Source organism: Ambystoma mexicanum, chromosome 13 (assembly GCF_040938575.1).
Source record: "Ambystoma mexicanum isolate Mex_15411 chromosome 13, UKY_AmexF1_1, whole genome shotgun sequence".
In the NCBI taxonomy this organism is placed as follows: domain Eukaryota; kingdom Metazoa; phylum Chordata; class Amphibia; order Caudata; family Ambystomatidae; genus Ambystoma; species Ambystoma mexicanum.
This window is the reverse complement of record NC_090938.1, coordinates 70197551-70485728: the sequence shown is the minus strand read 5'-3', so window position 1 is coordinate 70485728 and position 288178 is coordinate 70197551. Positions and strand designations below refer to the sequence as shown.

The window sequence follows — 288178 nt, the reverse complement described above, 5'->3', positions numbered from 1 at the left end:
ACGCGCAGAAAAACATCTGTGCACAGTCGCGCACAGTGTTGTTCTCGGCACGTGGGCTTTGCGGGATCTCTGCACAATATTCCATAATTCAGGCCCCTGGTCTGCATGTTCTGCCGCGTGTTTACGCCCTGTCATATTCTCCAGAAAGGTCTCTTGATCAAGCATATGAAAAGATATTCGGAGTGTGGAAAAAACTGCGAGGTCTCAGGCTCCCTTTGTGCACAGTATTGATATACAGCACGAGCTGCACAATAAGTGATCTTATTACCGGTTGTTTTGCCAGCCAGAATACAATTACTTGCCTTTGTGTCCGACTTGCGAGACAGAGAGCCCTTTGCCTAATTTCCTTTCAGAATATGCGTGCTCATTGTCGATGTAGTAGGGGACAAATAAACAGCATTAATAATCACATTACTCAATATTTCCATTTACTAAGAAGGAGCAAACAAATGGCTCTTTGGTGCCTTAATGAGGCAAATCTACGGCGCTGCTCTGTATTTGTTCAGAACAAATGACAATGGGGGTCATTCCGAGGTTGGAGGTAAGGGATTACCGGCGCCTGTAAGGGCACCGATGGCGGTAATCCCTTACCTCCGTATTCCGAGTTCCCTTTGCGCGTCCCTCTTTACCTCCTGCTTTTAGCAGGAGTAAATTACGGGACCCGCAAAGTGACCTTGGAGTAAATTACGGCACCGTAGTTTACGGTGCCGTAATTACCTCCTTCACCATTCCCATTGAGCCCTATGGGGGCAGAAATGGGGATGGGGAAGGGCTATGGTGAATGGGGAATTACTGGTCCATCCAACCTTGGAATGGACCGGTAATTACTCCATTCACCATGCCGGTATTCCATGGAGTAAATAGCTCCATGGTTGCCAACCATGGAGCTATTTACTCCATGGTGTAGTCCTAACTCGGAATGAGGGCCAATAGGTTTGGCGTCTTTGAATGGCAGGCGCATTAGCCCACAGTGCTTTTTAGCTCAGTGCGCCTGTTTTGTTTGGTCCTCGCTGCAATGACATACATGCCGTTTACCGGCACACTGCTTAAGTGACAATACACAGAGTGGCCATTTTTTAAAGGCAGGCTGTAATCCTCTCCTTTGTGGTAAGAATTACAGCGCTCCCCATAAAACCGCGAGCCAGCGGAAATGCTGTCCAACGCCCCTAAAGGGAACGCGCCTTGAAATGGCTTGAGATTTCATTTAACTCGAGAGAAAGGTGCGTGCAGGCGCAATCCCCTTGAACACCTGCTCCCAGAGAGAGGTAGTGATTTACTCTCCCTTCCCAGATCCAGCAAAACACTCTGATTTCTTTAGAAGTGAGGCAGTCCTCCGAATTTCTTACTAGGACGAGTTCCTCGACCTGTCCATATATCATTTAACAGGCTCCACAAGAAGTGCTGGCAGCCAAATATGTATGTATGGGGGTTCACCTTTTGCAAATTTCAAGCCACACATAGAAGAGAAGGCCCTTTAAACACCCTTTCTTTCTGCATGTTTAAAGTCCAATATGCTGAGAACGCACGGATAGGCCCTGCCTACTGACAGCAGAGATGAGACCTTGGCAATCGTGAGTATACAGTGGGCCAGTGAGAGGCAAAGGGACAAATGCAAACTTACATGTTGTGACCTACAATATGTTCTTTAGAGATCCGAGTTCTAACCCCTGCTTGACCAAACTGTGTGACCCTGGGCAAAAGACAAACTCCTTGTACTTCCGTTCCTGCATCTAACGGCACATTGATCATAGATAATAACCCTAAGCATACCAGCCCATGATGCCTCCCTGGGTGGTCATTAACTGCCAGCCGCTAGTGTTATTTGTGCATGGATGACCCTGAACTAGACAAGTACCTTTAAGATTATCCTAAACAGCCAACCCTTCTTTCCAAGATCAACCGCTCTTCAAAAGTTCATATAAATCCAGTAATGGCCTCCCAAGAAAGACCAAAGGCAACTCAGCAGGAGGCTTATTTCCCCATTAGAAGGAAACGTGCCTAGAAAACTCAGGGAGAAATGACATATGACACACAGAGTCTCTAGGTGTTTGGTTATGTGCCCACCCATTGTCTGCCCATGGCCATGCTAATCCCTACGGCCATTCCCACCAATTCCTGCCTCTGCCCGGTCTAAACTCCTCCTATGGTGACTCTTTGAGCTCGTTACCATCGGGCTTTGTATTCAAGGCGCCTGCCAGAATGTATTCAAAGCAGTCTTCTGAGGGTTAATGACTTAACTGAAGTTGCAAACCTGCTACTGGTGTAATAAAAATGTCTTACCAGGTCTGCCTTCAGCCACGCGATTTATAAGCACTATGCGTGTCTTTCACTGAAGTCCTGTTAAAAACAAGCATTGGCAAAGGCACTGAAGTCCCAAAAGCCCAAACTGTTGGCATTCCCAATGCTTCTTTTTTTTATCAGTGTAGTCCATACCAGCATAACACTGAAAGGGAATACTAGAAAGGGGTGTTGCCTGTCAGTTCCAGACATGTACACCTGTGCAACAAAAGTTAAAGAAACCGTAACACACCTTGTCCTGCTATGACCAGAGTTGAAACGTGGAACAGTGAAGCCCAAGACCCTGATGAGGGGCAACCAAATCAAGAATGCAGAAACATTGTGGTCCTAGCTCTTTTATGATGCATAACAGCAATAATGGTACTCTTCTTGAGTGAGGTTTGGTCTAAAAGCAGCATCTCACTCGATGGAGGGGGGGGGTAATTCCAGAGTTGGCTAACAATTACCCCCCGCCCCCCCAAAAAAAAAGACATACCTCACTGATGCAGTCTCCAACTCAGCACATCACCAGGGTAGTTCCAATGCATTGAACTGGTCTTGGTCCTTGGTCTTGCTAATTAGTTGTGTCCTCACTCAGGAGAAGCGATGCGTCCAGCTTTATATCACCCAATAGCTCAGTGGCAACGCTCTCGTCTTGGAAACAAGACAATGCAAATCAACACATGTTCAAATCCCAGGTCCGTGCTCAGAAAACTCTTTGGTATTAAGTGCGTTATAAGAAACGAATATAATAACTATGTGTAATGGGCCTTTTCTGAGTTTATAATCTGTGTTTTTTGATGATGATGATGTAGAATATGTACAGGAAACCCCATGGGCGGGAATGTTGCAAAGAAACGTAAAGACCTTTGAAGACTGTCTCTTTCTTTTGGACATCCTTATCGTCAATCTATTCTCAGGAATTTTGTATAGCGCTAGTGCTTACCTCAGCGTGCCTTCAATTTTCGTTTTTTATCAGAGATGCAGCTCAGAAAATCAATCCTGAATTGCCGCACCTGGAGGACTCGTCGACCCTATCGACGGATCTGAAAACGATCAATAGCGACCTCCTCTTAGTGGGGACCGAGTACCTCAATCGAAAGATGCAGTTCCAGAGCGCGAGCAGCGACGGCCCTTCAGGTACAACCCCCCATTTCTCCCCGTCCTTCGTTCTCCATGAGTTCCACCTTGTATCAACTGGTTAGGAGATCTGAAGAGCTGCTCCATTTTGATTAAGAATGAGTGTGTTGCCACCCACCCATTTGCACACGCAAAACGTTGCAGGAGCACTTTGGAGTTACTCTTGCAAGCAAATTGCATTGCTTGCTGGTTTGCAAAGAATCTGCTGTGCGACAGGTGCAATTAGTGTATACCACAATTTGGAATTCATTAACGGTCCGATTCATGGAATGTTTGCACGGTTCCAAGTGACTTTGCACTGCTGAAAAGTGACTTTGCACTGCCGACACAAGCCCTGGTTCATGGAACTGTGCAAAGTCGGTACCAAGTCATTCCAAAATGACTTTGCATTGCAAAAATACACCTTGCACGCTTGCATGAATCAGGGTTTGTGTCGGCAGTGCAAAGTCACTTTGAACCGTGCAAACAATTGCATGAATCGGGCCCTAAGAATCCAGGAGAGTGGTAAGAAATGAGTGGTAAAGGGGCTGTAATTTTGCTGTCACGACTTTACTGTCACACTACTGCATCACATCCTACGAGTTTTGGTGGTAAAATGGATGATTTATCTCTGCCAAAAAGTTGGAGCTAAACCATCCACTGCAGTGCCAAAAACCGGCAGCTCTACAGAGCAGAAATACCGCTCATGGTAAACGCGTCAAAAAGCCTTACTGACTCAAAAAGGTGGAACACACTTACTTTGCAAAGCCATGACTCACAGGGCGAGGTAAGAGTACATGATTTTGGTGATAAATCAGTAGATTTACTGCCAAACTCATAAAGTCCATCCACAGAAGCATTCGAATGTCCCCCCAGGCACAGAACACCTGGAAGGGAACTTCCACATGGGATCGTGCAAAGCGAATAGCGAAAAATATACAATTGTTTTGCAGAAAGTGATCTCAGACTGTCATGGAAACCTCCTATAGGCCGGGCTCTGAAAGAGGCAATTCATAACTATCAAGTCCTTTTCTCCTCAGAGTGCATTTCAGCATGCTCCATGATGCGCCATAATGCACCATGATGCGCCATGATGCGCCATAATGCATCATGATGCTCCATGATGCGCCATGATGCTCCATGATGCTTCATGATGCGCCATGATGCTCCATGACACCCCACGACGCTCCATGATGCACCATGATGCTCTATGATGCACCATGATTCGCCATGATGCGCCATGATGCTCCATGATGCGCCATGACGTGCCATGATGCTCCATGATGCTCCATGATGCTCCATAATGAACCATGATGCTCCATGATGCTTCATGATGCTCCATGATGCTGCATGATGCTCAATGACAGTCCATGACGCGCCATGATTCTCCATGAAGCGCCATGCTGCTCCATGACGCTCCATGATTCGCCATGATGCGCCATGATGCGCCATGATGCGCCATGACGCGCCATGATGCTCCCTGATGCTCCATGACTCTCCAGGATGTTCCATGATTTGCCATGATGCTCCATGATGCGCCATGTTGCTCCATGATGCTCCATGATGCGCCATGATGCGTCTTGATGCTCCATGATGCGCCATGATGCTCCATGATGCGCCATGATGCTCCATGATGCTCCATGATGCTCCATAATGAACCATGATGCTCCATGATGCTTCATGATGCTCCATGATGCTTCATGATGCTCCATGATGCTTCATGATGCTCCATGACAGTCCATGACGTGCCATGATTCTCCATGATGCGCCATGTTGCTCCATGATGCTCCATGATGCGCCATGATGCGTCTTGATGCTCCATGATGCGCCATGATGCGGCATGATGCTCCATGATGCTCCATGATGCTCCATAATGAACCATGATGCTCCATGGTGCTTCATGATGCTCCATGATGCTGCATGATGCTCCATGACAGTCCATGACGCGCCATGATTCTCCATGAAGCGCCATGCTGCTCCATGACGCTCCATGATGCACCATGATGCACCATGATGCATCATTATGCACCATGATGCACCATGATGCACCATGATGCATCATTATGCACCATGATGCGCCATGATGCACCGTGATTCTCTGTGATGCACCATGATTCACCATGATACACCATGATGCGCCACGATGCACCATGATGCGCCATGATGCAATATCATGGCCGATCATGCTCCATTATTGTTTGCTTTGAATGCCCATTGACACCCCCTCTGGCTGCATCCATTTTGCAACAGAGAAAAATAGCACAATGCTCCTTTCTGTGTCCTTGTGATAAACTGATATCTTTTTGCTACTCTGCCTTCAAGTCATCTCTTTCAATTCTCTTCACACTCAATGATTGTTGAACACAGTGAGATGCACCAGTTCGGTCATGCCATATGCCTTTCCTTTCCACCCAATAGGAGACTGTAAAATGATCACCACCGCATACCGAACCTCAACGGATGCCGTGAACCGTGTGTCCGAGACCTCCAGGATGATCGCTAAGTCTCAGGAGAGCCGTGGCAGCATTGAGAAGCTAGAGAGCGAGGTCAAAGGGGACCGCTCCAGGCTAAAGGCACTGCAGGAGGAGATGTCCTTCCCAGACCTGACCCCGACCATCAACCGGGTAAGGCCGTTGCAACCTCACACCAATGGTCTTCCTGGGGGAGCCAAGAGATATTGACCAAGAGGTTTGCTTGACGTAGCTATGTTTTCCTCAGCGTTCTAAATGCTGTCCATGTATATGCCCGCGCGGATGAGATCTCGAGCAACTCCTTTGCCTCCAAATTCTCAATACCAACATCGTTTCCACTGTCTTGGTCTATAGCTTAACTTATTTAATCATACACCCGCCAAACTCTTTGGAATTTGTGAAAAATGTGTAATAAACAATGTCATCGGATGATTCTTTTTTAGTGGATGGTAGTCATAATTTCCCCCAAATAATGAGTAAGCTCAAACCAACCTTGGGGGATTTCCTCCGAGAACATTTTAAGCATAATGAGGTTTATATGATGCATTTTAAATAACATTTTTGTCACCAAATAGGGTGCAAAATCCACGCTATGCAAAGCTGGTTCTGCAGGGTAATGACAACAACTAAATCTAGTATATGCTAGATCACAACAGCACCTGCCTGTGCCCACAACAATACCAGCATTGACACTGCGAAAATACGCTTCTAGCCCACACTATAAGCCAGCACCACCACTATAAAACACATGTACATGATGCTTTCTGTGCCTATGATATATATCAGCATTGCCACCTTTTTACTTTGCCTATCCCTACAAGATATGCCATCTCTGCCACTGTAAAACACACTTTTGTCATTACTATCCCTACAGCATATGTCAGCACTGCCACTGTAAAACACACCTTTGTCATTACTATCCCTACAACATATGTCAGCACTGCCACTGTAAAACACACCTTTGTCATTACTATCCCTACAACATATGTCAGCACTGCCACTGTAAAATACACTTTCATGGTGTTCAGCCCCAATGTATGCCAGAATTACTACTGTCAAAACATTAATGATGGCATGCCAACAATACATACCAGCCCGGGCACATGTATTGCTGAATAGATTATTATTCTCTGTGTTAAACCGTGCTTTGGGCTCTATTCCAAATGCAAAAGTGCAAACTGATTTCACAGATGACCGTAGAGTTTTGTCCACAGCAACACTGAGTTTATAATTGGGCAAGGATGGGTGATAATGCATTTTTCCACCTGAATCTAAAGAATCCATGATCATTATGTCAGCCTCAGAATTATACATGTGAAAGACCAGACTAAGAATTACCCATGCACCTTAGTAGACACATGTCTCAGAAATGATTAGTAATCGTGGCCAGCTGCCCCCTAAAAAGATTTCTTTTTTATCTATTAAATAATATTGCTCCCGTAAAATAAATATAATTAACATTTTCCAAAGATCAAATATTAAATGAATAATCAATGGTGCTCTGCTCTTTATCATGACTCAAAGCCAAGGTAAATCCCCCATCTAGAATTTTCATATTTTGAGTTTAATTTCTTCCTTTCAGAAAGATCTGCTGGTGACAGAGCAACTTTTTCTGAAATATTGGTGTTTGCCGGTTGGTCGTCAGTGAGCCTGGCCCTCATCCTTGTAGGCGGATAAATCCCTCCCCACTTTTCCATACTGAGGTTTAGCCCCGCCCACTCCCATCTATTTGTTTTTGGCCCCTCCCCTCTGTCCCTTGCACCGATAATGCAGCAGCACATTAAATAGAATCAAGGTGGATAGCAGTCATTGCAAAGCTTCAATGAATCACTGACTACCTGAGAATAATTCCTAGTAATACAAATAATAATATATTGTATGCAGTGGTTCAAGGTGTATTCAGCTGCCTCTAAGCACTGTACAAATAGATGTTATTTTGTATCACATTTCATATTACTCTGTTTATTACCCTGAGGAAGATTAAGGGATGAATTGTCTTTGCCTGGATTTGCACTTGTCAATGCAGGATGCACACCGAGGCAAGTGATTATCCTGCTGAGCTATCTAGTTGTCTAAGCCCTTTCTTTACATGAAACAGCCATTCTATAAATCCATCAGCGAGGAAAGCACTTAACCTTTTGGCCTCGTGATTCAAGCATATGGAAGTAGCCTGTCTGTTTCCATTTCCTTCCCACTCTCCCCCTCCCTTCCTTATCTATGCCTTAGCTCTTGTTAATGTCGCCAGGCCTAGTATGATAGTTGCTTGTTTTGTACCCTCCCTCCCTTTCTGCACCCCTCTCCCTCACCTTTTGTTTTTCTCCCGCTTTACTAGAAATGTCGTCAGGCCTAGTACGGTAGTCGCCTGTCTGTTTCCATTTCCCTCCCACTCTACCCCTCGCTTCCTTATCTATGCCTTAGCTCTTGTTAATGTCGTCAGGCCTAGTATGATAGTTGCTTGTTTTGTTCCCTCCCTCCCTTTCTGCACCCCTCTCCCTCACCTTTTGTTTTTCTCTGGCTTTACTAGAAATGTCGTCAGGCCTAGTACGGTAGTCGCCTGTCTGTTTCCATTTCCCTCCCACTCTCCCCCTCGCTTCCTTATCTATGTCTTAGCTCTTGCACTATCTGAAATGTCCTCAGGACGAGTACGTTAGTTAATTTCACATCCTTACTGTTCATGGCCTGTAAGAATGTCATTGTATTTTCCCTTGTTCCCTCCCTTGCTTTGAAGCGCTTTGTAGTTGCTATATAAATAAACTATCATATCATATCATATATCATACCATATATCATATCATATGCTGACTAGCCTATTCTGTATGAGATCATGTGTGTTAGGGGTCTCTGACCTTTGGCTCTGCAGATATTTTAGACTACAGCTTCCATAAGTCCTGGCCAGCTTAGTCAAGGATGAGGGATCATGGGAGTCATAGTCCAAAGCATCTGGCGAGGTGCAGATTGTAGGACCTCTCGTAGGTTGTATATGGTTTGCATTGAATCTGTCTTTCACTTTCGAAGAGCTGCTCTTATTTTTTCACTTTGACCTCGCTAGGTCTGCGGTGGAGCACGTGCCACGCCCTGCACGCCGGAAGAGTGTGGAGGGAGTGTGTGCCCGCTGGACAGTGCTGCTGGGTGTGCACCAGGCTCCGACTGCAGGGGGGTGATTCCACTGTCGAGAAGCGCAGTCACAGTGGGCAAGAAAACAGCCGGGGAGCTCCAGGCCCTCAACGCCCAGCTTCAGAAAACTACAGAAATGGTATGTGTGCAGACAGCGATTATTTCAACTATTTTAGGGACGAGATGAAGTTGCATAGAGAACTGGATGAGTATTCTTGCAATCAGCTGGAAGTACTGGCTGGAGGGCACTGTGAGAGATGGGGAGACAGGGGGATTCCTTGAGGGGTCCAGGTGACACAGGCAGAGGAGGCTGTCAGGATAGAACATGGAATCTTTGCCTGAGGGGGCATACACAATTTGCAAGGTGGCACTGAGGTGCTGGATTGCCATCTGTTCTTGTGAGTTTGAAATAAACTATTATAGAAGGGTGAGATGAGGGCATTATTGTGCTACCATCCTTTAGAGTGGGAAAGGAAGTATCATGCACAGATTGAATGCCCTTAAATGGATTCCTAGAAAAGAAGGAAAGTGCCAGTGGCAGAAGCAGAATTGTCAAGAACTCTCTTTCTGTGTGTGTGTGTGTGTGTGTGTGTGTATTACAGCAACATAGGCTGTAAACTTTGCATCATATGCCAATTTGGTGTCTACTCTGGGAACTCTTTCTCTCACTCTTTGACTGCTCTCTCTCCCTCGCCCTCTGTTGACGAGTGCCATCTTTGCCATTGGTCTAGGACCATGTTGGGGCTGGTGCGGATGCCCGTGCAGTGGTGCTGGCGAGGGTGTGCATGTACTCTGCCTCCCTGGCAGGCATCCCTGCATTGTGTTTCTTCTGCTGTGAACCGGTGCCTTGATTTGATTCAGTAGTTCGTTTGACATTGGTAGGGTGCTCATTAGTTGATGGCATCTTAAAAAAAGCACAGTGGGTCTTTGAGCTATGGAAATACAAACAAATAGGAAAAAGACTATTGAAAGGATGGCGAAAGTGGATAACTTTATGTTGGAAACCTAAGAAAATCAATTTTAATAATTTTACGGAGGGTTCCGCCGCTAATCCAGATTGCAATCAGCATGAACACCTTTTTTAATGGCATGATTTCAGCTCATTTGCATACCCAAAATGCATTTCTCAGTGGCTCGGAACAGGCGGTGAGCTTCTAGAAATGGCTAGGGTGTGGCTCGGAGGCATGCGTGGTTTGTTAACTGAAACGCCAAGTCTACTCTCGTATTTTTGGTTTAAACGTTTTTCCATGTATTTTTCTAAACCCACCAGAACATTGATGGTGTTTAGTTTGAATGTACAATAAATAGTTGACAGCAATTTATTGTAGATTGCTTCTCTCAGACCTGTACATCTAGGCACTGTCAGGCAAGCAAATGTATCATTTTTTTTAAGCACAATTCTAACCAGCTTTGGTGTTGGAAATACTCAATCTTTTTGAGGTACCAGAACATGCTATGGGAGGGGCTACAGGAGCCCCTGTAGGAGGGAACACAAACTGTTGTTTTTAGATTGAAACAATATTAAGATGATAATCTAAAACTATCAGAAATCTGAAAGTGCCTGGAAAAAGGAGTGAGAGTGAGTTTGTCTATCCAAAGTTATCCCCTTTCATCTTAGCCTCGGCAAGCAATGCTGGCTATTCCCCATTGTACTTAAACCTTTCAGGAAGAGAGCGACATACACTGGGTTTTGTGGACTCCAATTATTATGATGGAAAATAATTGCATCTGAAACTATTGTTAATTTGCAAGGATACTAAATATGTATGCACCGTTTTGTTTAAATTGAATTAATTACTATTGGCAGATCCGATCAGCGGAGCAGTCTGCGAACCAGATTCAGAACAGCGCGCAGCAGCTGACGGAGCGCGCCACTGGCGCCCGGACTCAGATGGAAGGAGACATGAGACGCACACGTCAGTTCATACAGCAAGTGCGCGACTTTCTCACAGGTATGGCAGATGGCTGCTTTGGGTAGCGCCGCAGGGAATTATTTCTGGAAGATCCAAAGCGCTTCTTCCACCCCGTATGATAGCATTACTTCTCGCTGGTCACTCCACACAACACTAGTTCTGATCCCCTCACTCTAGAGCCTTGTGTGCTGACCCAAACCACCCCAGTTACCTCTGTTACACTGGCACCCTAGATGCCAGCCCCTGGGTGCCTACCTATGCTTCCCAACTATGTTTGCACCTCATAAATTCCATGCATAGTCTCAAATACGGATCCTATGCAATGCTCATTGTTCAGAATCATATTGGACCCATCAGACAATTTTCCAGGGGAACTTTAAAACTGAGCAGCTTTAATGTGTTACTTTTATCCTTCATAACTGGCAAGAGTTCCCAGTTTCATCCATTGAAAGTAATAAAACAATCGACATTGATGAATTTAACAATTTCAAAAGATATGGGGATTGCTTGAGCTTCACTTTCTCAATTTTTCTGATAAAGTGAATTGAATTTTCATGTACAGATTCTTCATGGAGTTCATTGCAATTTCTCAATTCCTTATTTCACTTGTTTAACTCAATAATCAGTAAAGAGTATCCAGTCGGGCAGGGCAGTCTTTAACTTTTCAATAGTAACAACCCGAAATCAGACAATATGGCTGCTCATTTGACCCCGCCCCCAATTTCATCACATAGGTATTAATATTGATATTTTTTTTCTATTGCACTAGTACACAAGTGTTTCAGAGCGCGACAAGGCAAGGGAGGGGAACAGGGGAGAACAAAACAACAATCTTACTAGGCCCAGTGACATTGAGAGCGCGCAAGTGCATGGGAGAGGGGGAGGGGAAAAGTGCATGGCAGGGGGGAGAAGTGGAAAGTGCAGAGCAAAGGAGAAACAGATAAATAATAATAAATAAACAAATAAATAAATAATAAAAACAACAAACAGCCAGCAAGTGGCAAGTGCTGGGTTTAAGGCAGCAGACTGGGTAGGTCTGATAAGTGCAGGAAGAAAAAGGGGGTGGCTGTATTAGTATATATACAAACCCCCGTGAGGCAGTGCGGGAGGGTGGCAGCGTGAGCAGGTACCTTGGCCCGGAGGACAAAGGGTGGCCAGGTGCACGGTGCCAAGAGAGAACAGACCAGCAGGGGAGAGGGGGAGCGAAGGCAGAAGCAAAGAGGAAGGTCTTGAGGTGCTTCCGGTTCCCGAACCCGCAGGGATGTTGGTTGGGGGGGAGGCTAGGTATGATTTTAAAATCTGTTTCATTCATATCCATGAACTTTTGATCTGCCTATATGTTAGGTAACATGTTTTGCTTTCCTTCCTGTAAGGGGTCCTTTGATATATGTACCCTAGGCTCAAAACTTGCATCTTCAAGAGTACCCCCTTACCGTGCCTACATGGGTGTATTTCACTGTGGTGCATATGGCCTCCTTAAGGACCTGTTCCCTTTTCCGGATATCCGATCCTCCTGCTGTGATGTCACAGCAGGGGATTATGGAATTCATTATCTACTGCGATGACATAATGCATGGGAAGACAGTATTTACTCAACCTGCACCTGGTTTCCTTAGACCTGCAGGGGGTGGTGGCCCGACACCAGGCACGCTTCTCCTTCACGGGGGTCTCTCTTCACAACGCATTGCAGTGCTGGCACACGGTCACAGTGCAGGGCAAGTAAAAGGGGTGTGGGTGGGGGGTGCATGCACAGCATCGAATTATAGGGGGTTAGCTTTGAACTCTGGAGTATATTGTAATGTACTTGTCATTTAAATAGCGCCTTTTACCATTATAATAGTCTTAATGCGCTGGTAGTGGGAACGCCCTTGGTGGAGCGAAGTCCAGAGTGTTGGGACCATGAAGTAGGATTAGAATTTGTGCGTGAATTTCACCATGTTACGGCTTGGCTGGGCTAGCCAGGCTACGGTAGAAAGCAAGTCACGACGTCAGGCATGTGGATGGGTGCTGAGAAGGTGTCAGGAGAGGGCTTGAGTGATAGAGACTCGCAATGTGTTCAGCATGCCCGAATTTGTCATAGGTTTTTGCTGCATTCGGATGTCAGAGGTGTTGAGGCATAGCCTGGTGTAAGTAGGCGTTTGGAGTGTTCCATGTGAATTTAGTCACCAATCGAGCTTTGCTCTTGCCGTCATTCAGATGTCACTCGGAACCTCTGGGTGGCATATATCCACGTAGTTGTAAAGACCCATTGATAATTCTATATTGTAGACATGCGGGAAAAAACATCATAAATCGACAGCTAAGGTTCCCTTTAGTCAAACAGCTGCAGGGAGGACAACAACAAATGAGATCAGAAATAGTAAAACCTGTTACACACGCTGCTTAAAAATGCCACATCTGGGCTAGCTAGCGCTATCTAAAATGAGATGAAAATAGTAAGACCTGTTACGCACGCTCCTTAAACATGTCACACCTGGCTAGCTAGCGGTATCTAAAATGAGATGAGAAATAGTAAGACCTGTTATGCACGCTAGTTAATCATGCCACCCCTGGCTAGCTAGCGTTATCGTTATCTAAAATGAGATGAGAATAAGTAAGACATGTTACGCACACTGCTTAAGCATGCCACACCTGGCTAGCTAGCGTTATCTAAAATGAGATGAAAAATAGTAAGTCCTGTTCCGCACGCTGCAGAAACATGCCACACCTGGCTAGCTAGCTCTTTCTAAAATGAGATAAGAAATAGTAAGACCTGTTTAAACATGCCATACCTGGCTAGCTAGCGCTTTCTAAAATGAGATGAGAAATAGTAAGAACTGTTCCGCATGCTGCTTAAACATGCCACACCTGGCTAGCTAGCGCTATCTAAAATGAGATGAGAAATAGTAATACCTTTTACGCACGCTGCTTAAACACGCCACACCCGACTAGCTAGCGCTATCTAATATGAGATGAGAAATACTAAGACCTGGTATGCACGCTGCTTGAACATGCCACAACCTGGCTAGCTAGCGCTATCTAAAATGAGATGAGATATAGTAGGACGTGTTATGTATGCTGCTTAAACATTCCACACCTGACTAGCTAGCGCTATATAAAATGAGATGAGAAATAGTAAGACCTGTTATGCATGCTGGTTAATCATGCCACCCTTGGCTAGCTAGCATTATCTAAAATGAGATGAGAATAAGTAAGACCTGCTACACATGCTGCTTAAATATGCCACACCTGGCTAGCTAGCGCTATCTAAAATGAGATGAAAAATAGTAAGTCCTGTTCTGCACGCTGCTTAAACATGCCACACCTGGCTAGCTAGCGCTATCTAAAATGAGATAAGAAATAGTAAGACCTGTTCCACACGCTGCTTAAACATGCTACACCTGGCTAGCTAGCACTATCTAAAATGAGATGAGAAATAGTAAGAACTGTTCCGCACGCTGCTTAAACATGCCACACCTGGCTAGCTAGCGCTATCTAAAATGAGATGAGAAATAGTAATACCTTTTACGCACGCTGCTTAAAAATGCCACATCTGGGCTAGCTAGCGCTATCTAAAATGAGATGAGAAATAGTAAGACCTGTTACGCACGCTGCTTAAACATGCCACACCTGGCTAGCTAGAGCTATATAAAATTAGATGAGAAATAGTAAGACCTGTTATGCACGCTGCTTAAACATGGCACACCTGGCTAGCTAGCGCTATCTAAAATGAGATGAGAAATAGTAAGAACTGTTCCGCACGCTGCTTAAACATGCCACACCTGGCTAGCTAGCGCTATCTAAAATGAGATGAGAAATAGTAATACCTTTTACGCACGCTACTTAAACATGCCACACCTGACTAGCTAGCGCTATCTAATATGAGATGAGAAATTCTAAGACCTGGTATGCACGCTGCTTAAACATGCCACAACCTGTCTAGCTAGCGCTATCTAAAATGAGATGAGATATAGTAAGACCTGTTATGTACACTGCTTAAACATGCCACAACCTGGCTAGCTAGCACTATTAAAAATGAGATGAGAAATAGTAAGACCTGTTCCGCACGCTGCTTAAACATGCCACAACTGGCTAGCCAGCGCTATCTAAAATGAGATGAGAAATAGAAAGCCCTGTTATGCACGCTGCTTAAAAATGCCACATCTGGGCTAGCTAGCGCTATCTAAAATGAGATGAGAAATAGTAAGACCTGTTCTGCACGCTGCTTAAACATGCCACAACTGGCTAGCCAGCGTTATCTAAAATGAGATGAGAAATAGTAAGACCTGTTATGCACGCTGCTTAAAAATGCCACATCTGGGCTAGCTAGCGCTATCTAAAATGAGATGAGAAATAGTAAGACCTGTTACGCATGCTGCTTAAACATGCCACCCCTGGCTAGCTAGCGCTATCTAAAATGAGATAAGAAATAGTAAATCCTGTTCCGCACGCTGCTTAAACATGCCACACCTGGCTAGCTAGCGCTATCTAAAATGAGATGAGAAATAGTAAGACCTGTTCTGCACGCTGCCTAAACATGCCGCACCTGGCTAGCTAGCGCTATCTAAAATGAGATGAGAAATAGTAAGACCTGTTCCGCACGCTGCTTAAACATGCCACACCTGGCTAGCTAGAGCTATCTAAAATGAGATGAGAAATAGTAAGACCTTTTACGCACGCTGCTTAAACATGCCACACCTGGCTAGCTAGCGCTATCTAAAATGAGATGAGAAATAGTAAGACCTGTTCTGCACGCTGCTTAAACATGCCACACCTGGCTAGCTAGCGCTATCTAAAATTAGATGAGAAATAGTAAGACCTGTTACGCACACTGCTTAAACATGCCATGCCACATCTGGCTAGCTAGAGCTATCTAAAGCTATTATTTTTTTCACCGTCAAGACTGGAAGTCAGTAGATCATGAGCTTCACTCTCTGGGATCCCTTTTTTAAAAGTTGAATAAGTTAACGGAAACAGCACATTTCTATAAAGGAGAAAATTAAATCGGTGCCTAGTACTTCTAAGGGGCATCTCAGTGTTCTATACTATGGCCCAAAAATAAAAAAGGAAAAATCTGTTTTGACCTATAGTATATGCAAACATATGTAAAGTAATTTCCCCCAAACATTAGGTCAGTCTAGAAGGTGTTTTAAGTCTTTCAGTGAGTTAATGTTCCGGTAATAAAAAGGAGACTTTGTTACATGACCGGAAGTCCGGGAAGGAAACTCGTCACATAACAGGAAGTGATTAGACGTGGTACTCACTTTTGTACTTTTGTCTCTGCTACCTAATCATGGTGCACACGGTGCAGTGTTTACAATGCGTCCCCGTGTCTGTGCGGAACCAGCACGTCATCCATATCATGCTGATAGAAAAGATGTTTTATTTTTTTATTAATTGTTATGTCCGATTATTCTTTATCATTTACGTTGGCTACCTTTTTGCCCTGGATCGCTGTCTTTTTTTTTTAATGAAGTTTTTTCTTTTTGCTAGTTCATCTCTACTGCTGCGTTTACATTTTAATTTTTACTACTCTGTTCTGGACAGCAGTAATAACACGATGTGGCCCACTTTTGGGGAGTCACCTAACGCTAGCCAACTGTTGTCGTGGCGATGTGAAATTTGGACATCTCTCTTCAGGTTAACGAGTTGACAGCATCCTCTTGCAGCAGACAAGCTCTGATCTGCTCACGCCTGTCTGCATTTTCCATACATAGGTAATTAGGTCCTTGAAGAGGCGCGCGCCGACCTCGCTGCATCAGCAAAGTCCTGCGCTTGCGTCGCGCGTCAGCGGCCGGCGGCACGTGTCTTGTCCGGAGCAGACGGCTAATCAGGCGCAAGATGCTGACAGAGTAATCCACCCCTGCTGACTTCTCCAAAGTCAAGCAGTAATAGCAGGTTTGGATCGGAAAGGATTACACTGCCCGCGTCTCGCGGACACCTGGAGGTTGCGGGTCCTGTCCAGGATCGTACTGGCTTATAGGGCAATAGGCCCATCGCGAATCAAAAACCCAAAATGCTTGTGTGGGCCAATTTTTTGGGTGAAAGTGGAGCACTTTTTTGGCCAATGTGGGCCAGTTGGATGACTTATTTCACTATGCGTTTAATAGTTTTGACCAGTGTTTCTGAATAAATATTCTTTAAAATATACAGTTTGCATCACATTTGATCAAAAACCTCCCCCTTGGGTGCTATTCAAACAGCATCAAACAGTGCCTTAAGTTGCACTACAAATCGAGCCGGGGCTCACCGAGGGGCCTTTTGTAGAGATCAACACCCTCTCCCGCTGGGGGAGAGGGTGGTAATCTGCATTTATTTGAATGGCTTGCCTGGCGGGACAGTGCCTCGCCTATTCAGCCTTAATGGTGGAGCTGCCCCTCGCCAGCTGGGGAGGGGCAGCTCCACCATTAAGGCTGAAAGGGTGAGGCTGCTGGAAGCAGAGGCCTTTTTCCTAAAGACTGAAACACCCGCGAATCTGCGGGAGCTTCAGTATTTAGAAAGCAAGGAAGGCCTCACGTTTTCTCCTTAATGGTTGTGCTGGCCCACGTGCATCACTTGATTAAAGGGATGCCTTGCAGGTGCGGTGCCACCATTATGGCTGAAGGCATTTTTTTCTGAAGCCTGAAGCTATTGCACACGAGCGAGAGCTTCAGGCTGTAGAAAAAAATGCCTTTTCGTGAGTGGCCGGGGCTGCCAGGGGAAATTAGTGCGTCCCGGCAGGGCCCTGCCTCAAAACGAAATTTTGGAGCCTGCCGGGGCCCAGCCCCGGCAGGCCCCGGACCACTTAAAGCCCTGGCATCAAAAAAGGAATGAATTCCCATTTGCAACTGTGCGACCATTTTTTTGTTGGTGCCCGAGACAATGTTATGCCCCTCTCCGGACCTGGTCCTGTCCCGCAGCAATGGATGTCTTTGCCATATCTGTGGGCTCTTGAGTCATGGTTAGTCGGAATGCTCTTCAGGCTGGTAGGGACTTGAATGTTCAATTGAGGAATGACGCTCTTTGATGGGGGTTCCCAAACACTTCTAAAGGCTCGTCTCTGGCCCGAAGTATACCAGGAGGTCAGGGTGATGTATGAAAGTGTCATATGAAGACATGGGAAGAGATGACAAGTACAAGACACGGAAACCTGGAAAATAGGACTTTGCAACCAAAGCTACTGTCCTTGGTCCATATCTAAAGACTTCACACATTTTCCAATAGGATATCTATATACTTCAGGGAAAGTTGGATTGTAAAGAAAAGTCCTACTAATGTCTATCAGTTCTCCGCAACTCATATTCCCCACCACAAAATTAGCTTTTCTTTTTGGCTGTGCAGCTCAGTGTGCTAATAGATCAGTAGCCCCCAGGATGAGTGATTATCACCTGGGACAATGTTCCTTCCCCACTCTATGGTCCTCAGTTTAGCCTCGTAACTAATTTGTGGGTGGGCGATTATCCTGTGATAATGAAGGCTCCCTCTACCTTTCAGGCTTAGTTACAGCTCGCTGTCTTCTCATTAGACAATCGAAAAGTGTAGAATCCAGGACCTGGCCACCTCATTCCGTCCCTCTCTTTCGTTCTTCTCACTGTTTGCAGCTCTCTAGCCTATCGGCAGTCTTGTAATGAAGGCCCTAACCACCTGTAGAAGACTGCATTCCAAGCTTCCACGCACTGGGCACTGGGCACTGGGCAAGGAGGCGTGGACAAGCTCTGGCGCAGGAAGCCCTGGGTGAGGCTCCCTTTCACCCCCTTGTTCACAAGTTCTAACACCAAAGCCTTTTGCATAAGGCTTTTGTGTGCTTCATGACCTTTGCTCTCGTAAGAGGCCCTCGCTTTTAGCTCTGGGCCACTAACTTCGACAGTGGTCACCTACCACACAATAGAACTCTCTCCTGCGGGCTGTGATGCTTAGTTACTAAAGAGTACACCCAACTATCATGTTGCCACATTGCAGCAAACAATACTTGATTGGTTCAGACCCTACTCACCCATCACTCTCCTCAGTAGGGTTGTGTGGCCCTCATACTCGTGTAACAGGATCAACACTAGTGGAATAATTGCTGCGTGAATGAGGCACGCGATGCTATTAATGAATTATCTAGTGCCATGTGCAGCCAGAGGCTGCTTCCACGGGCACCAATCTACTCCAATAATGAAGCAAACCAGGGCTGCTCCAGATAATGGCAATTAATTCAATTAGGGACCTCACTTTCCACCAGTTAGTCTATGTTGTGCTTGTTAGCATCACGTAGTCTTCTGCAGGGCATTGACAAATAATGAACGAATGTTTGAGAAATTAGCAGGTAATGAGTACTGTGCACGAGCCATGCGATGTGTAGGGCCATGTGTTTGTGGTCCCAAAATAAGCCCTTTTAATTTTGGCAGCAAGAAGACCCTGGAAGAAAGCTGAACGATTGGGTAAAGGCAACTGCCCCCTTTTGAGTGCCAGGCTGGGGTGGTGGGCAGTGCAACATTCTACAATGACTTTCAGGCTTTGAAGCAGGCCATTCTCAAATCCCCCTCGTTGGCCAGACTTGTTTGTGATACCTTGTGATGCTTAGAAGTCGTTTTATGGCTAGGTAGCGCTATAAAAAAACAATGAAGAAATTAATAAAACAATCAATCAACAAATCCACAAATTGGTTAAAACATTCATGTGTTTCTATCACTTTCCGGAGTGGAAACACTGGGCCCGGCTGGTCCTCTCCTGCCCCCTCACTATTCACTGCTCCTCTTCTTCTAGGAGTAAGGTGAGTGAGCCCATTTCAAGCAGTAAAGTAACCGGCTACAACGTGTAGTTCCTGCCCACCTCAGGATGTCCGGTGGGTGGGATAATCTCCAAAACATTATAAAATGATAACCGGGACCCCAGTCACTAAACTTTGATTGTAACTAGGTAGAAGATATAGACTGCAGTGTTTGGGATCACTGGTTCTAATCCCGACTTCCAAACTTGCGCAAGTTAGGTGATCCTGGGAGAAATCCCTTGACCATGCCCTATTCTAATTGCTACAAAATGTGTTAATGATAAGAACCAAAAAAGGTCAGGTTTGCATCTCTACTTTGATGGGTATCAGGTAATAAGGTCCCCATACATAATGTCCCCATACATAATGTCCCCATACATAATATCCCCATACATAATGTCCCCATGCATAATGTCCCCATACATAATGTCCCCATACATAATGTGCCCATTCATAATGTCCCCTATACATAATGTCCCCCATACATAATGTCCCCATGCATAATGTGCCCATACATAATGTCCCCCATACATAATGTCCCCATACATAATGTGCCCATACATAATGTCCCCATACATAATGTCCCCCATACATAATGTCCCCATGCATAATGTCCCCATGCATAATGTCCCCCATACATAATGCCCCCATACATAATGTCCCCATGCATAATGTCCCCATACATAATGCCCCCATACATAATGTCCCCATACATAATGTCCCCAGACATAATGTGCCCATACATAATGTCCCCCATACATAATGCCCCCATACATAATGCCCCCATGCATAATGCCCCCATACATAATGTCCCCATACATAATGTCCCCATGCATAATGCCCCCATACATAATGTCCCCATACATAATGTCCCCATACATAATGCCCCCATACATAATGTCCCCATACATAATGCCCCCATGCATAATGTCCCCATACATAATGTCCCCATACATAATGTCGCCAGGAAAAGACATTATGTATGGGGACAGGTTGCAGGGATGTCCCCTGCTCCCATTGTAAAAAAAAAAAAATGTGTGGTTTGCGGGGGTGGCCCCACATGTTCAATGTAATAATGTTTCCGCAAAAAACTGTGCCTTTTTTGTCAGGAGACATTTTTGCAGGGACATCATTACGTGGAACCCTTTCATGCCAGTAGATGGCAACCTGGAAACCAGGGCAAGAAAGCTTAACAGGCATTAGTGTGGGTAAAGGTGGCGCTCTACTCCCTGCAGGTCGTAGGCTGCTCAACCCACTATATAATTGTAAATGTTTAGATATTCTGGAAGGCAGTGGAGGGGTCATCTTCTCTGCTGCCTGGCATGTGTTGAGGCACTGATGACAAAAGTCACTTTCAGTCTTTGCACCACTTTTTTGTTTAATTAGCCTGAACCAGCACTCACCCAAACGTTTCCACATTGGTATGTCTTCCACGGCTCGCCTCAGGGATTAAGAAAGGGGTTATAATATGATATGATATGATAAATCATTGATAATGCACCTGTGCACAAGTGTTTCTAGGCAAGACAAGGAATGGGAAGACAAAGGGGACAAAACAAATGATCTTACTAGGCCTTGTGTCATTCAGATCGTGCAAGGGGAAGGGAGGGGAAAAGTGCCAGGGGGAGGGAAGTGGAGAGTGCAATAAGCAAGCTCAAGTACGTGCCACCGGGGTGGCCAGCTCTGATTAAGTGCAAGGAGTTAGAGAGCTGTAGGGATGCAGATGCAGAGAGAGAGAGAGAAAGAGAGAGAGAGAGAGAGAGAGAGAAAGCAGAAGCTAAAAGGAAGGTCTTGTGTTGTTTCCAAACCTTTCTCAAGTTTGAGAGAGGCAGGGAGGCTGTTCCAGAGAGAGTAACCAGCTGATGAGAGAGACATACCCCCCATACTCTGCCTGGAGAAGCGTCTGATCCTCAGAGAGTTAGAGGTGGATGAGCGGCGGAGTCGAGAAGGAAAGCACCTGGGAAGAGAGAGTTGAATTAAATGTGGTTGCCAGCCCACAAAGCTTGGAGTACAATGCAACGAGTCTTGACCTTGATCCTTGCTGCCACCGGGAGCCAGTGGAGAGATTTCAGGAGAGATACACTCCCTGGGCTTACGGCCAAGGACAAGTCTTGCAATCCTGTTCTGGATTAGTTGCAGAGGCCGAAGAGTGGAGGCAGGAAGATTTAGAAATAGGTTGTTGCAGAAGTCCAGTCTAGAGAGAACCAGGGCTCCAGAGACAGTGAGCTTCTGGGAGAAAGTGAGAAAAGGATTTGAGGGAAGAAGGAGAGGGTGGAGTCGAAGATGACACCAAGGTTTTTTGATTCGAAGGAAGACACAGGTAGAGGGCCCAAGGAGGGTGGCCAGAGAGAAAGAGGGAAAGCAGGAGCAGGGTCCCAATGAGAAGGATCTCAGTCTTACTGGCATTAAGGCAGAGATCATTGGAGGCACACCATTACTGAATCGCGGATAGACAGTCAGGAGTGAGTGAGGGAGAAGAGGAGGCTGAGGGGACACTGAAGGAGAGCGTCATCCGCATAACACTGAGCGTTAGGAGAGAATGTAGAGATGAGGTGGGCCTGCGGTGCCAAGTAATGGTTGAAGAGCCAGGGTGAATGGTTAGAGCTCTGGGGAGCACCACATGAGGAGGGAGAGGTGCTGGAGACAAAGGACCCCAGTGGACCCGGGAGGTTGATGGGAGAGGAAAGAGGCCAACCAGGCTAGGGCCTGATACGTGATGCCCAGGTTCTCACAGAGATGATTGATCAGGATGGCGTGCCTGACTGGTTGAAAGCATTGGAAAGGTCAAGGAGGATGAGGACAGAAGGAAGGCTAGAGTCGAGATTAGGGAGCAGGTCTTCACGGGTGTTCAGGAGAGAGTTTCTGTGCTTCTGGCTGCTCTAAAGCCAATTCTGTTGTTTTGCTCATCTTCTTGAGAAACTTACCAGACCATTATTTTGAACCCACACGTATATTTCCATCTTGAACCATAAAATAGCCATATATGCACCATTTTAATACTGTGGGTTTCTGCCAATAATACAGAGGAAATGTGCTTGAAGAATGTTGTTATCAGTGAGCCCCCAACATGTGTTCTCCCTAAAGCCGCCCCCTCTTGTCTTGCGGATCATAATTTTTAATAAAAAGCAATAGGCCGTCTAACGTCTTCGGCGTTTGAGTGCTAGTAACTTTGTTGTAGCTATTGCCCTGCCTCAACCACGAATGGTGGGTGATGGAGGAGAGAATGGCCATGATAGCACCCCCTCTCGTATGGACATGAGGCCAGGAGGCAACATTTGGAAGGAATTTTTTTTTAAAACAATCTGCAACCTGCTGTTCTCCAGATGTTTTGGACTACAATTCCCATGATTCCTCACCATTGAGTATGCTGGCTATGGCTGATGGGTGTTGTACCTCTGTAAACCTAGAGAGACAATAGTAGCCCGATATTTCAGTGGGTTAAGCCTAAGGAGTCCAGATTTCTCAGTGGGCGAAGGCCTTAAACACTGAGATCTGTGTAACCCTCAGGTCACAGGTTCCAAAACGCGGCAAGGCCAACTCAGTCGTTTTTCCTTCTGAGATTAGTAAATGCTTAGACATTTTTTTGGCTAATCATGATTGTCCATAAAACGGTACTATATAAAGTGATTTGACAAAGGCACTCTATAAATAACAGATTAATTATATAGACCACTGGTCTCAGGGAATGAGCTGCAGACAGCTGTAGCTCACGGGCGAGAGGGTGTGGCATGTGTTGAGTGCTGGTGTAGACTTAAGAAGAGCGTCAGAGAGGGGGGGTGGAACAGTCAGTAGTTCAATCCCAGAGGAGGCATCAGAGTAAAGAAAGAGCTGTCGAGGGTGGGGGCACTAATAGAAAATAACTGCCTGGCGGTCCTCCCATGCACTCAGCAGCCATTCCACTCTGGGGGTGTAAGTGCCATGAAAGGAATCAAACTGAGCAGCACTCATTGCCTGTGTCATTTAATCCCTCATCTTTATTTATACGTTATGAGCCTAGCTCACTATCATCCGCAACCAAGCGCTTGGCAGCCACACTAAGATGTAAGGTAGAACAGAATGCTTCCAGAATAAAGGCACGTATGTCCACACTGTCAGGCCAGTAAGAGCAACACAGAACCGCCACACACCTGAGGAACATTATATGTGCCATCCTAATTATCAGGGCAGGTTAGGAGAGGGGTCCTCTCCATAGTGTGGCGTCATTTCTCATTGGAACCCCCCTCCCCCCCGGACTATCAGATGCGCTTCTGCTGGCGGAGGAGCACTGCAGAAGACTTCCACTCCCCTCCCTGCGCAGGTGAGAGTGATAGCTAATTAAAGCTATCGAGGCAGCTCGGGTGGTTTTTATATGTGATGTAAATTGAGTGCTGTTTAATTGATTACTACTAACAGCTCTTATTAATCACTTAGAGGTGGGGGGCGCACAGCATGTAGCACTGAACAGGGAACAGGGATACGGTTCTAACCCAGGAGGAGTACCTTGTCACCCCGCCGAGCAGGATCCATGTGAACGCAGGCCTAGCTTGGCGAGTGCGGGGCGCAGGCTGGTAGCCGGTAAGGACTCGGTGGCACGGCCAGGCAGTGCATGCACAGGCTCCGACGCCCGTGCAGCACACACCTGCCCCGAGGGATGCGATGGAGGCCCACTGCACGAGCCTGCATTGCCTAGAGGACCCCAGGCTCCAGAGAATCCCCCCCCCCCCCCCGCAGTCACTGAAGCTCGAGTCGAGTGTGAAACGTGGGAAGGGGGTCTCATGTCATCTGTTCTCATGCCTGGTCATACCCTGCAGCATGGTGCCCCACTAATGATGCAGGAGTGCCCAGGAATCTTCATGCGGCTCCTCCACTCAATGATGTGGGGGGCGGGGGAAGGGGTATTTTGCGTGCCACAAAAATTCAGGACGTTTGGATTTCACTCGGTTGCCATTATGGGCTCTTTCTCGAGGGTCCCTGGCAGGACACCCATGTGTGAGCGCGCGCCCCTCTATATAGCCCTAGCAGGTTTCATCACAGCGTGGTTCCTCTAAGTGTGCCCATTTGCCTGTTTACCTGGGCACACCCCTGCCTGTACACATAGACCTGTCCTCTCTCTGTTTATTATTATTTGAATTATTATTGATATATATGTTTATATTGCAAACGTTGTTCCTAGAGCGAAACATTGTAAAAGTAAAAGTTGGCAATCATTTTCACAGTAGAGTATAGGGATGAAGTGTTTTCTCTCTCCCCCTCCTCCCCGTGCTTTCTCTCTTTCTCCCCCTCCCCCAAACTCTCCTTCCTATCTATCTAGTTTCTCTATGTTCTATACATCCATAATGTTCTTATCTATCGTTTCATATTAAAAATCTAACTCTGTGTATACCCATACACACTCTTTCCTTCCCCTCCCCCTCTCATTCTCTCTTCCTTTCTCTGTCTCTCTCTGTCTCCCTCTTATCTCCTTTTCTCTTGCTCTCTCTCCATCTCTCTCTCCTCGCTCTCTGCCTCCTTATACCCTTCTCTTATGCTCTCTCCCTTTCACTCTCTACCACCTTTTCTCTTCCTTCCTCCCCCTCGCTCTCCGTCTCTCTCTTGCTCGCTTTCCCCTCTCTCCTTCTCCTTATCTTCTTTTCTCTTGATTTCTCTCTCCCCTCTCTCCTTTGCACTCTTCATCTTTCTCCATTTCTCTCTCTCGCCTTCAATGTCTCTGTCTCTCTCTCTCTCTCTCCCACCTTCTCTCTTGCTTACTCTCTCTTTCTCTCTCATCTCTCTCCTTCGCTCTCTGCCTCCTTCTCCTCTCTTCCTTTATCGCTCCTTCGCTCTTTCCCACCTTCTCTCTCCCTCTCTCTCTCCTCTGTATCGCCTCTCTTGACTCCTCTCTCTTACAATCACTATCTCTACCGCCTTCTCTCCTCTCCTGCTTTCTCTCTCTCTCTCCCGCTCAATGTCTCTGCCTCTTCTCTCTTTACCTTTTCCTTGCTCTCTCTCTCTCGCTCTCTCTCTCTCTCTTGTTCTCTCCCACCTTCTCTCTTGCTCCTTCCCTCGCCCTCTTTCCCTCTTTACCTCTTTCTCTCTCTCTCTCTCTTTCACCCTCTCTCTCTCGCTCTCCATCTATCTCTCTCTCTCTCTTTCTCACTCTCTCTCTCTCCATCTCTCCCTCTCTCTCTCTCTCCCCCTCTCTCACAAGCCTCCTCTATGTTCTCCCTTCTTTCCCATCTGCCTCTGTCCACATCTTTGCTCTTCTCTCTTTCTCTTGCTGTTTCTTTGCTGCTGCTCTTCTGGCATGTTGCTCCCTTTCTTGGTAATGTCTGTCCATTCATCAGGTTGTTCATAGTCATTCCAGGACCTAACACCTCCCCCCCATCCTCTGGATTAGGTACTGCAATACACCCCCATGTCTCCCCAAATGAACAGGTGATCACGAGTGATGCGAGGCCATTTCTGTTGCTGTATTAACCAAGGTCTTGCCTCTTTCCACGCAGACCCCAGCACTGACCCCGCGACCATCCAGCATGTCAGTGAATATGTACTCTCGCTGCAGCTACCAACTGACTCCTCCGCCATCTTGCGTAAGATTAAGGAGATCCGGGATATCGCGGGCAAGCTGCCCAATGTCAACGCGGTGCTGGCGCAAACCAACCTGGACATTGAGAAAGCCAAGGAACTTCAAAGGGAAGCAGAGATGGCCAGGTACAGCAGGCAGATATTTTCGTAGGAGAACACATAGAATAAAACAAGCATTGGCAATGCCCACAGTTTTGGTAAAGGCACTTGCCAGGTACAGCTGTAGTGGTATTGATTGACCATTGTTGGTAGCAGGTGCAAAATGGTGCGAGTACGTGGGAATCTATTGGCAGTGCCTGGCAAATGCCTAATACGTATGTTCTTAAGGATCTTTAATAGAAAAGTTAAAGCAATGGTTAAATATGGTTCTACATTATGGGCCAATAATACCGTCTCTACATCACAAGCTCAAGAACTATGTCCTTTATGCATTTATTAGGCATATCACAAACAGCCCCCACCTTTTCGGGTCACACTGCATTAGGCCCACCGTGGCTGGAAGGACCTGGCTTTAGAACCGGCTCTGCTATGGTTAAGAATATGGTTGAACACAAGACCAAGCCTAACACATGAGATCATTGACCATATTATGGTTAGACCAGGACATACATCAATTCCTTGCCTGAAGTTTGTGAAACAGTCACTTCAGTTGATCAAGGAAGTTAGATATGTTTCAGGCAGTTCAATAAATGATACAATGGGTATGTCAAAAATAATTTGATTAGTCATTTTATGATGGTTTGAGAGAGCAGTACATTAATGAAACCTAGTTAATGCATGGCATTGATCTTTGTAAATAACACATTTTTAAAGAATATTTACGATGGAGTAACTTAAAATCTAAACATGTATTCATCACTAAAGCAAGATTTAACATGTTACCTTTAAGAGCTAATGAAGTAACATGGCCTACACAGAAATCTGAATCAAATTGTCAATTATGCAATAGCTCTTTTAGGGGTGCACTTAATTTTCAGTTATTTGTCCTGTTTATGTCTATATTAGGAAGAAAAGTTTTCTAGCTGTATTAAGGAGATTAGGATTTACTCAATGTCATCCTGCAATGCATTTTTTAGCTCTTGGATACTATGCACTGGGTTCATTGGGGGCTTTTATGCTATTTGCGCTTAGAATTGCAGTACATAATTATTTTATTGTCAAACGTATAATGTCTTGCTTTGCATGTACTTATTGAGGAGTATGAGTTGCCATTACTTTTTTCCATATAGTGTAGTTAGGATGTTTTAATACCATTTTCTTCTTATTAGCCCAATATCATAATTGTGGAGGCATCCTATTGTTTACTGTCTGTAGAACATTTAAAAGGCATTGTGTTTTTTTTTTAGTTTAAACAGTTTTAGGGAATATTCTTCCAAAATAAACTTATGATGATGCTAAAAAGGCACGACTATGATTACACGCCAATAGTAGAAATCTTGGTGTTGACTTCCTTAAAATAATTGAATTCATGGCAGATCTGAATTTTCATCCGACTGCTATTGGGTTTCCAAATAAAGTAGAATCTTCGATATCTAATACCCTCTGGACATCAGTGGTACCAGATGGCAAAATATGAAGAATAACCGTATTTATGTGTTCTGTTTTCCACAGAGACAGGAAACAGAGCTAAAGGCCTAGATGGCACAGAGTTCTGGTTCTCTGCTCCATTAACAGGCACTCCACCACTTGGAATCTCTTATCCAGGCTTTTAAACTACGAAATCCACCTTTTCATCATCCCGACGGCTATTATTAGTGATGTGGAAAAGTGCTGGATAATAGAGTGTTCTTTGGTGAATAACAAATCTTTCACTGCAAAAGACCTGTTTTGCCGCAACTGGATTCACCTCTGAGTTTTAGGGACGAGATAAAATAATGTTGTTTTCATAATCAAGTTATAAAACAGGAAATGAGGGATATAACCTTGGGAGAGTCAGGAGGTTGGTACATTCTTCCTCCTTACTGTGTGATATTTAAATATTTTGCACTATATAACAATTCTATACAAGTAACATTATTTTGTCTGTCTCATATATATATACGATAACTTCCTGGAAGGGGTGCATTATGTGATGGATATGTAATCATTCAAATATTCTTTTATTAATTACAGCCATTAAAATGGCTCTTTCTGTTAAAATACCAGCACACTCATCAAAGTTCTAATATAAAAAGATCTGCCAGTGTTTTTGCAATCTGGGACTTTTGTGACGGATATTCTGACCGTTCCACTGGACAGAATAAGAACATTCTTTAGAAATGAGAATTAAGCAGAGTGTGTGATGCTGCGTGGGCTGCACCCACTACATAGCTGGCATTTATGGTGCAAATGTGGAACTCTTACTGCAATATGAGCAACAGCCAAGAACCGGTCAACGTTCCCTTGCAGTCTCATTCTTCTTTACTGACAATGCGCTCCATTATCCTTATGTTGCAGGATATTTCTCACCTTCAGAGGCCTGCTTCTGAGTGGGTCTTTTGGAATTTTTTTTTGTCAATCTGACCCCTAAACTTTGCAAGTCTGCCAAAATCCACAAACTTGCTTTCAGAGGAAAAGGCGTAATATTGCATATAGACCGTTTCAACCATGTTCACTCAGTTGCCAAACCACCTAGGTGCTGTCCTCCGTAGTGCTATACGGATGGCAATTAATTTCTTCTGCTCACCACATAATAATGTTGTTCATCGCCTATTCCTATAAACACTCAATACCAAGTCTTGATAGGATTAATGAACAATCAGTTCTTAATCACTGCTATTCTGATCAATATTGGACAGATTTAGGGTTAACAGTGACTTGTTACTCACGTTTACGACAGTAAATATACCCAAATCCTAAATTTGGGGATATGTCCAGCTTGACAGGTTGACAAAAACAGGCACAACCACCAACCTTACCCACTACCAAGCATCCACCCTGACAGACATGAATACATGAACCATGGTGAAACCCAAAACAACACAATCATGTAACCATACTATCCAACTTCTACCTCACGCTCACAAGACAACCATCATCCAACCAACCCCACTTTATAAGCTAACCCACCAGTCAAATGAGATTAGCTTGCACCGCTTCCAGACAGGATTGTGAATATTAGCCAGTGGCACATTTAGATATATTTGTATTACCTTGCGTCATCTCTAGACAAGACTGTGAATATTAGCCAATGCCACACTTAGAAATAATTCTGAATATTAGCTTACGTCACATCTATATAGGGCTACAAATATTAAGCAGTGCAACATTTATATATAATAGTCAATATTAGCTTGCGTCACACCCAGATTGGATTGTGAATACTAACCAGTGCCGCATTTAGATAGAAATGTGGAGATATTCACGTGCCACATCTAGACAGAATGTGGAATTTAGCACATACCACACCTACATGGCGAGGCCACTAACCATCGCACTAACAATCTTACCCTTCTGCATACACCTCTCATACTCTAACCAAACACAACCACACTCCTTAAGGTACAGCAAACCACACAAACTTCACGACACCGCAACAGCTAAACAAATCACACATACCTCCGCACAACAGAACACGACGGCTACCAACCGAAAAGCACACCTAAGCTCAGCGAACGGTACTAACCGAATTGAAGCAGCCAACAGCACATCACTGCTCTCTTGCACTTTTCCACACTCGGTCCCACTAACTCACCCCACGCCCTCTCCTTTTCAGAGCCGCCAGAGTGCCTGGGGACCACTCCTGTGGTTTTAGTGCACAGTACAAATATCCTTTAACATTAACATTAACATTATCCTATGATTATCCTAAGCCTGCTTCCTGTCTACATCCCACTAAAATGTCCACTCCATTTCAGAGTCTGATGATGTTAAGTTACATTTCTTGATTGAGATGGCAGTGTTTGCCCATAACAGACGATAGTAGTTGACATTTTCATATCTGCCAACAGCTTTCCACAAGTATCTTGTGCTTTGGCCTTGATTATTATTTTGTTAAACTTCTTGTTTTTTTTGTTGCTCAGGAACAAAGCAAATGCTGTGGAGGGCAACATAGAAGGGGTGATTGCGAATATAAACCAGGGAAGATTGGCCCTGCAGGACGCGGAAGACACAATCGCCGGGGCAGAGTTTCAGCTGCTGGTGGCAAAGGATCGCATTGCAGAGGTGAGAAATTCTATAGAGTGACACAAGACAAACACAGTGCGAATAGCCTTGAGCTCAGAGTTTACTATTCTCCAGTTGTTATGACACCACTGCATAACTCTTTGCAGGTAGGGATTTGATGCTTCTATGTTGACATCCTGACTGTTTGCGGCCGCTCCTAAAAAAGGCTATCTTTTCTTACCACCTCTGAGCGACATTAAACAGGTGGGATTTTGCACACATCAGGAGGGGGTTGGCCCTCCGGAATCCTCCATGCCAAGTGCCCACATCCTGCTGCCTCGCCTCCTCAGCCCCCACCCCACTCCACCGGAACACTCCATATTACGCACATCCTCCTCATCCCCTCCCAGTCTCCACCTTTCCTGATGCTTTCCCCACACAATAATCCACTTTCCAGCTTCCTGGACTCCCATTGCCTGGGCCCACTCCACACTCTGGGGTATACCAGTCCTCGTTCCATTGCAGGCTTCTATGGGTGCGTTTCCTGGGTGGTCTGTTTTCATGGTGATCCTGGAAAGGTGGTCCCAAGACCAGCAATTTGTTTGAATCGTAGGTTATGATCTGAATGGCCAGATAAGCAGTCAATCCCCATCTATTCAGATATTGCCCAGTTTTGCAGCATATTTAATATTTTCAAATTCAAAAATAATATTTTTAATGTCTATAATGGATGCCATGTCTTTGTCACGTGCATGTGCTTGCTTAACCCTCTGAGGTTTCAATCTAGAGGTCTGCCTTCCAGATACTTAAATATGCCAAGCAATCCAAAAAGCAAATTACATCACAGTCCATTGGGGGTACATTAAAGTGTCAGTGGGCCTCATTACAAGTTTGCCGGGCCTGTAACTACGGTACCGGTAAGCCCACCGCTACCGTAGTTACCGGACCGGCAAACTACGAGTTCTGTTCGCGGGTGCCTTTTCGCCCGCCAGGTCTGACCCGGCGGGCGTACTGGCACCCGAGAGCAGAGCATGTCGGACGCACCGGCACCATTCACAAATGGTGCCTATGCATCCGACCTCCCCATTTCCATCGAGCCCTATGGGAATCAAATGGGAGTTGGGAGTAATGCATTCCAGCGCCTGGCAATGGGGAAATAAATGGTCCGCCAGGGTCGTAATAGCACTGTAATCTCCCATTGCCAGGTGCCAGAAAAATGTGCACGTTTGGCGGCAGCATGCCGGTTTTACCGGCAAGGCTACCGCCAAACTTGTAATGAAGCACAGTGTCTTTAGTATATACCTAGGTGAAGATGGAAAAAAGGTATCTGCAAGTCCATGGCTCATTATCAAAATCCACTCCTTGTTTTCTGTTTACCCACACAAAAGACATTTGAATGCAGAGTGTGTCAACATGAATCACATTCAGTCATCATCCTGAAAACATGGTGTGGTTGGGGCTCTCTCTGCCCTAATTTGGAGACTTGTGCCATATAATCCCTTTTGCATCATGAACAGGAGGGAGTCTTTGCACGTGTAGGTGAAACTGAGGTCACCTCTTGGACTTCTTTTTTGAAGGCTCTCCACACTAGAAGAGAGGACCCACCTTTCCATCCAGGAACAAGCTACTCAGCAGCGCGCCTTACTCCCACTTGCTTCTTAAATGATGACCGCTCCTTGTTTTTGCTCAGATCCAACTTGTGCTGACTCCATCTGAGAAGGCTTTGGTTGACTTGACTGGACGCCTGCGGGGCTTCAATGACCAGGTCAGCCGCCTGCGCCAGGAGTCCTCACAGAACCAACAGGCAGCGCGCCAGGCCCAGGAGGCCGCTGCAGGAGCTAGCGGACACGCAGGAAAAGCTCAGCAGGTAATGGGGCGGAGCAGTTTCTATTATTATTTTAAGTTTCATGCACTTCATTCTATGTGTCTGCATGTGCACACTTTGCTAATGTCTTCCTGGTGCTGAGGGACTGCCCTGGTTCAAATGAGTACAAAGTGCTCCAGTTACATGTGCGTGTTCTGCGTAGTGCTCCATTACATGTGCGCGTTCTGCGTAGTCGGTGGCAGTTTCTTACTATGAGCATGAATTTGAAAGCTCCTGGCACTCCTGGCATCCATCAATTACTCTCTCAATGTAAGCACTATGGGAGGGGACACCCTTTGGGAATCCCATTTTAAATTATGGGTCCATGGGTTCTCTGCTGCTTAGTCGGGTGGCATGCCCCAAGAGGTATGACACTTGGTTCACAACAGGGACATATAGGGCCTTCTTTAGGGATTCTCCTTTTAGATATGATATGATATGATATGACATTTATAACGCGCCTGTAGACAAGTGTTTCTAGGCGCGACAAGACAAGGAGGGGAAACAAAAGGAGGACAAAAACAACGATCTTACTAGGCCTTGTGACATTCCGATCGCTCAAGTGCGGTAAAGAGGGAGGAGAGAAGTGCCAGGAGGGTTGATGAATATTACCTGTCGCTGTCTCTGAAGTTTGTTTTAATGTAGCATCCTTTGTTCAGGAATGGGGAAGGTAGAACACTACATGCAATAAAGGACTACATCTTATGGAATGGTGCACATTTTATCGGATACAGTGTATCGTCAACACAGAAGGCAGTATTTGACCTGCACATACACTCATTTGTACCGTAAGGGCACAACGCTTAATACATTGACTGATCCTGTCCAATTTACTCTGTTTAGAGCCCTTTATAAATGAGGTCATTCACAGTCCTACAGAAAGTTTACTCTGTGTTCACCCTTGGGAAATATTGCTAAAGTCAGGTAGTGATTGTCCAATGGGACGAACACCTAGTCGCAGGGTGAAGTCCAAGCCCAGACAACGCCTGCTGGTCTATAGTCGCTCTGGATGGGGTTTCCCTGCAGCTGATTTTGATATTGTATTCACGCTCCTGTCCCTGGTTGTAGGGAAGAACAAGATGCTTTATTAGCACCCAGGGTGGCGGGGGAGCGATTGCTGGCTGAATCCCATGATCCAAGCCCGAATTGCAAGTGGCCGGACGGCTGATTCCCTCGCACCAGCATTTTTCCCCCACCCTCCCTTCTCCTTCTCCTTAATTTCCCAGTCCTTTCCACCCCCTCCACCGTTGGTGCTCCATCTTCATTCTGGCCACCATGGAAATTGAAGAGCGGCTCCACGTCTTCCAGCTCTGGCGGCCATCTTGAAACAGTCTTTTAAATGGATGGGATGGCGCGAGGCGTCCCGTTCATTCATCCAAATAACATAGCTATCAGCACCCTGGGGTACCTGATTGGAAACCCAGGTTCCTAACAGCAATAATCACCCATTCCATGCACTGGAGCGGTGGTAATGGCACTGGGGACCCTCGTTAAAGGCCAACGCTATGCTTGGGCATTTAACCCGGGCCCTGGTCATTACCATACATTGAAGCCTGTGGAATGGGTGATTATTGCTAAAATGAACTGGGATAGGAGAACACCAAAGATGTCTTTGTTATTTGGGCATGACAACATTTGAGTACAGCTTAGATACTGTTGGTGCACCTCCTTGAAAACTGTGTATGCTTTTACGGTTTATAACCATGCCAAAGTCATGTCATTAGCACACTATTTGCAGTAAGGTTGCAGAGTTGGCACCTGAAGGAATGGAGGAAACAATTGATGGTGCCACCAACATAAACAAGGGACCAAATGAATGCTAAGAACAGAAGCTATTTCACTGTGGGACATATTTCCAATATAAGACTGGACAGCATTGTCACCATTCCGACCCATTCAGAAATCAGATTTTGTCTGTTTGCATTTACTGTAACGTTCAGAGTGCCCAATATTACCCCTGTAGTTCTGTCTTCTGCCACAACTATCACAGTGCACCTGGTTACCTTTCCTTTCCAATTCCAGTGGCCAGGAGAAAGCATATTGATCCAAAGCAGCCATCTTGACAGTTCATGTCTTTATTGTTGTGCAATACCTTTTTGGGATCAGTGTCGGAAGTAGCCAGGATTAGAGCACAGAGAACCAACGGGCGACTGAGCCCTGCACCCACATCTATTTTTACTTCAGATTGTATGAATGTATCCTTGTTTAATAATGGGCATCTTATACAATTCACTTTTCCTCAAATGCCTGGTTACTCTTGCGCCAACTCTGCAACCTTCGGCTTGCCAGATGTGTTAAACTACGAATAGGACGCCTCATCATGACTATGCTCTATAGGGATGATGGGAGTAGTGCCAATGGTTATGATTTATTCAAAACCTTCCAGTCTTCAACTTTTGGTTTTGCTTTGGAAGTAGTAGTCCAAAACCTGTCCATAGTTCTGATTGGAGAGCCAAAGGTTGCAGACTCCTGCTCTAACTACTTTAAGTTAAAAGCAATATTTTAATTTTCTTCAAACTCTGGTGGTCTAATCACATTCCCACATTCAATTTAGCAATCTTGGTTTTGCAGGTGCTGTCTGGGACTCTGTTAACATTGTCTTTGTGTTTGTGTTTCCAGGGCTTTGAGCTGGTGAAGCAGAAGTACGCCCTGCTGAAGAGCAGGGTGGGTCAGTCCTCGGATCTGGGGGCTCTCGGCGCTAGCATCAAGAGCCTGCAGACGGAAGCAGATAGCCTTTTCCAAGAATCCATGAGCATGATGTCTAGAATGGAAGGTAGGGAGACTGGACTGCCTGTTGCTGTAGAATGTACTCCCATCCCCGTTGGATCTGCGACCTGCGGGATCTCAAATTTAGAACTACAACTCCCATAATCCCTCACCATTGACTATGCTGGTTAAGGCAGGTGGGAGTGTTAGTCCAAAACATCTGGAGAGCCAGGTTTCCAAACACTTGGGTTAGAACCACTTGACAAGTCTTAGTAGGGCATGAAGACATAACTGCAACACCAAGCCAAACAATTACACTAATTAATTAATCTTTTATAACACGCTTCAAACCGGGCACCAGTCTCCAAGCACAGGACCGAGATTCGTACTTACGTTGCTGTGCGTTGTCATGATTCCAAGACAAACGTGTTGCCCCAGAGTGAACCTTCCGGCCCAATAGTCAAATAGTCCTCCCTTTGACTCATGTTGGCCTGTTCTGTCTTTCTTCTGTCTTAACCTCATTTACGCTTTGCACGAAGCCAGCTGGATCTATTTGTATATCATTCTGGCTGCTTGCGATCAATGCCCTGCAGCCTTATAAATGGTTTTACGTCTGGTGACATTCAACAAGTATCCATAGATTCCATCGCGAGGATGCCGGCACGGAGGTCGGCAATGAGGGACTGCTGTGAACCCTCATTTCTGGCCCAAGATCCTTGTGCAGGGGCTTTGGAGTGGTGATGGAATGCTGCACAGCTGCTGCACACAGTTTGCACATCGGCAAGAAGAAAGTGGCTAGACTCCCGCGTCTTATACACGCGGGGATTCGGATAGTAAAGTCCACATTGGGGTAGGGGCTGGCGCGTTGTGATGTTTTCAGTCTATTGTTCATAAAGTGCAAAATCGTGCACGCACTGGAGCAAACTTTATCAAATATGATGCCAGAAGTCCTTGCCTCACTCCATGCATTGCATGCGCTGTACTGCTCTGTGCATGGAGAGGGCAGAGCAGTACAGCGCATGCAATGCATGGAATGAGGCAAGGACTTCTGCCATCATATTTGATAAAGTTTGCTCCGGTGCGTGCACGATTTTGCACTGTGTGAACAATAGAGCACAACGTCCCCCTCTATAACGATGCATTGAAAGAATGCATGTTTTTTGCACTAGAACAATGTTTGCCTAGTGCTAATACCATGTAAAATTGCACTTGCACAAACATTCTGTAATATGGCCACTGCTGTATCATCCTGTGTCTGCATATTTCATGTGAATTATGCAACATGTACAATACCCACACACGGTATGATGTTGTTACATGGCCAGGATTTTTTTCGCAGTTTTTTGCCGAAAATTTTTGGCTGAAAAAACTCATCCGTAAATATTGAAGGGGATATAAGCGGTAAGAGGGGTGAGGAATAGGGACAAGATTATACGGAAGGGGGTATGGGGGAACCCCTCTCCAATAAAACAAAAATCCCATCAATTGTTTAGCCATAAATATTCTGGGAAAAACTCAGCAAAAAAAACCTGGTGATCTAAGAACATAAAACCCCCACGTACAGTAAACCTCATCAAACAGAAGGGCGCAGCAAGAGATGTGGTGCACTATTTATACAGGTCCCTGAACATCTCATCACTTGTGCCCCAACACGTTTTGAGAGTCCGGCCCGGAATGTTTGGAATGCAGTCAATATCAGTAGTTAGTGACTGCATTCCCAGACTTTTGATTGGCTGAGAAGAGGTCAATGGAGACCACCATGTGCTAATTAAAAATGAAACATGAGCAAGCAGCGATTGGTTCTCTAAAATGAGTCATTTTCCTTCATAAACTAATGTGGTTTTAATTATATGCTTATATTCCATAACATTCATGTATTACCACTTTTCATCCCTTTTTCTAGAAATCGAGTTGGAGCTGCAGGAAGGAAGCAAATCGCTGCTCGCCAAGTCGGGCCGCCTGGCCGGCCTGGAGAAGCGGGTCACCAGCATCCGGGACTACATCAGCCAGCGGGTGTCCTTCTACGCGACCTGCGTGTAAAGGGACCGGCCGGCGCCCCTTCTCGCCACCGGGCCCAGCACCGTTTGCCTTCCATTAGAGGCTATTTTCCTGCTTCGCTCCACGGCTGAGCGCGTGTTTGCCTTGTTCGCATGCCTCTCACACACTTGTCATGTCAGATGCCATTACCATGGAAAGCTAAGGCTGTGCCAAGGGACGAAGGCACCAAGAAGAGGGGGCTGAGTGTGCGGCCAGGGACAACAAAACAATGGGGACAGAAGCAAAGAGAGCGACCAGGGGCTGCAGAAAGAGGAGGTGTCAGGATGGTGGAATACACGGGGAGGAAAGAGGAAGCAAGGCCAGGTCTCCCTGGAACGTTATCCCTGCACAGTTTCACCCGGAACCTGATATCACAAAGACCTGGGATGCTCACATATGTTGCCCCGACAACAGACTTACACGTGGCCAATCACAGATCAAGTGCCCTTGTCCCCTATCACCTTGTGCCATCTCAATGCAACCTCAGCGCCTTGAAGGCGAAAAACTCCTTGTAAAAGCGCTATACAGACCGAAAAGAAAACATGAATAATAAAAAACAGCACACAGAAGCATTTTCCTTGGCAAAAATCTGACTTGAGAGGATGGAAGAAGCGGAGAAGATAGGAGGAGATTGCTACTTTTGTTAATGATTATAATAATAATATAATATGTATCTATTGTAGGGGTTTCGGCCACACGCTTGCGCTTTGTAGCTGCTGTGAAGAGCAGACGCTTTCATGGTATTTGCCATTTGCTCTCACGTTGCCAACATCCGATGGTTTGGCGGCCAAGTAGACCAGGCTCGGAATTGAATGTTGTCCTCGCTGGTTGAACAAAGGTTTCAAGAGAAGGTGGTTAACCCGTTGAGTTACCCAACAAGGTCAATATTGTTGCCAGTGCCATCGTGGACAGAGAATCACAACTCCCCTTACATAAAATAGAGGCGGGTCGTCCACTTCCGAAAGAGGCTGAAGGCACACTGCCTGGGCACTGTCATCATTAGCACGGTCCCTGGGGGTACTTGGCTTTCAACACTATTAAATAAACCTTTTATGTGTGCCAGAGTTCGGCAGGTATCTTAAGCATTCACTGCCCTTAGGATGCCAAGTGCACCGTCCACATATTCCCACAGGAAATCATTGAAGTCCGTGCAGTGAAAGGGTTAATTGGAATAGGGTCAGCTGAGTAATTCTTGACAGATGGTCACTTTCTCAATCACTTACTATGAAACCCACTGATTCATTGCCTCACTTAATCACAGATAGACATCCCCATACTCAGTCGCCAACCATTTACACTCACCAAATTCACACACTCACACACTAAATACACACATCCACAGACCATATTCACTCACTCAAACTGAGAGATTTCGCCCTAAGCAAAACACTAGCAAATATAAAGGATTGGCAATGCCAACAATTTGGGCTTTTGTGTCGTCACGGAAAAGGCATTGGCCAGGCACAGCCGTAGTGCTATTAACTGGTTATTGATGGTAGTAGCTGCATTAATGGGCACACAATAGCAGTGACTGGCAAATGCCTAATACTTGTATACCACCCCAAACTGTTGGCTGTCCCAATGCTTGTTTTTAACAGGACTTCAGTGAAGAAAACACATAGTGCTTATAAATCGAGTGGCTAAAGGCAGACCTGGTTAAGACATTTTTATTGCACCGGTAGCATGTGCACAGCCAGGGGTGGACTGGGAACTAAAAGACGCCCTGGAAATAATTTACAAAGAGTGAGGTCCCATATTACATATTTCTAGCAGGCCAAACCCTTTTCCTATGAGAAAATGTGGAAATAAAATAGGTTACCGCAAATAAGAGGCCCTGTGTACAGAAGCCTACTGAGAAATATCGCAAGTTCCCTATAGACCAGTCCACCCCTGTATACAGCTCCAATTAAGTCAACTCCCAGAAAAATGCTTTGAAAAAAACACTGGCAGGCCCTTTGAGCACACCGTTTGATGGTAAGGCTTGAGTAAAGAGAGCTTGAAGAGTTCCCATGAGGAGGTGTTTTGTGTAGGGAAGCACAGACTGCACATGGCCATAGGGATTAGCACTGCCACGGGTGGGTAAATAGTCAAACAGCACCTGCAACCCGTTGTGCCCCTCCTCATAGGCCTTTTCTCCTTTGCTGTCTCTAATGCAATCGCTTTGGCTTATAGGTGGCGCACTAATAGCCGAAACTAAAAAAGTGACAGCTCAAATAGCCAGCAGAGAGAGCGCTGAAACACTAGTATTAGGTAAGAGCAGAAGTGAATTGACATGTTCCTGAATCAGGCATTTTTGTTCCCAGCAACAAGGAAAGTGCAGACATTTCATTAGATAATGAGAGACCTGATGCACAAGAAACCCCTCTGCAAGAAGCACGTCTTTGCAAAAGCAGCACGTGCCAGTAAGCTCCCCAAGAAGAGAGTGCTTTATTAAAGAGGGGAAGTGCCTTTTATGTTTCTGTTGGCACTCCAGCAACATGCTATTTTATATGTTTTGCATTGTCGACTAGTTTAACTTAAATGTATATTTTTTTATTGCTAAAACATGTAAAATGTCAACTGGCAGAATAAAGACCACAATGAATGAGTTTGTACTCACTCGACAGATTATGTTTGAATAGTCTGGTAGACTCTTATCATTGGCAACATGGGTTATGCATGTATGTATGCTTGCATGAATGTAAGAAGGATTCTCACAGTGGAAACATAGCTGGCTAGCATCAGAGCGCTGTACTGTACAAATGGGGGGTGGGGGCGGGGGGAGGATGGGGCACTGGGTGTCAGAAGAGCAGAACATCGAAAAAGGGGGTCCATTAAAAAAAAAATCATTCAAATTCTTGTTATATTTCTGGATTAATGGCAATGTCATTCTTTAATCGCACACAGCTGCACATGCCCCTAAAGACACATACGCACACTCTCCCACACACACACACACACACATACACATGCATACATGCATGCAGATACACACAGATGCACACAAGCACACAAGTATGCAGACAAACACATAAAGACACATGCACACACATCTTAATAGTGATATAATGTGGCATTTATAACACGCCTGTACACAAGTTTTTCTAGGCGTGACAAGACAAGGAGGGAGACAAGGGTGAATAAAATAACGATCTTACTAAGACTTGTGTCATTCAGATCGTGAAAGTGAGGGGATGACGGAAGGGGAGAAGTGCCAGGGGGAGGGGAATAGGGGAAGTGCGGTTAACTCACAAGTGCAGCAAGTGGGTGGCTCATACGTGCACAGAGAAGGGACTGTAGGGTTGCAGATACAGACCACAAGAGCTGGGGGATCCAGGAGTGAGTGTGAGGCCAACTGGACATGCAGGAGCCTGGGCCCGAGTTCAGAGGGTGACCAGGTGACAAGTGCGCAGAGCAGTCAGGCGCATCAGCAGGGGAGAGGAAGAGAGAAAGGGGAAGCGAAAAGGAAGGTCTTTTGCTTCCGGAACCGGAGGTGGTTCTTCTCAAGTTGGAGAGAGGCAGGGAGGCTGTTCCAGAAGGAGGCCCCAGCCGAGGAGACAGATCTGTCCCCAACTCTCTGCTTGGAGAGGCGTCTGACCCTCAGAGAGTTGGAGGTGGAGGAGTGGAGAGCTCGAGGATGAAGATGTTTTGGAAGAGAACATTGGAGGTAGAGCAGTCCCAGGCCCCAGAAAGCCTTGTGGATGATGCAGAGGGTCTTGAAGTTGATCCTTGCAGCTACGGGGAGCCAGTGAAGAGATTTCAGAGCTGGAGAGATACGAATCCTGGACTTGATGCCAAGGACCAGTCCTTGTTCTGGATAAGTTGTAATGGTCGAAGAATAGAGGCAGGCAGATTTAGAAAGAGGCTGTTGCAATAGTCCAGCCTAGAGAGGACCAGAGTTAGACAGTGTGCTTCTGGGGGACAGTGAGAAAAGGTAGAATACCTCTGAGAAAGTGCAACTGATAGTTTGACTTCTTAGAGATGTCTTAGAGATGTCAGAGATGTGAAGAGAGAAGGAGAGGTTGATGTCAAAGAGAACACTAAGGTTCTTAGCCTCACAGGAAGAATCAAGAAGAGGGCCCAGAGTGGGCGGCCAGAGCGAGATAGAGAGAGAGAGAGGAAAGGAGGGAGCAGGTGTCTTACTGGCGTTAAGTCAGAGATCATTGGTGGCACACCATTCCAGAATTGTGGCCATACAATTTGGTATGAGAAAAGAAGCAGAGGTGGCAGAGGGGAGCCTGAAAGAGAGCTGAGTGCCATCTGCATAACATTGAAAATTGGAGCAGAAAGTAGCAATGCAGTGGGCAAGAGGAGCCAGGTAGTGGTTGAAGAGCCAGGTAGAGAGATTAGACCCCTGGGGAACACCACAAGTAGAGAGAGAGATAGAAGAGAGGAATGACACCGGTTCGACCTGAGTGGGTCAGTCGGTGAGAAAAGAGGTCAACCAGGCAAGGGTCTGATCAGTAATACCAAGGTTGTCCTGGAGACGATTGAGCAGGATATCATGGTTGACCATGTCAAAAGCAGAGGATAGATCAAGGAGAATGAGGACAGAAGGGAGATTAGAGTTAAGATTGGAGAGCAAGTCATCACAGGTGTTCAGGAGAACAGTTTGCAGTGCTTCTGGCAGCTCTGAAGCCAGACTGGTCGCAACCAACTGATTCAGTATGTAGATTAAGCTGGGAGATGGCCATCCTGTCCAAGAGTTTGCCCAGGAAAGGAGTGATGGAGGTAAGCTGATAGTTAGCCGGAGAGGAAGGATCGGCGGAGGCCTTCTTTAGAAGGGGTGGACAAGAGAGTGCTTAAGGGGAGGGGAAAGTTCAAGTGACAAAGGAGTGATTACAGAAATCGGCCCACATGTGGTGCAATGCTCCTGCACATGGGTGCATGCGTGGCGTTTTCTAGGGAAGCAATTTTATTTCATGGGCTGGGAAAGCCAAACCATTTTCAGGAATTAAAGTAAGATCTCAGCCTTAATAACACCTATCTTATTTTCCAGGGTGCATTTCATTGGCACTTGGTATCTTTGCACAATAGTGAGGTACCATTTAAAATGTAGTGCACAAACTGAGCTATCAATTTCAATGGCATTCTCCATTTCAATTTCATTAATACACTTTTAAATGAATGTGCATCAAACCTGTACATTAGATGTATCAAGTCTCAGGAGGATAGCTCGGCGGCAATGTGCTCGCCTTGGAAGCAAGATGACACGGCGCAACACAGGTTCGATTCCTATCATATCAACGTATGTATTAGATGGTGAGATGTGAACTCAATAATTGATCCTGCTTTTAGAAAAAATGGAGATCAAGTGAAAATGTGCACACGTAGGCAGCCCTTTTTTAGTTCACAAATTGAAAAGGGGTGACTGGGCCCGCAGTTCTCGGGTTAATTTTTGTTTTAAGTCAAGCTGTAAGTCTCCTACCACTATCACTTAAACCTTACACTTTATTTTTTATAAAGTTTAATTTGCAAATAAACGTTCTTTTTCATATAATATTGTGGCACCCTTATAGTGTATTTATACACAAGCCAAAGAATGTGTGTGCAATGGAGATAGAGAACGCCACCCACAGCAAAGAGCTTTTCTGGTTTAACATCATCACAGGTCAGTCTGAAGCGCTGTTCTGGTGGATGTCAGCATAGCTCCTCTTACAGCTGATCATGTACCTTACAGCACCTGGAACACTTTAGTGTGCACCTTGAGGCTCTAGGAAAGGCCCCCTCACTCAGCTCATGACCCCCAGACCCCACTTTCCCCTCAATGTGCAGGAGTGGATTGCTTGTCCACTCCTGATGCCGCACTCAAGAGCGGGAGGGAGAGAACGAGAGAGGATGAAAGAAAATTAATGGGGCGCACACCTAGCTGCGAGGAGCAATGGAGCTCTTTACAGAGGTATACAACAGTACAGGTGCATAACAGAGCGCTTTTCTGAGGTAACAACAGAACAGATATATAGCGGGGTGGGGATACAGAGCGGCACAGAGGAGGGGTACAGCTGTACTGGGTGGCGGGAGGAAAAGAATGGGTAGAGTCTAGCGGGTCAGGAGACGCGAGGGGCGAGGTAATGGCCTAGATGTGCACGTGGAGAGATTCCTTCAAGAACGTGAAGGCGAGTCTGATGCTGACGGGGAGGAGTTTCCATGGTCTTAGGGCGTGTGCAGAGAAAGCTTGTTTTCTGGTCCTTTCCTTTATGTAGTGGCAGATTTCAAGTCTGCACGTGTCCTGGCTTCAGTTGGTGCACTGTCCGCCGGAGATGTTGAGTTTCACTGCACGCTAGTTTGGTGACTTGAGGGCGACTGCCTTATAGATGATGCAGCTTGATATTGCAGTGGGAGCCAGTGTAGGTTGATGAGGGCCAGGGTGATGTGCCTGTATCTGTGTAGACCCTTGGTGAGGTCTGCAGCCAAATGTAGGACACTCTCAGGGACACATGGGAGGACGATGTGAGGCCTTTGAGGAGTGCTTTGCCCCCATTCAGGTGGGATAGGACCAGTGCTTGAACGGTGGATCTAAAGCTGTCTGGAGGGAGGAAGGGCTTGATTTTTTCACAGGAGGAAGAGCTGATACCAAGCTGTCTCAGATTTCTTAGCTATGTTTGTCTTAAAGAAGAGGTGAAGGAGAGGTCCTCGCTCACGGAAAAAAGAGCGGGAGTTTAAGTGCAGCAAAATGGCTAACATGCACTGACGCAGGCCACACTCACAGAGAGAGAGAGTGAGAGAGAAAGAGAAAGAGAGAGCTAGAGAGCGAGAGAGAGAGAGAGAGAGAGAGATAGAGGGAGAGGGAGAGATAGAGAGAGAGAGAGAGAGAGAGAGAACAAATTCCAAAATAGAGTGCAGTCCAGAGTATATGGAGCCCCTGCCAGACTCCATAGCAGGAGCACCCTACGCCTCACACAAATTCAGGAGCACAGCAACAGCAAATATGCTGCCAACCTCAGCAGGCATCATAGCTTCCTCAAGATCGCCTCACATTCTCAGAGCACAGTGGGAGAATCCACTCCTCAATGGACACCACAAGGAAGCCTCACGCAGTGCTGCTCTGTTAGTATGGAACATCAGCGTGCCGCACTCACACAGACCCTAAATGATCAAGACCTGCTGCTCACATGACGCGTGCACTGAGGAGCAAGTGGAAGGGTGAATTCCCATGGAAGATAGGAAAAGGGAAAGCACAGCCCACGTAAACACCCAGCGTCATTACGCACAACTAACAGCACATGCTCGCACTGAACACAAAGTGAGTAATGAAAGGAGATTAAAAACATTTGCTCGATCACAGTATGTTTTTCTGGTGCAGCGAGTATACTTGTAATTAATTATTAAGAGTCTAACGAAATTTGAGATTCACTAAAAATATTAACTATTTTCTAATTATATCATTTAGGTTACATACGTCCTTTCAACCATCATAATCAACTTTGTATTGCTGATCAGTAGAACTCACAGAAACATTTTGTAGAAAATCTCTAACATTTCCTAATATCATTCTGACACTGCTTTAGTTCAAATTACAAATTAACCCATTGTTTCTAAACATTATTTAACCTAATTCTTTTAAACTTTATCAACTTTAATATTGGCTTTCACCTGTGCAATCAATTATTGTTTCTCTGAATTTGTTATTATAACATGTTCTTATGTCCTCTATCACCTAGACCACATTTTGTCACAAATCCTGTTATAGTTCTATCCAGACGCCTTCCTGAAGTAAAAATAATATTAACATAAATCAACATAGAAATCTTTTCATATGTGTTCTTATTTTTAAAAAGGAGTTTTTTAAATCAAGATAGATATATACATTTTTTCTCCCTCATGCATACACTCATATCATATGATGGTTCTCAATTAGAAAATTTGTCTATTAGGGTAAAATACATAAATGAAGTACATGCTTTTGGAGTTACAAAGGTCATCTTTATTTAACAGTGCATTAATTCTTACAAACTCTGATGAGAAGGTACAGGCTTCTGCATTATGTTTCCTGCAGTTACGGTGCCACAGCACAGAGCAGACTTTACCAAAATGCGTATAATCAATAAAGCCACATAGAATGTCAACCAAGGTTGAAAAAGGACTCAATAAAATGACTGAAAAAAAGCAAAGTGTAGAAGACAAAGTAGCCAAAATTGAGAAAACACGTGATGTATGGAAAAGATTTTGAAAGTCTGCCTCTTTGGACTTGCTTTTGGGCACTGAGACAAGTGCCCAACCAAAATAAAATAATTTTGCTAGGATGCCAATATTTCAGATTCCATCAGGAGTAAACCTACAGCGGTGCAGTAGGCTTCGTAAAGTACACAGTACCCTGGCAACATATGGCATCACTGTATAGTTTCTGTTTAAGTAACAGTCTCATAAAATCACCAGAATTTGGAATTTACGTTCAGTTTTGAATGAGACTAAACACAACACATTGTGTCCAATGGATGCAGATTTACATTTTTTTTGACAGAGGCAGTATAAAATCTGATCATATTGGTTGCATTGTGAAAGTTTAACAAAGCCCTTTTATTAACTATACTCTTAAGTATCAACATTTCAAATGCATTATTTCTGTGTTTACCTTCCCAATCCTATTTGCTACTATATGCTTAAACACCCGGCATGGATTTCCACAATAACTCCATCTTTTAAAACATACTTTCTGTCAATCATAGGGTTTTTAGGATACACTCATGTGTGATTTGCTCCTCCACTTTTTAAACCCTGTAACAGAATTCTGCTATTCTTTTACCTTTTGGAATGTGGAAAAAATGCTGCCGTTTTTCAGTTTTACATAATTTGGAGATTCTTTGGTGAATGTAAAATAAACTAACAGCTTATAATTGTTAGAAATAGTATCCTTTTTACTATTGTTTCTATTATTTATATTATTATATTATTTTAATTAACCTTATTATATCACATTTGTTAAAATGATAAATTCATTCTTATTAGATATATATATATATATAATATATATATTCCAATTGAACATCAGTGGAAGGTGACGTGCTGTAATATAAAAGATCAATACCACAGATGGAAATTATAATGTGTTACTTGTAATACCACTTACTTCCTCTACTCCTTGTAGAAAGAAGTTGGTCATGAGCAAAACAGTGTTACTACCAGTAGCTTCTTTGTGAACCAGCCTGCTTATCTTTTTGAAGTTTTAATTCCCCTTGTAAATTTCAAGCAAATAGTTTTTGGCACTTGGTTCTGGACAGCATTATCAATTGCCAGTTGTACAGTTCTGTTTTTTTGGGCAAGTGAAGTCCAGTTTAGATTTCAAAATGACCACAACAGGTATGCACAAAATATCCATTGGATTCCAAGAGATGAAATGTTTCTGACTGATTCTCATTGTTGGTTTTGTGAAGGAGATTCTAGTTTTCGTGGATTCCTTGAGACCCACCCTTCCTTTGGGGTGGTGTTCATGAAGCTCACTTTTAAATTCTTATTAAAGATTGAAATTAATGAATATAATAGTAGAATGGTAAATGGTAGTTATTGTCATTTGCAAATGAAACTCACCATCTGTGTTTGGTGTGCAAAATCTTCAATTTTCCTAAATGATCATTATGTTGTTTTGAGAAAAATAGGATAGAGAAAGGTCATTTTGTGATGACATTTTCCTATGTTCTTAGACTACATTTAGACCTAAAGCGCCAGTATAGCAACATGCAACCATCATATTATTGAATTCTTGATTCCAGCCAAAACTACTCAGTCAGTATTTTTACCAACATCGTCAATTTATAACAGCAAAGTGGATGCACCATAGGTGGAATTAAATATAACATAACAATACATATTTAAAATGTTATAACATAACAATACATGTTTTAAATTTTATAATTTAACAGCATTGAAAAATAATAGCAGAAAATGTTTCAAACTTGTTTCAGAGATCACCACACATCTGGTAGGCCAGCAATTCCAAAGAAATATCTACAAGTATGTTCAAATGCATATCACCTCAGGATTCCCTTTCTTTCAGGCTGCAATACATGGGTGATATCAGTCTATAAAAGATTCCAAAGTGTAGCAAACATCACTAAGTTATTTTTTCCCAAGAAGCAGAATTTAAGAAATTCTGTTTTCCACTCTCCCTTTCGTAATACCTTCTTAAAATACAATGATGGAGATTGAAAGTTCATTTAAAGCAAAAGATGTTACAATTTGTGCTATAAGAAGAAAAACAGAGATAAATCAATGTCACATCAGCATGAGTTGCATTCTTTTTGACCTACCCAAGTGAGTGTTGATCCTTAGCATTCCGTAAGAAAATGATCACAAATGCATATCTCATAATTATCAATGCAATACAGCTTAGTGCCTTATGGCTTAGACTGAAAAAAAGGACTGTCTGGACATGTAAATATGTACACACAGTTAGACCACATTCCACATACTGAATTTATTTTGCAAAATGTTTTTTTTTTTACAAAAAAACATTTGAAATCCTTTCCGTAGAGCCCTCCATACAATGTTCTCATCCAGCCATTCTGACCTCCACATGGAACAGCTGTCCGTAGCTTAAATGTTCACCACCTGCCCAAAACAACAGCTGTTTTCCCAGAAAACACCCAGTTTTCAATGGGGCGGGCAGATCCAAAGGAAAAATGAAGACACATCCTCACATTTATTTCTCCCCATTCAAGCACTGTTGACGCCTGTCTTCAAAGTGCGGAAAAGTGGACCAAGTCCAGCCCTTCTGTAAAAAGAAAATAATAAAACAAATGTCAAATTGGGCGTGTTAGACAAGAAGCAGATTCTCTGTTAGAGGAGCCCTAGTCTGCACTTAGCTAGAGGCACACATATTTAATGAGTGTTTTCATGCCTTCTCCACAGAGCAAAATGTGAGAGATTATAAATCACATGTTGAAATTCAGATTTTTATCATTACGGAGCGTTACAAAAGCATAATTTGTACATTTTTTGGGTTAGTTATATTTGTATAATTTAATTGGCATACGTGCTTACACTGGATCTGGGGCAGTTCTGTCCACGCCTTTTGTTCCACCTGACTTTGAAGGGTTAACTATTTCATTTTAGTGGTTTTGTAGCCATTAACACTACTGCTATAAAGGTGATTGGTGCTTGCATTGCACGAGTGGTGGCTCCGGTGATCTGTGCACCACATGGGGTTTCTTCAGCTACCCCCCACTATATATTTCATGATGCATATTTTCAGTAAGCTCCTAACATACGATATTATACTTGAGGGTTACACACCGTATACACCATTATTCATTCTATTTCTTTTGTTTTATCATATTGTTTCCTTATCCCTGCAACTGTCTTCGCTTCCCTTGTCCACTCTCCAACCCGGGTACATGGTATGCTAATATATATATATATATCTTTTTCAATATATATTGTTTGTTGCTTCATTGTGTCCAAACAACACCTCATATGTTGTGGTTTTCTGTTTATTATGTGAAACAATTATTTTTCATATGCAATATGTATGACTTTTAATACTGTTTGTTGTATTATTTTGGATCCATATCTTGATTTGCCGATAATTTTGGATGTCTTTGACCATATTCAATTCTGTTTTGTTACGTGAGAATTTGCTTTTGGTTTTGTGTATACAAAAATTATCCAGCCTTGAGGATGACCTGTGTGTCGAAAAACGTGTCGGCTGTTCCTGTCTCAATTAAAGCATCAGCAATTTTATCACTGTGCCTTACTGTTATGGTGTAAAGCGCATTACCACCTCACCCTTCACTTTATCCGTTTTCAGTACCAGCCAGGGTTTACTGGCTGGCGCAGGTGGTTTTGCTGCTTGCACTACAATTTGCATTACGATACCCTAGCACAATCAGTGACCACTAGCGCACAGACCTTTGGTTGCGAACCCACAGTCCTGTCTTACTAGTTACATTTGTACTATTGTTATGTTATCCCACAACCCACTGGCTTCGAGCAACCAATTAGCAGCTGGCAATAAATATATTCCTGATATGAACTCATTCTATAAAACAAGCATCCAACACATTAACTCATCAAAGAGCTTTATCAGGACATTTAGAACAGTGCTTGTGTGGGTGAATGCAACATCTAGTTGTTATATGCTGTAATTTGCCTTTAAAAGGCTTCACAGCAACATATTAAATGTAGGTCTAGGCCTCAGCTTCCACCATGTGGTATCATTTGCACATCATGAAATATGTTGCAGTGATCTGAGGGAACTGACATGTCTAAGCATTGTGAGGTGGAATAAGCCTGGCATTTACGTGACTCGCCACCGGGAGATGGGGAAATTCAGACATCAATATGATTGATATTTAGGAGATGGGAAACACCAGGAATCAACATGTTTGATCATTGAGATATTGGAAAAGTTGAGAATCATTATGACTCTTAATTGGGAATTGGGATAAGACGGGAATTGCCATGACAAATCCTTGGCAGATAAAAAAAGTGTGGAATTTACATGACAAGTGGGATACAGGAAAAGCCGGGAATCAGCATGTTTGATCATTGAGATATTGGAAAAGCCTGAAATCAACAAGACTCACCATTGGGGTATGGGAAAAGCCGGGAATTGAAAAGGCCAATCAATCATTGGTAGATGGAAGAAGCCAGGAATTTAAATGAGCGCTCATTGGGATATAGCAAGACCCGGGAATCGATATGACTGATCATTGGGAAATGGGGAAATAAAGGAATTGACTTGACTAAAGATTGTGTGATGGAAAAAGCTTGGTATTTATCGGAGTGGTCATTGGGACGTGGGAAAAGCCGGGAATTTAAATAATTGCACATTGGGAGATGAAAAAAGCTGGGCATTAACATATCTGATTATTAAGGTATTGCAAAAGCATGACATTGACGCATCATCGAGAAATGGAAAAATTCAGGAATTGACATGATTAAATATTGGGAGATGGAAAAAGCCAGGAATTCACTTAAGTGGTCATTGGGATGTGGGACAAATCAGGGCATTTACATAATAGAAATGTCAATAATAAAGTTTGCACACTAAAAATAACTTCCACGTAACATTTCTCAAGCAATAACGTTTCTGACGGGTCTGAAAAGTGCTTCCCTATTATTACTTTGACATAGCAAAAGATATCTTCCTTTCCATCACTTTAGAATTTACAAAGGTAAACATTGTAAACTATTTTTAGATACTTACATTAAAAGAAACAGTGAACCAAGCCACCATTCTCTTGATCACATTATGGAACACACCCCAGTTTGCCCACTGCCACACTGTGTGAAGTTATTGTTTTTTACAGGTGCTGTGACAGCTGTTATGAAAGGCCTGGGGACAAAAATAGTAAAATCATTAACATGTGTTCCTCGAAAGGCATTATATAAAGCATGCCATATTATTATTTATGTAACTACAAGACAAAAATATTAGAAAAGTTATTTCAAGTTAACTGTTTCTGTGGCAGACGGCATTATTTAAACACAATGGGCCTCATTTTGATTGCGGTGGAAGGAAAATTCTGCCAGTTTTCTGTTGTAGGAAAGAACCCTATCTAAGGTTTGCATTTCACTGGCTTTGTGTCCGTTTTCCTCATCAGAAAGAACCCTATCTAAGGTTTGCATTTCACTGGCTTTGTGTCCGTTTTCCTCATCAGAAAGAACCCTATCTAAGGTTTGCATTTCACTGGCTTTGTGTCCGTTTTCCTCATCAGAAAGAACCCTATCTAAGGTTTGCATTAAACTGGCTGTACAACGGTTTTAAACCGGCGTCAAGAACCATACCTAAAGTTTGCATTACACTGGCTTCACACCGGTTTTCTGCCGTCGAGAAGAACTCTATGTAAAGTTTGCATTACACTGGCTTAACACCGGTTTTCCGCCGTCGAGAAGAACTCTATGTAAAGTTTGCATTACACTGGCTTTACACCAGTTTTCCGCCGGCGTAAAGAACCCTATCTAAGGTTTGCATTACGCTTTCTTTACACCGGTTTTCTGCCATCGGAAAGAACCCTATATAAAGTTTGCATTACACTGGCTTTACACAGGTTTTCCACCGTTGGAAAGAACCCTTCTAAGGTTTGCACAATACTGGCTTTACACTGGTTTTCCGCCGGTGGAAAGAACCCTATCTAAAGTTTGAATACCACTGGCTTTACACCGGTTATCCGCCGTTCAGAAGAACCCTATCTAAAGTTTGCATTACAATGGCTTTACACTGGTTTTGCACAGCAGAAGGAACCCTTCTAAGGTTTGCATTATATCAGCTTTACATCAGTGTTTGGCCGTAGCAAAGAACCCTATCTAAAGTTTGCATTATACTGGCTTTACACCGGTTTTCCGCTGTCGAGAAGAACCCTATCTAAAGTTTGCATTACACTGGCTTTACACCTGTTTTCTGCCATCAGAAAGAACCCTATCTAAGGTTTGAATTACAGTGGCTTTACACCAGTTTTCCACCGTCGAGAAGACCCCTATCTTAAGTTTGCATTACACTGGTTTTTGCACAGGTTTTCCAACGTGGGCTAGAACCCTATCTAAAGTTTGCATTACAATGACTTTACACCGGTTTTCCACCGTCGAGAAGACCACTATCTAAAGTTTGCATTACAGTGGCTTTACACCAGTTTTCCACCGTCGAGAAGACCCCTATCTAAAGTTTGCATTACACTCGTTTTGCACAGGTTTTCCAAAGTGGGATAGAACCCTATCTAAGGTTTGCATTACACTAGCTTTACCCCAGATTTCCCCCCGGCGGAAAGCTGGCTGAAAATTCGCCAGTACCATAAGCACATACGGCGGTTCCTTTATCCATTGTTACAACAAATAACAGCAATCATCAAACAATCGTGAACAACTCATGGGATCTCTTGTGATCTATCTGTGGCTGTCAATAAGAAAAATGAGCGCTTACTGTTTCTTGTTGACCTTCTTCAGGAGCCCAGAGTCGGAACAGGACGTGTGCTTCCCTCGCTCACTTGTCCCGCATGGGGAGCTGCAGTTACAAGAGCCCTCCTGCGCTGTCCCCTGATTGCGTGGAGAGTTGGTACTGTCCATCTTCTGTGCCTCTTTGTGGGAAGCATCTACAGCCTTCTCCTGTGGCCTGCTGGTGCCAGGGCTCAGGGATTCTTGGTTGCAGTTGTTTTTAGAAGAGTTCTTGAGAGCAGGGCTTTTGTCCGCAGGGTTCTTTTGTGTGGGTGATTTCTGCGACAGAGTTTTTAGGGCACAGCCATTCTGGGCAAGGCTGGTTTGGCACGTGTCAGTGTTGAGTAGACTCACTTGAGCAGGGCCAGCTGGACCTGGTTTGCATTCATGAGTGCCCTTGAGGGCCGAGTCATTAGTCGTGGTCTTCTTTTGGGCCGGGCAGGTTTGTGCAATGCTCGTTGGCATGGGGCTTCTTTGTTCAGGATGATTTGGGTCGAGTGAGCCCTTTTGGGCAGAACCTGTTGGAGAAAGACTTTTGGGAGCAAGACTGGTTTGGGAATCACTCTTTCTGACAGGACTGACTTGTGATGAGCTCTTTTGGCTGGCAGTAGTTTGAGCAACAGTCTTGCTTTCTGGTGGAGCCATTGGACCTTCCCCTCCTTGCTTTGAGCTCTTTTGGGTTGTGCCTTTGACGCTATTGCCTGGTTGGGCGGGACCATTTTGAGCGACGTTGATTGGTAGAAGATCCTCCTGTGCCCTTTGGGTTTGAGCTGGATGTTTTTGTATAGTGCACGTTTCCATCACAATCTTTTGGAGCACTGCATGCGCGGGCAACCCATTGGGTGTTGATGGGCTCAGCCTGTCCTGCTCCTCCCCGGCTTTCTCTTCGGTGATCGTAACCGGCGTATTGGGCCTTGTCGCTTCGGACACTTTTATGGCCGGGAAGCCGTTCTTGGCCTCGGAAAGAGCCAGCATGTTGTTCTGGGTGCTGTTCATGTGGAGCTTTTTCATGTGGTAGACCACCGCTGCGGCATTGAAAGCTTGCTGTGGAAGGAGCACATCGCTGCTGTTAACCCCTGCATATTATCTGATTATCCTCTAACCAAATATCACCTTTTCTGTATATAGCCATTTATGCCGAATTATTTCTCAGTCCAGAAATGTGAAAATAGCCCTTTTGCAGTGAATATACGATGGCATGTGATTTTTATTGGTTGGGTCTGAATCAGTAATACAGGGCCCGAATCATAGAACGTTTAGTGCAGTTCAAAGTGACTTTGAACTGCAATAGTACACTTTGCACTGGTGCAAAGAGACTTCGCACTGCAAAAATAGACTTTGCACTGCCCACAAACACCCTAATTCACAGAGCGGTGCAAAGTGTATTTTTGCAGTGCAAAGTGTATTTTTGCATTGCAAAGTGACCTTGCACCAGTTCAAGGTCTATTTTTGCAGTGCAAAGTGACTTTGCACCAGTACAAAGTGTATTTTTGCAGTGCAAAGTCACTTTGCACCACACTAAAAGTTCCATGAATCAGGCCCAAGGTGTTACTGTTTCACCTGCGTTCTGTCCTTCACTTTCATTATATGGTCCAGCTCTTTTCACTTGTGACCTTGTGTCCACTTTTTCCTTCCATCCATACCTCATTCCTCACAACGTTCCTTTCATCCACCCCTTATTTGTCCCTTACTCCCTTCATTCCTCCTACCTTTACTTAAATCCACACATCCTCCCTTCATTCCCCTACTCATTTTAATGCCTTCCTTCGCCCCTCCCCCCCTTGGTATGGTGAAGGGTGTATGGGCAATTGGGCATCAGCTTGATGGTGGCGCTATCACACTGAAGGGATTTTGATCAGCCAGGTGGCCCTGCATGGCCCGCGACAGCAATCATGCATGCTTAAAGTGCAGGGTAGTGTGGCACTGCCAGCCCACTGGGAGCGGGGTGAGGCGTGCAAAGGATGCTTCTTTTATGTATGAGATGCTGGCCCATTCCCACAGACGTGCAGGCACCAGGTCAGCTTCCATGTTGACTATCATTGGGGACATGGTCCGGTTAAGTGTACGCCCTAAATCAGGTGGCAGATGAGTGCGTATGGAGCCCGCCTTCTCCTGTGTATGTTATAAATTGGATCTTTGGTCTTTTGTGGCCACTTCACATTCTCATTTAATAACACACAGGGCCCAATTCACCGAAGTGTTTTATAATGGCAAAACCCCATTGGAAAAAGCTCTGTGAATAAGGGCCTGAGTTTAAGGCACACATGTCTGCGGCAGCTCTGGCCAGATATTGAAACCAGTTAGCACATACCCTCCATTTGGTCCGTGCAAAGTTTTTCTTAATTTGTACACTGACGGATCGGTAGATGTCCCGGTGGAGGGCGGTGTTTCCAGCAATCCTATAGTGGGGAGAAAGGGAACACAAACCCATTAACCTTACTCTCGGGGTGGCGAGCTGGTCATGCTACGAGTGGCAAAACATGAAACAAACAGCAAAAACTGAGCACTATGGATTAAAAAATATACTTGTTGCAACATTATAGATTTGCACCTAATCAAACAAAAATTATTTTAACTTTATATACTTCTGCCACATAGCATTTTATAATATCACACAACTCTAATTTATTTTTGATGTTTGAAAAAAGGTAAAGCTGTTCATACAAAATACATTAAGATACCTTATTTTTCCAAAGGTGCTACTGCGGTCACACTACTGCAAGCATTTTGCAGTAGTATCAAAATGTGGGTGTTTTTCACGGTTAATCTTTACCTCCAAAGTATTCAATGTGTTTAAACTAAACACAACAACCGTTAACCCACACATCTATTCACTGCCATTTTGTTTACTGTGGAAACCACCTGATGAAGATCAGGAGGAGTCGAAACACTTGTCGAGCCTGTGTTAGAGAGAAAAATCATGAGTGCAAATCAGTTGTTTTGGTGTTGCAGCTACCATTGTTGGGCTTTGTAATGGCAATTCTACATTCTATTTAAATTTGCGGGGAATATAGTTGTTTTAGCATTTGATGGTAAATAAAAGATGCGAAATAACAGACGCAGGAACTCAAATGTCATTGAATGCCAATGTGCGCCTCCTCTTGCCTGTGCTCCCTAAACTCTAAAACCTACCTACCTGGACTCTACCTCTGTGTGAGCTTCAGGGAGTATAGCAGACATTTATATATTTATTTATTGTGCATTTGTTAGGTGCTTACACAAGAACATTGCGTTTCTAAGCGCCCACAGAGCAACAAGGAGGGAACATGGAATAGAAAACAATGAATACACTGGAAGATAAAGACAAAGCTACTGGACCTCGTGAGCATTCAGAGGGTGCAAGTGCAGAGAGGGGAAGAGGGAGATGGGGGGGACGAGTGCCTGTGCTCGTGAGGGAGCAGCAAGTGTAGGTAACCAGAGTAGGAAGTGCTGGGGAACTTTCATCTGCAAAAAGTGCAGACCAACAGTGGCAAGGCCAGTAAGTGCCAAGGCATGTGCTGTGTGTATTGAGGATCTTTTCATTCAAACCAAATTTTATTTGAAATTGTGTACGTCCATAGTATGCCATTTGTATTGTTCCCCTGCAACGTAGGGGCTTCGCCCCAAGATTACTGGGCATCGCCGGCTCATGGGGATCATGCATTCATTATACTCTGGCACCAACAGGTGTGCCAAGAGAAGGTGACAGGAGTAGAGCCCTCTACCCAGAGACGTTGCTGGGGGTGGGGGGCGATGCTGGGGAGGATATACCCCCGGGTCTTTTGCTTGTTGACCCAGATAGAAGCTCAGGGGCTACATCCAAAAGGCTAGCTAGCCCCCAGGCCCGACAGTCCCGACATTAGCCTAGCCCCAGATCTTTTCCAGACCTAGCAACACCCCTGCCTCTACCCACACACAGCCATGAGCTAAGGCGAGCGGTGGGGTTCAGTGCCAGATATCACTCAGTTCCAGTGACTAAACCAAAAATAATGATCTCAGCCTGGGCATCTGTTTCCAACTCATCCTGCAAACTGGAGCTATTCATAGCTGACTTACCGAGATGGAGCCAGCCAGGAGGACGCCTCCAGGAAGTGGAGCATTTCTAAATGTTTTCTAGAGTAACTGTATCATTCTTCTTGGTTTATTTGTAATGAAGTATGAACAGAAAGACGAAGGACTGTCTTATCCACACTGGGAGTGGAACTTAAAAACGTGGCCATGTGGCCGTCCCTTTGGTTGGTTCAGGGAACAAAGGATTTTGGTTACCTCATAAATTGAGCGGTAAATCGAAAACATTCTGTTTTCCCAGTCTGCCTACTTATGAGCTGGTAACCGATTAGGAAGAAAGCTTTAGAGTTCCTGCACAGAGGTTTGTCCTTCCAGAAAAATGGCAGGATTCATTCTGTCGATACTACCACTCGCGGTAATTCCTCCAATCCCTAATGAACTTCTGAACAGGTACTCACTTAAACTAGTAATGTGAGAGATTTACCACAGAGCAGTAACAGCTAATCCACGGCCAGTGCTCATCTTCTCATCCTTTCAAAGAAGATAGGCAAAGACCAATAATCAGGCTCACCTGGGTCCTAGGAGGTGGACATGCAGCCAATCATCAGCACTTCATAGCAAGATGAAAAGAGGGCCAATAAGGAGACACTCTTCTTTGAAAAGCAAATACAATAAGGTACAGTAATCACTGTCTCATCCACCAATTTCAGGACTGACTGATTGTCGTCCCTCCTTCTTATGGTGGAATATTGAATGCAAATGATAGCTTTCCTGCATTCTGGACAAGGTCAAATTGGGGCAAATCTCAGTTTTGAGTTTTCAGCTTTCAGAGAGAGAAAAAGAATTGAGGCGAAATTGAGGACAACCTGACCAGCGTGCCCATAGTGTAGGAAAAAACCAAGGACACTGATCTTATTTTAATTTTAAAACAATTATAATGCGCTCATGACAGAAGACTTAACCGTATAGCTGCGCAGCTGGTGATAAAAGTCACCAAGGCCGTGTATACAAGAAAAACAATTTTCGTAACCAGAGTAACCCTCATAACCAGCCCATTGCCCCTTTACTTAAACAGAACGTCTTGAGTGCTCCATGAAACTGGTGAAGCATCTCAAGGACCCTAATATCGCTGGGGATACTGTTCCACAACTTTGGACCAAAAGCTGCAAATCTTCTGTCTCCCCTTGACACACACGGTTCTATTTCATTTCATTGCCAGACATTTTATGACTGGTATTTTTATTAATAGATTTTACCGAAATAAGTCATCAACATTTTTATTTTATTATTGGGGGGGTTCCCCTCCAAGCCCCTCACCCCAAAAACATATTTTTACACTATTCCTGACACCCCCAACCTCCGCCAGGCATCATTTGGCCCTAATAAAGGTTTCCTCATAATTTCCAATTTTGATGAAGATCTGGGTGTCATCGGCATAAGAGTGATAATTCACCACGTGACACCTCAAGGTCTCCATCAAAGGTTGTTAATGCAAATTAAAAAGTAAAGGTGACAATGAAGACCCCTGCAGTACTCCACATCCCATCATAGTGGGATCTGAGATGTATCGTAAAGGTGATAATGAAGACCCCTGCAGTACTCCACATCCCATCATAGTGGGATCTGAGATGTATCGTAAAGGTGATAATGAAGACCCCTGCAGTACTCCACATCCCATCATAGTGGGATCTGAGATGTATCGTAAAGGTGATAATGAAGACCCCTGCAGTACTCCACATCCCATCATAGTGGGATCTGAGATGTATCGTAAAGGTGATAATGAAGACCCCTGCAGTACTCCACATCCCATCATAGTGGGATCTGAGATGTATCTGCCCAGTTTGACCTGCTGTTGTCTGTCATCCATGAGTGATCCAAACCACGTGATAACATGCTCAGAAACCTTACCTACCACTTTAAGCCGGTCAAGCAGAATGTGGTGGTTGACTGTGTCAAAGGTCGCAGACAGGTCCAGCATCAATAACAGTGATATATCTCCCCGATCCGTGACTCCAAAATGGTCCTACTGAAGAGCCAACAGGGCCGTCTCCATTCCAAACTTGGGTCGAAAACCCAATTGAAAGGGGTCCAGCAGTGACTCCTTTTCCACAAAGTCCTACAACTGGCAGGTTAACACCTTCTGCAGAATTTTCTCAGGCTACAGAATCCCTGCAATCTCCCGGTAATCCTGGCGAATGACGGGATCCGGGTTCCTTTTTTTAGCAGTGGTGTCAAAACAGTATTTCTTAACATCTGGGGCATTGTGCCCTGATTCAAGGATGAATTAATAAAATCAGTCAGAAATGGTGTAATCTCCTGAGCCATGTGCTTTGCTGCATAGGCAGGCCTGGGGAGTAAGGCGTTGTTAGTAGGTTTCAGAGCTTGGATTAGAGATTGCACATAGTCCTCAGATACCAGATGAAAATCAAAGAGGATGGTCAGGCCCGCCGTCCTGGCCTGTGCTGGTCCCAATAGGGACAAAAGTCCCGATGGATTCAGTACCACAGTCTTAGCTTGAGCCGCAATTGATCTGAAAGAATTTACTAAAAATATTGGCCTGTAATGGTTAAATGATGGTGATCTTGCAACTAGGTGGACAAAACGTATACACGATAGCAAACAGTTCTCTTGACTGATTACTTGCGACCACTATTTCCTTATGTAGGGAGACCCACTTAGCCTTAACAATGGCTTGTTTATAACTGCTGAAGGCCATACTTGCCCTGCAGGCCTCTTCTGGGGTTTTGCCCTCCCTCCATTTCTGACCAGTTGAGCTAACCAGTTTACGTAGAGGTACCAGATTTTGAGTGAACCAAGGTTTTGAAATCCTCTTCTTCTTGGCTCTCAGAGGTGCAATATTAGAGTATAATGCATCCATGATCCTTGCCCCTGCGATGAGGAATTCCTTGTTCAATAGTGAGGTATCAGTAGAGGCCAACACTTCCTTCACTTCAACTGAAATATTGCCCAAATCTTTATATTTGCAGTCTAGTGGGAAGTATCTGCCTTTACTGTCTGTTTTACTCCTCGTTGGGGGATTCAGGATGAGAAATTGTGCGAAGTGTTCGGACCAATAAATCGCTAAAATCTGCATCAGAGATATACGATTGACCTTTACTAACAGCACATTGAGCCAATAACCTTTTACGTGTGATACTGAGGTGCCTAGTGGGCGCAACCCATGATTTTCTAAAAACTTCCCAGACATTTTTTGAGTCTGGCTTTGTGGGGTCATCTAACCACTTGTGGGGTCATCTAACCAGATATTCCAGGCACCTACAAGTAATCTCTCTCTACATTTACTCCATGTAATAGTTAAACACACTACCCTAATCCACCTAAAAGGAGAAAATGATTTGATAACAGGAAGATACTCTGCCTGCAAAATGGGAAGCTGTTCTTACTAGGCTGCAGTGGCCTCCCTAAGGAATATTTCCCATAGTGCATTTGGCTTTTTTCCTAACGGTACTGTGTGGGTGGCGTCAGAGGTTTCCTGTTAAGAAAAAAAAAGTTATTGCCCCTTTGCTTACTTATGAGCCTATGACATAGGCAACAGCATGGAAGGATGCCCTTTGATCCCACCCCCCGCCTCTCTCTCTCTCTCTCTCTCTCTCGCTCTTCTCTCTGTCTGTCTGTCTCTCTCTCTCTCTCTGTCCCTACTCTCTCTCTTTCTGTTCTCTCTCTGTCTCTATCTTGCTCTCTCTTTCTCTACCTTCCTCTCTGTCCTTTTCACTCACTTACTTCCTGCTCTCTCCCCATAGTCTGCTTTCTTTCTGTTTCTCTCTGTCTGCTTTCTCCCTCTCTCCCATTCTCACTCTCTCCTTCTTGCTCTCTTTCTGTCTCTCTTTCTCTCCCTCTCCCTCTCCCTCTCTCTCTCTCTCTCTCTCATTCTGTCTCTGTCTCTCTTCTCTCTTTTTCTGTGTCCCTCTCTCCTATCTCTCTCTCTCTCTCTCTCTCTCTTTCTCTCTATCTTTCTTTCTCTCTCTGTCTCTCTCGCTTGCTCTCCTCCTCTCCTCCTCGCTCTCTTTCTCCCCATCTTCCTCTCTCCCTAGTTCTGTAACCTGCGGGTTACATACATCTTGCAACTGGTGCTCAACCCATGAGCGAACCTATACTCCTCGACATTCTATATTATCACCCAGTTGATTTATATGAGGTACCCTGAAATTGAGATGACCACAGACTACAATACTTCATCTAGTTTCCCAAATTCTCTGCCTGCTACACAATCCACACTGCTTAGTCTCTTTCTTTCCACTTACATAATGAATACAGAAAGTGACCTAGATGCTTACACAAAGTAGTGATCAATAGTTTCATCCAATCTGTACATCTACAGATATTTTGCAGTACCAAACTTTGCTTTATGATTATAATTGATTGCATTATATATTACCACCTGCAGGAAACAGCTGACCAAACTGTTTTCAGAGCCTTTTTATCATATGTCTTTGTTTTCCATTCACACAGCTAACCTTTTACGTTTTACAGACACTCAGCTATGGCTCGCAAAGTCGTTTTGCCCACTCACATAGTCAAGTAAATTCTATGAAGGGCGAGTAGCATTTGCAAGAGATGTTTGAAACTTTTATGTAACATTTACTTTGTTTGCAGTAAATGTCAAACAAAAGTTTCATTGTTCATGGCCGGCCTTTGGGTGGCAGCAGTGTGCCAATCAAAGCAGGTTTGTTGTGACATGCACCATTGTACACAAATCACATTTTAAATGTGTAGTCCTCTCTTGCTATGGGTCGAGTGCATTTCTCTTAGGTTGAATAGGGAAACAAAGCTGCCGGTCTAGCTGAATTTTAAAGAATTTGCAAGGCCTTGACTCCTCTAACTAATGTCTTATTTCAGCGGTACGCAAAACTGCTGTATTGTTGCTCATTTCATGTCTTGGGTACAAATAACTCCTGGTGACATTAACAATATTAGTACAAAATTGCTATTCAAGTGTGCCTGCTTGCTAATCAAAAGAATGTGAATTAGCAAACTCTGCTAATCAATTTTTGAAAACTAATGCATGCCTTGTGATCTGTTGCTTTCCAGCTAGTTTGGCGCTATACCTCTGATACATACATATCTTACTGGAGTTATTGACCGTCTCCAAGTAGTCCAATAATCCTTCCTTATAGCTCATACCGCCACAACACATCTGCGGTGAGAGTGCAACACCTGAGGGCCTATGTTGCTTGTTATGGTTTATTAATATGAGCAACCTGATTGGCTTTGGATTGGGAATTCAAGGTGGGCGCAGTAGAAAATATGTCCAATATGACAAAGTTAAACCGCAGAGAAGAACATGTATTAAAATACAAATATACAAGATCCCTTCTCCATTGAAGAGCGCAGCACATCATAGTGCCAGCCCCAGTGATATATCTGCCCCTGGCGGACAGAATGCCTCATCACTGTAAGATAGCTCAGTGCGTTTGTGTGCCTGCTGTGGGGATCTGAAGAGCGCAGCATGTCATAGTGTCAGCCCCAGTGATATACCTGCCCCCTGGCGGACAGAATGTCTCACCCCTGTAAGATAGCTCAGTGCATTTGTGTGCCTACTGTGCAGATCAGAAGAGCGCAACACCTCATAGTAACAGCCCCAGTGATATACCTGCTACCTGGTGGACAGAATGTCTCATCCCTGTAAGATAGCTCAGTGCGTTTGTGTGCCTGCTGTGGGGATCTGAAGAGCGCAGCACGTCATAGTGTCAGCCCCAGTGATATACCTGACCCCTGGCGGACAGAATGTCTCATTCGTGTAAGATAGCTCAGTGCATTCGTGTGCCTGCTCTGGGGATCTGAAGAGCGCAGCACGTCATAGTGTCAGCGCAAGTGATATACCTGCCCCTGGTGGACAGGATGTCTCATCCCTGTAAGATAGCACAGTGCGATCGTGTCCCTGCTGTGGGGATCTGAAGAGCGCAGCTCATCATATTGCGAGCCCCAGTGATATACCTGCCCCCTGGCGGACAGAATGTCTCATCCCTGTAAGATAGCTCAGTGCGTTCGTGTACCTGCTGTGGGGATCTGAAGAGCTCAGCACGTTAAAGTGGCAGCCCAGTGATATACCTGCCCCTGGCGGACAAAATGTCTCATCCCTGTAAGATAGCTCAGTGTGTTCGTGTGCCTGCTGTGGGAATCTGAAGAGTGCAGTGCCAGCCACAGTGATATACCTGCCCCTGGCAGACAGAATGTCTCATCCCTGTAAAATAGCTCAGTGCTTTCGTGTGCCTCCTGCAGGGATCTTTTTCATGCATCCAGCAATTGAACGCAGTCCTGGTGTGGCAGCAGCATGTGGTGGACCTTTCCCAAGGTCGGACTTAGGGGCTCGGCAAAAGCCTTGCTCAAGGTTGCCTTGGTTGCTGGAGTTAAAGCCCCTTGCCTTTTTTGAATAAGCTCAAACAGTTTTTGCAATTTAAGTTATGGAACTTTTCTTCAAGAAAAATATACAATCATTCAAAATAATAGAATTAGGGGAGTGACTTGCGAATCCTGAGACCCAATCAGGATTTAGGCCTGGCTGGGCAACGTTCGCCGTATGGCCACGCATTTCCACTCACCATGTTCCTCACACCCTCCCTCGGCTCACCTATTACCTTAATGTCAGCTCCACCCTACTAACCCTGGCCCTGGCTTCCCCAAGTTAAAGTCTCCTTTCCAGGACCCGCCGCTTCACCCCACGCACTGGGGCTACCCTCAACATATATGAAGGACAATGTCTTCAGGGCTGCTAAGAACCTGTTGCCTAGCGGCCATCTTGAAGTGGACTTGAGCTGCTTTTAGCCTCATTTGGAGGGATATTGGTGGACAGCCTATGGCACACGGCCATTCGCTCTGACGCATGCAGCAAGTGTCCGAGCACATACCTGTCCCCATTACATGTAGAAACCTGCAATGTGGCAAGAAAAGAACGTCTCTATCACATGTAAATATCCATGTATTCATCTGCACGATAGCTCTTCCTCAGCGAGGTACGTTTTTGCAATTGTTTTCATGATTTCCCAGAATGTTTAAAATATTTTTCCGCGGCAGACCCACAACCCGCTGACTTAACTACCTTCTAATTAGAAAAATAGAGCCGATAAAGCCTTTCTCGTGAAGATCGGGACCCATAAAATTCATCATCAGAGACTGTGCAAACAACAGCGCGGCCATTTTGTGTGCCGCATGAGAATGAGACTCCAATCTGCGGTTGGGCATTTGAGTATTTGCCTTTAAGGAAGCGTGACTTTGCGTCACTTTATTGTCACAAATGTTGGCCCTGCTCATTAGGAAACTTATTTCGAAAAAACACATCGGGATGGTATAAATAAACAAGCAGTGGCGCATTACCACAATTGCCTGCGTGCAATTTCCTCCCATGGCGCGCAAGTCTTCGGATGCGTGTAGAGAGCCGCAGAAAAACTGTTAAGCAACAACATTTCTGGCGTAAGTGTACGCTTTGTCCCAAAAGCAAGAAGCCTGTGACAGGAAAATTGTCGCACTGTTCTAGCGAGATAATTTATTTTGCTTGTGCTTTGTAGATGTTAGCGCTCCTTGAATTCTCTTGGTAAGTCTAAACGCTGTCTAATTTAGGATACCATCGTTTTCTACTGCAACGTTTTTATCCAGTTATCTTATGTCGCATTTTGTTTCCCTCCTTCAATTTTATATTTCTGAGTTTTACAGAAGTAGTGCTTAATTTTCTAAAGTGCACTGTGCCGGGATAACGACCTCGCTGGGGGTTTATTCCCCAGAGGGCATAATGCACACAGGGCACTGGCTCTTTTTTGTACTTTTATGCAAAAAGATCTCCTTTCTTCTAATGTACATAATTTCACAGATGTAGTGGAAAAAAGTGTGACACCTGGCAGTCACATGGGAACGCATTATTCGGCCTCTCTGTTCCTGTGAAAATTCTTACCTTCTGCAATCAAAAATTCAAAAAAGTCTGCTTTTGGAAAGAAAAAAAAGAGGTTTCAATTGGAATCCCATTGTTTCCTGCCAGCCTGAAAGTCTCATGCTGGCTTTAAACCTGACTCATTTAGTGAGCGGATTGCAAAAGCTGGTAGAACAGGTAAATTCGTTCAGCCCCACAAATCCGTTTGTCAAATCTTCGAAGATCCTGTGGATTAGAAAAAAACTTGTGGTATAACTAAACCAATTTTACTGCAATTATTTCCTACTTGTGGGACTTAGAAAATGGCCTCCAATTACTTGCTTCTTTAAATTGCGGTGAAGAGTTCAATGTGGCAGTCTTCAGAGGGGGGATCAAACAAACTCTCATGATCACAATACCATCTCCTCGCCCAATCACCCTTTAAAAGCTGCCTTATTCTCAGGATGTGATATTTTATCTGGGAACTCTTACGAACAATTCTATTCTTGCAATTCCTTCATTGGCTTCGACGTTTAACCGATGGTCTATCGTTAACGCAAAGAGAAATTATAGGGTTAATTGAACTATTTTCAAAGAGTTACAGTCGGTGTTAATAGTCGATGGTGCCGGTGTTGGAGTGAGGGAGGTATTGAACCAGTGGTGTTTAGAGTGTTGACATGAAGATTATCTGTTATAAATAAGATATTGGCGTGATACATAATCAGAGATATTGAAGACAGAATCTACAATGGATGTTGTCAATGAGGAAAGGAGCTGATGGTTAACTCCAGTGCTCCTTAGGATAGGAATTAGAGGAGGTGTTATGCATAGATAGGAGTGTTGGGATATAACCCACTTGTTATTTAGGGGAAAGTTTACAGGTTTTGCTCAAAATGAACAGAAGAAGTGTGGTTTGCAAAGAGAGTCACAGATTAGGCTATGAAAGGGAGGAACACCACTGATATTTGACCGGAGAGTCTACAGTCAAACATGTATTACTTTCTGGCATTTAAATAAGTTCTACCATATTTCTTTATCACCGTGGAGTATCGAGCAGTACCCATTGAAATGAACACATGATCTCGTAGTAGTGCACATAAGAAATGATGTGCAGGGAATGTAAAGCAGAAGGTGAAAGAAATACTGTACGTATTAGATTGAAAAGAGAACAAGTTTATACAAAGAAAACATTGGTCTTATAATACGATTGGGGCAAATGGAACTTACATATGGATCTAACAGGACTTCTCACAGGTTGCATTCAGGGACATGTATTGTGAGCAAGGGACACAATAGGCCATTATTTATAAACAGCTGTTTTTCTCAACCTGAGTTGGTTAAGAAAAAAGAAAAAAAACGAAATGTTTATAAAAATACAAAAAAATTATAAAAATAAACAGTCAGCATTGCACATGTGTTCCATTTCTTGATCGGTCAACACAGGATCATCTAGAATTGGGCCAATCCTCCCGAGCTGTTCTAATAGCCAGGCGCCTGCTGTCGCTAGCCCAGCAGTTGACTTGGAAAAGCCTATGTAAGAACTGTGGCTTACAGATATTGGTTCCAATCTGCAAAGCAGCATCCGATCTTGTCTCACCGACATTTGATATTATAATGTTCTACAAATGACCCAAAGACAATGAATAGCTTGCTACTACAGTCTCTACACTTCCATTAAAAAACGAAACAGATCCAGCTCGCTACTAGGGCCTGATTCATGGAATGTTTTCCTATTGGATTGCGCCATTATAAAACACTTCCATGAATCTTAGGGCCTCATTACACGGTAGGCGGTAAGGGTTTACCGGTACCGGTATTTTACCGGTACCGGTAAATCCTTACCGCCTTACTACGAGGTCCCTTTGCGGGTTGGGGAATTTAACGCCTGCTTTTTGCAAAGGGACCAGTGGAGCTAATTACGGTACCGCAATTTGCGGTACCGTACTTAGCGCCTTCCCCATTCCCATAGAGCCCTATGGGGCGGTAATTCCCCTTTCCACCAAGGCGGTGCCGGTATTTTACCGGCATGAACCATGGCGCTAATAGCGCCATGGTTCACTGCCTTCCGTGTAATGAGGCCCTTAGTCTTTTCATTTACTAAAGAGACAAGTAATTTATTTCAAGACTGCTCTATCATTTATATTGCTTAGAAATCACGTGGCTGAAGGTATGTTTAGACAAAACGTTTGTATTACAGCAGAAGCTGTTTGATAACTTCAATTACCGCAACCTCTTTGAGACAGATGTTTTTGTTCCGGCAAAAACACTGTTTTAAATCACTCAATGTCACAGGCATTTATATAAGCGGCAGCTGGGTAGCTGCGATTAACCCCTTATCTATGTTTTTATGGGCAGGGGTGACTGTTTTGAATGATCAAACAGCGACAAGGACATACATCTCATAAATAAATTGGTGATGGCTCATCAGCCGGGCAAATGTAGAATAAAATGCCAAGCCAAGATCTATTTGCTCTGCCAGCATGTGTTTCTCATGTGTACTGGACCATGCTAACCCCCTCTACCTCGGAGTCCACGCGTACCAACTGACTAAACTACAAAGAGCACTAAACGCTGCAGCCAAACTGCTACTAGCACTTGGCCCAAGAGATCCCATCTCCCCAGCTCTCAAAACTCTGCACTGGCTTCCGGTTGCCCAAAGGGTGACCTTCAAAACCTTATGCATCTCTCACCGAGCAATGCATAAAACCGGACCTCAATATCTTCAAGACAAACTAAAACCCTACCATCCTCCACGCACTCTGAGATCAAGCTCAGCCGGCCTCCTAGTCATACCAAAAACCAACTCAGTCAGGTTAGGTGGATCATCATTCTCAGCCTTGGCCCCCACTCTGTGCAACACACTTCAACCCCACATCCGACTCACCAAAGACCTCGTGGGGGTCATTCCGAGGTTGGAGGTAAGGAATTACCGGCACCGGTAAGGGTGCCGATGCCGGTAATCCCTTACCTCCGTATTCCGAGGTCCCTTTGCGGGTCCTTCCTTACCTCCTGCTTTTAGCAGGAGTAAAGTACGGGCCCGCAAAGGTACTTCGGAGGTAATAACCTCCTTCCCCATTCCCATTGAGCCCTATGGGGAAAAAATGGGAATGGGGAAGGGCAAAAGGTGAATGGGGAATTACCGGTCCCTCCAACCCTGGAATGGACCGGTAATTACTCCATTCACCATGCCGGATTTGGGACGGTTTCGGAGGCAACCATTGAGCTAATTACTCCATGGTTAGCTCCAAACCCGGAATGAGGCCCCATGTCTTTCCGCAAATTACTGAAAACATGGCTCTTCCCCTAAAATCGACTCTTAACTCAAACTGGATAACAGCAATCAATGACCTTAGCCCAAAGCTGCATTATCATAAATAACAATCCAACACCACGATCCAAGCGAGAAATCGGAAATTTATAACCGCCAATGTAAATTAAAACGGATAAACTGAATAGAACGAGTGAAGTGGTTGAAATTAGTAAAGTGGATGAAAGGAATAAACTGGATGAAAGCAGTGAAGTGGATGAAATTAAGGAAATGGATGAAATCAATGAAATGGAAGAGAGGAATAAAGTGGACGAGAGGATAGAAAGGATGAGTGCAAGATACAGATGGTGTGCATGGAATAGATAGAGTGAATGGAACGGATAGATGGCATGGAATGACAGAGTGCATGGAATGAACAGAATGAATGGAATAGATGAATCAAGTGCATGACATGGATGGAGTGCGTGGGACGGATGGAGTGCGTGGGACTGATGGAGTGCATGGAACTGATTGAATAGATGGAGTGCATAGATCTGAGGGAGTACATGCGACAGATGGAATACTTGGAACAGTTATTGGGCATAGAATGGACACTGTACAAGAATGGTTGGAGTGCATGGAACGGTTGGAGTGCATGGAACGGTTGGAGTGCATGGAATGCATGGATCATGAAGGCGCTCGATCTCAAGCACCTACTGAAAACCACCATATCACATCACCACGCTTACTCTCTTCTATACGCCAGCACTCAACTAGAACACAGCGATACTATGACACATTTGGTATAGCTGTTCTCATACCAACACCTGCCACATACTCCCCATCATCCTAACTAAACACAGTTGGCTGCACACCGCCAGCCTAGGCGTTTTCCTTAGGCTTATCGTAGCCAGAATCAGTCTGGTATCACCCCGCCAGAACAAACACATACTCCTGATCTGGCAACCACCACACCTACCACTAAGAAGCAGCTATCATACCAGTGTCACAACTGCTGCACACATGTCCGGTGCACACACGCACCTTATTACTCTCCCTCTCTCTACTGACTTGAACTACGGTTCCCGAGGGCGTTGAACCTACCAGCGCCTTGAGATCATACCAATGGTACATCAGGTGCTATATAAATGCAAAGTAACATAACAAAACATACCATAACGTGTGCCCTTGCAGGTTGCTCTGTGAGGTTATCAAGCCCAACCATTCAAAGGAGCAATGCAAAAACAGCAAAGCACCCTATGAAATGTGACAACGCGTTGTGAGTAGTGTTATCAATGGGGCAGCATTGTTCTCTTTGCATCAGGTTCAAAAGCAACTTCGTTTCGTTTATTTATTTATTTATTCTGTGATTTAGTTAGAAAAAACTTTAAACACATGCAAACACAGTCAATAATACTGGATAAAACACATCTAACACAAATTATGTTCATGCAATAATAACTTCATTCAGTTCCTGTGTTTGCCCCCACATCACCCGGGTTCAAGCTCTATGCCACTTACCAAGGATGCTTGAGTGCCTTTTCACAGGTAAACCTCTTCTTTGGGTCTTTTGACAGGAGATTACTGATGAAGTCCTTTGCTGTGAATATAAAGGAATAGTGATATATGAAATGAATTGGTCCTTAAAAAAACATGCACTGTTAAGACCCTTTTACTTAATTGTTTTATGCTCCGGCCACGTGTAAGAACTTTCAGAAAATGAAATTTTACAGATTACAAAGCAATCACATAACAGACTCATTTTCCAAGGGTTGAAATCCTAGGAAGATGAAATGTATTTTGTGTGAACACATATCTTAGAACGGAATAATCTGTTAGAGCAGTGGGGGTATACAGATGCTTGCGTAATAAACCCTCACCATGCTTGCCACCCGCCAGTGTCTGCCTCCTCTGCCCAGGAGCCTGAAAGTATGTGTTTGTGTAGGGTCCGTGCCTATTCCACACCTGACCAGTCCTGCCAATCAATGTCATTTGGGTTGGTGGGCTTTAGGGGTAGGAGGAAACGTGTCCCACCACCAAAGGTGTGGGTTTCAACCCAGAGCATTAGATGTTGTTTTTCGGATTACACTGCTAATCGGTAAAGCTTTGCTCACAATGATCCCTACAGAGCAATGAATTCATGGGACTTTTAGCGTGGTGCAAAGTGACTTTGCACACGTGTAAAGTGACTTTGCAGTGTCAAGAAACACCCTGATTCACAGTGGTGCAAAGTGTAATTTTGCAGGACAAAGTGACTTTGACTTTGCACTGGTGCAAAGTGACTTTGCAGTGTCAACAAACACCCTGATTCACAGTGGTGCAAAGTGTATTTTTGCAGGGCAAAGTGACTTTGACTTTGCACTGGTGAAAAGTGACTTTGCAGTGCCAACAAACACCCTTATTCGCAGTGCTGCAAAGTGTATTTTTGCAGTGCAAAGTGACTTTGCACCAGTGCAAAGTCACTTTACAGTGCGCTAAAAGTTCCATGAATCGGGCGCCAATTGTCTGCAAGCTTGGACTGTCCAGATGTTTTGGAGGCTAGTCAATGGTGAGGCATAATGGAAGTCGTAGTCCAAAACATCTGAGCAGCCGTAGATTTCAGAACACTTTTAGAGACTAATCAACAGAAATGTTTTATGTATTGTGCAAAGAAAATCAATAACCCTCATTAACACAAGCACCCATCATGCGCTCATGCATAACACAAGCATAAACGCATACATACGCATAATTGAATAACAAATAAATTAACATACAAAAGCACACATTTAATTAACATACACACTGCAAGCACTATCTGTCGCATTCACACGAGCACCCATCATGCACTCACTAATAACACAAGTACACACGCATCCATACATATTTAAATAAATAAATGAAAATACAAACACACACATTCAGACAACATACACACTGCAAGCACTTTCTGTCTCATTCACACGGGCACGCATCATGCACTCACTCATAACACAAGCATACACGCGTCCATGAACATATTTAAATAATAAATAAATGAACATACAAATAAACATTTACACAACATGCACACAGCAATCACGCTCTCATTCACACCAGCATCCATCTTCATACACTTGTTGACCTAACAACTAAGCGTGCACACATCTATAAGCATAAATTAAAATTTAAAAAAAACATGAACATAAACAAACGTACCTTCTGCGGCAGGCCTTTCCTCTCCAATGCTCAGGCCCCTGCTAGCATGAACAGGAATCAGGAAGCTTCCTGGTTCTTGCACATACGTGTAGGGGCCTGAGCGTGTGTGATGAGACGCCCCACTCCAGCCTGCTCTGTCTGTGTGTGTGAGTAGGAGGCATAGGAGTGCCCCTTTACAAATACAGACATTCAGTTCCCCAGCTACCATTTCCAAGGAGCCATGCGAGGCCGGGGAAGCAAAACACCCACAGCTTTGCATGGCTCATTGAGCTTGCACGGCTAGGGAACTCAACTGTCAAAGGAAAACACTGTTTCCCCTTGATAGTTAAGAGGGCTCCCTCAGTTGAAAAAAACTGTTGAGTGAGTGCTCGTATTTCACTGGGATGGCTCCTCCATATTGGGTGAGAGGGGGCCAAGATCCAGTGGGTGGACGCCCCCTGGCCCATTGTGGACGAGCCCCTGACGACGCATCTGGTAGCTTCATCCGTGAAGCACCACCAATAAAGCATTTTTTAGGATTACAGCCCACTGCCACAAAATGCTACTTTAATGAAAGCCTGATTTTATTGTTTCCTATAATTTCATATATGTTTCACATTGAGCACCTTGAAGCCACCACTAACAACCATATTCTTTACATTACTGATACTGTGAAAATGAAAGAGTTAAGGCCAGGTGGGGCAGGTCCAGGAGATATGAGATCAGGCTCCCGGCATCGTATAGTAAATTCCTTATTGTGAAGAACAATAGCTGTGGAAGAGATGATGGCACTATTAATAATTAGGCTTTTATATAGCGCTACGAACCCTCAGGTATCTGAGCGCTGCTTATTATTACCCACGGTGTGTGGTGCTCATTTATCGACCTCGGAAGGATGAAAGGCTGAGTTTGGCCCTGCCGGGATTCGAACCTGCGTTAACAGGCTCTGCACGGGTGTCAAAGCGAGCGCTCTACTCGCAGTGCCACTTGACCGGCTTAGGAGGAGGCATACGTCTATGTTACATATATTTCACTGGTCTGTGTATCCCAGCAGCAAAGCAGTGATCTAGCTACTAGCCATTGGATCAATAAAAAAAATCAAATGTCTACTCCTTCATCTATTTTTAACATTTTTTTTCGAATTTCCCCGTCTCGCATATTGTGATCATTTACCTTGAGTTGAAATGACCCAAAACCAACACATGTAATTAACTGTATGTACATACCCACATATCGCACATCGATATTGTTCTTTCTCTCTCTTTCTTTCTCTTTCTCTCTCGCTCTCGCTCTCTCTCTCTTTCTCTCTCTCTCTCTCTCTCTCTCTCTCTCTTTCTCTCGCAGACACTCTTTACTCTCTCCTTCCGTTTGCTCCCTCTCTTTCTCTTGTTCTCTCTCTTACTTTATCTTTCTTTCTCTTGCCCTCTCTCTCTCTCTCCCTCATCCTCTCTCTCTCACACACACTCTCTTTCTTCTCTCCTTCCTCTTATTCCCTCTCTCTTTCTTTCTTTCGTTTTCTATGTCTCGCTCTCTCTCTGCCTCTCTCTCTCTCCCATTCTCACTCGCACTCTCTTACTCTCGCTCTCTGCCCCTCTATCTCCCCATCCCTCACTCTCACACTCTCTCTCTCTCTCTCTCTCTCCCTCTCTCTTTCTCTCTCTCTCGCTTTCTGCCTCTCCCTCCCCTCTGTTCCCCTCTCTCTCCACCTCTCTCTCTGTCACTCAGACACTATCACTCCCCAAGGAAGTGAAAGGAAGGGCAGACCCGAACACGGGATCAGAGAAGGACGCAGCAGTCATCAGGGCCGGCAATCTTACCAGATGTGAGAACTCTCCACCGAGAAACCAGAGAACACAGACCTTATGAATACGGAACTCCTTATACATCAGTGGATCACCTTGAATTAAGAACCACTGAAGTTTTCACACTTGAAAAGAAAAGGAACTAATGGAAACAACCAAATATATATGTCTACCAAACTACGTATTTTTCATGTGTGTCACCAAATTCGAAATGTATGCATAGAAATTTCAAGTATAAACACAGGATTGACACACAGCATAAAGTAATGGATGTGCCCTGGGAAAGCCCAAGTAAGGGCGAAACAGCAGCACGTGCAGAGAAATGTTGGCACAAGTGTTATTTGTATATAAAACCAAGGATTTTCACACCAATCACCAAAAATTCACAACTTATGTCACAAATAATTACACAAAGTGAATTAACTTATGTAATAGTGATACCTGTGGGGAAAAAAAATCAAATAAGCACAAAGTGAATTAATTTGTGTGGAATACGTGAATGAAAAATATATGAAATAAAGTGTGCAACCTATGTTTAGACACTAATAAATGTGTACCTCACTATTAATTGCATTAATTTGAAAACTGTGGGGACGCTGCAAACCTAAAGCGCAAAGGATCAATAGAAAAAAACTCCCACTCTCACTCGCTCGCCATGCCTCCACTTATCATGTTCTCTGCTCACATGTAAGGGTATTACTTCCTCTCCAGCTTCTGATAAACTCGCTGCCTCTGGTTCACCTGAATCCACTGGGCCAATCAGATTTATTTATTTATTTACTTCTTTCCATTTGTATAGCACCCAGACCCGGGGATATCAAGGCGCTTATACAGGACTAGTGAGAGCTGACAGTCAAAGATAGTAGATAACAATTAATACATACATATCGTAGGTGTAATAGTATAGTCCACAAAGTGCGAGAGCATGCACCGGGCAACATACACAGGGGTGCATCTACATTACACACTCTGGTGAAGTCCCGCCTCATGGTGCGGGGCTGTGGATGCTACTGTGAGCACACATTCTGGCAAAGCCTCACTTCATGGTACCGGGGGCTACTACAGTATGCAGGCAAGCTTGGGTGCCATGTCAGAGAGACCAAATCAAGTCATTGCAGGTATGTTACAGGTGTAGCATTAGACTAGGAGGCAAAGGTGAGGCATGGTACAGCCATTACAAACATAGCAATAGGCTGAGAGACAAAGTCAAGCTATGGCAGGCATGTTACTGGTGTAGCATTAGACTAGGAGGCAAAGGTGAGGCATGGTACAGCCATTACAAACATAGCAATAGGCTGAGAGACAAAGTCAAGTCATTGCAGGTATGTTACAGGTGTAGCATTAGACTGAGAGACAAAGTAGGTAAGTTTCCAGCATTTTATCCCTTTAGCCCTAGGCTAGAAAGTTAAGATCAGGCGTGAGATGTCATAGGAGATGGGTTGTGCATGAGGCACATTGCTGCCATGAAATATATATGCAGTAGGGAGCTGAAGGGTCAAAATAGGAAGCTTGGAAGATTCTAGCATGTTGCATGATGTTAGGCTGCTCCAAGGTGGGTGAAAGCACGAGGTGGGGCGCTGCAGGACACAAGAAGTGAGTCTGCTGGTGAGTTAAAAGGTAATGTGCTAAGACGATCAGGCCAGGGAGTGCTCACCCACTCAACAGAGCATGCCGGAGAGGACTCATCAGCAGGCATAAGCTTTAAAGCAATCCGGGGTTATCGCTACATCCCTACCACACAGTAAACTCGTCCAAAATGTCAGAACAGGGTCAAGGGGCACTGGTCACGTCATCATGGGACCCGTTGGCAGCTAATCTCTTTCAATGATTATTGAAAAGCAGTGGGCACCCGTAACTGGCATCTGACCTATTAATAACCTTGGTTTATCCTGGAGACTTGGTGAGCTTTTCCTCTAGCTTAGAACCTCATGGTCACGTAGCCTGGCCGCCATCTTGACTTCCAGCAGTGCAATTAGCAAGTGCATTACCCATACATGGCTTCTCACCCAGTAATAACCTTGATTTATGCGGGAGACTTGGTGAGCTTTTCCTCTGGCTTTGAACCTCATGGTCACAGAGCCTGGGCGCCATCTTGACTTCCAGCCGTTCAATTAGCGAGTGCATTACCCGTATGTGGCTTCTCACCCAGTAATAACCTTGGTTTATCCAGGAGACTTGGTGAGCTTTTCTTCTGGCTTTGGACCTCATGGTCACGTAGTCTGGCCACCATCTTGACTTCCAGCAGTGCAATTAGCAAGTGCATTACTCGTTCATGGCTTCTCACCCAGTAATAACCTTGATTTATCCGGGAGACTTGGTGAGCTTTTCTTCTGGCTTTGAACCTCATGGTCGCGTAGCCTGGCAGCCATCTTGACGTCCAGCAGTGCAATTAGCGAGTGCATTACCCGTACGTGGCTTCTCACCCAGTAATAACCTTGGTTTATCCGGGAGACTTGGTGAGCTTTTCTTCTGGCTTTGAACATCATGATCACGAAGCCTGGCCACCATCTTGACTACCAGCAGTGCAATTAGCGAATGCATTACCCATACATGGCTTCTCACCCAGTAATAACCTTGATTTATCCGGGAGACTTGGTGAGCTTTTCTTCTGGCTTTGAACCTCATGGTCACAGAGCCTGGTGGCCATCTTGACTTCCAGCAGTGCAATTAGCGAGTGCATTACCCGTACGTGGCTTCTCACCCAGTAATAACCTTGTTTTATCTGGGAGTCTTGGTGAGCTTTTCCTCTGGTTTAGAACCTCATGGTCACGTAGCCTGGCCGCCATCTTGACTTCCAGCAGTGCAATTAGCGAGTGCATTACCCGAACGTGGCTTCTCACCCACTAATAACCTTGGTTTATCCAGAAAACTTGGTGAGCTTTTCCTCTGGCTTAGAACCTCATGGTCACGTAGCCTGGCCGCCATCTTGACTTCCAGCAGTGCAATTAGCGAGTGCATTACCCGTACGTGGCTTCTCACCCACTAATAACCTTGGTTTATCCAGAAAACTTGGTGAGCTTTTCCTCTGGCTTAGAACCTCATGGTCACGTAGCCTGGCCGCCATCTTGACTTCCAGCAGTGCAATTAGCGAGGACATTGGGCACCCATTGATTTGTAGTGAGTCGAGAGCATAGCGGAGAAAGCAGACTTGGCCACGCTCCACCTTCCTAATTAGCGCAGAGCTGTCGCTAACAATGACAACTCATCGTCAGCCACGCGCGCACTCTGGCATTTACGGGAATGCTAATATTTAAGCACCCATTGCAATGTCGTTTGCTGAAATGCTCAGCCGCTTCTTTTAATTGCAATTTTAGGATAGCGTTCATTGCAAGTCTGTGTGTGTGTGTCAGGGGCACGGTACTGCATGTGTTCTAGAAGAGGGCCGTAACACTGTTCGTGTCATTAACAAGCAACAGAGGCCCTTTTGACAAATTATTCAGTGATCTTTTTATTGTGAAAGAGTTACGACCACCAGAGTTCTCAATTGGCCCCATGCCAGGAGAGTAACCAAAACGTGGGTCTGGCTTTTCATCTAACACCATGATGAGGGCTATAACAGGTAACCTGTCGTAACACAGGTCCCAGAATGCAAAGTGATGTTGGCTAAGCAGTTAAGACAAGGTAAAGCTGTTTCTGAAGGCAAGGGCTTCTTGCACAACTATGAACTCTTTTTTATTGTGTCAGCAACAACAACTCACAACATTACAGTGCTTCAGTGAATAAGTCCCTCTTTTTCCCTTTCTCCTTCATTCATTAAACCTCATGTAAATCATACACGTTAATCGTCTCCAGTTACACTGCCTATGCGTCTCTACATGTCCCTATATTGTTTCTCGATCCTCCCTTACCACCCCTCGCCTGCAACACAATGAACTGCAAATACCCCCAGTAGCATTACTCATAGGTCCTCACAACCCTCCTCCTCCGGCATCAGCCAGAGTCTCTTGGGCCGGACAAATCAAATATTGCTTGTACGGACCCCAAATGTCTTTAGGTCTAACACATGGGAGCACCATTCGGTTATTCTCCATTTCCATCTCATTACCGTGAAGAATATCCTCCCTTTGGTGTTTTATTGTAGGGTCCTTGGAGCGACGTCACGTCATTGCTACCCTTGTTTGGCTAGCAGTAACATGAGACCATCCAGTTTCATCACTCGGCCGGCAATCTCCCGAGTGTTACCTAGTAGGATCACCAACGGATCAGAGTCCAACCTCTCCCCTAGTACATCCCTCAGCACTTTGAACCCTTCTTCCACCACCAATAGCTGCCCCTCCCGACATTCAATCCAAAACCTGAAGTACACAAATAAATCTAAGGGTGTAACAATCCCTCTACCTCTCAGCCAGTCCACTGTTAGGAACTGTCCATCTGGGAAGAGATCCCAGAAACAGGAGATACCAAGACGCTTCATACATCGGATAGACCCCAGCTCGCTGGTAAGTGGTAAACCTGGTATATGTATGATTGGGAGTCGCAGAACCGAGCCCACGACCTGCTGGTCAAGTCCACCATGTTCCCAACTCTAGTCAAACTAGCTGGCGTCGTCAATATCACTGCCCACAACATGAAGGGGGCTGCAAGGGCTGGGCCAACCTCTTCGTGCCTCCTGTCCACTCATCCCCAAACCAGTACAGTAGGGATTCTGCCTGTGCTGCTTCGTAGTACATGGCTAAGCTGGTAACGCTAGACTCCCCTGCTCCAACCTCACCATCAATTTCCACCATGAAATTCACGCTTGCTTTCCCGCCTAATTAAATGGAGTCACCACCGATTGCACCTCCCCAAAATACAACCTAGGCAACACATAAAGAAATCGAAGCAGTAGAACCATTATGACCAGTAATATCCTACTGCTAACTATGAGAGATCAACGGAGTAGTTTACCGAAGCCTGGCCCCAACTCCTATTTCAGCCTTCTAGACAATACAAGACAAAAAAGGAACCAGCGTCTTTCTCTTATTTGAACTCTGTCTTCCCTCCCACTCCTCGGCCCATGGACCAAATAGGGACCGAGTCAAAGGTTTGTGAAAAAAGTATATCAAAGTACAATATTATTCAAAACGAAAGACACAATGAACATATCATCATAAATAAAAGCAACATCATAAAAAGTGTAAAACCTAGTGCACTTCTTCTAAAACATCCAATACAAAACAACATTACATGTTCCAAATCAGTTTTAAATAAATTAATAAAAAACTGATGAAAAAACCAACAACCTGCCAGTGATATCCTCCCATGGAGATTAAGAGGCAACCCCATGCATCTATCCATCACACCTCTCGCGTGTTCCAAAACCATGGCATAGTTGCTCTGGTACAACACCTCTGGGGACCGCGCTATGTCTACACTCAAATACAGAGTACTCACCACGTGCCAATGGAACGCAAAGCCATTGTTAAACTGGCCAGCTTTATCAGTAAGTGGGAACAGTACCAACGTGCTAACATTAATTCTCCAACCTGAGAAGTCTCCAAATTGCAGCACTTCTTCCATGATCGGGCTCAGATTAACCCGTGGGTTGCTGACATAGATCACCATATCATCTGCATACAGGGAGACCACCACCCTGTGGGCATAAACCTGTATCCCCCTATGCACATGTTCATCTCGGAGTAGCTCAGCCAATGGCTCACTCGCCAAAGCAAATAGCAGAGGTGAAGAGAACACGTCTGCCTTGTACCCCTGTTCATGGGGATAACAGATGCTAGTTGGCTATTTACCCGAATACGTGCAGTAGGCCGGGTATACAGTAATGAGACCATGGATACAAACTGTTCCCCCATCCCCATTCTACGTACCACTGTGAAAAGAAAAGGCCATTCCACTGAGTTGAATGCCTTTTCGGCAGCCAGTAGCACTGCCACAGCTTCATCCTCTTCTCATACCACAGACAATAAACCAAACATCCTCCGCAAGCCATAGGAGGTTGATCAACCCAGGATAAACCCTGACTGATCAGCCTGTACAAATTTATGCATCAAGGGTGCTAATCTTGTCACCAGCAACTTAGCCAAGATTGTATTATCTAGATTGATAAGCATAATCAAACGGAAAGAAGAACACACATCTACCTCCTTCCCAGGTTTCAGCAATATAGTGATCACCACCTCTCTCATTGTTTCTCTCAACTCACCATCTCAGAGAGCTTGCTGGTACACCCCCACCAGATGCAGAGACAGCTTTGAAGCAAAGTTTTTATAAAACTCGGCCATGAGGCCACCTGGACCGGGGGCCTTCCCAAATGAGAGTGCGTTGCTGGCCTATACAACTTCCTTTTTGGTTATAGAGCGACTCAACCACTCCCTCTACCCATCTGCATACCAGTATAGCTCCACCCGATCAAGAAAGCGTCCTATCTCTGGCTGTGTGACCTGCATTTGTGAGGAACAACCATGTGTAAAATGCACAACATTCCCGTGCTATATCATCATTTGCATACTTCTACTCCCCTCCCCATGCTTTTTAACTGCTAGAATCTGCGCTCTTGATGCATCCACTTTAGCTGCTCTTGCAAGTAATCTACCAGGGCGCGGGCCCTCGCCATAGCACCTGACCGCCAGCCCTCTTGATAAAAATGTTACTTCTCTCTGCTATTTCCTGGAATTTGTCTTCCTCTTCCCGGATTTCCCTCTGCACACCCGGAATCATCAAAACCCTAGCTTCGGCCTATAATTGCTGAATGTGCACCTCACTTACCACCAGTTCCTCTCATATCTGCTACAACATCCCAGACTCTCCAGAGATACATTCCCCTCGCATCACACATTTAAAGGCTTCCCACAACACAGAGTTAGATGCAACCGGGCCCACATTTTCCTCAAACAACGTGTCAAAACCTCAGTAGGTGCAGCTCAACGTGCCTCGTCAGTCAAACTGCAATAAACAGGAGTGACAGGGGATACCAGGCATATCTCTGTTCTATGGCCTGGCCTGGATAGATCTCTTTCAACATCAAAGATCATAGAACTAGTGTTTCTGTGTGGAGAGCTTTAAAATGATGCACACATCTATACAATCATTATCTAGTCACTAGACAACATGGAAAACAATGTGTCCATATGCAACCAGTCAGTGAGATGAAAGCATTCAATTCAAATCACAGGACACTCTGAAGAAATTAAACAATTTTATTCACATATAGAAAAAACATCATAAAATGATCTGATTATTCTAAAAATCATCAAATATGCCAATATACCAATATCAGTATACTTATAAACCAATTTTGAAAAGTCAATGGCCCTCATTACAACCCCGGCGCTAAACCATGGCGCTATTAGCACCATGGTTGGTGCCGATGTTGTAACGAGTCCGCCATGGTGGAATGGGGAAATACCGCCCCATTCCAAGGTTGGCGGGGCGGTAATTCCCCATGCCGCCATGGCCCTTACCCATTCCCATTTTTGCCCCATAGGGCTCAATGGGACTGGGGAAGGCGCTAATTATGGCACCGTAAATTACGGTGCCGTAATTAGCTCCAAGGTCCCTTTGCGGGTTGGTTTTTTAACGCCTGCTAAAAGCAGGCATTAAAGTGCAACCCGCAAAGGGACCACGTAATCAGGCGTTAAGGGTTTAACGGCGCCGACACCTTTTACGGCGCCGTTAACCCCTTAACGCCTGGGTTGTAATGAGGCCCAATGACTTAACTGATATGACATTCTCACATTGTCCCACACCAAACCATACATCAGACATACCTCATTCATACTCAATCAAACAACCTGAAATTACTCATTATTTCATTCAATTATCACATCTAAATCACAAATATAAAATGACATACTGAAATACAATCTTTGTTCATTACAAATAAGAACCACAAGATCTTCACAAATGAGCAACCATGCGTTATGCAATCTAATTAAAAAAAAGTGCTCAATACAGTGATTACCAGTGCTGCCTATGGCAGCATCAAATTCCCCAACCCAACATGTTTCTTTCTATACTAAGATTACTCAGCAGAAATTCTTCAGGGGCGAGTAGGTCCAAGTATTCAAGGGAATAAGAGTGGGAGTGTAGACATGTAAACAACATCCAAGGCTTGCACGTAAGTCAAAACACAGAAACACAATCAATTGGGCTCAATGCACAAATCAACCAATTGATCAATGCTACCCCCGCACCATTAATAAGCTGAGTGCATCAGTCAAACTGCGATCCTTAAACCACCAGGTCGGCCTGCCTCCCCTCTTTCATCGTACAGAAACCCACACAACCGTCTCTTTTAGTTTACAGATTCCCCTGGAATAGGAGGAGTAAGAAGAAAAGTATCTGTGGCATCCCCACCCATGCCCAAATAGTCTTTCCTCAAGGGGAGATAAATGTGTCTCCTGAAGAACGCTATATCTACCTGATGACGCTTCATGTACAGTAACACCTTACGAGACTTGGATGGGCAATTTAACCCCTGGATGTTCCACGTCATACATCGAAGCACTTTAGCCATAGTTATATGGAGCAACCACAGTCCTTAACAACCCTATCACTTTGCATCCACCCCTCCTGTGTAGCCTCCTTCCATAGAAGAGGGAGTCCCAATTCTGAGCGAGGGTGACTCCCCGAACGACTGTCGCCCCCGAAACCCAACCCATACTCCAACACCCCCCACCGTCGATCCCAACCTGCCACTAACTCCCACCCGCAAACCCTGCTTGTCATTAGCTTCCACAAAAGGGCTACATCTGTGCCCAGCCACTTCAGCACTCCCACTACAGCATTGCTACCCTTCTGGCATCACCAACATAGACATCACCATAAACAGCATCAGCTATGGACCCAATAACATACTCCACAGGGATTCACTCCCTCGATTGTCATTCTCCATGCATCTCGGAGCCCTGTGTAAGGACTCCAAAAAAGTATTTTGCTTCATACAGGTTTTGAAAAAAACAGCACTCTCCCCTCATGTTCCACCTGGAGCTAATCCGGAAAGAGCATTGCATATTTCATGCCCCTTTCCCGAAGCCTCTTCGTCACATCAATGAAGGGAAAGCCAGCGTGCCCGTATTTCCACCAAGCATGTTCGTCTTTTCGCCTGCACTTTATCCGAAAAGTCCATAAAATCAGTATGATAGTATCCCCCTTAGTATAACAACAAACATTTCTCTCTGGCTGTTTGCAAGGCTAATTCTCTGTCATGATAGTTCATCATGCGGACGAGGATTGGTCTCGGTGGGGCCCCAGGGACTGGTTTACGTCCACTGGGTATCCTATGCACCCTTTCCACTATAAAGACCGCTGAGAAGTCCACGCCCCCAAACGCCTTCTGCAGAACGGATTAAACCAGGGGTTCCATGACTCGTTGATCCACCATCTCAGGAACTCCAACTATTCTCAGGTTATTTCACACGGATCGTGACTTCATCTCCTCCTGCTTATCTGCTAGCTCTTTAAGCACCTTCCTGATTGGTTCGAGCTCTCGTGTCGCCACTGAGAATTCATCTTCGCAGTGGAGACCCGCACTCTAACCTGATCCAATCTCGCACTGTGCTTATCCAAACGCACCTGCATGTGGTCCACTTTACACGTAAGAGTGTCCAGCTTCCTCTCTAATGATTATATACAGCCTGTGATTGGCTTGACATAGCTTTGATATCATTAAGCGCCCCACTAGAGTCTGAAGAGGAAGCCTGAGGGGTCCTTTAGGGAGAGTCCTCCTTCACTTTGTTGCCCTTCACTTGTGCGGCGGTGTCAAAGTGTAACTTGGACTGCTGCTTCCCTGCTTAGTGAGATTTAGACATTTCTGCACACTCCTAAGCTCGAAGGAAGTGCCTCCCTTCTTGAGAGCTGCCGCCTTAACGTCACCTAAGTAGGACCTGCAGTGTCCTTGGTTTTCTTTCTGTCCTTATGCACCTGCTGAATGCACACTGCCTGGGATCCGATGTGCCTCCCTGCAAACTATCATGCACACTCCAGGTATAAGGCCTCAAAACAACAGTTGTTGCCCTTCCTTTCACTGATGGGGAAAAGCATAGCTCCACCCCGGAGCCTTTAACTACTGCCACTCCTCTACTCAGCTCGTCAGCGCCCCCACTCTCGAGAAGCGAAAGGAAAGCCAGCGTGCCCGTATTTCCACCAAGCAGTTCAACCCAATGGCACTTTCTCATGTAGCACCAGCTATCCATGCTACATCAAGGTACACCCTCTTCCCATGGTGGTCCACCAGTCGCAGAGCAGGTGGATTGTGGCACCCAGTTTGGCCCCCTGCAGCAGTCCGCACCCTCAGGGAGAAATGGCAGGCCTCTCCAATCTGCCCTCATCAGCACTCTCAGAAACAGGCCATTCTCAGCTCCAATCGGGCCTCTGCATGCCTCAATTACAGGAACCCGCAGAATGGCACTCTCCCACACTCATCTCTGCCCTTGTAACATATCCTCACTTCCACTATCCGGGGATCAGACTACCATTGCACTGCCATACCACTGTAGGGTGTTCCAACCAGAGCAATGTGTGCTCTGGTGCAATTTGAGCATGGATCACCGAATATATGGCAGATTTGCCAAGTTCGACCTTTCCACTGCCCTACCATTGGGCCGACCTACGCCAGGCTCTCTTCCTCGTCCTCTGCACAACAAAACGGACACTTTGTTGTCAAAATCCAAGTGGCTTTCGGCTGCGCCATTAAGTCTGCCATTCCTGTTACCAGCGACCTCCTTTATCCCCCATAAGAGCACAACAGCGCATTCCTGTGCAGGCACCTGACCCCATCCTTCCTCCAGCCACCGGTCCTGTCGCATCCGCACAGCAGTGTCCCCGTGTGTCAGATATGCACTGCAGTTGTGGTCAACAGGGCTGCTCCTTCGCGGTCTCTCCTGCTCTTGGCTCACCGCACATCATCCCGATCCCAGCTGATAAATACCACGGCAGCTGCCCACCCTCAATGTGCCGCAGAGCAGCAGCCGCCCGAGTACTCTCGCGGCATGGCCCTCGCCGAATCTCCGGCTGTCTGCGCACACTTTACAGCGCGGCCTCCACAAGTTGGACTCGCTCTGTTTCTTTGCTGCTCCCTCCTTCAAAATCACTTGCTAAGGCTCCAAGATTTCAGCAGAATACACCCTGAGGGTTGCCCCAGCTGATGCTTTCACCAAAACCACAATATCTGGTCAAAAGGTATCAGGATTTCATCCGGATCTACTCGGGTGCCTGGGAGCTCACAGGCTTGCCGCCATCTTGGCGGGGCTCACCAGCACCCCTCCAACTTTGAACCAAGTTCTGATTTTTATAGGAGAGTCAGTCATTGATGACCATAGTCACAGTACACATATAAACTTCCTCTACAAGCAAAAAAGTTCACAGCTTGTATTCTGTGACTGCCACAGCTACGTGTAAAGTTTCAACCCCCTGAAATTGCTGCCTGTGGTCTCTTTCTGTGATCATATTGATGCTGTAGGTAAAATAGACAGTCTTCTTACAACTCACAGGCCCCATTAATGAATATTTTACAAGCAGTAGCTCCTCTAAAGTACTCCTGTGTTATGACTGGACTTGAGTATGTTGACTGGACCCGAGTGTATGTTGAGCTTGATTGATGTCAGTGGCTGAGTGATGTCATGTGTGGAATGTTGGATGTGTGGCATGTTGTCCGGTGTGAGTTTTCCACCTTAGGCAGTTGGAAACCATGTAGCCTGGGTGGTGGGAGCCAGTTGGCTTCCTCCCTGCTCCTGACTTGTCCTGTCAATTTGTGCTCCTATTGCATGTAACTAAATAGAGTATCAAGTAGGGCCTTACCTCAAATGCCTGAAGAACTTCCTATCATAACATCCTGGAGTGAGACTATTCAATATCAAACACGTAGCTCTAAATTTACTCCTAGAGCAAGAAGGTTAGGTCAGCTGTAGGTCCAGGTAGTCCCTGGTAACTCCTTTGTGAATCGGCCCCTATGTTTTTGTTTTCCACAAGCATAATCCCATAAAATGTAGTGTCAATGAATTGCCACAAAGACCAATAGGCCTGTCATTACTCTCCAACTGGTGCTGCCACAATGCTGTCTGTCTACTGACTGAAAACGTTCTTCACACAGGGCTACACTGATGATCATTGGGAGGCGGCCACTTGGCATGGATTGCTGCAAACTCTGGTTCTGGGCAGTGATAGAAGTGTACCAAAAAAGTAGTGGAACTGAGACTCCAGCAAGGGGCAGAGTAGGAAGGAAGATAGCAATGTGCAACACATGTTTCAAGGGTTGCAGTCATGCTGGTTGTCAGCCAATTGAGTTTAAATGGATTTTAGTTTAGCTGTAACTGATATCCAGTGGTAAAATGGAGAAGTGTGCTTTGACTTCACAAAGAACAATTCCCGAAATGGTAAAAATGGTTGCAAAAAGTAGTGGAGCATTGAACAGTACAAAATAAACACCGTCCCAGACCATTCCCGCTCACTTCGACCACTGGTTCTGGGGCACAGCCTACTTCCATTGCCCAGACATGGAACACATGCCCTCTGTACCCAGGCATGGCCTGAGGATGTCTGCTGCTACATACCCTTATGCCTGCTGTACCCAGGCATGGCCTGAGGATATCTGCTACTGCATACCCTCATGCCTGCTGTCCCCAGCCATGGCTCGAGGATGTCTGCTGCTGCATACCCTCATGCCCGCTGTCCCCAGCCATGGCCCGAGGATGTCTGCTGCTGCATACCCTCATGCCCGGTGTCCGGAGCCATGGCCCGAGGATGTCTGCTGCTGCATACCCTCATGGTCTCTGTCCCCAGGCATGGCCCGAGGATGTCTGCTGCTGCATACCCTCATGGCCTCTGTCCCCAGCCATGGCCCGAGGATGTCTGCTGCTGCATACCCTCATGCCTGCTGTCCCCAGCCATGGCTCGAGGATGTCTGCTGCTGGATACCCTCATGCCCGCTGTCCCCAGCCATGGCCCGAGGATGTCTGCTGCTGCATACCCTCATGCCCGCTGTCCCCAGCCATGGCCCGAGGATGTCTGCTGCTGCATACCCTCATGCCCTCTGTCCCCAGGCATGGGCCGAGGATGTCTGCTGCTGCATACCCTCATGGCCTCTGTCCACAGGCATGGCCCGAGGATATCTGCTGCTGCATACCCTCATGCCCTCTTTACCCAGGCATGGCCTGAGGATATCTGCTACTGCATACCCTCATGCCCGCTGTCCCCAGCCATGGCCCGAGGATGTCTGCTGCTGCATACCCTCATGCCCTCTGTCCCCAGACATGGCCTGAGGATGTCTGCTGCTGTATACCCTCATGGCCTCTGTCCCCAGGAATGGCCAGAGGATATCTGCTGCTGCATACCCTCATGCCCTCTGTCCCCAGCCATGACCTGAGGATATCTGCTACTGCATACCCTCATGCCCGCTGTCTCCAGCCATGGCCAGAGGATGTCTGGTACTGCTGCATACCCTCATGCCCTCTGTCCCCAGGCATGGCCTGAGGATGTCTGCCGCTGCATACCCTCATGGCCTCTGTCCCGAGGCATGGCCTGAGGATGTCTGCCACTGCATACCCTCATGCCCTCTGTACCCAGGCATGGCCTGAGGATGTCTGCCACTGCATACCCTCATGGCCTCTGTCCCCAGGCATGGCCTGAGGAAGTCTGCTGCTGCTGCATACCCTCATGCCCTCTGTCCCCAGGCATGGCCCGAGGATGTCTGCTACTGCATACCCTCATGCCCTCTGTCCTCAGGCATGGCCCGAGGATGTCTGCTACTGCATACCCTCATGCCCTCTGTCCCCAGGCATGGCCTGAGGATGTCTGCTACTGCATACCCTCTGGGCCTCTGTCTCCAGGCATGGCCCGAGGATGTCTGCTGCTGCTGCATACCCTCATGCCGTCTGTCCCCAGGCATGGCCTGAGGATGTCTGCTGCTGCTGAGTACCCTCATGCACTCTGTACCCAGGCATGGCCTGAGGATGTCTGCTACTGCATACCCTCATGCCCTCTGTCCCCAGGCATGGCCTGAGGATGTCTGCTGCTGCTGCATACCCTCATGCCCTCTGTCCCCAGGCATCGCCTGAGGATGTCTGCTACTGCTGCATACCCTCATGCCCTCTGTCCCCAGGCATGGCCTGAGGATGTCTGCTACTGCTGCATACCCTCATGCCCTCTGTCCCCAGGCATGGCCTGAGGATGTCTGCTACTGCATACCCTCATGCCCTCTGTCCCCAGGCATGGCCTGAGGATGTCTGCTACTGCATACCCTCTGGGCCTCTGTCCCCAGGCATGGCCCGAGGATGTCTGCTGCTGCTGCATACCCTCATGCCCTCTGTCCCCAGGCATGGACTGAGGATGTCTGCTGCTGCTGTGTACCCTCATGCCCGCTGTACCCAGGCATGGCCTGAGGATGTCTGCTACTGCATAACCCTCATGCCCTCTGTCCCCAGCCATGACCTGAGGATATCTGCTACTGCATACCCTCATGCCCGCTGTCCCCAGCCATGGCCAGAGGATGTCTGGTACTGCTGCATACCCTCATGCCCTCTGTCCCCAGGCATGGCCTGAGGATGTCTGCCGCTGCATACCCTCATGGCCTCTGTCCCCAGGCATAGCCTGAGGATGTCTGCCACTGCATACCCTCATGCCCTCTGTCCCCAGGCATGGCCTGAGGATGTCTGCTACTGCTGCATACCCTCATGCCCTCTGTCCCCAGGCATGGCCTGAGGATGTCTGCTACTGCTGCATACCCTCATGCCCTCTGTCCCCAGGCATGGCCTGAGGATGTCTTCTACTGCATACCCTCATGCCCTCTGTCCCCAGGCATGGCTTGAGGATGTCTGCTACTGCATACCCTCTGGGCCTCTGTCCCCAGGCATGGCCCGAGGATGTCTGCTGCTGCTGCATACCCTCATGCCCTCTGTCCCCAGGCATGGCCTGAGGATGTCTCCTGCTGCTGCGTACCCTCATGCCCGCTGTACCCAGGCATGGCCTGAGGATGTCTGCTACTGCATACCCTCATGCCCTCTGTCCCCAGCCATGACCTGAGGATATCTGCTACTGCATACCCTCATGCCCGCTGTCCCCAGCCATGGCCAGAGGATGTCTGGTACTGCTGCATACCCTCATGCCCTCTGTCCCCAGGCATGGCCTGAGGATGTCTGCCGCTGCATACCCTCATGGCCTCTGTCCCCAGGCATGGCCTGAGGATGTCTGCCACTGCATACCCTCATGCCCTTTGTACCCAGGCATGGCCTGAGGATGTCTGCTACTGCATACCCTCATGGCCTCTGTCCCCAGGCATGGCCTGAGGATGTCTGCTGCTGCTGCATACCCTCATGCCCTCTGTCCCCAGGCATGGCCTGAGGATGTCTGCTGCTGCTTCATACCCTCATGCCCGCTGTACCCAGGCATGGCCCGAGGATGTCTGCTACTGCATACCCTCATGCCCTCTGTCCCCAGGCATGGCCCGAGGATGTCTGCTACCGCATACTCTCATGCCCTCTGTCCCCAGGCATGGCCTGAGGATGTCTGCTACCGCAAACCCTCATGCCCTCTGTCCCCAGGCATGGCCCGAGGATGTCTGCTACTGCATACCCTCATGCCCTCTGTCCCCAGGCATGGCCCGAGGATGTCTGCTACTGCATACCCTCTGGGCCTCTGTCCCCAGGCATGGCCCGAGGATGTCTGCTGCTGCTGCATACCCTCATGCCCTCTGTCCCCAGGCATGGCCTGAGGATGTCTGCTGCTGCTGCGTACCCTCATGCCCGCTGTACCCAGGCATGGCCTGAGGATGTCTGCTACTGCATACCCTCATGCCCTCTGTCCCCAGGCATGGCCTGAGGATGTCTGCTGCTGCTGCATACCCTCATGCCCTCTGTCCCCAGGCATGGCCTGAGGATGTCTGCTACTGCTGCATACCCTCATGCCCTCTGTCCCCAGGCATGGCCTGAGGATGTCTGCTACTGCTGCACACCCTCATGCCCTCTGACCCCAGGCATGGCCTGAGGATGTCTGCTACTGCATACCCTCATGCCCTCTGTCCCCTGGCATGGCCTGAGGATGTCTGCTACTGCATACCCTCTGGGCCTCTGTCCCCAGGCATGGCCCGAGGATGTCTGCTGCTGCTGCATACCTTCATGCCCTCTGTCCCCAGGCATGGCCTGAGGATGTCTGCTGCTGCTGCGTACCCTCATGCCTGCTGTACCCAGGCATGGCCTGAGGATGTCTGCTACTGCATACCCTCAGGCCCTCTGTCCCCAGGCATGGCCTGAGGATGTCTGCTGCTGCTGCATACCCTCATGCCCTCTGTCCCCAGGCATGACCTGAGGATGTCTGCTACTGCATACCCTCATGCCCTCTGTCCCCAGGCATGGCCTGAGGATGTCTGCTGCTACTGCATACCCTCATGCCCTCTGTCCCCAGGCATGACCTGAGGATGTCTGCTACTGCTGCATACCCTCATGTCCTCTGTCCCCAGGCATGGCCTGAGGATGTCTGCTGCTGCTGCATACCCTCGTGCCCTCTGTCCCCAGCCATGGCCTGAGGATGTCTGCTACTGCTGCATACCCTCATGTCCTCTGTCCCCAGGCATGGCCTGAGGATGTCTGCTGCTGCTGCATACCCTCGTGCCCTCTGTCCCCAGCCATGGCCTGAGGATGTCTGCTACTGCTGCATACCCTCATGCCCTCTGTCCCCAGGCATGGCCTGAGGATGTCTGCTACTGCATACCCCCATGCCCTCTGTCCCCAGGCATGGCCTGAGGATGTCTGCTACTGCATACCCCAAACAGAATCCCACTATTCTAGTTTCCTTCCTGTGGAGCACACATTGATGATCATGTCATATTTGATGTCCTTGATGATACTTTTTAATAATTCAACTGTGATGTCACGCTTAAAGTCACAAGCATTGTATGGTGGGGTGCGATATAGTTGCTTTCTCAATCACAATTTATGGATTTAAATTCTTTAGTCTTTGCGTTGTAACCATAAAGTTCTTTCAACCTTGAATTTGTAAAGGTGATTTTAAAACATAGTTACTCATATGACCTATTTATGTATAGAGTATGGCATCATGGTTTAAACACCATAGTTCTGGTTACATTGCCCTTTCCATGGGAAACCGAAACATTCGGTTCATCTGTAACGTTCAACACTTCAACACATGTGGCCAAACTTAGGTTATGCTCATCAGAATCATTGGTTGACGTTTGATCTATAATTTCATAGAATAGTGGCAAAAATTTACATTTTTTATTTTTTAGAATAACATTTTCGCCCAAATCTAGAAGAATCTGCCTCCGGATTTTTCACATTTTTGACATACATGTAGATCATATGAGAGCTGGGGCACACCAAACAATCGAGAACATCCGAACGGCTAATTCTGAGAGAATTTAGATGTTCAATTTCACAAAATCTCTTCATACTTTGATGTCATCTATGAGAACATTTTGTATTTGATACAAACATTTCCATTTCTCTGTTTTTCATTTTCTTCCATGAAAATATTATATTTTCCCATTTAAAACGGACATTTTGTCATTCCAAAATGTACTATCCTTCCCATAGTAATTGCGCACTTGGAAAAAGAACAAATTCACTTAAAAATATACATATCTTTAAAGTAAAAGTAATTTCTTATATTCAGAAATGTTGCAAACATTGGCAATGCCAATTTTAAATGGACTAGAAATACTATGTCTAGAAAAAAAAAACATCCAAATACTAATAAAACTCGAACTCACACTATTTCACTACTTCCCAAAATGCACTGTAAGGATTAGGGAGCTTTATCAAAATCACGTTCCCGGCGAGTGTTGTGAAGTAGTGGTGGAGTATGCGGTGTAAATTCATTTCAGAACACAATGTGTTACACGTTTTAGTAACATTTTCATCACATGCAGAGGATGAAAAAGGCTCCTTTCTAGATTTGATTTGTAAATCTAGGACACATATCTCTGAAGTGGCTGTTTGGCCCACTCAAATATCCAACATTTAATCCTCTTAAATATCTAAGTGAGCACCCTTTCCAGTATTATTACATTGCACAACTTCTGACAATCTAGGAGCCAGATTCTGATATTTGTGTATACAAGAAGCCTGGAATAAAGTGCTTCTCCCACTATATTAATTCAACTTCCGGTGTTCCCTCAGCTTCACCCATTTCGATCCAATGCCGCCCCATGGCTACTCTAGGATTCCACTTACCCGACATGGAAATGTCGTCCCAAAATGGAGATTCAAACTCAAAGGAGCCGTCACGTATCTTCTCAAATAGTTTGGACTCGGTTTCTTCGTAGAACGGGGGGTAACCACATAACCTAAGAGACAGCAAGGAAATGAAATGAGGTGTGACAGTGAGTGCTTTTCACTAGAGAGCCCCAGGAGGCGTAACTGACGAAGGGGGAAATTGAAAGAAGCATGTATGTTGAGAAAAAAATAAAATCAGGTGTGTGTCTGCTAAAGGAAATGATGGAGGCCCTAGGTCTACTCAGTAAGTCATAACTACAATGTTGTCTGTTGCAGAAGAAGTTGGTTGAGCTATGGAATCCCATATGGGACTTTATTACATTTGTTTTTGGAATTTTATATTTTGAATTTTAGACACTGTTTACATAGGAGCAACAAACCTCTTTTCATGTCATTGGGGGATCTCACTCATGCATAGTTTGATTTCGGCACACATTTTTGGTTTACTCATTTAGCGTTGAAGTACTTAAGCTTTGGAAATAAATCCCATCGATATTCGAGGAATCTTATGGAATTTCCTTAACTACCCATCCATCTTCAATCTGAGCAACTGAAGTTCAGAAGGGCTCGGGAAGGCCACCTGTTCCCATTTGCTGAAGGCCCCTAGGCAAGGATTTTATTCATGGACCAAATTTGCCTATCATGTATCCCTTCACCCCCTTCTTCGCCTCTATATACACCTCGGAGAACGGAAGCATCCACTCAGCAGTTGGACTACTCTACAGATGCCTTAAATTGGGTAAACAGTAGAGCAAGAATCAGGATCTAGCGTCTTGGAGCAGGACTCACCTCCACACGCACATACGCAGAAAAGGGGGATCACAAATTGGATACAGAACAGTGAAAGGCACTCACAAGATGTAGGTAATGACTCCAATGGACCAACAGTCCACCGCCTTGCTGTAAGGTTTCTGCGCCAAGACTTCTGGGGCTAAAGCAGAAAAAAGAGGTGCGGGGTGAATTCAGCAAAAAGAAAGACAAGTCAATTTCTTTGTAGGAGCAACAGGGAGCCCCTGTACACCCTCAATATTGAACCAAAACGACATCCGTGAAGAATGAATTTGATCATAGAATGAATTTGATCATATACAGAGGGGCGAAGTTAATGAGAGAAACACAATGGTTCTAGGCAGGAAAGTAGGAATTCGATGAATGTTCTCAATTAGCCCATTAAAGGAGCAAATCACGAGCAATGCCATCATTGAGTGAGATGGTTTCTCCTGTTTTGACACTTAAGGAAAGTTGATTCCCATTTTCTCATCAAATGAGGCATCTGCCGGCTGAAGGCCTGCATTCAAAGAATTTCGGTGCATGGGAGTAGATTTAGTTGAGATCTCTGCTCCTGTGACCAAACTCAAACATCACTACTGCTCAGAAACCCAGAAGCAGTCTTAAGCAGAGTCTGCAACCTGCAAGTCCCCAGAGGTTTTGTACTACAACTCCTATCAGCCTCGCCAGCATAATCAATGCTGAGGGGTCATGGGATTTGTAGTGCAACACATCTGGAGAGCCCTGGTCTAGAGTCTCTGCAGCAAATCAAGACACCCAAAAGAAGTCCACTCTGGGGATGGGGGGGTCAGGGGGGCAGTCATAGACAATGCGGCAACACCTGAGTTTTCAGCTTTGGACTGTCTTGATACCACTGTGAGGAGAGTGGCCATTAGTGCCCCATCTGAAAGTGCAGGGGAAGTGTAAGTGACACAGGATCAATCCACTTCCGATACGTTCATCTCTCTCCTTGAGGCTGACATGATTTTTGTGCGCTCACTCTAGTGAACAGTTTCACACTTTAATGTCCTACTTCATGTATTTTTCCGTATCCATTGATTTTATTTTTGCATTTACTATACGGAAATTCTCAAGGGTGTTTGCAAGCTATGTTCGGCAAAACAGCAGGTTTTGTGAATGCCAATCAAGTGCACGCATGCGCAACTGCTGGCAAAAGAGGTATTACTGATGTACTGTAGGGCATACGAAAGCAATGCCATTGCTATCATTGTGCTGGAGGAAACACTTCCAAAGAGCATAGACAGAGCTGAAGACTAAGGGCCCGATGCATGGAATTTTTTGCACGTTTCAGAATTACTTTGCACTGCTGAAAAATCACTTTCCACGGCCGACACACACCCTGATTCATGGAACTCTGCAAAGCGTAATTTTCCAGTGCAAAGTCAGGGCAAGTAGTCATTTCAGCATTACAAAATGACTTTGCACTGCAAAAACACACTTTGCACAGTTCCATGAATCTGAGTTTTCAGCAGTGCAAAGTCACTTTGAACCGTGCAAATAACTCCATGAATCAGGCTTTAAGACTAAGCAGGAAGGGAGACAGGTAGAGTGGTTGGGAATACGAGGATCCTGAAGAAGTGATTTACCCACAACAGTTGTGCAATTGAGTATAATTTGAAGCTACTTGCAGTTGTGCCGCTGCTGCAGTTTGCAGCGCTGTGCACTTGAAACTGTTCAGGAATTAGGAGCCCAGCACTAACTAGAGTTGGGCACCTAATTCAGGCAAGATTTCATAACTGACACATAGATATGAACAAAAACATATATAATACATTGCAAAGGTGATGATTTGCATATTTTTGAAAATTTAGAACACTGGAATGGATTTTAATAATTGGGGAGTTTGTATTCTCAGCTGTAAATCTGCTATATTTAAAAGCCCTGTACATATTCCATGACATGTGACTGACTCTGCCGCAGCCCGACTAACTTCTTAGAGGTATCAGCCTTTGCAGAATTATTCTTCTGTCCCCATAGCTAAGAATGAGAAAACTCCTCCAAAATTGTCCCCAAAAGCTCTAACAATATAAAAAAGTTGATTGTTCCCCAATGCCATGGATGGGCAAGCCAATCCTGAGTAGGGTGGCGGAGTACAGTGGGGGCCATGTGGCAACAGCCATAGTCTGCTCCGACTTGGGGGGCTATTATTGATTATCCATGGGTAACTTCACACTTTTCCAGAACAATCTCAGGAAAGGTTTGCAAAATTCATAGGACTCAAACCAGAGAACTCGGGTGGTTCGAGTTTTGCCAGAATTAGTTCATCAACCACTACCAATAAGACAGTCCATTTCTGTTTGGGAGTAGTTGCCCATGGCATGTTTTGTTTTTTGCATCTTACCCACATATCCTGGGGTCCCGCATGCCGTGGACATGATCCCGTTGCCTTCCATTTTGGACAACCCAAAGTCAGTGATCATGATTTTTGAGTTTTCCTCGGGTGTCAAGTAGAGCAGGTTTTCTGGCTGTGAATAAAAAGAAGGACATTTTTCAGACAAAGTGCTAGACTGCTGCTACTCCATAATGATTGACATGAGGTATTTCAAGGTGGGCGTGTCAATAGGCAAATCTAGAGGGGTCTTAATTTCCCTGAGCTCCGAAATTGCAAGGCCGGCACATGTCAAGTTCACCAAAATATGCTTACGCTTTATCTGGTGCTATAGATGTTTTGAACTACAAATCCTATCAGCGCTTCAACAGTGATTGTGCTGCCCAGGGATAATGGGAATTGAAGTCCAAAACATCTGTAGGGTTACAGTAACCAACATGTGGCTGACTCACAGTGGCATGGCCATGTTCTAGGGTGACTATATGGCGCCTTATATATTTTCTAGGAATTTCATACTACCATTTTAAACTGGTGCTTTTGTCCAAAAAAGTTCCACTGACAATCCTACATCTCCCAGAAAGCATCGGATTGCAAAAAAACAACCTAGTTCCTAGTGATAAAGTAAGCCATTTAGGCCTCCTATCACTTAGGAAACCTCCTGAACTCCACATAAGTAAATTTGGGAGGAACATATTTTTTCTCAGATCCTTACCCTGAAACTGGACCATATTCCTAAACTTAGAGAACACATTCAGAAGAAAAATAGGCAGGCAAACATTTTCCTGAAGAAACACAATATTTTTTTTCCCCCAGGGCCACTTTTCGTCTGTTTTTATAAGTTTGAAACCACCTTGTGCAGTCATTTTTAATTTTGTTACTGTTCTTACTGCCCATTTTTGGTCAAAATGTTTTGACCAAAAATAGCAGGTGCTTTTCTGGTCAGATCCTATTACAATAAAAACCGGATATTGACGCTTTATTCGTCACTGACCGTTGAAAGTTGCAGGATGAAACACTATTTGTTTATTGACATATCGGTGGTACCGCACCTTTAGATCTCGGTGGACTATGCCACTGTCATGCAGGTATTTCACTGCATCCAGCACTTGCCGGATGACGTCACTGGCGTCCTTCTCCGTGTAAACTCCGCGTTCCAAAATCCGATCAAATAGTTCTCCCCCGGAAACCCTAGCGATATAAAAAATCAATAAGCAAAGTGGTTAAAATCACAGATTTCTAAATTACGTAAAATCTTCATGAAAACAAATTTGCTTTTAAAAAGGATTCCCTTCCATAAAACCAATTTCTTTCTAACTAATTTGCTTTTAATAAAGTTTAAAACAAATAATTTGCAATCACCAGTAGGCAACTTATATCCTGGGACATCTGAAGTTGTGTGAGGAAGGAGTTGCTACACCAAGTCCAGCCTATGAGCAGAACTGTTCTCTGGACTGTATTAGAACATTGCGAAGGCATGCGCTTAGTGGAAGGCACCCTTCTTCTGGACTGCCAATTAATATAGTGTCAGCGGGTTAATTAGAGGTGATTTCAGGTCATGCAGCATCATGTATGGCTTAAACAAGATGTTGACATGTCTATGTGAATCTCACTGAAGAATGCAGATCTTTGGTACATTCATGGTGGCCTACAGTGCAGAAGGGCAATGGAAGAAGGGTCGGCCAACAGGCCACCGTTGACCGGATGTGTGGCCGTGTGTTGACGTGTTGCACCGCAGCTGGTCGTGTTATGTTATTAGGATCTATGGCATACATCACTGCCATTTGCATGGCTTCGAGGCTTTCCAGTGTTGGCCAATGTCTCTGGTCCAATAGGTCTTAAAACGCTCAATGGGCCACATATATTTTCATTATTGAGGCCTGCGCCCTATTGTAACCATTAGAGGTATCACACGTGGATCACAGGCCCAGTTGAGTGTATTTTTGGGGACTGTTGGCAGTGAAATATTCCGGACCCAATACATGCACATAAGAAGGACAGTATCATCATGTTGTGTAAGGAGTCAAGAAGAGAGAGAGAAGACCTTGTGTGATGGAAGGGTGCGTTCGATACACGGGGTGAAAAATAAGACCTCTTTCCTCTAGTGCAAGGGTCCACAACTTCTGGACCTTCATATGTTTTGGATTCCAACTCCCCTAGCCAGCATAGTTGATGGTAAATTATCAAGGGACTGAACCCCAAAACATCTGGAGACACCCAGTTTACAGCCCCCTGCTCTAGGCACTGCCGATACACATTTATGTAAAATATAGGACCTCACAATCCCATGAGGCAATGACCCTCCAGGTACTCACAGCTGCATGACGAGGTAGTAGTGGCTGGAACTCTCGTAGATGTCCTCAAGAGACACAATGTTGTCATGTTTGATTCTGTGAAGATAGAAACACATCAAGTCACTGTCGCGCCTACGGAAGATCTCATCAACACATTGATCTTCAGTAATAGATCAGGAAGATGGACAAGTTGGGCTGGAGGCTGATTGATCGGAGGAGGCCTCAAACGGATGGAGAATCGATGGCGATGCATGAAATATGAATTGCACCTGTGCTATTTTGCCTTTATCCTATCACTGCTGTGTGCTCAAGGACACAATAAACCTTGATTTTCTTAACCATTCCAAAACACACCTGTGTATCTATATGGGCAATCTGGCAAAGGCGCAGAATGTGAGATTTTAAACATTCTGTTTTTCCAATGAATGGCAATTTTTAGTTTGGGCTATACTCTGGAACTATTGTATTAGAGTGCAGATAGGGATCCGTAGCATTTGAGGAGGGACACCCAGTTTGTAGGAGTTGTTTGGTTATTTGCCCACCCATTGACTGCCCATGGCCATGCTAAGCCCTATGGCCATTCCCATCCAGTCCCTGCCTCTCCCCACCCAAAAAAAACATCTTGTGGAAACTCTTTGAGCTCGCTTCAATCAAGACTTACTATCAAAAGTTGCACTCCAAGTGCCTATCAGTGTCTTTTCAAAATAGTCTTCTGAGAGTTAAGGACTTAAATGGAGTTGTAAACACATCACTGGTGTAATGCAAATATCTTAACCAGGTCTGCCTTCAGCCACGCTAATTATAAGCATGCTGCGTGTCGTTCTCTGAAGTCCTGTTAAAACCAAGCATTGGCAAATCCAAGTTTTGTCTTGTCTACAACTCTTAGGCATTTGCCAGGCACTGCTATTAGATGCCCAGGTTGTCACACCCTTTTGTACCCGCTACTAACAATGGGCAATTAATACCACTACAGCTGTGCCGGGCAGGTGCCCTTACAATGCCTATACAAAAGTCCAAACTGTTGGCATTGCCAATGCTTGTTTTTAATGTGAATACTAAACTTTCACAGCACACCACAAGCAGCTACATTGCCGGGTGGCCCTATAGCTCCATTTTGGTTAAATGCTACTTGTAAAGTTCATTGCCATCTGGTGCAAGAATGCTAAAGGCTTTGAGTTATGCAAAGACAGCTTAGTCTCCAAGGATCCAAAAGCTAGCTGATGAAATAGCGATGTGGGAGATGCTGGCACCTTTGTGGCATCATGTCGCCTCACCACGCTACGAAATCTTATTCACAAAACAAAACTGGTTAGTTCCCTTTCAGCGAAACTAAGCTTCTGCTCCACTTACTCTGCTCTCACTCCAAATGGTACGTTTGGATGCAAAAGTAGCCGTGCATGAGTAATGGAGCCTATGGCCGGCCTATGCTTTAAGACCCACATGCACTTTTAAATTCGAAAAATTTGTTTTTAAAAATCTTTTTTTTTTTTGTTAAAACATTTTTTTAATTCGGACAAGCCATTTCAGCGAAGACACGCGCAGCACAGCACCACCTAGCAGCCATCACTGGAAGTTCACACGCAGATGATAGCCACAAGGCAAAGCCTCATGGGTATGAAAGTTAGCTGAAAAGCTTGCTTGGCACTCACTTTTTCAGCACTGCTATCTCATTCTCCAGGCTGGTGTCCCGCATGTTGTGGCTCTTCTTGATGCACTTCAGGGCAAAGAGCTGCCCTGTGCTTCTCTGCTTCACCAGGAACACCTCTGAGAAGGCCCCTCTGCGTAAAGGAATATAACATAAAACTGGTGTGAAATTGAAAGGACAGTGTGGGGGGAAAATGAGGCATGTGATTGAAAACACAGTTGTTTAAACTAATTATAGCATGACACATTACCCAATTTCCCCCAAATTCTACTGAAATTCTCAGGTAATAAAACTGTGAAGTTTGCTAAATATTTAATTAATAAGCGGATTTCCGAACAAGTTACTTTGAGCAATTCAGACTTACTCCTGGATAGTGCTTTTTGATTAACGAAGAAGTAGTTATGAGTACAGTAAATCCAACTTACTCCTGATCTATAAAGATATTGGATTCAGAAAGAAGTTGCTATGAGTAACTCATGACTTACACCTATCTAAGTCCTGGGTAAATAAGACTTACTCCTGGTTAGTGCTATTCGATTAACGAAGAAGTTGCTATGAGTACAATACATCCAACATACTCCTGATCTAGTTCTAAAGATATGGGATTCAGAAAGAAGTTGCTATGAGTAAATCCTGATTTACACCTGTCTAAATCCTGGGTAAATCAGACGTACTCCTTGATAGTGCGAGTCGATTAACGAACACGTTGCTATGAGTACAGTAAATCCAAGGTAATCCTGATGTGGTTCTAAAGATATTGGATTGAAAAAGAAGTTGCTATGAGTAACTCGTGACTTACACCTGTCTATGTCCTGGGTAAATAAGACTTACAGTAGCTTCTTCTTGAATACCCCTGTGAGTCTAGGATACCGACCTGTAAAGACACACCTGCTTTGATAATCTACATCCTGCATTCTTGTAGCTTGGAGTTTCAGCCCCAAAACCAAAGGGCAAGCAAAAATTGTCGGTAAATACTGTTCAACCTGACACTACACACCTCTTGGCTAAACTAATTTGAAACTAAAACATTATTCATAACCTTATACATATATTTGTAATGCCTTTAATTCCAGTAGTTTCGGCACAATTGCAACTCCTATTAAAATGGGCCAACAATCCGAAACAGCGAACTTCATTTTCCAAATGAGGGAGATCCAGGAAACAGATTTTGGGGGATTTTTTTCGGAGACATTCAGAGGGGGACCCCTAAACATTTTCCAATGTGTTTGCTTTGTTATTTTATCCACTTTGTTATTTTAAAGTCTACCTCAGAAAGTGTAATTTGACAGGACTAACAAGGCAGATTCAGTTTAAATGTGGTTTGGTGATATCGTTATGACGAATTCTTTGATATTTGTATTTGTGTGTTTGTGTGTATTGGAAAGGTTTTTATTAAACCAATTCACTGATGTGGTTTAAGATGGGCATTTCTCAACGCTACTGAACACGCATTGGCCAAGAAGAGATCATGGAAAATACAAAATTGTTCCAAAACCAATTGGGAGAACAGCGCCCCCACAGCCTGTGTTTCTGCCCGATGCACAAGTCTTCTCACAAACATCTACCAAACGATAATGCTGCATGTGTTCACAAGATATTAAAAAATAAAAAATCCCTCTATTCCAAAACATGTACCAATTTAGCACACTGTAAAGAGTTGTGTGAGAATCAAAATGGCTGCCGTCCTAAAATGAAAAGTTTCAGGATAAGGGGGTATCATGTCTGTAACCTTCAAAGCCGTCTGTCTTGGATTGAAATCTGCTGTGTACAAATTAGTACGGCCTTGTAGGAGACAGCATTTTCCTGGAGCAAAGACTTGACATTTGAGCCAATTAGTATACCCAGAATGCATTGTGCCGCTGTCTCCGAACTGGAGTTAAACTTCAGGTTTTAGTGATGGATACAGGGTGCCGTTGTGCTCTGTGTGAATTAGCTGAAAGGGCAAATTCTGAATTTTGAAATTCTGAAATTAGAATTCCTTGAGGTCAGGAGTAACATATTTAGAGATGGCTTTTTATTCATCACATTACTGCCACATTAGAATATACTTTATGGAAACAAATAAAAACAGACTCTATCTAGCCTTTTCCCATCTCAATAGTCCAACCCCCCTGATTTTGGGACCTCCTCCACACGCCAGTCTCCATTTCCTTTCATCTTTTACCATTGATTATTTTCATCCTGATTTGAGATTTCTAAGTCCTGTTGTTTCCAAGAAGAGAATGGTTTCAGAAAGTCAGTTATTGATCCGATTGATGTGCATATTGTTATAACTAATAACTATTCTGTGGACTGGAACACACACTATTTAAGTTTGCTGTATCTTTGGTGGGCGATTGCAGCGCCTCCTAGGGCCAAATATAGGAACTGAAGGTTTAGTCAACTGCAGCAGAGTTAACAGAGTCTTTTTTTTATCCAGTGGCTCTTTTATTTGGAAACCGTGTAGGGTGAGGATTAAATATGATTTCATAGCGGCTACCTGTGTCACACGTGACTCCATCAGCCGATTATTTTTCAGCAATAGTTCTAGAAAACTAGAAGCAGCATAGAAAACGGCAAGTGTCCGCTTGGCACCCCAGAATGACTTAGGGCGCCAAAAAATGATTACCCGCCTCCTTTAAGCACTCTTGAGTACTGGGCAGATGAGTTTGCTCTTTGGGTTCAGCACCTGCTGCTGAGATGTGTATGTAGCCAAGGCCCGCTCAGTCAATCTGATTTCCAAAAGAAGATTAAATTAATGTCGCTGGACTATAATTCACTATTATTTGTATGGTCGGTGCTGCTCTGGCAGTCTCCACAGAGGGCTAAAGCGCATTGAATCTTCGTTATCATCCTATGCCAGGAGTCTGCAATCTTTCACTCTCCAGATGTTTTGGACTACAACTCCCATCAGCCAATGCCAGTCTGGTGAATGGTGAGTGATCATGGGATTTGTAGTCCAGCAGATTGGGACTCCGGTCTTACATTCATTGTGAACGGGATTGATGACCACTGGGGGTACACTTGGGCAATCTATCATTGTTTAATAGAAGAGTTTAAATACCCTCATTTTGTGCTTTTCACGAATATTAAAGGTGATGCTCAAACGGCAGCAGTTGCGGTATATAAGACCACTTTACATGGTGTTACATTACTTAACATATAGACCTACAGACGATTAAGGCCACAATATATTTGGTACAAATTCAGGTAATCGTCCACTAGCGCGTCCGCGGCATCATTGACAAATGCCTCCCTCCTGTGTCACGTGGCGCCTCAGGCATTTGGCACGCGAGCTCCAATTAAGCCATCTTCTTTTCCCCCACACTTCCATTCTAGTCACGTCGATGCCATCTCTGTTCCGCGCGCCAGCACCATTCATGGAAAACATCTGTGATACCACCATTGAATGGCGCGCGCAGAGAGTATTAAGCCGCCGAGAATCATAGGCCATTGTTGAAGGCACAGTTGTGAATTGGCCTTTCATCATCAAAGTGGGTACGGAATGTGCCTGTTATTAGCTGGTAGGATAGCTAAGTGGGTTGAGCACCGGCAACCTGTGGTCAAAGTGGCCAGGAGTGGTTCGGGTCGGTGTTCCTCTGCTTTTTTTAAACGTTCCGGAATGGTCTCTTTTTAAAATAAAAGTGAAGGAAGAAGTTGAAACTTGCACTTGAGTGCACTGCACTGAAGATTCCCTTAAACAGCAGGTGCAAGTGTTTGGGGTGTTTGGATTGTGCGTGGGATGGGGCGTGGCGATAGTGTTTGCGGGGCGCAGGCCAGCAGGGAACACTGTTCCTCTACTTCTTTTCGTATACTTCAATCACTGCCCGGAACCACCACAAGTGTGAGTGCATTCGTGCGATGTACTCGTCGATGATTGGGCAGCTATCAAAAAATAGCCAGTTGCTATTAAAGTGCCACAAGGTGTGCCTAAAGGAAATGGTAAGTACCTATAGCTATCATTTCATGACCATGATGTGTACATGCATGACGGTGCAGGGTCCTATATGGTGCAAGCTAAGCAGTGAAGCAAAACAGCTGGACGACCACTTAGAAAGAAAGTCTTTAGAAGCATGTCGCGTGTAGTAACTTTCAGTGTCACAAGAAAACGGAATACATGAAAACCAAATAAAAACGCATTTGTTTTTATTAATTAGAAAGCAATGCTTTGTTAGGAAGCAGTTAACACAAGGTCATATGTATTTTTATTTATTTATACATTTGTATAGCGCACTTAACCCTTGGGCGTCTAGGTGCTGAGGAAGACACTGAGGAGACGTAAGCTGTGGAAACTCATTGCTGTGTGCTTTAAAATCGGTAATCGGTGAACCGATTGGATGATGCAAGAACCTGGTGATGGTGGGCGCGGGGGGCGCAACACAAGACGGACATAGCATAACTACATAGAACAGAATTCTGCACCCTTTAGCCGTGCAGACGTTTTGAACTACAACTCCCATCGGCCCACAGCAAAACTAAAAATAATGGGAGACCAAGGGAGTTGTAGTCCAAAACGTCCAAAGAGCTACAGGTGGCAGACCCCATGTATGTAATTATCAGCATTCGCTCAAAATACAAAACCCCTCACAGATATGCTCCCACCTCTGAGACTGACAATGGAGGATGCTCCACACTGTACACTCTACAGTACTGTACTGTAAACTATAATATACTCGTCGGTGCACTCTCCTGCAATGCAGTACTTTACTTTGCTGCACCATGTACTATGCTGTACTTTAAACTGTCTTCTACTCTCCTATGCATTCCACCCGCCTGGTTACTCATAGGTGGAGAACCTTTGGCTTTGCTTCCAGGTAGTTGCATAGTGTTCAGCGACTGCCAACTGTAATATGTTGACAGATGTAGCACTTCTGAAGAAGGACACTGCAGGCAAATGGCAAAAGGTTAGGAAACAAGGAGCAGGAGTGCACTGTTGTACTGTCCTGGGTGAGGAGGTGACCTTGCCTGGAAGGCTGGTGCTGCAAAGCCCACAAAGCAACAAAGGGTGGAGTCTACACACATCACATAATCTTCTAACAACATAATAAAAGGCCAGATGTATGTTTGTCCCTGTATGTTTGTCTGATGCAGTAGCTTTGTCTGCTGTCACTGCTAGAGGGCGCTGTTGCCTTAGGCTATACAGAGACAATGCCAATTTGCATAGCTTTGCCTGTTGTCAGCACTAGAGGGAGCGGTTGGTTTAGACAATATAGTTGTCCTACTGTTTCAATTAAAACCTGCACTTTGAGTCCATCCATTTTGAAAAAAATAAAATAATGCATGGCCTGAGTTCTGCTCACAGAAAGGAAATAATAAATGGAAGATGGGTGCTTGGATCGGAGCGCGGGGGTTGTGAGAGTGGTGGTACAAAATCACAGAAAAGCAGATTAATCCCACATCCTGGAGTCAATCTGCCTCAGACACATGGTCCTTAAATTTGATTCATTTCGATGAGTTTAGCAGGAAAGCAAAGCAGCAGGGCAGCTCAGGGACCCCGTTCTGCATTGCACCTGTCTGCGCTACACTAAGATATGCATTCACAGAGAGCGTATCCATTGATTACCTGGAACTCGATCCCGGTGTTGTCTGGGAATGCCCCACAATTCTCCCATTTCTCAAATCTCTCAAAACATGGCTTTTTTCAACTATACGGGACAAGGACTCATTTCAAGGGAAGCGCATACTGACGGACATACCTCAATTTACAGTACAGACCTGGGCTACTGTTAAAAGATGCCAGCCCCAAACACTGTCTACCCACACTCTGTACAGCGCTCCGCTGCTCTCAAGCTAGGCCTACGCTTTAAGCAACACAATGCAAAGAATATGTTGCGATGTGCAGAATGTTTGTTTGATAATATATTTGAAATATCCACTTTTTAATCCAGTGCCTACTACTGGAATTCGCAGAATGGAAGCCCGTAAAGTTTTAGGAGAAAGATGAATAGGGTGATACATTTAGGCACACAAGATCCCAAAATGTCATGAAACGAGATGGCCAACGTTGACAGTCATGCCCCGTGCTCTAGGGCCGGGGACTGTGAACTTTAGGTTTTCAGATATTTTGTACTACAACTCCCATCAGCCGTAGACATTGTAGTTAATGGGTGGTGGGGAAGTGTAGTCCAAAACATCTGGAGAGCAATAGGTTGCAGACCTCTTCTAGGGCTTAATCACTTAGACACATTTGACATCACAGCGAAAGTAGACAAGAAAGTTTACTTGAAACCTTGAGCTCAAAAACTGCTTTATGAGGAAAATTTGCTACAGAGTAACTGTGTGTGTGTGTGTGTGAGTTTCTGATCCAAATAGATACTTAATGTCTTCTTTTCATTTCATCTGGTAATAATAATAATAATTACAGATTAATATGTGTACATTATTTGTGAAGGACAGCTAGAAAGAAATCAATTGTCCCTCCTATATAATATGTAAATCTAGCTTTTGCTTTGCTCATGCTTGTTCTCTCTCTCTCTCTCTCTCTCTCTCTCGTTCTCTCCCTATTTCTCCGCTTCCTGTCTTTCTGTCTCTTTGTATTTGTCTCCCTGTCTCTCTCTATCATTCTCTAGCCAAGTCTCTGACTCGCTGTCTCCCTTTGCACATTGTCTCTCTGTCTCTCTCTCTCCGGCTCTCTCTCTTTCTCCGGCTGTGTCTCTGTCCCTCTGTCTCTTTAGCTCTATGTGTCAGACATTCCCTATCACTCTCTTTCCTGTATCTATGTCTCACTCCCTACCTCTGTCTCTCTGTTTTGTTTCACTGTCTGCTTCTGTGCCTATATCTCTGTCTCTCTCTGTCTGTCTTGCGACCTCTCCCTCTATCTTAATCATTCTTTCTTTGCCATCCCCCCTCTAATCTCCTTTTTCCACATCTCTCAGCTTGTCTCCCCCATGCACCACTCTGTCTCAGCTCTTCCTCTGGAACTAGTGGTGCATGTGGTATTCTCTTGCTCTTCTCTCCACTTCTCTCCCTCTACCTTTGTCTCCTCTTTTACCACCACTCTTTCTCTGTCTCCTTCTCCCCACTTCCCCCTCGTGCTTGGAAGCCTGTTGAGAAGGGTCTCTCTTTCTCTCTCACTGCTCTATGTCACCTGCTTTCCCCTTCTCTCTCTCTCTCTCTCTCTCTCTCTCTCTCTCTCTCTCTCTCTCTCTCTCTCTCTCTCTCTTGATCTTCACTTCAACATTCTCATTCTCTCACCTTCTTTACTTCTGCACCCTTCCTTTTCTCACACTCTATCTATTCTGTCACCAATTCTCTCTGGAACTGCACTTTCAGTCGTGCATGAAGTGTGAGCCGCACTGATGTTGGCCTGATTTTGGGCAGATGAGTGCATGCACGTGAAAACTCAGCCCCGTTGCAGTGCCACACTTAAGAATATAGTGGGACATGTATTGCAAACGTGTCACTGCAGCAAATTCTCCAAAATGGAAGTCATTGTTTTCATTAAGTGTAGAATCGTTGTTATATATGTAAACAATAGAATTAACTGTATTAGAAGCTGGAATTTTTTTTAAAAAAATGCTGATATACCACTTCAATAAAAACATCCAAGCATTTGTTTAGGATGAGCAGGTGAGACTGGCATGCTTACTGCCCTTGCAAGATTCTGGCTCTTATAAATCCTTCTTGCACCAGGAAAAGTGAAACTACAAGTCCCAGAATGCAAAATGCGGTTGGCTCAGAAATCAGGACGTGCTTAAGGGGGCATGTATGACATGGCCCATTACAGCTAGCAGCATGTCTAAAACCAGCTTCCCGGATAGCTCTGCTCTACTGAAGGGTAAGTATTTATAACTTTGCAATCCCTCAATCCTATTAGCCGCTTTATGCAGCTCATCATGTAACTTTGCATTGGTGCCCCCAATGTGCTTCTCTTTGCAGGCAGGTGTCACAGACACCAGGGAGGAGCATCACCTGCTTAACCTTGCTTGCCAGGACATAGGCTGGCACCTGCACTGACACTGTAACCACATTTAATCGGGTCCCATGCGTTTCTTTAGGAGCTGGCTTTCCCATACACATTGCTTTTCCTAGCCTTTTCCCCTTACTGCTCCACATCATTCTTTCACGTAAACTAATTATTCTTCAAGAAAAGGGAACTATTGAAATGTACAACTTAGATTCAAAACCAAATAAGATGGGGTTTGTTCTTGCCTGTCACAAAAATGTAGACAAAAAAAGTTATAATTTTTTACCTATGAAATGTGTTTTCAGTTTGTCTGAGAAGTTTTCAATAGTTACAAAATGTTGTTAACATATATATATATATATATATATATATATATATATATATATATATATATATATATTTATATATACATTTCTATCCCTTTTCGTCAAGAGATTTACATTTACATAAAATGTGGAAATTGATCATTTCTTTCCTCAACTTGATCACATTTTCTGTGTTTTTAGGTTTATTAGCCATTACATTTTGCTGCCAAACTAAAACAAGAAATACCAATAATCTTTGATTAATGTTGTAGATCTTTATAGGAATCTGTTCCCAACAGTAAAAATACATTATAAATTGAAGAAGCATGAACCGAATACTATGAATATATAATTCTTCACGGATGTCTGTGCATTGGGTGTTGGGAAATGTGTGAATTATATACTGGTGATTAAAGCATGCACCCCTTTACCAGACACATAGTTCATATGAAGTGTAATATGTGTTTTCGTGGACAACTATTTAAAAGTCATCATTTTGTTTGTGCACTCTTGGTGAACACCAACCAATTATTTATAAATATACATTTATATGTGTATTTGTTGGTAGGTGAGTAGTGGCCTGGGGGCGTGAGGTGGGGAGAATGGGGGGACCACCCCAAAAAAACTAGTTGAATTAATGTTGACCAAAAGTGCACTGAACATAATGATGACTTTTAAATAGTTGTCTGTGAAAACAAGTATAGGCATATAAAGATATTGCTTTTATGCAAAACAGAGAGTAACCCTCATTGGCACTATTTACACCCTTAAACTTTCACATAGGGATATTTCGAAAGAGTAAAATAGGCTTTAAATAGAATGTCAATTTTGGAATAATAACCTTCTTTAAGAGGTATGCTAAATGATTCTTTTACATTTTGATAATGCACTTTGCTCTGTAAGATACTTTTAACATACTTGTTAGGGCTGTAATATATTCTGGAAGTATTCATTAACTAATACCATTGTAAAATGTTAGAAAGAGTAAGTTTACAATGTTAGTACATTGAAAACAAAAATTGAACAGCTTCTTTTGCTGAGTAGACACCCCCCATTGTGTCTATCAAAGTGCCCTATACAGCAAACGCTTTAGTGGGGCATTCAATTTTCCAAAGGGTGAATATTTAAAACTTTGCAATCCCTCAATCATATTAGGAACCTTGCGTTAGGCTTCTTCTCACATGCATTGCCGCTGGTCCGACTAAGCCCGATTACCTGAGCAGTCGGGTGCCACGGCCACATGACCGTCAGATTAATTGCTGATGTTTAGATTGGAATTCTAGCATGTGCGCCGGCATGAGTTGCAGAGCTATAAAATTAGCCCCTAGGTTGTGAAGGGAAGGATCTTTGGAAAACGTCTTGGTTTTGATATTGTAATTATAATTTGGTTATTTATAACAAAGCTTAGCACAGAGAGGTTTCTAAGCATGGACCCGGGGATCGAACCTTTGTTGCTCCGCGTCGTCTTGCTTCCAAGGCGAGCACGTTGCCCCTGAGCTATCCTCCCGAGATGCTTTGTCTTGACATTTTGGACACACTGCATCTTCAGTCTCTTCCCTGAAATCTCAAATAAATCTTAAAAAGTAGGATAAGATTTGTTAAATTCTTGATGATGGATTGACTATTCTCTAGTGGTTTTTTATCATTTGCAAACACAAACACTTGATGTTCTGTCATTACACAATTTCTGATGTTTTCAAATGTTCTGTCATTACACAATTTCTGATGTTTTCCTCCATTCTTCATTTTCATTATTTTTCCTTTATTTTTCAAGGACTAGCGTATAATGAATTTCATGAGCTATTTTGAGATAGCTCATGAAATTTGACAGACATTTGATATGCTCACAATTGTATTTCATAAACTTATGTCACAAACACATGGGACCTGATTCACAAAAAAGTGCTAAGTTTGCGCTAAACAGTTAACGCAAACAAGAAGATTGCACAGAACACATGTATGCACTGGGAGCTGATTCATGGAATCAAATGTGTAGTGTCCAGCACACCCAAAACACACCCCCATGTCTACCAGAACATAACGGAGTCGAACACCCTTTGGAAAAAAAGTAATCAAGGATTACTTACCTGCAATCACCATTACTTCCACTTCTCTCCTTCGACCCAAAAGTCCACCCTAATCCCAGTACCCCACTAATCTGCCTCCCAACCCCCTACATTAAGGCAGCCCCCACAAGTCTTTCCTTGCACCAGTATCAACACTAATCTGCACTACAACTGTCTACATTAAGGCAGCACCCACAAGTCTGCCCTTGTCCGAGTACCCCCACTGATCTGCACCCCAACCACCTAAATTAAGTCACCACCCACATGCCTGCCCTTGTCCCAGTACCAACACTAATCTGCACCCCAACTGTCTACATTAAGGCAGCACCCACAAGTCTGCCCTTGTCCGAGTACCCCCACTGATCTGCACCCCAACCACCTAAATTAAGTCACCACGCACAAGCCTGCTCTTGTCCCAGTACCCCCACTAATCTGCACCCCAACCACCTAAATTAAGTCACCACCCACAAGCCTGCCCTTTTCCCAGTGCCCCCACTCATCTGCACCCCTATCCACTGAATTAACGCAGTACCTACACATCCCCCTCATTCCAGTACTCCCACCAATCTGCACCCAAGCCCCTACATTAAGGCATCCCCCACATATCCCTCCTTGTCTTCCACAATGCCAAAAATCTATACCTGTTTTGTAAGTATGAGCACACCCACATGGTCAAGCAAGTGCCACAGGGCCCTCCAAACTGCTGTGACAGCATAAAGGAACACAAGGTACAGGAACATGAAATCTTGAGAAGGGAATGGGCAGATATGAATGAGCTGTCAACATATACCCAAAACATCCCTGCTCTGTGGAACATACGGCCGGACACCTAAACAAATGAGTATCCTTCCTCAATAAGGGACCCACAACATCATCATGAAGTATACCTCCAACCTCCACTTGCCATCATTAGACACGCAATCCAAAACATACTCAACCGACACTTATACACTGACAGAAAACATGCATTGTCCCTGTGCAAGGAATGGCATCAGGCAACCATCCCTTGCTACCCCCACCCTTGCGATGGTCCCTTCCCTACTTGTGAAACACATGTACACATGGCCATATAGGCAGGTCAACCAACTTAATGCCACCATGCCTATCCGAAACAACTCCCAGCATGACACATCACCCATGAACACATTTACAAAGGCAGAGCCATGCCAACCACAGCACACATGTTTGACACACACACAAACCACCATGTATATTAATGACTAACATGTTTGTACTGCAAAGCGTGGAAGTAGGCATGCAGCAGATATGTATGACAAAGACATGAAATAAATTCAACTTCAAACATGTCATCTCCCCACATCTACCATTGCCTACATAAGTACATTGGTCGTGAAGGCATCATACTTAACGTCACACTCAAATGAAGCATGCACACATGTCCCATAGCAAATATGCCAGTACCAATATGACCCCCAGAGTGTTCCCTAAACCCACATGACAGCCATAGGACACAGTTGGAGATCATATTCAAATGAAAGGTTCACAAACGCATGCATGCAGGAGCATGCCAAGACACGCTGAACATGGTACAAACGGACGGCAAACAATGTTGTTGAATAGAAAATACAAGCGTATTGATGGAAAACTATGTGGAATGATGAGAACTAAATAATGGTCCTTGAAAAAATAAATAAAACACAAGGAAACATACAACTAGTGAACTATATACAAGAGTGAGCGGCCTAAACATGCTTATCTCGGACAACGCCTCAGACAAGGCTGATTCCCCATTTATATCCGCCTCTTGCAGGCGGACCTCCATTGATTACCAAAGGGCTTGCATGGTCTCCCTCATCCATGACTCAATGTCCAACACGGCCCTGCAATAATCCTCGAAGATGGCGGCATGTGTCCTCGCCAACCTCTCCCCAAACTCGGCCATGTCCACGGCAATTGCCATCTTGTGTGCCTGCTGCCTCACAAATCACATCTGTGGTGACACCAGTGCCTGTATGCACTGTCATGCCTCCTGCTCACCTGCACCATGTGTGGGCCTCCTTGCCTCCTCCTGCTCCCAATGCCATCCAGGAATGTCCTCCTCACTGACAACATCTCCTGCTGCCTGGCAATGTGTCTGCAGTGCAGGTACTCCCCCTGACTGGGTGACGGACTGCTTTGGCGGAGTACTGCCATCAAGGGCCTGGTGTCCCTTCACAGTATGTTCACCTGTATGTTTATCGGCAGGCTCATTGCTCACCTCATCTGCCCTGGTATGGACTTCCACCTCCACCAGGGACACAGGCACATCCAGACTGGCCAATGGCGGGACAGGGGCAAAGATGGACATGGTAGTAGCTGGCTTGGAGGCCTCGGTTGAAGTTGACTGGGGCACAGATGATGAGGAGGATGAGGGGCCATTGCAGTGGCCTGTCCACAGAGGCCACTGAAAGCAGTACTATTGCCAGTTGACACAAGAGGCGGCCCATCTGCCTGTGATGCTCTATGAGAAGCTAATGAGTTGCTTGCACAGCATCATGGGTAAACACTTGCCGGCTCAAGCCACCCATCAGCAGTGGCAGAACTGTATCCCGGATGGTCATATCTCCCGGAGGTGCGAGCACTGTCTGGGTGGAGGCATCAGTGAAGGCAGGTTGTGCTGCTGCAGATGGCCCTGGGATAGGAGGGGTGCTGACCCCTCCATGTTGGACTGCAGAGCCTGCTGTCTCAGGGCAAGGTGGGCAGCCTGTCCATCCCCTACAGTACCCGCACCTGACACCATGGGCAGGCCTGCAATGGCCTCCTCCTCCTTCTCCTCCTCCACCAACCGAGGCACCTCCAGTGAGGACTCCAGCCTTGGGGACCCTATATGGTAGCGTCACCACCACCCTGTCCCTCTACTGCTGAGATGCCTACTGCAACGTGACATTCTGCTGCAAATTCCTGTTTGATGAAACCACTGTTTTACACATAAATAGTTCCATGAATCAGAGTCTTAGAGGGTACCACACGGATATTGAGACAGGGATACTTAGGGGATACTATGCAGATTTGAAGCAGCGATATATAGGGGATACCACACGGATTTCCTGCCATGCTCGGAGGCAGTGTAGTTTAGAGGGTACCATGTGGATTTGGAGGCAGTGAGATTTGGGTGTACCTTGCCATGAATGTGGCTCTCACCATGAGTGAGGAGGCTCCACAGAGAGGACCAGGATGGGGACGAGGCAGAAGAAGGGGCCACCTGCTAAACGTGGTTGTGAGCCTGCACATGCCCCAGTACCAGCAAGATCCACTAGAGGTAAGAGGGCCAGACAGCACCCCACAAAGAGGGACAGCTGAAGGGGAAGGGGTCACCGAGGAAGAAGCGCTTCACAACTGAGGAGCTAACAATCCTCACTTATTACACCAACCAACAGCGTGTTTACCTGTACCATTGGACTGGCAGTACTCTTCCTGGGACCCAATAGTGGAGGATGTGGCAGGAGGTACCATATCTCATCAATGCCTGTGGTGTGGAGAGACGCACAGCGGAAGAGATCCACAAGAACATGGGTGACCTCATGAGGCAGACGAAGGAGAAGCTCGGCAGCAATTTGGCCTCTGCCCAGGCTACTGGAGGTGGATCACCACATGTGGATGAGCTGACTCCATTTGAGGAGGACGCCAGTGGCCTCATCAGCAGTGAGCAGGTGGCTGGCATGGGAGGCATGGACACCTATGCAGCCAAATCAGGTGAGTGCCATGCGTGCATGATATGAATGTGTTCCTGAAAACATAAATGATAGGCGATCACATGTTGTAGTACAGTTGGTCCTGGTCCTTTTGACCCAACCACACTTTCGACAGTAATGCATACATGTACACTTCCACTGCATGTTGTGAAACCTGAAAGGTGGATGCTTGAACCATGTTTGCGCATTGATTTTACGGCACACACTAATGTATGCATTTATCTTTGGAGTCTTCGCTATTTGTGGTATTGGCCTGCAAGAAACATGCCATTGGACACACTCACAGTGTCATGCTTGCGGATAGTGCATTGTAAACACTAATTGTAACACACATGGAATAACAATGTGCAGAGTCATCCATACACTGGCCCTGGTGGCCAGTGAACATTGATGAGCAACAATGTCAGTGAGAAGTCATGTGAGGGCGTGTTCCAGTCAGAAGATGCTGTGGTTATCAAATAGATGTTGGACGAGTGATGTTCATTCCACACTTTTGAGTGTCAATGATTCAGTGGTCATGCAAATGCACACTGGCCATATCCATGTTGCACTCTCCTCACGCATGGTCGAGATGCATGTGAGCGTGCGTAACCATAAAATCTGGCCGTGGCCAATCTGGCGGAGCGGGTGATGGGGATTTTGGCTGCACAATTTGCTGCATGGAGGTTTTGTCAGCATGAGAAAACGTGATATTTCCACATGTTGCAAGTAGGCATAGATGCAGTGATGGTGGGGATCAGCAATTTAGCACCGAACTCCATCTGTCTACTTATTGACCTCACACTCTCATACGTGTATGTGTGTATGTATGATTGCTGTATCCTCCCATCTGTGGCTTGATGCAGGACCTAATATGCACCAACATGATTGCACAGCACATTTTCTGTTAGTCACCTGTTCCTTCTACATGTCTGAATGCTCAGTTTCAATGTCTGATGTTCGTGTGGCTGGCCCTATTGTGTCTGTTGCATTTAATTCATATATGCATGTTCAGCTCGGCAGGTAGGCCTCTGAATATTTTTGTCTGACTTTATGCAGTTGAGGACGCAGCAGATGAGGAGGAAGAGGCAGCTGAGGCACAGCCATCCATCAGTGCAGTCCTGGGTGCTGTGCCTGGTGAGAATCCCTTCCATATGCAGGCCATCATCAGCAGGCCTGCTGACTCGTCTTGCGATGATACTGCCGAAACAGATGTAGAAGGCATACTGAGGGACATGGTGGAGGGTCCACCACTGTGTAGTGCGGATGTCACAGAGCTCCTTGAGTTCATTGAGGCTGCTGAGTCCAAGGCGGAGAGCCAGGAGACCCTGGGCCTGGCAGTGGAGAGGCCTGCTTCAATGGTGGCTTCTGTGCCTGCAGGTTTGCCCCCTATCATCATGGCATCAGCAGTGGAGGCTGATGTCCATGGTAGGGTTGTAGACCACAAGCCTATGACAGTGCACTCACTGTCCCTGCATCTTGGCTTTCTAGCCCACACACACGTGGTGGCTGTATGCCTGCCCGACACTTGGAGTGGGAGGAGGATTTTCTGCATTCAAGTTCCCAATTGGGCGATGTCTTGCAATCGCCTGGTGGAACTGTCATTTCCTCCAATGCCATAGTCACTGACAAACTATGCCTCTTGTGGTAGGAGAGGAGAGAGATGAGAGAGAACATATGACAACAGAGCCAGGCGACTTGTGAGGACGGTTCAATCTTGAGGAAATCCCTGCATGATGAGTTTTACGTCCCAAGGGACATCCTGTAGCAAGAGATGGCCACCTCGGGGCAAACCCTGCTTACAGAGCTGTTGCCTTCAAGGGCAAGTCACCCTCAAGACACAGATTCCTTGAGGCAAACTCTGCATGTGGAGATGTTGCCTCAAACGAATTCTGTCGTGCAGACAGGGATTCCTTAAAACAATCTCTGCATGAGGAGATGTTGGCCTTAATGGAATTCCGCTGTCAAGACATGGATATCCGGAGTCAATCTCTACATGAGGAGTTGTTGGCCTCAATGGCCTTCCACCGTCAGGAGATGTCTGCCTTGCCGGAAACTCTCAGCATGCAGTTGAAGATGTCAAGGGTCACCATTCATGAGGACTCTTTTTACCACTCGCGATACCAATCATCAGGACCTTGTTGCAAATGGAGCCCTCTTGCGGGCATCCCGCTAACTACGGCAATAGCTAATGAGGACCAGGCTTTGGCATTGCGTGGCCAGAATGCACCATCTCACGATCCACCGCAAGATGGGGGTTCCAACTGAACCATGCCGATAATGCCATTGGCCAAGTCTCCACACACCTATCCTCTTGGCACCCTCACCCCGTCTTCCGGCACTCCGGTATCCATGAGCCAGTGGGGGGAGTATGGATTATTTTCCTTTAATTTCTTTCCCCGTCCAAGGTGGACTGTTTTTTCTTTAGTCCTCATGTCAGGGCCATTGTGCTTTCGAGGGCAGTGAGTCACCTGCTCATGGCACTGGGCACATTTCTGAGCTGGGGGACTGGACACATGGCCATGCTCAGTGCAGTTCACTGACATGGTATTGTGGACTGCTAGAGCCTCCCACATACAGGTGAACATTCCATTATACATTGATGTGTATATGTGCAGTCTGTTTGCCAGACTGATTTAGCTGGTACAAACAAATGTCCAATGCCATTTCGGGTATCTTGCCTCATCCCATGCACACACTCCCTGAGAGGACACCCCGATCAGGCTATTTCTACCCTAGTCCCCATTTCCACTGCTGGACACGGACTCTCCTGGCACCAATGCGGAGGCCCCGTGTCCGGTGGAGGTGGTGAGGGATTCACTGAACAACAGCTGTAGCACCAGGTTCGGTTTTGCACTGTCATGCATTAGCATGGCTGGTCACATATGCATCCCAATAGTGGCATGATGAGGCACACTTAGGGTTGATGATTTATAATTACATATGGTGATGATTAAGGTGATAGTCACTGTCACTGAAGATGTGAGATTTCGTTCATGATTGCCGATGTGTGTTTCTCCTTGATCAGCCATGCATGTGCTTTGTGTTACTGGTTGCACCTGCACAACTTGCTGCTTGCAGTGAGTCTCCTGGGGATGTTCCTGTGCAGATGCGTTTGGTGATGCACTGGCTTCTTTTTGGTGGGGAATTACATTTACACTGCTGTCATGTCAGCCTTGCATGTCATCTGATGACATTTGTCATGTCAAATAGCCACTCCATGATCAGGCCACTCCATTATCAGAAGTGGACTGGCCAATAGGGGACTGTGGGCATTTCCCTGTAGGCCTCTGGACCCCAGCCCTCTTTTGTGGGGGTATTTCCACATTTTTCCATAGGGTTGGCCTTGTGGGAAAAGTGTGAAAGGAGGCCACTTTGAGAATTATTTCCAGGGCCTCTTTTGGTTCACAGTCCACCCCTGTCCATGAAGCATGGGCATGCAACACACCTGACTCTCACAATGCGCATTAAGGGGATGATCCAGATGACAAGTATGCATGTGGATGATGATAAAGCATGCAGTGCATTGCTGGTTAGGTGCGGGTGTGGGCATGCAACACACCTGACTCTCACAATGCGCATTAAGGGGATGATCCAGATGACAAGTATGCATGTGGATGATGATAAAGCATGCAGTGCATTGCTGGTGAGGTGCGGGTGTGGGCATGCAACACACCTGACTCTCACAATGCGCATTAAGGGGATGATCCAGATGACAAGTATGCATGTGGATGATGATAAAGCATGCAGTGCATTGCTGGTGAGGTGCGGGTGTGTGGGCATGCAACACACCTGACTCTCACAATGCGCATTAAGGGGATGATCCAGATGACAAGTATGCATGTGGATGATGATAAAGCATGCAGTGCATTGCTGGTGAGGTGCGGGTGTGTGGGCATGCAACACACCTGACTCTCACAATGCGCATTAAGGGGATGATCCAGATGACAAGTATGCATGTGGATGATGATAAAGCATGCAGTGCATTGCTGGTGAGGTGCGGGTGTGTGGGCATGCAACACACCTGACTCTCACAATGCGCATTAAGGGGATGATCCAGATGACAAGTATGCATGTGGATGATGATAAAGCATGCAGTGCATTGCTGGTGAGGTGCGGGTGTGTGGGCATGCAACACACCTGACTCTCACAATGCGCATTAAGGGGATGATCCAGATGACAAGTATGCATGTGGATGATGATAAAGCATGCAGTGCATTGCTGGTGAGGTGCGGGTGTGTGGGCATGCAACACACCTGACTCTCACAATGCGCATTAAGGGGATGATCCAGATGACAAGTATGCATGTGGATGATGATAAAGCATGCAGTGCATTGCTGGTTAGGTGCGGGTGTGGGCATGCAACACACCTGACTCTCACAATGCGCATTAAGGGGATGATCCAGATGACAAGTATGCATGTGGATGATGATAAAGCATGCAGTGCATTGCTGGTGAGGTGCGGGTGTGGGCATGCAACACACCTGACTCTCACAATGCGCATTAAGGGGATGATCCAGATGACAAGTATGCATGTGGATGATGATAAAGCATGCAGTGCATTGCTGGTGAGGTGCGGGTGTGTGGGCATGCAACACACCTGACTCTCACAATGCGCATTAAGGGGATGATCCAGATGACAAGTATGCATGTGGATGATGATAAAGCATGCAGTGCATTGCTGGTGAGGTGCGGGTGTGTGGGCATGCAACACACCTGACTCTCACAATGCGCATTAAGGGGATGATCCAGATGACAAGTATGCATGTGGATGATGATAAAGCATGCAGTGCATTGCTGGTGAGGTGCGGGTGTGTGGGCATGCAACACACCTGACTCTCACAATGCGCATTAAGGGGATGATCCAGATGACAAGTATGCATGTGGATGATGATAAAGCATGCAGTGCATTGCTGGTGAGGTGCGGGTGTGTGGGCATGCAACTCACCTGACTCTCACAATGCGCATTAAGGGGATGATCCAGATGACAAGTATGCATGTGGATGATGATAACGCATGCAGTGCATTGCTGGTGAGGTGCGGGTGTGGGAGGCCTAAATGTCTTCCTCACGTGTCATGTGTAGGGTTTCCGATGTTTGGTAAATTCTGGTAATTGACCCGTGGGATTGTTGTTTCCTTCTTCAGGGGGCTCCTATAAAGTCCAGTATTTTAATTAATTAATTGCCCTCGGGAGCAGGATTCGAAACTCTGTTGGTCTGTAATGTCCAGCTTCATAGACAGACACATTGCGATGAGCCATTGCAGCCAAGTCCTTCAGTATGCTCTTTTATTTCGTTTTCATTTGAGCAGGTCGGAGCTGGCAGAAGAGTGAGTCTTGTCTGCAGGAGCTCAGATTCGAGAAAGCATATTTTACCTGCGTTTCCTATCACTCATCTGTGTCTCTTCACTGACGTGAGGGGTTGCTGCACTTTGCTGTCTCCTTGCATTTACAGTCTCCTACCAGCAGGGCACGTCCTGGAATACACAGCGCCCAGCAAAATACTGGCAGTATCAGTGCGGGGGGCTTTGCGTTTCATAGTGCTGTATGTGGGGGGTGCAAGGGCGACACTCGGTTTCCTGTCCCCAGCCTCACCGTGCGCTTCTCAAAGGTCAAACACAACACTCCCATTTTGCCCAACCATAGTCAGTGCCAGCCTGACTCCATCCACACGTTTTGTTGTCACTTATTCAGTGCTTACCCTTTATCTCAATTAGTTCACAGTGCTGTCTCTGGCCCTGATCCAGAGTATGTCCTTGTTCTGCTCCTTGGAAAGATGCTTCGCGAGCAGGGGAATTCCTTGATTTCTGCTCCTGCCTATCCTATGGCTCATGGTTCTGAGCCAAGTCTAGGGTCTCCCATGATCTCCGATCATATGATCTGGTGTTCTACCTCCAAGGATTTACTTGTAGCCCTGTCCTGTCTGCTCTACATGTCCATTCTCCTTATCCTTGATGCCAACTCTCCACACTGAAATTGTTGGGTTTAAAAGGGGAGCTCCTTTTATACTTCGCCAGCATAGTTATTGAAAATTCACCTCCTTCCTTTTTGAAAGCCACATGTTAATGTGTCTTGTACACTTTCTGATAAGGCAGGGGTCTGCAATGTTTGGCTCTCCTAATGCTGTGTACTACAAATGCCAATAGTCCTACCCAGCATAGTCAGTGGTGAGGGATCATGGGAGTCATAGTCCAAAACATCTAGAGAGCTGCAGGTTGAAGACCCCTGTTCTAGGGGAAGGTCAATTGAACCAAATGTGTAAATGTCACTTTAAGATGTGTTCACTTACTGTAAATACATTAATGGGTGGCAGCTTTGGATTTTCGTTATGGGGCCACAAATGACCACACTGAGTGACGCAAGGGAGCTCTATCTATCCAGATCACATACACACACACACACACACATACACACCCCTCATCACTGCTATAAAGCGCTTACCAAATCAGTCACCCAACACAAATGTAACCAGGTGGGTCATGTGGCTCATACACAGGAACAACCATGTTAGCATGAGAGTGTTCATAACATCCTGCGCTGAGAGATATTACCTACTTACGCATGCAGTGAAAACAAAACATAATGGGCCTCATTACACGGTAGGAGGTAACCATGCCGCTATTAGCAGCATGGCTACTCCCTTACCGCTTACCAGGTCCGGGAAGGCGGTATGGGGACTTACCGGGTCATTCCGACCCTGGAGGACCCGATAAGTCCCCATTCCAAATACCATTCCCCATTCCCATTAGCGATCCCATAGGGCTCAATGGGAATGGGGAAGGAGCTAATAACGGTACCGCAATTTGCGGTACCGTTATTAGCTCTGAAGTCCCTCAGTGGGTCCCGTCCTTAACGCCTGGTCTGACCAGGCGTTAAGGACGGGACCCGCTGAGGGACCTCGTAGTAGGGCACTAAGGGATTACCGGCACCTGTGACCTGACCGGTGCCGGTAATCCCTTAGCGCCTACCGTGTAATGAGGCCCAATGTGTCTGTGTTTACATTGGAAAAACAGTTATCTGATAACTCTTGAAAGGGGAAAATGAACAAATATGAATAAACACAGATTCTGAAAACATTTTTAAACACTGGAAAAACACCATTGGTAGTAAAAGAAAAACTAAAACAGGAAACACTAGTCATGTTGCTGCTGTGTTCCCTTGATGTGATCAAGAAATGTTGATGGCGAGGGGTATGTAACTTTGCATCATTTCTTTATATTTGTGTATTTTGTGAGTGGCTAGATCGTTTTCCGGGAGATTTGGTGTGCATCTCTATAATTGGACAAGGGACATATTAAGGGTATCAGAGACATACATGAGGAGAGTGTGGGTGAGCAGACATCGATTTTTCCCATTGCAGGAGCATGTACTTGGCAGTGGTGAGTGGAGGTGGGCAGGACCAGCAGCAATGGTGCAGAGGGATGCGTCATCATGATGGCAGTCAGGTGAGACATTTTTTGCAATTGATGCATGCCACTCAGAGAAGCAGATGGTATGGAGACATAATGCCTGGGGCTGGCTTTAATATTATTGAAATTTTGGGACTGTGGCATGGAAACGTTCTTTTCCACTTGAAATTACTGTGGTTGTGGTTTGTGCACTTTATGTGATGAGTGGCGATGTGTTGAAATTGTACTTTTCATGGTGTACACACTTTTTGGCAATCCAAGTCACGCATTCTCAGGGTGTTGTTATGGGCAGGCTAAATTAGCTCAATTGCACCAATGAAGGGTGTCAGGAATGTGGCTTTAATGTGTGTGTTCCACAGGGGTTGCAATTCATGTAAAGTAGGTTTGTACTACCTGGCTGCATATATCCTGTCCCTTTGCCCTGCTAAGGGAATTGGTGGTGCCTGTGGATGAGGGCCCATGCTGCCTCAAAGCTCCGCTGCTATACCACAACCTGTGGCAATATTAGGCAGCACCCAGCATGCCATAATGATTTTGCATACTACAGGGGGTGCAAATAGCAATGCGCCAACTGATTGGTTATGAGAGCAGACGCTTGACTCGAGCACTCCATGTGTGCGCTCCATTATGCCCCTAGTGGCTATGTGTGCTGCGTTGTAGTGTGCCTCAGCTGGGGTGGCTGGATTCCCGATGGGTGTCAACAGGAATAGTGATAGCGGGTAGGCATTGTCCCCTGCACAGGAGTAAATATTTATTGCATGTATTGTAATTTCCTGTCTTCCTATGTGTCATGTGACTGCTTGTGTGTGCGTGATAGTTGATATTCAATAATCACACAGTGGTCATATCAAGCGGAACAGTAACCACTTAATACATGAGGAAAAACAGACAAAAATGGAAGAGAGAACCCCAAACAGATACAACAGATCAACCTAAAACAAACATGGTTTTAAAAAAAAACATTAATCATTTTATTATTATTACAACAATGAATACAAAATACACATGAAATCTGCATGAGCCTTTACTAAATATTGGCCTGTTTTTATAGGAGTAAAGTGCATCGCCATTACAGTGCTTATCATACCCTTTTAAAGAGGGACCGTCTAAGCGGTCCACGCCGCTCGCACAGCTGGAGCACCTGAAACCCCGGATGAGTGAAGGGAATCACTCGAAACGGGGAACCGGTGGTCACAGGTGTGTCTGCGGAATACTGACTGAGAATCTCAGCAATATGCAATCTAACAGTAATAATAAGGTAATGTGAACTGAAGGTAGATCAAGTGCGCAGATCCTGAGACTTTTGAAAGGTCCAATCATGAACAAAATTCCTTTTCTCAATTGCAGAATTTTATTGATCATAGAGCAGCTGATCAAAAAACAGCCGACACGTGTTTCGACCTATCTGGTCGTTATCAAGGCTGTATATAAGAATAGACGATATTATAGTATGACAATACAAACATTTGTGTTAGAAAAATACCATCAATTACAAAAAGAAACCGAACAGGATGCAAAACATAAAGCAAATTGTACATTGTATTAGGAACAAAAAAACAATACATCCAAAGTTAAAGAGAAATAAAGAAAATAACATACCAATGTATGGTAGTTGATTCAAGAAAATGAGAGCAATGTTCAAAAGCAGAAAAACAAAAACCATTATATAATGTATCAGGCTTAGTGGTAACTTTTATGCCAGTGAATATAAAGTAACCAAAGTTCAGAATGTGAATGTGGGAGATTGTGCCATACCGTGTGTCCAGAGTAGGTGATGATCAATTAGTTTAGTTGCTGATAGGATGGTGGTAAAGGATATTCACCTACAGGAAATGAACCCTATATTGTATGGTAAACCGATTTACCATCAAGTCATAAGTAGATATGAAAATTGGTGATGTAGCAAATCTGAGAAAGGATCATAAGCCAAAGATAAGGGCTGGGTCTTGTCAGATATAAAAGGTATAACTTATCAGTGAGATAGATGACAACAAATAGTTGTGTCCCTGTAAAGCATAGATGCTATCCTCAGTCAAGGGGCCTGATCCCCATTTGCAAAAGAGTATGTGCGCTCAGGCCGTGGGATAAGTGTTGAGCAGAATGCCAAATAAAAATGCTTGCCGCGTTACAATGTGATGGATGTGTCGTGCGTGTGACGTCACGTGCACGCTTTGCGAGCAACGTCACCTGCGCCGCACAGAAACGTCACTGTGTTGTGTAAACAACATAGATGAAATGGTGAAATCAATATCGAAGGTAAGTCATGAAGTAAAGTCATGAAGTAAAACGGACATGTAATTACTAAAGCTTGCTGCAGAGCAATTTGTTATGTGGCATGTGTTTGTTAACACGTGCCACATGAATACATCCACCTATAGTATGGTGACAAAGGATTAGAACGTGATCCTAGATAAGCAGTGAGATGCACTGAAACGTCAGAGTCCCTTGCTGAATAGCAAGCCATGGAATGTGTATTTTGAAATAAACAGAAAACTTACCACAGTGCATTATGGAGTTTGAAAAGGTCAAAGATTAACAATAAAAATACATTACCATAGGCATAACACGAGTGGGTTATTCATTAACACCAAGGATAACATAAAATTATAGAGCAAAAAATGTTCACACAATAGTGGTATAAAGTGGACTGTCCTGAAGCCCAAAGGCTAGTGGTAACATTTAGTGGTAAATTAAACCCATTATTCAAGATTATACCATAATTAAAGATAGGATATACAAAACTATAAGGGACACGGTACAAATGGCTGTCATTAGGCTGGTTGCTTCTTCTGGCAAGGCATCAATGAGTACTTAGATGATATTAGATCCTTGTAAAATAATATGACAGTTGGAAATACAGTTAATCAAGAATATTTCAGACACAGTTGAATAAACAGATATCTACGAAACGATGATTTACAGAAAGACATGCATTTCATGATCTGAATTTGGGCCCATGATGGTGCATCTGAAGTGACAAATAAATGTGCATTCTACTTGCCTCAGTTTCATACAAATGTTACCTCCACGTTTACTATTTGTTGCTTTTGCCAGTCCTAACAATCGTATATCAGATTTATTGGCTAGTTGATGTAGCATTTGCCAATGTAATGCCAAAGGTAAATTAATACCAGTTTTGTTGAGACTGGAAAGGTGTTCCCTAATGTGGACTCTCAACTTCCTGATTGTACTCCCAATATATAATTTGTTGCAAACGCAAATGATTGCATACACCACAAATTTGGTTTTACAGTTGATAAAATCCTTATAAAAAATCTAGTCCCACTTTGATCAGCAAACTCTTGACATTTAGGGTGAGCGTACTGGCACTGATTGCAATTACCACATTTGAAAAAACCCACTGGTAGTTGCAACCATGGTGAATGTCTTGAAACATCTGATGGCTCAAAGAAAGAAGGACTCAATCTATTATGCAGAGTATTCGCCTTGGTAAATGTAAATTTAGGTCTCTGTGCAATATATGGCATTAGGTCTGGGTCTAAGTGCCAAAGATGCCAATGTTTGGAGACCAATTTAAACAAAGTTGGCGAATCCCTTGAGAACTGTGTAATAATTGTAATATGCTTGGATTGGATATCTGTGGTAGATTTTGAGCCCAGTAAATCAGCTTGATTAATTGATAAGTATTTAAGGGATGCCTTTTGACTCCAAGCCTATTGCTGTGTAATCCTTACATTTTAATTATATGGAGAGACATTATGTCAGCCATGAGGCCAATTCTCTCTGCCGATATTTATGCGGCAATTCATTTACAATCAGAAATGTCTTTGAAGATATGTACATGCTTTCAGGTATTTTCTAAATGCCTCCTTTTTTTCCTTTTTTCTTTTTTCCTTGGTTTTCTGTGGCCATTTAGCCATCAAAATGTATGCTATGTGAAAACAAGGCTGACGATTTTTGACCACCACCAATTACTGGTTGGATCCAACTACCCAGCCATGACCATTTATTGCCTCAAATGTTGTGAGGTTCCTACTTCGTCCAGCTATCTTAACTAGGTGAGTTAGCTTTCAACATTTGGCTTGTTTCTCTTTGTCTGGCTTGTACCTGGCACGGCCCTAGTCTGTCTGGCATCCCAGTGATCGGCAGTTCCTCTCTTTGCTTCACAATTTGAAAATCTAGGGATAGTCTTTTCCCAGTTTTCACTAAATGTTCTTGTTCCTCGCTTTTTCAGATTCATTCAGTGTGATCTGCTTCCGGCATCGTCTATAAACTCCTGGATTAATTCACCGTTTTTTGGGACCAGCCCTACTGGTTGGGATAATGGTAATTAACATTTCTCGCTGATTTGCCTTGAAATCTCTCTGAACTTTGATAATGTAAGAAGTTCCTATTACAGTCCCCCACAGATCTTCTTTTAATTTGTAGTTTGTTTTATGTGTGTTTTCTAGGTTTCAATCACCGGTTTTGGTTTTTAAGCAATTTATTGCTAGCTTCAGAACTGTTATATAATTGCACATATCAAACACGTAGTGGCAACGACCTTCAAGGGAGTGCGCCGTCCTGATGAAGACGGGCATCAACTGCAGTACAGCTAGATGCACTATACCGTCGAAACTACCGTTAACAATTATTGTCAGGCTTATTTGAGTTCATCATGTTGCTCTGACTCTTGAGTAGTCGACGACTGGCACCCCACTGTCAACTGTTGTGTATATTATTACTGTTAGATTTCATATTGCTGAGATTCTCAGTCAGTATTCCTCAGACACACCTGTGACTTCCGGTCCCCCATTTCGAGTGATTCCCTTCACTCATCATGGGTTTCAGGTGCTCCAGCTGTGCGAGCGGCATGGACCGTTTAGACGGTTCCTCTTTAAAAGAGTATGATAAGCACTTTAATGGCGATGCACTTTACTCCTATACAAACAAGCCAATATTTAGTATGGGCGCATGCAGATTTAATATATATTTTGTATTCATTGTTGTGATAATAATAAAATGATTCATGTTTTTTTTTTTTTTAAAACGTGTGTTTTGGGTTGATCTGTTGTGTCTGTTTGGGGTTCTCGCTTCCATTTTTGTATGTTTTTCCTCATGTATTAAGTTGTTACTGTTCCGCTTGACATGACCACTGTGTGATTACTGTTTGCAGCTTCCCCTCTGTCAGCGACAAAGGGGTTACCTGTCTTTTGTGTTATTGATAGTTGATAATCACCCATAAGCAAGATGTTTCCAAAGGTTCCCGATATAAGGGCCTGGTATATCGGGGAATGCAGATAAATGCAGCTATCATGTGTGCATCCTGGGTAATTGGCATTCACATGAATGATCTATCCGTTTGCGTCACAGATGACCTACACATTGATGGAATACCAATGTTTCCTGTTGAGATACATGTGTGCTCAGCCTAAATGGGTGCAGTTGATGGCTCCCAGGAACCGGGGAAAGTGTGCAACTGCATGGAATTCCTGGCACACTCTCTGTCTTGCCTGCAGTGTGCGGGGCATGTAAATGTAACCATGAACCTGTGCTAGGGTGCAGCGTAATACCGGGTGGAGGAACCTTGATTGTGCGGGCTGTGATATACCCCCACAATGTGGTATGCAGGAATGATCCTGTAGCCAGGAAGTGTAAGGCTGATAGCACTTCGACCAGAGGTGGGTGATAGCAGGTCATTCTCCCACTCCTTGACCAGTTTTAGGTGGACATGGGGAGAGAAGCGGTATCTGGCATGCACCTCCTCATCTGGCATCCCAAATATTGTTGTTCGTAGATGGAATATTCTGGCCCTCCACCTCCTTCCATATAGTATGACCAGTGCTAGCAATGCCGGATACAGCATTGTGGCAATCGAATGCTCATTTGGGTTGCATTGCACATTTTATGCGTGGGCCTTCATTGAGCTTTGTGCTTTGTGATGGGTGGCGGTGTGTCCGTCCTCCTTTGGATTCACAGTGATAGTGCGATGATCTCTGTAAATAGAGTTTACTTAACACTTGATGGGGCATGTTGGTTGTTTTCACGGTGCCTCCCTCCCCACGCCCAGGTTATTCCCCATTTTCCTATTTTAAGGAGGATTTTGCCTGTTCAGCCCCCTATTTTGTTCTTTGTGCTGGCCCTTCCTGCGCGTTGCGTTCAGTGTTGCGCAAAGCACTCCCGCACAGCAATAAGTGGGAGAGGCCAGCGCAAAGTCTGATCTGTTAATCGGAAAGACCCATTCAGGGCTGTGCAAAGAGTAAGTTTGCGGCACAAAGTCACTTTGCACAGTGCTAATCCTTTTATAAATTAGGCCCAAAGTGTAAAAAATCTTTTGTTGGCTTTTTTAGGGTGATGTGTTGAAAATACTAAAACTTTCCCAATTGCTGAAAAATCAAGACATTTTGAAAATGTTTTAGATCTTTGGGAGTTACAACACTCTTCATTGAAATGTAAGATTTTATATTTTCCCTACTGGACCTTTGATGTTTAAATGGTCCTTTATGAGTTTCGTAAAATGCACTGAGGTCAACCTTGAGATTTTGGAACAGTAACATGGAAACGGCACACACAGTCATCGTCACAGAAGGATTTTTGTTGTACTGTCTAAAAGTTTAGTCATTATTAAACACCACTTAGTTAGTGCTGGATCCCATGGCGGTGCCTCTATTGCATATATTTTGGACTACAACTCCCATCAGCACTGTCTAGGATAGTCAATGGTGAAGGATTATGGTAGTCGAAGTCCAACACATCTGGAGCGCCAGATGTTAGAGACCCGGGATCTATTTGTACGAGACTTGACATCTGGAAAACATGCAGAGCTTTCTGGTAGTGGTGGTTGGAGAGACTGCCTTTCAAGGACAGAGTGAGATTTCTGAAAAGGGACAGCATGTCGGCACGTGTCATCCGAGGTACATGGTCACTGAGAAGTCCACACTCTTTCAGGCAGATAAGGTACAGTGAGGTAAAGGGATGTGTCCAAGATCACACTCTCTCATTGGCCGTGGTTCTTACCTTCTGAAGGGGGAGCCTATACTGAAAAGTGGCCCTGCCGAGCTTGCAAATGCTAGGGTCCTGCAGTGCGCTATGATTTAAGGAGGTTTTCCTAGTTCAATTAAACTGTGGCCGGAATGTTTTCCAAATAAAGATTTGTTTCACATGTCTCCTAGCACACATTAGTATTCCTCAACACCTCCCAGCACTACAAGACTTAAATGACACACAACATTAGAACCTCTGATCAAGGTCACCTGCTGCTAGTCATTGTTTGATACAGGCATGCAGATGATTATTCAGAATGATACCAAGAAAATGTGTTTAATTGATTAAGGAGCTAAGTGGGTGCTCCATAATGGCTTTCAGATACAAATGCTCCCATCACAGTTGTATCACCTAATTATAATTAAAATAGAAACTAAACCAACAGACATTGGGCCTCATTACGACCCTGTCGGTACGTATGGACGGTGCCGGTATGGCACCGGCATCGTCCATACCATACTGCCTTATTCCGAGTTTCCCTTGCGGGACCCTGACAGCCCGCCAGGTCTGATCTGGCAGCCTGTGCGGCACCTGCGAGGGAAACACATGGATGCACCGGCACCCTTATAAATGGTGCCAGTGCATCAATGCTCCTCATGCCCACTCTGCCCTATGGGTTATAATGGGGATCGGGAGCCCGGCAATACCGGCACCCGCGAATGGGCAATTACCGGCCCATTCAACTCGTAATGTGCCGGTAAGTACCCAGTGCCGGATGCGAGTTCGGCGGTAGCCGTGCCTGTAATGCAGGCACGGCTACCGCCGAACTCGTAATGAGGCCCATATTGCTAACACTGATAACACAGAACATACTATGCCCAGTTACACAAACATGCCGTAAACCAGCACACAACACTTCAGCCCAGAATTACAAGATATGGCCGATAGGAGACTCTTTTGGGTCGACCCCCCCTGCACAATTTAAATGGAATCATACCAGTATACTCACAACCATGCAACAGCACAAAGACGCCTCATTATAACTTCGCCGGTCTGGAAAAAATGCTGGGGAAAAAGTTAGTATTTCTGGCACCGACATTTTTCTGCACTGGGGAAACACAATTTTGCTGGTAGGGGCAGTGAACTACCTGTGACCTGCCAGCGGTTCAGGCCCCTACCAGCAAATAATTGCCAGAATCACCAGCACCAGTACTACAAGTGCCGGTAATTCCGGCAATCCCATCCCATGGAGTCCTATGGAATGGGCACTTACTGACGTTTCCGCCTCCCAGTAATACCAGGGTATACGGTGGCAGAAACGCTAAGGCAGTTTGGCTGGTATCCCGGCGGTAATTCCGGCAGGATACCGGCAAAACACGAATGAGCGCAACAGTATTTAACAAAGATGAACAGCTAATGCTTCAAAAACACCAGGCTCAATGAAACTGGAATCAAACGTTTCTCTCTCATTTAACTCCTCACTCATCCCCCACTAGCCGACGCAATCAGCAAATTCATATTCTTCCCCACCTTACCATATTCTCAAAATCAACCCTTGCAGATGCCAGCAAGCTGCCCACATACACCCTGCATTAAGAGAGTGAAGCCACCTCTCAATTGTCTAGCCCAGGGGTGCACAACTGATTTTGACAGAGGGCCGAAAGTACCTTACATGATGGCTATAGTGGGCCGAAAAGTAAATGTGGGCGGGGCGGTAGGCGGGGCGTGGGAGGAGGCTTTTTCAACGCCCAATTTCTATTAAATACATGGAAAAAGAATATGTTTTTGAGGGGTAACAATTTTTATTTGCATTTCAAACTTACATTTTGTACTACACATTTTCCATTGTTATAATTTATTTCTATTTAGTTATTGTATATCGTCTGTTTAATTAAATTATATGTATTTTATTGACCCTTGATTGGACATTCTGTTATTTTGGACTGCTATAGTTTGCTGTTTGGGTTGCCCAAGAGGAGTATGGCCTTCGTTGAGTCAGGTTTCCTCAAAAAGTAAAGGATGTACATCTCCTAACTGTGCCTGTTTTAGCTTTATTATTGGGTTCACTCTTGGAGTGCAACACTATGTCCGATGGCTCCCACCCCCAACCAAACACTATGCCCCATGGCCCCCTCACCCCCAACCAAACACTATGCCCCATGGCTCCCATCCCCAACCAAACACTATGCCCCATGGCCCCCACCCCTCAAGCAAACACTATGCCCCATGGCTCCCACCCCCAACCAATACACATACAGACCCGAACCCCCCACCCCCTAACTCAGCACACACTCTCAAGCATGCACCCATAGCGACCCGAACCCCCACCCCCTAACTCAGCCCACACTCTCAAGCATGCACCCATACAGACCCAACCCCCCCAACTCAGCACACAATCTCTCAAGCATGCACCCATACAGACCCGAACCCCCCACCCCCAACTCAGCACACACTCAACCATGCACCCATACAGACCCAAAACCCCCACCCCTCAACTCAGCACACACTCTCCAACCAAACACTATGCCCCATGGCCCCCAAAGCCCCCACCAAACACTATGCCCCATGTCCCTCACCCCCAACCAAACACTATGCCCCATGGCCCCCTCACCCCCAACCAAACACTATGCCCCATGGCCCCCTCACCCCCAACCAAACACTATGCCCCATGGCTCCCACCCCCAACCAAACACTATGCCCCATGGCCCCCTCACCCCCAATCAAACACTATGCCCCATGGCTCCCATCCCCAACCAAACACTATGCCCCATGGCCCCACCCCTCAAGCAAACAATAGGCCCCCTGACCCCCACCCCCAACCAAACACTATGCCACATGGCCCCCTCACCCCCAACCAAACACTATGCCCCATGGCTCCCACCCCCAACCAATATCCAGACAGACCCGAACCCCCCACCCCCTAACTCAGCACACACTCTCAAGCATGCACCCATACAGACCCGAACCCCCACCCCCTAACTCAGCCCACACTCTCAAGCATGCACCCATACAGACCCAAACCCCCACCCCCCAACTCAGCACACAATCTCTCAAGCATGCACACATACAGACCTGAACCCCCCATCCCAACTCAGCACACACTCAACCATGCACCCATACAGACCCAAACCCCCCACCCCAACTCAGCACACACTCTCAAACATGCACCCATACAGACCCGAACCCCCCACCCCCCAACTCAGCACACACACTCTCAAGCATGCACCCATACAGACCTGAACCCCCCACCCCCAACTCAGCACACACACTCTTAAACATGCACCCATACAGACCTGAACCCCCACCCCCAACTCAGCACACACTCAACCATGCACCCATACAGACCCAAACCCCCCACCCCCCAACTCAGCACACACTCTCAAACATGCACCTATACAGACCCGAACCCCCCACCCCCAACTCAGCACACACTCAACCATGCACCCATACAGACCCAAACCCCCCACCCCCCAACTCAGCACACACTCTCAAACATGCACCCATACAGACCCGAACCCCCCACCCCCCAACTCAGCACACACACTCTCAGGCATGCACCCATACAGACCTGAACCCCCCCACCCCCAACTCAGCACACACACTCTTAAACATGCACCCATACAGACCCGAACCCCCCACCCCCAACTCAGCACACACTCAACCATGCACCCATACAGACCCAAACCCCCCACTCCCCAACTCAGCACACACTCTCAAACATGCACCCATACAGACCCGAACCCCCCACCCCCCAACACAGCACACACACTCTCAAGCATACACCCATACAGACCCTGCATCTCAACATACACCGCACTTACACTCCAAAACAAACATTTGTGCACACCCGTCACCCCCCACCCCCGCATCTCAACATACACAGCACAAACATACAAAAACAAACATTCATGCACACCCGACACCCCCCACCCCCGCATCTCAACATACACAACACAAACATACAAAAACAAACATTCGTGCACACCCGACACCTACCCCCGCATCTCAACACAACACAAACATACACACAAACAGCAGAACAGACCCGACACACAAACACAAACAAACAGACCACTTACCGGACGTGCTGGAAGGCAGGCTAGCTGGAACGCTGGCGAGGTCTCTGGCACTGTGGCTGGCGTGGGCGTGGCAAGGCTGAAATGCCTTCTGGCATCAAGCCTTACTGGCCACGCCAGCCGTAGTGCTGGCCCTCCATTGGTGCAGCACACACGCACTACATGGCTCGTGGGAGCTACGTGGTGCGTGTGCCCTGAGCCAATGAGGGCCAGTGGTTTGTCCTGCCCGGAAGAAACATGTTTCAAAGACTTTCCTAATGGAGGGCGGCCGATGCTGCTTGCGGGCTGCCCTTCAATAGGAGAGTCTTTGTGCCTCGCGGGCCGGACAAAATGCCATGGCGGGCCGCAACTTGCCCGCGGGCATTATGTTGTGCACCCATGGTCTAGCCCTATCCCCCCTCCTGCGTGCCCGACCCCCACCAGTGGCCACAGGAGCTTACTAATCCTTGCAGCTAACTAGTCCTTGCAGCACTGGCTTACACTGACAGATTTGGGCTCTCGCTTCTTGATGAAGCACACACTCAAGTGCCTCTGTCGCTACTCACTTTGAATCATACTTAGAACTCAGGTGCAAGCATTAGACAGTTTTTGCATCTGCCTTCCCTTCTCTCCCGCCAACACCATCCCTTTTCTTGCAATGTAATGTGCAGCGGGGACACTGAAATGTCAGTAGTGTGACATAGAAGAGCACTTTATGTTCCATTACATTGCTCCTTGGGGAGACTTGTCCTAGACAATGGTCACTGCAGTGAGGCATTCCCCACTCACACACCTTCCTATATACATGCGATGTTGATTACCATGAAACATGTTATACAGGTACGTGCAAGGCTTCAATGCCAGCCCCTCCTTATGCTTTGGGGGTGATGCCTCTCTGCATAGTTTTTCTTATGGACCATCCGCTGTGCAGCAGCCCACTGTGCCAGAGCAAGTGCTATAAAGTCCTAGGGCCTCATTAGGAGTTGGGCAGAGTGGTAAAAATGCTGTGGTATTGATATTACTGCTGCATTACCACTCCGCCCAATCCTGAGTTTTGGGGGAAAGTCGGAACATTCACCTCCAGCTCTGAGCTGAAGGCGAATGTGCTGAATTTTTTCCGCTCATTTTTGGTGCATGTATCGTGGCACAATTACTGCTGTGGCTGTTGTGCCTAAAATACCCCATTGAGGTCCATGGACTCAAAAAAATGGGGACTTACCCCGCCACCACAATTTGTGATGTGAGGCTAATAGCGCCGGACCAAGTTGCAGTAACGCTAATTGCATTGGGCGGTATCCCGGCGGATTTACTGCTGGGATCCATCTCAACTCCTAATAGAACCCCTAGTTAGCTTGAGGCAGTGTGAGGCTGTTTTAATGTGTTTGGGAGGGGAGGCAGGAGGAGGTTTACTGTATGGCTGTGTTGGTGGGTTGGAGGTAGAGATGAGTTAATTTTCACGCATATGTTGATGTGAGGGGTGCTCAAAGATGGCCCATCTAGGCCTCTCGTTGATAGAAGCCGCGCTCCCTGTCTTGGGTACATGGGAGCTCTATAGGTCACAGTCAACGCTTCTGGGCAGATCATGTTACCAACTGACCCACTAACCCAGCGGGGCAGAGAGAAGTATCGATAGCCGGAAGCCTGCGAGCCTGTGTTTACCAGGAGAGCGGCGGGCCTGCTCAGAGGTCATTCTTGGCTGGAGCCCGCCTGTTCTTTGAAACAAACACTGGGACATCGCGCCGTTGTCGTAGAGACAGGGGGAAGACGATCTCCCCGCACAATGCGCGTTGAGGAGGCTTTGCTTCACCATGGCAACGCTGCTTTTCTCACCTTAGAGAGTCTATATGTTGTTGTGCTAAGGGAAGAAAGGGAGGGGTGGGGCATGGAAGGCTCCTGCCCACACATAGGAAAAGATGATTACTCATGGCCAGGGTTGGCTCCGAGGCACTTCCGGGTGGTGGTGGTGCGCGCCTTCTGAGCAATGCATTGAAAGGCTTGTTTCCTCTGACTTCTGCAGTGCTTTGGCTAAAAGGAAAACTGAGTAGGGGCTTCAATTATGACTAATTAGCTCCCTTTCCTCGCTTTCCATCCTGTTGGCTGAACCTGTTGCTGCGGCAGCCATTTCAACACTCTTCCCTCCTGGCTGTTTGCTGAACTCACGGCCCCTCTACACACACCCGCTTCTAACTGCCCGCCACCTTCATGCCCATAGCCGTGCCATCTTTATACAGTCACACATCCAATATGGCAACTGCACACCTATCTATTGCACCACCACCCTTCAGCCTTTCACTGTCGGCAAATGTGTCATCTTAAGTGATTCCCCAAAAACTGCTCTTCCTTCTCACCTAGGCCCTCCTCCTTTCCTCCACCGCCACTATAGGCTGAATGCCACCTTGTTATGGTGGTCGGCTTCACACGGGCATGCCACGCGGCCATTGCCCAAGGGATGGCGCCCCACTCCTCCTCGCGCTACCGGGCTAGTGCCGCTTCTCCACCTCTTGGAATTGCAGCAAATAGCTGTTCCGGGTCCCACTCACTCTACCGACGAGAGGATATCAGTAATGCCCCCTTCCGCTGGCTGTACCATGCGGTAAACACCAGTGGCCTGCGCTTGATGCCCTTGCCATCAGCCCTATGAAATTGGCTTCCGCCATTGCTGCTGTTGAGCTCTTGGAACGTGTCATTATTGCTTAAAGGCATAGCCAAAACAACACATGAAATAACTTCTTTTGGGTACCCATAACATGACTTATCATGAGCCAACTGTAGGGTTCTCATTTAATCAGATGCAGAAGAACAGAGGGCTAAGGCGTCCCTTACTGGCTTTAAACCTGTAACTGTAGGTTGTGCAGAGTCACCATGGGTGCTTAACTCACTGAGCTATCTTACCGGCTATGCATTCCACATAGTAGCCTCTCAGATTAGCATCTGATGTTGCTCACTCACCCTTTCACTGACAGCCACTCGTCCTATTTTTCTTGCACCTTTTCTCGCAAATGTTGCTACTTCGGTTGTCTGCACCTTATTCTCCTCTCTTGTTTTTTTGACACCATCACACCAACAGACCTTCATAGTGACAAACTGTTCACCTAAGATAGTGAGCTATGACTTAGTGGGTCAATGCACCTGTTGCCAAGCTCTGCAGCCCTCCCGCGTGGTGAATGTTTAGACCCTGACCAGACTCACTCTTTCAGCCATCACGTGTCAATGCGGTAATTCTTTTGAATTGGACGGTAATAGTTGTTACATACAGAGCTGCCAAGGCCTTTGAGCTCTGGGCCGCTGGGTGACCACTGCCACCATGCCAGAGGGGGGACATCATGCATAACCCTCTGCCAGTCCAGCTGCAGCGATAAGACATGTTAGGCAACTAAGTCCCCATCCCAGCCTCCCAATAACCACCCTACTTCAAAAAATATGGTAATCTCCCTCAGAAAGGCAATCCTCACCCGGATGGGGCTTGGACAGAGCCTCTGGGATCACTTGGGTCGGGCAGTAGCTCCCAAGAACGGGCAGCAAGTATTTCCGTAAGTCAGTCATACAATTAAATCATACATGTGTTAAGCGTGCACAATTTCTTCCTGAATTACATAGGCGATACACACCTGTGCAGTGCTGCAAGTTTACACCAGCAGTAAAGAAGCAAAGCCAGGAACCAAACACACAATGTCAAATTCGTTCTACTTTTCATACGTCTGTTGCTTTGGAATTGAGGCCACGTGGCAGCTTCTGGCCAATAAGAACACGTGGCTGATAGTGTTCTTCTAGTTCCCAAATACCTAGATTTTAATGATTACCGTGAATATGCAGGTCAAAAATACAGATAATGGTCCTCATTACGAGTTTTCCGGTAGCACGGCCGGGTTTCTGGCAAACTCGCCCTATCATTACTCACGGCCGATATCCCGGTGTTGCCGGGATATTACGAGTGCCGGCAACGGCTGTAAATTCCCATTACATGGAGTCGCATAGGACTCTATGGAATGGGTTTGCCCCTATCACTGGCACCGCTAGTACCAGCGCCGGTGAGAGGGGCAATTCTCTGCCGGTAAGGGCCTGAACTCCCGGCAGGTCAGGCCTGCTGGTATTTCACTGCCCCTATCGGCAGATTCAGAGTGAGCCAGTCTGGAAAACATGCAAGAGCAGGTAGTACCGGCATTATTCCTGGAATCTTTTCCAGACCAGCTTACCTGTAATTAGGGCCAATAACTTGTTTCGAATACTGTTAAATCTACTCTAGGGCAGGCTTTTGTGAGTCCCTGCATGGGTTGTATAGTGTTTTTAAACGAACATTGCCACTGCAGCCCGATCTGGGACAGGGCCTGCTTTAACCCGCCACTATCACTCTGCTCACGTCTACTCTTGCAAATGATGACTACTAACACAAGAACATTACTGTGCCACATATTTTAACCCCCTGCATCCCCATATGTTGCCTTCAACATGTACTGCGCCTTGCTTCCTAGCTGAGGTCGCGCGACACAAAGCCCAAAATCAAATTACACATCCCATCCTCCAGGTTTACAGAGGAGACATTTTGAACCCCACGTGCTCTTACGTTCCAGTGCAGGGTTCTGGTTGGGCTAGCTCAGAGAAACCTGTAGTGCCAGTATGGCTACAGAGGAAGTAAGTCTCTCAGACACACCCACTTGCCCTGCAATTGCTGTCCCCAACACATAGAGTCTCTTAAGACTATGAGCAAGACCTTTCCTCCCAAGATATTACAACACATCTTTTGTTGTGGGCACCAGCGAGTGGGAGATCTTCCAAAATGCTTTTAGCGAAGGTACGTTAATATGCTTTTATACTTTGCCAATTCACTACCATAGTGGTTTCTGAGCACCTGGGATTGTTTGTGGTGTGACCTGTGCAACATTTAGGGATATCCAAACCTTAGTCTGCTTGAGGAAAGAAAATTAGAGAGAGGGGAAAATAAGAGGATCACCCTCGTCCAAGGCGAACTACATTGGCTTCCACGCCATGCCAGGATACTGCTCAAGACTGCATATATCATCTACACAGCAGTCATGAGTATCACACCAGCGTGCCTGGCGGCTAAGTGCCACATATCTAGCGGCACACGCTCCTTGCGCTGCAAATTGACCAACCAGCTTGAATTCTAACTCTTCCTCAAAGAGGGGACCTACAAACAATCCTTCTCTTTTCACGCACCCACTCTCTGAAACTCGATCCGGTTTTGGCTCGGATTGTCCCCCCAAATTCTCCAATTTCGCAAATCTTTGAAATCCTTGCATCATCAACAACACCTGACCAAGGACTAATTCCAATGGACGCACACACCGACTCACAGACCTCATCTCACAGTGCGCTACTGTTAAAAGATGCCAGCCCAAATGCCGGCTACCCACACTCAGCACAGCGCTCCGCTGTTCTCAAGCTAAGTCCGCACTTTAAACAATAAAATAAAAAATAAAAAATAAGCGAATGGGAAGGTGGGAAATAGATTAAATATAAAATACAGCCCTTCTGGGCGAAGCCACATCCACTTATGGGTAGTGGGCGTGATATCAGAGGGCTACCCTGGATAATCGACACCCCTCCCGGCACAAAGCGACCAATAGGAGTGCTGCATTAGCGGCAGGCCCACAAACCTTCTAGATGCATGGAAGCCCTAACAGTGGCTTGGATAAAGGTCACACAATCTGCACTTGCTCTCCGGATGCCACCGAGGCGTTTTGATACATAGATGTATATTATTGTCACATGTAATTACTCCCCAGAGGTGGCTGGTGTCGTGCCTGTCACGTAAAATGACAACGAACAAGGCACTTAATTGATGGCACCAATTAAGGCACGGAGCAATTAAGTCAACAGCTACATCCCCGGGGAAGGATGACCCATTAATGAGTCTGGATAATTGACTGGAAAAAAAAGAGAAAGCTTAACCACTTAAGTGCCAAGGACGAGTATGCTCGTCCTTTTTGCATAGACTTGCATAATAGCCTGGTGTATTTTGTTGCAATGCATTCTGGGGCTCCCCAGTTGATATGAGTTCTTTCTATTCGTTGGTCATTTAGTACTAGTCAATACATTATATACATTGTTTTGCATTTTCACAGATTGCTGAATCATGTAACACACCACCACTATACAAGTACGTATTTTTTTTTATATGAGGCTGCTAACACCAGCAGTTTTCCCATTCTGGATTATAGACACATGGAAATAGATTGCTTTAACCAGAATCACACAGTGTGTCCGAGTGCAAAGCCAGGAATAGTGTTTCAGATCCACAAGACAACAACTTCCCAGTGATCCATTTCAAATTTAAAGACAAGCTCTTTCTTTTTGTTTCCAGTATAGTCAATAGTGAGCGATCACACATCATTCGGGCAGACAGTGGCCCTCTGCTACTTAGCCAGTGACCTCCACTTTGGCCCAGTCCAGTGACCTGTGTACTTACGATCCCAGCACCTCCATGAAGACGAACGTGTCCCGGATGTTGTTTGTTTGCTTTTTCCAAGCGCTGCCATCTTCCTCTTCCTTGCGGCCCATTTTCTCCAGAGTTGATTTTGGGAATTCTGAAAGCAGTGAAAAACATGATCAATTTCCATCAACCGTTTCAGAAAGAAGCAATGGTCTGGCTACACAGTGGGCGTGTAACATTATGGCACTGCGTCCACTGCCTACATGTGACATACAAGGCATTCATAAGAGAAACCGCAGGCATCTGGTGCAGAATAAGGGTGCCCATCAACAACTTCCCTGCTCCAGCTGCAAGCTTGCCCAGTGATAGGAATTACAATATTCTATTGTTGAACCCCCTCTCCACCCCCCGCCGCTCCGGCCTATGATCAAGGTCCAGTCTGACCAGTTGGGGGTCTGGGCTACAGAGGAATCATGACCCAGTGGTCTCAACACCCATCTGAACTTGTGTTGTCTCCATGAGCGAGGAGGAAGCAGCGAGACCCAAGAGAGGTGGAAAGAGGAGATCAAAGCATGAGGGTCAGCTCTGTGGCTTGACTGGCCACTTTGGGCCTCATTACGAGATTGGTGGTAGTCATGGCGCTATTTGTGCCATGACTGCCACCAATAACGTGTCCGGCACCGGTCTCGTTCAATGGGGACTTACCGGTGGAGTCCGACCTTTGCAGGACCGGTAAGTCCCCATTGAAAAAGCCATTCCCCATTCCCATTTGAGCCCCATAGGGCTCAATGGGAATGGGGAAGGCGCTAATAACGGTACAGCAAATTGCGGTACCGTTATTGGCTCTGAATTCACTTAACAGGTCCCATCCATAATGCCTGCGTTAAAGGAGGGACCCGCTAAGGGAACTCGTAGTAGGGCGGTAAGGGATTACCGGCACCGCTCTCCTTACCCGTGCCCCGTATCCCTTACCACCCCTCTCGGAATGAGGCCCTTTATGTCAGATCACATCTGCATGCAGTTCCTACCCTACTCCTGCAGCAAGCTTTCTCAACCCCTCCCACAAGGTAAGGCCCTGCTCAGGGGTGAGCGAGTAACTCAGAGCTGATGCTCAACTGCTTGGCTTCATCACTGATAATGCCTTGGAGGCACCCCCCCTCCCCCCAGCACCCACATCCGTGCTGTGCCTTGGTGGATTTTTTCACTAACGTGGCCTGTCTGCTCACTGAAACCTGATGAACGGAGATGAGCAATTACACATTTCTCACCAAAGCAAGCCCTAGTTATCAAAAGAACTTGACTAAGTAGACCTCGGTCTGATCGAAGTCGGTGATCCCCTAAACGAAAGCCTGACTGAGCCTACCGCACACGTCCCCTAATAACAGCTAGGAAACATCTGGAAGCGTTTCTTGATATATCACCTATGTTTGGTCAAATTAGCTTGAGTACGAGGAGCTAACACGTGTACAGGCGCGTTATAAATGACTTATCATATGTCATATCAAGAGCAGCATGTTGATAAAAATTTACATTGGGCTGAAGTTGACCTATTTTTTCATTCACGACTGCTTTTGAAACTTGTATTAATAATACAAATAAATACTGGTTACCCAAAAGTATACTGTAGCTGGGATTTTGAATTATTCAAACCATCTTTTAGTTCAGAGACATTAGCAGTGAAGGAATAAAGTCTAAAATAGATTCTTTAAGCGAGAATGGAAGCAAAGGTCAAGCATTTCATTTTACGATGGACATTATCCAAAGCAGAAGGAGCTAAATTAAACCGACTGCCTCTACTGCCCCAGACCTCACCCTGATAGGACGAGGAGAATTACTAGACCAGTGGTCTCCAACCAGTAGATCACGAGCAACTGGTAGCTCACCTGAGGCTTCCCAGTACTCCTTTGGTCAGACACCAAAAATGAGCATGTGTGTTTATTTTGGTGTCTGAATTCCCTGGGACCTTTCCCCTGCCCCTCCCACTCCTCTTCTTGTAAACAGTCAAAAGCTGTGTGCACTGTGAGAGGAGGGGCTGCATCTGGGCTTGGAGGGTTCGGGCAGCGTCCCAACATGGGGTTAACTATCAATAACAAATGTAAATGGGAAATGTCTGCTGCAGCCATTGCAACCAGAAGGTGCAAATGATGGCTGATTAGAAATGACCTGGGTGCATAAATCTGCATGCTGCGTAAAACAAAGCTGGGGCTGTGATTGTTCCAGTCTCATTGTCTTTCTTTAGATTTATTTCAGCTAGCATTACTTTGCATGCTAGTAATTAGAAGCTTTCAATCAGAATGGGGTAAATAAAGTTACAGCTTTAATCGTTTTCTCAGCCGCTGCACAGTACAAAACATCATAAGCGCATTCTCTCTCTGAAAAATGTCTCTCTCCATTTGCTGAGCTTGGAGCCAAGGCCATAGATCCATTTCTGTACTTGTGAGAACCATAAGTGGGCCGGCCCCCACCCTGGCCAGGTCACACGTGCAGTATCCTATCTTTATATCACAAGACCAGAACCAGTGAATTATTTGCCTAGTTTTGAGTATGATAGACCCTCACATGTCTTGAGTTATAGTTGGTTCTTTCCTTGGAAGTACTGATCATCAACACAGCATGGTACTTTGGCTTGGACTCAGCGGATTCCTCAAACATGTAACAAGCGGGCAAGTGTGAGGGGGTCCCTGCCCCGGAGGGGTTCTCAGAGCTGCTTAGTGACTGCTATACATGAGAAGGAACTTGGCGTCTTGAAAGATGTATGATGCAAGCTGATGGCTCGATGGAGCGGCAATTGGGCACATACCGGTTATCACACCAATGCTCCTATGTTGTTTCATTCGGTCTACACTGGAGGATGGGGAGAAATAATGCACCCAAGGGATGGTCCAGGGTTCATTGATATGTGGGGAAAGCCACTGGCTTGAAATCTTTAGCCCTGGAGTCTAACGCTGCTCTGCGGCCCGGATCTTCCGAAGACCCCTTTTGCTCCTTGTTTCGGAGCAGAAGAATCAGCAAAATGGGAGAGCTTTGAAGAAAATGAAACACGCGAGTAGAGCTTCTGCATTGCATCTAGTCATTTACATGTTTTTGCATTTTGCCCGCAGGCAGTTTCTTCTAGCGTCCCCAGAGGATGATTCCATTGAAAACCGTGAGGCGCTACATTGTTTGATGATGTTTACAGGGCGTAATACTCGCTCTCTTTCTCTATCTCCTCTCTTGGTATTTTGCACTGACTGGAATTTCACACTACCTGATACTAAAATCAAATGTTGTGGTTGGATGAGAGGGAGGAGGGATTCGAAATCCGAGCTGGCTATGTAATTGGCCACAGTACAAGTGCACTAAAAGATTTTATGGCACAGGTCCAGCTACATACAAGTCCTAAAAAAAGATATGGGGGGATTCATTAACATACCAATTGAATGTGGTGTTACCAGAAATTAGCATATCAAGGTGCCCTCTGAAAAAAGTGTGGGGACTTCTGAAATAAGTGGGGGGACTCCATCCACCCGCGTGTACCCTCGACCTGAGCCCTGGCTACATAGCAAGGTTATCGAAGCTAAGACAAGCCTGACCGGACATTTACTAATTGAATATAATATCTGTGAAAAGCAGGGTGCTTTGTTTAAGTGGAAATTAACAATGCACTGCAAGTTTTTCTTTAAAAGCCAGAATAAAGTAATACTTAATTAATAAGAAGGCATTCTTTTTGAGCTCATGGGAAGGAGCGTCCGTGTTTCTTTGCCCCACTCACTCTCAATTCCTGCGAGGAAATTACTCAACCTCAATTGATCTTAAACATTGCACAAGAGGGGTGTATTTCAAGCAGAGACATGTTTTAAAATCATAGCTATGTACATCCAAGACCGTATTAAACCATAACATGACTAATAGCACAGAATGTACACTGACCTGGCGCTCACCGCAGCGAACCACAATGTACGTATAACACATTGTTCAAATTCTACTCATAGCAAATGAGTGTTGCCGATTCTGGTAAAATGTTATGTTTTGTTTGTGACAAATCAACTTCTGGGCACCAGTGGTCCAGGGATGAATATCGGTTTCTAAACCATCAATCAACTCCCCACCTCTAGTACACCAGAAGGGTGCTTATCTCCGCAAGGTCGTGGATCGTTGGTTAGTTGCAACACAGCGAAAATACAATTATTACCCAATGATAAAAGGACTGTCCAGTCAAGGTTAGATAAAAATATCAACTTTATAATTACTACAACAGACAGTTCTAGTACACTTCAATTACAACTCACACTGTATAGGGACACAGAGGTCAGACAGTTTCACAAAGGAAAGGGATGCACACTGGATACTGACAGGAGGGTAGTTGTCAAAGTAATCAGTCTTACTGTTCGAGGTTATTTGGTTTCAACACCAAAGGGGAAAAGGGTTGGAACTGTCTCTAGGGGCCTTCAGAGAAGGACCAGAGGGGCAGAACCACCATGTACCTGTGCTGAAGAAGGTCTTGGTGCTCGACAGCGTTGAGGTGTTTCCAGGGCGCTTTGCAGCCCGTGAGACAGAGTTAGTGGCGGGGGACATCTGCGGGTACCAGGAGGTAGGGAGTTCAGCAAGTGAGGCTGGACGGACGTCTGCAGGCTGTCTGCCATGATGGCTCAGGCCAAGAATTGCTGTCTCTGGCTGGTTGGTGCATCTGTAATGCTAGTGAAGGCATCTCGAACGGCTCTGGTGACTGTGCCGTGACAACAGTCAGCATTGCAGCCGGATGCGGTTCGAGGACTCAACCGTCTCAAAATTGTCCTTAAAAAGATGGACGCTGGATGATGCTTGCATGGCACTTCTTCGCAGGGCTTGTGTCCTTTCAAGGCAGATGGCCCAAAGCTCAGGAGGGTGTTATCAGACAACAGCCTTGTCCTTTGTCCAGAGACTCTCTGGCACATCACACCTGGGAAGCTTGCTGTCAGAACCTAGCAGGAAAGCTAGTGTGCTGGCTGGGTACTGAAACTGGAGCTGCTGGATGGGTCCTCTGAGTCCGTTATATCTCTCCATGGGAGATGTTCAGGGGGAGAGATCTTGCTTTACTCTTGGAACTCCTCGCCTAACCATCACTGGTGGAAGATGTAAGGTTGACTGTACCTTCAGATCAGGTCCAAATGAGTCCCTTGCAAAGTCTTCAGATGATCTGATCAGTGAGGGGCTCAGCCCTCTTTTAAATCCAAACAGGCTCCAGTAATTGGTGCAGGCTAAGCCCAACTTAATCAACCAATCCTGGGTCCCCACCAACAATCTACATTGATGCTTCAGGTAAGAATCAGAGTGCTTGGCAACAGACAGGGGAGGGATGCCAACATATACTTCTAAGTACCACCCATCTTCCTGTCTGCTGTACGTCAAAGTGTCTCCCTAATTAACTGAGCCTTATTCAGCACTTGATCACAACATGGGCCTCCTTTGAAGTAGGGGTGTGCAGGCAGACTTTTGTCTCCTACAATTCACATACTTCCCTGCTCTGAAAGGAGTGGTACCAGACAAGAAATGTACTGCCCTTTCATACCAAGGAGGGGCGTTAGTACCAAGTTGACACATTACATTACAAAGAGGTGTTGGTCTCTGGTCTCCATTGTCACTTCCTGCACCCAGGCCTTCTCTGAGGCCTACTACTTAACATTCTTTAATATTGACTGCAACCAGTAAGGTGTAACAATGGAGATGCAAATTCATGGAGCCAGATGCTTTTGATGTACCCACAGCTGTCAGTGTCAGCTACACATGACAGGGGAGGGTGGCACTGGTAAACTGTGTCCTCCCAGAGTACATGAATATTCTTCTGCTGTTCAGTGAGCATGGACAACATGTGCAGGAAGGGCCCTACATAGTTTGCAGATGTTTTTCTACCATCATTCGTTCTTTTAAATAAACAAAAAATCAAAATGCCCTGGCAAGCACACTCTCCTTGTGCGGATGGTCGAATGTTATTGGGCATTTGTATAGTGCCTTTCACCATTGGTGTGATCTCAACACTCTGTGGGTTGAACGTCCTCAGGGACCGTAGTCCAGGTCAGCGTGGAGGGTAGGGTACTAAGTAGTGTGTGGGTACACTATGTATTTGTGCAGCCATGTCAAATGTTCGTGGTGTGTAGCTGCATACTAGTGTTAGGAGTGGTCTGGTGGTTGTGTGCGATCAGTAGTATATGTGCAGTGAGGCCAATTTGACTTGGGGGTAGCTGCATTTTGGCAGAGGTGGTGCTTGTATATGTGATTATGTGTGCAGCTAGGCTGATTTTCCGTGGGGAATAGCTGCATTCTAAAGATTGTTGAGGTGTTCATGGTGTTGTGTAATTATGTGTGCAGCTAGGCCAAATTAATCGAGGGATAATAGCTGCCTTCTATTGTTTGTTGGTGCAGAGGAGAGTGCCAGCATATTGGTATGTGGGTGTATCAGTGCAATTCAAGGAGGGTCCCTGTTTCTGATTACCTTTTCGACTGGACTGGATTTGCATCTCCTGAAAGGAATGGGGCAGGTTGGCAAGTATTAGGCAGACATCTTGAAAGATTGTTTAGCTTCCAAGGGGAGTCCAAGCGTTTCTGAACTGGGGTGATAGTAATAATTGTCACCCGGGGTGATGTATGTTGACCTCCCATTGAAACATGGGGCTCAGTTTTCATTCTGGTGCCGCCCACACTCCATGCCCCTTGATGTGCAGTATAGCACCAACTATCCACCAGTGCTGCAGCTTTCAATCTGCACGCCACATTTCTCCTCACTCGCTCCCCCAACACCACTCCTCACATCCAGTTACCTTAATTCTTGTTCTTCCCATCACAGTAGTCGGCGCGCACTGTGTTGGCCCTCCACTTCCCTCCTTTGCAAATGGCCTCCATGGAAAGGGAAAACACACTGGGAGTAGTTCCCTTCCTCATTTACCATGAGAGTCATTTTGTTTTGTAGTTTTTCTTTATATTGCCATTCTCTTCAATTACTTAAAAACCAAAAAAAAACAAATCTTTTGGCACCCCGGAAAGCATGCCGGTTTTTCAAACTGTGCCTTTTTTCGATGTCACCCCCATTCTTATAGCAAGCCTCATTGGTACTAGAGGAAAATATACACCCTTTTGTTCGCTAGTAGTTATCAGACCAACAGCCAATGATGACATTTCTAAATCCATTGCAGTCGCTAAGTATCAGAGAGGAAGGGCTGTCATTCATTACGCTTGGATGGCGGTTTTACATGGTTGAATATAAAGTAACTGTCTTGCGTGCTCTTCTTGTTCAAATATGTCTTACTGAAGATGACTCCTTAAGGTTTCTTGGGCTTTAAAAGCAAGGTCATTGCAGGGATGTAATTTCACCAAAATGCCAGGTGTAGCGGAAGTGACATCACACGACCCTTGACCTCTGATGACATCACATGACGTGACATCATTTGACTGCACCCCGAAATTACATCACAGGAAGTGATAAAACATGACCTTTCAACCCTTGACAAAACAGGACGGGGCAGCACATAGCATTGTTCCTAAGTACACTACGAAAAATATGCCTACGCTATCACTATAATGTGATATACATTTCATACAAGAATGGATCGCCATAGGTATCGTTAAGATCAGTGTGTATAGGCCCGTATTACCAAATTACTGTGAATGCAAGCAGATGTCCAAGGCTAAATGATAATGATGTGTTATTATATAGCCCTTCCACCTAAGCGCTTTATATAGAACAAATATGTATACAATATCACCCAACCTGTGTTGGTACTCATTAAGCGACTTCAGAAGAATGCAAGGCTGAGTTGAGGTCTTTAAGAAGAGACTAAAACAGTAACTCGCCCCCTGAAGTGTGCCTGAAATAGACCTTTAATGAGTTTGGAATTATTGTATAGAATTCCAGAAAGACACATTATTTGTTATTCCTATTCTTTCTTATTTAGGGTCACTGCTCAAAGTGTTACACTTGTGGAGCCCCCTGTTTTTTAAAAGAAAGCCAGCCACTCTAGAAACAAGGAGGCACATGGTGCTGGCCACAGCGCAGGAGCTTACATTTAAAAAATAATAGTAACATTATTTTTTAGGGGTCGCAAAGGAGACCCCAGGGGTAGCACGTGAGACCTTAGGGGTCGCATCTGTGACCCCTGGCGAGCCCCAGATGATGTCTCTGGGTCACTGGACATACCTAACGTGGGAACCGTTCAGCGAATCATAACTTTCTTTCACCTCTTCTTTCTTTGATGGAAAGTCCTTTCTCTTTGTCTCCTGATTTGCTTGTAATCTCCCACTTTAGGTTTCTATGCCCTTTTGTCGGGAGATTTCTTCGACGTCCATCCATTGAAAGCGAAGGCACTTCCTCATCCCATGCAAACATAAGAAAAAGGCTGCGTACAAATTGAATACCTGCTTTTTCCCCTTTACCGATATCAAAGGTGATACATTCCCCAAGGGCGTAAGTGTTTCTTTTTTGAAAAGGAAGGAAATCAGGTTAGGTTCTAATGCGTGAAGGGCATTGCTTCCAAAGCGAGGCACGGGGAAGACGACAGCAAGGTCCTCATTTCATCCTTACCGAGCAGACCTAAAAGGGATTGTTCCGGAAAGGGCCTATTTTGGTTGCTCCATTTATCGAGATGTGTTTACTCTTCATAATATAAATGGTGACTCACACAGAGGGAACACATAGAAATTTTGATGCTTGCAAGCTAACGACGTAGACACCTCAAGGCTTCATCTTTTGTTGTGAGTGCCAAGGCTACAGATCGTTTTTTTGCCTGAAAGTGAAAAGGTTAAACTAGTCTCTTAAATTCTTTGTTGCCCAACGTGGGTGGGGGAGACACGCCCCCTCCCTCTCACCCGAGCCCTCCCCTTCTTACTATACACTTACCCTAGTGCTCAAGATAAGATTTGGAAGTGGGAGTATTTTACTCTGTATTTTTATAAATGATTTTTTAAGGAGTAAAAATGTAAGCCCTATTCGCAAAGGCAGTATTTTATAAGGGGGTAAAACATATGTTTTAACTCGAAAACCAAAACGTGTCTGTAGTAGTAACAGTTTTCTGATTTATATAGACCCTTTTCTCAATTGTGTGGCCTCAAAGCGCTTTGTGGTAGGAATGCCCTCGGTGACCGAAGTCCAGGTTGTCGCTGAATTCTAATGGCAGAGGTGTTGAGGCAAGTCTGTTGTAAGGGTGAAGCCATTACCTGTCCATCTAGACTGAATTTGTTATAGCCGTAGCTGCATTCTAGTGTGTGGCTGGATAGCCGCGCATGCCACAGATGTTCCACAAAGTGGTGCGTTTAGACATACCTTAAGCTCACATGGAGCTTATCTTTGATGTCACTGTGTCATCTGATCACCGGTGGGGGGACAAAACAGCTTCCACCATAGACTCTTCTGGGCACTTATGGAAAGGATACCATCAAGTCTACTAAGCGCAATAGCCTGGCTGCCCTAGAACATCTTCTAGCCAAGAAAATCATCTCCGGAGGATAGCTCAATGGCAACGTGCTCGCCTTGGAAGCAAGACGACATGGAGCAACAAAGGTTCGATCCCCGGGTGCGCGCTTAGAAACCTCTGGGTATTAAGCACGTTATACATAACCTATCATATCATATCATATCATAAGACAGGCATGCTACCATAGGATCTAGGATAATACAAGATGTCCACTCTCAGATACATCTAATGCAACACACTGCCCACCGTACCTTCCGTCCAACTAATGCAGTTCTTCAAAGTGCAATACAAGTGGCAGTCTTCAAAGTTCTTCAAGTACCATAGGTGTGCTGAATTTACATAATTTCTTCTAAATGCAGTGCATGTGCTGACCTTCACAATTCTTTAAGCGCAGTACAGGTGTCCGCTTTCACAGTTCTTCATGTGTAATGCGTGTGACAACCTACCCAATTCCGTCTAAGTGCAATATAGGTGCCAGCCCACACAATTACTTCTAGGTGCAACCCAATTTCCAGCCTTCACAGTTCTTCAGGTATAAAACAAGTGCTAGACATACCCAAATTCTTCTAAGTGCAATACATGTGCTAACCCATACAATTGCCTCCAAGTGTAAAACAAGTGCTAACCTTTGATGTTTTCTAAGAGCAATACATGTGCTAACCTGCAACAAATTCCTAAGCGCAATAAGTGTGCTGACCTACAAATATCTACCAAGTGCAGTACATGTGCTAATCTTCACAGTTATTCTGTGTGCAGTACGTGTGCTAATCTTCACAGTTATTATGTGAACAGTACGTGTGCTAATCTTCACAGTTACTCTGTGTGCAGTATGTGTGCTAACCTTCACAGTTATTCTGTGTGCAGTATGTGTGCTAATCTTCACAGTTACTCCATGTGCAGTACATGTATTAACTTACACAAAATGCCCCAAGTGTAACAAATCTGTTAGTCTATAGGTGCTAGTCTTCTAATTGCAATACCAGGCTACCCGCATATCTAGGTGCAAGCCTATGGCTGTCCTCCCAGGTATTGCGGGTATAAAGGCTGGCTAACATCAAGAATCTGCCAGGTCCAATGCCAAGGTTGGGCGCAGTGGCAATCTATCCTGACAGTTCTTTAAGCGCAGAAGGGGTCATACTAATACATCTTCTGGGTGCAATAAACAGCCTGTCCTCCGAGGACTTCAGCCGCATTGGGCTGGTTCTCCCTATGATATTCAGAGTGCTGGGAGCAGGAAATTATCATAAACATCTGCGTACATTCAAAGGCTGATGAAAGAGTGCAACACCTTTCCTACCCCCCTACAATCTATTCAGTGTGAGCTTATGGCCCTTTGGAACATGCATCTATTACCGATGGGATTACACCAGAGTAATTCTGAGTCAAAATAGCCAGACAAACTCATGAAGATGGCAAGTTGCTGTTTTATTAACAATTATCTAAAACAGGAAGCTTACAACGAACATCAACGGGTGTACGCCCATTCTCTCAGTGATTTCCACATAAAATACAATTGTATACTTCATTATGCATAAGAGTGACATCATACTACATGGCAATAGTGAAAAAACCTATCAAGGGCAGGGATTGGTTAAGGGACACATCTAGATATACAATCATATAGGAGCTAGGTTTGTTATTGGTTGTCCGATATCAGGTGGACAACTCATGACTACCTCTTTGAACGTGTCATTTTAACACAAATTTGTTACACGTATTTCATTGGTTTCTCAAGCTATATAGTCCTTAGTTATATGGTATGTTAGTAGCACATAAGCCAAGACCCAGGTGTAGGTTGATAGGACATGAGACTGCCCTATCACCCAATTTGCCCAGCATCTCTCATCACCCAGGCCTTCTGCCATGAAGTTCTCTTTGTAGTTGACCTTGCAGCGTATTCTTGTCATGGGAATGCAGGGGAGTGAGGGCCCTCGCTATTGTGTCTGGTATTTCAAGTTCAGGCCCTAATTCCATCCATGACTCAAGTTACAAGAGACCACAATTCTGTTCATTATGCAGGCTTTTAAATGTTTTAATGAAATAAAACTTGGCATCTTCTGTGTTCTTTCTTGCACCATAATGTGAGTGGATTCATCCTACGCACACACGTTCCTCTTTAGCGTAGATAGCTGACCTCGACTTATCAGTTCTTGACTTCAGGCCAGACAGCGTTTCCACACAGCTCCAGTAACCGGCTATTCTACTGCGACACAGCCTTTCATTCTTTCTTAGTGATTTCCAGGCTTATTATTACATGATATCAATGTCCAGTTTCAATGCGATGGCGGCATTGCCTGCATTCTATTCACTACTTGTAGCTAGCCTATACGATGACTTGACCTATCTTGTGTTTCAGCGTCTGTACATTCAGTAAACCTCTGTTTTCTGCAGCATTTTGCTAGCATGTAATCTTCTTCTTTTACACCTTAAGGTTCACTCAATTCTTTACTTCGTCATTTGTCCTCTAAGATCCATACATTGGGCCTCATCACGAGTCAGCCGGTCCGGAAATAATGGTGGCGGTAAACCCGCCGCCACCGTTGTTTCCGGACCGGCTGATCTCGAGTCCTGCAGGCAGGAGGTGTCACTCCCACCAGGTCTGACCTGGTGGGTTTAACACCACCCGCCTGCAGGCAGACGTGGAAACACCGGCACCATTACAGCATGGTGCTGGTGTTTCCACTTCCCCATTCCCATGGAGTCCTATAGAATTTACCGAATTCTGCCTCCGGAATTACCAGGTCACCGGGGTTGTAATCACAGAGGCGGAATGCTAAGACGAGTCCGGCGATAACCTGCTGGTTTTTCCGGCTCGGGTACCGATGGACTCATAATGAGACCCATTGTCTTCATTCAGTGTTTCAAGACGTCGTGCACACTTTCTTATGATGTCATTATTTTCTTAGCCATGTCCAGAGGTGTTTCTAGGCCTGGAAAAGATCTAGGGCTACACTAATGTCGAGACTGTCAGGACTCGGGGCTATCTAGCTTTTTGGTTGTAACCCCTGAGATTCTATCTGGGGCTACAACCAAAAGACCCAGGGCTATAGCCCCCTTAGCCCCACCCTAGCAACGCCTCTGGCCCTGTCTCATATTCCGTCAAGGAATTTCTCCTGTATGCTGTCATAAACTCATGGATACATTCAATGGGTTGTCTCAATGGATACTGTCTTCCATATGCTTGTTGCGTCATTGGTACAGTAGCTGATTTTAGACAGGCAACAGTCTCATGGCTCCTATACAGGGGAGGCAGGGGGGTAGGGTCTCCTGCAGACACATAAGTCTGCTCCCCTAAAAGTGCAACACATCTCCTACCCCCACAAAATCCTTCTAAGTGGGATGCACAGAGTAGTCCCAATACATCAGGCTATCTAGGGGTGCAGCAGATAATCTACAAAGTGTTATAATATAATGGTGGTAATATAGAAGCACCAGGGTTTTAACTGAGCGCAGTAATGACTGTGTTCACTGCCCGTGCCAACTTACCTTAGTTGTAGCTATAGGGTGCTTTGTTGGTTGACCATGGGTGATCAGGGGCCAAAAAGGAGTTGCCCCTTGCTGTAGCCCTTCACTGGCTGCCCTGGGCAAGGCTGCCCTGGGCCCTCCGAAAAGAGAGATTCTTCCTGGACGAGGCAGCCAGTCACGGACCGGGTGGGAGGGAAGAGGAACAGGGGAAAGTGTTTGGAGGGAAGAAGGCAAGGGAGCAAGAGGGGAAATAAATAAAAACGGTTTGGGAAAAAATAAAAAATAAAAGCATGTTGGGGAAAATAAATAAATAAAAGCAGGTTGGGGAAATAAATAAATAAATAAAAGCGGGTTGGGGCGTGATGAGCACTCACCTAAAGCAAGTGCACTAAGCACAGAGGAGCGAGAGCAGGACCCGCTCTCACATGTGTTACCATCACCCTCTTGCCCTCATGTGCTTCCCACTGTACGTTTGTTCCTGTTTGCAATTCACCAACAGACCACAATAATCATTTCTTTGCACCCAGTTATTCATGCACAATAAAAGATATATGTTTACTTCTTCCGATCAGGCAGTAATACTAACAGTTTCCTCCTGTGGGACTCTCCATGACTGGTGCAAAGATATCCATGGAGCTCTGTGGGTGAAAGCAGGGCACAAGGTGTGTGTTTCCTATTTTTTGTTGGGACTATTTTTACTATTTAACCTCACTTTACAGTTCCTAATTTAAATCTCACTGTAACATACAAAACAAGCACTGACAAAGCCAACTGCTGACAGGCCTAGATTTATAGAGGTAAATACCTTGTTTAGAATTAAGAGGAAGGGAGCTCTACTTTTGCACAACCTCTCAAAGTGCTCCTTTAAAAAAAATTCAAAAAACATGACTTCTCTGAGTTCCTAGTTTCTGTTTCTTACACTGTGGTCATGCCCAAAAAGCACCCTGTGGACACGTGCTCTTTGGCTGCTGCAGTTGAGACTACTGGTACTGGAATAAGAAATATTTGCAAGAACTAGATGAAAACGTTGCAAAATGCATGTGTTTGTGATCTCAACGTGTTTACAGGGTTTGCCGTTTGTTACCACACCTGAATTATTGACCGCAATCTCTTGCTAATGTCACCAGTGGCGTGCTTTTCTTGGCATCACATGTTAGGTAATGTTGATTTATACCACACACCGCTACCACCCAAGGGCAGTCTCCAGGCGCCCATGTGGTCAATTCTCAGAGTACGTTGCAGACTCGCCTGAGGCGACGGAGTGAAGTCAGACATTTGGGCCTCATTCTGAACGAGTCTGTAATTGTAAAAAGAGGTTGTATTTGGCACACTGAGCACAGTTACCAAATGTCTAATTATGGGCAGAGAGGTATTTATGGTGTGCGGTATCATTTGGAAAAATGGCATGTAGCAAATACCGCCGGATTATAAGGTAATATTTAACCTAAAATATGTAGCAAAAACGTTTTCTTATTTCCGTGACAAGATCTGTTAACGACTCCCTGGACCTAAGGAAAATGATTATGGTGGTGGACAGGGGTGTTGCTAGGTCTGGAAAAGATCCGGGGTTTAGGCTTATTTTGGGACTGTCGGGACTGGGGGCTAGCTAGCCTTTTTGGTTTTGACCGTTGAGCTACTATCCGGGGCAACAACCAAAAGACCTGGGGCTATAGCCCCCTCAGTCCCCCCCAGCAACACCTCTGGTGGTGGACGGAGGGAGGCTATCAGGGTGGGAATATATTCCGGCAGGTCGCTTTGCAAGCATGGCACATAGACCGGGTAAGTTAGCCTTCACTTCGCAAGTTCGAATCCCGGCAGAGCCGAATGATGCCGTCATGCTTCCAACGTCAGATAGGGTACCATGAAATGCACTGGTTAATAGTGAGATGAGTGGCGCTTAGAACCAGGAGGAATCTGGCATAAAGCGCTACAACAAAACTTTATATTGTTATCACAATTTGGGTTATTATTACAATGTTTGTGTACATTACCATACGCAGTAGTGTGGCGGCTTGAAAGGCTATTGTGCCTATTTCATTTCCATCCCCTAACCGGGATGTACATTTTGTTTGTATAGTGAAAATGAGGATGCCCGTTAATATTTCTGAATGTCAGCATGTTATACCCTCAGCCCGGCAGTAAGATTTTCACCTGCAGTATCAGTAAGTATGCCTATAACATAACATGACAGGTGTATTTGTAGAGCGCACGTTCTCCCACAGAGGGGCATCTTGGCACTGTTGACAGATAACAGAGGCTTATTTATGATTCTTGTTTTTTTTTTTACATTTGTAAAGTGCACTAAAGCCGAGGGCACCTAGGCGCTTGTTACAGTACAAAGATAAGGCAGGTGCAGAGGAAAACAACCCAAAATGTTCAGGCGAGAGGCTGGAATAGTTGAAGTTAGATAAAAAGCCACGTTTTTAGTTGCTTTCTGAAGGACCAGGAAGATTGTTCGTAGCAAAGGGAGAGCCGGCAATGAGTTCCAAAGAGAGTCGTCAGTGACTGCGAAGCGAGTGCCTCCTGCTGTGCTGCGCTTGAATCGTAGCAGAAACGAGGTGATGACTGTAGAGAGAGCGTGCAGGTCTGGTGGAAAGAGACTTTGGGCCTCATTACAAATCGCCCGGTATGGAAAGAACGGTGGCGGTAAACCTGCCACCACCGTTGTTTCCATGCTGGGCGATCACAACTCCTGCAGGCGGGAGGTGATGTTCCCGCCAGGTCTGACCTGGCGGGTTTAACACCGCAAGCCTGCAGGCGGACGAGGAAACACCAGCAGCATTAAAAGATGCTGCCGGTGTTTCTATGATCCCCATTCCCATCGAGTCCCATAGGACTCAATGGGAATGGGGATTAACACCATTCCGGCTCCGTGATTCCCGGGAAACCGGGGTTGTATTCCGGGAATCACAGAGACGGAATGGTAATACGAGTCCGGCGGTAACCAGGCGGTTTTACGGCCTCGGTTACTGCCGTACTCGTAATGAGGCCCTTTGTAATTCTGTGAGACAAGTATGACAGGGCTGTATTGGAGAGGCGATGGTGAGGGCAAGGATTTTAAATTTGATGCGCTTACGGATAGGAAGCCAGCAAGCTTCTTTCCTGGCTACACTGAGGTGGCCCCGTTTGGAGAGATCAAGGACAGCACCAAGGGCATTGTTCTGGATGACCTGCAATTTAGTACGGTTCCTTCCTGAGGTACCGGCGAAAAGGGCATCAAAATAGTCTTTTCTCGAGCCAATGATGGCGTGGGAGATGGTGAGGCGTTTGTGTGTAGAGAGGACAATTTTGCACGCATTGACGAGTTTGATAGTATGGCCAGAGGAAGATGCGATGGAGTTCAGTTGTGTCATGGTCAAGGTGGCGTCAATGTAGAAATCCAGGGTTTTCACTGCAGGTGAGACTGAGAGACCGTCAATCGTAAAGGCTTGAAAGAAACGGTCCAGTTTGCAGAGAAGGGTTTGGGTGCCAACAATGAGGATTTCTGACTTGTCATCGTTGAGGCAAAGTTGATGGGATGCCGTCCAGGTATGGATGGTTTGATAGACAAGAGTTGAGGGTGGTTGAGTCCTGAATATAGTTGCCAGTGCAAGGGAAGAGGATTTGTGTGTCATCTGTTTTGTCCGTGTAGATGATGCCAATGGAGTCTAGGTGACAAAAGAGGGGTTGATGTTGTAGCGAGTAGGTGTATATAGCAAGCGGTTTAGAAAAATCCACACAACTCACGACACGGGCCTTTAAGTAAATTTGTCACTGCAACCAGCAGTGTCATCTTTGCACTACTAGCCACAAGTTCAGCACAGGCTCCTATTCTAGAGTGGCCTACAACTCTCTTTCAAATGTCAACTAAAAAGTGTAAACAACCTATTTTGTAATATTTCTCAAACTTTATTAACCACATATTTGGTAACGCCAGTGTTGTTCGAATCAAACTTTAACCGTGTGGACATCATCTTATGCACAGGTCTCAGAAAATATTTTGAAATTGGAGTATTTTATTCCCTATTTTATGAAGATGGCCGGAAAATTTTTTTCAGTGCAAAAATAAAAGTCATTTCCATTCTGAATAGGAGTATTTTAGGGTTAAGAAAAATGTATTTCACATTTTGAACTGATATTCTTTTGTAAACCACCATTTTGTTTACACCTATTGAGTATGCAAATTGAAAGGTGCATTTTTTACCCTAAAGTTCCCTTTCATGTCAGACAGCGGTAGTGCTTCTTTTATCAGGTACTGCTTTGCAGGTAACATACATCTAAACATATTAGGGGAGATGTGTGTGTGGAAGCTGCAGGTGGCTGGGCTCCTTAGGGCCTGCTTGTTGGCAGTATTTTACTCCCTATTTGCCATGTTGGGAATATTTGCAGGTTTTTAGAGAGTAAAATGGCGGATATGCAGCTTACCTCTAGAACAGCTTCATGCACTAAGAGGTTGATATTTCCCAAATGGCAGAAATGTAGAGCATTTGCACATGGTGCATTTCCATCAGTGTATTTAGATCTACTTTGTTCGTTTTCCAGAGAACAAGCAAAACAGATGTAATAAAGGACATGCCTGATGCCTGCTGGCTTTGGCGCGTAACAAACAAATGATTAAATAAATAATAAAAAAAAGAAGCAGTACGGGGGCTTGCCCCCATTATGAAAAAAGATGAACATTTAATTGCACAGAGGCAAATGCATAATGATCCAAGATTTATCGATGGAAAGACATGAAACCATGGCAACCCTCTTTTTCCCAGATTCGTCGAATCCCTTCATATAAATGCGACTCACTTTCCTCATTCACTTTTCGACTCACAGATTTTCTGTTAATGCCCTCATTTTTAAGAAGTTGGGCGCGATTTGCGCCCTCACGTTGCCCCTTGGCAACTTGCACCTGATTAGCAAAACAGAGAAAGAGGGCAGTTGCGACTATTCTAATAGACTTTGCAAATCTGCAGATCTGCGCCTTTACAAGGAGGCAGCGGTTGTACCTCCAGTAAGCACCACTTTTCACATGGAGTGTGAAAGGCCAGGCCTTGAAAATTAGGGTCACACCTACAAAGACTCTTGGGCCATCATGATGCCCAAAAAATAACACGTCGCTTGCTCCTGCAAAAATGTGCCCTGGTCCAACCTGGCCATATTTGGATTTGGAGTCCAGGCAAATGAACAGGGCAAAGATAAACCTTTTTGAGTACATTTTTGACTCAAAATTACTCACTTGCCCCAAAGTTCGATACCACTTTTAGAAAAAAAAATGATTTTCGCTTCTGACTTTCTCCTGCTAAATTCTACTGAGGTCCCTGCGTTTGATTTGAAACTGCGTGAGAATCAGACTTGTTAAATGCCAGAAGTGCAAAGTTTGTATCCCGCAAGTGAGATTCTTTGAGGATTCAGGGTCCGATTCATGGAAAAGTGTGCATTGATCCCGCAAATTCCCTGTGCCGAGAACGGCTTTGTCTGTCCCTTTGTGCATAACATTTTGTGCAAGCTCTGTGTATTCACGGAATGCTTCCCGCTAAGTAACCCTATGCGCAAGTAGCAGCTGGATCGCCCCCGAAATGTCAAACATGCAAAGCAAATCCAGCCACATACGCCTACCTTTGTGGGCTCCTCGGTCACAAACTCATGTACCCCGGTAATACTGTGTGGGTTGCCTCGCAGCCAAGCCAACACCCGTAACTATTACCAGCACCCGACAACATGCGTACCATTTACCATAACTCAGGTAATTCTCTAGTCAATCTGCGTGCAACCCCCCCATAAATCCCGGCTGCACCCCGCTACTCTGTGTACACGCACCCCTAACTGCAAACGGTCCCCCAACTGCATGCACGCACCCCTAAATTCCCAATTGGACCTCACCTTTGCGCTGTGATTCCTATGCCATTGAGGCCTTGCACTGCTTTACGTGACGGTGTGATCGGGAGCTTTGCGTGCTGTTTTCCCCGATCTGATGTTGCATGGGCAGCTCCATGAATACAGTTGGTTTCGCGTGCTGCTGGACATACGATTTCCTTGCGCAGGCCAACGCTTGACATGCCCACGTAACGTTTTGTTCTTCCTCGTTCTGCGTGCAGTACGGGGATTATGCATGTTCCGCCCCCATTTATATCTCTGCGCAGGCCCGACCCACACTCTGCACACACAAGGCGCTCGACTGCTCGCAGAGGTGTGCCCGACCTGTGCGAAGACCCAGCAAATTCCGGAAATGTCCTGCAAACTCAAGTCCATATTTACTGCGCACATTTTTTCCACGAACCAGCCCTCAATGTGCAATTTACATGTGGTTTTCTGCGCAATTTACGCCCACCGCAATTTGCACATGCAAAAACATTTCTTTAAAATTGGGCCCGAGCGCTTTTCAAACGAGAACAATGTCTTAAGCAAGCCTGTGTGGGCTTCATGGAAGGCCGTCTTTCCCAGTTTTATTAAACTGAACATTGTATAAGATAAACGGATGGTCCAAGACAAACTTCTCATTGGTCCGAACATAATCACCCCAAACCGCTTTGCAATAACACAGAATGAAGGCCTCTGTCCATCGATTGCCTAAGCATACAATCTTATGCCCACAACACGTACACAACATGGCCTCCACATCTGTTGTAGTACCAGTTCAGGCAGGTGCCATGGAAACCCACTCGTGATCGCTGACAAGCACTCTTCACCAGCTCCATTACCCTCCCGACAGAAACACAGATGGGGGTGATGCGGATAGGCCATGATTGGCGTGGCCACTTCCCCATTAGTATTCCGGGGGCACCTCGCATGCCCGCCTATGCTGGGCAGAGCGCCTGTAGTTCCCCGGTCTGACGTTGGGCCGCGGTGGCCCTGCCAGTCAGCCTCCTCCTGCCCCCATGAACGAATTCCGAAATTCATTCACAAAAGTCTTATCGTCGTCGTCCCCCAACGGGGACGCGCGGTTGTCATGGCAGCTGATACCAGGCTGGCCGTCCTTCAGAGGAGACGCTGGGACGAGAGCCTTCCCTGACTACCAATCGGTGCTCGCAAGTAAGACACGCGAAGCATTCAAGGCTGATGCTGTACCCGGTGGATCGGGGACGGCTATTGGCCACTGAAGGACATCAGGGATTCTGGAAAATGGAGACCACTCCTCACAGAAAGGATGGCGGACTCATTACCACGATTGCACTGCACACGTGTACAGCTCCGAAAACCAGTTCCCGAATCAAATGTGATATAAACGGGGGGGCGGGGAGGGGGGGGGTTGTTAGGGAATGACACGTTAGGATTAGAGCTAGAAGTCACACATCCAATACTTAAAAAAAAAAATGGACACTGTGTGATCTTGGGCAAACCATGTTATCTCAAAGGATATCAAATGTTCCATTAAACGTGTTTTCTACTACACACCAAGGTAAGTTGTGAGTGTAAGGTCATTTCTTTGTACCACTGAGCTCTGGGAAAAGGACATTGAAGGAGATAGGATAGGATCTTGAACCAGATCTGCATAAGAGGAGCACATATCACTTTGCCTTCTTGCTCTTTAGAAACCTAATAGCAAATTCAGCTGTGTTCCGTCCTCAGTGTGCCGTCCAATAGGGGGTGACCTGCCTCATTCTTTTTTCGGATAGAGGGTGATTATTTTGTTTTCTTTTCCGTAAGGCTGTCTGGCATGCCACCTAGGGGCCCGTTTACTGAGTTGGCACAGTTTTAGCGAGCGCGTTGCCGCCAAGCCCACTTATTCATCAATGCCAGAGTACGGAAGGAGTGAACATTCAATATCGTCTTGTGTGTCATCGGGCAACCAGAGTTAAATCTGGTGGTTTGAGTTCAGTCCCCAAGTGGTCCATCAGGCCGCCCACTTCCCTGCGAATCATCTTTGAACGTCAATCAGAGAGACCAAGGTCTTGGGTGAGTCTGGAGTTTTTCTTCTTCGTAGGTGGGTGGGATTGACGCACACGGGTAGGCTGGACGCTGACGGATCATATGTAGCTCTTGGCATCACTCCATTACATAGGTTTTAAAATCAATACATGCGTACAAGCCTCAACATGGCTTATTCAAATAACTCCCACCCCCATAGTGATATATTAATACTGTACTCCATCAACAAAGATCACATACTCAATACACATGAATGGCTATGAGTAGAAAAAAAGGTTTCATACTTTCAAGAACTAGTGTTGATTTTTACGTTTTAACAACACATATCATTTTGACTGGAAGCTCTGAAAGAGGCAGTACCCCATTCTTTTGCAAATCCTCCACTGATGTGAGTGCTACAGAGATTAACAGTTTATCCTAAATCCCTCCGGTATTGGGGGATTTTCGGCTTGCTGTTAACCATGCCTTTGTTTTCCAGCGCGTCAGACTTATATTACTTCTCCTATGTTGGAATCTGCTTTATAGCGTTCATATCATAAGAAGACAGTGAAGCACGTGAGGTGACGCGATTTGCTGAGGATCACTCTGTTTGTGTAAAGCCGTAAGGCTGGGATTAGATAACAGGTCCCACGTTTCCACAATTCACCACATTTCATTGCTTTTGCTTTATGGCGTAGAATTGACGTGAAGTTCAAGACAACCACAGAAAAAAATGGTTTTATGAATACCATCAGGGGAAAAAACTATAGTTCTCCTCGTTGAAAGCCAAATACCTTGAAATACTGCAAACTTGTACGACATATTGAAAATTGAATGGCACAGATGACGGAAAATAGTTTCCCTTTTTATTTGCTTACTTATCACCATATTTTCCTTTTAAAACTGTACATCCATTACTTTTCAAAACTAATTTAGAAAGCATGACACCCTAACAGAGAACTGTTGTTTTGCTGGTAGATGAGGGAATTGAACCTGAACGGTGGCTTCAGAATTTGATGCGGTCAGACTCTAAGGTCACAGCTAGTTCTTCCGTAGTATTGCAGAAGCAGATCCTTATCTGCATAGCCAAGCTGAACTATTTAGAGTAGTAAACACCAAGCGGGAGGTATTATGAATTCAGGATATGAACCGGCCTCCAATGTCTTGTAGCAGGGTTGGGATCGTCTACATACAAGCCATTTTGCACACAGCTCAGGGATGCATTAGCATAATTGACCTAAAACATTTGATCATATTTTTTTTTTGACCTTTCTTTGGTCAAATTTTATTAAATATATATATGGGGGTGGGTAGATTAGGTTGTGGGGAAGTGGTGGGGGGTGGCGGGGAGTCTCCTCTGGAATTTTAACCGAAAAAAAGGTCAAATAAATTCGATCAAATGTGATTAGGTCAAATGTTTTAGGTCAAAGAGACCAAAACATGTGGGATAATGTATTACACCAGGGTTGGGTAAGGGAATCGTCTACATACAAGCCATTTTGCACACAGCTCAGGGCATGCACGTAATGTATTGCAACTTCATCCATAAAATCCTCTTTCCCAAACACAGATCGACCATCGCCCAATCAGAACTTCAAGTAAAATGTACAGCGCAGTCTAGACACAATCATCTGAATGATGTAGTCGCTCAAGGGCAAACGCTGTGAAATATTTGAATTAAAGTGGATATTATATTATGGGTCACTCTTCTAAGCTCTGGAAGCACATACTATAGATGTGTGGTTGTAAGTGAAATTACATTAGTGCCATATACAAAATCCCCTGGCGTTCTTTTCTATATAGAGGAACTTATCCACTTGGGCTTCCTATAGATACATAGGTTCCATTCAAAAAGCTTGAAATCTATAACTTGCACATCCCTGGAAAGAACATGGAATGCCACAATGAGCATAGCAGAGGGTCACAGGACACAGGTGTTGTGTTCAATATCAACATCGTCTATCTTTGTCATGGATCTGATGGGGCTGAGGCGGAGCCAGCTTAATTGACTAATGAACATGGGATGGACAGAACAAGCATGTGCGTGCAATACATTAACTCGGAGTGTAGGCAAATTCTAGTCCAGAAAGATGGTGTGTCTCAAATTAAGGTACCATTTGAGATCAAGGCAAGCTCTTAAATTTCACTTCCCAAGAACTATGCAGAAGAAAGCGATGAAACCCAAGGAATATTTAAAAATCAAATGTAAGGACTTTTTCTACTTTTAAAGTTTATGCTAGGCCATATTTTGTTTTTCATTTCAATCTCAGTCACTGCATTCGTGCCAGCTGAATGTTCTTACCTGTGCCTGGGACGATCCTGTCATTACAATGAGATGCCCCCTCGGAGTTGCATTGAATCAGCTCCTCAGGCGGCATTGCTGGAAGCACCTTTTTTTTACTGTCCTTTTTAGACTGAGAGGCCTTCACGGTGTCGCACTTCAATTATTATCTGGCCAAGATTACTGAATGCTATGGTCTCCTCTAGCTGATGAAGTAAGACGGAACAGGTGTTTTTCTTCTGTCACGGAAGGTTGCAATTTTTATCGCTGGTGAAAAAAGGATTTTGCCTATTCCCACGGAGACGCAGTTCCCCTCTGTCACTGGTGCACGCAAGCTGAGATATACTTAAAGGATGCACATATCCCTCAGCTGTCAGTCACCGATGAACTAGAGCTGGTGTTTGAGGTCACCAAAGGGGTACCCGTCTTCTGCCACTGAGCAGACAGAGATGTCTTCCTTCACCAAAGCCGACGGAAATATTCCAATCACATTCAGAGACTGAGAAGATCATTGGCTGACACAAGGTGCGGCTTCCTGTCACAGACAGAGAAGAGGTATGGCCAAACAAGGTCCTGAGTCAGCACGTCACCCAAAAGCAAGGCTGTCTGCCAACCTTTTAATGGGCTAATCCTTTGTTAAAATCTCTTTGGGTGGCAAGTAGGGCACCAAGGAGGCTCAGGATAGACTGTTCCGGATCATGTTCTTCTTATGTCTGTCATTGTGTCCCTGTTCGTGTCTTCTCTATGAATAGCTTTGCCTTTTATACACGTGATGGCCTTGATCCGTGGCAACGTTTCATTTGTTTTGTTATTAACACACACATACCAGGAAATTCCAGCCTAGGATACATTGGATCTTGTGTTTTGGCCCCTTAATTATATCATCATCATCATCATCATCACCATCATCATCACCATCATCATCATCATCATCAACATCATCATCATCATCATCATCACCATCATTATCATCATCATCATCATCATCATCATCATCATTCCACTATGTAAATCCTTTGCACTTTCCACCTTTCAGAAAGCCTTTTCACTTTTGATGCAAGTTATTTGCAGAGTAAGATTATTGTTAAAAAATCACAAATTGCCAGTCTCATGCCAATTATCAAGTGCACAATAGTTCCCGTGACTGCACGACTACAAGAAGTGTGCTGCCGAATATCAACTCGGTGCTCGAAACCAATGTTTGCCAAAACTCATTTGTTTTAATTAATAACCCCCTTAAGTGCCAACGACGAGTTTGCTCGTCCTTGTTGCTTAGACTTGCAGAATAGCCTGGCAGTTACACTAGTCAAACCAAAAAGCAATACAATTATATTGCAGCGTCTCAAATGAGTGGAACGGTCGAAAAAATCATTCCTTTAATATTGTCTGGATTGTATTTTTTAAGACTGACCTAATCACAAATGGTCTGCTATTAAATGGGGGTGGGGTGAATACACCCCACTCCCAAACAATACCCTTTTTCTTCTTTTCCCTCATACCCTTTCTCCAAAACGTTTCTTCAATATCTTCTTCAGTTTTTGTGCTATTAAACGGGGGTACCCACAACCTCTTCTACTCCCTACAATACCCCCCTGTGGCATACCGAGTGAGAAGCAGAGGGGGCAGCGTGTCCCTCAGTGATTCTTTTACTAGCCAGATGGGATATTTGGGAGCGGGACACCTCTCCCATTTGGCAGGACAATGATGTTGCTGAGCAGAAGCACAGTGTTCCTGCTCAGCACCCTCATTGTCCTGGCAGCAGAACACCTTTCCTATTCGGCATCCTCATGGTCAATGAGGGGACAGGACGGAAGCGGTGCCCCTCTGAAAGGACAATGAGCCTCATTACGAGCATGGCAGTAGCTATGCCTGTATGGCAGGTGCTCGCTACCGGCACTGCCTCCCGCGATTGGGCAATAACCGGCCCATTACGAGATGACATTTCACCAGAACATTATAATGGGAGGTATCTGGCACTTATGGTAGGGAGGGGGGGTTTATTTTGTCCCTTTAGAAATGTGAATGGGGGCGATGAGAAGTGAGGAAGGTCCATAATACTGCATGCTTTATGAAATAAGGACTGGCTTTAAAACCCAAGAGGGATTTGTTAGGCTCACATTAATCTACATGATGCATTTGCGACTTTGCATCCAGGATGGGGAGAATAAAACTAAAGCCATGCTCTTGTTGCTCAACATATTTCTATGACAATGTATATAGTGTATAGTTAGTTTACTATGTAAAGGATAGTTTATTATGTAATTTGGTTTGCTTGCAAGGCATTGCAATAAATAAAGTATTATTTAAACACATGAAATTCAAAGCAAAACTTTAATTAATATCTATATCAACTAAACCTGGGAAGATGTGTTCAATTTCTTAAATAGGCTACACCCTATTTCGCAATATCCTTTTCTGTGAAGTCACTTCTGTCGGTGCAATCCATATGCAAATTAGGAGGTTTGCCTGTATTTTGCCCCACAGAACTGATGAGCGTCCTGCACCTGTAATGGTCCTGCAGTTTGATTTTTTTAATGTGTGTGTGTTAAAATGCCATCTGCTACTAATGTTACCAAAATAGTTGATCGGCCGGATGCAAATGATACCACATGGAATCGCGTGAACTGCATTTGGGGGAAAAGTAGCAGATCTTGTTTTTGTGACTCGCCCCCCCCCACTCTTGCAATGCTGGATACTCCCCTGTCCCCCCATATCCCCTAAACACCTGCTCACCCACGTTCCACATATCTTTCGCCAGTAAACGTACTCACGCACACCTACAATGCGTCCCTCCCATCCACAGTTGTATCCAGCATGCACCGCGGTCACACAAGCTGCATTTTGCATTCCGATGAGACCATTTAAATTATCACTCTGCACAGAGGAGCTCAGTCCAGCCTGAATAGTTGGAAATGTTTGGCCTAGGCTAGCATTCATTTTGACTTAAAAATGGAAGAACGGTTAAAATGCTGCTGGGGCAAATAACGACAAATACCTCTCACCGCCAGTGGGGTGTCAATGGGGTGGCACGTGCTACCCCTACAATCTGATTGGCCACCCTTGGTGCCATCCCATTATCCTAAACCATGATCATTATGTGTGTGTGCGCTCATACTTCATGGCACCCCTGAACCTGCAAATGTCAATGCTCACCGCCCCACTCCACCCAGCATTGAGTATGCCACTCCCCGGCAAGGTCTTATAAAACATAAGGGGGGGAAACAATGTAAGTGTCTGCATTAGAGTTGTCGGCTGTGTATTGGGGACTGGGCTTGTACTCAACGAGTCTCCTCACTGAGCCGTTCCTTCTTCTAAAATTCTGGCTCGATTGATCCTTCGGTTTCACAATAGAATAACAAAGGTGGTAGTCATTTGATCCTGACATCCAAACCTTAAAGCTTTCCAAATGATGTTCTGTGGTTCATGTTTACACACACTTTAAAGTTAGGGTCAGTGTTTTGAAAATGTTAATGGACACCAACCTCAGTGTCTGAATGCATGTATGTCCTTCATGGCTACATACCTTTTTAAAGTTAGAGGGCCTCATTAGGACCCAGGCGTTAAGGGGTTAATGGCGCCGTAAAAGGCTGCGGCGCCATTAACCCCTTAACGCCTTACTACGAGGTCCCTTTGCGGTTCCCCACCTGAACGGCTGGTCTGGACCAGCCGTTAAAGTAGGGACCCGCAAAGGGACCTTGATGGCAATTACGGTACCGCAATTTGCGGTACCGTAATTGCCGCCTTCCCCATTCCCATTGAGCCCTATGGGGCAAAAATGGGAATGGGGAAGGGCCATGGAGAAAGGGGGAATTACCGCCCGCCAACCTTGGAATGGGCTGGTAATTCCCCCTTTCTCCATGGCGAACTCCGGCATGGACCATGGTGCTAACAGCACCATGGTTTAGCGCCGGAGTCCTAATGAGGGCCAGAGTGTTGTGAAAAATGAAATGGCCAACAAGCCCAGTGTTCAATATGTATTTAATGGCTCAATCATACAACGAAATTGACAGATCCACGTGTCAAATCTACATGTCTTTTGTTTTCCTTCTGTTTCCTAAAGCCTGTCCTATTGTATGCAAAGCAGGCAGGAATCCTTATCAGTGCTACTTGTAGACTTTCCTGTGCCTTTTCTCAGTAAGAAAAGTGTAATATTCTTATTATGACTACAAGAAATACTGCAATGATCATAAGAAATAAACATTGTAAACCTTTAAAAGAAGCCTGCTTGCAATGTTATTCCATGTAATAAATATTGGTGGGTTTATATCTTCATCTGCTGGCAACATACACCATTAAGCCTCGCAAAAAGTACTTCCTTGTTGGAAAGGGTCAAAACCTGCATTATTAACAGCAATGTGTGTCTTCTGAGGGCACCAACACTATTTGCGGAACATAACAGATGTAGTAGACATTGCAACCTGGTCTTCTGGTCACTTACAAGGTATGTGAGAAGCCAGCATCGTCTGTATCCACCTGTCCCACCATCTCCTCCCCTGCACGCAGGCAATTTTGCAACTGTGTAATGGTAACATCCCTGCAGAACACACCTCATAACAAGGTGTGCCTCCATTTGAGACCACAGCCGCTTTTCCCAGTGCAGAACATGTTTCATTGGCTACCCAAATAATGTAGTTGGGTTATAGTAGTAAAAATTCCACTATATAATGGAAGACTCATAATTTGCATTTTTAAGTAACTTTGGGTCTCACCCTAAGTTACTAGGGGAATCCAGACGTGGACCCCTTGCTCACTACTCTTAGAGAGGCACAGATCCACCCTACTGATGAGGTCCAACCAGACCGAAACACGTGTCTGGGGTTTCTGTTGGTACTCTTGTTCAGAGGAGAATTGCCTAGCATTTCGGTGCTGGACTGCCCCAGGGCAGGACAAAGACTGATATGTTTGGGATATTTCTTTTCTGTGAAAGATAGTGAGCTAAAGACTCTGGGTAAGTCTCTCGTAACCAGGACTAATGTCTGGCAGAGGGACTCCCAGGACCCCCCTTGTTAATTTGCATTTTTAAGTAACTTTGGGCCTCACCCTAAGTTACTAGGGGAATCCAGACGTGGACCCCTTGCTCACTACTCTTAGAGAGGCACAGATCCACCCTACTGATGAGGTCCAACCAGACCGAAACACGTGTCTGGGGTTTCTGTTGGTACTCTTGTTCAGAGGAGAATTGCCTAGCATTTCGGTGCTGGACTGCCCCAGGGCAGGACAAAGACTGATATGTTTGGGGTATTTCTTCTCTGTGAAAGATAGTGAGCTAAAGACTCTGGGTAAGTCTCTCGTAACCAGGACTAATGTCTGGCAGAGGGACTCCCAGGACCCCCCTTGTTAATTTGCATTTTTAAGTAACTTTGGGTCTCACCCTAAGTTACTAGGGGAATCCAGACGTGGACCCCTTGCTCACTACTCTTAGAGAGGCACAGATCCACCCTACTGATGAGGTCCAACCAGACCGAAACACGTGTCTGGGGTTTCTGTTGGTACTCTTGTTCAGAGGAGAATTGCCTAGCATTTCGGTGCTGGACTGCCCCAGGGCAGGACAAAGACTGATATGTTTAGGATATTTCTTCTCTGTGAAAGATAGTGAGCTAAAGACTCTGGGTAAGTCTCTCGTAACCAGGACTAATGTCTGGCAGAGGGACTCCCAGGACCCCCCTTGTTAATTTAGACTCATATTCCAGAATTATAGTAATCACTCTTTCTATGGCAATGTTAAGTTGTTTTTATTAAATGTGAATTTGTAAATTTGTAAATGATCATGATTTTAAAGTTTCATTATGATATATTTCTATATTTGTAAAGTTGATTATCAACTAAATCAAATAAAAAAAATAAAAATAAAAATAATAACCACTAAATGAAAGGCATTTTACTGTTCCCCTCTCCCAGGATGCTAATTTCTTTTTTTAGGGAAATTAACACCGTAATTCCCTAAAAAATAAAAAAAATAAAAAACATAGCCAGCACAGAAGAAGTAGAGTTAAATAGTCACTTTTCCACTCCATTTCTGAAATGCGGGAGGTTGCGGGTGGTAGGTAGAAGCTGGTGCGGGCGAAGAGGTACGTTGGAGAAGGATGGGGCAGTTGTGGAGTTGGTGGGGTAGGGGATCGGCGGTGAGAAGAAGATGGCGGATGCAGCGGGTGAGGCAGAGATGTACAAAGAGAACACAGGCGGTTACTGACAGATTCTGCCCTGGTTCCGTGCTATCTCATTGGCTACATATGCCCCCCCCTCGCTCCCCCCAGGCGTGGATCTGCAAGACTTTGAAACACTTTAAATTCTTGCTTCCTAGAGTAAAAATCTAAAATATTTGAACAGTACGACTGAGCCGCAAGTTCCTTTCAGATAACCAGTGGTGGAACGGGGTATCCCACAAGGTGCAGGGTGGGGTTTGGATGGGGGGACAGATTTCCCAGGGGGCAGAGCTAGCATTTGAACGCTGCTCAAAGGAAATGTTCAAAATAATAGTTTTAAATGAGTCAAGTTCTTCCATGCTCCTTCTTTCCAAACTCCACTCTGTACATCAATTCCACTTGAAATCACTTTCAAGGCAGTGGTGCACCCAAAATACTTTTGGTGACAGTGGGCCTCATTCCGAGTATGGCGGTAAGGGATAGCGGCCACCGGTAACGAGACCGGTGGCGGTATTCCCTTACCGCCATACTCCGAGTTCCCTCTGCGCCCTCGCCCTTAAAGCCTGCTTTGAGCAGGTGTTAAAGTCGAGGGCGCAAAGGGGCCTGCAAGCCAATAACGGTGACCGTAATGAACGGTCACCGTTATTTGCATCTTCCCCATTCCCATTGAGCCCTATGGGGGCTCATTTGGGAATGGGGAAGAGCCTTGGTGAATGGGGAATTACCGCCCCGCCAACCTTGGAATGGGGCGGTAATTCCGCCATCCACCAAGGCGCTGCCGGTCCGGGTACGGCGTCAACCAAGGCGTTAATAGCGCCATTGGTTAGCGCCGTACTCGGAATGAGGCCCAGTGACTTTTAGTAAACTAAGGGATCCATAGACATGCTCTACACAAGAAGGTTACTAGGGTAGCTCAGCAGGTTGAGAGACAGTTGCTGAGATGTTATTTATTAAAAACTGGTTGTTAAAAATATGACTTTTTGCAATTTCTTATAAAATAAACAAGTGCTATAAAATGTGTTTGGCCAGAGGATGGGTTGGGCTGGTCGCTTGCTTATATTCAGAGTAGAGGTGAGGGTATTTCTATCCTGTTGTGAAATCAAAAGTTGGCACCCATGAACCCACAGTTTAATTTCCTAATAACTGCTGTCAGCAGAACAGAAGCATGTATTTGAAATTAAGCAGCTTGAGAAGCATATAACATCTTTATAAATGTAACCTGTAATAAAACACAAAGGAAGGGCCACAACAATAACAGGGCATTTGTGTGCAGTTTGACCCAAAAAAAGAAACATATTTTAAAGAAAACCAGTGAATGCAACTTTAAGCAGCATTTTTGAATTTGGAAATTACTTTTTCTATCAAAAGTGTAAGGTGCACATTTGGAAAACAATAGTGTCCACAGCGTTAAGAAAGCCTGCTTTTAACAGTGAAGGCCCCCACCTCAGTGATATTTATTGCCCATTAATTCCTTTTGTGTCCCCCTTTCAAACCAGAAGAAAGAAAACAGGCTCAGCAAAGAGGTTTTGCAAATGCGCGAGTGATGGCTTGGGAAAGGAGGACAGCGCAGATTAGATCACCGAGCCCCCAGCTTCCCTCTACGAAGCTGGGGGCTCGGTGAAACCTTGTCAGGGCTGAGGCCGGCCGGGTCCGCGCTCAGCTCTTTGACCAGCGCTGCAGGTAACTCCTTTCCGAAGATTATGGATAACAAACTGTCCCCCGACATCGTATTGTGGCAAGTCTACAGTGGAGAACTATAAAAGCTTCCCATATGAAAGCCACTCCCAGTGGATCCACTCCAACAAACGAGCCCTGTCCTGTTAAAATCCCTCTGAGTAGACATCTCCGAGCATTATCCTGGAAACGGATCAGCATCGCTTTCATAGTATTCCAAGGTACAACAGCGCATGAATGTTCTGCCCACACGTCACTCGTTTTAAACAACTTAAAAAAAAAAGTTTTGTGGTCCTCGTTCAAGGGCTATTATGGGGATTATGGACCCTGAAGATCGAGTAAAAGGATGTTATGTTTATTTATACCGCGCACCACTACCACCCAGGGGCAGTCTCAGGCGCTCGCAGGGCTCTGTATGATAGGAGTGTGGGGAGGATAGTGGGAGTAGGGTGAGAGGATAGGTTCAGAACCAGGAGGAACTGGCATCTGTGAGTTCTGTTTTGCATGTGTTCTTTTTTGGGAGAGATCTTGCGCATTGTAACCGTATGGGTAAGATTCAGTGCCTCGGTGTGGTAGTGTTTTGTGTTGGTGTTAGTGTGTTGTGTGTGTTATGGTGGGTTTGGTTGTGTGCACTGGTTAGATAGTGTCCTTAATGGATCCAGAGTCTCGGGTAGCCGTAGCAATTGGTTGATTCGGTAACTTGGTGTGTAGTTGTATTGTTGAGGGTTTTGTGGACTATGTGGGTGGTTCACTCTAGGTGTGCTACAGCATCTAGAGATGCTGGGTGTGGCTATAGTATTAATTCTCTGTTTATGTGTAGTGTAACTAGTCTAAGGTCTGGTGTAGAGGCGTCAGTTATGTTGGAGGAGCAGGAAGAGGAAAATGAGCCGGGGTCTTGTTTGTGGTTCTTTGGCCCATCTGGTCACCTATATATTTTGCTCCTTGTCTGTGCAAGGCCTTGTGTGCTTTGAATTTGATGTGCTTTATTACTGGTAACCAGTGTAGGCTTTTCAGTGCTGGAGTAATGTAGTTTCTTCTGTTTAGTCTAAAAAGGATCCTGGCTGCTGTATTTTGCACTATTTGCAATATCTTGTTAAGTCTTTCCAGCATTCCTAGGTAGAGGCTGTTTCCGTAGTCAATTCTTGTGAGTATCAGAGACATGGCCAAATCAATGGGGGTAAAGGGGTTTACAGGCTCATGATGCCAGGTACGGCCAGAGAGCAGGTTGTGTAAAGCTATTATAACCTGCATCCCTCTTTGAAGCACTGGTCTTCAAACTGGGGGGCGTGCAGCCTGATGCTGGGGTAGAGGGTGCAGAGGGAAGCTTGAGGGGGGACTTACAGCCCCCAGCTGAATTTAAGGGAAAAAAGCCAGTAAAAACAAAATCATGAAAGAAAAGCCAGCGCGGGATAGGATGCACTATCGTGCATATTCATCCCAACATGGCCCGCCGCACATGGTGTGTGTGACGGGGGCCAGTCTTAGTGTTAGTGGGCGTGGCAGACCCAGGAAACAACCACAGATAGAAGAAAGAGAAAGGGCGCATACATTTGTGTTTGTTTCCTTCTGCTGCAGTGGAACAGTTGTGGCATCAGGTCAGGGAGGGGGTCTTGTTACTGTGTGCGAGTGGGGTGGGGGAACCCAGGGACTGTTGGGAGTGGGATGGTAGGCACCCAGGTATTGTTTGGAGTGAGGTGGGGGCTCCCAGGGACTGTTGGAAGATGGGTGGGGGCACAGAGTGATTGTTGGGAGTGGGGTGGGGGCCCTCAGGTATAATTGGGAGTGGGGATGTGGGCATCCAGGAACTGCTGGGAGAGGAATGGGGGAACCCATGGACTGTTGGGAGAAGGGTGGGGGCACCCAGGGACTGCTGGGAGTGGGGAGCACACAGGGACTGTTGGGAATGGGGTGGGGGATCCCAGGGACTGTTGGAGTCGCGTGGGGTCACCCAGGGATGGATGGGAGCAGGGTGGGGGGCACCCAGGGACTGTCGGGAGTGGGGTGAGGCATAAAGGGACTGTTGGAAGTGGGGTGGGGGCAGACTGGGACTGCATTTATTAACAATTGAAATGACGTATATTAGTCATACTGTTAGTATCTAAGAAATTGATTGGTTGTTACTGGTAATGACAAAGGAATTATTTTCCAAATCAAATGATCCAGTGGCACAGTTTGATGCCGAAGAAAGTTATTGGGTCTTCCTTCAAATTATATTTTTGATAAGTTGAAGTCAAGAAGACACAGCACTTTCTGGGCATTTGGAGTGCCGCAAACATTCGTCGTCCCAACTGTTTCGGTTTTCGTGGCACTGTAATCCGTGAGCAGAGGGCATCCGGTGCATGGCTCATGGAGGTTAATGGAGCTGAATCTGAAGATCTGCTAAGCCATGCAGTGATGCCACCACTAAGAAGCCTTATCAAAGGAAGCCACTCGTCCCAACAATCAGCATTGAGCTCCAGTGGATTATTAGCATGCTGGCGGCAAAGCCCGTTTCTGTATTAGCGTCACTGGCGATTGGTGACCAAGCACTTTTTCACTTCTTAAGGTGACCTAGGCTGTGTCTACCATTAGAGGTTCATGTTGTTGCGAGTTCCCTTTATTGCAATGTTTCTCTCAATTAATAATCAAAGGACGATGCAATAATGTTTACGTTATTGACGAGAGAGAGAGAGAGAGAGAGAGAGAAAGAGAAGCCTTCCACCTGCGATGTGAAAGCAGAATTAGCCATTTTGGCCAAGTCAGACATACAACAGTACCACCTAGAAGTCATCACTGGAAGTTCACCTTTGTTTCAGAGCCAGATGGTCAATGCATTGTGGGGGCTTTACAAATGATCTCAAATGCCAAGTCTATGTTCCAGTAAAATCTCTTTGTTTGTAAAACAGTGATATATATATATAACTATATTCACAGAAATAAAAACCTTTGTTAAGGTTCAGTTAAGTTGAGCAGATTTAATGCAACAAAACCCTTGAAATTCAGCAGATGTGGGAAGTCATGACCAGATTAACTTGGCGCATTCCCGATGATGTCCCCATAATGCCATTTTGTATGTCATTGTGACTCCCTTCTCTTATAATATGTATGTGCTCATGGGCTTTGCAACCAGAACACGCAGAGTTAATCTGGTCATGACTTCCCACATCTGCTGAATTTCAGGGGTTTTGTTGCATTAAATCTGCTCAACTTAACTGAACCGTAACTATGGTTCCTTCAGTGAAATTCAAGGGTTTTGTTATATGATAGTTTTTTTATAGGTCACTAGCCATGGCCTTCGCCCGTGGCCACTATACATATCTTTTGGGACCACAGGCCAGTGAGGATAACCTTCGGCTGTGCCCACTGCATATTTTAAAACACTACCAGGCCACTTGCAATGGCCTTCGGCTATGGCCAGTTGCCACGGCCTCTGGCCGTATCCACTGCACATGTTCCCCCAATATGTTTCTTTGTACTACAAATAACCACAGCTATGCGTAGGCACCTGCAAATAACCGTGGTTATCTGTAAGAAGCGTGCAAAATCCAAAACACTTCCCTTCCCCCCACCGCCAGGCCCTTACCAAGTGCCCACCTGCTCTTGGCTTGCTCACTCCACTCCCCTCAAATCCTTCCCTAACCCTCCCCCATTGCTCCCAACACCCTCGCCCATTGCCCCCAACACCATTGTTACCTGTATGATTTATGTTGTGCACCGTGATGCCTGCAGGCTTTCGCCTCTTTATAAGGATACAAATTAATTAATAAATAAACACTCGTCCTTTCGTCTGAAACACTTGCATTCCTGATCTAGTTTTCTATCATAACTGCTGGTTAACCCTGGATAACCATGGTTATGTGAAAATGTTCAAGCTCTCAAATTGTTCCTCAGCACCCCCCCCCCCAATGCCCCATGTTCACATGGTGTCCTCTTCCCCTTCCCCACCTTTAGTCTGAGGCCAGTTCTCCTTCCTCCTCCAAAGAGCATGTTTGACCCTTTTCTTTTTCAGCTTACCCTGGTGTATTGCAGGACACATATATAGCTATAATTGAGGGCACAGGGGGCACCACCCTTTTCCATCAATATTTTTAACAACTACTGGACGGAATAACCCCAGTACCCTCCTGGAAATTTTATTAGCCTCACTCAGCCTCTGCTGCAAAGCACCAAGATTGTTATAAAGGATTTAAGGGGCAGGTGGTGCCCTGTTCTGTCGAATATTTAAAAAACTACTAGATGGATTTACCCAAAAGTAGTCTAGAAAATGAAGTCTATGCTTTGTGCCCCAATTGTTTATTTGGTCCAAATCTGCCAAGCGGTTTTCACTCTATGGTTGTTCAAAAATTGCACAGTTTCTCTACGGGAAAATGAATGTGAGTAGGCTGAAAACAACATTTTTATGTTTTCTTTATATTTTTTTCATTTTCTATCGAATTGTTCCCAAAATGTCCAGTTTAGTGGGGCTCGTAATAAACTGTTTGTTTGGAAAATCTCATCCAAATCCAACTAGCAATTGAAAGGTTATTAGCCTCTCTCAGCCTCTCTGCTGCTAACCACCAAAGCCGATATAAAGGTTTTAAGGAACAGGGGGCACCTGATTCACTGTAAAATATTCTAAAAATTACTGCATGGATTTACCCCAAACCAGCCAAGAAATTTAAGTGAATGTGCTTTGTGCCCACATTGTTTCTTATTTCATTCAAATCTACCAAGCGGTTGTCACGCTACGGCTGTTCAAACACTGCACTTTTGGGCTGAAATGGGTTGAAAACTGGAAACTGTGGTGTTTTCGTTTCTTAATAACGTTTTCATTTTATAACGTATTGTTTGTGGGGGGGCGTGGCCTGGAGCTCATGGCGAGTGGAAGCTGAGTCGCCGTGCTCCGGCCGAGACGCCGTATCTTGATCCTTTTGCCTGCCTGAAATCGCACCTGAGACGGAAAGAAGCGGTTCCGAGGGAAGGAGAACCGACCCCGGACACGATACTGTGGTTTTCTCCTGGGTTCGGACCTCCAGACCCACGGATTCTTCCCGACAAAGGTCCCCCCCCTCTGCTGGCAGGACCTAAGATGGCGGCCATCTCTTGAAGCCGATGCCGGAGGAAAACGCTAGCCGCCTTTGCAGCGAAGCCGATCCACAAGCTGCTGCCACGACTGAAACAAGGAGGAGGAGCCTCCCCCTCCACCCGGGTCCGATCTTCTGCTGCTACAGTTACCGACCGGGGAGACAACCGGGCTCTCCCGTCCGGGGAGACTGGGCCCGGGCCCTGGACTACGGCACTGTGAGTGGAGACGCTGACCTCCTGGTGTGGGGAGCCCCGCCATCGACAGCAAAAGAAGGTGGAGGTGAGGAGAGCACTGGGTGAGGGCATAAACCATTTGAACATGTGCTGTTGTATGCCCCTCCGGGAACTTGAACACTGATCCTGCGTAAAACAGACCACCCCACCTCCGGAACCATAAGCTCCCCCAGACCGCGCACCGAAATCACTGGGCTGGTGGGGGCATTGCTGAGGAAACGACATCCACCACCATCTACCCCCACACAACTGAGTGGCGTCTCCGAACGCCCCTCATCATGGCGGCCAGGAATAAGACGAAAACAAGCACCATGGACACGTATGTATCTGCTAAAGTGAAAACTCCTCCGCAGACATGCACTCCCACTCCCGAACCTCCCTGTCAGGGTACCAGAGGTGCCAGGCAAAAGTAGAGACTACCCAGCGTGCGAGGGAATAGTGTTTTGCCCTACAGAAGGCTTCTTCATCCTTTCCATAGGAAGAAACCTTCCAGGACCACATTTCCCAGCACACCCGGCGGCAAGAACTACACTTCACAGGCCACATGGGGTGTGGCGAGCCAGCGCGCATGCGCGAAGCTCCGAGCACGGGGCTTGTGTTCAGAACTTCATCTTGAGCGGTCGCATCTTCCGGAGCTCCAGCCTGAGGGGACTACGCGAGGGGCCACGCCCCATGGATCATTCAACCCGGCCCCTCGAGACACTCAGATAAGTGGCGCGTGCATGCCCAGCTGGGGGAGAGACGAGTTAAAGGGGAATCACGCGCAGGGAGTTAACGCCCTCACTCTTAAGCCCCCCTGCGCACGGCTAAGTTAAGTACTGTGCACAGTTGGACTGGATGGCATTTAATCTAGGAGGCAACGCTTACTTTTGAGTTTCACATTAACCCATGCGAGTGTGAATTAACAGCGCTTGCGGTTAATCTTCGTAGGCCACATTCGGCTCCCGCATGTCACGCCCAGAACCCAAAAACAATGCTGGAGCGTCTTTAACCACGTGCGGTTCTTTTAAACGCACGGATTGACGATCAGGAAACACTGCCGGCTCAAAACAGTACTAGTTGAGGCGTGAGGACGTTTCAGCCTTATGAGCCCTATTCTGGTGTGAGAGTCGGGGGGACAAAGACACGGCAGGGGCCCCGCGTGGCTTACACACTAATCTCGGTGTTCTGGACAATGGGACAATGAGAATGCATGTGTGAATGATTGCTGTGTCACTGTAATTCAGAGCGATAGGGAGCATTGCCTAATTCTTGCTCTTTTTGCAGCGATCGATCGCTTCTGATACAGACCGGACCTGGAGTGCGCAGGCAGGTGGCCAGCACTCAAACCCAGAGCTAAGTGCCCTATTGTTTTGTTTGGAATCACTCCCCAAATGGGTGTGGCAATGCATGAGTGAATGTAATGTCATAACTTGGTTTTGAATGACTTTTTCCCTATTTTTCCCGTGTCCTATCCAATACTGTACCCTGCAACCTCAATCCGGTATTCCTACTTCCCCGTACCCATCCAACAAGCGTTCCCTAACCCTCTTTCCCCGCTGGGGTTGCGGATGTCTGCGTAAGCCCTTGCTTGCAGCCGCCAAAACCTTAGAGGGGGTGGTTGGTTCGTGCCACTCCTGCGCCTGGACTCCTGGAGCCCTGACACTCCCCAAGCAAAACCGGCGGACTCCCCCGAAAATCAAGCCCAGGTACTGGAGGCAATTGCATCACTGCGCACATTTATAGATTCCAGAATTGGGGAGTTCAAATCCGAGCTACAACTCATGCGCCTGGATGCCAGCAGCCTGACAGAAAGAGTGACCACTGCCGAAACAACCATAAAAGAGACGTCAGACGACACAGCAGAGCTGAAAGCTAAGGTACTGGACCTGGAACGAAAGGTGTTCACACTTGAGGCCAGGGCTGAGGAGGCCGAGGGCCGGGCCAGACGCGCCAACATCAGAATACTTGGGGTCCCGGAAGGAAGCGAGGGCTTGAATCCGACAGCCTATATAGAATCCCTCATACAACAGGAGGTGGGCGCTGGAAGACTAACACAAGGATTTTCGATCGAAAGGGCGCACAGATCACTTCAGAAGAGACCCCCGCCGGGCTCACACCCTCGCCCTATAATCGCTAAAGTACTCAACTTCCAGGATAGAGAGACCATCCTCCGGCACTCCAGAGAGGAGGGCCCCATTGAACGCGGGAGCTCTAGGATACACCCCGAAAGTCCAACGGGAGCGGAACTCATTTGTGCCGATTAAAGCCCGACTCAGGCAACTGAACCTGAAGTTCATGCTGTTATACCCCTCCAGACTGAAAGTGATCCACAAGGGGAGGGTGATCTTCTTGGAATCCCCAGCAGCTGCAAACATGTGGCTGGAAGACAACAATCTAGCCGCAGATAAGGATCCTCAACCCACGGAAAACTGAAGAATCCCCTGCGCTTGAGGCATGGACGAATCCATGACTCATAAAGCTAACTCGGACGCAAGGCAAATGACCTAAGAGAAAGTAAAATCACCCAACAGTTAGCAACGTAGATGCGGCCCTCGCTCGGCCCACACCAAGCACAGAGCCCTACCCCCACGAACAGTTCAGGACAGGCCAGTTGCCTGACCGACCTCCCTCGTGCCTGACACCCGGATGGGTCCTGACGGTACGAGAGCACCTGAGCACCAGCAGGAACTTGTCATTGCTGGGCGCGCCAGTTCCAGTTTTGTTAATTGTTTTGTTCACACCACAGTCCTCGAAATATTAGAAGAGGGGAAACATGAAACCGGAGGCCCTTGGGGGCCAAAGATGAGAAAACACCAGAACCCAGGGGGAGAGCCTTACCACCTGGAGAAAGGGCCGCCCCGTGAAAACGGAGGCGACCGGAAAGATGAAACCAAGATACCAACTCAATGGCACTCCATCTTAAGGTGATGACGTGGAATGTGAGGGGTATGGGCACGTACCTGAGAAGGAATCGGATCCACTCTTACCTGCGCAGGAAAAAGGTATCGATAGCGATGCTTCAAGAAACTCACCTCACGGAAGAATCCACAGCCAAATTATCCGATAGATGGGGTGGGATCGGAAGAGGGGCGCCATATTCCAAATTCGCCAGAGGAGTGTTTACGTGGGTGAACCCGACTGTGCCCTTCCAGCTACTGGACCATGAAGCCGACAATGAGGGCAGATACCTAATAATATGGGGTACTATTGAATCCACGCCAGTCTGCCAGGTGAACTCATACTTTCCGCAACACGGAATACCCTCACACCTCGAAATGCTCAGTGCTAAAATGATTCTTCGCAGAGAGAGTGCCTTCATATGGGGTGGCGACTTCAACTGCATCAGAAATGGAGCTATGGACAGATCAGACCCCCCGTCATTCAAATAACCCTGCATCTAACGCGCTAAACACCACAATAGAGCAGCTCGACCTAGTGGACATCTGGAGGGAACAACATCGTACCGAGAGGTGCTATTCTTATTACTCGGCCCCGCACAAGGTCCACACGAGGATATACTATTTGTTCATAGATCGTGAGCTGGCTCAACAAGTAGACTGCACATTGTATCTAGGCAGAACCATATCTGATCACTCACCGCTGATTATGCAATGGGCTCCTAGAGGACCCAGACCGCCAATCCCGCTATGGAGAATGCCACCAGCAGCACTCACAGACCATGCACTTAAGGAGGAACTTGGTGCTAAACTTGAGGAATACCTAGACATTAACACAGGCTCAGTGTCAAGTTGGAGCACACTATGGGAGGCCATGAAGGTTGTAACATGGGGAGAAGTTATATCCGGTGCTGGTGGCATCCGAAAGCATCTGAAGTTGGAACTGGAGGAACTGGAGATTAAGATTACACACCTGGAAGCCGAAATCGACATCATGCCGGACGCTGAAACAGAACTGAAGGGCACCCGGGAGGAGTGCCTTTTGGCCTGGAATAGACTGTCTAAATTTGACTACACGACCTACATAGCCAGGGCACACAAAGAAGCAGATAAACCTGGTAGAATGTTGGCCTGGCTGTGCAAACGCGAGTTCCCAAGGCACCTCCCAACTGAAATAACTGACGAAAGGGGGATAACCCACAGGACGCAACAAGATATTAACTCAGCATTTGCGGCCTTCTACTCCAAATTGTATGCCCACGACACCAAAATACCAGTGGAGGATATAAGGGCTACACTGGCTGAGATTGAGCTCCCAAGACTGACGGAGGCCCAAAGATAGCTACTGGACGCGGAAATCACTCCAGAAGACGTGACGGAGGCGATTAGATCGCTACCCACCTCCAAGACCCCCGGGAGTGACGGGCTTCCGCCAGAATTCTATAAAGCGTATGAAGCGACCCTTGCCCCAATACTCCACAAGGTGTATATGGAGGCATACGAAAATGGAATCCTACCCAACTCCATGAAAGAAACAATTATCATCCCTATACTTAAACCCAACAAACCGGTTGACAACTGTGAATCATACCGCCCAATCGCCATGCTATACTATGACTGCAAGATCCTGACCACAATTCTGGCTAAGAGGCTGGCGAGGGTGGTAGGAACCCTGATTCACGAGGACCAGAATGGTTTTGTTCCAGGACGCAATACTACAGCGAACCTGAGGAGGCTCCAACACATCATGGCAGAGACCTATGATCGAGATGAGGACCTAGCAGTGCTATCGCTAGACGCTATAAAAGCCTTTGATTCCATCTACTGGGAGTGGTTGATCGAAGCGCTAAGGGAATTCGGCTTTGGCGAGGGCTTTGTAAAATGGGTCGAGGTATTGTATAATACACCGGCAGCAAGAGTGAAGACTGGAGGGACGGTGTCCGAAGCCTGGCCGATACAGCGGGGCACGAGGCAAGGATGCCCATTGTCCCCGATGCTATACATACTGGGCCTGGAGCCAGTGGCTGCCTATTTTAGGAAACAACACTTCGACGCAGGCATTGGGCTGGGCAGTGATCATGCCATAATATCTATGTATGCAGATGACGTCCTCCTGTATTCGAATAACCCTCAGCTCAATGCACAAGTCGCGTTGGACATCCTCGACAACTATGGCCGATACTCTGGGATAACATTTAGCAAGCTAAAGTCGTGTGCGTTCCCACTGGCCAGACTCAGGGGTCTGGATAAGTCCGACCTTCCAGACGTCGGGATACAATGGCAATTAGAGAAGTTTAAGTACCTGGGAATCGAAGTGTGTCATAACCCTGCACTCACGCACGTAAACAACACTGAAAAAGCAGTAAGAGCCCTCTGCAAATCCATGAACCTTTGGTCGAAGCTACCACTGGCAGTAATGGGCAGAGCGGCAATAGTCAAGATGATAGTTCTCCCCCGTTTCTTATATCACTTCACGAACGTCTGCTTCTACATCAGACCTCCCTTCTTCAAGAAACTAGACTCTCTAATCAAGGAGCTCATATGGGGGTCATCCAGACACAAGCTCTCTTTGTCTACACTTATGCTCCCGTACAAGGAAGGAGGGATACAACTACCCGATCTGCAAAGGTGCTACCTAGCTGCACAGCTCAGCCACGTGACGAAATGGCTCTCCGATGACCCGTCAGCCAAAGTGGGGCTCCTGCGAGATGCGACCTCCAAGCTATTCCCTAAAGAAATGCTTTGGAACCCGACGAAACAAACATCCGAAGTTCCCATGATTGTTACCCTGGGCAGGCAGATATGGGCCAGAATTGGCTTCCTTCGACAACTAAAACATCCCTACAATCCCAACACCCCCATCCTGGCGGATGTATGCAAAACTCAGGCAGACTTCTCGACAGCCAGGAAATGGGAGAGAGACGGAATCTACACATGGGGAGACCTGTTTGAGGACGGCATGTTCAGAGAACTTTAATTGCTACAAGCTAATGAAGGCATCTCGAACACCCAATTCCTATGGTACCACCGCCTCAAGCAGACAGCCAGGGCACAGTGGCCTGTCTGGCCAGAGGAACCTCCAACGGACCCCCTCCTCCAGGAGATGTACGATTTAGCAGACGGTTGGAAGCCGGTCTCCCGCTTATACATCAAACTGAATGAGAGACCCAATCCAAAAAGCGCATCCCTGAGACAAAAATGGGAAACCGAATTAGGGACCACACTAACTGACAGTGAATGGGAGCGAATACTACTATACCCCAAAGAGGTGTCGAGGAACATTAGATTCAAACAAGTTCAATTGAATGTGCTATACAGAATATACATGACCCCATTAAGATTTGCTACCTTTAATAAACAAGCATCACCAAACTGCCCCTGGTGAGGAAATAATAAAGCGGACATGATCCACATGTTCTGGACCTGCACCAAAACGGCGAAATTCTGGTCCATGGTGGAAAACACTTGCACCAAAGCGGGACTCACAAGATATGAGTGGAACCAAAAGGAATGCTTACTGGGAGCCCATCCCAGCCTCAGCAAATACAAACACCTGGTCAAACTAATGGACCTAGCCTGCATCCTCGCAAAAAGGTCCATAGCTATGGCATGGAAATCACCAGGGGGCCCGAGGCACGGACGTTGGCTTAAGGATCTGGAAAAGTGGACAGAGGCAGAGACCAGAGCCTGGCAGGATGGAATCCACTCAAACGATGATGACTCCAATGACACCGTAGAATCATGGAGGGCCCTGTTGCGCGACATCCAAAACGCCTCGGATCACAAACCCCCCTGAGCTCTCACCCCTGCTAGAGACTTGCCTGAGGCTTACCCCCGAGAATGGACAACCCGGAAACCCATCCCCCGCGACCTTGGGTACGCCGACTACCGACCCCTCTCCCCCCACCACAATTAAGAACAACATATTGAGCTACGAAGACTGTGGTAGTTAATTAGTTGTTGTTTGTTTATTATGTTACCGTTTGATGGTTATTATGTACTTATATAACAGCCAATAACATACTTAAAAAAAAAAACGTATTGTTTGTGGGGGATGGGGCCCTTCACACATTTTTTGTTTTGAGAATTTCATCCAAATCCATCCTGCAAGTCAAACACTATTAACAATAGAATTTTGGAATAAAATGGCGGCTTTTTTATTTCTGAACATCCTGTCAGTCTTTCCGCTGCAACACACCATGGGCGATATAGCTTTAATTTTGAGTGAAGGGGGCATCCTTCTCCGTCAAATATTTCAGATACTTCTGGATGGAATAACCGTAAACCCCCACCAGAAATTGAGACAACTCTTCATTCCCAAGTTGTTTTGTACCTGGTCCAATTCCGACCAGTGGTTTTCCTTGTCGACAAAAATACACATTTTTGCTCAAGCGCACAATGAAAACCTCTGGACAGAATTGGACCAGGTATGAAACAACTTGGGCACAAAGCGAGGACTCGATTTCCGGGGAGGTCTGGGGTTGTAGCGTCCAGTTGTTTTTTAAATATTTGATTATCGCTATATCTCGCATGGTGCACTGCAGCACACAAGCACAAAAGGACTGATACTGATAACCCTGGGTACCCGAAAACAAATTGGAAGAAACATTTTATTTTGGGGTGAGAAATGGCAAAATGCCATTAAGCTAGGTGGGAGGGGAGTAAGGGGCACCATGTGAAATTCGGGAGTTGATTAGGGCTAGGGACCAAGTTAAGAGAATTAAAGTTTTCTTGTAGCCGTGGTTATTTATCGGGATAACCGTGGCTATTAAAGATAACAAGTGGAGGAGGGAGGCGGTTGGTGAGTGCCTGGGTGGGCAGGGGAACATTGTTTTGTAGTTATTTTTACTGATAACCGCAGCTATCGGGTAACTAAAAAAGAGCTAAAAATAATGGTAAAAGCTGCAGTAAAGGGGTGGGGCGTGTGGAGGAGGGTGGAAAGTGGCCATGGCTAGTGGCCCAGGACTGCTTTAAAATATTGGGTGGGCCTGGTCAAAGACCGTGCTCACTAGCCATGGTCTAAGGCCCTGGCTAGTGGGTCTGAAATATTGAGGGAACATATACAGTGGGCACAGCCGAAGGCTAACACCCAGGACATCAAAGATGACATCACAAATGGCATCAATGAAGACATCACTGATGTCATCACATATGACATACATTCTGAGAAGTCCCTACAAGGGGTTCTGTTTAAAATGTTGCTAGGAACATATGACAAGTGATTGGTGGACCTCTCACACACTACTCCATGTATCACAAAATGTAAATGAAACAGAAATGTTCTGTTGCAGTGTTGCTGTTAATACAGCAATAATGATGCATACACATAGGCAATGGCTGCCACATGCACCATAGAAGTAGAGTATTTGTAATCTGGTGATATTGGCACAGAGAATCATACATCCAAGCCTATCAGAATCTTGACTAATTAGTATATACAGCTGAACATACAAGAAGTACTACACACACATGGGTTAGTACAAACAATAAATATTAAGAGCATCAATGCATACAAATCTGAGGCATACACAGGGAATCTCTAGTAAGGAGGAAACAAACACTATGGCCAATAAATGACACTAAGATTAGAGTTCATCATCATGTATAAAAATGAATTGTCTGTCTGGGGCCTGCTTATTGTCCCATGTATGTGCACCATGAGCTCAGGCCAAACCCTAAGGAAAGTACCGTAAGAACATAGCACAGGGTTAAGGTCTACATATACACAACCTTTAGAGTATGTCTATCATGTTGTCAATGCAGTATGACCAGATCAAGTACTCTGCTTAAAATTCTCACTGTCACTGAACGACAACACCCTCCCCGGATATGTGATGTCATCAGTGATGTCATCAATGATGTCATTTGTGATGTCATCTTTGTTGTCCTGGATGATGTTCTTAGCAGTGCAGGGTGGTGGCGCAAATTAAGGTTGTATGGCTTGCTATAACTGGTGAATTTCTTTGTTTTTTTTCGATTTTACCTTGCAACCATAACATCCCGTTAACAAAGGTTTTGTCAATAAATTGCATATGTTTTTATTAGTGCAACTTAACCATAACGTCCCTTTAACAAAGCATTTTCAGTGGATTTTGTAGGTTTTTATTAGTGCAACTTAACCATAACGTCCCTTTAACAAAGCATTTTCAGTGAATTTTGTAGGTTTTTATTAGTGCAACTTAACCATAACGTCCCTTTAACAAAGCATTTTCAGTGAATTTTGTAGGTTTTTATTAGTGCAACTTAACCATGACGTCCCTTTAACAGTGAGCATATCTATATCTCAGTAAAGGTTGCGCATAGGATCCCTTTGCTGTCCATGACAAGGTCTAGGCAATCTGGGCAGCGCCTTTCAGATACACGGTCAGTAGAGATTTCAGCACAGGGATATTAACCAGTCCCCCTTAACTGGGGCTGGTTGGAGTTGTAGGACAAACCATCTGCGGAGTGATAGGTTGGCAACACCGTGCGAACACATAGAGGAGGGAATGTAGCAACCTGGCATTAATGCCAGTGACTATTTGTGAGGCACACTTTATACAAATTGGCAGCTGTCATCTGTGGAGGTCCTATCTTGATATGTGATTGGTGCATATCTGTTTATATTTTATTTTCTGCTGGCCGCCAATCACATTCTGAGCGGTGTTCAGTGGGACTTGATAAAAAGTGTCCTGGCTATAACAGGCCCTGTACATACCATGCCCTGTACATACCATGCCCTGCACATAACATGCCATGGACATAACATGCCCTGGCCATAAAATGTCCTGGCCATAACATGCAATGGACATAACATACATGCCCTGGACATAACATTTCCTGGCCATAACATTGCCTGGACATACCATGCACTGGCCATAACATGCCCTGTACAGAACATGCCCTGGCCATAACATGCCCTGCACATAACATGGCCTGACCATAACATGCCCTGGACATAACATGCCCTGGCCATAACATGCTCTGGAGATTACATGCCCTGGCCATAACATGTCCTGAATCATTTTTGATATTGATATTGATATTTTATTTCTATTGCGCTCGTACACAAGTGTCTCAGAGCGCGATAAGGCAAGGGAGGGGAAAAAGGGAGAACAAAATAACGATCTTACTAGGCCCAGTGACATTGAGAACGCACAAGTGCATGGGAGAGGGGGAGGGGAAAAGGGCTTGGAAGGGGGGGAGAAGTGGAAAGTGCAGAGCAAAGGAGAAACAGATACATAATAATAAATAAATAAATAATAAAGGCAACAAACAGTGGTAGTGCAGCCAGAAATTGGAAAGTGCTGAGTGTAAGGCAACAGACAGGGTAGGTCTGATAAGTGCAGGAAGAAAAAAGGGGGGCTGTATGGGTACAGATACAGACCCCAGTGCAAGGGGTGGTCCGGAGGAGTGCGCGAGGCTGGCAAGGTGAGCAGCTACCTGGGCCCGGAGGGCAGAGTGTGGCCAGGTGCACGATGCCAAAAGAGAACAGATCAGCAGAGGAGACGGGGAGCGAAGCAGAACCAAAGAGGAAGGTCTTGAGTGCTTTCATAACTGGAGATGGTTCTCCTCAAGTTTTAGAGTGGCAGGGCGGCTGTTCCATAGGGAGTCCCCAGCCGAAGACAGAGAGATCTACCCCCAGCTTGTTTCTTTGAAACACAACTGACTCTGAGGGAGTTAGAGTGGAGGAGCGAAGAGTTCGAGAGGGGAGTCTTAAGAAAACACACACGCCAGTTGTGTCTTTTTCAGTGCTTTCATTGTGTAAAGTTAAGCACAGCATATAAAGACCCCCAACACCTCCAGGACATCAGGTCTAACTGAAATCTACTTAAGCAACAACATCCCCTAAAGGTTCTAGAATGAGCATGGCACAGCAAAGCATGCAATAGCTAGTCATTTACAAAACACACCGCCCTCCCCTATTTTACAAAAAAAAAAAAAAATGAACATAAATATTTTTACCTTACATATACCAGCAAAGTATTAATCTTTTAATCTTAGCGACTCTGGACATATTCCAGATTTGACCACTTTCTAACCCCACAGCATTTCTGAAAACCCGCACAACTTTGACCAGATCAGTATAAAGAGGCTCTGCTTTCTTCGAGAGCACAGCCTTTCTTATCCGAATCCAGTCTCCAACTTCAACCACAGTTCTCTTCCTAGGGTTTTTCTCATTGACCTTTCCACCCATTTTCCCTTTCGTACATCCATTCGCCTTTTTACAGCATCCACAACTGCATCTGTCTCTCTTCCCCTGCCCAGCCAAGCCGGCACCACCAAAGTGTTAGCTTTTCGGCCCCTCATGAGTTCAAAAGGGCTCACTCCTGTCTCAGGACCTGGGGCCATCCGCAACGCATTCAACCTTTCCCTCACAGCCACTCTTCTATCCAGACCACATGCATTCGCTCCTCGGATAGCTTCCATAATACATCTATTGACCCTTTCAACCATACCATTTCCTTGGGGATAATATAGAGGAGTCCTTTTGTGCTCAATCCCACATTTAACCAGATAGTCACGGAGCAACTTCCCAATGAATTGCGGACCATTGTCTGTGAGAATACTCCTAGGTAAGCCCTCCCTCTCAAACACATTTTCCAAAAATTCTATAATGCATTGACATGTAACCTCTTTCATGATCTTGAACTCCGTCCACCTTGAGAAAGTGTCGACTAGGGCAAGAATAAACCCTCCTCTACCAACCCCCATGTCAACTGGTCCCAAAACATTCATCGCTAAATCTTGCCACACTCCCTCAGGCATGCTTGTCTTTCCCATTGGCTGGGACACGGCCAACAAATTCTTCCCGAATTTAATACATTCCATGCATGCACCAACTACTCTCTCAATTTCACGATCGATCCCTGGCCACCAGTAGTCTGCTTTTATCACTTCTTTAGTTTTACAGACCCCTATATGCCCTTGATGAGCAGATCTTATCAATTTTTCCCTCAGGCACCCAGGAACCATCAATTTGTCCCATCGAAATAGCAACCTTCGTTTCACCGACAGTTCAATTCTGACTTCCCATAATGACCTTTCCTCCCCGGAAAGTAATCTTTTCTCAGGCCATCCTTCTTCTACAAATGTCATAATACGTCTCCACATTTCATCTGATTCCAAAACCAAAATCCATTCTTCCTTTTGTATAATACCCTCCACGGTTACAAAAACCATTTCACTCTCACCACCCACATTGTTGTCACTCTCACTTGCACCATTCTCCAATTTCACCCTAGAGGCATGATCTGCTTGTACATTCTCTTTCCCTGCAACCACCTCTATAGTGAACTTGTGGCATTGTAACCTTGTGACCCAACCAGCAACTGTCCTTGATACCTTGTCAAGACCTTTACTCTCAAATATTGACTTCAGGGGCTTATGATCTGTTCTTAAGGGAAAATCCTGACCCCACACAAAATTCTTCATTTTCTCTATGCCCCAATGGCACGCCAAAGCTTCCTTTTCAAGAACAGAATAATTAAGTTCTGCACCTCTCAACATGTGGGATGCATGCATTACAACCACCTGCGTGCCATCAACGTCTGGCTGCAACATCACCACTCCTATACCAGTATCACTGGCATCAACCGACAAAATAGTCTTCTTCCTTGTATCAAACATCGATAAGGGTTTGGCCATATCTATCTTCCTTTTCATCTCTTCAAACTCTCTCTCACATTCCTTGCTCCAATCAAATTCAACTCCTTTCCTTAATAATACCCTTAAACTTGTTATACAATCAGCATAATTTTCAACAAACCTATGATAAAATTCAATGGTACCGAGAAAAGACCTAAATTCTGCTTTATTCTTTGGTGATTGTGTCTTCAGAATGGAATCTACCAAATTCCTTTTTGGTTTAAGCCCTTGCTCTGATATCTTATGACCCAGATATTCAACTACTTGAGTCATAAAGACACATTTTTCACCTCACAATGTTATACTGCTCGCCTTAAAAATTTTCAGGACCTTATTCAGTCTTCCCTTCAATTCTTCTTCATCCTTTCCACATATGAGAACATCATCCTGAAAACACCACACTCCCTTGACATCCTTTAACAACTTGTCCATAACCTTTTGAAATACCGAAGATGCCGATATCAAACCAAAAGGCATGCGCCAGAATTGATATATTCCCTCATAAGTAATGAAAGCAGTCAATTTGCGAGATTCAGCATCTAAACTAATCTGATTGTAGGCACTTGCCATGTCAAGTTTTGCAAAATATTTTGCACTTCCAATTCTACTTAGCAACTCTCCCATTTTGGGAAGAGGGTGGCGATCAGCCACAACACACCGATTAAGTTCCCTTAGATTGATACACACTCTCAAATCCCCACTACTTTTCTTCACTACTACCACGGGAGAAATCTACTTCACTGCCTTGGCGGGCTCAATAATACCTTCTTTTTCTAATTTCATGAGCTCCTCACGCACAGCTTTCCGCATTGACAAAGGTAAAGGCCTAAATTTAGATGCAGCTGGTTTGCTTCCCTCTTTTACAACAATATTGTGGACCATTCCTTTTATGCACCCTACATTACTGCTGAATACTTCTGGGTACTTAAGTAACATCTCAAAGCTTCTGGGATTATTTCTATTCGATCCATGTATATTGGCCACATTAAGTACTTGCTCCTCATTATTGGGATCTAACTTAATGCATAATCCTCTCTGTTCCTTCCAACCCAGCAAAATTTAACCCCTTCTTGTGACATACATTTTTACATAAGCCACTCTGCCCTTAAACTTGAACTCAGCATTACAACATCCCAAAATGTCTATCTTGTCTCCATTGTACCCACCAGGCATTTTATCAGAGGGAAACAGATGTTCTATAGAACCACCAACCGCATTTTCAAAAACCACTCTGGACATCAACGTAATCTTTGAACATGAATCTGCTAACATTTTAACCAAGCGTCCATTCACTTCTATCCAGGCAGAGGGGTGTTCACATTCATCAGACCCGGTGCACTTTACCATGTGAACAGTAACAATTTCATTCTCAGAAATGTCACCTTCCTCAGATGATGCACCATCATACTCTTCAATCAGAAGCGTTCCTTTCCACTACCAACCCGATAATTTTTGCAACAATTCTCAAAATGACCCCATTTTTTACAAATACTGCAATTCACACGCCTTCCAGGACATATAGGAGACATAGACAAATGTCGAGCGCTGCCACATCGAAAACACAATGGCCCTCATTACGACCCTGGCGGAATACGAAAAACGATGGCGGAAATGTAATACCGCCATCGAATACCGCCCGTTGCGATCATGACCCGTCACCGTAAAGTACGATGCGATTAGCGACACCGTAGTGAACGCCAACGCTAACTGCACCAAGTACGCGCACGCGCGCCGTGCAAAACCGCAATATCCGCCATGGCGCAACGGTACGCGAATGCTGACCCCAGCGGACATTCACCTAACGCCATCAAGCATGGCGGAAAGTACCATTCCGCCATGGCGAGAACTACGGCATCGCGAACCAACCGTAATGGCCCTACTGAGTGCCTGTACTCCACTCCCTGGCCACATTGCACAACTCCTCGTAGGCGCAATGCAGTCACACCATGCAACCAGTGAAATGTACAAGTCACCCATGCATGCCAACGAACAAATGCATGCAGGGGCCCCAAGTGCCCTGTGAGTGGCCATCCACAATTGGCAACACACCATTGCCGTACTGATGCAGCACAGGCATCTGAAGGTGCAAGTACACCAAAATGAACTGAAAATTCCATGACACAAAACAACAACAGTCCCCCATCGCTTGCCACCAGTGTAAACCAACAGTCAAAGCAGTAACCTGAGGGAGACTGCACCAGCCCTGTACACATGCCAGTAGTCAAACCAACCATCAGCATAAGCACGTACCACACAACTGTACCCAGAAGCTGGAACCCAATGCAGAACACCTCACAATACATCGCGCCACAAATCGGAATATGCCACATTACTAGCAAAGAATAACGCTACACGGTTAATATCTGAATATAAATTTAATGCACATCAAAATCACCAAGCCCATACAGCCATTTGAGCATAAACTCACAAATGATCAGCATTACTGTGGGCTGCATCCGCAATAAATGACCAGCTTCCCCATGTGTGACGCCCTGTACCTTCATGGCACACAGGGGCTACATCCACGTCCAAAAAGGCAACATGGAAGCGCCTAGGACCGCAGGCCCGTCCCATGAAGTAGGCACTAGTCCAGCTGGAAGCTAGGTATGCTGCACCTAGCCACTAGTACTGCGTAAGGGCATGTGGGCCATTGGCGATCGTCCCATAAGATCGTAATGGTGCTCCACTGATTAACTCGAAGCTGCAGGTGTCGACTGTAGAAGCCATCTGCAGGAGTGGCGTACAGATGGCAGCGGCAGAAGGGGAGGAGATACCTGTCACCCAAATGAAAAAAATGATAGTATGGGCATCCGAACTTCATATGTATTACTCACTTCATTCAACACACCAAACCTACAACCATATGCATGCTAGCCCACTCATAAGGATCAATTGCACCCAAAAATCACTTGCGAATCATTACGACACAAATCGAGGTGAATACACTATTTCAAACGAGTGTCTGTGTGCATGCGCCTGTCAGAACAGGATCCATCAGATGGGATCATCAACGTGCATAGACACAAGTGATTGAAGGCGCGTCGAGACAGGGAGGGTTCAACAAGGGCAGACAGACGATGGTCCCACTATGGCAGCCTTGCATCACATAGCGCAGGCGAAGGGGATAGATTCCAAATAGCCATGTACATGGCAGACTCCCAATTAAATCATCTTTCCATGCATCCATTCATCATTCCCTCATCCCGTAATGAAAACGCCTGAATATTCACTCACATAACATTCGAAATTTCCATTGAGTCTGTGCGTAATGCAGCCTTCAAAATCCACTGTGCTCCTGCCCAGATTCCTTGTGTACTGAAGTCACATGTATTTGGGAACGTCCTGCCTTATCGTCCACTACCCTATAGCGCATCCCATTCAAATCATATCAATCATTGCATTCCCGTCATGGGCCCTGTCCCAAGGACATTCAACAATAGAACGTTACATTTCCAGTCAGACCTGTGGGCGTCTCCACGCCGCTAGTTGAAAACCGAAAGCGCTGTCCTTCGAATTCCTAATTTGCAACATCACGTTGAAAAGGCATCTGTGAACGCTTGTATTCACAAATACATCTATGCAGTGCGGCTGTGTGTGAAAATGGTAACTGGCCTCAATCACTGATGGGACTCCCCGCCGTCGGTGAACGTCGGTACAGTGCTGCATGAGGGTCCACCGTTGATCGAGCACTACATTCCACTGACCCTTCACAAGTCTGCTCGCGAATGCAAATATCGTATGTGCAACAATGGGACCATAGCAGAATTAACATATAAACCAATATTCCACAGCCTTCGGGATTAAGAACATGAATGCAAATGCAAGATGCCATGCGTCGAATTGCAGCGTCGTGTGCGGGACGTGCTCGCACTAAAGGCATTGCAGCTGACACAGGTGGAATGAATCACCACAGGTGAAGGCTATACAGCCTGAAAACACATAAATTGCATACCCAAACCCCTCCCACAACCACACCCACTCCAGAATGCTACCGGCAGGACTAGCGATGTTGGGCCTGGGGGACCTGATTGCACTGCAAGTACTCCAACTTCAAGAAGAAGACGAACGCCAACTACTACAACAACCGGCCGCACAGAGGAGACGCAGGAGGAGGAGGAGGAGGAGGAGGAGGAGGGCAAGGCATGGCCAGCAAGCCCCACCAGCACAGCCACTACCACCACGCAGGCAGCCCGCAATCCCACGCCTCCGAGCTAATCCGTTCAACCTCACAGCTGAGCAGATCCACACCCTCTACCGTTTGGACCGGGACACCATAACCGCCATTGTCGACATGACACACGCTGACCTTGTCAGCATGATAGATAGCCCAACCGCCATCCCACCCCTACTGAAGGTGGTGTCTGTACTCCACTTCCTGGCCACAGGCACCTACCAGCACACAGTCGGACAGTTGCATGGCATTTCACAGCCCCTATTCTCACGGACACTATTCCAAGTGCTTGATGCCCTCCTGAAGCACTCAGACGACTACATCACTTTACCACGCTCGGAGCAGGAGCTTACAAACACAAAAGTGGGATTCCATGCACTTGGCGGCATACCAGGTTGCATTGGTGCCATCGACTGCACCCATGTGGAATTGGTTGTCCCACATGCCATGGAGGCCCAGTACCGCAATCGGAAACAATATCATTCTATCAATGTACAAATGGTGTGTGACTCCAACAGGATCTTTACACATTGTTCTGCCCGATTTCCAGGATCAACACATGATTCCATGGTCTTGCGGAACTCTAGAATACCACGCTACATGGAGCGACACGCAGGGCGCCGATCCTGGCTACTCGGTGAGTCTCATTTAATGCATGAGTATGTGGGGTAGGTGATGCGTGAATGACCTGGCAGGAAGGGGGGGGTGCGTACGTAGCAATGACATTCCACAAACATCCTTTGTTGTCCACATACAGGTGATGGCGGGTATCCACTGAAGAGATGGCTCCTTACACCAATCCGGAAACCACAGGACCAGCATGAGGAGGACTACAACCATGCCCACTCACGTACCCGTGTGGTCATAGAACAGGCATTCGGCCTACTGAAGGCTCGTTTCCGCTGCCTCAGCAGGTCTGGCGGGGCACTCCTGTACCGCCATGGGAAGGTGGCAAAGATGTTCATGGCATGTGTCATGCTACACAACATGTGCGTACGTAGGAATGTGGCCATGCCCCCCGACGCAGAACTGCTAGCACCTGAAGATGGTCATGATGAGGGTGGGGATGTGGCAGCACCTCAAGGGGTCCGCGAGGCACAGGAGGCCCGTGAATTACGTCAGAATCTCATAGATGCATGCTTCTAGCACTCACGCCTGGTGGCTGTTACATGGACACGGGACTTGTGGCACTGTGTGTGTCTGGAACATGCACAATGTGGACTGTACGCCAAGAAAGGCCTCATACACAAAGATCAATGTCCACACATCTCATTGGATGAATATGAAGAATTGTATTGCAGATGTGAAATGACATTACACACCCAATCGACCCGCCACCCAAAGAAGCACAACACACCCCCTCCACCCTCCTACCCCCCCCCGAACACCAGTGTCCAATGACGCTCATTGTCAGTGGGCAGACGCTATTGCAAGCCCCCTCTCCGGGTATCAGGGGCACCCCTGCCTGTGGAGCGCCGGTTCCTCCCAGATCTACGTTGGGGGCTGCCCTGGACGGAACTTGCAACGGATGATGTCTCTGCCTGCTCACGTCCATGCATGTCCCTAAGGGTTTGTGAGAGCTCAGTGAGCACACGGCGCACAGCGGCAAGTTCACCACATACGTCTTTGGACGTCGCATGCAGTTCCCCCCTCAGGCTCTCGGTGCTTCTCTCCATTTGTCCCCTCAGGCTCTCGGTACTTCTCTCCATTTGTCCCCTCAGGCTCTCGGTACTTCTCTCCATTTGTGCCCTTAGTGTCTCTGTACTACGCTCCATTTCTGCCCTAAGTGTCTCAGTAGATGTTTCAATGGCTGCCTTAGAACCCCCACATTCATCAGCATGCTCCTTGAGGAGCGTGGCCATTTGCTGCTGTTGCACTATCATCTGCTCGAGGGACTGTTGCCTCTGCTGGGCCATGCCCATTTGCGGTGGTGTCACAGAGGGGCTGGACGCCTCATGTTGCCTTGCAACAGGCCTTGTGGGGGTTGGCCAGTCGTCGTCTTGTGGGTGCCCTGCGTGGTTTCCTCATGGTGTACGGGATGATACAAACAGGGGGATTGAGACAGGTCATGGATGTGTCCTACTTCGGCAGCACCGTTTTCTGTGTCGGAGCATGCTGGCATGTGTGCAGTGTCACCTGTGGTGCTGCTGCCACCAGAAGCAGTGCCTTCTGTGGCATCCATTGGGGGGACCTGTGGTGCTGCTGTTGTGGACATGCTGGCTGCTGGGGTGCCTGTTGATGTCCCCTCCAGTGTGCTGCCACTCGATTTGTGCTGCTCCCGTGTCTTGATCCGTGCAGCTGAGGTGGAGGGTCTTTGGCCGTTGGTCTTGGCCCTCTTTGCAGGTGTGCTGGTAGGGGTGTCCTGAAGCTCGTCGTTGGAATCGGACCCTGTGGTGGAGTAAAGGAGGGCGAGCGTTATTCATGGGTCTGTGGTAATTGTAATGGCAATTGTATCACATGCATTGGGGTGGTACCTGGGGGTGATTTGGGTCAGGGCCTTGGAGGTGGTCTCATTTTTGTGTGCATTGGGGATGCAGTTATTTTGCAGTCTGCAGTTAGGGTGTGCATGCTGCACATGTAGAGTGTGTTTTTGGGATTTTTAAATATGTATTTATTTAATCTGACATTTAAGGGGCGCTGTCATGGCAATGTATGTGGCCGTTCTCCTGGACATGTGTTTCTAGTGCACTATGGGGACACATGCTACTTCACATGGTTGGTAATTGTGGATTTGGCATAGTTTCATTTGGGCCACCTACCTGATTCTTCTGATGTCTGCACTCCTTTCTCCATCCCTCTGACTCCCTCTATGCTCTCCATTCCAATGGTGGAGGCACAGATGTCTTCCCAGGGGGTCAACTTGATGGGTGATTCCGATCCTCCCCCGGTAGCTGTGGCAATGTTCCGGTTGGCAGAGAGTATGCTCCGGACGCGTATCCGTAGGTCGTCCCATCGCTTTCTGCATTGCTGTGGGTTGCGGGGTGCGGTCCCCACCGCACTTACCCGCTGTGCCACCAGCGCCCATATGGCCTTCTTGTTCGCAAGTGCCGTCCTGGTCATTTGCGTCGAGAAGACGACGGCAGCGTTCTCCTGGAGGGTCTCTGTGAGCACGGTGAGTTCCTCGTGGGAGAAGTGGACCTGCCGCTTGCGGTCGCACGCTTTTTTAGCAACTTTTCCCATATTTATTTTTTTAACTGGGGTGGCTAACGGGTTGGGATGTGTCTCAGGGTCGGATTTTTAATGGTTGTGTTGGGATTCTGATTTTATAGGTGTACGGCGTGCTGTTTCCCGTTCCGGCCCCATGTTTTTACTTCCGTTTCCGTATATTTACGGTGACCGTATTTTGCGCTGACCGCTCATTACGGTGACCGCTAAGATGGGTGGCGGAATTGCACCTAGGGCGACGTACGACGGCGGTAAGGGGCGTTTTGGGGTCATTTCCGCCATCGCGGACTTTGCACTTCCGCCATGGCGTAATGCTCGTGCCCGATGGGTCAGAATTAGCCGCACTTTCCTCCATCGTGCAGTGGCGGAAACGCTATTTACGCTATGGCGGTCATGTCAGTTGATTTCCGCCAGGGTCGTAATGAGGGCCAATCTATCTTCCCTTTTTATGTTACCCTGGGCGCTATCTTTCCGCACACCTCTATTTCCTTGTTCACTACCCCCACCTTTGCTTTGAGTAGCCTCATAACGTCTATTATGTTTGAACTTCTGCTTCTTCTTTTTTTTTCAGATCGACTCCCTTCTTTTCACCCACCCTCAGAACCTCAACATTTGGCACTAACTTATTTTCTTTAACCGCCAATTTTGCCACACACTGCAAGGTGTGCTCGATCCTTTTTGCAATGCCTATAACCTCCTCTAAATTGGGGTCGTCTTTCAACCAAATCTCTTCACAAATTTTATCATTCGCACAATGTAACATAAACTGGTCCCTTATATGTTCATCTAGACTACCACCAAATTTAAAATTAAGAGACAAATGTCTCAGAGCCGTAATGTAGTCTTCGACAGATTCTCCATCATTCTGGAATCTCTTGCCAAAATGGTATCTTTCCAAGACAGTACTTGTTTTAGCTTCAAAATGTTTGTCCAACTTAGACAAAGCCTCATCAAAATCATTAGATCCCCCTTCCAAGTCCAGATCAGGAATGTCTGGGAGAGTGTCATATATTCTCTGACCCACATATCCCAAAAAGTGCATCAGCATTGCCACCTTCCGCTCCACCGACATTGCATTTCCACAGGTAGCTTTAACATAATGTAAAAACCCCTTTTTCCAGGGTGCCCACTTGATCTTGGGAGGGCCTGGAGTGGGCATAAACACTTGGGGACCAGGAACCCCAGAAAGTGCCATATTATACCTTCACTCCACAACACTGGATATTCAATGAGCGTCTGGGATCCCTTGACCAGCACCAGAGCACCAACACAGTTGGCCCCTCCCCTTCTGATATAATTGGTGTCACCCAGTTAAAACTGGAGATAGTCCTCCTCAAATAGTTCCCCCTTATCAATGGGATTATGGGAATTACGCAAGCAAGTCAATACTCTTGGCCACTGGGAAAATATTTTGCTCCCTTGCGAACACACCTCCCCTGTGCGATCTCACCTGGACATCTCTGTATTCAACAGCACTCCCAGACCGCCTTCCCCTGAGGGCCCTGGGCGGGTTCAATACATCACTGGCTCCACACCGCAATGCGAGACCGCTAATTCAAACGTGGAGCTCCTACTACGGTGTCCAACCGACATCCACTCCCGTGACTCACTTACTCAGACCCGCGATCCGAGGAAATACAAACGCACGGTTCCTTCCGCGATGAATGCCCAATATCTGCACACGTGACGATTCATGGGATAAGCGCGCGTTTGGACGTGCTCTGTGCCACCGCCTCACCCAAAATGCAGAGCGATCTCCGCATCGTGATCAAAGGCGAGCTCCTTCAGTGCATTGGGCTTCAAAAGGACGTGCCGCGCCTCCAGGTCCCGATGAGATTCCGCACCCGGCGTCTCACTGCTCCCTCCACTACTCGGATCGGCACAGCTGCCTGGGTCGGCACAAATCTGCTCTTCTGCACAGACGAGCACGCAGCTGGCAAACCAACGCTACCACACTCTAGGTGCCAGTTCCTCTTCACTGCGTGTCACACGGTGAACGTTGTCGCTTTCAGCCAGCTGGCGTTGGGGGTCTCGATGGGGATCGATGATTGTTGGAGAAGCGGGGCAGGCTTCACAGGAACACACATCCCATCCTCGTCGCCATTCTTAAGAAAACACACACGCCAGTTGTGTCTTTTCAGTGCTTTTATTGTGTAAAGTTAAGCACAGCATATAAAGACTCCCAACACCTCCAGGACATCAGGTCTAACTGAAATCTACTTGAGCAACAACATCCCCTAAAGGTTCTCAATTCCATTAAGAACATTATGTCCCATGCTCATTCTAGAATGAGCATGGCACAGCAAAGCATGCAATACCTAGTCATTTACACAACAGGGAGGTATTTGCAGAGGGATAGCTGAATGTATTTTGGACCCAGATACCAGAAAGCCTTGTGGACAATGCAGAGGGTTTTGAATTTAATCCTTGCATCCACTGGGAGCCAATGGAGAGATTTCAGAGCTGGAGAGATGAGCTTCTGAGGGAAGGAGAGGAAAGGCAGAGTACCTCTGAGGAGGTGCAGTAGGAAGTTTGACTTTTTAGAGACATCAGAGATGTGGGCGGAGAAGGAAAGTGTGGAGTCAAAGATAACCCCAAGGTTCTTAGCCTCGCAGGTGGGGGTAGGAGGAGGGCCGTGGGAGGCCGGCCAGAGAGTGAGGGGAAAGGATGGTGAAGGTGTGCTGATGAAGAGGATCACCATCTTGCTGGCATTCAGAAAAAGATCATTGGCGGCACCACAATCTTGAATGCCAGTTAGGCAATCAGAGATGAGAGAGGGAGAGGAGGTGGTCGAGGGCAGCCTGAAAATGAGTTGAGTGTCATCAGCGTAGCACTGGAAATTTGAGCAGAAAATGGCAATGCAGTGGGCGAGAGTTGCCAGGTATTGGTTGAAAAGCCAGGGCGCAAGGTTAGACCCCTGGGGAACATCACAGGTAGAGAAGAAGATAGATGATAGGAAGGACCCAAGTTTAACATGGGAGGATGGATCACAGAGGAAAGAGGTCAGCAGGCCAGAGCCTGATCAGTGATACCCAGGTTATCACAGAGGCAGTTGAGCAGGATGGTATGGTTGACTGTGTCGAAGGCAGAAGAGAGATCGAGGAGGATGAGGATAGAGGGAATGTTAGAGTCAAGGTTGGAGAGCAGATCTTCACGGATGTTCAGGAGAGCAATTTCCGTGCTTCTGGTAGCTCTGAAGCCAGGCTAGTGGTCATGGAGACAGCCAACAGAATTGGAATGAAGGTTAAACTGAGAGATGGCCAACTTTTCCAGGAGTTTGCCCAGAAAGGGAGTAATGGAAATTGGGCGATAGTTAGGATCAGCTGTGGGTTTCTTGAGAAGAGGATGCATAAGGGAGTGCTTCAGAGGGGAGGGGAAGGATCCAGAGGCAAAGGAGTGGTTGCAAAAATCAGCAAAGGCTGGAGCGAGGTTGTCAATGTGGTCCTTGATGGTTTTAGAGGAACAGGGATGAACCTGTTTTGACAAGGCTTTCATAGATCAGACTTGTCTAGCGAACTCATCAGGGGAGAAAAGAGGAAAGGACGAGATGGAGGGTGGGGGGTGGCTGAAGGAATAATATGAAAGAAAAATAAATCTGCTATTCATTTTCATGGTGTCCAATACACGGGACCCTTTCTACTTCTATTTCATAAATCATTCTCTTCTTTGCATGCATTGTTTCTAGTGGGCACATAATTCTCTAATGGACACCTGCATGTGTTTGCTGCTGGAAACGATTTACGCTGCTGGCTACTGTAGATGGGTGGCCACTTTTTAATTTATGTCCACATTTTTCTAATTACTATGAAATCTGTGACTTTTTCCTATTCTGTAAGCATCAGACAAAACTTTAAAACAAATGTTGATATTCCACTTTCGTAGAATATTTTTATATGTTGGCAAATATTTACAACTTTGAAGCTCAAATATTCATTCAGCTAAACTCTCCCTATTTATAAAGTCCAATGTACTTAATTAAATTGTATTGCTTCTTAAGCAATAAGCCCATTGTCCTTAACGCAGACCCTGGGGCATTGCCTGATGCGCTAATGCTGCCACAGCAAGGGTCTTATTGCTATTAGTACTCCAGCCAGTGGTACTGAAAGGATCTTCATTCAGCTGCGAGATGCTCTGGCGTTTCGCAGCTGAAAAAAACTGTACAAAAATGTCCGCCATTGAACGGGATATGAAGTCTGTGCTCCCTTTTCGTGGTGCCCATTAAAAAAGTAGGGGAATAAAATGGCCACCATGAAACGGGAGCAAGGACTACAAATTGTCTCTTCTCCCTTTCCATGGTGAGCACTCGCATGGGGCTATGCCGCGGAAACTAAGAGCCTTGTCGGGCTGGTAACAACCCAGTTGGGGCCAATCAGATAATTTGCAACAATCTGATTGTCCCTCGTCATGTACTAATTATTGATAATCTGCTAATTTCTGGTATTACACTTTTATTCACAATATTCATGCTGATGAAAACAAGGCAACTAAACTGAAAGTGGGAGAAGGCGAGTTATAATTATGTTTTGCTCCTTTTGTAAGTTGCATGGTTTATGCTAGTGATGGCAGTTACACATCACTACTCCCTACTCTGCATCGGCGGAACACTAGACCAAGTAGTCTGTCATAAACTGAATTATGCCCGTCAGTACATCTTACAACAAATAAAGGGAAATACTGCCTTCAGATGTATTGCTTGGGCCTACTACGTGCAGATATTAAATATCCATTAGACCCAAAATAAAAGTTTGGGTGGTTCCTGATCATTATTGAGGGACCCTTAATCTAAAACAACAACAACAACATGACAAGGTGATCAAAGGGTGGGAGGTACTTGGCTTTATCTTTTTGCAATGTGTCTATTTTGGAACACAAGTCAATGCTGTTTGCTATAATACTAAATATTAATACAATGAGGGCACGATTCATGGAATTATTTGGCATAAAATACTGGATTTGCGTGACAAACTGCATGCAGAATCCAGTCCGTTGATTCAAGGAATCTATTGCGCGGGATATTTTGCTGACTGTGCATTGCTGCGAGCGGCCCAGTGCCTTTGCTTGAGAGACCACGCAGGCCGTGGGCGAGGTCTACGCAGAGGGCAGATTTGTGGGTGGAACACGGAAAATGGGGAACAACATGGCCAAAAGTGGGCATTACGAGAGACGGCACTCAGGCGTTCCATGGCACGCCCTCAAGTGCGCACGACATGACATGCAAAGCCCTCAAGCTCTCCGCCACCCAAAAGCAGGTATACAGACTTGTGCAGAGGTCTCGCAACTTTGGAGGTGAGTCTGCATGTCTGATTTAGGGGGTGCGTGCATGCCGGCAGGGTCCCGATCGTGCGCACGACATGACATGCAAAGCCCTCGAGCTCTCCGCCACCCGAAAGCAGGTATACAGACTTGTGCAGAGGTCTCGCAACTTTGGAGGTGAGTCTGCATGTCTGATTTAGGGGGTGCGTGCATGCCGGCAGGGTCCCGAACGTAGTTAGGGGTGCGCATATTCAGCGTAGCAGGGTGCAGGAACGGTTTACGTGGGTTTGCACGCAGATTTTCTTGAGTGTTAACCGAGTTACGATAAACCTGACGCATGTTGTCGGGGTGCCAGTGACAAACGCGGAGGACTGCACGCACTGTTTACAGGGTGCATGTTTTTGCATATGGGGGCGTTCTGGCCACGACTTGCATATACAGTTACTTTGCGCAGAAAATTCCATGAATATGCAGGGCATGCATATTTTAATCGGCACGCAGGCTCGTGCAGTGTTGTTCTTGGCGCGTGACCGGGTATAATGTGCACTTTTTCATGAATCGGGTCCTGTGTGTATACGTCTACCTAGAACAAAAAAGCACTGAATATTTGGTGCCTGGGCCACGAAGATGTGCAGATTGACACTTGCGAGACCAAGATTAAACTGCAGAAATGTGTAGATGAAACATTCACATGTGACTCACAGCGTTCTGGTCATTCCAGAGATGCTCCAGGCAGCTCAAGTGTTACATTTTGGGAATCGGATATTTCGTAGAAGAGGAAAATCTGAGATTCCTCAGGCATCTCCTGATTTACTTGACTGCACATCTTTCAGAATTTGCCCAAAGTCACAAGGCTCTGCTACACTTCACTTCACTCTACATTCTAATTGGCTATGGCCAAAACCGAGCATGGGTGCCAAAACTGGATCTCCCAGAAAAAGCAGAGTATTTCATTATTAGTCAGACAGCATGCGTTCTAAACCCTGTTCATTGACACATGCTATTGGCATCAACTCCACTAAAGTGACCTTGGTGTGCCTAAATTGGTCAAATGAAACAGTGGCGCTAGGGAAGAAAAAGGCAGAGCATTGCTCACCTACACACGCTTAGATGATGCTGCCATCCTGTCCAATATATTAGTGTGTCTGATTGATTAAATGCAGAACTGTCCTCGAATAAGTGAGACTAGGGGCATTTTTCCCTACCTCTCCTTTCCTAACAGACTTGCCGCTGTTCTGTCTATTGTAATGTCGAGACTGGACTACGCTAACTCTCTATATCTCGGAGTCCTGGCATACCACCTCATTAAATTACAAAGAGCACAAAACGCTGCAGCCAAAATTCTTCTAGCACTGGGCCCGAGAGACCACACCTCTCCAGCTCTCAGAACTCTCCCATGGCTCCCAGTTGGACAAAGGGCCACTTTCAAAACCCTACGCAGTGCACAAAAACGGCCCAATTTACTTGCAAGACAAGCTTAAACCATACCACCCACCGCACACTCTAAGCTCAAGCTCCACCCTCCTTTTAGTGATACCAAACACCAACTCAGTCAGGATAGGAGGATCCTCGTTCTCAGCCTTGGCCCCCACTCTATGGAACTCGCTTACACCCCAAAGCCGACTCACCGAATACTATTTGTCATTCTGCAAACTACTGAAAACATGGCTCTTCCGATAACACAAATGACCACCCAAGATATGGCCAAATCCCCCAGCAACCGAATGACGAAACACACAACGATGCTGTCCTACCTGGTGCACACCTCCATGATAGGACAAAATTGATGGTTCCGAGGGACTGGTGGAGTACATAGAGTCGGAAAATAGAGTAAACAGAGTGAATAGTCACAAAAAAAAAGGAGTAAATGGAGTGGAAGGAACGGATAGAGTGACTAAAACGGATAGACTGAATGAAACGAATGGAGTGGATGGAGTGGAAGGGGTGGATGGAACAGATGAATTTGATAGAACGGATGGAATGGATGGAGCGGATCACGAGGATGGACTGAATGGACCGGATGAAGTGGATGGAACGGATGGAGTGGATGGAATGGATGGAATGGATGGAGTGGATAGAGTAGGTAGAATGGATGGATCGGATGGAGTGGATGGAATGCACGGAATGTACGGAACGGATCTCGTGGACAAAACAGATGAAGTCGAGGGAACCGACGGAGAGGACCGAACGGATTGAGTGGACTAAACGGATGGGCCGGATGTTCTGGATGGCACAGATGATACGGATGGTGCGGATGTTATGGATGGTGCAGGTGTTATGGATGGTGCGGATGGTGCAGGTAGTGCAGATGTTACAGATAGTGCGGATGATGTGGATGGTGCGGATGGTGCAGATGTTTATGGATGGTGCAGATGTTACAGATCGTGCAGATGTTGCAGATGTTGCGGTGGTGCTGATGTTACGGATGGTGTGAAGGGTGCAGATGGTGCGGATGGTGCTGACGGTGTGGGAGTTGCGGACGTTGCAGATGTTGTGGATGTTGCGGATGATGCAGATGGTGCGGATGGTGCATATGCTATGGATGTTACGGATGGTGTGGATGTTATGGATGGTGCGGATCGTGCAGATGTTACGGATGGGGCGGATGTTACAGATGGTGCAGAATTTGCAGATGTTGCGGTGGTTGTGATGTTACAGATGGTGTGAAGGGTGCGGATGATGTGGACGGTGCGGGCGTTGCGGATGTTGTGGATGTTGCGGATGATGCAGATGGTTCGGATGGTGCAGATGTTACGGATGGTGCGGTTGTTATGGAAGTTACGGATGGTGCAGATGTTACGGATGTTATGGATGGTGCGGATATTACGAATGGTGCGGATGGTGCGGATGTTACATATGGTGAAGATTTTAAGGATGGTGCGGATGGTGCGGATGTTACGGACGGGGCGGGTGTTACGGATGGTGTGGATGGTGTGGATAATGCCGATGCTACAGATGCTGCGGATGGTGCAGATGTTACGGATGGTGCGTGCGGATGTTACGAATAGTGTGCATGGTGCAGATGTTACAGATGGTACGGATGGTGCGCATTTTACAGATCGTGCGGATGTTACGGATGGTGCGGACGTTACGGATGGTGCGGATGTTACGGATGGTGCGGATGTCGCAGATGTTACGGATGGTGCGGATGTTACGGATGGTGCGGATGTTACGGATGGTGTGGATGGTGTAGATGTTAAGGATGGTGCGGATGTTACGGATGGTGCGGATGTTACGGATGGTGCAGATGTTTTGGACATTGCAGATGGTGCAGACGTTACTGATGGTGCGGACGTTACAGATGGTGCAGACGTTACGGATGGTGCGGATGTTACAGATGATGTGGATGCTCCAGATGGTGCGGACGCTACGGATGGTGCGGATGTTATGGATGGTGTGGACGTTATGGATGGTGTGGACGTCACGGATGGTGCAGATGTCACTGATAGTGCAGATGTTACGGATGGTGTGGATGTTACGGATGGTGCAGATGTTACAGATGATGTGGACGTTACGGATGGTGCAGATGTCATGGATTGTGCGGACGTTGTGGATGGTGCAGACGTCGCGGATGGCGCAGATGGTGCGGATGGCACAGTTGGCGCAGATGTTATGGATGACACAGATGTTATGGATGGCGCGGATGTTACGGATGGTGTGGATGTTATGGATGGTGCGGATGTCGCGGATGTCACGGATGGTGCAGATGTCACAGATGATGCGGATGTTACGGATGATGCGGATGTTACGGATGGCGCGGATGTTATGGATGGTGCAGATGTTATGGATGGTGCAGATGTTGCGTACGGTGCGGATGTTACGGATAGTGTGGATGTTATGGATGGTGCGGATGTAACGGATGGTGCGGATGTTACGGTTGTTGTGGATGGTGCGGATGTTACAGTTGGTAAGGATGTTACGGATGGTGAGGATGTTACGAATGGTGAGGATGTTACGGACAATGCAAATGTTACAGACGTTAAGGATGGTGCGGATGGTGCAGATGTTACGGATGGTGCGGATGTTACGGGTGGTGTGGATGGTGCAGATGTTATGGATGGTGCGGATGTTACGGATGGTGCAGATGTTACAGATGGTGCAGATGTTATGGACGGTGCTGATATTATGGACGTTAAGGATGATACGGATGTTACGGATGGTGTGGATGGTGCGGATGTTGCGGATGGTAGAGATGCTATGGATGGTACGGATGTTGCGGATGGTATGGATGATGCACATCTTATGGATGATGCACATTTTACGGATGGTGCAGATGTTGTGGATGGTACGGATGCTACGGATGGTGTGGATGGTGCGGATGTTACGGATGTTATGGACGGTGCGGTCCTACTTACGTGCCTGGTCTCAGGTGCTTATACTGATAGCCACCATATCACACCACTACGCCTACTCTCTACAATACACCATCATTCAACCACAACACAGCTATACCCCTGATAATTTAGCCTAGCTGTTCACATACGAACACGACTCCATGATCACCTCATTACCCTAATAAAAACACAGCTAGCTGAAGCATATTCCGGCTAGCTTAGGCGTTCATCAGGCCTAACGCAGCCAGAACCCAGTCTGGGTGTCCACCCACCAGACTGAACACATTCAACTGATTTCCTCAGCACCACACCTATCGCTAGGAAGCAGCTACCATCCAACAATTACACCAGCTGCACACATATCCAGTGCTCCAATGCACCATAAGACTCTCTCTCTCTCTCTCCCTCTCTCTCTCTCTCCAGACTAGAACTATGGTTCCAGAGGGCGTTCAACCTACCAGCGCATTGAGATCATACCAATGATACATAAGGTGCTATATAAATGCCAAGTAACATAACATAACAAGTGAAAATTCACAAATATCACACTTATAATCCAATTCGACCAATCAATGAGCGGGTAATGGGCCTGAGTCTAGCAGCAGAACCCACGTGGCCTGCTCCGCTGCATTTCACCCCCAAACTAGCATCCACTTTCAACCACTGCATCCATTGGTGGACCTTCCTTTGATATTAACATGGGCTCCTCCTGACGGCGGCTGGGTCCTGGTGCCCTGCTTGTTCCTTGCCATTTATATTGGAAGTGGAGCTAGCTTCAGGAAGCAATTGCCATGCAATGCGCCTGCTCTTACGTTCTGAGGCAGCCCGGCTCCAAATTCTCCCAAACACCAGAGGCCACGTCACCCAGCAGCTGGCTCATTTCAGTCGACAATGGCATTAATTGACTGCTTGGGCTAGCGGGCCATTATCGGCCAAGACCAGCTGGCAGAGGCAGCCATTATTCCCATAATATGGGGCACGCACCAGTCCCTTGGGTTTGCTCAATGCACATCTGACCCTTGTGCCCACTGACCAGGCACATACCCTGGAATTATAGGTTGGACATGGCCAAGACAAAGTAACATCTTTGCGTGAATGTACCTCTAAGAAACAAGAATGTTTATAAGGCCAAATCATGCTGTACTCAATGGACTTTGCACTGACTTTGCACTGCAAAAATACACTTTGCATAGTTCCATGAATCAGGGTTTGTGTCGGCAGTGCAAAGTCACTGTTCAGCTGTGCAAAGTCACTTTGCACTATGCGAAAAAATCCATGAATCGAGCCCAAAGTCACAGATGTTGGTGTTGCTTTGCAGTTACTTCATGCTGTTTATGTTCTTGTTGAATACTTTTGTATTGTAATAATTTGTTTTTTGATAAAAAAAAATCAATCAAAATATTTCTTGAAAAAAAAAAAGAAGAAACTCACAGAATCTAAGGAGCAAAGGCCCCTATCCCGTTAATCTGCCCTCTCCCCCTGCACCAATAATGATATGTAGGCAGGATAGGGAATGGTTGCAGGTACAAGGGACCCACATACGACCTCTCTTGGCAAATATGCCCAACACCCAGCTATGTATTGGCCAACAGCAATGAGGCTCGTGGGGGGGCGAAGGGGTCTGGGTGCAGCCTCTATCCACATGGGGAGCGTGGCTGCATTTGGAGTGGCTGTCTTATCTGGCCTATAAGTGTGTTGGCAATTTTTAGAGGCCCACCCCCTTTTTACTGTGAGCGTGCAAGGGAAGAGACCGGAGCGGTGTAGGCGCCGCATGCGCTGCTGCGCATTGAAGTGCAGCCCTTTGTGAATGAGGGACAAGTGTTCAAGTGTTCCTTCCACTCCCCCAGGTCTCCTTGAGCCCACGCATGAACACCGCCAGCCGCGGCCCATCACGGCGAAGACCCTGTGAAACCAGCCTTACTGTGATAAGTCCACACAGAACATGAAGAAACCCAACCCACGGCTACACGCTCAACCCGAGAGGATGTGGAAATGAGGCTCAGGACTCGTTGTCCAATGATCACCGCTGGTGGATAAGATCTGTCAGCAAGAGGAAGAAAGAAGCCTGCCGCCAGCACTGATCCAGCTCATTCAGTTCTGTGAGTCGCGCCACCCACCACATGTCGAGTTCTTCTGGCTTGTGTGTGCGCAAGATCCTTTGTGAACCGAGGCCTCTTTGCTCAGGCACTCAGACTTGTAATGCTGCGGTGGAGGCAGGAGAGGCATGCAATACAAGTAACAGCATCAGGGATTACTCCCACAATGCCTTTCCATGCAATAATCTACACTGTCCACCGGTGCATGCCTAGTGCTGAAATGTGGTCTAGCCGCTACCTAGACCTATGCTGTCTTATATTTGCATAGTGCCTAACTGCCATTGCCATGTTCTCGAACAGCTGTGGAATGTCTGACAGTCCAGCTGACCATAGTCTGAACCTTCCTGAAGACAGTGCATTGCTAGCTAGACTACATTTATGATGACAGGCAAATGACCATTGTTGGCTGAGATGAATATTACAGGAGCACTCTATTGGCAGTTTTAGGTTTTTGGGTGTGAGTGTTGTGTGGTTTGCTACGACAGTGAATATGTGACATTGTCAAATGCTCTGCAATACTGTCTGTGATCACTTTGAACAAAACATCCATATGCAATGCAAATGGGTCTATATACAAGATTACTAACAATGTACACACAAAAACGAGAAAGCATATTCTGTTTAACGGGATCACTCACAGTAGAGTAGGAGTATTGATCTGCACATCATGTATGCTACCCTGTTTTTTATTGTGTGATGATTTAATAAAAAGATGTATTACCTACCTCATTGGTTAGTCCATTTTTTTTCAGGACTGAATGTTTTCGAATTCGGAGAGGACACACTATTATTATTTTAAGAATGGTGTTCATTTCCATTGCAAAATCTAATGGTGTAAAATGGGTCCACTTTGAAAAACATTTGGAGGGCCACTGTTGGTACCCAGTTTATCACTCCATGCCAACCCCTAGAACATCCCTCCATGCCTGGAACTAATTCAACACTTGATGTCACAAAGTGACCTCTCAATAAAAACCAGAGGAACAACAGCTAATTCTGTTCAGAGAACAACCCCTTTAGCCTTATCCAGAATCTGACCAACTTGGTCGATTGCACCTCAACACACATAATCAAAGCATGAAACCTAGGAATTTTATTTGAGCAAATGCATAATTCATCTTTAAAATACCGACCTTAGCCAAAAGCTGTCAACCTAAAGTGCCAGATGTTCAAAAACATCATGCCCGCAGTTGACCTGCTGGTCAAAACCATGACCATCTTGTCTTTTGATGATAGTCGAGGCCTACTACTACAACAATAGCATAGATGCCACCAGGAGCGGAATCACTACAATTACACAGCTCGCCTCAAACCAGGACTGAAAAAGCAAAACCACATCACTGACACCTTGTATCTCAACATGGGCTACAATCTAACTTCAATCAGCTACTCAGGGGAGCCTCATTGGGGAAAACGAATTGTCGTCAAGGGGGTCAAACTCTGGAGCAAACTTGCCTTGGGACAGAACGAGAAGTCAGACCATCCCAACTTCCACAAGAACGCTTTTGGTAGCTAAAAAGTGGAAGATTTGTGACACAAAGTCACTCACCAGGGAGGGCAACCTTCCTCCCATCCGCTCTGTCATTCTTTAAACCCTTCTGTATCCGGGGCACGTTCCCTACAACACTTACTCATGTGTAATTATTATAATGTCACACCTGACATTAAAATGTCCCTCTTCAGTCCCAAGAATGCTTAAGCCCACATTCTGGGGAAAACCCTGCCGTCGCCAATCCAGGGACAAGCAGAAGGAAAATGAACTAAAGACACACATTTGAAGAACAAAAAAAGAAATAACTCGTTGAATAGTGTACCTCTGATTGATAGAAAACTATACCTCTGCTCTGACTCTAAATATGGGACCTTTGTTGGAAACCTTTCCCACATTAGGCCAGTTTTGGGCCACGCAGGCTGCATTCCTTTCCCGCGTTAGGCCAGTTTTGGGCCACACAGGCTGCATTCCCACAGAATTGAAGCCATTCTGTTTTCCTCAACACCACGGATGGAACGATTTTGGTTTTAAGTCTTGAGAGTCACACCAATACCAATTGAAAGCTCGCACAAGCATGTTGCGTCCTGTCATTACGTGCTGCAGGACGATTGAGGAGGCTTCATGGAGTTTATGCAAGTATGCAGAGTGGACACCGAGCTGGAAGCAATGGCGGCACAGTACTGTGGGTATGCGTCTAGGGGGTACAAGTATGGTGCATGGTGGTGGGATGGTAGGGTGCATGGTGGTGGGATGGTAGGGGCATGGTGGTGGATGGTAGAGTGCACGTTGGTGGCATGGTAGGGGTGCCCAGTGGTGGGATGGTAGGGTGCATGGTGGTGGGATGGTAGGGTGCATGGTGGTGGGATGGTAGGGTGCCCGGTGGTGGGATGGTAGGGTGCATGGTGGTGGGATGGTAGGGGTGGCCGGTGGTGGGATGGTAGGGTGCATGGTGGTGGGATGGTAGGGTGTCCGGTGGTGGGATGTTAGGATGTATGGTGGTGGGATGGTAGGGTGCATGGTGGTGAATGGTAGGGTGCATGGTGGTGGATGGTAGGGTGAATGGTGGTGGGATGGTAGGGTGCATGGTGGTGGAATGGTAGGGTGCCCGGTGGTGGGATGGTAGGGTGCATGGTGGTGGGATGGTAGGGGTGGCCGGTGGTGGGATGGTAGGGTGCATGGTGGTGGGATGGTAGGGTGTCCGGTGGTGGGATGTTAGGGTGTATGGTGGTGGGATGGTAGGGTGCATGGTGGTGAATGGTAGGGTGTATGGTGGTGGGATGGTAGGGTGCATGGTGATGGGATGGTAGGGTGCATGGTGGTGGGATGGTAGGGTGCCCAGTGGTGGAATGGTAGGGTACATGGTGGTGGGATGGTAGGGTGCCCGGAGGTGGGATGCAAGGGTGTATGGTGGTGGGATGGTAGGGTGCATGGTGGTGGGATGGTAGGGTGCATGGTGGTGGATGTTAGGATGCATGGTGTTGGAATGATAGGGTGCATGATGGTGGGATGTTAGGGTGCCTGGTGGTGGGATGGTAGGGTGCATGGTGTGGGATGGTAGGGGTGGCCGGTGGTGGGATGGTTGGGTGCATGGTGGTGGGATGGTAGGGTGCCCGGTGGTGGGATGTTAGGGTGTATGGTGGTGGGATGGTAAGGTGCATGGTGGAGGGATGGTAGGATGCATGGTGGTGGATGGTAGGGTGCATGGTGGTGGGATGGTAGGGTGCAGGGTGGTGGATGATAGGGTGCCCGGTGATGGGACGTAGGGTGTATGGTGATGGGATGGTAGGGCTGCCCGGTGGTGCGATTGTTGGGTGCATGGTGGTGGGATGGTAGGGTACCCTGTAGTGGGATGTTAGGGTGTATGATGGTGGGATGGTAGGGTGCATGGTGGTGGTATGGTAGGGTGCATGGTGGTGGATGGTAGGGTGCATGGTGGTGGGATTGTAGAGGTGCCCGGTGTTGGGATGGTTGGGTGCATGGTGGTGGGATGGTAGGGTGCCCGGGGGTGGGATATTAGGGTGTATGGTGGTGGGATGGTAGAGGTGCCCAGTGGTGGGATATTAGGGTGCATGGTGGTGGGATGGTAGGGTGCATGGTGGTGGGATGGTAGGGTGCATGGTGGTGGATGGTAGGGTGCATGGTGGTGGGATGGTAGGGTGCATGGTGGTGGATGGTAGGGTGCATGGTGGTGGGATGGAAGGTGCCTGGTGGTGGGATGGTAGGGTGAATGGTGGTGGGATGGTAGGGGTGCCCGTGGTGGGATGGTTGTGTGCATGGTAGTGGGATGGTAGGGTGCCCGGTGTTGGGATGTTAGGGTGTATGGTGGTGGGATGGTAGGGTGCATGGTGGTGGGATGGTAGGGTGCATGGTGGTGGATGGTAGGGTGCATGGTAGTGGGATGGTAGGGTGCCCGGTGGTGGGATGGCAGGGGTGCCCGGTAGTGGGATGGTTAGGTGCACAGTGGTGAGATGGTAGGGTGCCTGGTGTGGGATGTTAGGGTGTATGGTGGTGGGATGGTAGGGTGCATGGTGTTGGATGGTAGGGTGCATGGTGGTGGATGGTAGGGTGCATTGTGGTGGGATGGTAGGGTGCCCGTGGTGGGATGGTAGGGTGCATGGTGGTGGGATGGTAGGGTGCCCGGTGGTGGGATGTTAGGGTGTATGGTGGTGGGATGGTAGGGTGCATTGTGGTGGGATGGTAGGGTACCTGGTGGTGGGATGGTTGGGTGCATGGTGGTGGGATGGTAGGGTGCATTGTGGTGGGATGGTAGGGTGCCCGTTGGTGGGATGTTAGGGTGTATGGTGGTGGGATGGTAGGGTGCAAGGTGTTGGATGGTAGGGTGCATGGTGGTGGATGGTAGGGTGAATGGTGGTGGGATGGTAGGCCGCATGGTGGTGGGATGGTAGGGAGCCCGTGGTGGGATGGTAGGGTGCATGGTGGTGGGATGGTAGGGGTGCCCAGTGGTGGGATGTTTGGGTGCAGGGTGGTGGGATGGTTGGGTGCATTGTGGTGGGATGGTAGGGTGCCCGGTGGTGGGATGTTAGGATGTATGGTGGTGGGATGGTAGGGTGCATGGTGATGGGAAGGTAGGGTGCATGGTGGTGGATGGTAGGGTGCATGGTGGTGGGATGGTAGGGTGCCCAGTGGTTAGATGGTAGGGTGCATGTTGGTCGGATGGGAGGGGTGCCTGGTGGTGGCATAGTAAGGTGCATGGTGGTGGGATGGTAGGGGTGCCCGGTGGTGGGATGGTTGGGTGCACGGTAGTGGGTTGGTAGGGTGCATGGTGGTGGGGTGGTAGGGTGCATGGTGGTGGGATGGTAGGTTACCCAGTGGTGGGATGGTAGGGTGCATGGTGGTGGGGTGGTATGGTGCCCTGTGGTGGAATGGTAGGGTGAATGGTGCTGGGATGTTAGGGTGCATGGTACCCACAAATCCACCATTTTTTTTATCCTTGCAGGACCTGAAGTATCAAACTGTCTCGACATGAAAATGGCAAAAGCTGCATTATGACAAAACCCAGTGACATAATACAAAAATACCTTGTTTTTATGCAGCACTGTTTCCCATTCATTTGCCACTTCTTAGAGCTATGTTTACCCAAGTTAATGATACTCAGCGGATCCATATTGGAAAGAAGATCTGTTCCAGCCCGTGCAGGATTCAAAACAGGGACCTGCGTTTGAACAAGGATCTCAGCAGAAATTGCCCAACCTGCTGAGCTATTTGACAGGCTAGGGCTTGAGGTGTCCTTTCATAAGCCTGTAGTAAGGGTGCCTCTGACAGGTTCTTAATAGTGGATAATCTGGACGAGGAGAGGCTTCAGAGGAGTTGCTGGCAGGGTAATTAAGGGTATGGAGGTTCTGGTAATGGGAGGAAGTTATGGTCCGGGACAGGAAGTACTACTTTCTTTACACCTGTTTCTCCCTCGTCCTAGGTGAAAGAGGACACCTCTTACCTGCAAATCAACCTGCCATTGTATTCTAATTGTGTGGGGCTAAGTGATTACGGGGGGTGTGGATGTCTCTAACCCTTAACATCCCCAGATAGTGAGTCTTAGCCTCAGTAAAGTGCACATTTCCAGGATGACTCTTTCAGTTTGTCCAGGGTGTAATCCTAGTAGTGTATTCCTTCCCTGCACGTCTGTGTCCCTCGCAGGGTGCCACGGTCACCCAAGTGCTCCTGAGGGAATAATGAGGTGGTCGTTATATCAATACCCTGACCCAAGTACAGAGAACTGCACAGGTGCTCCTGTGAGAAGAGAGAGGCAGTGTTTGGCCTGGAATACTTGCACTATACAGAGTATGACAGATGCTCCTAGAGCACAGAGTGAGAGGCTGTGTATTCACTATACTAGTGGCCTAGAGCACACAGTGAGATGCTGTTTAATCACTATACTAGTGGCCTAGAGCACACAGTGAGATGCTGTTTAATCACTATACTAGTGCTTATACTAGTGCCACTTCATGTGTGCCTTCTCGCCCTTGGGTGCTCCTAGAGCACACAGGGAGATGCTGTGTATTCACTATGCTCCTAGAGCACACTGTGAGATGCTGTTTAATCACTATACTAGTGGCCTAGAGCACACAGTGAGATGCTGTTTAATCACTATACTAGTGCTTAGACTAGTGCCACTTCGTGCGTGCCTTCTTGCCCTCGGGTGCTCCTAGAGCACACAGGGAGATGCTGTTTAATCACTATACTAGTGGCCTAGAGCACACAGGGATATGCTGTTTAATCACTATACTAGTGGCCTAGAGCACACAGTGAGATGCTGTTTAATCACTATACTAGTGGCCTAGAGCACACAGTGAGATGCTATTTAATCACTATACTAGTGGCCTAGAGCACACAGCGAGATGCTGTTTAATCACTATACTAGTGGCCTAGAGAACACAGTGAGATGCTGTTTAATCACTGTACTAATGGCCTAGAGCACACAGTGAGATGCTGTTTAATCACTATACTAGTGGCCTAGAGCATACAGGGAGATGCTGTTTAATCACTATTCTAGTGCCTATACTAGTGCCACTTCATGCATGCCTTCACGTCCTCCGGTGCTCCTAGAGCACACAGTGAGATGCTGTTTAATCACTATACTAGTGGCCTACAGCACACAGGGAGATGCTGTTTGATCACTATACTAGTCTCCTAGAGCACACAGTGAGATGCTGTTTAATCACTATACTAGTCTCCTAGAGCACACAGTGAGATGCTGTGTATTCACTATACTAGTGCCTATACTAGTGCCACGTCATGCGTGCCTTATCACCCTCGGGTGCTCCTAGACCACAAAGGGAGATGCTGTTTAATCACTATGCTCCTAGAGCACACAGGGAGATGCTGTTTAATCACTATGCTCCTAGAGTACACAGGGAGATGCTGTTTAATCACTATACTAGTGGCCTAGAGCATACAGGGAGATGCTGTTTAATCACTGTGCTCCTAGAGCACACAGGGAGATGCTGTTTAATCACCATGCTCCTAGAGCACACAGGGAGATGCTGTTTAATCACTATACTAGTGGCCTAAAGCACACAGTGAGATGCTGTTTAATCACTATACTAGTGGCCTAGTGCATACAGGGAGAAGCTGTTTAATCACTATTCTAGTGCCTATACTAGTGCCACTTCATGCGTGCCTTCTCGCCCTCGGGTGCTCCTAGAGCACACAGGGAGATGCTGTTTAATCACTATACTAGTGGCCTAGAGCACACAGGGAGATGCTGTTTAATCACTATACTAGTGGCCTAGAGCACACAGTGAAATGCTGTTTAATCACTATACTAGTGGCCTAGAGCATACCGGGAGATTTTTTTTAATAACTATACTAGTGGCCTAGAGCACACAGTGAGATGCTGTTTAATCACTATACTAGTGGCCTAGAGCATACAGGGAGAAGCTGTTCAATCACTATTCTAGTGCCTATACTAGTGCCACTTCATGCGTGTCTTCTCGCCCTCGGGTGCTCCTAAAGCACACAGGGAGATGCTGTTTAATCACTATACTAGTGGCCTAGAGCACACAGGGAGATGCTGTTTAATCAATATACTAGTGGCCTAGAGCACACAGTGAGATGCTGTTTAATCACTATACTAGTGGCCTAGAGCATACAGGGAGAAGCTGTTTAATCACTATTCTAGTGCCTATACTAGTGCCACTTCATGCGTGCCTTCTCGCCCTCGGGTGCTCCTAGAGCACACAGGGAGATGCTGTTTAATCACTATACTAGTGCCTAGAGCACACAGTGAGATGCTGTTTAATCACTATACTAGTGGCCTAGAGCACACAGTGAGATGCTGTTTAATCACTATTCTAGTGCCTATACTAGTGCCACTTCATGCGTGCCTTCGCACTCTCGGGTGCTCCTAGAGCACACAGGGAGATGCTGTTTAATCACTATACTAGTGGCCTAGAGCACACGTTGAGATGCTGTTTAACCACTATACTAGTGGCCTAGAGCACACAGTGAGATGCTGTTTAATCACTATATTAGTGGCCTAGAGCACACAGTGAGATGCTGTTTAATCACTATACTAGTGGCCTAGAGCACACAGTGAGATGCTGTTTAATCACTATACTAGTGGCCTAGAGCACACAGGGAGATGCTGTTTAATCACTATACTAGTGGCCTTGCTGTTTAATCACTATACTAATGGCCTAGAGCATACAGGGAGAAGCTGTTTAATCACTATACTAGTGGCCTAGAGCATACAGGGAGAAGCTGTTTAATCACTATTCTAGTGCCTATACTAGTGCCACTTCATGCGTGCCTTCTCGCCCTCGGGTGCTCCTAGAGCACACAGGGAGATGCTGTTTAATCACTATACTAGTGCCTAGAGCACACAGTGAGATGCTGTTTAATCACTATACTAGTGGCCTAGAGCACACAGTGAGATGCTGTTTAATCACTATTCTAGTGCCTATACTAGTGCCACTTCATGCGTGCCTTCGCACCCTCGGGTGCTCCTAGAGCACACAGGGAGATGCTGTTTAATCACTATACTAGTGGCCTAGAGCACACGTTGAGATGCTGTTTAACCACTATACTAGTGGCCTAGAGCACACAGTGAGATGCTGTTTAATCACTATATTAGTGGCCTAGAGCACACAGTGAGATGCTGTTTAATCACTATACTAGTGGCCTAGAGCACACAGTGAGATGCTATTTAATCACTATACTAGTGGCCTAGAGCACACAGCGAGATGCTGTTTAATCACTATACTAGTGGCCTAGAGAACACAGTGAGATGCTGTTTAATCACTGTACTAATGGCCTAGAGCACACAGTGAGATGCTGTTTAATCACTATACTAGTGGCCTAGAGCATACAGGGAGATGCTGTTTAATCACTATTCTAGTGCCTATACTAGTGCCACTTCATGCATGCCTTCACGTCCTCCGGTGCTCCTAGAGCACACAGTGAGATGCTGTTTAATCACTATACTAGTGGCCTACAGCACACAGGGAGATGCTGTTTGATCACTATACTAGTCTCCTAGAGCACACAGTGAGATGCTGTTTAATCACTATACTAGTCTCCTAGAGCACACAGTGAGATGCTGTGTATTCACTATACTAGTGCCTATACTAGTGCCACGTCATGCGTGCCTTATCACCCTCGGGTGCTCCTAGACCACAAAGGGAGATGCTGTTTAATCACTATGCTCCTAGAGCACACAGGGAGATGCTGTTTAATCACTATGCTGCTAGAGTACACAGGGAGATGCTGTTTAATCAGTATACTAGTGGCCTGGAGCATACAGGGAGATGCTGTGTAATCACTGTGCTCCTAGAGCACACAGGGAGATGCTGTTTAATCACCATGCTCCTAGAGCACACAGGGAGATGCTGTTTAATGACTATACTAGTGGCCTAAAGCACACAGTGAGATGCTGTTTAATCACTATACTAGTGGCCTAGTGCATACAGGGAGAAGCTGTTTAATCACTATTCTAGTGCCTATACTAGTGCCACTTCATGCGTGCCTTCTCGCCCTCGGGTGCTCCTAGAGCACACAGGGAGATGCTGTTTAATCACTATACTAGTGGCCTAGAGCACACAGTGAAATGCTGTTTAATCACTATACTAGTGGCCTAGAGCATACCGGGAGATTTTTTTTAATAACTATACTAGTGGCCTAGAGCACACAGTGAGATGCTGTTTAATCACTATACTAGTGGCCTAGAGCATACAGGGAGAAGCTGTTTAATCACTATTCTAGTGCCTATACTAGTGCCACTTCATGCGTGTCTTCTCGCCCTCGGGTGCTCCTAAAGCACACAGGGAGATGCTGTTTAATCACTATACTAGTGGCCTAGAGCACACAGGGAGATGCTGTTTAATCAATATACTAGTGGCCTAGAGCACACAGTGAGATGCTGTTTAATCACTATACTAGTGGCCTAGAGCATACAGGGAGAAGCTGTTTAATCACTATTCTAGTGCCTATACTAGTGCCACTTCATGCGTGCCTTCTCGCCCTCGGGTGCTCCTAGAGCACACAGGGAGATGCTGTTTAATCACTATACTAGTGCCTAGAGCACACAGTGAGATGCTGTTTAATCACTATACTAGTGGCCTAGAGCACACAGTGAGATGCTGTTTAATCACTATGCTAGTGCCTATACTAGTGCCACTTCATGCGTGCCTTCGCACCCTCGGGTGCTCCTAGAGCACACAGGGAGATGCTGTTTAATCACTATACTAGTGGCCTAGACCACACGTTGAGATGCTGTTTAACCACTATACTAGTGGCCTAGAGCACACAGTGAGATGCTGTTTAATCACTATATTAGTGGCCTAGAGCACACAGTGAGATGCTGTTTAATCACTATACTAGTGGCCTAGAGCACACAGTGAGATGCTGTTTAATCACTATACTAGTGGCCTAGAGCACACAGGGAGATGCTGTTTAATCACTATACTAGTGGCCTTGCTGTTTAATCACTATACTAGTGGCCTAGAGCATACAGGGAGAAGCTGTTTAATCACTATTCTAGTGCCTATACTAGTGCCACTTCATGCGTGCCTTTGTGCCCTCGGGTGCTCCTAGAGCACACAGGGAGATGCTGTTTAATCACTATACTAGTGGCCTAGAGCACACAGTGAGATGCTGTTTAATCACTATACTAGTGGCCTAGGGCACACAGTGAGATGCTGTTTAATCACTATACTAGTGGCCTAGAGCACACAGTGAGATGCTGTTTAATCACTATACTAGTGGCCTGGAGCACATAGGGAGATGTTGTTTAATCACTATACTAGTGGCCTAGAGCACACAGTGAGATGCTGTTTAATCACTATACTAGTGGCTTAGAGCACACAGTGAGATGCTGTTTAATCACTATACTAGTGGCCTAGAGCATACAGGGAAATGCTGTTTAATCACTACACTAGTGCCACTTCATGCGTGCCTTCTCGGGTGCTCCTGCCAGAAAGTGGGGGTGTTTCCTTAACGTGCTACTATATCTCTTTGCATATCTCCCCCTCACGGTCTCTCTCTTTCCATGTCTATTTTAATTATTTCAATCTCACTCAGTCTGTTTCTTTTGTCTGACTCTCTCTCTTTGTGCCTCTCTGCTTCTCTCTCTCTCTCTCTCTCTCCCTCTCTCTATCATTGCACATTCCCCTCTGTGTCTCTCTCTCTCTGTCTAGCTGTTCCTCCATTTGTCTCTTTCTGTATGTCTCTCTCGTTCTCCCTCTTTGTCCATTTCTCTCTTTCTCTCCCTGTCTCCATCTTTGCATATCTCCTTCTAGCTGTATCTTGCTCTCTTTCTCACTCTCTTTCACTCTCCCTGTTCTTGCTGTCTATGTTTGTCTTTTTCTCTCTCCTTGTCTCTCTCTCCTTGCCTTTCTCCACTCTCATCTCTCTCCATCTATCTCTCTTTCCTTTTTCTCGTGTTCTCTGTTTCTCTTTGCCTCTCCCTCCTTGTCTCTCTACTTATTTCTCCCCATGTGTGTCTCTCGCTACCTTCTTTTTCTTGCTCTCTCTCTGTTTCCATTTGTTACTCCCTCTTTTTCTCACACTCTGTCTCCTTTCCCTTCTCTACGTATTTCTCTCCATGTGTATCTCTCTCTCCCCCTCTCCCTCTTTCTCTCCTTTTTCTCGCTCTCTCTAGTTCTCCTTGTCTCTACCCTCCTTGTCTCACACACTCTCTCCTTGCCCTTCTCTACTTTTCTCTCTCCATGTGTATCTCTCTCTCGCCCTGTCTGTTTCTCCTTCTCACTCCCTCCTTGTCTCACACTCTCTCACCTTGTCCTTCTCGACTTATCTCTCTCTCTCTCTCCCTCTCTCCTTTTTCTCACTGTTTCTCTTTGTTGCTCCCTTCTTGACTCACACTCTGTGTCCTTGCCCTTCTCTACCTATTTCTATCATGTTCATCTATCTCTCCCTTTTCTCGCTCTCTCTATTTCTCTTTGTCGCTCCCTCCTTGTCTCACACTCTCTCTCCTTGCCCTTCTATACTTTATTCTCTCCATCACACACTCTGCCTCTTGTTTTCCGGCTTTTTTACTCTGGCTATTGCACTCTCTCCTGCACTCTGCCTCTTGCACTCTGTCTTTCACACACTATTGCTGATAATCTGTATCTGTTCAAACACGCGCTCCTCTTGTCAACATCTACGTTGCCCACTTTGTCTCCCTACACATGCCTTATTGGGCGAGTCGCATCATGTCAATCAACGCCACCAAACACCAAAACTATTGGCTGCGGCCATGCAAGCTTCTTTTTATACGTAAACGCCACAGTTATGAACTATAACACCTACAGCAAACATTCACGCGCTCGCCTTGGAAGCAAGATGACGCGGAGCAACACAGGTTCGATACCCGGGTCCGCGCTTAGAAACCTCTCGGTAAGGCGCGCGTTATAAATAACCCATTACAATTCGAATTCTTGAGTGTTATGTCCATGTTGTATTGTGCGCCGGCTTTGTTAGCAGAATAATGCAACATTTTGTGACAGGCTGCGTTATCTGATAAGGATGGCTGGAGCTAGCACTGCACGTGCACCTTGGCTAGCCTTGCAGGGCCTGCTTGCTGCTGCCATCACCTGGGGAAGCTTGGAGCTGGCCCAGAGGCGGCTGCCATACACTGCACTCATGGCTATTTCAGGTGCAGGGGGGTGCTTTCTAAGTCGGTGGCACTTAACTCCATGGCTATTTACGCCCAGAGCTGGAATCAGTGTTGGCTAAATTAGGGTGTTGGTCCTGTCTGACTCCAGTGCTATTTCTGGGCGGGATTAAGGGCTGTTCCTATAATTATAGAGAGAGAGGTGGTATTTAACTCTGGGGTATTCAAGGCAAGGATTACAGGTAGTATGCTAATAGGACAGTCGAGGGTGGTAGTTAAGCAGGGCGCTCTTTATGGCCAGCGTTATATAAGGCGACTTTGGTGGTTAGTCTCCAGTGCTATTATAGGGTGGGTTTTGGATTAATAGGAGGGGGTGGGTTTACCTAGACGGTGAATGTGACTTCATGGAGGAATTAAAGGTGAGACTGTAATCTGGGTGATTGGGGAGTTCTAAAGTGGGTTCAGACGTGGCGTTCCGACAGGAGGGAGGAGTGTGGAGGTCACATCCCGGTGGCGAGCAACGTCAAAGTCACGGTGATTATGAAGATGGTAGCGTGGAAATTCCACTTAAATTTTAAGGATATCAGTAGCTTTTATTTCATCTGGTGGGCTTGCTTGATCAATTGATGTATGTGTTTCATGCAATAAACTGAACATTTTGTAGATGGCAACCAGTCGTGTCATCTTCAGCATTGGCCGTTGAAGACCTTGACGTCCAAATTATCAGGGACAATCTGCTAAGTATTTTGCAAACAGATAAAATATATACCACTGTAAAAAAGGACAAGATGACCAGAAAGCGTTTATCACTGGTATATAGTATGATTTCTTTTCGCTCTGAAGCATATTTAGAAACTATTTCAGGAATTTGTGTTTTGGGAGCATAGCTCAGGGGCAACGCACTCGCCTTGGAAGCAAGAGATGCTGAGCAACACCCAGTCCGCGCTTAGAACCCTCTGGGTATTAAGCGCGTTATAAATAACCATTTAAATTAATTAAAAGTTTCATTTGAATTGCTGCTTGTAGCACCCTGTATGAAGGCCGGGGAGTACAGACAGGGGGTGTGATATGAGGAGGGAGACACAGCTTGTGGGCGTTCTTTTGTCTTTGCCCACCCAGGGCTGTGATCATTCTATAGCCTTTCGATAACAAATGCTGAGAGCTTATTAAATTAATCCGAGCCTCCTGGTTCTCACTAGGAAATGTTGATTGACACAAATTGTAAAAAGAATAGAAAATGTAATTTCCCATTCCATTAATCGCCGTTTTAATGAGGGAAATTCCTACTTGAGTTAGCCCCGCCCCTTTCCGGAGAATCCTGCACTTGTTTCGATTTCAACCATTCTCATTGGTGCCCTGAGTTGGCAATATTTTAGTCACAGCGGCAAAGCATCACGTGTGTCTTGCATCAATCATGAGTAATACAAGTGTGTCCTTGATCAATTTCCACTGGGATTTCACCTGGATATTGGCACTGAATTGACAATGGGGGTCATTCCGAGTATGGCTGCCTCCCATGCCGGTACCGAGTCCGGTGTTGTTCCATGGGGACTTACCGTTCCATTCCGACCCTGGAGGGACCGGTAAGTCCCCATTGAACAAACCATTACCCATTCCCATTTGAGCCCCCATAGGGCTCAATGGGATTGGGGGGGGCGCAAATAACGGGCTCGCGAATGGCAAGCCCATTATTTGCACCCTGGTCCCTTAGCGGGACCCGTAAAGGACATGTGGTCCGACCACACGTCCCTTATGGTTCCCGCTAAGGGACCTCGGAATTGGGCGGTAGGGGATTACCGGCACCGGTCTCCTTACCGGTGCCAGTAATCCCCTACCGCCCACCTCAGAATGACCCCCAATGACTTTGCAGGGGACAATCAGAAGGCTTGTGGATGATAGTGGAAGGAGGGCTCTGATAATACTCCACCACTCAGCGCTATTCGACACTGGTGATCATTCCATTCTCATTAACCACGGGTAGAAGTTTGATGTCACCAATCTAGGCCTTAACCATATTCAATTCTACCTGGCAAATCGCTCACAGTGAATCTTAATACAGGAATATCAGTATGCAGTGATTATGTAGAATCCTAAAAAACTAATCCAATAACAACGAATCCAAAATAACGAATTCCAAAATAACGAATTTGTAAAAAATAAAAAAAAAAGTGGTTGGGAGTGGGAATAGTGGTTTTGGTGGTGGTGGAAAAATATTAGGAACAGAAAAAGGGCTGGCTTTTGGAGGTAATCCCCCCAAAAATAACAAAAAAAGGAATTGGTTATTTTGGAATTTGCTATTTTGGTATTAGTTGTAATTGTAAGCGTATGTAACCGGAATATCACGTGTGGCGTTCCCCGCGGCGCGCTCCTTTTGATCAATCATTACGTACAATCATTATCCAAAGTGTTACATGTACATGGCACGGGTACTTATATAAAGGAAGATGGTATTCACGTGTATGGCTGAAAAGGCAAACTTTTTCTGATGTATGACACAGACACAGAATTGAACAGAGGCCAATCGTTTGGAATTCAAAGCAGCGAAACCGAAGTTATGGTCTGTGCCCCTTTAGAGATAAGATGAAACGCAGCATTCTGGCCCACTACCGTGGGACCCACCAGCCCCGATGCCAAGGGTCAGTAAATACGATAATGCAAACATCTTTCTTCAAACCGGACACCTTCCAAACATTGCTTCATCTAGTCTAAGCCCGCAACATTTCACCACCCACAGTGGTTTCCATGCAGCAAGACCATATGGAGATCACCCAATATGTACTGGCCTAACAAAACAGTTGATCAATACATTACAGCGAGTACAGAATGCAGCAGCAACTTTAATTCCTAAATGACCAAACAAATCGAATAATATCCCAGTTTCTCCACAACTTAGTTGGTTTCCTGTGGAACAGCCCATGGAGTTTACATTTCTTTGCCTGGGACAAAAAAAAGCTTTTTTTACCAAATAGTCATTCCTCGTAAAAGGGACATTTGTATTCTTCGTCAAGAAGCTAAGTGATGGCTGTGAATGTCGCAAAAGCACTGTGAAAAAATGAGGGGACACATCATTTTCATTAATGCCGGTAAGATAGCTCAGCGGGTTGAGCGCTCTCTGCTGCAATCTATGTGTGATCTGCAGGTCGAAGGGTCAAATCCCTGCAAGGCCAACCAAGCCTTTTTATCCTTCCGAGGTCGATAAATGAGTACCGAATTCAGTTGGGATGATAAATGTATGGAAATATGTTCTCTGTAACGCGCTTTGGCTTAAGGCGCTATATAAATAACAAATCATATTCATTATCATTAATGGCCCCCAAAACTGTGGAAAACTATCCAACAATCTCTGTCGAAGACGGATAATCAGGTAACAATAGCTTATCAATTCAAGCAGAAAGTTTTGATATGTTATTACCTTTACTGCTTTATAAAGACAGATCTTAGAAGATTTGATATCCCCACAATTGTCCTTACGTGGAACCACAGTGCACCCGATGTGTGCAAGAATGCATTTTACAAAGTTTTATAATGACATAACATTAATTAACATCAAATGTATTCAGTCCCTAACGTCGTCCGAGACGCATGGACCAATCCTCAGAACCACTGTCCAGCACTGAGACAAAGATTCTTGATCCCAAGCCGCCTTGTAGGCTGGTCTGCAGCCATCCGTCCAGCATTGCTTGGCGAACGGCCTGCCTCCTGATACCCGCAGCTGTCTCCCGTCTGGAACGCTGTCGCAGGAGCTGCAAAGCACCCTGAAACTGACTCAACCCTGATGAGTACCAAGAACATCTACAGCACACGGTGCATTGTGGTTCTGTCCCCCTGGTCCTTCTCCGAAGGCCCCTAGTGTATTTTTGCCGTGTTGCAACTAACCAACGATCCACGACCTTGCAGAGATAAGCCTGCCGTTCCGTCCACGATACCAAAATTGGGCAAGGAGTTTTATGGTTGACTTGTGCTTCCAATCTGTTCAGATCCCTTCTTTTGTACTAGAGGTGTGGGGCTGATTGATGGTTTAGCGACAATGCTTGCATATATTGCATTGGCACACCATAGAGAGAGACACACACACAAACACACACACCACACACACACACAGTACACCATAAAAATCCTCACTAGAGAAGAGGTGTATGGATAACACCCAGGAGTTAAAAAAAACAAAACAGGAATGTTCTCCAAATTTACTATTTACAGCACAAAACAGAAAAAGGCAAATTGCTGCCAACATGTTGCACAAGCTGCCTTGTTGAAGCGCCACTGGGCCCTCAGCCGTGCTTGGCATTCTCTGACACAATAAACAGTCACAGTTGGACAATATTGTGGTCTCTGTGTACTCTCGTAGGGACCCTTCATGGTCCCTCCTTCTCATTCTGTGTGGACTCCGTGCCAGAGCACAACACAGGGCATCACTCCGCCTCCTTGGGGTGCTGAAGGCAGATGCCTGCTTTTTCTTTTTTCTAAACCAAAGTACTGACACCTGCAAGCAGCCCGTGTAACCCTGCTACACAGGCTGCCTGGTGTCTCTGCACTCTAACAGGAGGTGGGCTGGACTGGCCAGCTCTCCTTTTGTTTTTCATTAAATAGTCATCACGCAGCATGAAGCACCTTGGCTTCACGCTGTGTGATGACTTTACTCAAAAACAAAAGGAGAGCTGGGCAGTCCAGCCCTCCTCCTGTTTATGAGTACAGCGGCTACAGCAGCAGGCAGGCCTTTCATTCAAGGAGCCCGTGGTTAGAGCATTGCTTACCACGCAGCTTCTTGAATGAAAGGTCTGCCGGCTGCGTGCTAGAGCTGGGGCACACTGGTGCCACACCTTTGGTGCACCCAGCCCCTTCTTTTGTTTAAAAGGAGGAGCTGGGAGCATCAAAGGTAATAAAGCCAGTGTGCCCCAACTCTACTTCTATTACCAGCCCCTCCTTTGGTTAGGTGGGGTCTCTTAAGAAGGTGTGGTCTAAGTACACCCGTACTTAGGCCGCACCCCTAAAAAAAGTCCCACCTTGATTTCTCATCCCACTTAAAGCACTGTCTCCAACCCCCCTCAACCCCACCTCATTTACCTTGTGCTGCAGCGTCCCTCATAGGCGCCAGAAACACTAGGGTTTCGGGAGCATCACAGATCAGGCAATGGCCGCCATTTATATATTGATTTCATTTTTTGATAGCGCCCAGACCTGGAAGTATCACAGCATCATGGAAAGGGAGAAGGGGCTGCCTGTAGTTCCCTTCTCCTCGATCCATGGCTGCCATCTTGATTTGTAGTTTTTATCTCAAGCTGAAAAACAACAAACACGTTGTTTCTCAACTTGAGATAAAAACACTATTAGTACCTCAGTACAATGTGCCAGGGTACTAATAGCAATATGACCCTCCCAGGGGGGGGCATTACTGGTCAGGTAAATTTGTTTAAGATGTTTCTTTTTTAATAATATAAATAATAATAATAATGTATTCATGTTTTAGTTCAAATCAGAACTTTTCATAAAATGAACATACATTAATATCACATGAGTTAGACAATCACAATAAAATGAGTACAGTCCATACTTATTGCAAGACAAAACAGTATCATTAGTGACATATAAAGAATGACAGTTAATCACAATCAGCAGAATTCAACTACACGATACTAACACAGCACCTGGTTTCAGGCCCTCATATAGTGCATACAATATGTCTTAATGGGCATCGTCTAGCTTACAGGCATGAGAGCTGAGACACTTCCTAACAGCACTTCAATTTTTGTCCATACCCAATAAAGTGCCATGTGGGTGGTTTTCGAGTCTGTGTTGAGGCAATAGTCCCAAAAGTCCATAGTCGTGGACTAGTTTCCCAAGAGAGGTCATATACAACGGCCCCAATGCAGGACATCCAGTAAAGACATGTCTTGCAGTCTCTGCATTAGTGGGACATCAGCAAATCCGACAATAGCTCTCTTCTTCCAGTGAACCCTAGCTGGCTGCCCAAATGGTGCGCAGTGGTCAGAGATTACAGCGCAACGTGATGCGCACCTCTCAGACTCTGCGGTGGGGACACTGAACACAGTACCCCTGGGGGTTTCCGAAAGTGTGAGTCACAGTCTTTACTGATGAATGACCTTTTAGGTTTGTCAGATGGGGGTGACATGATATATGATTGGTTCTTTATAACGGGCATACGACCCAGAGGTTTCTAAGCGCGGACCCATGGATCGAACCTGTGTTACTTCGTGTCGTTTTGCTTCCAAGGCGAGTACGTTGCCCCCGAGCTATCCTCCCGAGGTATAATTCCAACACCAGTTCCACCTGTTGAGTTTACTTCAAAACACCCCTTTTACTGTCTCAGAGTGTTTGCAGCGGACTGGGTCCGGGTGCCATTGCATTAGATAAAACTGCTCATTATTTAATTTCATGTATTTTGAGCCTCACAATAAAGGGCCCTTGTGCAAACTACTACCCAGCACCGCTAACATTGGACACTGCGGGGTTAACAGAGATGTTATGTGCAGTACTCTTCTTCTTAACGCCATGCCAGTCAAAGAGATCAAACCTAGTTCTAGGCATCAGTATTCCATTGGCGTCGATCTCGGCAGCCCCAACACACTTCGCCAGTAGTGCCCCTCCAATCTGTTTAGCCAACTTAAATCGAGCATTGCTAGGCCGCCGGCCCATTTAGGACAGATGGACAGAACCACTGTTGCGCGAGAATCCCTACCAAGCGTTAGGTACCCCGCGTGCTGGCTGACAAGTGTACGGCACAGGACACCCAGCTGCTAGGCTTTCCACGTTTTCAGGTGTATGCGGTTAGAATAACGGGCATCATTTGAAATAGTGACGCCCATATATTTATAGGAGTTCGCGTATTGAATCACTCCCAGAGTTGTGGGCATAACGGGACAATTGATTTTCCGTGGCGAGAATAACATGATTTTCGTATTACTTACATCTACAATGTTTCAATCAGGACTTTTTAAGATATAGCCACTTTGGTTCATCCGGTATTTTTGAGTACTTTCAAATAATATTGTCGTGCTTCAAAATCAAACATTCAAAAGTAAGTGCCCCAAGAACTGGCGAAGAATGTGGCCAAGCGCACACATTACAGCCTCGTCTCAAATCCCGGCACAGCCACTTAACTGTAGTGTGTGATCTTGGGCAAGGCATTCATTCTCAGAGTGCCTAACCTGTTAACACTGCCCCTACCAAAATTGTGATTTAGTTGTCACGATATACGCTTCAGCAAAGCTGCATCCATATATAAAATGATATTGACCATAGACACAATGGACACCGCAGTGTCATTTATTTCCTGACTCACTCAAGGCAACACCAGTGCAAAGCAGGGCCTTCTACTGATCTGAGTCCGTGCGGGGACGTGCCCCTTCCTGGTGGTACCTTGTGAGACATGTCGTGTGGTGAAGCCATGTTGTGCATGCCTGCCTCGCTGCGTCCTTTCTCACTCCTGTAGTAGCCATGCTTGAGAGCCCTTATACATTCTGTGGGGGCATCGGCCGATCTGAGAAGGTGGGCAGGAAGGAGGGTGATATAATAGAGGAAACAGGGAGGCACTGTGTGTTCGCATCAGACCTGCCCCTGTGAGTGGGGGCTGGACTCGCATTGCGCCCTTGCGTGGCCTCTCTGCTGAGAGTGACAGAGGGGCCCATGCTGTGGTCATTCTGGCAAAACGAAGTGTAAAAGGACACAGACTCCCCTTTCTCCGGGTAGTCTTCCTAGTCACGTTTAAACCACTTGAATGAGGGAGAAAGCAAAGTAGTCGATGGTGGAAATTAGAGCAGTTTCCTCAATAGCAGCGACGCAAAATGACCCCCACGTGTCGCCATATGCGTGTTCCCTCCCAATACAGTCCGGGTTAGATGCCACATTCTCAAAATACTGAAACAGGTTTCATTTGGTCACGAGAATGACTGTGCAACGTCCTCACCCCCACTTACCTCCACACGCCCCCCCCTAGAATTTCAGGGTATCCTACCCCTCCGCTTGCTTTTGTGAGTGTCTTCGTTTTGTTCTTTTCGTCTTGGATCGAACTTTAACATCTTTCAATATTTTTCATGTTTTCTCTGTCTCTCTCCCCTCCAATGTTTCTCCATTATCTCTCGTTACCCCTTAGCTGCTCTCATCCTCGCCTTTCCCCTGTCCAGCTGTCTCCCTCTCCCTTCTCTCTATCTGAATCTCCCTCTCACTCTTTCAAGAACATCCCGTTACCTCGCTCCCTCCTCCACGCCGCCATTTCCTCACAGGCTCGTTTAATCTCGACTCTCTCCTGTCTCTATAGTTTTCACACACTCATTCCATCTCTCTCTCTCTCTCCCTCTGTCTCTCTATCTCACTCTCTCTTCCTTTCTCTCTCTCTGCTTATATCTCCCTCGCATTCTGTCTCTCTCTCTCTCTCTCTCTCTCTTTCTCTTTCTCTCTCTCTCTCTCTCTGTCTCTCTATCTCACTCTCTCTCCCTTTCTCTCTCTCTGCTTATATCTCCCTCACACTCTGTCTGCCTCTCTCTCTCTCCCTCTGTCTCTCTATCTCACTCTCTCTCCCTTTCTCTCTCTCTGCTTATATCTCCCTCGCACTCTGTCTGCCTCTCACTCTCTCTCTCTCTCCCTCTCTCTCTCTGTCTCTCTCTCTTTCTCTCTCGTTCTGCCTCTCTCTCTCTCTCTCTCTCTCTGTCTCTCTATCTCACTCTCTCTTCATTTCTCTCTCTCTGCTTATATCTCCCTCACACTCTGTCTGCCTCTCTCTCTCTCCCTCTGTCTCTCTATCTCACTCTCTCTTCCTTTCTCTCTCTCTGCTTATATCTCCCTCACACTCTGTCTGCCTCTCTCTCTCTCTCCCTCTGTCTCTCTATCTCACTCTCTCTTCCTTTCTCTCTCTCTGCTTATATCTCCCTCACACTCTGTCTGCCTCTCTCTCCCTCTGTCTCTCTATCTCACTCTCTCTTCCTTTCCCTCTCTCTGCTTATATCTCCCTCACACTCTGTCTGCCTCTCTCTTTCTCTCTCTCTCTCTCTCTCTCTGTCTCTCTCTTTCTCTCTCGTTCTGCCTCTCTCTCTCTCTCTCTCTCTTGATCTTTGTCTGTCTCGCTCTCTCTCACTTCCTTTGTCTGTCTATCCATCTCTCTCTCCCTGTCTCCACCCACCCCCTCACTTGCTATCTTGTCTCTGTACATGTCTCTTTGTTTATCTCTTTAGGGCTATTTCCACTGTCTCATTTTCTACATCTCTTCCTCAGCCTGATTTTTTCTTCCTCTCATCCTCTCACTCTCTTTATCTTTCTCTCCTCTCATCCTCTCACTCTCTTTATCTTTCTCTCCTCTCATCCTCTCACTCTCTTTATCTTTCTCTCCTCTCATTCTCTCACTCTCTTTATCTTTCTCTCCTCTCATCCTCTCACTCTCTTTATCTTTCTCTCCTCTCATTCTCTCACTCTCTTTATCTTTCTCTCCTCTCATCCTCTCACTCTCTTTATCTTTCTCTCCTCTCATTCTCTCACTCTCTTTATCTTTCTCTCCTCTCATCCTCTCACTCTCTTTATCTTTCTCTCCTCTCATCCTCTCACTCTCTTTATCTTTCTCTCCTCTCATCCTCTCACTCTCTTTATCTTTCTCTCCTCTCATTCTCTCACTCTCTTTATCTTTCTCTCCTCTCATTCTCTCACTCTCTTTATCTTTCTCTCCTCTCATCCTCTCACTCTCTTTATCTTTCTCTCCTCTCATTCTCTCTCTCTATATATATCTATCTACCCTTCTCTCTCTCATTCTCATTCTCTCTTTCTTTCTGTCTCTCTCCCCCTTCTATCTCTCCTCTTCTCACTCCACCTCTCTCTACCCCTTCTCTCTTTCTCATTCTCTCTTTTTCTCTGTATCTTTCTCTCGCGCTCTCCCCTCCATGCTTTCTCCACCTTCTCAGCCCTCTCTCCATTCTCTCTCGCGCACTATTTTCTCTATCACTCTCTCCCCATCTCTCTCCCACTCTGTCCCCCTCTCACTCCTCTCTCTCTGAGCTCTCTCTCTCTCTCTTTATCTCTTGCTCACCATTCTATCTCTCTCTCCCTTCTCTCTCTCCTCTCTCTCCATTCTCTCTCTCTTTCTCTCGGTCACCATTCTCTCTCTTTGTTGCTCTCTCTCCCTTCTCTCGCTTTCTCTCTCTCTACCCTTTACTCTCTCCCTTCTCCCTCTCTCCTCTTCTCTCTCCTCTTCTCTCTTTCTCGCTCTCTCACTCGCTCTCTCTCTCTTTTCTCTCTAACCCCTTCTCTCTATATATATCCCCTCATCTCTCTCCCCTCCTCCATCGTTCCCCTTCTCTCTTTCTCTGTTTTTCACTCTATCTTTCCTTCGCTCTCTGCTCCCTCTCTCTCCCCCTTCTCTCCCCTCGCTCTCCCTTCTCTCACTCACTATCCTCTCTATCACTCTCCCCCCTTCTCTCCCACTCTCTCCCGTCTCCCTCCTCTCTCTCATTTTTCTCCATTCTCCCCCTCTCTATCCCCGTCTCCCTTGATCGTCCTCTCTATCTCTTTCCTTCTTCTGGCATTGCCTCTCCATTCACTGATGTGTCTATGCATTGCACCTCTGCAGCTTCCTACGTGTCTCTGTTAATGGGCCAGGAATTAAATCACATCATGCAGAAGGCACACATAGCCGCAAGATCAGAGACCAGAGTCCCTAGACGCCCTACAGGTCTGCCTCTAGGGGCCCACTTCCGCCCCACTTGACCCCAATGCATCAAGGCACGTGCTATGCAGTCCCCCTCTTTCACTGCCGATCCATTTTCCACCTCTGCAAAATGTCCTCGTGCGTAATGCTCCCTCAGCTCTCCACTGAGTGAGTTGTCATGAGTGACGGCATGCCTTGACACCAGTGCCCTGCACATTCCCACACGTAAATCGAAGAGCTAGTTTCCAGGGACACCAGAATTCTGAGATTTACAATTCTGCAGTCAGCTCTTAACAATCGATCGACCGATAAGCTAGTCAGAGAATCGTTGCCGGAAATCATTCCTCCACCACCGACACACATACGCACGCACACACACACACAAGCACACACACAGATGCTCTCAAAACACCCAACTGTCTCGCACAGATTCCAATGTTCTCTCAAACACTTGTTTGCACCGAGGGCCGGCTGAACAGGTGTGGGTGCCCATTTCAACATAATAGTTAGGCCCCCCTTGCATAGAGCATAAAACAGTTGAGGCACCCATGGGGTGCATACATTATAATGGAGACAAAAAATACAGCTGCGGGTTAATAACCCCTGATTATCACAGGACAGGCAGCCAGCAGGAAGCTGAGACACTATGCCACTGAAAGCTATAAATGCTTCTTTGCTAGGAGGTATCTGATATGCAGCAACCAATGTTAAAAGGCAACAACATGATAACACTTCTGTAGACTTTGAGGGAAGTGACAGCCTGAAGGGCTCCAGCAAACACAGCTTTTAAGGCGAGCACTGCAAAGCACACATTTAAAACCACAGAACTAAAGTAATACAGAAAATAATATATTGCTGTGTCACTAGTATGCTGACTTTCAACATGGGGGCAGTTGCTGGGGTCCCCCCTGAGTCTTGAGGGCCCTTTCATCTGAAAAAGTTGAAAGGCCCTGACGCCCTGTCCCTATAGAAATTCACTAACATTCGAGCGTGCGTGTTACTCACACACAATGTTATCCAGAGACTTTCTAGCACATAGCCACAAACACCCACAGACCTCAGACACGCATTCCTCTGGGTAACTCCACCCCCCACACCCAGGCTTATATCGTAGCACTGGTATCACCAGTCCCACATAGGGGTCCAGCGGCGTCCGTGGCCTCACTGTGCCAGCTACGCCATGCACTACTCACCTCACACCAAATGCCAGCACAACCCAGGTGCCGCCACAAGTTTGCAGCTGCGGTTCTAAGCGCCTCTAAGCACTGCTATTCACCCATTCAGGCACCAGTGAACCAGACACTACACTCCGGTCTGTCCTGTGGCTTGCAGAAACTGCACTTTCAGACAATAGTGCTTCGAAACCAAACTAATGACAGCTGTGTGCAAAATAAATAATCATTTGCATCGATTTGCCTAGATAAACTCTTGGACACAATCGATCTCTGGATCACCAACACACACGCACTCTTGCACCTACGTCCACTCAGGGCCTACTTCACTGAGCATTTTTGCTATTATAAAACGCTTCTGTGAATTAGGTTGTCAGTGTCTCTCTGTCTCGCTCACACGCACACACACATACACACACACAGTGTTCACTAGCACACACACTCTTGCACCTACGTAAACATACTCTGTCGCATATAGACACACACACTCATTGTTCACTAACACACGCACTCTTGGACCTTCGTACTCTTAGGGCCTAATTCCTAGAAGCCTTTTATTATGGTGCAATGCCATTGGAAAATGCTTTATGAATCAGGCCCTTAGTGTCTCTCTGTCACACACACCCATTGTTCACTAATACACCCACACTCTTGCACCTACATACATTGAGGGCCTACTTCACTGAGCATTTTCCAATGGGTTTTGCCATTGTAAAGCACTTCTGTGAATTAGGCCCTTAGTGTCTCTCTGTCACACACACACTCTCTCACACACACACACAAACACACACACACAGTGTTCACTAACACACACACTCTTGCACCGATGTACACTTAAGGCCTCATTCACAGAAATGTTTTATAATGGTGCAATCCCATTGGAAAATGATCTGGGAATCAGGCCCTTAGTGTCTCTCTGCCACACACACATTGTTCACTAACACAGACACTCTTGCACCTACGTACACTTAGTGTCTCTCTGTCAGACACACACACACACACACACACACACTTTGTTCACTAACACACACACACACTCTTGGACCTAAATACACTAAGTGTCTCTCTGTTCCACACACATGCATTGTTCACTAACACACACATACTCTTAAACCTACGTACACTTAGTGTCTGTGTCACACACATATTCTTCACCAACACACATGCACTCTCGCACCTATGTACACTCAGTCTCTCTCTCTCTCTCACACACACACACACACACACACATTGTTCACTAACACAAATGCACTCTTGCACCTACATACACTTAGTGTCTTTCTGTCTCACGCACACGCACACACATTGCTCACTAACACAAATGCACTCTTGCACCTACGTACACTGAGTGTTTCTTGCTCTCACATACACACACATTGTTCACTAACGCACTCTCACTCTTGCACCTACGTTACACTTAGTGCCTGATTCACAGGGTGTTTTCCAAGGGGATTTCAACATTATAAAACGCTTCTGCGAACCTGGCCCTTATTGTCTCTCTGTCTCACACACACATACGTTGTTCACTAACACACTCTAACTCTAGCACCTACATACACTCAGTGTCTCTCGCTCTCACATACCCACACCTGCTCATAATCTCTCACAGATATTTACCTACAGCCTAACATGGTTAAACATACAAACACACACCGGAGCATTCATTCACATGCAGGTGTGAAAACAAACGGGCTCACCCCTGCTATCGGTGGCAGGTTCGAATCCCAGCAAGGTCAACTCAGCCTTTCATCCTTCTGAGGTCGAGAAATGGAGTACCACGCTGTGGGATAATAATGTCATCTGTAGTTTCAGCGCTCTGAGACCCAAGGGTGCGCAGCGCTATATATAAATAGATATTATATATATATATATGTATATACCATTCCCTGTCCTTGAAGCTTGCCGTCAAGATGCCCCTCTCCTGCTAAAGCTGGCACACACCTTTCATTAAAACAACAATTTCAAAGACTGATGCATAGCAACAGAGTAACCTTTTTAGCATTGTAGTATTCCCCATAAACGATTAGTGACGTCATCACACCTCCCCCGTCCGTACTTTGCTTGTGCAGTGCACATAACACTCACGTGACCGAGTAAACCAAGCACCCACTCAAGTCCTTGCATTCCGCATTCAGAGCTAAATCCACGGCGGTGCACGAAAGCGTGCAATGCACCAGTACGACTAACTAGATAAAAGGAGGAGCGCGCTGCAGAACTCGCTCCTCTAGGCTACCAGCCCGGATACAAAAACACCTGTTCCTTAAAACGACACGAACACATCACTCTTACATCACGCATTATCACACCTCGGTCACACCTGGCCCTTCACTCAGCAAGAAACCCACTACATTCCGAGTGTAGACCAGACTGTCACAGCATGATGACACACTAGATAGGACGCTGCTAAATTCGATCGTTCATTCTCATTTTATTCGCAGAACGCCCCTGCTCCACATGCTCTTTGGTCAAGAAGAAGCGCCTTGAGGCGATTCGGTTTTCACACTTCCACAGATACAAGTGTGCTTTGCACGTTCATGGAACTCCCGTGAAGACACTTCCTCCTCGCTCAAATAGAAGTGCTTTATGGCGAGTCCTATGACAGCCCTGCAGGGCATCCATTCACCCATTCAGCCATTCATCCATCCAGTCCAGAGCCCAGGGCACTAGTAAACTTGAAATCAGGCCCACAGTGGCACAGGAGGCGCTGTGCCGTTGTTTCACACGAGCCGGCCAACGCCGACCTCCCGTGGACATTATTTCTCAAGAAATGGTACATAAGGCACACGACAACATCACAAAAAGCACGCAACGGAAAAACACCAAAAGTGTGTATTCCATGCTGCAGCGCCCACCATCAGCCAACACCAAGCTAGCAGGGCTGGTCCCTGCGCCGCCAGCACCGCTGGCAGAATAGCACATCTGTATTTAGGGGTTTCTTACCAAACCGTGAGATCAGGAAACAGGGGGGTCCTCGCTTGCCTCCGGTTCCTCGTCGGCTCCAACAGGTCTGCGGGGATTAACCGCTCCGGCAGTCAGAGATGGCACTGTGCTGCTGGGATGAAAGGAAAGGCGAGCGCGCAGCGGAGCCCCCGACCCCTCCCTCCTCTGCCTAGCTAGCCCTTAAAGGGGAGTGGAGCGCCAAGGCTGCCGAGCGCGGGGCTTCTGGCAGCAGTGTGGAGCTGGCCGTGGCTGACTGCACTCGGGAGAGCCTCGGTGCGATCGGCAGCGTCTCCGAGTGACGGACAAGTGGGCTGCATTGGACGAGTGGGGGTGGGGGAGGTCGCAATCCGCCCCCCCCCTTCCGCCTTCCGCCCAAATGCAGCACCCCTGCCCACAGTACACAGGGGGGCATGCCCTGCTGACATGGTCCACGGGGGGCATTGATAGGGCATTGGCTGTGAGTGAGTGAGCACAGAAGTCGCACTGCTCATCGGTGATGCACTCGATGACGTCATTGGTCCTGCTGTCCGTGATGCCATCCTTAATGGCAGGCGTGAGGTCATGAAAGGTTCTTGAAAGGGGAGAGTTAGTTCCGCAGACAAACGTGGTCATTTTTTAAGGAATGCCCACTCTTGAGAATGTTTAGGAAAGAGAACGTTTTGGTTATAGTATAGTATTTGACTATATGATCTCAGTAGAAGGTCTGCAAACCTGTGGCTCTCCAGATGTTTAGAACTACAAATCCCATGATGCCTTGCCAGTGACTCTGCTGGCAGGTGTTAGGGATATATGTGCAGCAACCATTGATGCAAGGCATTCTTTCTCTCCCCAATCAATGGAGTCCTGTGTGTGACTCGTATAGAGCCCTGCAGAGCCCCAGGCCACCCAACCCCCTTTGTCACAGAATAGCCAAGAACCAGGCTGGGGTACAGACATAATAGATATGTATTAAGGAGTAGGAGAATTAAGATTTATGTAAAATCCCAAATCATGCCACCTCATTCCATTGCCCAAATGCTTTTATTTCCTGGCAATTCAAGTTTCACAAAATAAAATCACCAGGTGTTTTAGATAATTATTTTAGATAAATCAAACCACAAACTCTTTAACCCCATAACATGTACTGTCAAAACCCTAGGGTTCACTTTCACTAGCATGGAGCGACATTAAACATGGCAAGATCATAAGATCGACATTCAATTTTATATGAACTTTAAATAATAGGCAACACTTGTCAAAAACAATATCACACAGGTAGTGCTTTATATTTTTTTTAAATTTCCCTCCGCACTTGAAAATGGCAACAGTTTAGTTTTAACATAAGCACAAGTAGAAAAAGGAATTTTGCGCTGGGCTCTTAGCAATGCTGGCAGTTTTATAACACAACAACCCTTTTTTCTGAGGAAACACTTTGGATTTCTATTTGCAACCCTTTTTCTTTCATCGCTATGCAAGACACGTTTACCTTCTCCTAGGACAGTGGTCTTCAAACTTTTTTGGCCTGGGCCCCCCTGAGCAAAGTTTAGGCAGGCCGGGCCCCCCTATAAGTGCTAGATGGACAGTATGTAGAAATGGCTATGAACCTTTGCGTGCCGTCACCGCACCCTACTCCCAGTACAGACCCTGGGCTCTCCCCACCCTACTCCCACCACTATCCCAGTGCTGCTGCCCATCCTGCTCCCACCACACAGTCCCCTAACACAAGCATACACACATCCATACACATTTAAATAAAAAATAAATCGCCATAAACGTACCTTCTGCAGGGGCCTGCGCGTGGTTGCTATAATGCCCCACTCCAGGTTGCTCTGCCGTATGTGCGAGGAGGCGCAGGAGCACCCCCTTGCACATACATACATACATGCAGTGCCCCAGCCAGCATTTCCAATGAGCTATGCAAGGCTGGCGAAGCAAAACACCCCCAACGTTGCATGGCTCAGTGGTCATGTGCGGCTGGGGAAATAAACTGTCAAAGGCAAACAGTGTTTCCCTTTGACAGTTCAGCCGGCCCAGGAGCACTCCCTCAGCTGGGAAAAGCAGCTGAGGGAGTGCTCAGTGTTTCACTGGGCTGGCTCCTCGGCTCCTCCATAATGGGTGAGGTAGCCAGTGGGCGGACGCACCCTCACCCATTATGGAGGAGCCGGCAGGCTTGGACTGGCCTATAGGGCAATAGGGCGATGACTGTACCAAAAATGCAAAATGCTAGTGTAGGCCAGTCAAAACGGGCCACTTTTTTGGCCAATGTGGGCCAGTTTGAGGAGTTACTTCACTATGCAGCTAGTAGTTTTGACCATTGTTGCTGAATTAAATATTCTTTAAATATCACAATTTGTTTACATTTGAACAAAAAACAACCCCTTGGGTACTAATCAAACAGTCTGTGACTAAAGGACTGAATATCCATTTGCAACTGCTGGCCCTTTTTTCATTGCTGCCTAAGACCGTTTTATGGTCCAGTCTGACCATGTGAGGCTCCCCTTCCCATTTCCTCCAATCTAAAAAAAAAAGTAAAACAAAAAAAAAGAAAACGTTTTTTTTTTACACATTTCATGCTGGGCTCCGGGTCCCCCCTGGGATGCGGCCGCACCCCCCTGGGGGGGCACGACCCACAGTTTGAAGACCTCTGTCCTAGGAGGCTTTTTCATACTCCAGTACAAGGTGTGCTTTTAAATCAGTGCCACCACTCTGTTTAAGTGTGGGAAGACACCGTCCTGTCTTAGCATACACACCCAGGAATTCTGTTGATCATTTATAACCCCTCTGCTGTTAGGCAGGGCTCAGGGGAATGGGAAGCAGTAGGGAGTTTCGCTTTTAATGCACCCCTCCATTTAGGGAAGTTTGGGTGAGCAAAAAGAAAGAGGAATACCCAGATACTTTACAGACTATATTTCTAGCCATTCTGGAAGCAATGTTGAGTTCGAATTGCAACAAAATCACCCAGTGTACCTTGGCTACATGGGAATTAGTTAAATTATGATTTACTAAAAATACTCAGGCTCTACTTTGTGTGCCCACCTAATCAAAATGGGAAACATATTTAATCTATCAGATCCCCACATTGCTTGGTGTGGATGGACACGTTTACATACATAGATATCGCTCGGTTTGCGATCAGGAGAAGGACTTCAAGCTCATGTCATCTACAGGTACTGGACAGGGGCCATCAGAATCCACTACCAGTCATGGATACTCTCCAGGTTCAATCCTTCTTTTTTGCCTCTCCTTGGTCATAGATCCCAGCCTCTGTCCCCGCTATTTGTTTTTTCCAGCAATCTCGTCAGCAGTTCCAACCCAGGTGATTTCGAGCAGGTTCCCAGACAAGGTTAAACTCTGCAACAATCTTTCAGTATTTCCTCCCAGATGATTTTAGGCAGCTGTCCCCAATTCTCATTGTGTGATCTCTTTTAACATCTAAACCACATCTCCAAAATATTAAGATTTAATAGTGCCAGCTTATTTTTTAATGACATGGATTGGACACCTGCGGTTCACTCCACCCCGAAGGCACAGCCCCCTCTCTGTGGATAGGCTCCTACAGTTATGAAACTTAAATTATGGGAGGGATGAATCCACCCACTTGTATTTACATTTTTATCCTTTTTTTTTTTTATTTATTTGAACTTTACTCGGTGAAAACCAAGTTTTGTCAAATATCGACAGTAGTATGTGGTACAAATGTCCCTTGATAGCAATGGAAATGCGGTGTTGCTGCTTTGCCTCCCCCACCTAGCAAGGTCACATTGAACAGGGCTCCTCCACTGGTCACAAGCCTGCTACTGTGGCAGACCACCTTTGAGGTCTTGCTGTCTAATTTGGTCGAACACCAGGTCGATGAGTTTAGCTAAGGCTTGCGACCACTTGTTGTTTTCACCTGAAATCAGTCTATTCCACAGATCGTCTGTTTGGAATATCCATAGATTGTTGTCAAGCGCAGGGAGGTACAGATTTCTAGATTCCTTCGTGTTCATGCATTCCATCACCAAATGTTTCAGTGTTTCTGTGGAATCGTTCTTTTTACATAATCTGCAATGTTTATCCCCTCCGCCTCCTCTAATGGCTATGATCTCTCTGGTGGGCAGCAGGTTGAGCCTTGCTCTCATAATCACGATTCTCAGTCCTTTTTCGGGGAACTTGGCGCAGTACTGTAATGGTTTTTTTGCCTTGTTGAAAGTAGGCGGAAGGTGGTTTAGCAGTTTGTTCCCGGTAGCATTTTCTATGGTCGTGATCCAATCCAGGTCTTCTATTTTCTTTTTAATTCTGTCGGGGTTTTCTTTTAGCTCTTTTATCTGAGCATTCAATTTTTGCCAGATCGTCCCTTCTCCTTTTGGCCCAGTTTTTCAAGGCCGTGCACTTCCCAGTTTCAATTTCCTCACGTATGGATGCCACAATGGGTAGCGCGTCAGCCATGATGATGTTTCTATATAGGCGCATCGCACTTTGGTCAACCATGGAAGCCAAGGAACGCAGCCCTAGTTCTCTCCTGATCGCCGGCATGGAGGTGGATTTTGGGAGCCCTAATACTGCTTTCCACACATGTCCTTCCAGTTTGGCCCACTTATTCCGTGGGAGGTGTAACGAGGTCTCTGCTCCGTAAATTAGCGTCGGCACCACCTTGGCTTTATAGAAAGTTATCGCCGGAAGCAGGGAGAATTTGCCAAATTTGCGGTCAATCGCTCTGGTTTGGGCTGTGAGACGTTTGACTTTCTCCCATAGTTGGTTTTGTAAGCTCTTTTCCGTTTTTGAGCTGTCCAAGTTGATCCCCAGGTATTTGAAAGACTTTACAATTTCAATTTTGGTTTTTTCAAGGTATATGTTTAACTTGGCTGTTCCTTTGTTGATCACTTTCTCCATTACCATGATTTTCGTCTTTGTCTTATTAATCGCCAAGTGGTTTTTCTTGATATACTTTTCGAGGTTATGTAATTTTCTTTGCAATCCCACTTTGGTCAGGTCGATGAGAATAACGTCATCTGCGTACATTAGGCGAGGGATCTCCATTTTCCCTATCTTCGGGGGAAAGGCACGAATTTTCGCTTCAGCTTCTTGATAGTCTCCTAAAAAGGCTATGAACAAAGCAGGGGCGAGCGGACATCCCTGTTTGACACCTCGTCTCACCAGAATTTCCCCTGAGAGGGCGCCTTGATTGTTCAGTTTTACTCGCATTTTTGTGTCTGTATTTAATGCCATCATGGGTTCCAAGATGTTTGCTGGACACTTCCAGCCTTGAAGCTTTGACCATAGAGTGGGCCTATCGACCATGTCAAAGGCCTTTGAGAGATCGACAAAAGCCAAGTAGACCTTCGGTGCTCCTTCTTTAATTCTGGCTTTAAGAATATTTAACACCATTAGATTGATGGTAGTTGAACCCTTTTTTTGAAATCCTGATTGGAGTGGGTCCTTAGCCGGACTTTTTTTCTCCCAGTCCCGAAAGTGGTCCAAGAGACGGGAGGCATATAATTTGCCCAGGATATCCAACAGCGGTATTGGCCTATAGCTTGCTGGTTCTTGCCTTGGGCCCTTCTTGTAGATTGGAACGATCACAGCCCTTAGCCAAGATTCTGGCAACATCTTTGTTCTGGCACATTGGGCAAATATTTCACTGATCCAATCGGCCCATTCCACAGGAGATGATTTAAGGTCTGCGTTGGTTAACCCATCCGGTCCAGGAGCTCTCGATGTTTTCAGCTTCCGTATTGCGATTTCAATATCTTCAGTATTGGACAGGTCTACCCATGGTATTTCATGGTCAGATGTCATTTCTTCCATGCTACCTGGGAGTCCCTCAAATTCGGCCGTGAAATATTGGACCCACCTTTCTTCAGCTACCGCATTTGCAGTGATAGTCCTTTGGTCAGCATTCTTATCCTTTATAAGGGTCCAAAATTCACTAGCTTTTTTTGCGGATAGTTTAGACATCATCTCCTCTGCATCTCTTTGGTATTGCATGGCTCTCTGCTGTCTGAGCCAATTTTTATATTTTTGTTGTTCTAGACCCCAGCTCTTCCAATCTTCTATTGTGTTGGATTTCTTTGCTATTCTTAGCAATCTGCGGACCACTTTTCTTTTAATCACCAGATCCTTATCATACTGGTGGGCCGTGAAGATTCTTTCATTTTTCTTCCTTGAACCCTTGACTTGGTAGGCCAACAACAGGGGCAAGTAATTTGGTCGTTGATTGGTGTCCCATTTGGGGTCGCAGCCCCCTTTCAGGTCCCAAGCTCGTTTAATTTTTTCAATGTCTTGTTCCTTCAGACAAAGTCGGGTTTGTTGTGGATTGACCTCGGTCGCCCAGTCGTAGATGTTTGGTTGTTTCTTAGACGTCTGCCATGAGCATTTCAATAGGTTGTGATCACTATTGGCAGTTTGTTGGACCATAAAACTTGTCAAATCCCTGATGAGCCCGTTGGACACAAAAATGTGATCTAAGGTTGCTTTAGAATCATTACGTTCCCACGTTGGGAGATTCGTTTGATTGGGGAACAGTGTGGCCACGTTTTGGATGCTTCTCGAGCTCAAGATGTTATTCCAGGCCTTTCCTCTCTTTACGGTAGGGTCGGCTAATCCCCGGGATTCAGTGGGGCATTTGATGTTTGCCATGGGTTCCATGCATTTGGCATTGAAATCCCCGCAGATAATCAGTTCAATTTTCTCAAATTCTTCATAAAGCTGGTCAATCAGAGCACTCATGTTGTCACAGAAGACTTTTGTGGATGTGCGCTGTGGATTCCAATAACAATTAACAATCGCCAGCATTTTTTGCAAAGCATTTACAGACTTTGGATTTTTTTCCTCCTGTGTGGTTAGGATTACGAGTGTTTCATATGACTGTTTCCACAGCGCTGGTTCCGTTAGGCCTGAGCCTGATTTTATCGCTATGAGCAGACCAGATGATGGTCTTCCCATCGGGCCTTTTACTGCCGGTGCGATCACCAAGGAAAACCCATCTAGGGCTGGTTGTTTCATCAGCCAGGTTTCCTGCAGGCATAAGATGTCAAACTGGCTTAGGTCAACGTCTCCTGGTGTCGTGAGATGCATATGGCCTCTCGTATTCCAGGATCCGAGAGAGATAGTTTCCTTGCAGGGGTGTTCGCTTATTCTCTCCTTGCAGTTGTCATCGGTGCAAACTGCCCCCGGTCGTTGCTATTTATCCTGGTTTTTCTTCCAGGTCGTCGTTAGCCATTTCCATGGTCCCATTGGTTGTTTCTTGATGTTATCCCTTTTTTCTTTGGGACTACCCCAGACCATCCTCCTGTGATGTCGTTGCTCTTGATCGGATTTGCCAGGCGGGCCCCTTTGTCTCTGATCTTCTCTGTATCTTCTCGAAGAATACCACGTCTGCTCCTGCTTGTTTTTTGTGCTGTGATATAGTGGTAACTTTGAATCATCCCTCTCCCCTACTTCAGTTCCACACTTTTCACCCTTCTCTTGGTACTCTTGTCTGTGATGTTCTTGTCTCTGTTGTGGGTTGGTGTATCGATTATCTCGGTATAGTTCTTCCGTTCTTGATCTAAAATGATAATGTATTTTATGCCTCTCCACCTTTCCCTCATCCAGGTCTTGAGTGCCCTTCCTGTTCTTTAGTTCCGTCAGGCGGAGACCCATTTGATCCAGTTCTTGATATACCGAGTCATTAATATCTTTAATGGCCGCTTCTTTCAGATGGAGAAACGCTTTCGCCCTCTTCTCCCTATGATAGGGTTCCACCAGCACCAGATCTTTCGTTGAGATATTTTTCAAGATTTTTACTTTCTTTGTAATTTGTAGGACAGTCGGTCTGTTTAGGATGACAAAGTTTTTATCTGATGCCATTTGTTCAAGTTTAAATATTCTGATCTCTTTTCGTCCTTTTCTTCTCTTTTCAGGATCGTCTTTGGCTAGGCGCTCTTTTCGTGGACTGATCTGCCAATCTTTTATTCCCTTAGTTGCTGGGGATGTGGGTGGTGTAGTTCTTTTTTTCTTATCCCCACTTTGGGAATTGTCATCCTTTACTCTTTGCTCTGTTCTGCTTTTGGAACTGAGTTCTTCTGATCTGATTTGTCCCTCTTTCTCTTTGTTAATTGATGGGGTCGAGGTTTCTTGTCCTCCTAAGGCTTCTTTTTTTTTTTTTTCACACAGTCCATCAGTTGGCTCGAAAATCTCAACGACCTCGTTTTCTGAATAGGTGGATGCATTCATTAGGTCCGAGCATTCTAAGAATTCCTCCACTGTTTTCGGTGATTTGGGTTGGTTGGCTTCTTGGTGATTTTTAGTTTGTATTGCATCCTCGTCATCTACCGCCCTCAGGGCTGGATCGGCTGTCTGCTTCGTGGGCTTCTTGAAGTTAATTCTTGTTTCCGTTTGGATCCTTACTGGTGTTTTAAGCTTCTGTGGCCTCAGCCGCTGGCTCTCTTCCCGTTTCCCTTGATTTAAGACAAGCAGAATGTTCTCTTTTCTCTGAGGGCAAGACCCCTCCTCACTCCCTTGAGCCACCCTTGAAGGTGGTTTTACTTGCACTTCGTTGTTCCACTTTTCCATCTCCTCGATTTTCTTTTCCAGTACTTCGATTTTTTTTTCCCACAGTGTCTTGTAAATGGGTTGAAACTGCGGTGTCCCTGGTCCTGTGAGTCCTGGTATTGCTTGTCCGAGCTGTAGGGCCATGGTCCCAATTTTTTTTTCAACGGCGTCTGATTTTGTTGCCCAGTGGTTATGTTGTTTGAGCATTTTTTCACTGGTTTCTAAGAAAAGGGTTTCCATATGGGCCAATTTCTCCATCGTATTAGATAGGATTGCCGTATTGTCTTGTACATTCCCCTTGATTGTCTCGTATAATTTACAGAATGGCACTAATACGATGGTTATGTCTGGTTTCTTGTTGGATGATTCGTTCTGTAATGACACTGCAATCTCACTAAGTCGTCTCTGTTTCGGGGGAGTAGGCATTTTCTCCGATCTTCTCGCTTGGGCTACTGAATCAAAGGTGGCCCCTTCTCCTGATAATCCTTGATCTCTGTCAGTGATTCTCCCCGTTCTGGGGGAACCACCACGCCTCCCAGCCGTATATTTGTTCGATTTAGGGAGCGCCTCTTTCATTCTTGGCATAGCATTTTGTTGGCCAATGCTTAGGTGGGGCTTCGTCCACGCCCAACGCTCCTCTTTGTTCTTATTGGTCTGTGAGGTTTGATCCGTGGTCCTGTCCGTCTCTATCTCTATTCGACTCTCTTCTTCTTTGTCATCGTCCCCGATCACTATCTCCTCTCTTGATGTTGTGCCTGCCTCGCAGGGGCTTTCCGTTTGTATGTTCTCGGGGTTTCTCATGAACTGACCCTGTGGGTCCATTTGTCTTCCCTCGGGAACCTCAGTCTCTTTGGCTTTTTCGGCTTCCTTGGGTAAATTGTTTGTTAGATTGTTGGTCATTTCATTCCGGGACCTGTTTGGAGACCCTGTTTTTTTTATTAATCCAATCGATGACTCTGTACTCCTCTGTTTTTGGGCGGGCTGAGGTTCGGTTACTAGTTCCAGCATCTCCGCGTCTGATATTTCAGTGTCGACGCTCTGTTTTCTTTTATGTTGCTGGGTGAAGAAGGATTTGAGCGAGTGGAACGTCAAGGGGTTGGGAAGCCCTTTAGGAATAGGGGCTCCTCCATTGGGACCTTTTGTTGGTTTTTGTTCCACCGGTCCCGTGTGTTTTCTAGATCTCATGGTTGCTCTCTTCTTTGCTCCTTGGGATCTCACGATAGATGGAATAGTGGTTTTGTTTCTCTTCTTCTTTGAGACCCCTGCTCCCGCCTTCAATTGTTCTCCGTCCGTTTCTTTATTGGAGTCGTCAAGTTCTCTCTCCGTTTGGTCGTCACTATCTGTGGCATCTACTTCTAGCTCTGACTCACTCTCCGGGTTCGATCCTTTCCCTTTGTCTCTGGGGACTTTTGTCAGGCTAGACATCTTCGGCCAGGTCTTTCCCTCGTCTAGGTCGCTGGTCTCTGCCTCCCCGTTGGTTTCATGGAGCATCACCTCAATTTGAAGTGGGTTTGATGTCTGGTCATATTTGTCCCTTTCGGTAATGCTCTTAGTGGCCACTTTGTCTTTTTCCCTCCTGGGATTCGACTTGGCTCCAAATGTCGAGCTGTGTGGTGAAAGTTCTCTTTGTTCACTTATTACCGTAATTTCTTTTAGTTTTAGTATTTCCGCTGTCTCTTTTCCTTCCCATAACACTCTAGTTGATATGACGCAATTGGGAGCTGCGCTCCTCCGGGCTTCTGGGTTTATGCCTGGTCTCTTAGGAGACTGCTGTATCCTCGCGTTCTTTGTTCGTTCCTTTTCCGGGTTTGTATTCCGCGTCGCTTCTTTCGCCTCTTTCACCTCACACAAACACAGGCTAGTGTCGGGCACTCCAAAGCCCCTCCCCGATTCTCGCCGCCAAGCCCCACCGTTCCCTTCGTCCGTTGGGTCAGCACTGATCGATCCTGATCCTTGGCGGCTGACGGTCGGTTTGCGCGGACCTGGAGGAGGTCCACCTATCCGCTGGTCCAAAGCCACCTGGACCCGGCCTTCCTCTCGTTGCTCCTCCCCTGGCTGCTCCGGTTCCAAGGGCCTGGGCTCGGCCTGTTCCTGCCCATGCGACGCCACCCCCATTTCCACCGGGTCCGCTGAGCTGTCTGTGCCGTCCAGTGTGCCGCGAGGCTCGGGTAGGTTGTCTTCATTCTTGTCAGAAATGTCGGCGATATTTTCGCCCAAACCATATGTGGTCCGTTTGAATGTTTTGATGTTTGGAGTTGTTGCTAGAAGCTCCAAAATTGACGGGGTCGCGGGCAGTCTGTATGCCGAGTCTGACTTGCTCCTCCTTCTTCCCGGGCTCGTATCTTTCCCACGCCCAGTCTTAGCTGTCTTCGCCGGGCGTCGATCTTTTAGGGTAGGTTTGACAGCCCTCGGGTCCTGGATACCAACGGGGGACGTACCTCGGGTTCCATTCGGGAGCGGCCCGCGTCTGCAGCGGACTGCTGCAGACTGGCTCACACCTCAGCCTCACAACTCCGCTTCACCGCTCCGCGGTGTCAGATAGAAGAAATAGCACCTTCCGGCCAAAATGATGTGGTCAGACTGGCTCACACCTCAGCCTCACAACTCCGCTTCACCGCTCCGCGGTGTCAGGTAGAAAAAATAGCACCTTCCGGCCAAAACGATGTGGTCAGACTGGCTCACACCTCAGCCTCACAACTCCGCTTCCTTTTAATTTTGCACTCAAAAAGGTGACAAACATTGTTATTTTACAAATAAGTACAACAATCTAACAATGTAATAAAAGGCCAGATGCATGTTTGTCCCTGCATGTTTGTCTGATGCAGTAGCTTCACCTGTTGCCACCGCTAGGGGGAGCTGTTGCCTTACTATACATAGAGACAATGCCAATTCACATAGTTTTGCCTGTTGTTGCAATTGGAGGGAGCTGTTGGCTTAGAATATATAGTGGTCCTGTGTCAATCAAAACCTGCACTTTGGCTCGTGTACATGGGCCTGTACACTACTATATGTATATGTGGGTTCCCCTCATCATGACACACCTGAGAAAATGACTCCCATCTTGGCACATGGTTGCAGGTTCAAACTCGTTTTTGCAATTTACTCAAAAAAAGTATAACAGTTATCAAACCGACAATTTCTGTGCAGATGTCTTCTGAAAGCCAGATGCCATGCACACTAGGCATAGAAGACAGCCCTAGAACATACATTTATGGTGAGGCGTTATGTTATGAAAGCCAGATGACATGCACAATAGGCCTAGAAGACAGCACTAGAACATACAGTTATGGCGAGGCGCTACGCTATGAAAGCCAGACGACATGCAGTATAGGCCTATAAGGCAGTCCTAGAACATATGTTGGTAGTGAGGCGCTACGCTATGAAAGCCAGACGGCATGCAGTATAGGACTATAAGGCAGTCCTAGAACATACATTGATGGCATTGCACTATGCTATGAAAGCCGGATGACATGCAGTATAGGCATAGAAGGCAATCCTAGAACATATGTTAATGGTGAGATGCTATGTTATATAAGCCAGATGGCATGTAATATAGCCTAGAAGCCAGCCCTAGAACATACATTGGTGGTGAGGTGCTAAGTTACGCAAGCCAGATGACATCTAAGGTAGGCCTAGAAGACAGTCCTATAACATACGTTGGTTGTGAGGCGCTATGTTATGAAAGCCAGATGGCATACAATAAACCCTAGAAGACATCCCTAAAACATACTGTTGGTAACGAGGTGCTATGCTATGAAAGCCAGACGACATGCAGTATAGGCCTAGAAGACAGTCCTAGAACATATATTGGTAGTGAGGCGCTATGTTATGAAAGCCACATGCCATGCACATTAGGTCTAGAAGACAGCCCTAGAACATACATTTATGTTGAGGTGCTATGTTATGAAAGCCAGATGGCATGCAATATAGCCTAGAAGACAGGCCTAGAGCATACATTTATGGCGAGGCGCTATTTTATGAAAGCCAGATGACATGCTGTATAGGCCTAGAAGACAGCTTTAGACCATACGTTGGTAGTGAGGTGCTATGTAATGAAAAACAGGTTGCATGCATTATTGGTCTAGAAGACAGACGTCTGGGTACACGTCAAGGTTGGAGCCTTCCAGCTAGTGGCATCGCTAGGGGGGTGCTGGGTGGGCCGGGCCCCTCCTCTGAAATCCTGCCCCCCTTTTGCTTCCCCCCCCACCTCAGCTGGGCTACTATCTCTGCATTATCTGCAGTGCTGTGTCCACCAGCACAGTACACACACAGGGCCGAATGAAGAGCTTTTAAGTCACCCTGCATCCAGAAGCAGCCCCTCCAATCAGAATGTAGCACACAAAACCGATAATGATGGGTCATTAGTGACTTAATGGTTTGGTGCCTACATTCTGATGGGAGGGGAGGTGCACAAAAGGGGTGGGGTAGTTGGTGTGCACAAAAGATTCTCTGCAGGAGTGTTTTTGACGTCACACATTGCCCTTTTATAGGTGCCCCTCCTACTTTTCTGTGGGCCCCTTACTTTTGTCTGTGGCCCCCTCTGTGCTCTATCTAAATTTGAGTCTTGGCAGCATCACTTGTTGGGTGTCCTGACCCACGTTTGAGCTATCATGCTGCAACATTTGGTGCTGTGGGCTTAGAAAATCCAAGATGGCCAAAAAGCCCACATGTACGCCAGAATAGGAAAACTGTGCAGTACTGGCATGGAAAACATCATGATGGCCAGAACTTCCCAGAAAATGCACAGGGAAATGCATGAAGAATAGTCTGCCACCCATTTTTGCCTATGTTGTGAGCACAGGAGGGCACTGCCTAAAACCACCATTGGGCTACCCACACAGTAGCCTGAAAACATTGGGAATGGCAATGCTGATTGCCAAAAGCAACCTAGAACTGTTGGGAATTAATTTTCTTAAATCCCAAAAATGGTTGCATTACCAGTACTCACCACTATCAGAAAGCCGGCGTTTTAAAACCACCAGACTTTTGTGTAAAACTGAACAAATGAACAAAACCAGACCAAGGAAAGACTTGCTAAGAGGTGGATACAATGTAAAACTATACTCTGAAACGACTTGAAGGAAGTAATTATTTAATTTGTATGTAAAAATCGTAATAGACTTTAATTGGGGGACAAAAAGTGACATTTAGCTGAAACCTAGCTTAATGAAACTGAATTCTGCCTGACATCTACCCCCACAGGAGTTAAAACCTGCTCAGCCACTCTTCCCCTTGCCAAAAGGAGTTGTCACCTCTCTGATTAGATTAGGGGTGGAGCAGCTACAGGGAGTTGAACAAAGGCCTGTCGTGGGCCCAGGCAGATGGTTTATTAGGGTGGTGGTAAATGGCTTCCTTTTGAACAAAGCCCTTCCTTGACTCAGGCAGATGGTTTTAGGGGAGGTCGTAAAGTGGCTTCCTCTTGGCAGAAACGGGGAGGGGCTGCCCCCCTGAGGACAGGCTGACCTTAAAGAAAGTGGATAGACTGGTTTCTCCACCATGTGACCTGGGAAGACACACCCTTGTTGGCCAGAATATGATTTTAAGAAAGATGTATAACTCATGGTGCGGACTTGTCAAAATTATCTAAATGATACCATAATTCTTGTGATTTTTCTGCCCACATTTTAAGAGGTTTTAAGACCTGGTGGTATGATCTGGGGGGTTGCTAGCGGAAAATAGGGTCTCACTCCAAATGTCTGCATGTTAAAAATCTGACACTTCATCAATTAATGTCCATACTCCTTGCGCACACGTGTGTAAATTTGGGTTAATGTCCGATATTGCAAAACCAGTTAAAAAGTGCAAAATGTTGCCATTTCTGAATGCAAGCCCACAGGAAGAGCAGAGTTTGAACAGAGTATACCTCATGTGATATGTGATGGGTGCATGTAATTTTAAACAACTGTGTATCTGTGCAATATGTGTTTGAATCAAATATAGATTTGTGGGCAAACTGACCAGGGGAGGATCCTCTGACCCATAAAACCTACAGCAACACTCTGACTCACATTTCCTTCCCCAATCATGGGAGAGGGAATAATTGGGCCAATGACAAGTAGAGAGGGGCAAGCTTAGCTAGGCCCAGGCACACACCCACTTTCAAAACACATAAAAAGAGACTGCTGGGACAGGTAGACACATTCAAATCCAGTTGCTGCAACGCGCTCTGCCGGACCACACAACATCCAGAAGATACCAGATCCAACACTTAGACTTTAAAACTCCAAAGAACTTGATTCAGAACTCAAAGCAAGGGCCTAAACCCACAAACTGAGAACTCTTCTCAGCAGGCCTCAGCATCCAGCAAACCTAACAGCGGTAGCAGCATCCAGGAGCCGTGCAGATCAGCGCTGTGTCCAGAGAAAGCTGTGCAGAAAGATCCAGGAGCTGTGCACAGACGCTGTACCCAGAGATCCAGGAGCCGGGCCAGGAGCAGTGTCAGACCAGACCAGCAGAGCAGAGACCAGACGCTGTGCACAGAGACCATCCGGGGCGAAACCAGAACCGAAGCCATCTTGACCCGATCCGTGAGACCTAGACCTTCCAAATACATTGTGAGTACAGCTAGGACGGCGTGAAACCAAATCTCTTAGTTTCCAGTGATATAATTCAATCTATTTAATCTAAGTAGAACTGCCTCCTAACTGTCACTTGTCAATTCTGCAGCCGCATAGCTGTCACCTGTCATTTTTAAAAGCTGTCACCTGTCAATTTGAGTTACTTTAAATTCGAAAAATGACCTTTACAAAATCGTTCATATCTTTGGAACCGTTTGGGCTATAAAATTGGTTCAACTTTCCTCTGAAAGCTTAGAATCTTAGCTTTTCAACGAACCTAGAACCGACTTACTACTCCTTATACTTTTGCCGTAATCGTGATTCACGCATTTGCAAATTTTGGCGCGATTCGTGATTTGGTTAAAAATCCAGCCACGTGTGAAAACAGCAGCTTCCTTGCTTTCCTTTGCCAAAAATTCGTTTAACCTGCTAGTTACTCCTAGATCCTTGCTAAAGTGAGCCTGAACTCATCCCAAGTATATTACACTCACCCTGAACCTCCTAAAGGGAATTAAAACCATTTTCAGCATATTCCTCACTTCATTGCCAGCACATATAAAAGCATGTTGGGCCTGTGTTTCAAACTTCTGTAGTCTAAGCTTGCTGGGGTGAACTGAATTACATTTGATTGCATTTCTAAGAACTGTGTGCTCTCCTCTTCATTTCCTTACATTGCATAAGGGGGGAGTGGATTGCCAGAGAAAAGTGATTACATTGTTTTGTTGAAATCATATTGAGTATTTTCTGTACTGCATTTCATTCAACATTGCATCCATCTGAACTTATATAAAGCATTCTCTACCACCTTATTCTTCTGTTCCTATTCACAAGTGTGCTACCTCATCCTTATACTACTCCTGGGTAACCACATCAGTTCACTAGTAGGACATTATTCACTGCTCATGTTTTAAGTGTGATATTATAATTATTAATTCATTATAAAAGTGTGATATATATATACTGTTAATTTTTTTTCAAATAACCCTTTTAAACTTGCAAAACAGAACTACTTCTTGGCTCAGTGGGGTCAGGGGGATTCTAAGAGAGGGGTGTTATATAGGGGTAGTCATCCAGAACTCATGAACTGGACATAAAGATATATCAATAAAGGGTTCCATTCAGTATCCCAGACTAGGCATTGACTTAGCTGTAGTGTTGAATTGAATCTTCTTACACACTGCTTCCAGCTTCTGCTAATAAGGATCAGTTATAAGAGTCAATTATGTGAGTGAGATTTGCCTCGATGGCAGCCCCTTGCTTGAAGACCCTCACTCTAAAATATACCTTTAGTTGGAGACTAGCCCAGGGGCAACATGTTTGTCTCGGAAGCAGGGCAACCCGGAGCAAAGCAGGTTTGAATCCTTGGTCCCGTGCTTAGAAACTGGTCTCCGGAATTAAACACATAATAAAAGATACATTCATTTGGTGGTGGAACATCTAACACAAACTGACCGTCAGATATGTGGCCAACACTGAGGTATTCTAAGTGTATAATCAGTCCAGCATTGCAGCCTCTCCCGGGTAATAGCCTGCAAATACAATTTGGCAGCAGAAGCAGCACTTAAATGCGCAAGTTACTGATGACCACTAACATCTTCTTGCTGAAGGTGGTGTGCGCTCTGCAGAGTATGCCAAAGAGCTTGTCTGGAGTGGAGAATTGCCCCGCGGGAAGTAGCATAGACATGCCTCTAGGTTTTTATGAATGGGTGCCCCTGTCCCTGGCAAATACAACCTGAATGGCAGCCTCACCATCTATGCTCTACTTAAGCAGTGGATACTGAGGAGGGGGCCTTTAGTGGCTGGAGACAGCAGTCGGACTAAGTTGGAAGCCCATGGGGAGCCAGCGGCCTGGGCCGTTCCCATCTGGTAAAGACCTCTTACCAGATGCACATTACTATTAGCACTTCGGGCACTTCTTCTGAGGCGCTAATTGCACTTTTTAAGGAAATTCGACTTTGCAGTGTTTGCATGTTCATGATTCCCTTGAAAAACCTTCAATGAAGATGCCCCCTTGGACTTGGAAACAGGGTCCCTTTTCTATGTTCATGGTGTCTGTAGTGTGGCTGGATGCCTGGTGAGGGACCAGAATGGGAGGTGCGGCCGAAGGCCTGTAGGTTAACAGGGAGATGGGCTCCGAGGGGCTATGACTGGACCATGAGCGATGTGATGGGTGACTGGGGCAGCAGTGCGGTGGCCAGTGCTGCTCAGAAAATGGTGTACTGGCCTCCATGGAGTCTGGCGAGTTCCACAAGGCTCATCAGTCTGAACACTGGACATCTATATGACCCCTCTCATCAACCTCATAAAAAGACATGGACTCCCTTGCAACTACTACACAGACGACACCAGAGGCGTGGCAAGAATTGGTTAGCAAGTGGGGCGTGAAGCTAATGTAGTTTGGCCCACCCCAGTGACATTAACATCTGTAAGTGTCCACACAGCACTGCTGAGTGGGCATTTACAGATTTTGGGTGGGTCTTGCCCTCTCAGGCCCTACCCTCTCTATACCTCTGGACGACACACAAATCATCTACAAAATTAACACTAGAAGAGAACCAGACCCAACTCTTATCAAATGCCTCACAGAAATAAACCACTGAATGAGTACCAACAGCCTTAAACTCAACCCATACAAAACAGAAACCATGATCATGCCCATGGACCTGTAAAACCAACACCACATTCCATGGCCTACCGAAATGGGAAATCAATTGGAACTTTCCAAAGTGGTTAGAAACCTCTGAATATTAATGGACAATGAATTAACACTCAAACCACAAGTCAATGCAGTAATAAGGAAGTACTTCTTCCACCTAGACACAAGCAAGCAGATACTAGCTTGCCTCACCTTCCCACATAGAACACTTGCCGTTATCTCTCTCATCATGGCAAGAATAGACTATGCCAACAGCATCTATCTCTGAATGCCAGACTACCTAATAAAAAAATGACAACAAATACAGAACGCAGAAGCAAGACTACTCTTCAAACTCACTAAGAGACCACATATCACACAAGCACTGAGAAAGCTACATTGACTACATGTCAAAAAAAGAATCTTCTTGAAAACACTCTGCATAACACACAGAGCAATCCACGACCAGGGAGCGGAATTCTCACAGGGAAAAATGTCCATTTACAAACCAAACTGAACACTAAGGTCCAGCAACAACATTTGCCTTAAACCAAAACAATACTGAAAGCGGGTATTTGGTGGATCAGCATTCTCCTGTATCTCGGCAACACTTTGGAATTAACTCCCGAAGGGAATATGAACAACAGGAGACCACCTAAAAATCAGAGATTTGCTAAAATCATAGCTCTTTCACTCACCAAGTTAAACAGGAAACATCATCAAAGGGAAACTGCAAAATACATCATAATAAAAACACCAAAAACAACCAAAACCCAACAGTTCCATGTCATTTCATCGTGGGATGTTTTTTCACAGGGGTAATTACTGCGGATTTCTGAACAAAAAAAATGTATCACATTTTATTTTTTTAATTGTTTTGCTATTCTCAAACACATACACCCCAAATATATATTTGTCTAACCCGTCTAAAAATTCAATGTGTTTTTTTGTTAAAAAAATGCAGCAAAACCCCAGCGAAAAAACATCCCGCGATGAAAGAACGTCGTACCACCCAAACACACCGAAACCTGGATTTCCCAACAAAATAAAGCATTTTATGACAAACCACCATAGAAGAACATTAACCCGGCCAGACCAACATATCCATCGCAGAGAAAGGCACTGACCACTAACATCACTAACTCTACTAAAAACGTTCTGATGTCCTGCATTCTCATCATTAAGCACCAACCAAAACGCACACATACATTTACCAAAGTAGAAACCTAAAACCACCAAAAAATGCACAAACTCAGCAACACCCAACTATACACAACACACTACAGAAACAAAACCAATTACACTCTCATCATCCACACACATCCATACAACAAATTCCACCTACCCTGTAGCTAATGAAAACAAAACCCAGCACACAGTGACCTTATGCACATCAAAGTTCTCTAGCACTTCCCTCTCTATCCCACCAAGTGCCCCCAGCCCTGACTTTAAAAAGTCATAGGATTTACAAGCAGTTGTACGTGGGAACATAATTTGTCAATTCTCTGTGCCCCCTGCGTTGTCACCATGCTACTTTCGCTGCCCCAGCCCTGCTTCAAATTCACACTAATTGACTCAGTTCAGCCCATGTCACTCTTGGTGGGGCAATGCCATGTATAGCCCTGAAAGGCTGAGCTGCCTGATTGTCTCCATTGGGTAATACAGACACAGTCACCAGGGTCAAGAGACAAATATTTTATTTAATGTTGTGTGTGCTTTAAGTAGATGGAAAGCTTTACTGGACTATAATGTCCAGGCCACCGTGATGCCGGGTAAAATATAGAGAAGGGAAACAAATAAAACAGTGGACACTTTGTAAAGAGATTCATTTTCAGCCACAAATTTCTGCACTCAGCCACCCCTGGAAATAAATATACTTTTATGCAGGAAGAGACATCTGGGCAGCCTGCTGGGAGTAAATTAGTTAAATCACTGTCTAAACCTTTTACTGAGTATATCATTGTTTTATACAACGGCAACAAATTATGCAATCATTTTCATGCTAACATGCATTGGCCATGTTACCTGAAGGTCAAACATCACTTGATTTCCATTGGAAATAAACACTTGTAAGCACATGGCTTTTATGCTAAAATGACTAGGTGTTTTCCAATTTTTTGGAATCCTCTGACATATGATGCAGCATTTAAACTGGACAAAACAAGTTTAGCAAATTATGCATTTACTTTCCAGACTTCTAGTAAATTCTAACCAAGGCATAAATAAACTGGTTTTCTATTGGTAAATTTGCCTATCTTATCTTTTCTGACTGTATACCAGTTTCACTTTATGAGTCACACAGGTGGAAATCACACATTCCGGAGAATTGATCAAAATAAAAATAGCGAATGGAGAAATGACACTATTTGTTTTACTGCTGTATTTGTAAATTTGGGGCCATTTTACTAAAATATAGGTGTGGGGTGGTGCAAGGGTACTACTAGTAAAGGTGGGGGAGGGGGTGTGGGATCTCCCCCAGCTGCTCTCAGTCAGCCTTGGCTGGTGCTCAACCATTTATCTGGGGTTTTCACGACTCAGTGCTTCTGTGATTCTAAACACTTGCAAACTCCTATCAGGCGTAAGGCCTTTATTCATTTGCAATGCAAATTGTGGATTCCATTTTTAGATAATGGATGTCTGCTGTGGTCACATTTCTTTTGTCAGGGAATGTATTTGCGAATTACCAGTATTCTGATGTGTAATGTCTATTGAGTGTGAGTAACATCCTCCATATCTAAACACAGTGTAGCCCAACGTTTTTGTTATTGTATGATAAATCAATGTTTACCTTGTCTCTTCTGCAACTATATGATGTTATAGGTCAACTGACATCACTTCTGCCATCCTTGGTCCACACCATGTTTACCATCACTGTTTCTGTTTAGGGTATAAATAATACAGTTTTCTGAGTGCACAACTCCTCTCATATATGCACTATTGGTCCAGGGTACGGGACATGGCCCCTAAATGGCATAGTAACCTGTCTGTTACCAGATAGCGGGGGACATGGTGTTCCTCTCGAACTTGGCCAGGAGTGGGCTTGGCAGAGGAGAGAATTCTCTACAAGGGGACCGTTGGAAGGACGGTTGCTATAAGAAGTAGAAAGAAGGCAGAACATTATGGCCGCTTTCTGGTGGGCTATGGCAACCAAACGCATCCAGAAAAAACAATGAACATTGAGAGCAGCAGTGAAACTGGAGGTGCTCCAAGTTATGGGGTCTGATGATGAAGATATGTGGCAGTGAATGAGGCGCTACCACAAGGCACAGGACCAAATCAAGGAAGATCAAGTGTGCTATGGGATGTGGCAGTGAGTGCGGTGGCCTCCATGACCCCCATTGCACTGTATCAATATTTAAAATTGCATTGTGAGACCTAGGCCTTTCTCCCTCTATTCAGGATTCTCAAACTTAGGTGGTTTTACCCCTGTCTTAAATGTGCTTTTGGATAGTACCTTAATCCTGAGTGTTGTCGTCTTGTCCAATTGCTCAACCCTCTTGGCTCTCGCTGTCTCGTCTTCCTGCACCCTGCCCGGTGTCCCTCTCTAGTGTACCCTCTCCCTTCCGCCCTCTCCCCCCCTACTCTATGGTGCTCTCTATCTCTCCTATCTTTTCCAACGGCTTCTCTATCGACTATCCTGCTCTCCTCACAAAATCTTGTAGAAAGAAGTTCAAAAAGGATATCCTGGTCTCCAACCCAGGCCTCCCTATCGCTGAAACCTATACCAGTGCCTCCTCCAAGGAAACTATCACCGACATCCTCTTTGTCATTCCCTCGCCAGACATATGGACCATACATATGGTCTATGTGCTCTCTCCTTTCTCTTCTTCTCCCATTAATGGTGGCACACGGTGGGATGCGCTCCTGGCTACCTTCCAATCCTCTAAGGTCATCATTAATGTTTATTCTAATGGGACCGTCCTGGTCCAAGGCCCTCAGGCCAACCTTCACCTCTTTGTTAGACGCTTCCCACGCCTCAGCAATTTCCTTTTTTCTCCTGCTGTCCCCTCTCCCCCCTCCATGGCCTTCTCGCCTCCTCTCGCTGCCTCCTCCTCGGCTACCTTGCCCTCTCATTCCCTCGCTGCCCCCCTTTGGGCTCCGTCAACACCTCCACAGGGCATACCTCTGATCTGTAACCCTCCCCTGAAGTTCTTCAAGGATGGCAACCTTCTCCAGATTGCCACTTTTAACTCTTGTTCATCTGTCAAACACTCCTCCGACATCTGCCGCCTTCTGGAAGAACTTGACCTTGATGTCTTCGGTCTCACCGAGACATGGTTCATGTCCAGCTCTGTCACAAGCTTTGACACGCTCCTCACTGATGGCTACAAGATCCTCTCTGTGCCCAGGTCCAACCGCACCAGAGGCGGTGTAGCCCTGATCTTCCCCGAGTGGATTCCTGCCTATGTCATCCCCTCTGGCCCGACTAATTCTGCAGGGCACACTCTCGATCCTCTGATCTCCTCTGACCTTCCCCTCTCTGTCCCTCTCTCCACTCCTCTCTCCTGGAGTGATCACTTTCTCCTATCCTCCCATCCTCCCACCTCACCCTCCCTAGCCCTCAGGCCAAGCCACCTTCATCACTGCCACCCACCTTCTCGGCCATCTGACCGATGAAGCGCATATTAGTTGAGGCTTTCATCACCACTTTCTCACCCCTCTGTCTCTTTGGCTGATTCTCACCCTGACACAGCCCTCTCCATGCTCCACTCTGATATATCTGATACTCTTGATATCCTTGCCCCCGTGTTGAGGATCCACTTGAAGCCCAAAGCCAAGTGCAATTATGACTCAGACCTCGTCAGCCTTAAACGCAAGTGTAGTGTGGCTGAGAGGAAATGGCGTGCTTCTTGTACATCCTCGGACAAACTGGCCTGCCGCCTGCTCCAAAGGCAATACTGGCTCTCTGTCCTCACCAAGAAGAGAGCTCATATCCAAGCCTGCGTCTCGGCAGCATCTAATAACTCGACTGAACTCTTTAAAATCTTCAAGGAACTGGCCAATCCTGCCGCTGTCTCTACCTCTCCTGTCCCTTCCTGGGCCCTCTGCACGGCACTGGCTTCTCACTTCATCTCTAAACCTCAGGACATCCTACCCTCACTCTCCTCCTCTCCCCTCCATCCCTATACTCCCTGCTCTTTCTCTGGCCCTTCTGCAGCCACCCCTCCTCCCTCCTTCTCTGCCTTTCCCCTGTTCGCTGCAGACAAGGTTTCTAGACAAGTCCGATCTATGACAGTCGCGTCAAAACAGTTTCACCCATGTTCCTTTAAAACCATCAAGGACCGCATTGACACGATGGCTCCCGCTCTGGCTGACTTCTGCAACCACTCCTTCACCAGTGAGTCTTCCCACCCCCCCCCTGAAGCACTCCCCTGTGCATCCTCTTCTGAAGAAACCCTCTGCCGATCCCTCCTGCCCAGACAACTATTGGCCAATCTCCACCACTCCCTTCCTGGGCAAGCTACTGGAGAAACTGGCCATTTCCCAGCTTAATCTCCACACTGAATCTGTTGGTTGTCTCCATGACCATCAGTCTGGCTTCAGAGCTGCCAGAAGCACGGAAGCTGCTCTCCTGAATATCCGTGAAGACCTGCTCTCAAACCTTGACTCTAACACCCCCTGTATCCTCATCTTGCTTGATGTCTCTTCTGCCTTTGACACTGTCAACCATGCCATCTTGCTAAAGTGTTCCATGATAACCTAGGTATCACCCGTAATGCCCTGGCGTGGCTGACTTCCTTCCACTCTGACCGACCCTCCCAGGTCCAACTTGGGTTCTTCCTCTCTGCTATCTTTTTCTCTAACTGTGGTGTCTCCCAGGGCTCTAACCTCTCCCTGGCTGTTCAACTAATACCTAGCACTCCTTGCCCACTGCATTGCCACTCTCTGCCCCAACTTTCAGTGCTATGTGGATGACACTCAGCTCATTTTCAGGCTTCCTTTGGCCACCTCTTCCCCGTCTCTCATCTCTGACTGTCTGTCTGCTATCCAGAAGTGGTGTGCCGCCAAAGACCTCTGCCTTATTGCCAGTAAGACTGAGATTCTCCTCGTAGGCACACCCACTACCTTCCTTCCTTTAGCTCTCTGGCCAGCCTCTCTTGGTCCTCTTCCAGCTCCCACCTGCAAGGCTAAAAACCTGGGGGTCATCTTCGACTTCACACTCTCTTTCTCACCTCACATCTTTGACATCTCTAAGAAGTCACACTACCAGCTGCACCTCCTTTCCTCCCCTTCCCCCAGAAGCCCACTGTTTCCAGAGCTCTGGTTCTCTCGAGGCTGGACTATTGCAACAGCCTCTTTTTACTCTATGCCCTCTGAAACTCATCCAGAACAGGACTGCAAGACTTTTCCTTGGCCTCAAGCACAGGGATCGTATCTCTCCAGGACTGAAATCTCTACACTGGCTCCCAGTGGCTGCAAGGATTAAGTTCAAAACCCTCTGTATCCTCCACAAGGCCTTCTGGGCCTGGGGCCTCAATACCTTCAACTCTCTCTTCCTAAATATCTTCCTTCCTGAGCTCTTCGCTCATTCGCCTCCAACTTCCTCAGGGTCAGTTGCTTCTCCGGGCAACAAGTTGGTGGTAGATCTATCTGTCTGACTATGGCCTCCCTGTCGAACAGCCTCCCCGCCTCCATGAAACTTGAGAACCATCTATGGTTCCGGAAGCACCTAAAAACCTTCCTCTTTGCTTCTGCTTTCTCTCCCCCTACCGCCTGCTGATGTTCTGGCTGATAATGATACTGCATGGGTTACCTGGCCACCCTTCTGATCTCGGGCCCAAGCCCTGCCAGTTGCATGCTTGCGCTGCCTCCCTGGCAACCCCTGCACCTGGGGACTGTTTTCTGTATCCCTACAGTCCCCTAACCAGCACTTATGCCTGTACTCACCCTGCACTTGCCACCAACTGCCTGTTCTTGATTTATTTTATGTTAATATTTATTATGCCATGTACTGCACTTTCCCCTCCTCCTCCGACCACCCTTTTCTTTTCCCCCCTTCCCTTGCACTTGCGCAATCTGAATGACACTTGGCCTAGTAAGATCGTTGTCTGTCTTCCCTCTGTTCCCCCTCCCTTGTCTCGTCGCGCCTAGAAACACTAGTGTATAGGCGCGTCATAAATGTCATGTCATATATCATATCATTGCAAAGAAGGAAGAACACGCCGCAGCTGCGGTCGCCATCTTGTCGCCTCCACGAGCATGGGGCCACCTAATAATAATCAGCTAGCACGGACCACACTGTGGTGATCGTATTGCCTCATGTGGTGGCCAGGGTCACCCAGAAGATAAAGCTGGCGCATGTCCTGCATGATGCGGTGCCACATGTGATGGAGGGAGCATCACTAAAGAAGAACAGTGACAGGGGTGGGTCAGCCTAATTTTACAGCGTGGGACAGATCCCATCCACCAAGTACAGCGCCACACGAAAGAGGTGCTGATAAGGGAGTGGCAGATTGCAGCTGCCACTCCCATGCGTTTTTTCTATTTCTGGGGGTATTCTGGGGTTTTTTATCTTTAAGTGAATGGAGGATAGCAGAGGGGCAACATGCTGGTCTTGGAAGAAAGACCACGCAGAGCAACAGAGGTTTGAATCCCGGATCTGTGCTTAGAAACTGAAAATCAGGTATTAAGCGCACTATAAAACAATAATTAAATTAAAATTAAAAATGTATAGTTAGGAAAGGTAGTGTTAAGAGTGATGGCAAGGAGTGCACTCTGGTTTCCAGTCAAGTTTTCCTGCTGTAGCAACAAATAGTCTTCTCCTCCAAACATTTTCTTGACTCCATCAATCATCAGGGAGGCTGTGTTTCTTTTCCTTTTCAAGCGTGTCTAGTTACATTTCCTTTTCAGGTGTTTCAGGTTAATTCACATTGATGTCTCCAAGTATTCTGGTACTTGAATTCTTACACTTTTCTCAATTGCAGGTGACTGGGAAAGAACTCCCTTCAAAGCACACATCTTTCCCTTGATAGGGGGAGAGGGAAAACCATTTGATGGCTCTCCATAGTAAGGCATGACGGCCCTGGTGCTGCAGCCTCTTGAGCCCGGGACTCCTGGAACATAGTGTTAAGAATGATGGCAAGGCGCACACTCTTGTTCCCAGTTAGGTTTTCCTGCTGTAGCAACAAATTGTCTTCTCCTCCAAATGTTTTCTTGACTCCATCAATCATCAGGGAGGCTGTGTTTCTTTTCCTTTCAGGCGTGTCTAGTTACATTTCCTTTTCAGGTGTTTCAGGTTAATTCAAATTGATGTCTCTAAGGATTCTGGCACTTGTATTCTCACACTTTTTCAATTGCATGTGACTGGGAAAGAACTCCCTCCAAAGCACACATCTTACCCTTGATAGGGGGAGGTGGACAACCATGTTTATGGCTCTCCATAGTAAGGCATGATGGCCCTGGTGCTGCAGCCTCTTGAGCCCGGGACCCCTGGAACATAGTGTTAAGAGTGATGGCAAGGTGTGCACTCTGGTTCCCAGTCAAGTTTTCCTGCTGTAGCAACAAATTGTCTTCTCCTCCAAATGTTTTCTTGACTCCATCAATCATCAGGGAGGCTGTGTTTCTTTTCCTTTTCATGCGTGTCTAGTTCCATTTCCTTTTCAGGTGTTTCAGGTTAATTCACATTGATGTCTCTTAGGATTCTGGTACTTGTATTTTCGCACTTTTTTCAATTGCAGGTGACTAGGAAAGAACTCCATCTAAGGCACAAATCTTACCCTTGATAGGGGCAGGGGGAAAACCATGTTTATGGCTCTCCATAGTAAGGCATGATGGCCTTGGTGCTGCAGCCTCTTGGGCCCGGGTCTCCTGGAACATAGTGTTAAGAATGATGGCAAGGCGAGCACTCTGGTTCCCAGTCAAGTTTCCCTGCTGTAGCAACAAATTGTCTTCTCCTCCAAATGTTTTCTTGACTCCATCAATCATCAGGGAGGCTGTGTTTATTTTCCTTTTCAGGCGTGTCTAGTTCCATTTCCTTTTCAGGTGTTTCAGGTTAATTCACATTGATGTCTCTTAGGATTCTGGTACTTGTATTCTCACACTTTTTTCAATTGCAGGTGACTGGGAAACAACTCCCTCCAAAGCACAAATCTTACCCTTGATTGGGGGAGGAGGAAAACCATGTTTATGACTCTCCATAGTAAGGCATGATGGCCCTGGTGCTGCAGCCTCTTGAGCCTGGGACTCCTGGAACATAGTGTTAAGAATGAGGGGATATATAGGGAGGTTTTGTGGTGTACCTGGCATGACAGGGAAAGGAGAAGCGATGGCCTGTCAAGGCAGGCGAGGGGGTGGAGCCACCCACTGTTGCCATCTCCCAGTTGTTCTCCACAGTGGGTGGTTCCAGAAAGGAAGCACGGGTCTCGTCCGTCAGCTCCACCCTAAGGGCCTACCTTTGACCCCTCTAAGGGAGAGTGGGCTGCTGGGGTAGATCCCTCAGAGAGAAATGCCCCGAGCGGAACAGTAAAGAAGTCTGCAGAGTGGGAAATATTTATATAGTTACTGTGTTTTGTTTTTTACGACTGAAAAGGGATCCCCACGGAATCCCTAAAAAGCCCAACTCGTCGCCAGTGGCACAAGGCGTGGACTCAGCGCTCACATCCTAGCCCATCTAATTCTTTAACATTCATTGTATTTGCAGGTTGCAGTGTGCTCCTTCCAGCACAGGTAGTCTCTGGGGTTGGGGTGATTGGCTTAGGCGTGGGTAACTCCTGGTCTTTCCCCAGATCAGAGCTAGAAAAGCAGGGGTACACAAGCATTGCTTGTTATCCCCCATATCACTCTCATGGTTGAAGTCTGCCCAATGCCATTCCCAGTGCCTAAGTCCTATGCCATTTGCCTTCATAGCCCCAGTTCATCCCCCATGGCACTCTCACGCACCTACAGCTACCCCAACACCACTCTCAAACCCATCTGTGCACCAATGCCAGCCACCCTTCTCCAGTCCTTCCCAGAAGTCACTCTCACTGCCCAGCTCCACACAGACATCACTTTCACTCTCTACTCTTGTCCCATTTTGATCCAATGGCCACGTTATGGCCAATGTAACCCTGCCCAAGTTATCATCCACGTAATTCTCAATTTACCAATTCTGCCCCCATACCACCCACACACACACACACTATATTTCACCCCTAGGAGGGTATTGGCGGGGGGCTGAGATTGTATTTAATTTGCCGGGGCTCTAAATAACCCAACCCAACCTGGCCTCCTATGGGACCGGGTCCACCATTGCCACCTTCTTCCTACAGGGTCAACGCCCCCTACAGGCCATATCAATGGTAAGATAGCTCAGTGGGCTGAGTGCTCCTTGCTGCAATCTGTGTGTGATCTGCACGTCGCAGGTTCGAATCCCGGCAAAGCTAACTCACACATTCATCTTTGGTTGATAAATGAGAACCAACAGGTGATACTGTATAAGTATGCTCTATGTAAAGCCCTTTGTTAACGCAGTCTGCTCCTGGGATATGCAGCTTGCATCTGTTGAACTCCCGCATAGCCCAGCTCCACTTTTGTTAACACCCAGGCCACTCCTGACATACTTGACGTTGGCCTTCATGGGTTCCCCGCTGACTCTCTTCCTATTCATCATAACATTACAGGTTTATTTGTAGAGCCCACATTCATCCCAGAGGGGCATCATGGTGCTAACGACAGATAGCAATTGTTTATTGTTACCCAACTTAATGGTACTCATTTTATCTACCCTGGAAAGATGAAGGGCTGAGTGAACCGTCTGGGATTCGAACCTGAGACCATGAGGTCAAACACAGGCACTTGTAGAGGACATTAGTCCACTGAGCCTCAGACCTGGCTCAAAGCCTAGCATACATAGCCATCTTCTAGATTCCTATTGCTCCCCCCTCAGTTCCCCTTCCCCCGCTCCTTCTCTTTGCCTGGGGCGCTGCCGGTTGAATATTTGGCCCGGGAGGAAAAAAAAAACATCAGGACTCTTACTACTACTGACACACCCCTGAGCCAAAATGACCAATCAGAGGTCTAGCCTCCCCAACCAATCGAGTGGCCTCTTCCTGCTTTCTGCCCAATGGGACAGAGCAGAGATCACAGGACGTCATCCACTGACCAGAATATTTTCTGCTAGCATGTGGAACCTTATTCAGCTGTAGCCAGACTGCCCGCGATTGACCTAACGTTTAGCCAGCATTTTACGGATTCTTATTTAGAAAGTGAACCCTTTATATATACATTTATAATATGTTTTGCTGCTGCTAGCTAAATTAGATGTATACACAGGCAATTATGTATGCAGACTTGTGTTATTGTGTTGTTTAGGAGCAAATGCATATAACCCAATCTGGTGCACTGTAAAAGGGCAGCATTGCCTTCTGTCAGCCTGAGGCAATGGCCGAGATGCTGAATCCTGGCACACCTGAGCCTGCGGTGGCCAGTGCCTTTCTTGAGTTTGTCTGTTAGTGTAATGCACCTGCTGCAAAGATGCCAAACTAGCCAGAAAAAAGGACTTTTCCTGGCTGGGCAAGCGCAAGCAGCCTATATGAAAATCCTGCTAATATACCAGTAACTTATTACATTTTGAGAAACGCGCATCCATACTTCGGAAACCATATGCCCTCTCGCCCATCCCAATTAGTCTTCCTCGCTGTTTCAGGTAATTAGGCAGGGCTCAAGTCGAGGGTACACGCGGGTGGACGGCGTCCACCCACTTCTTTCAGAGGGTGGACTTAGTCCCGCCCAGCTAAAATGAAAATCATTGAATGCCCTCTTTGAGTTTATGAATTAAAACCAACCTCGGGGACCGAACTGCAGTTGTCTGGTTTGCAGGTCAGACACTTCCCCACTGCTCTATATAATCTGAAGAAAAATTGCAAACGACTAAAGCTGAAATTTACCATTTCGGTACTGAAAGTTCCAGGAAAAAACATTTGCATTGGTTCTCGGAGCATAAAACATGCACACCTTTTTTATCGTTTTCAAAAACACTATGGGAAGAAAATATCCTCTCTTGGTTTTGTGTGTGTGTTAATTTCCTGAAAGGCAAATGCCATTCGTACTGTGCAATTTGGGTGGTTATGCAAAGCCAATTCAATGAAATGTGCATATTTCACCTTGACATGCTAATTTCTGGGGACACCACATTCCATTCAGTTTGTTGATGAGTCCCCCCACTTCAGTTTTAGGACTTGACCCCTGTAATTAGGTAATTTTTCTTTCCCATCAACTCCACTCAACAACCCTCCCCATACTTTTCACAGTCTAAGGTCTGGCAACACCCTGGCAGCGTCAAATATATCACCTTTCAGACAAGGCCAGGCACAGAAAGACCACTATGGGGTGATGGGCACAGTACAAACATTAGATAACAAAATACTTACTGACACACTTTCTAAAAAGCATCAATGACAAAAATGAGCAAACAGATTCTATAGGCCTCTGTTGCCCACTTGTGGTATATTATTGAACTGCCGCTTTTCGTCCATTCACAGCCACCGCTATGCGTCCAGGTTTACTGAGTTATGTAAGCGCTATTTTATTCTCGTCTCCACACTTTACATTCTATCCTGTATGAAAGAATTGGATAGGAAGGTTAGTCATTTTGAGATCCGAACTTAGAAAACTTAAACATGTTACCTGCTCCTTTTTTTCGAAAGTCTTAATATTGTTTAAAAACACATATATTTAAATGTATCGGAGCTGAACCTAAAATACATAGATTTATAAGTAGAATATAATATAGTGCAGCAAAAAAGATTCCTATTAAAAGTATTGCACAAAAAAACCAGAAAATGATCGAGAAAACAATTTGCAAGTAGCTGTATGGTTAAGGGTCTGCATATCTTGAACATTTGCCAGTGTTAAACATTATAAACGACCTAACACAAACACAAACACAAATAACATATTTGTGTATAATGTATATAAATATATATCTATGTATATAAATAAATATAGATATATTGTAGTACGGCAATCGCAGCACTATAGTTAAGTTCAGGGGTCAAGTCCTAAAAATTAAAGTGAGGGGACTCATCAGCAAACACAATGGGATGTGACGTTGCCAGAAATGAGCATATCAAAGTCAAATATGCACATTTCATTTCATTGGCTTTGCATAACCACACAAATTGCACAGGACGAATGGCATTCATCTTTCATAAGATCAACGCACACACAAAACCAAGAGAGGATATTTTCTTCTAATAGTGTTTTTGAAAACGTTAAAAGGTGTGAATGTTTTAAACTCTAAGAACCAATACAAATGTTTTCCCTGGGACTTGCAGTACCACAATGAGACATCTCACCATTAGTTGTTTGTCATTTTGCATCAGGTTATATAGTTCAGTGGTGAAGTGTCCGGCCTGCAAACCTGATGCGCATGGTTTGATCCCTGAGGTCACCTTTAATGTGTCTCATTTTAGCTGGGGGGGTACTGAGTCCACTCTCTGAATGAAGTGAGTGGACTCCGTCCTTCTGCGTTTTCCCTCAACTCGAGCACTGATTAAGTTGAGTATTGAATTCCATTGGAAACCCAAAAAATGAATTGCTAATTGTATTGTATTGTATTTGTATTGTATTTTGTTTATTTATAACGCGCAAACCATCAGGCCTGGGGGCATCAGGGCGCAATTTCTACAGTGTTGCAAGAAAAGAACATACAGGGAGATAAATTACAAAAAAGTATAACAATACAGTAATAAACAGACTTAATAATTACATATCTTACACATGGTACAGTGGTACAGTGTCCCAAGGCTCCGCAGAGGAAGTATCCCTGAGGTAGTTGGGAAGGTAGCAGACCGGAAATCGAGCAGGGGAAAGGCGGGTTGGGTAAGTAGGGCCGATGTCTGACACAGCTATTGCTGGTCAAAGAGCCAAGATTTGGTTTTATTCTTGAAGGCGTTGAAGGAGTCTTCAGCTCTGATGGCAGCGGGGAGGGTGTTCCAAAGTTTGGAGGCTAGGACAGGGAAGCTAGTGCCTCCCGCTTTTTGGAGCTTAAACCTAGGGATAGTAAGGCAGTGAGTCTGAGCAATTCTTAGTGGTCAGGCAGTGGAGTGGCGCGAAAGCCGACTGCAGAGATAGATCGGAGCCTTGTTGGCTAGGCATTTGTGCGTGAGGGCAAGCGTTTTTAGGGAAATTCTCTGCTTCACGGGTAACCACCTAAGGCTAGCTCTGGCTTCTGAGATGTGGTGGTTACGAGGGATGTTCAGAGCCGCTCGAATTGCATTGTTCTGGGTGGTTTGGAGTTTGGACAGATTTTCTTGGCTGGTGCCTAAGTATAGAGCACTGCAGTAATCTTTTTTTGCCATGATAAGTGTTCTCGCTAGTGTGACGCTATTGTGGGTGGTGAGGAATGGTCTACAGGCTGAAATGAGTTTGCACGTGTAGGCGGAGGTGGATCTGACTGCATTAGTTTGTCTTGACAAGGAAAAGGTGGAATCCAGGTAAAAGCCTAGTGTTTTGGTGTCTTTCGAGACTTGTATGGAGTTGCTGTCTATGATGAATGACTGATAGGATGGCTCCAGTTTGCTCAGGCGTTGTGAAGTACCTAGAATAAGTAGCTCCGTCTTATCGTCGTTCAGACATAGTTGGTGCTGGGCCATCCAGGCTTGGATGACCAGGTAGACGTCATTGAGGGCCTTGGTGTCAGCAAGATAGTCACCCGAGATGGGAATGAGTATCTGGGTGTCGTCCGCATAGTTGGTGTAGGAGACACCCAGATAATCGAGCACATCGAAGAGTGGTTTCGTAAAGATATTGTAAAGGGTAGGAGACACGCAAGAGCCCTGAGGAACACCGCAATGAATAGGGGAGGGAGCTGCGGCAGCGGAGGGTGCAAAGACCCTCATAGATCTGTTGCTCAGGAAGGATTTGATCCAGGCTGGTGTGGAGGGAGAGAAGTTGGCAGCAGAGTGGAGGTGCCTGCAAAGGATCTGGTGGTTAACCAAATCAAATGCGGCGGAAAGGTCGAGGAGTAATAGCATTGCTAATTTGCCCTTGTCCTTCAGGACTTCGATCTGGGTTTTTAGGTCTAATAGAGCCGTTTCGGTCCCGTGTCTGGGCCGAAATCCGGATTGTCGTAGACCTAGCAGATTGTTTGATTCAAGGTAGTTTTGGATCTGCAGGTAAGCTGCACGGTCCAGTATCTTCAGCAAGAATGGTACTGTAGTAATAGGTCGGAAATTCGTAGGTATGTTTGGGTCAAGGGAAGGTTTTTTTAGTAGCGGGATCACCCAGGCGTCTTTAAGGTTGTCCGGGACAACACCTGTTTCAAAGGAAGAGTTAATGAAGGCTGTAATGAAAGGGGCTAGGTCATGGGCAAAGTCCTTAATGATGGGAGCTGGGCACGGGTCACCTTGGCAGTTGGAAGGTTTCATCCTGAGGATGATATTTTCTACTTCGAAGATAGTGAGAGGTGCGAAGGTGAAGGGTTTGATGTTGGCAGAGTTGGAGAGGGTGGGCCTAGTGGGGGAGGATGAGCGGTTGTCACGCCTCAGGCAGTCCTGCCTATCTTTTATTTTAGATTGGAGCATAGAGATTTTGTTTAGGCGGGCTGCTTGAATGTTAGCACACCATTTACTGTCTTTTGTGCAAGTGTCTGGCGGGGATACTGGGGTTTCGAGCTCTTTTAGGACTCTAAAGAGTTCCTTGGAATTAGAGACGGCTTGTGTGATACGATTATTAAGCGATTCTTTTTTAGCAATGATGATGGCGTCTTTGTAAATGAGGGAGGCGAGGAGGAAGCCGTCTTTATGCTCATCAGATGGGTGGCTTTTCCACCGGTTTTCCGCGCAGCGTTTGGCTTTGCAAAGGATTCTTAGCTGTGGAGTGAACCATGAGTTGAGGTGTGCTCGTGGTTTAGCCTTTCTAAGTTTAGTTGGTGCGAAGGTGTCAATGGCCGTGAGCATCGTTTGGTTGTAGATGTCTGCAAGGGAAGTGGGATCAGAGCAGGCGTTGGTCCCCGCATTAAGAGAAGGGAGTAACAGTGGGAGGAGATGTTCTCTTGTTATGTTTTTTTTATTGCGGGTGGGGAGGGCTGGGGCTATAGGTGTTGGGGCTCGCGGGGAAGCTTCAATGTTAAATGTTATGATGTGATGGTCAGACCATAAGCAAGGGGAGTTATTGAGGACCTGGATGTTGCAGTTGGAGCCGGCTAACCAATCAATGGTCCTGCCTTTAATATGGGTCGGTTCTTGTAAGTACAAGGTGAGGCCAAGGTCAGTAAGAGCATACTCCAGATCAGTTGCTACAGGATCCTTAGGGTCGCCGCGACCAAGATTGAGGTCACCTAAGATTATTGTTTGGGAGTTGTTTTTTGTATTGTCAAGAAGAAGAGTGGAAATTTCGCTGACAAAGGTGGGTGCCGGCCCTGGGGGCCTGTAGATAAGGTGAAGGGTGGCCGTTTGGTTAGGTGTTAGTAGTAATTTGATTGTCAGCAGTTCAGCTGATTCGAGTTTGGAGTCGGATACCACTCTTAGGTCAAGGGAGTTTTTGTGGATGAATGCCACGCCACCGCCTCTAGTATGGGCAGAGGAGCGGTCACAGCGTGTAATGCCATAGTCAGGCGGTAAGGCCAGGGATAGAGAAGGGCCAGAGGCGGCATGTAGCCAGGTTTCGGATATGGCAATGAAGTCAAGGTTGGCAGTAGTGATAAGGTCGGCTATGTCAAGAGCGTGTGCTGTGAGGGATCTAGCATTGATGAGGGCACCCTTGAACACAGGCAATTTAACCCCTGAGGACTTAGATTTGCAAGTGGCGGAGGGCGAAGGCAGGCTGGGTGGTGTGAGTGGGGCTTGCTTAGTGGTGTGGGTGCGGGAAGGACGAATACGGAATCTGGTGCCTAGTCTCTTGTTCCTGAGAGTAAGGGGGCAAGGTTGGTTAGGGGTTGGTTTTGTGGCAAAGTGTTTGAGCCAGAGAGCAGGGTCATTAAGGTATTGGTTAATATGGTTGCAGGGGTGGTGAGCGTCAACGGAAGTTGCTGAAGGACACGTTGAGGGTGTCAAAGTCATGGTGGGTGACGCTGGGTCACGTAGGTAAGGGCAGGCCAGGATATTAACCTCAAAGACTTTGGACTCGTATGACAGATTTGGCTGAGATTTTGCAAACACAATTATACTGATGGGCCACCCCGTCGTCCTCCAGACTGGACATTTTGGGAAAGGTCCAGTAAAAAAGTTATTATAAAAGTAAAAAAAACACTGTTTCATCCTAGTCCCCATTCATTTTCAAGCACTCAGCCAAAACCGCTAAATGGTATTGAACCACGTATGAAAAAACTTGGGCACAAAGCGTTGACTCGATTTCAGGGTGGGGGGGCAGCTTGGGTTATTTCATCCAGTAGTTTTTAAAATATTTGATGAGGAAGGGGGGCCTCTTCTCCCACAAATAAAATGATATCTCCCATGGTGCTTTGCAGCAGTGATGCTGACAGGCTTTTCAGAAATGAAAAAGCAGTATGCAGTAAGGGCAAAAAACCCTCTTTTTTATGGGGGCCTGACTCCGGAGGGTTTAGGCAAATATATCGAAAGAAAAAGGAAATTGGAGTCAAAGGCTACCCTTGTCAGTGACGCTAAGGTGGTTTGTCTAAAAGGGTGCAGTGGAGCTATGGATACCGTATAACAGTATGCTCTTCCAGAAAAATGGGGAGGCAGTTAAGTTCTGCAATTTATTAGTTCACATCCGATAAAAGAATATTTAAAATAATGACATATGCCGTCCTGGGCACAAAAGAGTATTGTATACAGATCACAATACCTTGTACATATTTCAGTGGGTTAGTACAATTCAAGTGACTGTGATTTTATGTATTGCTAATAATAAGGCAGTACACAAGCATGGTCGACACACAAACAATTGAGGTGTTTCCGGTGCAGTGGATAAGTGGAAAAATCCAGCGGTTTGGAGTGGTCGTGACCTGCTGGCAATTTCCCGAACTGTCGTCAGGACTGAGGGAATTTTGGAGCACGAAGGTGCCGTGAGAAGAATGACATGTGCCTGTAATTGGTAAAACACAGGATGGGGTGTTAGATCTGGGGTTATTAGACAAAGGCAAAAAGCACATAGGGGGACACTGCAGGAAGGACAGCCTACCTAAGGTAGTTGAAGCGTCATGACTGATTGTTGTTGGAGGTGCCGGCGTTTGAGTGCCTGGCGGGTAGATTGTAGTCCGCAAAGTGGATAGACGATCTCTGTGGTTACTGAATAGATTCAAAAGAATTTTGTGGTTCGAGTGAACTGGCACATTGAATGTGATATAGAGAAAAGGGGGGGGTAAAAGCAAGGTATTGTGTTACCTTGCAGAGTCGATCTCGAGTTCAAGTCGAAAGAAATGGCGGGAGCCGTTGTTTAATGGATACGTCTGGTGACTGTGAGAGTCCTGTTGAAAAGGGACATAGATGTATGTAATGTAGGGTGCGTATAGCTTGCTGTAGAGGTAAGCGTGAATTTGTAAAAAACCGAGTAAGGGTGGACATACATGCAGAGAGAGGGGCCGTGCCCAATCTTGTGACAGAAATCGAAGGATGAGTAATGTTGATTTCTAAATTTGCTAATTCGCATGGTATGAGTGATCACCCGTGACATTTGCATGGGATATACTGGTATGGGTGAATGCAAAAAAGTGTATGGGCTTAGAGCATGTAGCTGGTATAGAAAAAACTGATCGCGCTTGTGACTCGATTGTACACGTCAAGTAATTTAACCGTAAAGGGCCATGTTGTAACTTGGTGAAATAGCTGTAGTCCCGGTAGCCAAGGGAGGACAATTAAATGCGCGGAGAGCAGGGAGTCCTAGTGCTTACCTCTCAGCGAGCTGTATCAGTGGCTTGCGTTGTTGTCGGAATGGTGCGCATGCGTGGTGGCTATAATATATGAGGTCATTTCTAAATTAGGCGAAACGCGATGCGCATGTGGAAACGAGTAGCGTTGTTATGTAGAGCACGGGTAATGTATCTAAAATGGTGGCATCGTCGGGAAAGGTCAGTACATCATGGCTCAATACGTGCACTTGGACAATCTCACAAGATGGAATGTCGTTGGTTTGTCATTTTGCCGAACCGTGTGTTTCTCATAAAAGGACATTTAGATGTTATTGCTCACTGAAGGAATTATCATTTCGCCAAGCCATTTGTTATTTTTGAAAATACAACAGTTTGCAGAAAATGAGAAAACATACAAAAATGTTCGAAATTTAGACAGAGAATCATATAATACATTGCTCCTTGAAAAAGCCACAAAGTGCAAGGGTATAGGGAATAGAGACCCATTTTGTTAACAAAAACAATCATTTTAGTTGGTAGTACATGGAGCAATATTGCAGTGTTAATGAATGAAGGTAAGTTACAAAGAACAGAGTAGAGAAAAAGAAATAAATTCATCATGGGAATATGAGGATAAAGCCCATGTTAGTGTTCGTATGTTTGCTGACTGATAGGTGTTTAGAAACAACAACAGGTGTTTGAAGCAGCAGTCGAGAGGGGGAAAGAGAGGGGTGCTCGATCATTTGTTGAAGAACAAGTTCCACTCAATGGATATATTGAGGCCATTCTTGGCAGAATCAAGCCGGTAGATCCATTTTTGTTCCAGTTTTCATAGTGCGAGGTCCCTGTTGCCTCCACGGAATGGATTGTTGACAGTTTGAAGCACTACCCAGAAAAGATCGTTATGGCTGTGTTTTTTCAGTTTGTAGTGAGCCACTAGAGGCTTGTCATCGACTAGATTCTTAAGGCAGGAGCGATGTTCGCAGATTCATTGTTTTATCTCTCTCTTACATTTCCCAATGTAAATTAGATCGCAGGGACACTTAATGGCGTATACTGACCATTTTGTTTTACAGTTGGTGAAATTGGGAAAAGACCATCTTACATCCTTTAGGTCAATCTGTTTCATGTTGTTGGTCAGGGAACATACTGAACAGTTACCACATCTGAAATTACCTCTGACGGGAGGGAGATTCCAAAGGGTAGTTTGGGATATTTTTTCTTTTGTCTTATCTTCGTAGGTATGCACCAGACGGTCTTTAAGGTTTCTGTTCCGTGTGAATGCAAATCTAGGTTTCATGGGTTTAAAATCTTCTGTGTGGAGTGTATCCCAATGACGAAGAATAGTTTTTTTGAGGGGATTGCTGATGGAGGTAAATGTGGTTACACATGTCATCTTGGTTTTGTCTTGTTCTTTGGGTGCTGGTGTGAGGCATCTCTCTCTGTCGGTATGTTTTGCTCTTGTGCGAGCTTGACGCTGGCATTGGGTCTATTCTCAAACCTCTTTCAATCTACATCGATCACTTCATGAGACCATTCATTAGCTGTATGCCATCATATATTCAAGATACCACAGCAATGATAAAGAAGTTAAGAACAGTAACTGTCGGCAGTAATGATTTATTGATGACTCTAGATGTAGAGTCACTCTACACTAGTTTACCTCAATTAGAGTGTATAAATGCCCTAGCAACCTATTTGAACAAAAGACCACGCCTGGACCCACCTACTTCATTCCTGTTAGAATGCACTAGGATAGCTTTGATGGAAAACTATTTTATTTACGAGGAATCGTTTTACCAGCAATGTCACGGTACCAGCATGGGGACGACTTTTGCCCCCGACGTGGCAAATCTCCTCATGGACACATTCGAACAACAATCCATCTACCATGAGTCCAACCCATTTAAAGACTCCATCGGATGTTGGTGCAGGTACATCGATGATGTTTTCATGACCTGTAAAGACACCCCGGAACAACTGTCCATTTTCAAAGATTGGATAAATGCACGTAACCCATGCATAAAATTCACAATCAACTACAATCTCAGTAGGATCCCCTTCCTCGACTTGGACATCTAGAAAGCTTCCAACAATTGTCTAGCTACTACTCTGTACAGGAAACCTACCTTCAAAAACACTCTCCTAGAATATAGCAGCTTTCATCCTGCGGGTCTCAAGACAAATCTTCCAATTGGCCAATTTCTCAGACTGAGAAGAAACTGCAGTACAGATGAGGACTATAAAACCACAAGTAATGATCTAAGTACCCGGCTTAAAGAATTTGGTTACCCGAGTCACATCATACTTCAAGCTTGCAGAAGAGCAAAACATACCAACAGAGAGAGATGCCTCACACCAGCATCCAAAGAACAAGACAAAACCAAGATGACATGTGTAACCACATTTACCTCCATCAGCAATCCCCTCAAAAAAACTATTCTTCGTCATTGGGATACACTCCACACAGAACATTTTAAACCCATGAAACCTAGATTTGCATTCACAAGGAACAGAAACCTTAAAGACCGTCTGGTGCATACCTAAGAAGATAAGACAAAAGAAAAAATCTCCCAAACTACCCTTTGGAATCTCCCTTCCGTCAGAGGTAATTTCAGATGTGGTAACTGTTCAGTATGTTCCCTGACCAACAACATAAAACAGATTGACCTCAAGGACATAAGATGGACTTTTCCCAATTTCACCAACTGTAAAACAAAATGGTCAGTATACGCCATTAAGTGTCCCTGCGATCTAATTTACATTGGGAAATGTAAGAGGGAGATAAAACAATGAATCTGCGAACATCGCTCCTGCCTTAAGAATCTAGTTGATGACAAGCCTCTAGTGGCTCACTACAAACTGAAAAAACACAGCCATAACAATCTTTTCTGGGTAGTGCTTCAGTGTCAACAATCCATTCCGTGGAGGTAACAGGGATCTCACACTATGAAAACTGGAACAAAAATGAATCTACCGGCTTGATTCTGCCAAGAATGGCCTCAATATATCCATTGAGTGGAACTTGTTCTTCAACAAATGATCGAGCACCCCTCTCTTTCCCCCTATAGACTGCTGCTTCAAACACCTGTTGTTGTTTCTAAACACCTATCAGTCAGCAAACATACGAACACTAACATGGGCTTTATCCTCATATTCTCATGATGAATTTATTTCTTTTTCTCTACTCTGTTCTTTGTAACTTACCTTCATTCATTAACACTGCAATATTGCTCCATGTACTACCAACTAAAATGATTGTTTCTGTTAACAAAATGGGTCTCTATTCCCTATACCCTTGCACTTTGTGGCTTTTTCAAGGAGCAATGTATTTATATGATTCTCTGTCTAAATTTCGAACATTTTTGTATGTTTTCTCATTTTCTGCAAACGCTTGTATTTTCTAAAATAACGCATGGCTTGGCGAAATAATAATTCCTTCAGTGAGCAATAACATCTAAATGTCCTTTTATGAGAAACACACGGTTTGGCAAAATGACAAACCAATGACATTCCATCTTGTGAGATTGTCCAAGTGCACGTATTGAGCCATGATGTACTGACCTTTCCCGACGATGCCGCCATTTTAGATACATTACCCGTGCTTTACATAACAACGCTACTCGTTTGCACATGCGCATCGCGTTTCGCCTAATATAGAAATGACCTCATATATTATAGCCACCACGCATGCGCACCATTCAGACAACGCAAGCCACTGATACAGCTCGCTGAGAGGTAAGCACTAGGACTCCCTGCTCTCCGCGCATTTAATTGTCCTCCCTTGGCTACCGGGACTACGGCTATTTCACAAGTTACAACATGGCCCTTCACGGTTAAATTACTTGACGTGTACAATTGAGTCACAAGCGCGATCTGTTTTTTCTATACCAGCTACATGCTCTAAGCCCATACACGTTTTGCATTCACCCATACCAGTATATCCCATGCAAATGTCACGGGTGATCACTCATACCATGTGAATTAGCAAATTTAGAAATCAACATTACTCATCCTTCGATTTCTGTCACAAGATTGGGCACGGCCCCTCTCTCTGCATGTATGTCCACCCTTACTCAGTTTTTTACAAAGTCACGCTTACCTCTACAGCTAGCTATACGCACCCTACATTACATACATCTATGTCCCTTTTCAACAGGACTCTCACAGTCACCAGACGTAGTCATTAAACAATGGCTCCCGCCATTTCTTTCGACTTGAACTCGAGATCGACTCTGCAAGGTAACACAATCCCTTGTTTTTACCCCCCCTTTTCTCTATATCACATTCAATGTGCCAGTTCCCTCGAACCACAAAATTCTTTTGAATCTCTTCAGTAACCACAGAGATCGTCTATCCACTTTGCGGACTACAATCAACACGCCAGGCACTCAACCGCTGGCACCTCCAACAACAATCAGTCATGACGCTTCAACTACCTTAGGTAGGCTGTCCTTCCTGCAGTGTCCCCCTATGTGCTTTTTGCCTTTGTCTAATAACCCCAGATCTAACACCCCATCCTATGTTTTATCAATTACAGGCGCATGTCATTCTTCTCACGGCACCTTCGTGCTCCAAAATTCCCTCAGTCCTGACGACAGTGCGGGAAATTGCCAGCAGGTCACGACCACTCCAAACCGCTGGATTTTTCCACTTATCCACTGCACCGGAAACACCTCAATTGTTTGTGTGTCGACCATGCTTGTGTACTGCCTTATTATTAGCAATACATAGAATCACAGTCACTTGAATTGTACTAACCCACTGAAATATATACAAGGTATTGTGATCTGTATACAATACTCTTTTGTGCCCAGGACGGCATATGTCATTATTTTAAATATTCTTTTATCGGATGTGAACTAATAAATTGCAGAACTTAACTGCCTCCCCTTTTTTCTGGAAGAGCATACTGTTATACGGTATCCATAGCTCCACTGCACCCTTTTAGACAAACCACCTTAGCGTCACTGACAAGGGTAGCCTTTGACTCCAATTTCCTTTTTCTTTTGAGAAATGAAAAAACAGCCATTTTCCGCAAAATTGCTAATAACCTTTGACTTGCTGCATGGATTTGGATGACATTTTCAAAAGAAAGAGTTTGTCAAGGGCCTCTCCAAATTGCACATTTTGGGAATGAAATGCTGTAAATGAAAAAAGTTATTAAGAAGAAAATCACCACAGCTTTTAGTTTTCAGCCCATTAAGTTTCTCATAGCGAGAAAGGGCAGTTATTTAACAGCTGTAGCGTGAATACCGATGGGAAGATATCGAGCAAATAAGTAACAACTTGGGCACAATGCACTGACTTACATTTCTTGACCTGGTTTGGGGGAAATCCATCCAGTAGTTTTTAAAATATTTGACAGAGAAGGGGGTGCCCCCTGCTCCTTAAAACTTTTATGTTGTCATTGGTGCTTTTTGTTTACCACAGAGAGGCCGAGCGACGCAAATAACCTTTGACTTCCTGGATTGATTTTAATTACATTTTCAAAACAGTTTGTCAAAAGCCCCACTAAACTGAACACGTTGGGAACAATTAGTTGGAAAATAAACAACATTTTTGAGAAAATACAAAAATGCTGTTTTCAGCCTATTTCCATTTATTTTTCCAAAGAGATAAAGTGCAGTTTTTGAATAGCCGTAGCATGAATACTGCTATGCAAATTTGGACCAAATAAGAAATAATTCGGGCACAAAGCGTTGACTTAATTTCCTTAACTTGTAGGAGGTAAATCCTTCCAGTGGTTTTGAAAATATTCAACAGAGACCAGGTTGTCCCTGCTCCTTAAAACCTTTATATCAGTCTTAGTGCTTTGCAGCAAAGAGGCTGAGAGAGGCTACTAACATTTCCGGGAGGGGTCTGGGGTTATTCTATTCAATAGTTGGTAAAATATTTGACAGAGAAGAGGGTGCCCCCTTCTCCCAAAGTGATAGCCAATTATGTGGCCCACAATGCATCATCGAGGCTTTTAAGAAAGGAAATAACACCATTTATTTTGCTCGATGCGAGAGATAACCAGAGTTAGCTGAAAACGAAAAGTTGAAAAAATGCCATTTGGAGCGGGAAAATGGATGAAATGGCATCAGGTTAGAGGTGGGGAGGTGGAAAGAGGACACCAGGTAAAATTGGGGAATTGCGGTGTGGGGGGCTGTGGACCAAATTCAGATCTTGGAACATTTTCTCAAAACCAGGGTAATCTGGCAGGATAACCGCGGTTATGATAGAAAACTAGATCGGGAATGAAAGTGTGTCAGACGAAAGGAAGAGTGTTGGTGGGAATGGGGGAGAGCTAGTGAGGGAAAAAGAATTTAAGGGCAGTGGGAGGCATGACACGAGGAGGGGGCACTTGGAGAGTGCCTGGGAGAGTAGGGAAGAGTTTTGTATATTGTGCATATTTGATGGATAACTGCTTTTATTTATGTGTGTTTACGGATAACTGCGGTCATCTGTAGTACACTGACAACAGCGGGGACAAAGATCTTTTTAAACAGAGATAGAAAAAATCAAAATGTGATTAAGACAAGAAAAAAAAGGGGACTTTTACAACAAAAGTGCAATGGGTGGTAATGGGTGTGGCCAAAGGCTATGGCAACTGGGTTACTTTAAGGAATCACATGGTGCAATTTGGAAAGGTGGCCGATATGGGTTTCACGCAGTTCTCCCTTTGGAGTGGTGAGATGGCATGGAAAGACCCAGATAAAAACTTTATTAGTCGGGCATGTAGTGTTTGTCTGATTTCTTCGGTCCATTACTGTGGTGTCTAGAAGGAGAAGCCGACTGCTGTAAGTACGGCTATGGGGGGGGATCGTTGAGCCCTAACAACGATGCGACTAACATTATCCTCTGTTACACTGTTGCAGAGAGGTCCCTTGCAGCCTGAAGTTGGGATAAGTACTGTGCACTTTGTACACAATTCAATGATGCCTGCTTTGTATGATTAAACTTTTGAATAGAGCTGATTTGAGCCAATCACTTCAGAGATACCGCTGCAGCGACAGGGCCATCAACCTTTGCCAACCGTAGCCGAACGCCAAGCCTCGCACCTCTAGACAAAACTGAAACTCTATAGTCTCCCCACTTGACGATGCTTGCCATTGACCCCAATGAGGTCAACCCATTGAGCAAAGCTCCTTGGCTTTCTCCTTATTGTGCTTGGTCCACTGGCTTTCTCTTCAACCTCAGTATGGGAGCCGGACAGAATAGCGCACAGGAAAGCAGCTACGGACGCTGCGGCAGCTGATAAGGATGCAAACACAGTGATGGCATTTCTAATGGGAGCTTTACTAAATGATAATAAAAAGGCCTATCTTAACCTATTTCTATCTGGGTGTTTCCTGCCTATGTAAAGAACTAAGGAGCTCTTCAGTCATCAGAAAATGTCCAAATGAATAAGTCCACTGTCCACAAACTAAGTCTAAATGACGCGAACACTAGTCTAACAAACTAAGTTCAGGAGAATGCATTCCTTCCTCTCTCCTCCTGATTATCTCTTCAGGCAATGTTTCTCCTTTTGCTTCACAGTTCCGGCTAATAGGATATTCCTAAATAGTGACTTGTCATCCCCTGTATGAGTTCTTGTAATGATTTCACCAGATTCTTGGGCTTTTCCTTTGCTTTAGAGGTTGTTCACCAGGAACGCCTATTTCTTTATTCCAAATGGGGGAGGTACACATAGTGCTGGAGGCAGACACGTTAGCGGTTATCAATTTTCTATATGGTGTGATTTTTCTAGATTTTTCTTTTCCTCTCTCTCCGTGAATCGGCATGTGGAGATCCAGTGCTGCAAACTCCCAGGGCATACTTGGTAGTTCTAATGGTCTGAGAGGCTGGAGATAGTTCTTCAACATTTTGGCAGCATCAGGACATAACGTACATTCTCTGATTATTTCCTCAATCTGCACATCTAATCCTGCCCACCAGTAATCAGATCTGGGTCATATGTCCCATCTTCTTTGCTGTATCAAGCATCTCTGCAAGAGAGGGATCACAGTGGTCCAGATTTCCTCACAAATGCTATGTTCACTGATCTCATCAGAAGACACCCCAAAGTTACACTTTTTGGCAAGTTCTCTTAGACTAGCAATAAACTCCTCGATTGTTTCATCCATTACTTGTTCCCTTATTCCAAAATAATAACGCTCCAGTATGATACTGGACTTCTTCTCAAAGTGTAGGTTAATTTTCCTTAAAATGACCCGACACGCATTTAAAAGTTCCCCTCCCCCACTTTCATCACCTTCTATTTGTGCTCTTCCTAAAGTGGGCTCCGGTAGACTTAATAGAATGCGACTACCTGTAAAACCCAAGGCACGCATGAGAAGGGCATGTTTGCGGTCGGTGCTGTAAGAGCTCGTCCGCCTGAGTATACATTACTCCATCTTGACCGTCCCTCTGCGCATCCTGGCAGAGGGGTGGCAATGATCGTAAAAGCTAACTATAAGGTGGTATAGATTGACTTAGACCATCTCGTTTCTATGGAGGCACTGTTGGTACGATTTGCGGCCTCGGCCTCCTGTTCTTGACATTTCTTGGTCTGTTATAGACCCGCCTGTGTCGGCCAACTTGTTTCTTGATACATTTGTGAATTTGTTGCAGAGCTACAGGTGAAATTTGCACACCTTGTGATTTTAGGTGATCTCAATGTCAAATTTAACTCCCCATGATGTCCTATTGTTAGCCAATTTCTTTTATGGTATGTTATATATGGGTTTTAATCAAATTGTGGAAGAAACTACTAATAGATTGGGCAACACATTGGACCTACTGTTTGCAAAACTTGACGATCTGAGGATCCTATCCATTGAGCCCGTCCTATGGTCAGATAATTATCTGGTCTCTTTTCTGTTTCAACTCCCTGAGCCATCTCGTAAGATCTCCTTACCTAAGGCTCTGTGACGGAAGTGGCGCGATGCAGACCTGGAGACTCTAGTTGGCCTGGTTAATACTAGCTTTAGCTCCACGTCAGTAGTTGACTTTTCGGTGTTGACCAGCTCCCTGGAAAGGGCAGCAGATATAGTTGCTCCTCTGCAGAACCCTGAGACGCGCAAGAGCCTAACTGAACCATAGTTCTCTGCTGAGCTTAAGGCTGCTGGCCTTGTTCTGAGGCAAGCAGAATGAAAATGGCATGTTGCCTATGGAGAGGCAGACAAAATAGCATTTACACAGTGTACTAGGGACTACCACACATTAATTAGGGAAACCAAAAAAGAATTCTATCTCACAAGATTGATAAGGGACTTAGCCAACCCAGAGAGCTTTTTGTATTGGTAAAATCACTCTCTTCAGAATCAGACTCAGCCAACCAAGTGATTCCAACCCAGGAATTCTGTGACGTGCTGTCTAATTTCTTTACCAGCAAAATTGTAAATATTCGATCTAATATTCAGGCCAGTCCTGTAGACAGTGATCTGCTGACCAAACCCCAGGCATAGATAAGTCCTGAGCCCCATTCTACTTCAGGTGCTATCCATATGCCGACGACACACAGATCCTGGTCCATTTAGATCTTGACCATGCAGAGATGTCATCATGCCTGTGCCATTGCTGGGGGGCAGTTGGGGTTTGGATGAAAGAGAACTGGCTGAAGCTCAATGGGGAAAAGACAGAAGTGTTGATTGTGGCTGCACCGGTGGGGCTGTCACTCTGGATGCCTGCTTTTTGGCCATCGTCGCTGGGCAACCTCCCTACTCCTGTTTCTGTAGTGAAGAATTTGGGGGTTACTTTTCCTGCCACCCTGTCCATGACTCAGCAAGTGGCAGCAGTTTGTAAAGTGGGGCATTTCCAACTCTGGATTTTGTGTTAGGTGCTCCCTTTCGTTCCTCTCGATCTTTGTCCACCAGTGGTAGCTGCCCTTATCCTTAGTCGAATAGACTATTGTAACTTGCTTAATCTAGACCAGCCAAAGGGTGTGGTCCAGGGACTACAGCGGCTGCAAAACCTGGCAGCACGGCTGGTCACTGGCTCCCCCTTTGAAGCCCATATCACCCCCACTCTCTGACGTCTGCATTGTCTTCTGGTGTCCAAACACATTGACTTCAAATCACTGTGTCTGGTTCACCGGGCCCTGCTGGGTCTTGGGGCTGGCTATTTGCAGGAGAAATGTGCTCACTAATGCCCAACGCGTGAACAGCGCTCATGGGCAGCTGGCCTTCTGGTGATTCCCGCCTATAGGCATGCTAGGATGGGAGGCCGAGCATTCTAGGTAGCAGTGGCCAGATTGTGGAATGCTTTTCTATTCTGGAGCAGAATGAGGTGGACCGTATTGTGGTTTCCTAGTGCCAAAAGGCCTTGTGGTGGTAGTGCGCTCTATAAATCTTAATAACATAACATAACATAACATAACATAACATAACATAACATTCTCTGTTTCTCAAACGTGGGTATACGTTCCCTCCTTATCAGGGTGTTGATCACCAGATATGAATGCTCTCTTTCTCAGGTTCAAATGTGATTCGATTTCTCACATTATCAAAGTTCACCTTCATCATCTTTACATTCAGATTGAGAAGCAAAACGAATGAGGAGTACCCGAGTGAGTACAGGCCCCAGAGAAGTTCCCCTGTAAGGCCAGAGGTAATGGGGAGAAAGGGAGGACCAGGAGGCCACCAGGGAATCATTATTTAACAGGAGAAAATCGTCCCACAATTTCACTGGGACAAGTTTGTCCTGTTGAATAATGAGCCATTGGCGGCCTCCTGGTCCTCCCGTTCTCCCTGTTACCCCTTGTCTTACAGGGGGAACTTATATGGGGCCAGCACTCACTTGGGTTCTCCTCATTTGACCTCTCTCAATCTGCATTCCGTTACCACTGCGGGTAAACTGCTTGGTCGCTGAATTCTCAGCCTGATGGTTTCAGTGTTGTTGGATGGGCTTACTGCCCATCATGTAGTCGTTGTGACCATGCCACCAATGGGATATGTATACCCTTCTCTCGCATCTCTTGCTGCGAGCAAACGCTGGCTCTCATGTGCTCTCTTCTGCCCGTCAGAACACTTGTGAAGGTTGTGGGCTCCATGGCTTTCCTTGACTCTGCCTCCTTCATGTGCTAAGCATTCAGGGGACCTCCCCTGCTTGCCTATGGAGCTCTCTCTTCCCCACCATGGCTCGGCGTTCCTTCCGTTTTCAGTTCACTCGCCCCAGTTGAGTGGATGGCTCTCTTTAAAGAGACAGAACCCCTTTCCTGGTAGCAACAACATACTTTAGTTTTGCCTTCAGTTAAGTGTCCAAATTTTATATTGTTCTTAAGGTCAGACAGTCCCATGTATACTACCATGGGAAAGGGTTTAGGGAGTTCCTCAAAGGAACAGGAGTCCTTGTCCCCTAAGTGGGAGTCTCTCCCAGTGAGGTCCCGCTTACTCATTCCCCCAGGGAGGGTCTTGCAGAGTGGGCTCACCTCTCTAGCCTCAAAGGGGGAGAAGGAACAAATACCTTGTTTCATCACAACACTCATACCTAATGTTCTCTGCCACCAGACAGAAGAGAAGAGCACAATTGCCTTGCTTTCTTCAGCCCAGTACTGGAACAGGAATTTGGTAAAACTAGCCAGGATGTGATGCTAGTCCCTGGTAAATGAGAAAATTAACTGCACCTTTAAAGCCGCTATCTGGCAAAACGAGGCAAGATCTGCCATATAATGTCCCTGATTTAGTAAGTGATAGAAATACCTGACACACTGTGTGATGAATTCCCTGTTGCCATAGTAGCAAACATAGACTGATGAACTCTTGGGTCAGAGGTAGTCACAAGTTCTATGGTTCAACCCTGGAGGTTGTAAATAAGGGAACCCCGGAACACCCCCAGTCCTCTGAATGCTGGATCTTGTGTGGCTCCTATAGATACTCCACAGCCAGAGAAACAGTACCCTCCCTCAAACACAGACACACATGCACACTCACATACACAAGCAGTCAACGAGAGGTAAGTACATGCTGCCTAGTCTGAAGGAGATCTGCAGTTCCAGGTGACAGAATCATTCCCAGCGTTGCTCAGACCTAAAGGATACAGTCTGGCTTTGATGGTGTACCGGGCCAAGTCAGAAAACAGATGTGCACGCTGGGCATGCAATTGATACACCTTAAAATCAGTTCTGTGTGGTCATAGAGAAGAGAGCTCCCAGTGAACTTGCCAAGGTGAGGTTTCGCTCAGTAATATTGGCTGGCATCGCAGGGGTTCAAGATTCAGCCATGACACTCCTGCCTGACCCTAACATGGTAGTCTTGGTCTGCCAACTTCTGGCAAATGCTGTGAGTACCTTACCGCATAATGGCAATACCTTGACAATGGTTGCAGAACATGGACACGCAATCGAATAATTGCTAAATGGTGTGCATGACTAGAGATAATGTGGCAGTCCTTGGCGAATGGTGCACCTGGTATAGGATGGCAATAGCTGGCAAATGGTGTCAGGCATTGGGCATATAAGGTCAATATCAGGCAAATGTTGGCAATGTCTGGCTTAGATCATGCGAGGACCTGGGAAACGACTGACCTTCTCGGCAAAGGCGGGAAGGGAGCTCCAGGGCAATGTGATCGCGTTGGGAACAAGGCAATGTCATGCAACTTGTGTTCAATTCCTTGCCCGGTGATTAGAAGGTAGGGGAGCCTGGCCTTAAGCACAATATAAATTAATAATAACATGCATTTAAATAGAAGGTGTGAGACGATGAGGAAACAGTTGAAGTATCTGTCTACACATGTATGCTGAGCACTTTAATTATGTGTGTTTCTGGGCCTACGATGAAACTTTCTACTTAATTATCCTAATACTGGCCAATCCTGCCACAGTCTCTACCTCTCCTGTCCCTTCCCAGGCCCTCTGCACAGCACTGGCCTCTCACTTCGTCTCCAAAACTCAGGACCTTGCCCCATGCACTTGCCACATGCTGCCCGTTACTTATTATTATCTAGTCCCATGCACTGCACTGTCCCTGCCCCCTTCCCACGCACTTGCGCGATCTGAATGATACCCGGTCTAGTAGGATCGTTGTCCGTCCTCCCTTTGTTCCTCTCCTTTGCCTCGTCGCGCCTTTAAACACTTGTGTATAGGCACGTTATAAATGCCATATCATATCATATCATATCATATCATATCATATCTGCACACGTGACTAAATAATGCCAATACCTGCTAAACAAATGTGGGCATGTGACGGCGGCACTGGCAAAAGTAAACATTTCCATCAATGAAACGTTAAAACTGTTGGCTTTGCCACTGCTTGTTTACTATAAATGTGCTCATTATCTTATGGAAAAGCTTGAACCGTCATAGAGAAATCCCCTTCTGACATGGGTTTGAGTCATCGCTAATTATGCAGCTGTCTGTTGCATGCTTTATCATGCTTTATCATGCAGACGTTGTGCTCAACATCCGATTTGCGCATGTGTTGTGCTCCAAACAGAGCCCGTCCTGATCTTTGCTTCGCAGCAAAATGAAACAATATTATGGATTGCTCCCGAAAAAAAACATGAATTCTGACTTTACTGCCCCCAGACTTAGCCACATTCACAGCAAAACTCTGAGGAGCCATTCAGGTCTGAAGATTAGTTTGAAAGGATGGCGTTTCCCCCAGCGTGGCCACACTTAACCCTCACTATCCCACTCTCCAAGCCCTATCAGGTGTGCCCTTCAGAGCCAATCCTTGCAATTCTATCACTGTTTTCTCACCCTATGACCGCATCCCCTTGATGTATAGCGCTCTATAGCTTTACAGCTAGGTCTGCGCTATAAGAACCCAGCGCATACATACAAGGTTATAGAGACATGAAGTGCCTTCGGATGAACCTGAGTGCCTTCGGCATCAAAGGCGCTTCAGTTGTCATCTGCTTGTACAAAGACGTGAGCAGGGCCCATGGGGATTGGGTGGGGGGCATTTGGCAGCACGTGAAATGAAACATCTCATGCCCCAGGCCCCAGGCCGCATGAAATGTGGGACGATAGAGGGTCTGGGAGTTTAGGCGCGGGGTGGAGGAAAACAGCGCGAAAGCATACGGAGGGGCATCCGAACGGCGCCACAAGAAACAAAAGCCCAGGAAAGGGCAGGAAGCAGCACCTGGGAAGGTGCGAAATATAACAGCAAGGGGTCAGGGGGTAACCCGGCCGCCCCCAAGAAGGAACAAAAGGCCGGGGGTGTATAAGTAAGCCAGGAAAAGGAGAGGCGGCACAAACCAGGTAAGAGCTCACCTCTCTCGGGTAGGCTCTTAGTGCCTGGATAAGGGGAAGGAAAAACGTTTGCTCTTGCGGGCTCACGCATTTCCATCTCCTCTTAATTCGATCGAAACGCAGGGGCTATGAGTTCACCCAGCCGTGCCGGAGCAAGAGCGACCCAGAAGTACCAGCCGCGAACGAACAGAGCAATTTCGCCGTGGACAAGCGAGATGAGAAAGTCGGGATTAGAAGACCAGGAGAAACAGAGGACGCACGGTGCGAAGGAGCAGGAAGGCGTGGCTGTCAGAATTCAGACGAGAAGAATGGCAGAAAGAAGATATGGCAAGGACAGAAGAGGCGGAGAGTGGAGCGGAAGAAATCGGAGGAACAGACGGAGGCACCGACCAAGAGGAAGAAAAAAAAAGATAAAAACAAAGGTACTGTGAATAATAATGTGGGGAATAAAATCGTACAAAAATTAAAAAATTGCGTCATGGTTTCGGGTAAGTCACCCAGAACCAATGGCAAGAAGCGCGGACAGGAGAAGGGATCCAGGGAGGAGCAGCAGTGGAGTTCTTCAACTGAAGTAAGCAGTGATGACGAAGAAAGGGATCATTTAAGGGCTTGGGTGAAATGGAGAGGAGTGGTGAACAGGGAGAAACAGAGAGGGGCAGGGAGGGCTGGGGCAGAACCCAAGGAAACCCCGGTCCCAGCGCCACAAGGGGCACCAGTAGTCCCGGCGCCACAAGGGGCACCAATAGTCCCGGTACCACAAGGTGCACCAGTAGGGCCAAACACAGGGGGAGCACCGTAAGGACCAAACCCACAACCGGGGGTGCCAACGGGGGCACCAGCGGCAACAGTGTCAGGGGACCCAACCCCAGGGACAGCACCGACGGTGGCCACGACAGAAATAGGGGGGCCACTCATGACGAAATTTGGCAGGCCAACCATGGGTAAAGATGCACAGGGCAGGTCAATGAAGGCAATGGCTTGGTATATAAATGACAAAGTAAAGGAGAAAATATGGAGGAAGGAATTGATCAATATTTTCACATTATTAGATTGTCAAAAGAGGGGGATGAATGTGGCTCTAGAGGACATTAAGGAGTACGAAAAAAGCTTACTAAAAAAGGGGCCAGTAGTAAGGAATTTTGACAACTGGATGGGGCCTTCACCATAATGTCTACAATTATATTAAAAAAATTCCCGGAAGACCGGGTAGCATTAGTGGCGTATCAGCAGAGGGTGCTGAAGGTACACGCGGCGTTTGGGGGTGACGCATGGCTGGAGTATGATCACGAGTTCAGAAAGGTGATGGACTGCTTTCTGGATATGGGATGGGTGAAGAAAATTTTAATCTCTACATATTTAATGTGCTGAAGGAGAAATGGGATTCCAAGGAGCGGAGCACAGGGGGACAGCAGAGAAGGCAGTATTGGCAGAATGATTATAAAGCGGTTTACAGATACAATAGCAGAAGGTACGAATCCAGCTATGACAGAAATAGAGATCAGATTTTTCGGAGCAGACATTATGGGTCACAGAGAGGGCGGCAGGGCAACCTGCCCCCCAACAGCGCAGGGGGGGGGGCAGCGGGAGCACGGGAACAGCACAAGCAGAACCAGGACAAAGTTGGAAGTTTGAGAAGGTGGTACCCTGTAGCTGGGGATGGAAGTGCAAGTTCAGCCACAAGTGTGAGAGATGTAAGGGTGACCACAGCAGCTCCAAGTGCACAAGGGCCGCAGCTCCAAGCGGCAGAAGCAATGAGACGTGGAAATAAGAACTGGGGCGGGAAAGGGGCCATGCCAGTAAAAATTGAGAGGATGGAAGGGTGGCTCCAGAAATACCAAGACCAAGAAACGGCAGATCAGATCAGACAAGGCTTTAGGGAAGGTTTTAACATCCCGTTTACCGGGCAGGGAGCGCAAGAAATTCCTAGAAACCTGAAGTCGGCAACCGAGAATAGAGATATAGTGACCAGTAAGATCCGGAAAGAGGTAGAACTGGAGAGGGTGGAGGCCCAAAGGGGAATACAGGCTGATACACCACCTATCCTACCCCCTGGGGGCCACAGGGAACGATGGCATCGCCCAGAGCGATGCAACAGTATCATACTCAGACTTTGAGGAGGCAGTAGAACTGGTCAGGAAAGCAGGAAAAGGGGCATGGATGGCGAAAGCAGACATTAAATCTGAATTCCGCCTGTTGCCAGTCAACAGCAGAGCTCAAAGATGGTTATGCATGCATTGGGAGGGGAATGCTTCATCGACAAATGTCTCCCGATGGGGTGCGCCATTCTCAGGTGCATATTTTGAGAGGGTAAGTCCATTTTTGCAGTGGGCAGTCACAGAAGAGATGAGGGAGGCCATGATGGTACATTACCTGGACGACCTTTTATTCGTAGGGCCCAAAGGTTCAAAGCTATGCAAGGCAACCTTGCATAAATTTGTGTAAATAACAAGCGAGTGGGGTTTTCCACTGGCAGAGGAGAAAACAATGGGCCCAACGCAAGTTACCCAATTCCTAGGAATAGAAATTGACTCAAGCAGGGAAGTGTGCCGGATCCCGGATGACAAGGTGACAGATCTGCTGAAGACAATAAAGGAACTACAAGGAAGAAACAAAGTGACGGTGAGAGAATTACAAGCACTGGTAGGAAAGCTGAACTTCGCAGGAAGAGTCATAACACAGGGGAGGGTGTTTAAGAGAAGCATTGAGCTGAAAACAAGAAGGGCTACAATGGGGCACCACAGAGTCAGGCTAGGGGGAGGAATCAAGAGAGATCTGGAAAGATGGGCAGAATTTCTGAAGTACTTCAAAGAGTCAGTGATATGGCGCTCACCAGGAAATGAGGAAGGGAAAAGGGTGTTGTTCACCGATGCAGCAGGTGGCCTTGGGTTTGGAGCAATACACAGTGGGGTGCAGGCAGGTGGCCAAAAACGTGGCAGGTGGCGGAATGGACAAAAAACATAACGCTGCTGAGCTCGTCCCAATATGGGTCGCGTTATGCGCAGGGGGGGAAGAGCTCGGAAACAAGGAGTTGGCAGTATGGTCGGATCCGGATAACATGGCGGTGGTGCACGTGTTAAATAAAGGAAGTGCGTCACGCATAATAGTGTTGGAATTAATGCGGGCAATCACCCTGGAAAGCCCAAAAATGAATACATGCATAAGGGCGAGGCACATCGCTGGGGAAGCAAACGTGTTGGCTGAGGCAATCTCTCGCTTTCAGTAGGGAAAATTCAGGGAGCTGAGGCCGGACGCCGACAAGGAAAGAACGCCCACGCCATGGAATGCATGGGTCCCGTTGGAGGCACTGGAAAGAAAAGCACGGTTGGCCACAAGGTCGACTCAAAAGAAGTGGGAGAAGAACGGAGAACGAAACGGGTCATTGACAAACTGACCAGGAACGCCCTAACGTACAAGACGAGTAAGCAGTGCAAAAAGCATGTAAAAGATGTGTTGGTGGAAACAAGTGTAAAAGAGGTGGAAAAAATTGCAATTGAAAAAAAATGTGTGAATTTCTCGAAGGGGCATTTGCCAAAGGGAAAAAGAAAAGCTGGGCAGCAGCGCACCTGGCGGCGGTGGCATATACCACAAAAGTGGCGGGCATACGGGACCCAACCGACAGTGCTAGAATAAAATATGCTATGAGGGGATGGGGTAAATTAGAGGGGAAGAAACCAGATAACAGAAGGCCGGTGAGCTTTGGGAAGTTGATAATTCTGTTAAAAGTGTTACGAGATACATGCAGCAGCACAGGCGAAACCGGGCGGTTCAGTTCAGCACTTTGAGCTGGCATATTACAGGCCTTTCAGGGTAGGGGAGCCGGTGGCCAGTAATACGGTGGCAAGAGACGGCCTGGCAAGGAGGGATGTTAGTATGGGAGACAAGGGGATGTCTATAATGCTAAAGAAAGCTAAAACAGACCAAACGGGGGAGAGCAATAGACCTAAATGGCATCAGAGAGAAGGACCACTGTCCCAGATGCATCACACAAGAATTCCTAGACCCCCGACCAGAGGTCGACGGGCAGCTATTAATACATAGGGACGGCAGCGATTACATCCTGGTGAGGCCTCCCGGGGATGCACTGGGAGGACATTCACGACAGGCTGTCGGACCTGATAGGTTTCAGGGACCCCCCACCCCTGAGTACTTGGTTATACACCTCGGAGGGAACGACCTGGTGAGCACAAATAGGGGCAAATTACAGAGGAACATTTGCGAGTCGCTGCATAGCATAGCGCGCAGTTGGTGGAAAACTGAGATTTTCAGGTTAGAAATAATACCAAGAAGGGTCTGGTATGGGGCACAGAAGAGGCACGCAATCGAAATAGCCAGAAAGAAACTAAATAAATCAGTAGAAAAGTACTGCAAGAGCACAGGGCTGCACTTCATGAAACATGGCTTACACTGGAACAATCCGGGCATGTTTCACCAGGATGGGGTACACATATCAAGGTAAGGGATGGGGTTTTTTTCCGACAACATTTTTAGGGCACTCCAAGAACGGGGTTGTAGGTAGGGTGCTTTTGTGAGGAACACCCTCTCAGGTGTGGCGGCATGTGCCCAGGAACCAAGGCTCAGGGAGAACAAGGACTCAGGAGGAGCCGTGGGCAACTTCGGGACTGGACACAATGTGCCCAAAAGCATATGGCAGTGTATTTATTTTGTTGTGTTGTATTTACTGTAAGAAAATAAAATGCCTACGGCCTACAACCTTTCCATACACATAGGTTGTCTGTGATTTATTACTTAGGTAGGGATCTGGTAAGAGGAGCAAAGCGAGCCCACACTACTCAGCCTAACAATGAAAGACAATGGAGGCGCATTCGTGTCTGGGCTCCTGGAGAGATAAGCCCAGCCCCGCTGCGGCGACACCCCCTGTATTGTTGCTCGGGGGATGTTAGGGGAGTGCGCAGCTGCTGGGAACGATTTGTGGTGGTCGTCCCTTGTTTTATTCTGTTGGAATAGGCTGCGTAGCCATGGGAAACCACGAGAGCGAATGCAACCTGAACTCTATCGCTTGCGCCCATGACGTGCAGCACAATTTACAGGGAACACATGTTTGTATTGTGCACACAAACAGCTACACACGTCCGTTTTGAGGCTAAAATCGTTGCAAGATTGCAATGCATGTTTACCAGGTTCTGTGCACGTGAGGTGGCACTCGGGGCTTCAAGAAGAGGAGGGGAGTGGTGGGGCGTTGCTAGGTCTGGAAAAGACCCGGGGCTACGCTAATGTTGGAACTGTTGGGACTGGGGGCTAGCTATAGCCTTTTGGTTGTAGCTCCTGAGATTCTATCCGGGGCTACAACCAGAAGACCAGGGGCTATAGCCCCCTTAGCCCCCCCCTAGCAACGCCTCTGGGAGTGGATCCATTACCTGTCCGCTTAAGATTTTATGTACCTTCTGTCTCTGGAGGAGTTTTCTGTTCTCTTTCCTGTTGTTCTGATTTCCTTGCTATAACGCTTTGACGCCTTCGGGTTTAAGTGCTCTATGAATAAATAAATAAACACATAAATAAATAAACAAGTGCCGGGGACCAACTGCAACTGTTGGACGTAGTCTGAGTTGGGGGCTGGCGATTACCCTAGCGGGTTACAATACATAGCCTCTACTTAAGGAAGGAACCAAAGGCGCTACTCTTCAAGCAACATCTCGCCAGTCCCTGATCTCTCCACTCTATCTTAAATGTGTCCCCCCCCCCCGGAGTTCCTCCTGCTACCCATCCCAGCTCCTCTGCTGCCCGTCCACCCGCATCGCTGCACCCACTTTGTGCAGCACTCCACTGCTACACAACTAGGATTGTGCTTGATACGCCCCTGGCAAACAGACAACTTTTGGGGATGGTACAGGTACCTTAGGCGAGTGCTGCCTGCCTAAAATATAACATCACCAAACCTGCACTTATTATTTGTCACGTGGCACGTGCATGCGCTCAGTTGGTCTTGTTTAGGGGCTAGTCTGCATACGTAGCTGCATTGTTTAGCCTCTTTGCCAGTACTTCACGTTTTACCACATGATAGTGACGAAAGACTTCTCATACTATGCAATTGACGAGAAATCGGACTGGCACACAGGCTGCTGCTAGACAGTGGGGAACTGCCCAACTCAGCCCCCCTTGGGGACTGGCCAGATCTGGCCCACTTAAAGCCCAGGTGATGCTGCTCATAAAGTCATTCTAAGGAGAACTTAAGTATAAGTGGCTCCAAGTCTAGTCCTTACTATCAAAATCCACTCCATGTATTCAGGATAGCCACACAAATAGAAGCAAACACAGTGGGAGATATTTTCATAGTCAATACGTGTCCGGAATTCCTGGGCTGGTTTGGGTTCTTTAGGACTGGACCTTTTCTGAAATGCATTCCCCAGATTCCAGCATCCCCTCATTTCATCATGGTGGCTTTTCCCGCTGTTTTATTTTTTTGCAGGGGGCGATGCTTTTCGACGTTGTGAATGGCAGCCACACAACATAACACCTTACAGAGAACACATTGCAATGCAGCATATGTAAACACTGATTGGATTACTGTTCAGTCTTTCCTGGACCCTGCAAATCCTCTTTTTCATCAGCTCTTCAATGGCCTCCCCGCTCTGCCTTCTTCTCGAGTGACTGCTGTCGGCTCTGGTTGCATTCTGGAAGTCTAGGACTCTGCCATCCCCTCTGAAATGCTGTTAGCACGTGGCTGCATTTGCTCACCTGCATCGTGTTGAGGCACGGGTTAGGACGAAATGACCTAAGTAGAAAAATCCTACCACCAGAAGTCCAACCCCCATTTATTCGCATATATATATGTGGGGAGGGGGTAAAGTTAATAAAAATGTATAGGTGTAAGTTGGGGGGTTCTGGGGGGTCCCCCCCACACACATATATATATATATATATGCAAAAAAATGAAGAAAAAAAATAAACTAACAGACTTTTGGTGGTCGGACTTTTAAACTCGGTCATTTCACACAGATCCTTGCGGCACACCCTTCTCATTAGCAGCCATTTCACTGCTAGCCCCTGCCCTATCTCTTCTGCCTTCACCTTGCCTTCC

The 288178-nt window shown here is 46.2% G+C and overlaps 2 protein-coding genes across 6 annotated transcripts in view; one reads left to right on the top strand and one right to left on the bottom strand.

Moving 5' to 3' along the window:
• The window catches only part of LAMB3 (laminin subunit beta 3), a 149626-nt gene extending 110202 nt beyond the window's left edge, over positions 1–39424 (top strand). Inside the window, exons 15-23 of the mRNA XM_069633278.1 lie at positions 3257–3417; positions 5815–6020; positions 8917–9120; positions 10789–10933; positions 26066–26273; positions 30149–30290; positions 31921–32097; positions 34714–34867; positions 36704–39424. Coding sequence (XP_069489379.1) covers positions 3257–3417; positions 5815–6020; positions 8917–9120; positions 10789–10933; positions 26066–26273; positions 30149–30290; positions 31921–32097; positions 34714–34867; positions 36704–36840 — 1534 coding nt within the window. The 3' untranslated portion in view covers positions 36841–39424. The remainder of the gene's footprint in view (positions 1–3256; positions 3418–5814; positions 6021–8916; positions 9121–10788; positions 10934–26065; positions 26274–30148; positions 30291–31920; positions 32098–34713; positions 34868–36703) is intronic.
• Positions 39425–44717: 5293 nt separating this feature from the next.
• CAMK1G (calcium/calmodulin dependent protein kinase IG) lies at positions 44718–230915 on the bottom strand. Of its 5 annotated transcripts, none has more exons than XM_069633274.1 (13): positions 230567–230915; positions 135684–135801; positions 96948–97076; positions 95320–95394; positions 94057–94195; positions 93020–93143; positions 90745–90820; positions 89848–89960; positions 68295–68373; positions 53993–54080; positions 51671–52725; positions 49961–50089; positions 44718–47524 (listed from the first exon to the last, which is right to left on the bottom strand). In XM_069633274.1, the coding sequence occupies exons 2-12, from the start codon at positions 135773–135775 to the stop codon at positions 49999–50001; spliced, it is 2061 nt and encodes a 686-aa protein (XP_069489375.1). In that variant the 5' UTR covers positions 135776–135801; positions 230567–230915; the 3' UTR covers positions 44718–47524; positions 49961–49998. The 5 variants fall into 5 exon arrangements, with proteins under 5 accessions (XP_069489375.1, XP_069489377.1, XP_069489374.1 ...); XM_069633276.1 differs by lacking the exon at positions 230567–230915 and adding an exon at positions 223744–223931; XM_069633273.1 differs by lacking the exon at positions 230567–230915 and adding an exon at positions 158649–159133.
• Positions 230916–288178: the final 57263 nt, after the last annotated feature.

What these genes read in the sequence shown, in the direction of transcription:
- CAMK1G (XM_069633273.1), bottom strand. Translation starts at nt 158,724, where the DNA reads ATGCCGCCTGAGGAGCTGATTCAATGCAACTCCGAGGGGGCATCTCAT. An exon ending in TAGTCCACCGAGATCTAAAG is followed by an intron (nt 93,144 to 94,056) that starts GTGCGGTACCAC and finishes TTTTATTCACAG; the next exon opens with CCAGAAAACCTGCTCTACTT. An exon ending in TTGCACGGACCAAATGGAGG is followed by an intron (nt 52,726 to 53,992) that starts GTATGTGCTAAC and finishes CTCCTTCCACAG; the next exon opens with CAAGCTTTCAATGCCGCAGC.